At 43.1% G+C, this 274,880-nt stretch overlaps 2 protein-coding genes across 3 annotated transcripts; one reads left to right on the top strand and one right to left on the bottom strand.

The window, feature by feature from the left end:
- Positions 34,089 to 187,409, top strand: SYN2 (synapsin II). The gene is made up of 13 exons (XM_018038201.1): positions 34,089 to 34,635; positions 137,969 to 138,026; positions 139,289 to 139,380; positions 141,688 to 141,844; positions 146,767 to 146,856; positions 157,499 to 157,561; positions 158,002 to 158,144; positions 163,758 to 163,832; positions 164,309 to 164,411; positions 165,725 to 165,874; positions 179,886 to 179,946; positions 183,806 to 184,055; positions 186,505 to 187,409. The coding sequence occupies exons 1-13, from the start codon at positions 34,250 to 34,252 to the stop codon at positions 186,638 to 186,640; spliced, it is 1,764 nt and encodes a 587-aa protein (XP_017893690.1). The 5' UTR covers positions 34,089 to 34,249; the 3' UTR covers positions 186,641 to 187,409.
- On the bottom strand, positions 144,329 to 155,725 carry TIMP4 (TIMP metallopeptidase inhibitor 4). Of its 2 annotated transcripts, none has more exons than XM_018038203.1 (5): positions 155,180 to 155,725; positions 153,671 to 153,768; positions 153,136 to 153,250; positions 149,808 to 149,932; positions 144,329 to 144,972 (listed from the first exon to the last, which is right to left on the bottom strand). In XM_018038203.1, the coding sequence occupies exons 1-5, from the start codon at positions 155,316 to 155,318 to the stop codon at positions 144,949 to 144,951; spliced, it is 501 nt and encodes a 166-aa protein (XP_017893692.1). In that variant the 5' UTR covers positions 155,319 to 155,725; the 3' UTR covers positions 144,329 to 144,948. The 2 variants fall into 2 exon arrangements, with proteins under 2 accessions (XP_017893692.1, XP_017893691.1); XM_018038202.1 differs by lacking the exon at positions 144,329 to 144,972 and adding an exon at positions 145,502 to 149,187 and having other exon boundaries at positions 155,180 to 155,707.

The following is a 274,880-nucleotide window of genomic DNA, read 5'->3' as shown; positions in this document are numbered from 1 at the left end:
TCTGGGTCATCCCCATGCACCAGCCCCAAGCAAGCTGCACCCTACGTCAGACATGGACTGGCGATTCAATTCTTACATGACAGTATACATGTTAGAATTCCCATTCTCCCAAATCATCCCACCCTCTCCCTCTCCCTCTGAGTCCAAAAGTCTGGTATACACATCTGTGTCTTTTTTCCTGTCTTGCATACAGGGTCGTCATTGCCATCTTCCTAAATTCCATATATACGTGTTAGTATACTGTATTGGTGTTTTTCTTTCTGGCTTACTTCACTCTGTATAATTGGCTCCAGTTTCACCCATCTCATCAGAACTGATTCAAATGAATTCTTTTTAATGGCTGAGTAATACTCCATTGTGTATATGTACCACAGCTTTCTTATCCATTCATCTGCTGATGGACATCTAGGTTGTTTCCATGTCCTGGCTATTATAAACAGTGCTGCGATGAACATTGGGGTACATGTGTCTCTTTCAATTCTGGTTTCCTCGGTGTGTATGCGCAGAAGTGGGATTGCTGGGTCATAAGGTAGTTCTATTTGCAATTTTTTAAGGAATCTCCACACTGTTCTCCATAGTGGCTGTACTAGTTTGCATTCCCACCAACAGTGTAGGAGGGTTCCCTTTTCTCCACACCCTCTCCAGCATTTATTGCTTGCAGATTTTTGGATCGCAGCCATTCTGACTGGTGTGAAGTGGTACCTCATTGTGGTTTTGATTTGCATTTCTCTAATAGTGAGTGATGTTGAGCATCTTTTCATGTGTTTGTTAGCCACCCGTATGTCTTCTTTGGATAAATGTCTATTTAGTTCTTTGGCCCATTTTTTGATTGGGTCGTTTATTTTTCTGGAATTGAGCTGCATAAGTTGCTTGTATATTTTTGAGATTAGTTGTTTGTCAGTTGTTTCATTTGCTATTATTTTCTCCCATTCAGAAGGCTGTCTTTTCACCTTGCTTATATTTTCCTTTGTTGTACAGAAGCCTTTAATTTTAATTAGATCCCATTTGTTTATTTTTGCTTTTATTTCCAGAATTCTGGGAGGTGGATCATAGAGGATCCTGCTGTGATTTATGTCTGAGAGTGTTTTGCCTATGTTCTCCTCTAGGAGTTTTATAGTTTCTGATCTTACATTTAGATCTTTAATCCATTTTGAGTTTATTTTTGTGTACGGTGATAGAAAGTGATCTAGTTTCATTCTTTTACAAGTGGTTGACCAGTTTTCCCAGCACCACTTGTTAAAGAGATTGTCTTTACTCCATTGTATATTCTTGCCTCCTTTGTCAAAGATAAGCTCTCCATATGTGTGTGGATTTATCTCTGGGCTTTCTATTTTGTTCCATTGATCTATATGTCTGTCTTTGTGCCAGTACCATACTGTCTTGATGACTGTGGCTTTGTAGTAGAGCCTGAAGTCAGGCAAGTTGATTCCTCCAGTTCCATTCTTCTTTCTCAAGATTGCTTTGGCTATTCGAGGTTTTTTGTATTTCCATACAAATCTTGAAATTATTTGTTCTAGTTCTGTGAAAAATGTGGCTGGTAGCTTGATAGGGATTGCATTGAATTTGTAAATTGCTTTGGGTAGTATACTCATTTTCACTATATTGATTATTCCGATCCATGAACATGGTATATTTCTCCATCTATTAGTGTCCTCTTTGATTTCTTTCATCAGTGTTTTATAGTTTTCTATATATAGGTCTTTAGTTTCTTTAGGTAGATATATTCCTAAGTATTTTATTCTTTTCGTTGCAATGGTGAATGGAATTGTTTCCTTAATTTCTTTTTCTACTTTCTCATTATTCGTGTATAGGAATGCAAGGGATTTCTGTGTGTTGATTTTATATCCTGCAACTTTACTATATTCATTGATTAGCTCTAGTAATTTTCTGGTGGAGTCTTTAGGGTTTTCCATGTAGAGGATCATGTCATCTGCAAACAGTGAGAGTTTTACTTCTTCTTTTCCAATTTGGATTCCTTTTATTTCTTTTTCTGCTCTGATTGCTGTGGCCAAAACTTCCAGAACTATGTTGAATAGTAGCGGTGAAAGTGGACACCCTTGTCTTGTTCCTGACTTTAGGGGAAATGCTTTCAATTTTTCACCATTGAGGATAATGTTTGCTGTGGGTTTGTCATATATAGCTTTTATTATGTTGAGGTATGTTCCTTCTATTCCTGCTTTCTGGAGAGTTTTTATCATAAATGGATGTTGAATTTTGTCAAAGGCCTTCTCTGCATCTATTGAGATAATCATATGGTTTTTATTTTTCAATTTGTTAATGTGGTGAATTACACTGATTGATTTGCAGATATTGAAGAATCCTTGCATCCCTGGGATAAAGCCCACTTGGTCATGGTGTATGATCTTTTTAGATGTGTTGTTGGATTCTGATTGCTAGAATTTTGTTGAGGATTTTTGCATCTATGTTCATCAGTGATATTGGCCTGTAGTTTTCTTTTTTTGTGACATCTTTGTCAGGTTTTGGTATTAGGGTGATGGTGGCCTCATAGAATGAGTTTGGAAGTTTACCTTCCTCTGCAATTTTCTGGAAGAGTTTGAGGAGGATAGGTGTTAGCTCTTCTCGAAATTTTTGGTAGAATTCAGCTGTGAAGCCGTCTGGACCTGGGCTTTTGTTTGCTGGAAGATTTCTGATTACCGTTTCAATTTCCAGTGCTTGTGATGGGTCTGTTAAGATTTTCTATTTCTTCCTGGTTCAGTTTTGGAAAATTGTACTTTTCTAAGAATTTGTCCATTTCTTCCATCGTTGTCCATTTTATTGGCATACAACTGCTGATAGTAGTCTCTTATGATCCTTTGTATTTCTGTGTTGTCTGTTGTGATCTCTCCATTTTCATTTCTAATTTTATTGATTTGATTTTTCTCTCTTTGCTTCTTGATGAGTCTGGCTAATGGTTTGTCAATTTTATTTATCCTTTCAAAGAACCAGCTTTTGGCTTTGTTGATTTTTGCTATGGTCTCTTTTGTTTCTTTTGCATTTATTTCTGCCCTAATTTTTAAGATTTCTTTCCTTCTACTAACTCTGGGGTTCTCCAACTCTTCCTTTTCTAGTTGCTTTAGTTGCAGAGTTAGGTTATTTATTTGACTTTTTTCTTGTTTCTTGAGGTATGCCTGTATTGCTATGAACTTTCCTCTTAGCACTGCTTTTATAGTGTCCCACAGGTTTTGGGTTGTTGTGTTTTCATTTTCATTAGTTTCTATGCATATTTTGATTTCTTTTTTGATTTCTTCTGTGATTTGTTGGTTATTCAGAAGTGTGTTGTTCAACCTCCATATGTTGGAATTTTTAATAGTTTTTCTCCTGTAATTGAGATCTAATCTTAATGCATTATGGTCAGAAAAGATGCTTGGAATGATTTCAATTTTTTTGAATTTATCAAGTTTAGATTTATGGCCCAGGATGTGATCTATCCTGGAGAAGGTTCCATGAGCACTTGAAAAAAAAGTGAAATTCATTGTTTTGGGGTGAAATGTCCTATAGATATCAATTAGGTCTAACTGATCTAATGTATCATTTAAAGTTTGCGTTTCTTTGTTAATTTTCTGTTTAGTTGATCTGTCCATAGGTGTGAGTGGGGTATTAAAGTCTCCCACTATTATTGTGTTATTGTTGATTTCCCCTTTCATACTTGTTAGCATTTGTCTTACATATTGCGGGGCTCCTATATTGGGGGCATATATATTTATAATTGTTATATCTTCTTCTTGGATTGTTCCTTTGATCATTATGTAGTGGCCTTCTTTGTCTCTTTTCACAGCCTTTGTTTTAAAGTCTATTTTATCGGATATGAGTATTGCCACTCCTGCTTTCTTTTGGTCTCTATTTGTGTGGTATATCTTTTTCCAGCCCTTCACTTTCAGTCTGTATGTGTCCCTTGTTTTGAGGTGGGTCTCTTGTAAGCAGCATATAGAGGGGTCTTGTTTTTGTATCCATTCGGCCAGTCTTTGTCTTTTGGTTGGGGCGTTCAACCCATTTACGTTTAAGGTAATTATTGATAAGTGTGATCCCGTTACCATTTACTTTATTGTTTTGGGTTCGAGTTTATACACCCTTTTCGTGTTTCCTGTCTAGAGAATATCCTTTAGAATTTGTTGGAGAGCTGGTTTGGTGGTGCTGAATTCTCTCAGCTTTTGCTTGTCTGTAAAGCTTTTGATTTCTCCTTCATATTTGAATGAGATCCTTGCTGGGTACAGTATTCTGGGCTGTAGGTTATTGTCTTTCATCACTTTAAGTATGTCTTGCCATTCCCTCCTGGCCTGAAGAGTTTCTATTGAAAGATCAGCTGTTATCCTAATGGGAATCCCCTTGTGTGTTATTTGTTGTTTTTCCCTTGCTGCTTTTAATATTTGTTCTTTGTGTTTGATCTTTGTTAATTTGATTAATATGTGTCTTGGGGTGTTTCGCCTTGGGTTTATCCTATTTGGAACTCTCTTTGTTTCTTGGACTTGGGTGATTATTTCCTTCCCCATTTTAGGGAAGTTTTCAACTATTATCTCCTCAAGGATTTTCTCATGATCTTTCTTTCTGTCTTCTTCTTCTGGGACTCCTATAATTCGAATGTTGGAGCGTTTCATATTGTCCTGGAGGTCTCTAAGATTGTCCTCATTTCTTTTAATTCGTTGTTCTTGTTTCCTCTCTGATTCATTTATTTCTACCATTCTATCTTCTATTTCACTAATCCTATCTTCTGCCTCAGTTATTCTACTAATTGTTGCCTCCAGAGTGTTTCTGATCTCATTTATTGCATTATTCATTATATTTTGACTCTTTTTTATTTCTTCTAGGTCCTTGTTAAACCTTTCTTGCATCTTCTCAATCCTTGTCTCTAGCCTATTTATCTGTGATTCCATTTTGATTTCAAGATTTTGGATCATTTTCACTATCAATATTCGGAATTCCTTCTCCGGTAGATTCCCTTACTTCTTCCACTTTTGTTTGGTTTGGTGGGCAACTCTCCTGTTCCTTTACCTGCTGTGTATTCCTCTGTCTCTTCATCTTGGTTATATTGCTGCGTTTGGGGTGGCCTTTTTATATTCTGGGAATTTGTGGAGTTCTCTTTATTATGGAGCTTCCTCACTGTGGGTGGGGTTCTATCAGTGGCTTGTCAAGGGTTCCTGGTTAGGGAGGCTTGTGTTGGAGTTTTGGTGGGTGGAGCTGGGTTTCTTCTCTCTGGAGTGCAATGGAGTGACCCGTAATGGGTTACGAGACATCAAAGGTTTTGGGATAATTTTGAGCTGCCTGTATATTGAAGCTCAGGGGAGTGTTCCTGTGTTGCTGGAGAATTTGCGTGGTATGTCTTGTTTTGGAATTTGTTGGCCCTTGGGTGGAACTTGGTTTCGGTGTAGGTATGAAGGCATTAGATGGGCTCCTATTGCTTAATGGTCCCTGAATTCAAGAGTTCTCTAATGTTTTCAGGCTTTGGATTTAAGCCTCCCGCTTCTGGTTTTCAGTTTTATTTTTACAGTAGCCTCTAGACTTCTCCATCTATACAGCACCGATGATAAAACATCTAGGTTAAAGATGAAAAGTTTCTCCACATTGAGGGACACTCAGAGAGGTTCACTGAGTTATAAGGAGAAGAGAAGATGGAGGGGGTAGTTAGAGGTAACTGGAATGAGATGCGGTGAGATCAAAAGAGAAGAGAGCAAGCTAGCCAGTAGTCACTTCCTTATGTGCGCTCTATAGTCTGGACCGCTCAGAGGTATTTACAGAGTTATACGGGGAAGAGGAGAGGGAGGAAGTAGACAGAGGTGACCAGGAGGATCAGAGAGAGGAATGAGTAGGAGAGAGACAAATCCTGCCAGTAACCTGTTCCTTAGGTGTTCTCCACCGTCTGGAACACACAGAGATTCACAGAGTTGGATAGAGGAGAGATGGGGGAGAAAAGAGACAGAGGCCACCTGGTGGAGAAAAAGGAGAGTCCAGAGGAGGAGAGAGTGGTCAAGCCAGTAATCTCGCTCTCAGGTAAACTGGGATAGTGAAGTTTGGGTTTTTAAATGTACAAAATTGACCACAAAAACCTAAGAGCAAAGATTAAAAATCTAGAGTAGAGGTTGGATTTTCAAAGATACAATATTAGAGAGAAGCAGAAGGAAAAAGGAAGAAAGAAAGAAAAAAAAAAGAAAAAAGAAAGAAAAAGAATTATTAAAAAACAAACAAACAAACAAACAATCAAAAAAAAAAAAAAGCCATCAACAACCATCCAAAGACTGTATATGGTGTTTGCCTTAAAAAAAAAAGTCTTTTTTAAAAAACAGACAAAAAAAATATAGTAATAATAGGTTATAGAAATAAAAATTAGAGGAGAAATAGAAGACTTAACAATTAAAAAAAAGTTAGAAAAAAAAAGCAAAAAAAAAAAAAAAGGAATTATTTTAAAAATATTAAAAATATCTGGCCCTTTCTGGTGTAATGGGCCGTGTGGGATCACTTCCAAGGTGGTTCCCTCTGTTTAACTTCTTCTGTTTGCTGGCTTATTAGGCTCACCAGTTCAGTTGCACTGTGGGGAGGGGGGCTGCTGCTAACAAAGAGCACTGTCGTGTGCACGCAGTATCTCTGCCCGGCTTGACCTGTCCTTTTTTCGCGGCGCACAAACCGCTCCGGCTCTAGGATGCTCAGCCGGGAACCGTCTGGGGCCGGCCCTAGGCTGCGTGCACTTCCCCGGTCCAAGCCGCTCAGGTTCGGCGCTCAGGCAGCCCTCAGAGGCACAGATTCGGCTGGGACTGCGCTTTGTGCCCTTCCCAGGTCCCAGTAGCTCAGGAGTTTGGCGAGCGCGATCGCCGCGGCTTGTCACCTTTTCTGCCGCTGCTGCTCAGCTTTCTGGGCGGACCGCTGGCGCACCCCGTGCGGTAGATTGTGACTGTCCAGCACCCCCAGAAGTCTTAGCAAAGGAGCTTGCTTGCAGTTTGGTAAGTCAAGTCTCTCCGGGTCTGCAATTGCCCCTTTCCAGTCCTTACGGCTCTGGCTGCCTGTCCCCGGGAGGGGGGGGGATGGTCTGCAGCCGGCTTTTTCCGTTCCGTCCTTGTTCTGTGCTCGGTCCTGGCGGTGTCTTATGTTCGAGCTTTTCGCGTGGTAGCTATCCCACAGTCTGGTTTGCTAGCCCAAGTTAGATCATTCTGGTTGCGTGTGGGGCGTTCCTGCCCGATTCTTACAAAGCTCTGCAGCCCGCGCCTCCCGCGCGGCCCTGCCCTGCCCCCACTTCCCAGTGGCGGATGCAGGAGTCTGTGCTGCTTTTCCGCTGGGGGAGTTACTGTTGGGCTTGTAATCTGTTGGTTTTAATTATTTATCTATTTTTCATTCCTGTTATGTTGCCCTCTGTGTTTCCAAGGCTCGCCACAGACTCGGCAGGGAGAGTGTTTCCTGGTGTTTGGAAACCTCTCTTCTTAAAATTCCCTTCCCGGGACGGGCTTCCCTTCCCGGGACGGAGCTCCCTCCCCACCTCCTTTGTCTCCTTTTTCGTCTTTTATATTTTTTCCTACCTGTTTTTGAAGACAATGATCTGCTTTTCTGGTTGCCTGATGTCCTCTGCCAGCCTACAGAAGTTGTTTTGTGAAGTTTGCTCGGCGTTGAAATGTTCTTTTGAGGAATTTGTGAGGGAGAAAGTGGTCTTCCCGTCCTATTCCTCCGCCATCTTTCCCCCGGCAGTCCAACATTTACTTTAAAAGAGAACTTTTGTTGTTCAGTGGCTAACTCATGTCTGACTGTCTGTGACCCCATGGATTGCAGCACACCAGGCTTTTCTGCCCTTCACCATCTCCCAGAGTTTGCTCAACTTCAGGTCCACTGAGTCGGCGATGCCATGCAACCATCTCATCCCCCTTCTCCTTCTGCCCTCAGTCTTTCCCAGCATCAGGGTCTTTTCCAATGAGTTGGCTCTTTACATCAGGTGGCCAACAGTATTGGAGGTTCAAGAAAAGAGAACTGTAAATGTAAAATCAGAATCACTCATGTAAAAAGTAAGTAACTGTAAAAATAAACGTAACAGTTACAAAATATTACTGAATTGTAGCTAGAAGCTTTTGCCTTGGAGGGCTCTGAACTCCAGGCCCTGCACTTGGCATCTCTGGAGGGGGATTAGCAAATTGGCAGGAGCCAGAGAGGTGTTAAGACTTATTAGCTCCAACCTGACACTTTCTCTTTGGTATAGTCAGAAAGATCAAGAGAGCATTGAAAAACGATTTTAGTGGGAGTAGAGGGGACATTGATTTTATGTTGAAGGGCCTGTGAAGTTACCTTCTAAAATTGCCCTGTAACCATTTTCTTCAGTTTAGGAAACATGAGCCAGAATTGCTTCATCAAGGGCCAACTTCCCAGGTGTGAAAGAACTCTTCCTGCACACGTCCATCCCATTAACAAGGTGTTATAAGTAATTATCAGCTCCATTTTACAGATGATAAAATGGAGGTATAGAAAGGTTAAGTAACACAGCCAAGATTGCTCTAGCTAATGGCCAGTAAGGCTGGCATTTGGAACTCAGGTGTTCTGGCTCCAGAGTTTAAGCTCCTAAATAGCACTTGATACTGGCAACGGCTGATCCTGTGACTAGTTACCAGTTACATCCCCATTTGCATCTCATTCTCAGAGCTGAGAATGTTTAGACAATAGGACTCAGCTTGGACTCCTTTAACCCTGCTATAACTCACCGTGCTAGATTGACCTCGCTTTGACCTTGACTTGACCTTGAACTTTCCTTGTTACCTGGCCTGGTGACGAGACTCTGCTATCCTCCACTGGCACTGATGGCTCTAGGCCTTTTTGCACCAGGAACACTTGGGTCTAGAAGTGAATGTTACATTGGCATTTTGGGGGGCTACAGTGTAGAGGGGAGTTACTTTGCCAGGGGCTACAGAGTGAGTTCCTGCCAAGCCTGAGCTAGAACCCTGATCTGCCGAGTCCTACGTGCCCCACCACACCCTGAAAGTTTCTTAATTACATAAACGATTTGTCTTAGTGACAGTGGTCTTACTTGCTTTTCCCAGCAATCTTGGGAGACAGGTAAGCGTAAGTGTTGGGGGAGCTGAGGCCGTGTCCAGATCAGAGCTAGTTCTGTACACCAGAGGAAATTCTATCAGAAAGGGGCATGGGACGAGAACCCAGTCCTGCCTGGCTTTAAGTTCAGATCTCTTCCTATTAACACAAATGCCCCATCTCCACTTCTGTCTCTTCAGTTTCCCAGGTCCTCTCTCTCATTTCCTAAGACTTTTCATCTTGTCTCTTTTCTCATAAGGATGGTGGTGCCAAAATGTGGGTGATTCATATTGAAGTGTGAATGACTATACCTAGGGTCATATGTTTCTCCATCTGGGTGTGTTTGCACTTACAGAGATTGCTCTCTACTGCAACGGAGGGTTTCATTCCTATATTTGTAATCTACTGCTATGTAACAAATTACCCTAAGACTGGTGGCTTCATATTAATACATCAGCAGTCATTTATTATCTCTCACAAGCTCTGTGTGTCAGGAACCCAGACAGGGCAGAAAGGAGAAATCTTGACTCCATTCCACAATGTCTTGGTCCTCAGCTGTGAGACTCAAAGGCTGGGGGAAAATGGAGACTTTCACTTATGCATCTGTGGTTGGAGCTGTGTCATCTGGAAACACCCCTCATGGCCTCTCCATGTGTCCTAAACTTCCTCTCAATATGGTAACTGAGTTTCCAGGGCAAGTAACCCAAAAAGAGAGCTAGACAGAATTCATTGCCTTTTTTTTTCTTTTCATGTAATAAAATATATCTATATTATTTTGACTGCTGCTTAGTTGCGGAATGTGGAATCTTTCATTGTAGCATAGTAGTTCCTTGACCAGGGATTGAACCCAGGCCCCCTGTGTTGGGAGTGCAGAGTCTTAGCCACTGGACCACCAGGGTAGCCCCTGAGCTCATTGCCTTTTATGGTCTAGTCTTGCAGTTCCTGCAGTGTCGTTTCTGCCTAATACCACTGGTTGAGGCAGTACCCAAGGTCCATTCACTTCCCAATGCAGGAATATCAACGTCATATTATAAGAAGAGCATGTGGGATGGACACGTATTGGTGTAGCCATCTTTGGAAAATACAGTCTGGCACAGCTCTCTGTTGCTGGGATCTCAAGCACAAGTCTGTGGGGACAGCTCTTAGGCACTTGGTGGGGAGGGTCTCTCGCTGTGTTTCCCATCAGACTCGCTTGCTCTTGGGGTTCTCTTTGCTCTAGCTTCCTGCATTCCAAATTCTGCTTTTCTCTGCTCTGCATTTACACTGCAGTTAGTTCGTGATATATTATTTCTTAAAAGGTTCAGACAGCCCTCTCCACTGATAGGCAGGGGCGTGATCCTGTCTGCCAAGAGGAACTGACATTGAAAATAGAGAGGAATAAAAAGTGCTGATCCAATTCTGTGCCATTGGATGGAGCCCAGCCAACAACCACCAAAAAGCTTCCTCTCTGGAGTAAAAGCATTCCCTGGTCCCAAAGGAGGAATTTAGAGGCTGAAGGTGGGCTGAGCTTCAGGGATTGTGTATACTGAGTGTGCACGTGTGCATGCTCAGTTACGTCCAACTCGTAGTGACCCCATGGACTATACAGCCTGTTAGGTTTCTCTGTCCATGGACTTTTCCAGGCAAGAATACTGGGGTGGATTGACATTTCCTTCTCCAGGGGATCTTCCTGATCGAGGGGTCTAACCCACGTCTCCTGCAGCTCCTGCATTGACAGTTGGGTTCTTCTACCACTGAGGGTGGAGGTTATCAAGATCTGTCCAGCAAAGTGGTAGCAGTTCCAGAATTCCTAATTTGGGGTGGGAGGTGTTTTGGGGCAGCAATCTGTTTATTATAAGGGATTGGAACTTCCATTTGCATAACATTTTACAGATATTTGAGAGAGCATCAGTAGTCTATTCCAAGGATTTGGAAGGGGAGCGGTCTTAGTTTGAATTTGACCCCAAGCTGACTCTGATTCAAGAGTGGAGAAGTGAAACGAACAAGGGGAGGAGGGCAATCAAAGGCATGTCATCAAGCCAGCTACCACTGTGGGTGAATGGAGCTAAGCTTGCTAGGGAAACCACAGGAGTAAGTGCAAAACTCTCACCTCCAGAGGTACCCCACCCAAGAGGCGACAGAGCTGGGGTACTGATATTCCAGTTGCCATCAGGGCTGCTCTTGTAGAGCAGGGTTTAATTCCATCCTGATGCTGCGAGCCCACCAGACTTTCAAGGCTTTCGCAAAAGGCTATAGTCAAAAGAGATGCAGGCACTGGCAGGGGAAGCTGGTACACACCCAAGCGGAAAGGATTACAGGCATGACACTGACAGCGTATCTTGCAGGGAAGGTGAACACCCAGAATTAAGAGGGTTCTGGGAGGTGAGACTTTCAGTATTAAGCTAACAAGCTCCCAGACAAACCAGGATGAAGGGGTCACTCTAGCTCTGTGTGTGTGTGTGCACATGTGTGCATGCTCAGTTGTGTCCAAGTCTTTCTGATCCCATGGACTGTAGCCCACCAGGCTCCTCTGTCCATGGGATTTCCCAGGCAAGGACACTGGAGTAGATTGCCATTTCTTTCTCCAGGGGATCTTCCCGACCCAGGGATCCCACCCGCATATCCTGCATTGGCAGGTGGATTCTTTACCACTGAGCCACCTGGAAAGCCCCACCCTAGCTTTGAGGGCAAAGAAAAACAAGGAACCCATCACCCAAAACTACTGTCTGGAGTGAAAGGATCAACAAAAGATTTACAAATGATAAAACTCTTCTGGAATTAGGTAGTAGTGATGGTTGGACAATTATGTGAACATTCCAAAACCCACTGAATTGTACACTTAGGGTGAATTTTATGGTGTGGGCAACCTACAAAACCCCTTGAGCCTCTGTGTTCTCTTTATGAGAAAGGAATGATAATAATATCAATTCCTATCTCAGGGGGTTGTTGTGAGGCTTCAGTGAGATAGTGCTTCAGACACTACTGCTGAGATCCTTGGTATTCTTTACTCTGCTTGTTGGTATAGACAAGCCTGGGGAAAAGCAGGTGTTAGGGCTGAGCTGATTGATAATTTCCCAGAGGGCAGCAGCATCAGTTTGGGAAGAAGAGCTTATTTCTACGGGCCTCTCTAGGCTGGAGGGAGGAGAGTTTTGGCTGAATTTCAAGCATTCGCTCTTGCTCTCTCAGCACATTCAGAGGCTGCCTCCCGGGTGGAATCCTGTACCACCGTAATCGCCTGTCTGGCTTCCTGCCTCAATCCTTCTCATATCCACAGCTGAGATCTCTGTCAACCCCGTGGCCTCAGCATCACCCCAACTTCAGGCAGAATCTAAGGAGACTGAGCCAGAGCAGGAGCATCATCATTAACCAATGAAATAGCATTTCCATGGCTTACATTTATCATGTATTGGCTACACACTGGGTATTATCCTGGGCTTCTCTGGTGGCTCAGACAGTAAAGAATCCATCTGCAATGCAGGAGATCCGGGTTTGATCCCTGGACTGGGAAGATCCCCTGGAGGAGGGAATGGCTACCCAGTCCAGGATTCTTGCCTGGAGAATTCCATGAACAGAGGAGCCTGGTGGGCTATAGTCCATGGGGTCGCAAAGAGTCGGACATGACTGAACAGTGAAGACTTTCAGGTATTATGCTTAGAACTTCACCTGTGCGATCTCGTTTTGTCCCCCGTGATAAACTTACAGGGAGGTCCTGCTATGATCCTCATTTTACCAGTGAAGAAATTGGTCTTAGAAAGTCATAAATTGCCAAACCCCCTGCCCCTGCCCGCCCCTGAGCCTTAGCTAACTGGATCAGGATTGGACAACTGATCCAAGCTGGGTGACTGATTCTCTCTCCCAGAAAATTTGGGGATTGGATTTGGATCCTTGCTAGTGTCCGTTGGCCACTCAAAATGAAAACACATAAACTAGGGAGTTGAGGGGGAGGTGCTTAATAGTCATGTATGTCTGTTTGGTCACTGAGTCATGTCCGACTCTTTGGGGCCCCATGGACTGCAGCCCACCAGGCTCCTCTGTCCATGGGATTTCCTAGGCAAGAGTACTGGAGTGGGTTGTCATTTCCTTCTCCACCTCAATGGTCACATGTGCACGCAAAGGTGGAAAAGAATGAGGCAGACATGCAGAAAGACACAGAGATGAATGGGCCTTTGGAGAAAGAGAAAGTGAGAGAGAGAATGGCTTCAGATTCCCCAGCTACACTTCTTTCCTGTGTTAGTCAGGACTCTAGGAAGTCAATGATAGAGGTCTGACTCCTACTGACTTAAATGAAATCTATTGACTCTAGGAATAACACTGGCTCCAGCCATGGCTGGATTGGGGGATCCTCTTTTCTTTTTGCTGATCTTTATTTCTTATAAAGAAACTGCATTTACTTGCAAATTAAAGAGAAGATAGAAAAGAAATCCACGATACTGTAGGGAGCTTAGGTAAGAGGAGACATTTTAAAATATGATAAACATGTAAATTTTTTTTGGCCATGCCCCACGGCATGGGGGAATCTGCGCCCCCTGCATTGGAAGCACTGAGTCTTAACCACTGGACCACCAAGGAGGACCCAAAACATGCTACCTTTTGATGAATAAAATATACGCACACTTTTCCATTGAATAGTTTCTTGAGTGTGGTTTGTGCTGAATTATCTCAAACTTTTGAGTTGTTAGAATCCAACCTTATTCCCAAGAAGACTACATAAAATGTGATATTTTCCTGCCCCCTTGTTAATTAAAGAACTAATCATGTTACAGTGTTGACCAGGTGTGACATACTGATTTCACTTTAAAAATACTTTCCAGGGAGCTGATTATGAAAACATAAGGAGGATAATGTGCTTCTTTCAATACTGAACCCAATTAATTTCAGTGACTCATAAATGCTAGGGTGAACAATTAGAATATTAAAGCTCCATTTGCTTAAGAAAGGAACTATTTTCCATGTTCTCAGTAGACTTTCAGTTGTCTTGAACATAAATTTCTCTCTCAGGTTAGAGAATTCACTGAAACTAAAGGAAAGTTCATCTCCAAGTGTTATTGAAAGTATATCCAACTATCAGGTGACAGATGGCTGGCTGAAGAAGAATTGATCACCCTGTAAGGAAAGAGAGGCAATGTCTTTGCAACCCCATGGACTATGCAGTCCATGGAATTCTCCAGGCCAGAATACTGGAGTGGGTAGCCTTTCCCTTCTCCAGGGGATCTTCCCAACCCAGGGATCGAACCCAGGTCTCCTGCACTACAGGCGGATTCTTTACCAGCTGAGCCACCAGGGAAGCCCAAGAATACTGTAGTGGCTATCCTTTCTCCAGCGGGTCTTCCTGACCCAGGAATTGAACTGGGGTCTTCTGCATTGCAGGTGGATTCTTCACCAGTTGAGCTACCAGGGAAGCCCAATGATTATCATAATAACTAATATTTATTGAACCCTTTCATGGACCACACAATTTGTTGAATTTCTCACAATACTGTGGGGCAGGTAATATTTTGACTTTTTTTGGGGGGGGGTGCGGTGTGGATCATTTTTAAAGTCTTTATTGAATTTGGTAAAATATTACTTATGTGGTTTTTACAAGGCATGTGGGATCTTATCTCCTTGACCCGGGATCCAACCGTCACCCGCTGCATTGGAAGGTGAAATCTTAACCACTGGACTGCCAGGGAAGTCCTCTGACACAGATACGTTTAATTCCCATTATACAGAAGGGGCAAACAAGGCTTAGAGAGGTTTAGTGACTTGACAAGTTCTTCCAGACGGTAAGTGATAGACATGACGCCCTAATCCAAGTCTATTTGGAGGGCCATAATCTTTAAGAATCCACCACTAAATTCTAACATGTCAAGGGGAGATTGTAAGATACAATCTCCAATGCTTATACATGCGGAAAGCAAAGTTTCGGATGATTCCTGGTCCGGTGTGATTTCTAATGCACCAAATGCCTTTTACTGAAATGGGCCCACATCTATAAAGCTGGTGAAATTGATCTGTTTGTAACACATAGGTGATTCCCTACTGGTATGACTTTGAGAGCCCTGGGAAGACTTTGTTTTCTCCAAGATAAGATTTCTCCTCCATTAGATGATCTCTGAGGTCCTACCATTAATTCCTCTAATTTAAGCCATTCTCCTGTTTTTCTTAAAATGCAGTTGCTCAAGCAGTCCATTGCCGGTGTGTGCACACTTTCCTGAGAGCAGATTTTAACTGGAGAGAGGGAACCAGGAGAGAGAAGATGAGCCGGCTGACATGAGTCCTGGGACAAGAGAAAGAAGAATGGGGAAAAACATGAAATGAAGGGAGGTGGGGTCGAGGATCCGGATGGCAAATCTCTCTAACTACTGTGCTAAAGAACTGCTTTCAACTAAAGGGGGACACTTAGGGCTTACATTCTTGTTTTGAAGGCGGATAAAGACGACACTGAGCAGACCCAATTTCTCACAATAAGATCACTTACAGATACAACGCGGATGTGGAGCACAGCTTCAAAGAGCTTGAAGACTTGGAGACTTAGTTGTTCTTGTGACCTTGAGCAAGTCACTCCACCCTGCTCCCACCCAGCTTTACTTTGAAGACTTTGCTGTAAGGTGGGGCAAGGAAGCAAGGGTCACTTGAGAACTGATTTGGCTGCTGAGCAGACATATTTTTGAAGCATTCGGAATCTCTCTTGGGTTCCTCCAAAAGCTTCTCCACTCTGGATAGGGGTCAAACAAGGTTGACATTCAGTTCAGCTCAGTTCAGTCGCTCTTTGCGACCCCATGGACTGCAGCATGCCAGGCCTCCTTGTCTATCACCAACTCCGAGAGTTTACTCAAACTCATGTCCATTGAGTCAGTGATGCCATCCCACCCTCTCATCTCCATTAAGCATTAAGCATGTTCAGTCACTCAGTCGTGTCCAACTCTTTGTGACCCCAGGCCACTCTGTCCATGGGATTTTCTGTGACTACTCTGTGACCCCAAGCCACTCTGTCCATGGGATTTTCCAGGCAACAGCACTGGAGTGGGTTGCCATTTTGTCCTTCTAGAGAGTTCTCAACTCACAATAGCCCCTCTGGTTCATTTCCCTCTCCTGCTTTTTGGTCATTAGTGGAGCAGACTCAGTTGTCTTTCAAATTCTTGTTTGGCCAGAGAAGCCCCTGCTAAGTTCCTTTTCCTGGAAGGGTCCTTTCTCACCTCTGGGTGAAGCAGCAGGAGAAAGAAACAGTTTATGTAATGGTGTGACTGCATGAATGCCTCAAACTCATTTTTCCTCCAATTACCACATTTTCTGACAGCTAGTTTGGAAGTTGCTAACCAAGAAAACGTTTTTCCAGCCAGAGAGCTTCCAGTTAGAGATACAAGTTTATCAGAGCATAACTTTAAAGAACACATTGAAAGAGAACTTCAGGTTTTAAAAGAGACACAATGAGTGCTTTTTCATGGATGACACAGAGTGGGAAGAGAATGACTCTAAGAAACCTATACTGTTGTTCAGTTGCTCAGTCATGTCTTTCTCTCTGCGACCTCACAGACTGTAGCATGCCAGGCTTCCCTGTCCTTCACTGTCTCCTGGAGTTTGCTCAGATTCATGTCCATTGAGTCAACGATGCCATCCAACCATCTCATCCTCTGTTTGCCCCCTTCTTCTCCTGCCCTCAATCTTTCCCAGCATCAGGGTCTTTTCAACGAGTTGGCTCTTTGCATCAGGTGGCCAAAGTATTGGAACTTCAGCTTCAACATCAGTCCTTCCAATAAATATTCAGAGTTGATTTCCTTTAGGATTGACTGGTTTGCTCTCCTTGCAGTCCAAGGGACTTGCAAGAGTCTTCTCCAACACCACAATTCAAAAGCATCAATTCTTCGGTGATTAGCTTTCTTTATGGTTCAGCTCCTACATCCTTACATGACTACTGGAAAAACCATAGCTTTGACTAGATGGACCTTTGTCAGCAAAGTGATGTCTCTGCTTTTTAAAATCCCGTCTAGGTTTGTCATTGGTAACTTGCCTGCTAAATTCCTTGAACATTTAATTTGTTAAATATGTGCTGCTTCTCAAAGGACTGGACGGAGAGACTCCTTCAGGAGAGCCTGCGGTGGGAAGCAGGGGTGACTGAAAGGCCTTGATGTTTACCCCTGGACCCACAATTGCATTTTGCTGAGGCCTCGTTTCCCCTAGACTGTTTCTAGGCAGTAACTGAGCAGGTGGGGGGTCAATATTGGACCAATACTCTATTGGTCAACTTTGGCTTAGTGACTCCCCAAAGGTCTGGCCCAAACGTTCTTAGAACTATGCTGCAGTCAGAGACTCTCCTAACCAGTCGTCTCTCCTTCCCTGGCTCTCTTCATAGGTCAGGCCTGCACTGCAGTCCGGGCTCTCCCTGTCCTACTCTTGCTCACTCCCCACCATTCTCCATGGGTGTTTCCCTAAGGAATCTCTTCTATGTCTAACCCCACTTGGTACACTTTTCAAAAGATGAACTAACATAAATAATAAAAAGGTTGGGGGTAAGTCTTGTATTTCACCTTAGAATTTCTACCCACCATAGACTGTTGTTCTTTAATTCAGTTTTTTCTTTCTTTATTTTTAATCTCCAGGAGAAAGACTAATTGACTTGGCTTGAGCCAGGTAAATCAATGAACTGTGGTCAAGAGAGTGAGTCACGTGAACACATGGCGGCCGTGTGGATGGATTATGGATTATTGGATTTTTCTCCAAGAAAAGGTTGGAGAAGAGGATACCGGATGATAATACAATAAAAAATTTCCACAGGGTCTTGAAGGCATTGCAGATTTTCAGAACTCTTTGGAAAATCCAAAATCAGAACTCTTTGGCAAAAAGGGTTGGAAAGAAGCATTTGTAAACCTAATCAGCTGGTGTCTTAACGGTGCTGACGATTGTCAACGCAAAGAGAAGCTTTATGGAAAATGCCCAGAGGATAACAGCGTCATTAATCTGGGCCAAGGGCCCTGGGATGGCGTGGGAAGGAGTTACAGGCAAATTTGTATCTTCTTCCCAATTCTGCCAGCCTTATCTGGGTTCCCTAGGGCAGGGGCAGTGATGGAGGTATTTAACAACTATAACGGCTATTCAGATAACAAATAATTTAGGAACCCTAAGGTCTAAATGCCAGGGGAGACACAAGATACAAAAATCTAGAAGGAGCCAGAGGCAGGGATCGAGATCCGGGAATGGAGCCAGGGGTTCAGGCCTGGGAGGCAGACAGATCAGAGAGCTTGCTTTTAAGGTCTGGCAGGAATATGATGAGTGGGTGGGATGGTCTTGTTGAAAAGTCCTGGGGTAGAATTGCCGATGCACAGGGTAAAATGCACACATTGAATTCTTACCGTGAGCTGAGCTGAGCCACAATGATAGGTTAGTGTCCCTGGAGCCTTAATGGAATTTTCCAGGAGAACTCAGGGCCAGAGAGCACCGCGTAGGGCAACAGAAATCTGTGATTCATGGATATCAGCGCTTCGGGAAATAAAATAACTACAGAAAGGGATTTGGGGTATTTGGATCTTGCTGAGCTAAAAGGAGGTGACTTTGTGACTGTCCGTGGAGTGCAGACGTAGCCCAACAGCAGACAAGCTGAAGGAGTCAGAGATCTAGCACTCTGCACTCCTCCTGGTTCTGGGCGACCACTAACTACGCTGTCACACCCACTCTCCTCTGAGCACATGCAAAGTGCCCTTCACGCATCTGCCGTGTGCCAGACACTGTCCTGAGCATTTGCTGTGCCCTTCCTCTTTGAACCTCAGAAAATCTGTGATCGTTCCCATTTCACGAGGAGAAACCTGAAGGTCATAGGATGAAGTCAAAGTCACACAGCTAGCACAAAACAGATCTGGACCTTGAATACCAAGTTCAAGTCCAGATTGAGCACCCTACTATACTCCCCCTCCACCCTTGCTTTTAATTTAAACTCTCTCAGTTATCAACTTTATTACTCATTTTCCCACATAAGGCTTTGATGCTCACAGTGGTCTTTTTAACTAATACCCAGAGTCTTATTGAGTATTATTTTAAATTAGTTTTTGTTTGTCCCCCTTTTTTTTGAGCTCAGTTTTGTTTTTTGTTTTTTTTAAACTGGGTAATACAGCCAAATGGTACAAAATTTAGAGACACAAAAGAGCATACAAGTGTTGTTTCCCCATTACCCAGCCTCTTATTATGATTACGTTTAGAAGTCATTTGTATTTTCTTTCTTTCACGTCTATTACCACCTTCGCTATAGAATTGTTTTTTTCCTTATTGATATGTATTATAGAAGCTTCTAATATATGAAGGGAACTAGTCCTATGCCTGTGGTATGAATTGCCAGTATTTTCCCAGTTTATCTTTTGCCTTTTGAAAATGTGAAGGTTTTTTCCATGGAGAAACATTGTGGCAGTCAAACCTGTCAATTTTTAAATTTTATGACTGGGATATGCCATTCTCAGACAGCTATACCTCACCCCAAGATTATAAAACAAAATTCCCTTGGTTTTCTTCTATTACTGTTCTGGGTTTGATCCACCTGAAAACTTTTTGCTATAATGAGATATGGATTCACTTTAAGTTTTTCATAATAACAAGCCAGTTATTCCAACAATGTTTGCTGAATAACCTTTGTTCCTTACTGATTTGAAATGCCCCATTTATTCTGTGCTAGATCTCTCAATATATTTACTTCTGAGCTTCATGTTATGGATATGCTTGTCTCCTGATGCAAGTACCACACTGTTTAAATTACTGCAGCTTAATATCATGTTTTAGTAGCTGGGAGACCCAGTCCCTTTCTTTCTACTCTTCCTTTCAGAATTCTCCTGGCTATTTCTGATTGTTTACTTTTCCATGTGAATTTCAGAATTCATCTCTCTACTTCTCCCCATCTCTAGGACCCTAAAAACTATTGTTTTTTTTTTTTCCTATTGGAATTGCACTAAATTTACAGATTAATTTAGGGAGAAATGACTTCTTTATGATTTGAGTCATCCTATTTAAGAAAAAGTTGTAACTTTCTGGGACTTTCCTGGCAGTCCAGTGGTTGAGAGTCTGATTTCCAGTGCAGGGGACATGGGTTCAATTCCTGGTCAAGGAACTAAGACCCTCCCCCCAGGCCACAGAGCAACTAAGCCCGTGTGCCACAACTATGGAGGCCAGGCATCACAATGAAAGATCCCGCATGACACAACTAAGATGCCACGAGCCACAGCCAAGACCTGATGCAGTCAAATAAATGAATAAATATGTTTTTTAAAAGATATAACTTTCTTTTTTTAAGTGTTCTTTGATGTCTCTCAGGAATGTTAATTTTTCAAATAGAATTTCAATGCATCTTGTTAAGTTAATGGATGGATCAGTTCAGTTGTTCAGTCGCTCACTCATGTCTGACTCTTTGTGACCCCATGGAATGCAGCATTCCAGGCCTCCCTGTCTATCACCAACTCCAGGAGTTTACTCAAACCCATGTCCATTGAGTTGGTGATGCCATCCAACCATCTCATTCTCTGCCGTCCCCTTTCCCTCCTGCCTTCAATCTTTCCCAGCATCAGGGTCTTTTCAAATGAGTTGGTTCTTTGCATCATGTGGCCAAAGTATTGGAGTTTCAGCTTCAGCATCAGTCCTTCCAATGAATAGTCAGGACTGGTTTCCTATAAGATGGACTGGTTGGATCTCCTTGAAGTCCAAGGGACTCTCAAGAATCTTCTTCAACATCGCAATTCAAAAGCATCAATTCTTCGGCAGTCAGCTTTCTTTATAGCCCAACTCTTGTAGCCATACATGACTACTGGAAAAACCATAGGTTTTACTTGATGGACCTTTGTTGACAAACTAATGTCTCTGCTTTTTAATATGCTGTCTAGGTTGGTCATAACTTTCCTTCCAAGGAGCAAGCATCTTTTAATTTCATGGCTGCCATCACCATCTGCAGTGATTTTGGAGGCCCCCCCCAAAAAGTCTGTCACTGTTTCCCCATCTATTTGCCATGGAGTGATGGGACCAGATGCCATGATCTTAGTTTTCTGAATGCTGAGTTTTAAGCCAATTTTTTCACTCTCCTTTTTCACTTTCATCAAGAGGCTCTTTAGTTCTTCTTCACTTTCTGCTGTAAGTGTGGTGTCATCTGCATATCTGAGGTTATTGATATTTCTCCCAGCAATCTTGATTCCAGCCCAGCGTTTCTCACGATGTACTCTGCACAGAAGTTAAATAAGCAGAGTGACAATATACAGCCTTGACGTACTCCTTTTCCTATTTGGAACCAGTCTGTTGTTCCATGTCCAGTTCTAACTGTTGCTTCCTGACCTGCATACAGATTTCGCAAGAGGCAGGTCAGATGGTCTGGTATTCCCTTCTCCTTAAGAATTTTCCACAGTTTTTTGTGATCCACACAGTCAAAGGTTTGGCATAGTCAATAAAGCAGGAATAGATGTTTTTCTGGAATTCTCTTGTTTTATCAATGATCCAATGGATGTTGGCAATTTGATCTCTGGTTCCTCTGCCTTTTCTAAATCCAGCTTGAACATGTGGAAGTTCACAGTTCATTTACTGCTGAAGCCTGGCTTGGAGAATTTTGAGCATTACTTTACTAGCATGTGAGATGAGTGCAATTGTGCGGTAGTTTGAGCATTCTTTTGCATTGCCTTTTTTGGGGATTGGAAAGAAAACTGACCTTTCCCAGTCCTGTGGCCACTGCTGAGTTTTCCAAATTTGCTGGCATATTGAGTGGATGGATAATCTACATTTTTATTGCTATTATAAATATCTTTTCCCCTTCCATCATATTTCCTAACTAGATGCCATTTTAGCTACAGTTGTAAATCTCCACTCTGGCAGTACTGCTGCAAGTTATCTTGGGAAACTTCACATCTGACTTGGGTTCCAGTTGTTGGAACTTGGCAACAACTCCAGTTGCCAACTCAGGTCCAGTTCCTTCCACCAGCCTATGGTCAAGACCCAGACCCTTTGGAATCTGAGGGTTCTGGCAAAGGGAATGCCCTACCCATACAGCTAAGTGCCTTTAGGATGGGAGCCATGGGTACTCAAATAAGTTGATGATGTTATGTATGTCATAAACAATTACAAATGTGTATGAATCCAATGCCTTTTCATCCTCTGGGACAGAGGAGAAGATAGCAAAGTAAAGTTTATGTTGCTTCAGTCTGAAACTGTTTGGATAAACTTATCTTTGGTGTCCTAACAATTGATCACCTGGAGGAAACTGAGGCAGTATTCAATATTACATGTTCTAAAGATGCAACACTATTTTTTCCTCAAATCACAAAAGGCAATAGGGTGTCAGGTGTCCTCCCAAGAAAACTGAATCAGTTTGGTATTGGAATTCGTCAATGTTCTTTAGTATTCTTGACCATCACTGGTATTTAATGAACATCTATTATCTATGTGCCATCTGGTGCTGGGAGTTGAGGACACAGAATGAATAAAGCTACAAGTGCCACCATCCAGTAGGGAAGATAGGCAGAAAGTCACTCTAATGAATAAGGACAAATATTCAATAGACTTATGTTCAACATGCCACAGGAATGTAGAGGAGGGGGTTGTGGAGTTTACTTGGGTTTGGGCTTCCCATGTGGCTCAGTTCAGTTCAGTTCAGTCGCTCAGTCATGTCTGACTCTCTGTGACCCCATGGACTGCAGCACGCCAGGTTTCCCTGTCCATCACCAACTCCCAGATCCTACTCAAACTCAAGTCCATTGCGTCGGTGATGCCATCCAACCATCTCATCCTCTGTCATCCCCTTTTTCTCTCGCCTTCAATCTTTCCCAGCATCAGGGTCTTTTCAAATGAGTTGGTTCTTCACATCAGGTGGCTAAAGTATTGGAGTTTCAGCTTCAGCACCAGTCCTTCCAATGAATATCCGGGATTGATGTCCTTTAGGATGGACTGGTTAGATCTCCTTGCAGTCCAAGGGACTCTCAAGAGTCTTCTCCAACACCACAGTTCAAAAGCATCAGTTCTTCGGTGCTCAACTTTCTTTATAGTCCAACTCTCATATCCATACATACCCTCGAGGCTCAGTGGTAAAGAATCTACCTGCCAAGCAGGAGATGTGGGTTCGATCCCTGGGTTGGGATCCCCTAGAGAAGGAAATGGCAACCCACTCCAGTATTATTGCCTGGGAAATCCCCTGGACAGAGGAGACTGGTGGACTATAGTCCAGGGTGTCCCAAAAGAGTCAGACTCGGCTGAGCGACTAAACAGCAACAGCGGTAGTCTGGCTTTTGAGCTAGGCCTTAAAAAGTGAGTAGTTAACCAGTTCGGCAAGGGTGGCAGAGGGTGCTAGGACCTCTGGGCTTTACCTGAGAGCTAGCACTGGTGGGGGCTGGGCCTGGCTCTTGCCCAGGGCAGGATGTCAGGGGTGGGAAAGGGGTGTCAGTGGCAGCTAATGTTCCCAGGAACAGTGCTCAAGCAATCTGGAGTGGGATAAATGCCCTAATCCTCACCCACCTAGTGGGACAGCTCCCAAATGTGTTCTCCAATACTGCTCAGTGGATTGGGCCTCAGTTGCTCAAAGGGTAACTTGCTCGCTAACACACATCTTCTCTGCTTCCTTCCCTTTCTGTCCTACTTGTCCACGTCCCCACTGGATCCTTTCCTGGGATCGCCTCTTCAACAATCTGCATGCTTACATGCTAAGTCGCTTCAGTCGTGTCTGACTGTGATCCCATGGACTGTAGCCCTTCAGGGTCCTCTGTCCCTGGGACTCTCCAGGCAGGAATATGGGCGTGGGTTGTCATTTGTGCTCAAACCCTAGTGTCATGGTGTGCGTCTGGGTAACTAACCCCATACAGCAAAGGATGGGCAGAGTGCATTCCTGCAAGGAAGAATAGTGTCAGCAAAGGCACAGAGGTATGACAAAGCATGACTTGTCTGGGGACCAGAAAGAAGTTAAATACTGTATGACTGTAGAGTCGTTCAAGGACGCTCAAGGGAGATGAGCTTGTCAGGCAGTGTGGAGAAACATGGGTGCCCAGGTACCTAGTGGCTTGACCCTTTGTGGAGAAAGGACGCGGGATTAGAATGAAATGTTTTAGAAGCTCAGGGGATGATTTGGTGGTGGGCAGGGGCACTGCCTGGGGGCTTCCCTGGGGGCGCAGAGGTAAGGAATCGGTTTACAATGCAGGATAGTCTGCCTGCAATGCAGGAGACGCAGCTTCGATCCCTGGGTCAGGAAGATTCCCCTGGAGAAGGAAATGACAACCCACTCCAGCATTCTAGCCTGGAGAATCCCGTGGACAGAGGAGCCTGGTGGACTATAGTGCTGGGGGCCGCAAAGGGTCAGACACAACTGAGCGACTAAACCACCAGCACCCGGGGCACTGCTTGGGGAGCAGCAAGGAAGAAGACCCTGCCCTCCTCTTCCTCTCCTCTCTCTGACGCTTTTGCCCAGGGCTCGGGGCTCCCAGCGCCAGCTCGGGGCTCCCAGCGCCAGCTCTGGGGCTCAGCACACTCCACCCCACGTGAGCGAACCTCCTGCCTTCCAGGAGAGATGCTGGCCGCCTCCCCCACCTGCGGCGCCGGCTGCGGTCGCCGAGGCTGCAGCGCAGGTAGCGGAGGTGGGCGGGGCGCCGCCTGCAGCCCCCACGCGCCGTTTCCAGGCCTGGGACGGCTGTCTGTCCCCAGCGGCGGCACAGACGGAATTTTCCTTTCTGCAGCTGCGCCTTCCCCGCCGCCTTCCCCACTCTCCGAATGCCGCGCTCATCCGAGGCCTCCTACTCAGGCGGTCATTGATATTCTCATCCTGTTGCTGGCTCCTGTCGATGGAGGATGAAGGAACGGGGAAGGGCTCTCAGACAGGCTGGGGGGACCAGGAGCCTTTCCTGTCTGCGTGGACACAGGGACAGGCGTTTCAGGCGAGCACGTGGTCCTAAGCAGATCTGTGCCTTATTTTCTTTTCCTTCTGTCTTTCCTTTTTCTTTCTTTTCCCTCTCCCTTCCTCCTAGGCCCTGAACTAGGCATTCCGGATTCAGAAATGACTCAGTTGAAACGTTTGCCCTCAGAAAGCTCCCAGTCGAATGAGGGAAACAGAACATGATGACCCAATACTTACAGTTTTGTGTGCTGAGTACTGTGATTGAATTCTTTATGTATTTCAAATATTAGTTGAATGATGAAGGAAAAAAATTGAATGAATGTTAGGGCAGGGAGCAGGGAGGTGTAGTCAGGGAAGGTTTCATAGAGACAGTGGTGTCTGAGCTCATTGGGAAGGGCTGGTTATAATCACTAGATCTTGCTAACTGCCGAGTACCTCACTAGGCCCTTTTAGCTGAATCCTCATGAGAAAACTGTGAGGCAGACAATCCTACTTTACAGAGGAAGAAAACCTCAGACAGACTGGATAACTGCCTGAGACCATAAAGGATTCCAGCACAGCTCTGTCTTCTGCAAAGCCTATGGTTGTCCACCAGGCCTGGGGAAGTATATCCCCAACAGAGGGAACAGCTTGAGCACAGGCTTGGGGGGCACACTATACATGACAGAGGAGCTTATTCTCTGAAACCCTTGGCTGTCACGCTCTCTAATATACTCAAGCACTTTCCAAAGCACTCACTGTGGCTTGCAGGAAAAGCAATTGGCAGGTGAGTGTTCAACACTTCTTCCTAGAGCTGGGAATTAGAGTCTGAATCTCAGCTCTTCTGTGATGGGCTGTGTGACCTTGGGGAAGTCCTTTCCCCTCTCTGAGCCTCTTTTCTCTCATTTGTTTAAATGACTCTGTGATTCTTACCCTGTAGAGTTGTAAGAATTCAAGGCAATGTGTGAAGCCTTGAATTAGTCTATCCATTCAAGGTGACTTTGGGATACCCAGGACTGGCTCTTGATGAAGGGTTTGGCTGAATCACCAGGCAAGGGGACTTTTAGATAATTGGATAGGGAATGCCTTCCATCTTCCAAGAAACGAGGGTGCTGGCAGACAGCCTGCTGCTAGCCTGCTTCAAATGGACCAGATGCTATTTTGGAGATGAGAAAAGACATTCTCTTGACAGTGGCAGTGTAGAGAAAAGATAAAAACCAAGAAATAGAAATACTGACTGACTCCTGATCAGGAATGGGAGACAAGCAAGCCAGCCAGGTGTCTCCAGCCCTTGAGAGGGCCTCTAGTCCTGGCAGTATCCTGCAGATGTTCACGGTGAAAGGGAGGGGATGGAGAGAGAATGCCGACGGGCTTTCAGGCTGAATCATATTCATGAAAATGACAGTCAAGTGTTTGACCTTGGACTATGACTCTGTTTTTCTCCAATCCCTGGAGCTGGTTGTTTTCAAGAGAAGAAGAAATGGGGCCATCTGCTCAGAGCTGGCCTTGGCACTGAGGAACCTTTCCCTGGGGACAGCCATGCAGGAACTCATACAATGTGGTGTCAAGGTGGGGGTGGGAAATGTTCTTCTCAATGTACAGATATTTACACTAAGGAGTAAGGCATTAATGCCTCATGCCATCTCACCAGTAAAGAAGAGGATGTCTTTTTTTTTTCTTTTCTGGCCCAAATCCTCAGGTTCTCAGCAGAGATATTATAACCATACTTTCAAAATAAAATCTTCACAGAGTCTATGAATTGCATCCTGACCTCTTCAAGAAATGGGAGACTCAAAAAAAAAAATTGACTGCAGAATATCACATAGCTATTAAGTGGTAAGCCACGGATTCAAATATTGGTCTGTTTCCAAATCGGAACATAAGTTTCATTACACTCTTTTTTTTTTTTTAAGAAACAATTGGTATCACGAACATGTACTTACCATGTGCCAGACACTGTATTGGGCACGTTTTATACATGATCTCTTAATTTTCTTCAGTAACTCAGCAAAGAATGATTAACCCCACTTTACAGATAAATAAACTGAATGTCATTAAAGAAATTCCAGGAGGCTGCCTGGCTAATAGGTGGCTGAGGCAAAGGATAAACCACTTGGATCTGACACTAACAATCTAATTGATCCACGGTCTGAGAGTGGTGGAGCAGGATGGGGAGTCAAGAACTGCCCACTATTTCTGTAAACAGCTCATTTACTGTCCTCTTGTAAATATCTCGTCCTACCACCTGGAAGGCACCTCCTTGAAGAGGAACTGTACCAGAGGTAGAGAGAGGGGGTTGCCTCCTGCGTGGACTTGGTACAGAAGGCTCAGCTCTGTCCCTGGGATGGGGTTAAATGCTAAGTGGAAGGGATGCTCTTTTACTTATCTGTGAAGTGGTGTGCAGATGCTGCCACAAAACAACCTCTGATGAATTCTCTGAATTTCCCAGGCAGGGAAAACCCACTCTGTGCTGCTCCTGCTTGCATGACAGAAACAGAAATGTTCCTCTATCACCATGGCAACAGCCAATACACCCGCATCCCACAAGAGGCCAGAGCTGCTCTGTGGGGAGCTGTGGTCCAAGCTTGGTGGGAGTAGGAGTGGGGTGTATGGGGGGGAGGGGTGTCTCATCAGCTAGATTCTTCTTGCTTGAGGCCAGCTTGTTCCTGGAGCAGGAATGTTTATACAGGATTCCGAGCCTCCTATGGCTGCAGGAATTTGGGCAAAAGGAGATGGTAGGGAAGCTGAGGAGAGTCCAAGAGGCCTATTATTTTTTTCTATGGCTTCCGATAAATGTGTTTAATAGGCAAGCTGCTGATGAATGCAGAATCTCATGGGCCTTGCACACAACCAGATCTGACTTACAGCTTTGTAACTTTTTAGTTCTAAGACCTCACGTTAGTTAGCGTACCCTCTCTGAAGTCTAATAGCTTCATTGGCAAAAGGGGGATATTTAACACTATTATGAGAGGTTAAATGAGATGATACGTGGGCAGTTTCTGGTATCCGGTCAGCATCTAATCAGTTTCAGTTATTATTATGTCCCCAGTACTGCCAGAGAGATGGAGACTTAGCGAGGGGACCATCTCTGACTCCCTTAAGTCAGGGGCAGACTTGGAATTAGAATTCATGCCACCTGTGTTGCTTCTGGGCGCGCCAGCTTCTCTCTCTTCCTAAAGCCATCTGCCAGTGTTTAGCCCCTGTCCCTGCATTCCCCGGCTCAGCCTGGTGACGTCAGGTGCTTACGTCCCCCTGTGGGGCCCCGCCCAGAGAATCTCACAGCACCAGACCTCGGGGATCACCCAGTTTAGCTCCCTCTCCTTCATCTTTTCCAGCCCAGGAAATAGAAGCCTGGAGACAGAAGTGAAGGTCCTTCTTCAAGGTCATCCAGAAAGGCAGAAGTTATTAGTTAAAGTGCTTGTTACCTTTATTTTGGCAGCTATAACTCAGCCCGGGAGTAGCTGCAGAGGTGCGCCTTGTGTCCTCTATGAATTCCCTTGGGTGTGTAACGTCGTGATACGTATATATGAGAGGAGGTCTTATTTTGCATTTTAGTTGTGCTAGTGGCAAACTCTATGATTCCCCTGGCATCAGAAATATTAATAGCTAACATTTGCACAGTGCTTTACAGCTGATAAAATACACTCACATACTTGATCTTATTTAGGCCTCCAAATAGTCCTTCAAGGTCGTTGTGATAATTATTGCCATTCTTCTACAGATCAGGAAACTGAGGCTGAGAGTGACTTCTTCAGGACACAGCTACCATGAGGCAGGTTTAGGAGTTGAACTTACATTTGTGAGATTCCTAAATACAGCAAAGTGGCCCAGCTGATGCGCCACCTTCAGAGAATTCATAGATGGGGACATGGCTGTCTTCTGCTCCGGGGTGGAGGAGGAGGGCATCCACAGGGCTGATGGTCACGAAGGCCTACTGGAATGCAGATGACAAACCCTCAGTTCAATCAGGTTCTCCGAATGACAGGTCACAAGATAGTATGGGAGGCAATCATGATGCCTCTTCCAGTAAAGCTTTGCTACCTTCAAAGTTTTCCCGTGTTATCTCATGAGAGGCCCAAGGAAGACCTGTTCCTTCCAGTTTCCAAAAGAGGCCCAGGTTGCTAAGCAGCTTGTTGAAAATTGCAAAGCCAGTGAGTGACAGAGCCAGGACAAGGACCTATTATACTTTCTGAACCCAAAGTCTACCTCGCCTTAGGGCAGCTGGGTCTGAATGGGGTCCCAGATGCTAAGGCATGAGGGAGGGACAAGGATAATACCTACGTTCCAACAAACTTCCGTGTTTCGGAGGAACCGAGACAGTGCACCAAGGTTTGCCTTTAAGCTCAGTTTTTTGAGCTGTGCCTGCAGAACACTCCTGTAGCCAGCCTGGCTGCCTGCGAGCCTTATCCACTGCACTGTTGCTCAAGGGGAAGAGAGAAATTCAAGAGGCGGTAAAGCATTTAAATTGGTTCCTGATTTTAGCAGGATTCTTTTCATCTGCCGTCGCCAGATGTTTGCTTGTGTTTACAATTCAGTGGGAAGATAAAGATTACACAGGGAAGGACCTCAGAGTCCCAGGCTTCCAGGCTTGGAAGAGACATCCAAGATTCTGACAGTTGGTTTAGTCAATCCCTGAATGATTAAGAAAGATGGGGGAGACACCCCCTCACCTCCTGCCTTCCTCACCAATTACTCTGGGAGAAATGCCTTCCCCCTGCAGACGAGGAAAGGTGCTGGTTGGTTTCAGAGGAAGATAGGTAGAAAAGGGCCTAAGTGCACCAGAATTTTCTATTTTACAGCATTTCCTAATCCTGCTCCTCCTTCAGTTCCAGAGGAAAGGCACTGGTAGCTCAGATGGTCAAGTCTTTCTGCCAATACTGGAGACCTGGGTTCAATTCCTGGGTTGGGCAGATCCCCTGGAGAAGGAAATGGCAACCCACTCCAGTATGCTTACCTGGAGAATCCCGTGGACAGAGGAGCCTGGTGGGCTCCAATCCATGGGGTTGCGAAGAGTCAGACAGGTGAAGAGCACTGTGTTCTCCTTGCATCTGGATCCTAGATCCACAGGTAAGGATAAGGGAAAACTTTGAATTACAGCTCATGAAAAACCCCAGCCCATTTATAATGCAGCGTCTTTGCACGCTGCAAAGACACTTCTTGGCAAGGACTCAGAGGAACACAGAAGATGTTGGTTTAAGCAAATGCGATTTATAGTTGAGCCAACAAATGAAAATCTTCTGACCTTATTCAACTGATTAATAACCTCCCATGCCCAATCACAAGAAAGTAGTCTGTTCTTCTGCAAGAGTAATATCTTATTAAAACCAACCAGAAGATAATTGTGCATGAGTGGCATGTTTAATACATATTTTTACTGGTCTTGTGGGCCTCCATTGTATCAGTGAAGAACTCTCTAGGTAAGCAATTCTCTGGGAACATTTTGATCTAGCACTCAAGACTGGGAAACTTTCTGTGTGTTGGATATTATATGAGGCTTTGCAGATCATTCTAAGAGAACTAGGAGACAGAATTCCTCACTGGGATTTGCCATCTAAAGAAGTAGCTGGATAGGGACTTCCCTGGTGGTCCAGTGGCTGAGACTGTGTGCTCCCAATGCAGGGGGCCTGGGTTCGATCCCTGCTCAGGGAACTAGATCCCGCATGCCTTACCTATGAGTCTACATGCCACAGCTAAAGATTCTGCATGCCACAAAGAAGACAGAAGATCCCAAGTGCCACAGACATGGCATAGCCAAATAATAAATAAAGGTATTTTAAAATTAAAAAAATAGCTGGATAGACACTAACAAAATAAATATATGCATAACTACAGCCCCTCAGAGCACCTCTACAGACATTTGAGTGCATTCCACATGCCAGGTGCTATTCTCAGGCTTAAGGGGTGTAATGTTAATACAGGGAAGGTCTTTGCCACCAAGGAATAGATCTATACATTCTTATGACTTACCCAGGGCATCATCCCTGACTTTGCTCTTGCCATCTCCTCTGTCTTGGTTGTCTCCTCCAGTCTGTCCTGGTTATCTGAATCCTACCCACTTTATAAGCCCTCCCCTGTGAAATCTCTCCTACCCCAGAGATCTCTTCTTCCTCTGGCTCCTCTGAGCACTGCCTGCTCCACTTTCTGGTCACACACAGTTGTTGTTGTTGTTCAGTTGCTAGGTCATGTCCAACTGTTTGCAATCCTGTGGACTGTAGCACACCAGGCTTTCCTGTACTTCCCCATCTCTTGGAGTTTGTTCAAACACGTCCACTGAGGTGGTGGTGATGCCATCCAACCATTTTATCCTCTGTTATCACCTTCTCCTTTGCCCTCAGTCTTTCCCAGCATCAGGGTCTTTTCCAGTGAGTTGGCTCTCCGCATCAAGTGGTCAGTTTTGGAGCTTCAGCATCAGTCCTTTGAACAGATATTGAAAGGTCACACACAGACTTCTCTGCTATTGTTAGTTATGTGTTCACCTGTTTCAAAGTTGTCTCCTTATGGGCTCAACTTGTATTTTCTTCATCCTTGAATCTCCTCTACCCTCCAGTGCCTAGTATCATGCTTTGTGTGTATCAGGTTCTCAAAACATGTTTGTTAACTGGCTGATTTTTTAATAGTATATATGCACTACAAGCAATTCATGGGGTTGCAAAAAGTGACGGAACTGAACTGAACTGACTGACAAGCTTAATGATTAGGGGGAATTACTTAGTGAAATATGAAAAGAAATATAATCCACTCATCCACACACACCCAAAAAAAGTGATGCAGTGTCTGAAATCCCATGATTAGAGATTCATGCCTTTGAAAAGTTTCCCCTCACTTTCTAAAACAGTACTTCTAGGAAGGACAATATCTTAATCAAAGTTTATTTACCTAACATATTAGTGACTTACTAGTTTTATTCTCCATGGAGAAGGAAATGGCAACCCACGCCAGTATTCTTGCCTGGAGAATCCCAGGGATGGTGGAGCCTGGTGGTGGTCTGCCATCTATGGGGTCGCACAGAGTCGGCCACGACTGCAGCGACTTAGCAGCAGTTTAATTCTTCAACAGACTCAAGAACTAAGTTGGGTACAGTTGGATTGTAAAACAGCAGAGTCCTTGCTATGTATCAGGCAGTGTGCTTGATGCTGGAGTCCAAAGATGACGACGACCCAACCCTATCCTTGAGATGCTTATATTCTAGTCACCAGAATATTTTGTTATCATTTCTTCAGGGACTCTGATGAATCCAAGCACAGGCAATGAAACACAGCCCAATGTGGGGACCGAGGAAAGGCTTCCTGGAGGAGTCATCAAGGCGCATTCCTCCAGGACTTCCCTGTCTGCGAGCTTTCTCCACTTCTCTGCTGGTAAACTCTTACAGCTGCCTAGAGACCCATCACAAATGCCACCTCCTCTGAGAAGCCATCCCCAAGCCTCACAGGCAGAATGAATCCCTTATATTACAGTGTTTCTCACAGCTTATTGTGGCGATTGATCCTCCCGACTCTTTCCTCTAGCCCACATGGACGATGAACTCACAAACAGGGGCCACTTTCTAATCACGTCATTAGGGAGATGGGTGAAAGTCGCTCAGTCGTGTCTGACTCTTTGTGACCCTTTGCGACCCCATGGACTATACTGTCCATGGAATTCTCCAGGCCAGAATACTGGAGTGGGTAGCCTATCCCTTCTCCAGCAGATCTTCCCAACCCAGGAATCAAACCCAGGTCTTCCACATTGCAGGCGGATTCTTTACCAGCTGAGCTATCAGGAAAGCCAGGGAGGAGATGGGAGGACCGCTGTATTACTACAGTTGACTGAAGACCTCTCGGGTATCACTGGGTCTCTGGCTCAGGGCTAGACTGTGCATCTCCAGCTCCCAAGCTGAGTGCCAGCTGGGATGTAGGAAGCAAGGGCTGCCTGCCAACATTAGCACCAAGCTGCTCAGTGATTCCATTCAGTCCAGCATATACTTAACTTACTGAGCACTGAGTTCCAATAAGAATAAGAATCCAGCCACCACTCCTAGAATACTTACTGTGTGCCAGGTGCTTTACATACATGATCTCACTGGCTCTGTGTAACACTTTTGTAAAGTGTGATCCCCTTTTACTAGCTGAGGAAAATAGGCTGGGAGGTCTGGTTTTGCCAAAGGTCACACATCACTCAGAGTGGTCTGAAGGTAATGTGTATCTGCCGCAGCCTGCTCCAATTCAATGTGGAGATTAAGTATATCTCCTGAGAGGTGAAAACAAAGGTCTGGGGGTGGGGGGCATACAAGATTTAGGGAACGTCCACGGGAAGGCCCTTATCAGAAGAACTTCATGGAGGTCAAGGCAGATCTGGCCAATAAATGAACTGGAAAAAAGACATCTGTCTTAAATAGGAGACTTTCTTAGTACAACACAGGATGTACCAATACCTGTTAGCAAGGATCGAGAAGGGGTGGGGGAGTCTTAGATGTCTCACTTCGGGGAGCTCCTCCTGGGGGAGGGGCATCTCCAGCCTCTCACCTTTCCTCTCTCTTATGGAAGAGAAGGAAGAGAGGATATGTGCTCGGTGGTGAGGCATCTCTAAGGAGCAGGTGCTGAAAATGCATCTCACACACCCTTCTAAGACAGGTGCAGAGGGCCTGTCCCCCACCCCCTTACTCCCCAAAGTGGAGATGACCCTTGGCTTCCTCACGAGGTCTTGTCAACTTAGGGTGTGTGTTGGGGGGTGACTTTCTCTCCCAGCACTGAGCAAGGGATTCTCATCATAGGGTGTGTGTGTGTGTGTGTTACTGGGAGCGATTATTCCTTTCTCCTTCATCTGGGGGTTGGGGAGATGGCACTTTTCCCCTGCTTTGGGAAAGGAGGTAGTTCTTTTTTCCCTCATTCTCGCCTTTGTGTGTGTGTGTGTGTGTGTGTGTGTGTGTGTGTGTGTGTGCATATGCGTGTCCGCGCGCGAGAGAGGAATGGCTCCTCTCTCACCTTAGGGTGGGGAAGCTGACATTTCTCTTCGCTCCCAATGGGGACAGTTTCCCTCGCCTCCATCTCGGGTGGGACACGGTTCTTTTCTCCCCCAGTCAAAAAAGGGATAGGGGCTCTCGGCTCCCCTTACCCACTTCTTGGGGAGCAGGACTGGCTTCCACGCCCTCCCCACAGAGCCGCGCCCAGGTCGCAGGAGCCCTGGCACTCCGCGGACCTCGAGCGCCCAGACCCCGCAGACCGGAGGCTCCCGGCCCGCGGCACTGGCGGCGAGTCGGGGGCGGTGCTGGCTCTGCGGAGAGGGGCGTGGCGATCCGTGGCCCCGCCCCCGGCCCCGCCCGCTTCCTGGCGCTGAGCCTCGCGCCGCCCCGCCCGCCCGGCCCAGTCCTCCGCGGCTGTCTGCTGGGCTCGCGCGCCGCGGACTGAGCTTGGGCAACCTCAGCCGCCTCAGCCGCCTCAGCCGCCTCAGCCCCTCGCCGCCGCCTGCGTCTCGCCCTCTGCGCCGCCCGGCCCCGCCGCCCCGCGCGCCCCCAAGCCTCTCAGCCAGATGATGAACTTCCTGCGGCGCCGGCTGTCGGACAGCAGCTTCATCGCCAACCTGCCCAATGGCTACATGACCGACCTGCAGCGGCCGGAGCCCCAGCAGCCGCCGCCGCCGCCCCCCGGCCCGGGCGCGGCCTCGGCCTCGTCGGCGCCCCCGGCCGCCTCACCCGGCCCCGAGCGGAGGCCGCCGCCCGCCCAGGCGCCCGCGCCGCAGCCCGCGCCGCAGCCGACCCCGGCGCCGTCGGTGGGCAGCAGCTTCTTCAGCTCGCTGTCCCAGGCGGTGAAGCAGACCGCAGCCTCGGCGGGCCTGGTGGACGCGCCCGCGCCCGCGCCCGCGGCCGCCAGGAAGGCCAAGGTGCTGCTGGTCGTCGACGAGCCGCACACCGACTGGTAGGTGCCCGGCCGCCGCCGCTGCCGCCCGGGGCTCCGGGCTGGGGGCGCGGGGGTCGCGCGGAAGCTGCTCCGGGGCCCAGGGAGGTGTCACAGCGACGAAAGCCAGGGTCGGGGGTCCCGCAGTGAGGACAGGTCCTGCGAGCGCGCCGCGGAGGGGGCGGGGGAGGCACTGATCGGCCTCGAAAGGTGAAGTGTGAGGTGAGCCCCTCAGTTGACTCAAATCCCTCGTAATATGCTGGAGCTACTTTATCCAATAGAGAAGAGTCGTAAGATGTAGTGTTTTTGTTTTTTTTTTTCTCTTCTTTCTGAGGGGTCAAGGAGGGGACAGACTTTTCTGCCTGTATACATCAAAAGCTGAGGTGAAAAAGGTCCCAAAGCCCCGGAGGGACATTTAAGGCCAATAAAATGGGTTCTGCTTTATGAAGCCGGGCGGTGGGGGGCGAGTAAGGAATTAAAATAGGTATTCTGAGGGGCGGGGTGGTGAGGTGGAGAGGGCAAAAGTAATTTTTCACCTGGTCGATTGAAGGCTGATGTCAGTATTGACATCAAGGTTGACCACAGATGTGGGAGCCCAGGTGTACACCGACCTATACAGCATGGGGAAATCGTTTTAGAATAGTACGATTCTTGTATTTTGTGCAGCCCCAGGTGTGTGAGTGTGTATGTGTGTGTGTGTGTGTTGGAATATGTGGCTTAATAAAATCTTTTTTGGAAGGGGGTATGAGTTTTGGGGTGGAAGTGATGGTGGCTTTTTCCAGTCGAAAGGATGATGACCGAGGTAAAATATTCTGGATCATTAAAGGATCATTAAAGGATCACAAATAAAAAGAGATCTGCCTTAATGCAGTAGATGGGGAACTTAAAAATTTTTTTCTTCTTCTTTTATTCTTTTCTATTTTTTAAAAGGGATATGGTAACCTGGAATGGTGAAGGTTGGGGACTATGTGACCTCTAGTTGATAAAAGCATGAATGAGGTCTGTTTAAGACAAATTCCTTAAAAGAAGTTCCAATTTATGGAGGAGGAAATTGACCCAGGGGCGCATGGTTGGGGTGGGAGGTGATAGTGGAATTGACTGGTGAAGGGCTTGAAGAAATGAAAAGGTGAGGGAAAGGGGTTGCTTTTTCTTCTGGACCATGGAAACGGTTTCGTTTTGTTTTTGGTTTTTTTTTGGGGGTGGGGTGGGGAACGGGGCTTGTTTGTTGGTGGTTTTTCCTTTCCTCACTAGAGTTGGGGTTGGAGACTAGACCTAAGTCTTTCCTCCCAAGAGGCAGGCACAGAGGGACCACTGAGCTATTTATCTCCATTTCCTCTTCTGACTGCTTCTCTGGTTTTCTCTAACATTTTCTTACTGGGAGACCTACAGGGAGAGAGTGCTGGCGTGGGGGTGATGACAGTGAGATGTAGATGTAGAGATGCTCTCCTGCTGGCCCGTAAACACGACCATTCTGAATAGTCACTTGGGTGACTTGTGTAGTTGGTTTTTTCTTAGGACAGCAGAGTAGAAAATCTAAAGGGACCTTTGTAAGGAAATGACAAAGGCACAAGGAAGAGTGTACTGGGGAAGGTAAGAGAGTGCACAATGGTGCCGTTGGCAGTACCCTATGAGAATTATTCTAACTCAGTTCAAAATCAACAAGTGCTTATTAAGTGGGAAGGAAAGGTATCTAAGCTTTTTTAGCATTGTTATATGACAGACCTTGTACTAGGTGTTCGAATAGATCTCTTGTCAAATTTTTACCACCAAACTGAGGCTTAGAGAAAGTAAGTAATGTGTTCACATTCAAATGGTAGGACTAGAATTCGAGCTTAGGCCTCTTTGACTCCATTATTGCCACTCCGTTATATTACCTCTCATTATTATTTTATTAGTAGTAATATTATAATTAGCTCCCTCTAGGGGCTAGGCAGTGTATCCACCTTACAGGGAACTAGACTCTAATTTGAGAGACAAAACGAAAACATAAAACAGTTAACAAAAAGGAATCTAGAATAATTAGTTGAGACTAGTGTTTCAGGCATTCAGTAGATGTAATGATTAGTGAGAGTTATTGGAGAAAACTTCACAAAGGATGAGTCCTGAAGAAAGGCCAGGAAAAGGAGGGGAGAAACAAGAAAGAAATCAGTGCTTCATTTTTTATGCAAGAATCTGATCCTTCTATACACGTTCCTGCTCTCATACCCTGTTGAAGGCATTTGTTTTGGGTCTAATTACCAGTTAGGTACAGGTAGGAAGATACTCATTTGTATGGGTATGTGTTTATAACTGCTTCAGTGGCTTGAGATTTGAAACTCTCCTTGGGTAGTGTTATTCTCTAGGAAGACTACCTGCCTGGCATGAACCACAAAATTCACCTTACCCTGGAGACTAGACTTCTGATGAAAGTAATAGAGGCCATTTTCCTATGGCCTGACTCCCAACTGTTTTCTCTGAAGTAATACTGTTGATTTATTAAAACTCATAAACCCAGTTTGAGTCTAGTGCTTGACAACAGTTCTGTGCTTCTGTGTTTCTGTGCTTAACAGCAGTTCTCAGACTTGCAGAGTCTGTCTTCTTTTAAGGTGTCTATGTTTGTTAAAAACATCTCAGTTAAATATTGCTGAGTGATTTTATTGAAAAGTTTCTATGAGTTAAGAAGCAGATGCCTGTTTATGACAAGCTTAGTGACTTTAAAAGGTGTTTTTTGCTCTAAAGGTTGATTTTAGTAAATTTGTCTCACAGTTTAAGCTACCTACATAGTATTCTGTGAGCAGGTGTCATACATGCCTGGTATTATTTTCTTGGTGCTTGAATAGGAAGTCAAAGTATAGCCTCCCAGTAAAATTTAAGAATTTTGGTCCCATTTGAATTATGGAGTTTTAACAAGTGTTTCAATAATTGGAAATCTAAAGGGGGGCTTAAAATAGTCAGCCTTGTTACACAGCCGATTCTTCTGAATTTCTGTAGCATAATTGTGGGCAATGGAATTTGGGGATCTTATCACTAACCAGGTTGATGGGAAAATTGGAGGGTGTTTCTCTCTTTTTTTTTTTGCTTGAAATGTGTTTTCATTGGGTGCCTGAGGCCTTGAGATTAATTGCACATTAAAGAATCATTGAAAAATGTTTCTGTTCTACTAAAAAGTGATATCAAGCTCATTATATACCTTTTTAGTTAATTATTACTATAATTATATATAAGAATCATTTATTTTAAAATTACTATTATATAATAATAGCTGTATTAATATATAATAATATATATGTATATTGTGTGTGTATATACATGCACACACACACACATGCCTGAAAAATGTGTGTCTTCTTTCATAGTTTGTACCTGAATTTGAAGTCCAGTTAAGATTACATTTTAATGACCTTTGAGCTGAAACAAGGAACAAGCATCCAAATGTATATATTATTTTTCCTGTGTATTATATTCTCACTGGTTATGAGGTAAGTTTTCTCTCAGATTCTTCCCTGCCTCTGTTCCTGTGAGCCTAATTCCAGTGACCAAGTGCTTTTTCAACATCAAATGTCTCAGTGTTTGAATTTGAAAATCAGGATGGTTCTAGGGATTATCTAGAGTATCTAGAGACTGCAGATTGGTAAATCCACAGATGTTTATTGAACACCTCTGTATAGGGTATATATGCTAAGAAAAATGAGACACAGTACCTCTCTACTAAGATTTATCTGTCTGGGTGAATAGACAAGATAAATACATTTTTAAAAGTTTCCAGAAACTTCCCCTCCTATTAGAACTATGGTCCTTGGATCAACAGAGTTGGCATCAACAGGAGCTTTTCTTTTTTCTTTTTTTTTTTTAATTTATAAAGGGATCATTTTACTACCTCGATGGACATGGGTTTGGGTAGACTCCGGGAGTTGGTGATGGACAGGGAGGCCTGCTGTGCTGCGATTCATGGGGTCACAAAGAGTTGGACACGACTGAGCGACTGAACTGAACTGAACTTACTACCTCTACTACCTCTACTTTCGTCTTTGTTGTTGTTTTCAATTTTTTAAATTATGAAAGTATGATAACGCATTTACAGGAGACTTGGAAAATACAGAAGGTTACATATAGTTCCACTATGTATTACAATTATTTTTTTAAGTAGATAAATGTAAGATTTTAGTTGAAGTTTCAGTATCAAACACTCAAAAATTAATAGAATGAATATACAGAGAAACAGAAGGATATAGTAGACCTGAAAAGCACTATGAACCAATTCAACATAATTAGATGTATACAATTTTTACACAACAACAGAATTTGTAGGAACTTACAATTTCTATGTAAGTTCCCATAGACTGTAAACTGGGAGACACTGGAACATATCCACGGACACAAAACAAGGTGCAAAAGTTTCATGGTCTAAACGTATTAAAATCATATGGAGTCTGTTCTCTTATCACTATGGAATTATGTTAGAAATCGATATCAAAAGATATTTGAAAATAATCCACATATTTTCAAGCACAACTTAGCCATCAAATGTCTCAATAAAAGACTGAAAAAAATAGAGGGTAATTGCAGAGAAGAAAGCAGTTAAATGAGAAATTAATATCAAAATGAGAAATTAGTATTAAAGATACTTTAAACAAAATCCCATGTATTTGGAAATTAAATGTCTACTTTTAAATGATGGGTGTATCTAAGAAGCCATAACAAGGAAAATTAGAAACAATTTGTAATAGAATAAAAATGAAGAGAGAATTTATCAGAATTTGTTGCATGCAACTGAAGCTGCTCAAAGCAATTGACTACAATATGGAGTCTTGAATAGGGTATGAAAACAAATAATAGACACTAGTGACTTCACGTTCACTTTTCACTTTCACGCATTAGAGAAGGAAATGGCAACCCACTCAGTGTTCTTGCCTGGAAAATCCCAGGGACAGGGGAGCCTGGTTGGCTGCCGTCCATGGGGTCGCACAGAGTCGGATATGACTGAAGCCACTTAGCAGCAGCAGCAGCATTAAATTTTGTGAAATTTGAACAAAATGTGTACTTGAGTTAATAATACTGTATCCCTTTTCAATTTCCTGGATTTTTTTTCTTTTTTTTACAGCATAGTATTTCTTTATATTCTCAGAATTGGATTGGAAGTTTCAAGCCTCATTCGAATTTTTTTTCAATCAGTAAGATAATAAATTTTCTTTACTTTTATCAGTAATACTAAATGCCAAAATACATAGAACTATATCAAAGTTTTATGTGAATGTAAATTAGAAATCTAGCATTCTATTCACACTAAGTAAAACAAATGGAATCAAAATGTCATAAATTGTTTTAGCTAGGCAAAAATTCATAAATTTTCTAAAATATATATGTTATACATTATATAGGCTTCCCTGATGGCTCAGATGGTAAAGAACCCACCTGGCAATGCAGGAGACATAGAGACATGGATTTGATCCCTGGGTCAGGAAGATGCCCTGGATAAGGAAATGGCAACCCACTCCAGAAGCCTCACAGGCTACAGTCTCTGGAGTTGCAGAGTTGTACACGACTAAGCAACTAACACACACACTCATACACATGCCTTATATATACACACACACACACACACACACACACGCACTACCTCTACTTTTAATATACTTTGGGCATTAGAACTTGCTTATTCTTTAATACACAGCAATATTAATTAAAAGGCACAAATAGACAATGGTTAGGCAATGAACTTGTCTAAAGACTGATGGGCACAGACCCTTCTTAAGCAGGAGCTTTTTGAACTACAGATTATTAGGTCCCACTTGACGCCCACAGAATCATAATTTGCATTTGAATAAGCCCTCCAGGTGATTCACAAGCACATTAAATTTAGGATGCACTGAATTAAAGGTTATGTGATTAGTGCTAAAGGTGTGGTAAAGCACCAACTCCGATCCTTTTTTAAGCCACTGCTATATGTCGTGTGGTGCCACGTTCTTTACAAATATCATTTAATCTCTACCACAACGATGTATTGTATTGTGGATGTTTGAAAGAGGGAGAGATGGATGTGGACTAGAATGGAAATAGTGAGGTTTGAACTGAGCTTTAAAGAATTTAAATCAAAAGAGACAAATTGGCTCAGTCCAGACGGTGGGTGTCATAAGCAAAGTGCACCGGTAGAAAAGAGGGAGACCACCATGAGACCAACTTGGTGTGTGATCTGGGAAGTGTGTGTTTCCATTCTTCTCTGGTCGGTCTTTGGGCATTTCATTAACAATAGGGGAATTCAAAGTACAGTAGCCTGGACCAGTGCTTGTGTGTAGTTCGAGAGAAATATATGAATTGAAACTTGGAGTGGGAGGCTCAAGTGAGGTCTGAGGCTTCTCTCAGCCAAATGTTATATCGATATGTCCTGTTTCTAATACAAACATACTGATTCCATAGGATTTTGTTGTTCATAGCAACAGTAGCCTATAGCTTAAAATCCTAGGTTGTTAGAGCTGGTATATCATCCTGTGCACCGCCACTGGAGAGTAGCCCCCACTCAGTGCAACTAGAGAACAGCCCAAGCACCAGTGAAGACCCAGCACAGCCAGTAAAGACATAAATAAAAACTTGTTTTAAAACATGTGCCACTGTGTATTCTTAGCTAAACCACTTTGCGTCTTTGGAGTTTGATTCTCTCAGTTCAGTTCAGTTGCTCAGTCATGTCCAACTCTTTGCGACCCCATGAATCGCAGCATGCCAGGCCTCCCTGTCTTGAACTCACGTCCATTGAGTCAGTGATACCATCCAGCCATCTCATCCTCAGTCGTCCCCTTCTCCTCCTGCCCCCAGTCCCTCCCAGCATCAGAGTCTTTTCCAATGAGTCAACTCTTCACGTGAGGTGGCCAAAGTACTGGAGTTTCAGCTTCAGCATCATTCCCTCCAAAGAAATCCCAGGGCTGATCTCCTTCAGAATGGACTGGCTGGATCTCCTTGCAGTCCAAGAGACTCTCAAGAGTCTTCTCCAACACCACAGTTCAAAAGCCTCAATTCTTTGGCGCTCAGCTTTCTTCACAGTCCAACTCTCACATCCATGCATGACCACTGGAAAAACCATAGCCTTGAAGAGATGGACCTTTGTTGACAAAGTAATGTCTCTGCTTTTCAATATGCTATCTAGGTTGGTTATAACTTTTCTTCCAAGGAGTAAGCGTCTTTTAATTTCATGGCTGCAGTCACCATCTGCAGTGATTTTGGAGCCCCCCAAAATAAAGTCTGACACTGTTTCCACTGTTTCCCCATCTATTTCCCATGAAGTGATGGGACCAGATGCCACGATCTTCGTTTTCTGAATGTTGAGCTTTAAGCCAACTTTTTCGCTCTCCTCTTTCACTTTCATCAAGAGGCTTTTTAGTTCCTCTTCGCTTTCTGCCATAAGAGTGGTGTCATCTGCATATCTGAGGTGATTGATATTTCTCCCGGCAATCTTGATTCCAGCTTGTGCTTCTTCCAGCCCAGCGTTTCTCATGATGTACTCTGCATAGAAGTTAAATAAGCAGGGTGACAATATACAGCCTTGACGTACTCCTTTTCCTATTTGGAACCAGTCTGTTGTTCCATGTCCAGTTCTGACTGTTGCTTCCTGACCTGCATACAGATTTCTCAAGAGGCAGGTCAGGTGGTCTGGTATTCCCATCTCTTTCAGAATTTTCCACAGTTTATTGTGATCCACACAGTCAAAGGCTTTGGCATAGTCAATAAAGCAGAAATAGATGTTTTTCTGGAACTCTTGCTTTTTCCATGATCCAGCGGATGTTGGCAATTGGAACTCTGGTTCCTCTGCCTTTTCTAAAACCAGCTTGAACATCTGGAAGTTCACGGTTCACGTATTGCTGAAGCCTGGCTTGGAGAATTTTGAGCATTACTTTGATTCTCTAAACCCTGTCAAATGAGAGCACGGACACAGACATTCTCTAAGATCTTTTACAGCACTACGTTAGTTCCATGTTATCGTTTTTATGCGTTTTTCTTTCAAAGGCTGTGGCTCTATGATTTGTTCTATGTGGTAATGCTTGCAAACTTTTGAAAGAGGAGGCATGGGTCAGTGTATGGCTCACATGTCCTTGGATGAAAAGCTCATCTTCAAGTACTCACCCTTCAGTACCCCTTTCTTACAGCATTGCTACCATGTCGTATACACCCCCAAAAGGGGTTGGTCCTGTAATGCCCACTGTGTATGTTTCCTCCTCAGTAGTGGGGACTTGTGGTTGAATTTCTCTCTCCCTGACAGATGGAAGAACATTTGAACACATATGTTGAAGCGTTGGCCAACTGCGTTCATTTCTTGATCCCTGCTGGGTGCGCTGTGTTGCACAGTTGGCACACCATCTTCATCCCCATTGTCTCATTTTATCTTCATGATGATGAACAAACAGGCTCATAAAAGTAGTTGCTTGCCAAATATTAAATAGCTATTCAGCTCTCCAGGTCGCCGTTTTTTTGGTGTGCATGAACACCCCATGCTTGCTCTTCCTCCTTCCTTTCTGGAAAACAGCTATTGTGCTCTCTGCCTCTTCTGCTCTCTCAGCCTGGGCATGACGATGTCTTTCTTTTTTCTTTCTGTCCGTCTAGTCAAGGCTATGATTTTTCCAGTGGTCATGTATGGATGTGAGAGTTGGACTGTGAAGAAAGCTGAGTGCCAAAGAATTGATGCTTTTGAACTGTGGTGTTGGACAAGACTCTTGAGAGTCCCTTGGACTGCAAGGAGATCCAACCAGTCCATTCTGAAGGAGATCAGCCCTGGGATTTCTTTAGAGGGAATGATGCTGAAGCTGAAACTCCAGTACTTTGGCCACCTCATGTGAAGAGTTAACTCATTGAAAAGACTCTGATGCTGGGAGGGATTGGGGGCAGGAGGAGAAGGGGACGACAGAGGATGAGATGGCTGGATGGCATCACTGACTCGATGGATGTGAGTCTGAGTGAACTCCGGGAGTTGGTGATGGACAGGGAGGCCTGGCGTGCTGCAATTCATGGGGTTGCAAAGAGTCGGACACGACTGAGTGACTGAACTGAACTGAAGACCTTTCTTCCATTCTACTCCTCCCAAGTCCAGCTTTAATCCCTTTCCAGGACATTGTGTGTATCTAGTTCTCTTTTAGGGGACCTATCAACTTTATGAAGTAACTTGAGCCTTATTTAATCCTACAAAAGGAGGCTTGGGCTTTGTGGGAGTAAACTGGAAATCCCCTCTCTCTATTGTGGACTTGAATCCTTGGAGGGGCCCTAATATTAATAATAACACAGCTTAAGACTGTGTTTTCTTTTATACCTCCAAGTTTTAGTGATACAGAATGAATCTTCTGTCGTCAGACCCTGTGATGTGCTTCTTGGGACACCTATGGATATGATTCCCTCTTCAGTCCTGTCACATCCTGAGGCATAGCTGATGATGAGAATATAAGTTCTGTAGAGTCCTATGTTCACTAACATTTTAATTCCTGGGGAAAAGGACAGCAATGAAAGATTGATCTGCTGATCAATTAGCGAAGAGCTAATAACTCCAGTTTGTTAGTTTCCATGAAGACTACAAAATAAGTGAAAAACTTGGAATTAGATAAATTATATAATGCGTGCTTTCACTTTTGAGAACTTGTACAGGATCTTAGGGAAGACAAAATTAGCATTGTATAGTGGAAAGATCATTGCAAACATTTAAAATATCTGGATTCAATCTCTCCTCTGCCATGTAATGTTTTGTTTCACCACAGGCAGTTTAACTACTGAAGCCTCCTTTTCTATTACAGAAATTAAGGATTAGAGCTAAATCATTTATCTTCAGAGTCCTTTAGAAACTTGATTTCTTAAGGTGAGATTGTTTGATGGTATAAAGAGTTGTTCAGAGAAGGAAGAAATCACTGTGGGCTGGTAAAGTCACAAAATATGTCACAGAAGGGCTAGGTCTGAGCTGGGCTTTGAAGGCTGAGTGAGATTTATATTCATAAGGAAGGAGAGAGGCATTACAGTTAAAAGGAAGAGAAAGCAAAATTACAACAGCAGTAATGCGTAAAATGTGTGTAAGAGAACTCTTAGGCTAGTCAGCATACATGCTTCAGGACAGGGAAGAGAGGAAGGGAGGTTTGGAGAAGCGGGGTGACGTGATGACAGGAGAAACGATAACAATAATATCTAATGTATTGGGTATACAGTGTGATAGGGCTTCTTTTGTACAGAAAGTTATTTTTGAGATGGCTTATTTGTAGGGACACTTTATACTTGGAGGACTGTCACATCCGTGTCCCATTTAATCCTCCATACAGTAGTATTTGGGCTTTCCAGGTGGTGCTGTATATGTGTATGTATACATATGGGGCTTCCCAGGTGGCTCAGTGGTAAAGAACCCCCTGACAGTGCAAGAGATGCAGGCTCGATCCCTGGGTTGGGAAGATCTCCTGGGGAAGGAAATGACACCCCACTCCAGTATTCTTGCCTGGGAAATCCCATGTACAGAGGAGCCTGGCGGGCTATGATCTGTGGGGTTGCAAAGAGTCAGACGTGACTTAGTGACTAAACAGCAGTAGCTTGTGCACATCTGCTATTTATTTATTATTTCTGATTGCACTGTGGGTCATGCAGGAGCTTAGTTTCCCAGCCAGGCATTAAATCCATGCCCCCTGCATTGGGAGCACAGAATCTTAACCTCTGGACCACCAGGGAAATCTCAAGGTGTTCTAAGTAAATGTATTAACTCATTTACCAAGTTATGAAACAGATTACTGTTGTTAACCTAATTTTACAAATGAGGAAACTCATGGTGAATTTGAGATTTGAACCCAGGTAGTTCAACTCTTGAGACTATGTTCTGTAATCACTTGATAACAATGTTCCAAGTTTCTCCTTGGCACCGAACATGTTGGTGTTTCTTTTCCTCAGTGTCACAGACATGTGTTTTATGTTGAGCAATGTCTTGTTCTCTGTGAACTTCAGTTTCAACTATAAAGAGGAAATAAAGTATATTTCAAAGGGTTCTTGTGAGAATCAGTTGATGTAAGCTCTCAAAAATGCTTAATGTGACTAGGACCTGGGAAATGTTCAATAAATGTTTCATCATGACAAGCAGATTTTCATAGCAGCTTTGAGGCAGCAGCTTACATGTGAGTATTTATAGGAGCCTTCGAGTCAAGTAAAATCATTTGTAGACAGGTTTCTATGACACTAAAAATAATTTTGAAAAATAGGACAAACCTAAATGAATATTCCTTCATTTTGGTTGGAGTAGTTTGTTGCACATGGTTGAGAAAACACTGATTACTAATGTTTTGAAACAGTCTTGGGGTAAGTTGTTTTTGAGATGGCTCAGTTGTAGAAATTACACTTTGAGGACTCTCACATCCATTGTCTCATTTAATCCTCCATACAGTAGTCTTTGGGCTTCCCAGACAGCACTAGTGGTAAAGAACTCACCTGCCAATTCAGGAGACGTAAGAGACACAGGTTTGATCCCTGGGTCAGGAAGATCCCCTGGAGGAGGGCACAGCTACCCACTCTAGTATTCTTGCCTGGTGAATCCCATGGACAGAGGACCGTGGCGGGTTAGCATCCTTGGGGTTGCAAAGAGCTGGTTGGACACAACTGAGGCAACTTAGCATGCGTTCATGGTAGTGTGTGTGGGGAAGTAATTAATGTTATTTTAGTTTACCTATGAAGGAATTAAGGTGGGAAGGTTACCCAAAGTCGAATAGCCAGGAAGTGATACAGTCAGGACTACCACCCAGGTCTCTGTCTTTGGATCTTGTGTATTTTTCTGTGGGCTTCCTAGACTGAGTTGCAGGTGCCACAGAGCTAGCTGGTTAACTAATTTAGTTAGAAACTTGTTTTAAATGAACAATATTATTAGTTATTCCAGCCATTTGTTAAACTTTCTTTGCTATGAATATTTAGATTAATGATTTCCCTTTAGTGCTACCTTGGGGTTCTCTTGCAGAAACTGTTATATTTGACTCAAAAAACCAGTGAACAGTGCCATGAAAGATGGTCACAGGAAGGTTGGGGCTGGGATTTATCTTCTCTGGCGAGGTTGGAGCGAAAAGACCTCAAGAAGCACCATGATGTTCTGGACAGCTTTGGAGATTTGTAGTCAGAAGGTCTGGGTTTAATTTAGCCATAGCAAGCTGCTATTCTCTGAGTCTCAGTTTCCTCATCCTTAAAACTGGAGTCATAAAACCTGCTCTGCTTCCTTCATAGGATTGTCCTGTGGACAGATTTCAAACAGTAACATCCACAACAGATTTAAATATATGCATATTGAAACTGTAGCAACAGGTGGGACTAAGAGTAATATGGGGAAGAATTCCACACTTAATTTCCTTCTAAGTATTGTCATGGGATTCCCAGGTGGCCAAGTGGTAAAGAATCCACCTGCCAGTGCAGGAGGCACACGAGACATAGATTTGATCCCTAAGTCAGGAAGATCCCCTAGAGAAGGAAACAGCAACCCACTCCAGCATTCTTGCCTGGAGAATCCCATGGACAGAGGAGCCTGGTGAATTACCGTCCATGGGTGTGGAAACAGTTGAACATGACTGAGTGAGCACACACACACAAGTATTGGTGTGGGAAATTTTTCTATTTAATTAGGAGTAAGAATTTAGGGGGAAACTAGGTTTTTCGCAAGCGTCAGGGCTGCTGATTCTAGTGGGAACTGTGGAAACAGTTAATTCTGTTTCTCCATGTTTCTGCACCTTCCCCCTCCACTGATGCCTTTCATTCTTTGTCCATGGCCTCCTGTGGCCTAGGACCCGTTTCAGAGGTGAACATGTTTTCTAAAACAAATTTGGGAATGAGGTCTTGTTTTTCAGTAAGAAGATAGTCTGAGAGATGGTTAGATGCTGACATATGGAAATTGGGGGGAAATCTGGGGCTTCCCTCGTGGCTCAGATGGTAAAGAATCTGCCTACGATGCAGGAGACCCAGGTTCAGTCCCTGGGTTGGGATCCCCTGGAGGAGGGCGTGGCAACCCACTCTAGTGTTCTTGCCTGGAGAATCCCATGGACAGAGGAGTCTGGCAGGCTACAGTCCATGGGTCACAAAGAGTAGGGCACGACTGAGCAACCAACACATTTTGGAGGTTGAAGACAATGGTGGTTGCTGATAGGAACCTCTTTGAAATCCAGAGATTCCTGGCCAAGTTGTTGCTGGCTTCCTTATTTCTGAGCTTTTCATTTTCAGCAGACTGAGTTAATCTTTGTTCAGTATGAGTTGTTAGTGGCTATTGACCATCCCTTTTTACAGGTTTTTGCATTTTCCTAGAAGGAGCTAGAAAATAGAAAAATCTTCTGTATCCCTAAGTAATAAACAGTGCAATTTTAGCATTAAGATAGGAGGAACACGAGAATCATACTTTATTTCCACTTACTCACATGGAAAGTCTACTCCTTAAAAGAAAAAATTATCATGACTTGGCAAAGAGGGGTGAGATCAATTTTCCTGTAGCCCCTGGATGACTTACACAGTCAGATCAGGCTGAAAAATGCACTGACCTTAACTTTCACCCTGGAAGGAAATTGTAGCATTTGTGATTCTGTAATAAGGCCTATGTTTAAGTAAAAATGTATAACGTACTACATCCTTCATCTTGCATGTATCGTCTCATTTAATTGTCACCTTTACCTTGTGAGGTAAGTTGGTATGGTTGCCTATTTTGATTAGGAAGCCAGTGCCCAGAGAGAGTGTAGTTTATTTAAAGTTACAACATGAAACAAGTAGAGCTGTATCTAAAATCTAGATTCTTCTTTCTCCACACCCTTCTCTCCTTGCTCAGTGTCCCTTTCTCCACGCAGCTAAACTTTCTGAGCTCTGCATTAGTCAGTTACGATGCTCTTGCCTCAAAGCACCAAGGACGGATGAAAGATTGCCTAAGCTGAAAAGAGCCTGTATGGTTTGTGACAGGTGCTGCGTAGGTTGGTTGAAAAATAACTTAAAGATTGTCTCCTTTCCCTACATGTTTTTTGTTAATGCTTATAATACTCTGATGACTTCGAGTCCTTCTGGTGCCTCTGATATATTTCAGACTGCTTTTAAGTTGTCAGGAAAGATTGTTCACTCCAGAGCTCAATTCCTTTAAAGCTTCTTATTTTCCTTTTGTATCTGGAAATTTATTTTTTAACCAAAGCTACACCCACTCTTCCTCACCTCAGTTCCAGCTGGAGTCATATGTAAAGTTCTGCGAGTCAAGAGCAGCGAGTTTGGAGGCAAAGAATATGAAGCTCCTGTCCCTTCTGACTCTTCCTTTTCCCGAATATGCGAAGCATCCTGCTTCTGTGTCCACTTAGCAGAACCCTGTGCCTTTCTCTAGACCCATCAACAGCAAAGGTCTGGGCAGTGGCCTTGAGGGAAGAGAGAGTTTCCAGAGATTCTTCAGTGAGATTATTTGGTTTTCCCCATTGTTAGAGCTTAAAAACAGGCGTAGAGACCATCCTTTTGTTTGTTTGGTTTTGGCCTTGTGCTTTCGGGATCTTAGATTTCCCAGAAAATCTCCACAGTGAAAGCATGAAGCCCAAACCACTGGACCACCATGAATTCCCACCTTGTCTTTGTTTTTAATTACCCACTTCTTCACCCCTTCTTGGGGATTAGTTTGAGGTTTCCCGTTTATCTCATTAATTCTTTCATGAAATAAGGAACTAGTGCTATAATGCTGAACACAAGAGACATTGTCTTGTCTTCATAAAGCTTATAGTTTATTTGGGAAAGTAGTCAATTAAACAAGCATTGTAATAAAGTATGCATATCAACACGATTAAGCGAAGTTTTAAATAGAACATGTTTCTATCATAATTTCACCATAGCAATAGAGCAGCTGTTACATTTTTATATTCTCTTCCAATATTTGTCTAAATACAAGCGTATTTTTACAGAATTGTGATTATTTAGCAGTAATTTCATATTTTGTTTTTCTACTTATAAATAATTTTCTGTATTGTTACATAGTCAATAATTATATATATTTTAAGAACTGTTGTATCATAAATTACTCAATTATGTTTCTATTAGAGAACTGTGTTGACTTCCAATTTTTCAACATTATTACATAGTAATACCACATGCATTTTCATTTTTCAGGAAATGAACTATTTGATTGAATATTATAATACGACTTAGCATTGGATCTCTTGGCTCAAATCTCAATGTAAAACACAGCTAGTTGCCAGAATTAATGCGAATTGCAGGACACACTGATCACTGATACTTTGAGTGCCCCTGGGGGCCTGGGGCTATGCCTTGTGAGTGTTGCTGAAAAAAAAAAAAAAAAGATTATGATCATATAAGTAGCTTTTGGTAGATATTGCCATATTGTTTCCTATAAAAGGTTTTTCCAGTTTGCAGTCCATCAACTATATTCACCTCACTTTCCTGCACACAGTATTACCCTTTTAAGTGTTAATAGATATACAAGCAGTGTTTGAATATTTTATCAAATATTTCTGTGAGTACAGATGAGTTGAATGTTCTCCCTAATGTTTGTTGATAAATATGTGAAACAATTGCTCTGGGATTTTTGGCATTTTACTGGTTGATTTACTAATTCGATGGTTCGATTTTGAGCGGGACGTTCATTGTCAATGAGGCGGAATGGATGACAGTGGTAGAATGTCTGCTGGGGATTTGCTTTAATTTGACAAAAAACTTCTGTGACTGTAGCGTTAAGAGTCAGATTCTTTGAGCTAGAATCAGTGCTCTGTGTAGAACCGACACCTGTGGGGTCTACAGTGGACTGTGAGCTCCTTCAAGGCAAGAGTCATGTTTTATTCTTTGCCTCAGCATTTAACAGCCTGGCCAATATGAGGCCTCAAAAAAAAAATTGTTGAAGGAATATGAATTTCCTGGGATCGTCTCCTTCTCTGAATATCGTTCTCACATCTTTACCATTTAAAATTCATTCTTTGGATCTCAAAGACTTTCTAATCTTGGACGCCTCTAGGAATTTATGAATACCTGTAGGAGCGTGAGTGTGGTGGTCTCAGGAACATATTGGAGATTATAACCACAATACAAGAGCAACACTCTGTAGAGGTGGAATGAAAAATGTATATTCAGTGATGCACGTGTGGAGAGGGAGTGAGAGAGATGCTGAGAAGAGTAGTAGGTAGTTGTTAGGAATAAACCTCATTTATTGTAGAGAATCCCAGGAATGTGAGAACAGAAAGGTAACGTTAGTGATAACCTGAACTTTGGTGTCCATATAATAAATGCAGATGAGAGTATTTACTTTCCAGGGTTTTTGTGCAACTTTATTTAAATAAAGTAGGTTATAAAAGTGCTTTGTAAACTCTGAAGTGCTATGTGAATAAAAAATCATTGTTATCATCACCATCATGTAGGAAACCAAGGAGTAGAGGGATAAAGTTACTTTTATCTTTTTGCCAGGAGCTAGATTTCATCTTCATATTTTACAGTCAGTCTTTATCATTTGAAGATAAAATGGAAATTTCTAAAGTGTTATTCCCACCGACCTCCCCCCCCGCCCCACCCCGTTATAATAGTGAGGAAGAATGGAGGATGAGGTTGGGTAACTCTAGGGACTAAATAGACTTTGTTAAGCTTTTTGTCAAATGCTTTTGACCAAATGATTAGTTTCTCTTTGCCCAAGTCCTTTTCCTAGAGCATGAAGCATAGCAAAAGAGGAGGATAAAACAACCTGACATGGCTTTGTTCAGAGGTGGTAAGTGATTTGATTGAGGCAGTGGGTTAAGATGTAGAGGAATCATGAGCCGATCCTGGATTAGTAGATTCGGATCCAGCAAGGAGAACCTTGAATACAAAGTTTAGACATGGTCAGTAGAGGACAGTGAAAGTTTTGAAACAGGAGAGTGATTGAATCAGTGCTGTGGTTAGGAAGATTTATCTGGGATGCCCGCTTAGTTGCTCAGTCGTGTCTGACTCTTTGTGGCCCCATGGACTGTAGCCTGCCAGGCTCCTCTGTCCATAGGATTTTCCAGGCAAAAATACTGGAGTGAGTTGCCATTTCCTACTCCAGGGGATCTTCCCAACCCAGGGATCAAACCCGCATCTCTTGTGTCTCCTGCATTAGCAGGCAGATTCTTCACTGATGTGCCACCTGGGAAGCCCGTTTATCTGGGGATGGTGTAGAAAATGGGGAGGAGGAAGAACTCGGGCAGGGCTGGAGGCCGATTTAGTGCATGCTTTGGTTGTCTGTCTGTGAGACACTGAAGGCTTCTAAGAGGACCATGGTAGTGGAAAAGAAGGGGTCAGCATAGGATGTCAGAGAGGGCAGTCCCAAGCTGAAGGAACTCTGGGGCATTATCACCTTTCATCTAGTATCTCTCCCAGAGGTTTATTTCCCTGTAAACTTTTAAAAAAATTGAAGTATGAAACTGGAGCCGATTATACAGAGTGAAGTAAGCCAGAAAGAAAAACACCAATATAGTATACAAACACATATATATGGAATTTAGAAAGATGGTAATGATGACCCTGTATGCAAGACAGCAAAAGAGACACGGATGTATAGAACAGACTTTTGGACTCTGTGGAAAAGGGAGAAGGTGGGATGATTTGGGAGAATGGCATTGAAACATGTATACTGTCATGTAAGAAATGAATCGCCAGTCTAGGTTCGATACAGGATACAGGATGCTTGGGGCTGGTACACTGGGATGACCCAGAGAGATGATATGGGGAGAGAGGTGGGAGGGGGGTTCAGGATTGGGAACTCATGTACACCCGTGGTGGATTCATGTCAATGTATGGCAAAACCAATACAGTATTATAAAGTAAAATAAAAATAAGTAACAAAAAAATAAAAAATTGAAGTATAAAAGTGCATGAATAGTAATAGTTCAGTGAGTTTTTACAAAGTATGAAGTCTGAGCCAAGTTAAATATACAACATAACCAGCACCCTCTAAGCCTCTATAAGCCCCAGTCCTGGCTCAGACAGAAAAGAATCTGCCTGCAGTGTGGGAGACCTGGGTTCAATCCCTGGATTGGGACGATGCCCTGGAGAAGGGAATGGTAACCCACTCCAGTATTCTTGCCCGGAGAATTCCATGGACAGAGGAGCCTGGCGGGCTACAGTTCACAGGGTCACAAAGAGTCAGACACGACTGAGTGACTAACACTTTCACTTTCAAGCCTCTATAACCCCTTCAGTCATCACTTCTCCCTTCCCAACAGGTAACCACTGTTTTGGCTTCCTTCACTATATGTTAATATTGCCTGGTTTTGAGCTTTCTATGAATAGAATCAGGTGGTACTAACTCTGTTTTGTCTGGCTTCTTTTGTTTGACATTATGTTTTTGAGATTGTTCTGTTTTCTGGTATGGAACATTAGTTCATTCTTTTTCAGTGCTCATTTGTATTTCATTGTATGAATATATCACAATTTATTTATCCATTCTGCTATTGATGGACACATAAGTTGTTCCCAGTTTGAGGCTGAATAATGAATTTATTCAAGTTATGAATCATATTGCTATGAGAAATTCCTTTGCATGTCTTCTGATAAATGTAAGCTCCTGTTTCCTACCCAAGAGCGTAATCTGCTGGGTTATAGGGCATATGCAAGTTCACCTTGAGTAGCTACTGCCAAATAGTTCAGCATTTTACAGAGTTTACCGGTTCACACTGCTTTTAGCAGTATGTCAGAGTCCCTCACCAATTCCTGTGTCTTGGTCAGCTTGGGATGCTGCAGTACATACCATAGGCTGGTTTAATGAGCAGTTACTTCTTTCTCACAGTTGTGAGGCTGAAAGTCCCAGATCAGGTTGCCAGCATGATCAAGTTCTGTTGAAAGTCCTCTTCTTGGCTTGTTGATGCCACCTGCTTGCTTTATCTTCACATGGTAGAGAGACAGCTCTGATCTCATCAACTCCTGATGAGGGCACCAATTCTATCACAGGGTCTCCATTCTTATAAATTCATCTAAACTTCTCCAAACGCCCCACTTCCAAATACCATCACACTGGGGATTGGGGCTTAACATAGGGATCGTGGCAAGGGACACAAACATTCAGTCTGTAATAACTCAGCATTGTAATATTTTAAGGGGTTTCCCAGGTGGTGCTAGTGGTAAAGAACCTGCCTGACAGTGTAAGAGATATAAGAGAGGTGGGTTCGATTCCGGGGTCAGGAAGATATAGTGGGGGAGGGCTTGGCAACTCACTCCAGTGTTCTTGCCTGGAGAATCCCATGGACAAAGGAGCCTGGTGGTTTACAGCCCATGGGGTCGCAGGGAGTCGTACACGACTGAAGCGACTTAACACTCATGCACGTAGTATTTTAAATGTCAGAGGCTCTTAAATTATAAGAAACTTGAACAGAGAGGGCTGAGTCTAGCATAAAGGAAGAAAGGGACTGCAGTCTTCCCTTTGCATCCTCAGGGGATTGGTTCCAGAACCCCTTCCCCCACAAATCTATGAATACTCAAGTCCCTTGTTTAATAATGGTGAAGTATCCCAGGGACGGGGGAGCCTGGTAGGCTGCCATCTATGGGGTCGCACTGCATCGGACATGACTGAAGCGACTTAGCAGCAGCAGCAGCAGCAGCATTTTCCGTACAAACTATGCCCATTCTCTTGTATACCTTAAATCATCTCTAGATTACTTATAATACCTTGAATACTGGAGTGGGTTGCCATGCCATTCTCCAGAGGATCTTCCCAACCCAGGGACTGAACCGGGTCTCCTGCATTGCAGGTAGATTTTTTGCCACATCTGAGCTACCAGGGAAGTCCAATATAATGTAAATGCTATGTACATAGCTGTTGCATGGCAAATTCAAATTTTGCTTTTTTGGGGGGAACTTTCTGGAATTTTTTTCCCAAATATTTTTGAACCCCAGCTGGTTGAATCTGTGGATACAGTATCTCAGGTACAGAGAGCCGACTTTGCTGGTTATTGAAGGCCTGCCACATACCAGATACTGCCTCAGTGCTTTTACTTACATTGTCTCATTTAATCAAGATAATTCACATGTACACTGTGAGCTCAGTGTTATTGCATTGATGTTTCAGTCCAGAAAACAGATTCACAGGTCAGGCAGCTCGTAATTACTTCCAGAATCCAACCTAGATCTGCTTGAATCCAAACAGTCACATCACATAAAACTGCAGTTTGTCAGTGAGGCGTTTTCAGTTTTTTGGTGCATAAAGGGGGTTCTTGCTGATGACCCTGAAGTCCCCTCATATACATAGTCCCCTTCTGAGACTTCGACTTAGCTGACCTTGTAAACAGCAGCCTCCCAACCAGGCACCCCCCTGCCTTGTGCCCTCTCTGCTTCCCCACTGAAGCTCTTAGCAGCCAGTCATTAAGACCATCTCAGGGTAGTTATTATCCTGACACGTCCTCCAGCTAGCAGGATGATGGAAGAAGCTCCCATGGAATTTTTAATGCTAGCCAAGCCTCTTACTTCTCTCTCTCACCAGTTTTCTTCATGTAGCTTTCCCCTCCCATGACTAGGAAGACGGACATGACATATAATAGAAAGAGCTAGAAGGCAGGAGACCTAGTACAAAGTACTAATACTGCTGAAGACTAATACTGACCCTAATACTAAATTGTATGCTCTTGAATGTCACCTGCTCTTGATCCAGGTTTCCTAATTTATTAGAAATGAGATTGGATTGTGGTTGGTGGTTACATGGGTCATCCTCAGGGCTTACTGTGGGAAGACTCAAGCAGAAGATACTTTGAATTCTCTGTATGTGATTGTAAACAGAGCAGCTCTGGTTTTACTTTTGTTGTGTATATTGAGCTTCCTCATGAGATTTTAGTTAAGATGGAAGATTATATGAAAGTACATGCTTGAAATCCACTAGACTAGATGTATCTGTTAAGTCAGTGTATCACTTTGTGAAAACTTTATGAAAGATTATAAGTGGCAAAACTGAAATGAGCAAAATTTTTACCCTTTACACACACACACAAACACACACACATACTTACAAGCCTTCATGCTCTTCTCTGACCACTGTAAGGGAATGGGGCAGATATAATGAGTTTTGCCCAGGGTGGTGGGTTGTGGAAGGATTAACCAAAGAGGAGGCATCTGAGCTGGACTTAAAGGAAGAGCAGAGCTTCTCTAGGTGGATTAGGAGACTGGAGAAGCCATTTCAGGCAGAGAAATGAGGCAAGAAGGCATGGAAAAATACTGCTCTTTTAGAAGTATTGTGTTTTTGGTGTAGAGGTTGTATGTGATGGAAAGAGAAAGAAGGAGGAAAGCCAGGTGACGAGGCCTCCTTGTGAAGGGACTTGAACATTTGAGGACTAATGAAGTGTGGATGTCATTTGAATTAGCACTGTTCATTCATCTGGGGCTCCTTTAGTCTCAGGACCCCTGATCCACACAGCGGTGGTTTTGCATGGTAGCTATGGCAATGATGATGCTCACATACTCAGAAGTGACTTTGATTAGAGGCAACCTTGCTGATCTGCATTAATTTCTTAATTGGCTAGGAGTACTGGGTATATATGTGTCATACTTGTATAAAACGAAAGGGTAGGGGTCGGGGAGGCTGTGCTTGTGGGCAGCGACTTTCCACACTGTAATAAACTCAGTAGTGTCCTTACCATTTAATTCATCATCAAGAGTGGAAGTGGCAAGATTGTCATTTTACCTCCTATGTGAAAAACTAGAGTCAGGCTTGTGGCTCAGACTTCACAGGTCTTCTCCGTAATGGATCTCCTGATTCTGTCCCTGGAAACATATGTTTATTTGTAATGCCTTCCATTTGTGGTAATTGGAGCACCATGCCTTTTCATTCTCCTGTCAGAGGGCTGTCTTCCTGCTTGGAGGGCCTCAGAGCCTGATATAATGAGCCTATGAATTGCACTGGATCAGGAATCAGGTTTCTGGTTAAGCATGTAGGAGGGGCATCTCACCCACTTGCCCCTTTTTCTCATTTGTGACCTTGAGATGTCCCTAAATCTCATATGAATCCTATCCTGGTTGAGGACAGATTTCAGATTGGGACACATATCTGCCCATTTGGGGGCAGTGTCAGCTTCATCCATTTTATAGAACCATGAGAAGGAGCGAGCTGACAGGGACTGAAAAGTTACATGGAGCAGGCACTTTACGTACATTGTCTCACTGAGTGCTTACACCTAAAAAGAGGGCTTACCAACATTTTGCATATGAGCAGATAGTTAAGTAATTTCCCCAAAGTTGTATATAGCTAGAAAGTGATAAGTGAAGATTTGAATCTTTGTCTGAATTCAAAACTCATGTTTTTTCTTTTTTCTTTTTTTTTCCATTTCATGACTCTGAAAGCAGAATGGTTATGCTAATAGAGTCATAGGAATTTTGTAGCTCGGTGGAAAAATTTTAGGGAGGGAGGCTTTAGGCATTAGAGCCAGAGGAGCGGCTTTGGAAAATCAACACCAAAAGCTAATCAAAAGAGTAGCCTTTATAAAATATAGAGAGTAGAGAATTATAAGCTGTTCTAATACTTTCCTCACTTTGGGAATGAAACACATTATGCTGTGACCACTGATAAGTTTAGATGATATCCAAGTGTGAGGCAGAGTAGGGAGCAAGAAATTGATATGATATGTAGCTGGGACTTAAAAACAACCGAGATATAATTTCCATACCATATAATTCACCTTTCTAAAGTGTACAATTTGTTGATCTTAGTTTACTTACGAGATTGTATAACCGTCACCACTGTCTAATTCCACAGTCTTCATCACTCCAGAAAGAAAATTACCTGTATCCATTAGCAGTCATTCCATTCCCCTTGCTCCCTTCCCCCAGCCACAGACAACTGATTATCTACTTTTTGTCTCTATGAATTTGTCTGTTCTAGACATTTGATGTAAATGTCTAGAATTACACAATAATGTGACCTTTTCTTCTTCTGTGTCTAGCTTCTTTCACTTAACATTATGTTTTCAAGGTTTATCCACATTGCAGAATGGAATAAAAAGGAACTAAGTAAATAGCACTTAGTAGTACTTAGTTCCTTTTTATAGAATTTTATTCCTCTGTTCCTTTCTGTAGTATTCCGTTGTATGGATGTACCACATTTTATTTACCCATTCATCAGTCAATGGATATTTGGGTTGTTTCTACTTCTGTGCTGTTGTGATAATGCTGCTATACATATTTGTGTATGAATTGTTACGAACATGTTTTCACTTTTCTTATGTGTATTCCCAGAAGTGGAATAGGAGTGACTCTATGTTTAACTTTTTGAGGGACTGCCAAACTGTTTTCCAAAGCTGCTGTGCCGTTTTACATTCCCATCTGTAATGTGTGATGGTTCCATTTTTTTCCCACCTCCTCAACAACATTGTTATTGTTCTTTTAAAAATTCTTATTCTAGCCATCTTAGTGTGTATAAAGTGGTATCTCATTGTGTTTTTTATTTGCATTTCCCAAATTAAAAGACGCTTACTCCTTGGAAGGAAAGTTATGACCAACCTAGATAGCATATTCAAAAGCAGAGATATTACTTTGCCAACAAAGGTCCGTCTAGTCAAGCCTATGGTTTTTCCAGTGGTCATGTATGGATGTGAGAGTTGGACTGTGAAGAAAGCTGAGCGCCAAAGAATTGAGGCTTTTGAACTGTGGTGTTGGAGAAGACTCTTGAGAGTCCCCTGGACTGCAAGCAGATCCAACCAGTCCATTCTGAAGGAGATCAGCCCTGGGATTTCTTTGGAGGGAATGATGCTGAAGCTGAAACTCCAGTACTTTGGCCACCTCATGCAAAGAGTTGACTCATTGGAAAAGACTCTGATGCTGGGAGGGACTGGGGGCAGGAGGAAAAGGGGACGACAGAGGATGAGATGGCTGGATGGCATCACTGACTCGATGGATGTGAGTTTGAGTGAACTCTGGGAGTTGGTGATGGACAGGGAGGCCTGGCGTGTTGCGATTCATGGGGTCGCAGAGAGTTGGCCACAACTGAGCAACTGAACTGAACTGAACTGAATGATTAATGATGATGAGCATCTTTTCATGTGATTATTGATTATTTTTATATCTTATTTGGAGAAGTATCTATTTGAATATTTTCTCATTTTTAATTGGATTAATTGGGTTGGTTTGTCCTTTTGTTGATAAGTTGTAAGAGTTTTCTTTATATATAATAGTTATAAGTAACCTTACCAGAATGTGATTTGTAAATATTTTCTCACACTTAGTGTATTATCTTTTTACTTTTGATAGGGTTTTTTGAAGCATAAACCAAATTTTTAAATTTTGACAAAGTCAAGTTTATCTGTTTTTTCTTTTGTTGCTTGTACTTTTGGTATATGTCTAGGAAATCATTGCCCAGTTCAAAGTCACCTGTTTTCTTCTTAGAGCTTTATAGTTTTACCTCTTGCATTTAGGCCTTTGATTCATTTTGAATTAATTTTTATAGATAGTATAAGGTAGGAGTCCCACTTCATTCTGACACATGTAGACATCTATATGTCCCAGCACATTCATTGAAAGGATTCCTCTCTCCTCATTAAATTGTTCTGACACCCAGTTCACTATAGAATTATGGATTCATTTTTGGATTTTCAGTTCTCTTTCATTGATGAGATGGATTCCAGTGATCTGCTGTCTATCCATATATAATATCACACTGCCCACACTGTAGTGGCCTTGACGTAAGCTTTGAAATTGGAAAGCATGAGTCCTCCAGCTTTGTTCTTTTATAAGACTTTTGGCTATTCTTGGTTCATTGAATTTTCTTATGGATTTTAGGATCAGTTTCTCAATTTTTAAAACTTGTTTATTTATTTTTGGCTGTGCCACACAGCTTGTGGGGTCTTAGTTCTCTGACCAGGGATTGAACCTGAACCCCAGCAGTGAAAGTGCTGAGTCCTAACTACTGGACTTCCAGGGTTTCTTTTAAAAAGGCATTTGGAATTTTGAGAGGGTTTATGTTGAATCTGTAGATCTATTTGAAGAATCTTGGCATCTATTAAGCCTTCTAATCCATGAATACTGTTGATTTTCCACTGTTTAGATCTTTTTAAATTATTCTGTAGTTTTCAATGTATCAGTCTTGTACTTCTTTTTAAACATTTGTTACCAATAATTTTATTCTTTTTGATGCTATTATGGATGGAGTTGTCTTCTTGATTTAACTTTTAAGTATTCATTACTGGTATATGGGAATGCAACTAATTTTTTTATATTGGTTTTGAATCGTGCAACCTTGTTACCCTCCTTTATTAGCCCTAATGGAATGTACGCATGTATCCCTTAGAATTTGTTGTGCACAAGATCATGGCATCTGCAGACAGAGGTAGTTCTGCCTCTTCTTTTCAGTCTGGATGCCTTTGATTTCTTTTTCCTGTCTGATTGTCCTGGCTGGAATCATACAATGCTAAGTGGAGAGAGCAGACGTCTATGTCTTATTCCTGACCTTTGAGGGGAAACTTTCAGTCTTTCACCATTAGTATCAAGTTAACTGTGGATTTTTTCATAGATGCCTTTTATTAGCTTAAGGAATTTCTTTTTGATCCCTAGGTTGCTTAGGGTTTTTTTTGTTTTAAAAACATACTGGGTTTTGTTAAATACTTGACTGTGTCTGTGATCATGTGGTTTTTGTCCTTTGTTACTATTGTGTATTATATTGATATTTATATGTTGAATCAACCTTGCATTGCTGGGATAAATCTCGGTCATCATGTATAATCCTGTTTTTCCCTCTTGAATGTTTTTTTTCTTTACTGAGGTCTAGTTGATGTATAATATTATAAATGTTTCAAATATACAACATAGCGATTCACATTTTTTAAAGTTATATTCTGTTTATAGTTGTTATAAAATATTGGCTAATATATAATTCTTTTTATATACTGGTAGATTTGGTTTGTTAGCATACTGTTTGTAGCTGGAGCTTTTTGCAAAATGTTTTTAGTAGATCTGACATTATACAGAGAGAAATAGAAGGTGCCTCACATTTCACCAACTGCTGTGTGCTGCCACCATGCTGAAAGACTTACTTGTCTTTGTCTTATTTAGGCTTCTAGGCTGTATTGTCCCTGTCTTGCAGATGAGAAAACAGAGGCAAAAAAAAAAAATTTTTTTTTTGGCTCAGGACTTCTTCTGTTAAATAGGGATTGATACTGCAAGGAAAAAGAGTAAGACAGAGCCAATAGCCAAAAAAGCAGCAGAATTTTTGAAGATGTATCATAAGTTGTAAAGCTAGCTTTATATATGTAATAACAGAACCGAACCTGTCATGGGTATAATCGTAGGCTAGACATCTCATATAAGGTAAAGGGTTGAGGATAGAAAGAAACACAATTTTTTCTTGGCTGTATGACTACTCTTTTTTGGTATCAGATATGGTCAGGTCTTTAACCCTTAAGCCTCAGTTTTATTTTATTTTATTTTATTTTTTTAGCCTTGCAAAGATAGTAGCTTTTATTTATTTTTTAATTTTTATTTTTACTTTATTTTACTTTACAATACTGTATTGGTTTTGCCATACATTGACATGAATCTACCATGGGTGTACGTGAGTTCCCAAACATGAACCCCCCCCCCAACCTCCCACCCCATATCATCTCTCTGGATCATCCCCGTGCAGCCTCAGTTTTAAAGAAGACATAGTTTCCTGCCCTTAAGTCTTAATAGTTAGTTTTCTAGTGTGGATGACAGGTAAGCTGTTCAGTGAGGTTCTGGGTCCCTAGCGATGCCCACATTAACCAGGTGGGCAGTGGTGTTGGGGGAGCCTGGAATACTTATTGTATACTTAGTTAATAACAATGAAGTATGGAATGATTAAGTATAAAATATGCTGATTTGGGACACAGATTGGTGATTTGGGAGATTTGTGTCTGTGTTTGGCAGCAGAGATTCTCAGTTGGATTCCCATGAGTTAAGATTTCATGAGGATTCAGCTTCCAAAGATGATTGGAATTTGATGAGGGACTGCCTGGCAAGTGTGTAGCTGCAGACAGAAAAGACATTAAAAGTAGATGTCAGAGTGGGAGAGGTCTTTGGACTAGCAAATTAATCTAGTTCTGATGAACAGGAGAGAAGAAGGATAAACACAACATTCTGCATAGTGATTACTTCTGATGGAAGCCAGGGTGAAGCAGGAGGGTTGGATAGAGAGCTTTAATGATATTGGTAAGTTCTGTTTCTTAAAACAGTTGGTAGATCCACGAGTGCTCTTTTTATTAGTAGACTTTATAGTAACTTTATCATGTTTTAAAATATATCCAATATTTCTTTCAGAAAAGGAGGAGATGAAAGAAAAATGATGGAAGAATAAAGGAAGAGAATCAAGTCCCGGCAGGGAGCTAATGCCAGGCAGCCTTTGCTTAATATCTGTCATGTTATAGTCATCTTGCCCATTTGGAGTTATTAGGGGATATATGTTTCTCTCTTTTTTTCCATGACTTATAACTGAAAGGTAATTTCTTAGAGCTAAGCTTTGGGAAGAAGAGAAGAAAATGAAGCTTTGAAACAGATTTTGTTTCTCCTTCTCAGGGGAGAAAGTGGAGGGTGTGGGAGTGGGAGCTCGTGTGTCCAGGCACCAAACTTGGCAGACAGCTCCCTCAGAGCAGATGGAGCGAGGATTTCATCGCCTGACAGACTGACTCAGACCTGCCTTCCTGCAGCCACTACTGGGTATGCTGGGGATGGCTTGAATCTCTGTCAAAAGCAACCGGATGGTGTTATTTCTCCTTCAACTCTAGCAGTGGCATACTCTAACCCTCCCAGATGAGGAGCTGCCCAGGACCTGGCAGACCCCGTGTTCGGGCAAGGAACTGGTGTATCTGACCTCTGTTGTTTGCAGGGACAGTGGCTTTGATGGAACGGGCATTTCTTAGACTGAAGTGTTGAAGCAGAGGCTCTAACTCTCAGTGATGACTTCCCCAATCCATGTTGCTGTAGGGAGGATTTTTACATTGAATTAGATCTCCTGTGTGTCCTCTGAGCTTTTTTTCTTCCCAGAGATTATGAGAAATGTGAAGTGGAAACTCTTATATAGTCTGATTGGTTTAGTGAGATCAGCATAGGGGGAAAAAAAAAAAAACCCTGGGAAAGACTTAGAATTATCGCCTAAGAAGTAAGCAGCTTTCTGGAAGTGACAGATTTTGCTGCCAGTCACGATTTTAGTAACCAGTGAAGATGAACATGTGCTGGATTAGGGCCACAGCCTTTTAGTTAGTGTCCTTGCCTTTAGTCTCTCCCCTGCCAGTTTAATTGCAAATGGTGCCAGGCTTCTTTTCCTAAAAGCCGACTTTCATCATGGCACTTTCCACTCAGGTTTCTCCAATAACTGCCGCTCTGCATCAAGTCTAGGCTTACTATCTACCTTTGAAAATGAAAGTGTGAGTCTGTCAGTCGTGTCCAACTCTCCACGACCCCGTGGACTGTAGCCCACCAGGCTCCTCTGTCCATGGGATTCTCCAGGCGAGAATACTGGAGTGGGTTGCCATTTCCTTCTCCAGGGCATCTTCCCAACCCAGGGACTGAATCCACATCTTCCGCATTGGAGGTAGATTCTTTACTGTTTAAGCTACCTGGGGAAGTCTTTGAGATGTGTTATATCTGGCCTTCTTCTCTATCTAAAACCTACCTACCTGTCCTGTAAGTCTTAGCTCAGTTTCCTCCTCCTTCAGGCTGTCTTCTGTGCTCTAACAAACGTATATACTAGTTTCTAAATAATGTAGTGATAAATTGTTTCATAATGTTTACTTGTGTATGAGTGTTGGACTGAGAGCCCTTTGAAGCTATGGACCATGTTTCCTCCTCTTCCTGATGGTATTTAAGATGGTACCCGGCACTTATCAGTATATTTTGTTAAATTATTGAACATTGAAATTTTTGTAATAACTAGTATCTGTATATTAATAATTTTAGAGTTCATAAGTGCTTTTACACTTATTGTTTCATTTAATTCTCCCAGAAATTTTATGATATTCCCATTTAGAGATGAAGAGTCAATTGACTCTTAAGAGAGATATAATTTTTCCAAGATCTCATGGTTGCTAACTGGTAGACAGAACTGGAGTCCAAGTTTTTACTTCTGTTGAAAATGCCGACTTGCCTCAGGTTTTCTTAAAATCCCAGTTTTCTTTAAGGGATTTGTAGATATTGTTATTCAATACCATGGAAATATACTGGGAGTGCAATAAGAAGGTACTATCTTCCTGTGAACTAGACAGTTATAGAAGATGTTATGTTTCAGATTCAAACAGATCTGAAGAGGAAAGTTACAGTGAATTGAGCAGGGTCTCTCTAAAATTCATACCACCCTTCACTTCAGAATGTGACCTTTTTGGGAAATAAGTCTTTGCAGAAGTTAAAGACCTTGAGATGAAATCATCCTAGTTTAGGGTGGGCTCTAAAGTCAATGACTGGTGTCCTGGGCTCTAAAGTCAATGACTGGTGTCCTCATAAGGAGAAGAGAGCACACAGAGAGAAACAGGGAGGAAAAGGCCTGTGAAGATAGAAGCAGAGACTGGAGCTAGGCAGCTGCACGCCAGGGAACAGTGAGGGCTGCTGACAGCCCCTAGAAGCTGGAAGAAGCAAGCAGCTGATGGGCCCCTACAACTTTCAGGGGAAACATGGCCCTGACATCACCTTGATTCTAGGCTTAGCCTCCAGAACTGTGAGAGAATAAATTTTGCTTGTTTTCAGCCATTATGTTTGTGCTAATTTGTTATAGCAGCCTTAGGAAACTAATACAGAAAGGGAAAAAAAAAAAGTCTCTTATATACCAGGCTAGTTCTAGGTACTATAATATGTTATTTTACTTTATCTCTCAAATACTTTATATAGGTAGAGTGATTTATCCATATTTTATGGTCAGGAAAATAAGACTCTGAAAGGTAAAATAGAAAGCTCATGTTTTAAAAATGTCATCCTGTTTTCAGCTGTGTACTTTTCCTTTTCCTGTTCATTGCCTGAGAAGCTTATTTTGTGGTCCTCACAGTGCCAGGGCACTGAATTGTGATGGTCTATCCTTATTAGATTGGTCAAAGATGTGAACGGTGGATTAATCAAACGAGGGCTGAAAGTCTCATATGACCTTTCTTCTGGGCCTGACTTTCAACCTCACTCTCCCAACTTCCTTACCTACATATTCACACAGCCTTCATGAATCTTTCTTAGGTTCCTCTTTACCTAATATTCTGTTTCTCTCTCTTTCTTTTTCATCTGAAACTCCACGGCAGCTTATCTATTGAATTTTATTACACCTATCGTTGTCTATCTTTTATTATGTGCTTTGTGCCTGTCTAACTCTCCCAGGTGTATTGTCGGTTTCTTAAGGTGAGGATCTTGTCTCATTCATTTTTATGTCTTCCGTATTACCTATTGGGAATCGTTAGTTGTCACATCTGTTAATTAATGATTAGTTGAATTTTGCTTTCCTCTTCTTCCTCCTCCCCAGTTTTCAGGTTCCAGTGCCAACCTTTGGAAGGCAAAGTTCGCCTTTGGCTTCCTTCTGTCTTCCTTTCCAGGGGTGTCATTGTTCTGTGTGCCTCCTCCCTTCTCCGAGCCTTGCTGTCCACTGGCTGTCACTTAATTCCCCTGTGAAGCGCTGCTGTGCTCTGCTCAGATCACTTTATAGGAGGCCTACCGTAGTGCTGTCACAGTGTTACGGCCACGTTAGGTGTCTGCCTCCCAAGCTACAAACTCCTCAAATGGAAAAGAACTTTCCTTGCTCATTCTAGTACCCAAATGCCTAGCTCTTTGCTTCACATTCATTAAATGGTGATTGAGTGAGTAAATTAAAGGTGTTTTACTTCATAGGATGTCTGTATTTTTCTAGGAAAACTGGTAACATGATAGGCCTTCCAAATCTGGTTGAATTTGATGGTAGAATTTTTTAAAAAATATTAACAAGTATTGAGGTAGAGGTCTGAGTTGGGAGCCTTTTGATTCCCCAAGTATTCAACCTTATAGGTTAGTTTCTATTTTATATGGCTAGTCTTGCCAGGTATAGATGTGAAGCAGATCATAAGGCCAAGGTCATCTTGAAAAGTGATGCCAAAACCCTCCATATGGAGCAGAAGTGTTTCCTGGAGAGTTTTGTGAAGCCGTCTTTTCATGAAAATAGCTTTTAAGAAGCAAAGCAAAGCATTTTAAGCTTCAGATAATTCAAGGCTTAGAGGTGATTGAGATTCTCTTTTATAGTTTTCTTCCCCTAGGGGAGTTGCGTAGTATGAGAGAAAGAACACCGAACTGGGAGTCGCAGTGCGAGTTCTTCTCCCAGATATGACTGTAATTAGTTACATGATTATAGTGGACTCTTGTGGGGTTTGCCTTCCAGTGTCTTTTACCCTTCTTTTAAATACGAGTGCCCAGGTTTTCCATCTCCTCCCTAGAACTCAGGCCTTATGCTTTGGACATAGCCCACTTCACCCCTGGCTCCAAGGATATACATGTGATTCGTGCCTTTCTGATAAGAGGATCGCATTCTTTCTGATGATGTAGATTACTTAAGAATGGGCAGCGGTCTCAGTTTGGATATATGCCTGACTTTTAAAAAAACTATTTTTTACTTGAAGGATAATTGCTTTATAGAATTTTGTTGTTTTGTGTCAAACCTCAACATGAATCAGCCACAGGTATACGTATATCCCCTCGCATCTCCCTCCCCATCTCACCCTCTAGGTTGATACAGAGCCCCTCTTTGAGTTTCCTGAGCCACACAGCAAATTCCTGTTGGCTCTCTATTCTACATATGGTAATATAAGTTTCCATGTTACTCTCTCCGTACAGCTCACCCTCTCCTCCCCTCTCCCCATCTGTTTCTCCATTGCTGCCCTGTAAATAAATTCTTCAGTACCATTTTTCTAGATTCCATATATATGCGTTAGAATACAATATTTATCTTTCTCTTTCTGACTTACTTCACTCTGTATAAGAGGCCCTAGGTTCATCCACTTCATTAGAACTGACTCAAATGCATTCCTTTTTATGGCCGAGTAATATTGCATTGTGTATATGTACCACAACTTCTTTATCCATTCATTTGTCAGTGGACATCTAGGTTGCTTCCATGTTCTAGCTATTGTAAATAGTGCTGCAGTGAGCAATGGGATACATGTGTCTTTTTCAATTTTGATTTCCTCAGGGTATATGCCTAGGAGTGGGATTTCTGGGTCATATGGTGGTTTTATTCCTAGTTTTTTAAGGAATCTCCATACCATCTTCCAAAGTGGCAGTATTAATTTACATTCCCACCAACAGTGCAAGAGCATTCCTTTTTCTCCACACCCTCTCCAGCATTTATTGTTTGTAGGCTTTTTGACTATGGCCGTTCTGACTGGTGTGAGGTGATATCTCATTGTAGTTTTGATTTGCATTTCTCTAATAATGAGCCATGTTGAACATCTTTTCATGTGTTTGTTAGCCATCTGTATGTCTTCTTTGGAGAAATGTCTGTTAGGTCTTTTTTCAACTTTTTGATTGGGTTGTTTGTCTTTCTGGTACCGAATTGTACGAGCTGCTTGTATATTTTGGAAATTAATCTTTTGTCAGTTGTTTCATTTGCTATTATTTTCTCCCATTCTGAGGGTTGTCTTTTCACCTTGCTTATAGTTTTCTTTGCTGTAAAAAAGCTTTTAAGCTTAATCAGGTCCCACTTGTTTACTTTTGTTTTTATTTCCATTATTCTAGGAGGTGGGTCATAGTTCTTCCTTTGATTTATGTCATCAAGTGTTCTGCCTATGTTTTCCTTTAAGAGTTTTATAGTTTCGGGTCTTACATTTAGGTCTTTAATCCATTTTGAGTTTATCTTTGTGTATGGTGTTAGGAAGTGTTTGAATTTCATTCTTTTACGTATCAGTTCAGTTCAGTTCAGTCGCTCAGTCGTGTCCGACTCTTTGCGACCCCATGAATTGCAGCACACCCGCCTCCCTGTCCATCACCAACTCCCGGAGTTCACTCAGACTCACATCCATCAGGTCGGTGATGCCATCCAGCCATCTCATCCTCTGTCATCCTCTTCTTCTCCTGCCCCCAATCCCTCCCAGCATCAGAGTCTTTTCCAATGAGTCAACTCTTCACATGAGGTGGCCCAAGTACTGGAGTTTCAGCTTCAGCATCATTCCCTCCGAAGAAATCCCAGGGCTGATCTCCTTCAGAATGGACTGGTTGGATCTCCTTGCAGTCCAAGGGACTCTCAAGAGTCTTGTCCAACAACAGTTCAAAAGCATCAATTCTTCAGCGCTCAGCTTTCTTCACAGTCCAACTCTCACATCCATACATAACCACTGGAAAAACCATAGGCTTGACTAGACGGACCTTAGTTGGCAAAGTAATGTCTCTGCTTTTGAATATGCTATCTAGGTTGGTCATAACTTTTCTTCCAAGGAGTAAGTGTCTTTTAATTTCATGGCTGCAGTCACCATCTGCAGTGATTTTACATGTAGCTGTCCAGTTTTCCCAGCACCATTTATTGAGGAGGCTGTCTTTGCCCATTGTATATGCTTTCCTCCTTTGTCAAAAATAAGGTACCTGTAGGTACATGGGTTAATTTCTGGGCTTTCTATCTTGTTCCGTTGGTCTATATTTCTGTTTTTGTGCCAGTACCATACTGTCTTGATGACTGTAGCTTTGCAGTATAATCTGAAGTCAGGAAGGTTGATTCTTCCAGCTCCATTCTTCTTTCCCAGGACTGCTCTGGCTCTTCGGGCTCTTTTGTGTTTCCATATGAATTGTGAAATTTTTTGATCTAGTTCTGTGGAAAATGCCATTGGTAATTTGATAAGGATTGCATTGAATCTGTAGATTGCATTTGGTAGTATCATCATTTCCACAATATTGATTTTTCCCACCCAGGAGGACATCTGTTTATGTCGTCTTTGATTTCTTTCATTAGTGTCTTATAATTTTCTTTGTACAGTTCTTTTGTCTCCATAGGTAAGTTTATTCCTAGATATTTAATTCCTTTTGTTGCAATGATGAATGAGATTGATTCCTTAATTTCTCTTTCTGAGTTTTCATTGTTAGTATATAGAAATGCAAGTGATTTCTGTGTATTGATTTTGTATCCTGCAACTTTGCTAAATTCACTGATTAGCTCTAGTAATTTTCTGATACTATCTTTAGGGTTTTCTATGTAAAATATCATGTATGACTGACTTTTGATCAATTTTTTCTCTTTTACAGAAGGCATGTATTCTTTTTATTTTGGATATGAACCTGGGAAGATGTAAGATTGGGGTCCTCAGGAGAAGTTCTGCCTGGGAATGAAACCAAAACAGAGATGAAGAGCAACCAGGTCCTTTGAACCCCTAAAGTCTGTTGAACTCAAAACCTGGATGTTTCATATGTGAATTAGTAGAAAAAATTTTTTGCCTAGTGTACTTTTGCAAGTCATCTGAAATGGTGACTTTCAACAAACTTTTTTGAGCCTTTATTTTAGTATCTTTAAAATGAGTAGACTGGGCTCAGTAAGAGATAGATTTACTTCTATGTTGATACCTGTTTGAAATAAAATAGATTTTTTTTTTCACACTGGAATTATATGGATTGAGAGTCTAGGTGTTCTTGGTGCTACTAAATTGTGTTTCCCTGTAGTTAAATCTGACCACTGATGTTTCAGTGAATTTATAAAGTTATAGCCTTGTCATTGATCAGATCTGTGAACTTGACCACATCTTTTAGCCTCTGAGGTTTAATTTCCTCTTTTAGGATGCGATGCTGATGTTGTCTTATTAAACTCACAAAGTCAAATGATGGAATGAAATCAGAGGGTCAGAAGAGAAGTGTAATTTTGACGGTACAGGATAGGTAGGGTTCAGATGAGGAGAGGAAAGGTAAGGCATGAACATGAATGATGTGAGCAAAGGCAAAAAAGAGTGAGCCAAAGTCTGTAAGTCAAATTTGTTCAGATTCCGGATGGAATATTGTGTTTCATTCTGTCTTTCCCACTACATGAATAATCAGGGTACTGAAAGATTTGAAATAAGATCTTTGTGGGAAAGTAAAGGCTTCCAGAAATATGACCGAGAATTTAGTAACTGTCTGTAGCTATCTTGCTCTGTGGTTGAAACAATTTGAACAACTATTTTCCATTCTTTCAGAGGAGAGGACTAGGGGAATTAGTATGAGATATTTGGAATCTGATGGAGACATTTGGTTAAACATTATAACCCCTCAAAATAGGAGGAATCTATCTTGAGTCATGGTCCTCTAGTTTTACAGAAGTATGTGGAGGCACTGAGGTTTCCAGAGGAGCAGTTTGCATCCCCCATTGGAACCATGTGGTCGTGGTTCTTGTTGTAAACTACAGATATTTCTGTTATTGAGGAATAAGCACAATACCTTCGAATAAGTTTTTTATATTTTATTGTACCCCGTGGCATTAGGCTTACAGAACCGTGGAACTTTAGAGCTGAAAGAGATAGAATAATAGAGCAAGTATTTATTGAGTTCTAATTGTGTGCTATCCACTGCCCTGATTTCTTTACATATATTAAATCTTCCTCGGCTTATGATAGAGTTACATTTTTATAAACCTATTGAAAGTTGAGAATATTGTAAGCTGAAAATACACTTAATACACCTGACGTCCTGAATCACATCACAGCTTAGCCTGGTGGTGTTTTAATCATTAAGTCGTGTCCAACTCTTTGCGACGCTATGGACTGTAGCCCACCAGACTCCTCTGTCCACAGGATTTCCCAGGCAAGAATACTGGAGTGGGTTGCCATTTCCTTCTCCAGGGAATCTTCCCAACCCAGGGATTGAACCTGCTTTTCCTGCATTGTAGGCGGTCTCCAACTGAGCCCCCAGGTGGCACCAGTGAGATGAAGTTTTAATTCCTGGGTCAGGAAGATCCCCTGGAGGAGAAAATGGCACCCTGCTCCAGTATCCTTCCTGGGAGAATCCCATGGACAGAGGAGCCTGGCAGGCTACAGTCCATAGGGTCGCAAAGAGTCAGACATGACTGAGTGTCTGAGTGTAGCACAGACAAAAATAGCACAAATTGACAGTATTGTAAGATGAAAATGCCCTTAATACACCTAACCTCCTGACCATCACAGCTTAGCCGAGGCTACCTTAAAGTGCTCAGAACACTTACATTTGCCTATGATTGGGCAAAATCAGTGCTGAATCTCTCATGTAACTGCATACAATACTGAAAGTAAAAACAGAATGGTCGTCTCGGTACAGAATGGTTGTAAGTGCATCATTTGTTTACCCTTGTGTTCGTGTGGCTGACAGGTTTTGGGGAGCTGTGGCCCAGTGCTGCTTCCCAGCATCATGGGAGACTGTCCTACCACACGTCGCTAGCCTGGGAAAAGATCAAAATTCAAAATTTGAGGTATGGTTTGACGAATGTGTATTGCTCTTGCACCATTGTAAAATAAAAAAATTGTAAGTCAAACCATCGTAATTTGGGGACAATCTGTGTGTTTAATTCTCACAGGTATCCTATAACATAGGTACAGCTATCACTCCTATTTTAAAAAATACATAACTATTAGTGGTGGTGTAATGTAATCCTTAAAGGACAAGAAAAAAACAAAAACAAACCACCCAATCAAATAGAGAAATAGCAGTCTCTATTCAAATCTGCATTCAAATATCGTATTCAAATATCGTACTGCATTCAAATATCGTATGCAGTATGAAGTATGGTTGATTTACAATGTTTCAGGTGTATAAATCATTCCTACTTTATGAGTGAGGAGATTGAAAGGTTAACAGGTTAAGAAATGTGCCTCTAAATCCTGCAACTGAGAAGTGGCAGAGGCAGAATAATTAAAAATCTGTAATTGTATATCTTAAAGTTTCTGTGGTCTGGGGGTTTCCAGCTTGGGCTCCTGGTGTTCAGTAATCTAGTCACAGTCCCCTTCCCTTCCAGGGTCTTTGCACTGTACCACCACCAGGGGGCAGTACTTGTGGTGTAGAAAAATCTGCTAAAAACGCAGTTTAGAGGGAGTTTACTACACTTAGTATTTTAGTATATTTTTTAAATATTAACTTCAGTGACTGCTTAATGACTGAGATGTGATTATAATAAATTAGGACTGTTAGCCTTTTAAGATTTTTCTGATGCAATAAAAGAGTAGATAAAAAGCAAAATGCATAAATTAATTTTCTTTTTACTGCAAATAAGAATTTTGGATTTAAAATGATTTAAAATGAGATGCTAAGAATGAATGAGGAGAAATATATTTCAGGTTTTTTCCTGGGTTAAAAAAGTAAGTGGCGGTGCTATTTCTCTATTTGAATGGGTGGTTTGTTTTTGTTTTTTTTTCTTGTCCTTTGAGGATTACATTCAGTTCAGTTTAGTTCAGTTCAGTCGCTCAGTCGTGTCCGACTCTTTGCGACCCCATGAATCGCAGCACGCCAGGCCTCGCTGTCCATCACCATCTCCCAGAGTTCACCCAGACTCACGTCGATCGAGTCTGTGATGCCATCCAGCCATCTCATCCTTGGTCGTCCCCTTCTCCTCCTGCCCCCAATCCCTCCCAGCATCAGAGTTTTTTCCAGTGAGTCAACTCTTCTCATGAGGTGGCCAAAACACTGGAGTTTCAGCTTTAGCATCATTCCTTCCAAAGGACACCCATGGCTGATCTCCTTTAGAATGGACTGGTTGGATCTCCTTGCAGTCCAAGGGACTCTCAAGAGTCTTCTCCAACACCACAGTTCAAAAGTATCAATTCTTCGGCACTCAGCCTTCTTCACAGTCCAACTCTCACATCCATACATGACTACTGGAAAAACCATAGGCTTGACTAGACGGACCTTAGTCGGCAAAGTAATGTCTCTGCTTTTGAATATGCTATCTAGGTTGCTCATAACTTTTCTTCCAAGGAGTAAGTGTCTTTTAATTTCATGGCTGCAGTCACCATCTGCAGTGATTTTGGAGCCCCCAAAAATAAAGTCTGACACTGTTTCCACTGTTTCCCCATCTATTTCCCATGAAGTGATGGGACCGGATGCCATGATCTTTGTTTTCTGAATGTTGAGCTTTAAGCCAGCTTTTCGCTCTCCTCTTTTACTTTCATCCAGAGGCTTTTTAGTTCCTCTTCACTTTCTGCCATAAGGGTGGTGTCATCTGCATATCTGAGGTTATTGATATTTACACCACCACTAATAACACTTGAGTAAAGTTTTACACTTCACAGAGCACTTTCACTTATGTTATTGTACATATTAGTCTTTCCATCTTTTGTGCTCCCATAGACGTCTGCATAGAGCCCTTCACTGTGTTTTATGTGTTATTTACTCCCCAACCAACTATAGTCTCCAGAACAGTGTTCCCAGTGAACTGATTTGTGGGTCCTGTAGAGTTAGTATTGCCATGTTAAGTGGTAGGGAGCTCAGAGCTGCCTCCCAGAACTATATGAACTTTGAATCTGTTGGAGTTAAGAAAAAAGTTAAAATCAATTTGCTTGGAAATAAAAATGAAGGTTCTATTTCAAGCATAATATAGCAGGAAGAAAAGCTTGGACTTGGAGTCAGAAGACCTGGATCTGAATTCCTTCCCCTATTTTACTAGACATTGATTCATGCTTAAAGCACCTTGTACTTCTCCTCTATAGTATTTATTGCAGTTGTAATCAAATAAGTATTTGTTTAATGATTATATTTTCCACTAGTATATAAATTTAATCAGTAAAGAGACTACAGTATTCTTCACAATTGCATTCTCTGCACCTAGCACAGCAACTGATACATTTTAGGTGCTTAATAAATATTTGTTGGATGAATAAATGAATGAAAACCCAGTAAATTGGGACAAGAGGAATTAAAATTGGCTTGACTGGACCTGAGGAGTTGGAAACTTTTTCACTGAGGATGCTGTATTTAAAATTGAGACTTGAAGGGTGAAGGGGAGTTGGCAAGGCAAATAATGAGGAAACTGTTCTGAGGGAAAAAACATCTGGGAAGGGGAAAGAGCCTGGTTAATTTGAAGAAACACATCCCTGTGTGATTGGAATGTAGAAGGGGCAGGAGGAGCGCTGTGAAGTGAGCCTGGAGTACGCAGAGGCGATCATGCAGGGGCCTGGGGGCTTTGCTAAGGCTTTCACACTTGATTCTAATAGAAATGGGATGCTCTCAGAGTTTTGGTAGAGGAGAGCCATGAGTAGGTGTCCCTTTTGAAATGGCTCTCCTAGCAGTTGTCTAGTGGGGTCTGGATTGGAGGAGGGGGAATGTGGGCCCTGGGAAACCATTAGAAGTCTCTCACAGAAGCCCACGTGGGAGATGATGGTGGCTGGGGCAAAGATAGTGGCAGTGGGGATGGAAGGAGGTGGAATAGTATAATGTTTGCTAGATAAGATGGTCAGGTGTTGATGATTGATTGGATGTGAAATGAAGGAGAGAGAGGTAGCAAAGTATGTCTAATAGGTTTCTGATGAGGCACCTGAGTGGATGGGGTGCCGTTTCCTGAGAGGTGAGGAACACGGGAGGAGCCTGAAGTAACAGGTTTTAGAGTGAAAGGGGGAGTGTTATTTTAGACACGTTTCTGACATGCGTTTCAAGTGTCTGTGAGACATCCAAGTAGAGGATGACTATGGGCAGTTAGGTATACGGGTTTGAGCTTCAGGCATGCATATTGTATTCTATGACTGTGAGAACAGAAAGAACCACCTTATTCTCTTTTTCATGACTGCATGTTTAAGTACTAAGGTACCAATTATGTGGTGTAATTATCTTAAGGAAAATATACATAATATGGAGAGAAAGAAAAAAACTTTGTTTTTTTAAATTGAAGTATAGTTGATTTACAATTTTGTATTAGTTTTAGGTGTTATCACAGGTGTGATCACAGCAAAGTGATTGTTATACATATATTTTCTTTTCCAGATTATTTTTCGTTACAGGTTATTACAAAATGTTGAATACAGTTCCACCCTGAATGTGCCCCGGCACCCCCCCCACCCCCCACTGCCAAATTGTCTAATCTCATAAGGTCAGCACGGTGGGGCCTACTTGGTTGAGAGAGAAGAGTAGTTTAAAATATGAGTTTCCTTTAAGAGAAAGGGGAAATGAGGTCCCCCTAGCAGGTGGTTTTGGTCTTAGATTAGAGGAGGTCCACCCGATTTATTATTTTAACAGAAGGGATGGAGGAGAATGTACAGAGGGGTGGAGGGGAAGATACAGAAAGCTATGTAGACTGAATGGTGTGAAGTTGAGGACATATCCATCTGGTGGATTCTATTTTCTTTGTTAAGTAGGAGGCTAGGTCATCTACTGAGATGACAGAAGGGAGAAGGAAGGGATGCTATTTGAAGGGAATGAATAAGGCTGGAAGTCACCATTGTCTTTTGACCAGACAAACATGTGATTTATTGGCAGTTGAAGACTTTGTTGAGGTCCTTTCTGCCCTGTTATATGTGTTTTGGCATTCCTCAGCAACTTGGGGACATATTTGGAGAAGGTGGGTAATTGAGCTTATCAAGGGGTTTTGAAGTTTTACCAGGTAGAGAGGATGAAAGGCAAAGGAAATATAGGCTATTGAAATATTGGGTCATGGAATCCAAGTTGAGTGGAGAAGCAGAAGGCAGGAAAGGAGCAATGGAGTGAGACAGTGGCCCTCAAACTTTGGTGTGCATCAGAATCATTTGGAGGATTTGTTAAGACATAAGTTGCATTCATTTGTAAAACAGGAGGATAAGTTCTGATGCCTTTTTCATTTGATTATTGTAGAGTATAAAGAGGGAGCATGTGAATATTCTCTTTAATTTGAAAAGAGCTATTAACATGCTTTTTTTTTTTTTTTGCAGTAAGGCATTCAGATTTAAGGTGGCTCAATAAATCAGCAAGTAATTCTTGGTATAAGAATACTTTCATTTCCTAGGTACCTGGTTACACACAGGTTACATACTTTGTGTACTCCAGCCTTTTGCTCTGACTTACAGGCAAAGTGCTCATTATTTGTCTCTAGTGGATCAAGCGTTTTCTGTGATCCCTAATGAAAGATTTAACCTCTCTGTGCCTTTTTAAAATGAGGCAATCAATGTTTGCATTGTTTTGTTTCCCCATGAGGAAAGTATGAGATTTCATTATTTTTTTAAAATAAAAACTTATACTTTTGACATTTTTTCACATATAATAAGTCTTCATTTTAGTTATAGAATCTGGTGATTTATTATAATGGTGATGATGGCTAACACTTATTGAGCATTAATTGTGTGCCAGTCACTGTCCCAGTTACACAGTAAATAGGACAATCCAAGGAAGAGCCTACTTAGTGTTTTTGTATATTTCACTTAATCCTTTCAGTAGTCTTAGGAAGGTATACACTACATCCCCCCTATTTTACAAATAAGTTAAGTAAGGCTTAGGTAAGCAATAGGCCCAAGTCATGGAGCCTCTGTATGATAGCTAGGGTTCAAATCCAAGGTTCCAATTCCATACGCCTGCTCATAATCACTAGACTAGAATTGCAGCAGTCAACATAGTAGTGTCTTCTGTTAGTCACTGAGTCAGCTGGCTTATTAATTTTGCAATCACATGCAGACTTAAGCGCCGGGAGCTTGTGTGTCATTCTTTTGAGTTCTATATAAGATGGGATTGTCAGGGTTTATGAATATGCAGATGAGAGTGGAGGCACTTGAAGTTAAGAAATGTTCATGGCCCCATCTTAATCATTTATTCAACAAAAACTTACTGAAAACTTAGGGTTTGTAAGGACATTGTGCTAAGTATGTTCTAAGGAAGATAGTCTGAATGCTTACTGGTTTAGCATAACTTAGGGATTTTAACATTGGGGCTCAAAAGAGAAGCAGAGATAAATTGTGGGAAGAAGATTAGATTGAAGCTTGAGAGATCTAGGTTCTAGTCTGGTACCAGAGTGCTATAGATGCGTTGGGGGTTTTATCGGAAATGGTACAGTACTTCCTGTGAAGTGGCTAGAACTTGTTGAATGAAAGCCATGGTTTGGAACTAATTTTGTTTTACAGTTCTGTGATATTTTCTGTTATGAAATTCTTCTCTTTTGTTTATTCATACATCCATTGGGCCCATTGGGCAGTGTATATGTTTGTTCCACACCTCTGCCTAGGTGGCTGATCAGTTTGGAAACATGCTTGTGTGCAGAGGACTGGAGGGCAGATAAAAGCCAGAGGTAGAATCAGTACCCTGGAGAGCTCCAAGTGGGCATGTGATCCGAAAACAAACCTTAGGCTGTCAATGATTGTAATTCTCTGCAAGAACCTTAGAATGTTAACAGATCCTGAAGTTACGCCCTTCATTTAATATAGGTTCCTTGAAAATGATGGCTCCAGTTTGAACTTATTTCATAGGTTTGTAGACTTGGAAAGATCTTTGGGATCATCTCACTGACGTCTTAATTTTAAATATAAAGAAAACAGAGACCCAGAATGAGAATAGCAAAAGGATAAATGGTCTGGACAAGAACCCAATCTTTTGACTCACAGGCCAGTGCTTCATGTGTGGTGATGGATCCACCTGTCTTTAAGTGTCCTCTTAATAAAAGCAGTTCGGATTATAAGAATAAAGTGAAGTGAAGTGAAGTCGCTCAGTCGTGTCCGACCCTTTGCGACTCCATGGACTGTAGCCTACCAGGCTCCTCTGTCCATAGGATTTTCCAGGCAATAGTACTGGAGTGGATTGCCATTTCCTTCTCCAGGGGATCTTCCTGACCCAGGGATTGAACCCAGGTCTCCCGCATTGTAGACAGACGCTTTACTGTCTGAGCCACGAGGGAAGTCCTTGTAAATAAGTCCTTCTTATTTATAAGAATAAATCCTTATTTATTTATTTATTTATATAAATAAGTCCTTCTTATTTATAAGAATAAAAGAAGTAGGAAATCTTACACAGTGTTTGTAGCAAGAACTTATAGTTTTCTTCTTGAACCAGGGTTTAAGATGATCTCATAGGACCATGGCAGAGGGATATATAGTGTCAGTTTCTTTAGATACTCTTGGTGTCTTTCAGTGGAGAATATTCTTTTTTATTACTGGAACATAAACAGAGGGTATTGTGCTGAGAGATGAATTGCTGCATTGTTCTATATCTCTGGAAAAGGCACTGCTGCTGCTGTTGCTAAGTCACTTCAGTCGTATCTGACTCTGTATGGCCCCATAGACGGCAGCCCACCAGGTTCCCCCATCCCTGGGATTCTCCAGGCAAGAACACTGGAGTGTGTTGCCATTTCCTTTTCCGCTGGAAGAGGCACAAGCTCTGATAATTTCTTCTGCAGAGCTGCTACTGGTTTTCTAGTGTAGGGTGGTTGTGGTCTGTTCTTCACATTGCTGCTGCCCTAGCAAGTTTTCTTAGTACAAATAGATACCCAAATGTCAGAGCTGAAGGATCTTACCTAAGGTCTGCCTCCTTAATTTTATGGAGTACTTTTAGTTCTGAGCTATTCTCCAACTTTAAGTGTATCTCAGGGGCTCTGAAATTGAACACTCAGGCTTGTTCTTGCATTGACCTACTTGGAAATGGCTTACCAGAAATCTTTTCTGAACCAGAGGAATATACCTTAAATAGGTCAGTTGCAGAGAACCTCTTTTGAAGCACACTCTGAAACAGCATCTGGCCTGAGGTGATAGGGTAGCATGTCTTCAGGCAAAAACTTTCTCAGATACTCATTTGACTTCTCTGCGAAAGAAGCTTTTTAGTCCACTCGATATTCTCTTGTGAAGTTCACTCTTTGTTTCCCATGTGGGTTACTGCCTCTGGGCTGGCTTTCTGCTGGTTTCCTCTTCCATTCTCTTTCTTTATGTTGTACTTTTTAATGATGATGATTCTTTGCCTTTGAAAGGTGTTTCAGTTTGAAAATTGTTGACACATCCTTATTTAATCCTCCCACCAATTATATGAGATATATATTATACACATTTTAGTATAGAGATTTAGCAAACATTTATGAATGTTAGCTACAGGCTCTCATATATACCATTTTTAAAAGTGTCAAGTTTTGTCCACATTTTAGGAAAGAGAAACTAGAAGCTCAAAGAAATTAAGTAACTTCTATTCCATTCTTGTTTTCTTTCTTTCTTTCTTTTTTATGCCTATCACCTGATTAGAACTGTGCTTAGCACTTAGGAGAGGTAAAAGACAAGTTTGCTGTTCTCCGGAACTCATGCAGTGTCTGAGGGAGTCAAGATTTGTAAAGATAGTGTAGACTTTAATCAAGTTTAAGAGTTAATTGTTGGTTATACTTCCAAGAAAAAAAAAAAAAGTTGATCTGTTAGAAGAGAGCAAGAAAAATCAGAGTGGACCAAAGAAACAAATACAATTTACTGATGAGAAGATAGAACCTAAATTGAGGGATCTGGAGCCATTATAGGTTCCTGATCTGTGGATAAGATGAGAAAGAGTTAGGTTAGGAATGTTAAACTAACTAGAGGGATTAGTGGGAAAAGAGATTAGAGGCTGAAACACAAACTAGGAAATTGTTTTAATCTAGATTACCCACAGGGGCCAGGCCTGGCCATGTCTTTGAAGTTATAAAAGAAAAGAGAATTTTTTTTTTTTTAATACAAAGGATCATAACATTTTTGAAATTCTTAGCTTTACCCCTATAGTTTAGCCTTCAAAGAAGTGGTAATTTAGTGACTTTGAACTCTTTGTATCCCTCTTCTCTTCCTTTGACCCTAAAATGCTGTTTTGAACTTGCTAATACTCTCTTCTCCCATCTCCTGTGTGGAGATCTCCCTCCCAGAACCCTCTGTTCTGTCTCAATCTGTATTATTTGCTATCTAGGCCTATTGCATCCTGGGGTTTTGTTTTTTCTTTCAATACTCTCCTGGGGATTAGACGCTATTTTATGGATTCAGCTTTTTTTCTTTACTTTTATATTCTCATTCTTCAGGAGCACATACTCCCGGAGGTTTTAAGAAAGAGGCCTAAGAGATGAGTCTTCTGAGAATTGCATGTTCAAAAAGATTGTTTTTGTACTCATACATTTGGCTTACAGCTTTGTTGAATACAGAATTCTAGATTGAAAATAGTAATTTTCTCCCCAATTTAGAAAATTATTGTTTCTTTCTTAACAGCATCTCATTTTACTTTGAGAAGTTTAATACTGATAGGTTAAGAAGGCACAATTGAAAATTGAAAAGCTCAATGCTTGAACTTTAGGTGATACAGATTTCTGTATCAAACACTTTAAGGATATACGTGGAACATTTATAAAAATTAATATGAACGAGTCATAGAGAACACATAAGGTTTCAGAAATAGAAATTATAAAGAATGATCTTTGACTACAACTTAACAAAATCAGAAGTTAATACAAAAAACATAAATGTTTAAATTCTTTATGTATGTTGAAAATTTAAAAGCATATAGCTAACCTACTGTAGATAGCACAGGGTAAATCTGTTCAGTATTCTGTAATAACCTAAATGGGAAAAGAATTTGAAAAAGAATAGATACATGTGTACGTATAACTGAATCACTTAGCTGTACACCTGAAACTAACACAATATTGTGGGGGTTTTTTTTGACATTAAAAAAAATTATCTATTAAATTCACATTTTAAGTGCTTCACATTTCTATGAGTGCAGACTGTAACTTTTTTTTCAGTTCATATGCAGAACATATTTAGCCATTACCCATGTGACACCATTGAATATATTATTGATTTAGAAACAAAGATTTCAGTAGAATTTTAGTTCTGAACACTATGGGGAAAATACATTTTCTTTGGAATTATCCATTATTAACATGTTATTAATCAACTGTATTCTAATATAAAGTAAAAAATTGTGAAAGGCATACTGCCAAATAAGTAACACAAATTTAAGATGCCTAAAACTGAATGAAAATGAAAACATTACATAGCAATATTTGAGGGATAAAGCAAAGGTAGAGTTTTGAAGAAAACATATTTTAAATACATAAATTAGTTAAGAAATCTTTAAAATGAATGAACTGTTTTATGAAGTTAGGAAATGAGGAGAATAAGCTGAAAGGAAAAAAGAAGCACAGAAAAAATAATGGATTTCCATACACACAGAAAAGGCCTGTTGAGATTTTGTGATTATAATGACTCTGTGGACCAGTTTTGGAAGAAATGACATCTTTGTAATTATGAGTCTTCTAGTTCATAAACATGATGTATCCCACCATTTATATGTTGCTTCTGTAACTTCTCTAAATTTCATTTTGTGGTTTTTCAGTGTGGAGACTTTTGCATATTTCATTACGTTTATCTCTGGGTGTTTGGTGGTTTTTTAATGCTATTATAAATGGCATTATTCTTTGAAATTCATTTTTTATTTGCTGACTGCTGGCACATAGAAACAAGTAAATTTTTGCAAAAAAAACAAAAAGACAAAACTAGAATATTATCATTTTGCAATGCCTAGTGAATTGATGTATCTAGGTATTGAGCAACAACAGCTATTCAGTTCAGTTCAGTTGCTCAGTCATGTCAGACTCTGCAACCCCATGGACTGCAGCACTCCAGGCTTCCCTGTCCATCACCAGCTCCCAGAGTTTATTCAAACTCATGTCCATCGAGTCAGTGATGCCATTCAACCATCTCATCCTCTGTCATCCCTTTCACTTCCCCCTTCAATCTTTCCCAGCATCAGGGTCTTTCCCAGTGAGTCGGCTCTTCGCATCAGGTGGTCAAAGTATTGGAGCTTCTATACATTTTATACATGTTTTCTGTGATCTGAACTAATGAGCAAGAGGATTAGTTGAGAAAAGAAGGGAGCTGTATAAGAAAAAGGTTTTGTTTTTTTTTTTTTTACTACTCTATGCTGGTCTCTGTGCTAGGGCATTTCACAGATAGTATCTTAATATTCAAAACCCACTATCCCTATTTTACTGAGTCTCACAGAGGTTGAATAACTTGATCATTATAGTGAGTTAGCAGAATAGAAGTTAAAGCCCAAACTTGACCTGGTTCCAGATTACAGATTACTTCTGCTTTTCCCATTGATTTGATATTGGCAAGCAGAAATGTGGGGGGTACACTGATTTCTCTCTAAATTCATTCTCTATTGTATTGGTCCTTCAATGAGTATTTTGTGTATATAAAAAATTTTCTGGAAATATGTATGCTAAATTCTCTTTCTCCAACTGATCAATACAGACAGACTCATTATATTTTCATTCTAACAGAAAAAAAATGATAGTTCTAAGAAGATATCATAAGATATGAAAATACAGTATTACCTTTAAATATCGTTTTTTTAGGGGAGTTTTTTTTCTAGTGAAACATGGACAAAAGATAGGAATGAGTTACAAATATAGTCTGGTTTCTGAACAGTGCCAGAACAGGCTTGTACATATAGAAATATATGTATTGGGAGAGATATTGTTTTTAATATTTTGTGTTGATTTTAGCCCTCAACACTATATACACTTGGATTAGACTTGCCAATAGATTGACAAAAATTAAAACTGTTACTTTTCTGACTCCAGCTTAATTTTCTATAGTTTACTTTGTGTTTAATTTTGACCTAGATTTATTTCTCTTAGCATTCTATCTGTTGGTAGCTTTGTTTGTACTCTTAGTTCACAGGAAACTGATCTCTTCTACTCTCTGTTGCTCTACTTCTCCTTTCCCACGTTGCTGCTGTTGTTTAGTCGCTCAGTCATGTCCAACTCTTTGTGACCCCATGGAATGTAGCCCGCCAGGCTCCTCTGTCAATGGAATTTCCCAGGCAGGAATACTGGAGTGGGTTGCCATTTCCTCCTCCAGGGGGTTTTCCCGATAGAGGGTTCAAACCTGTATATGCTGCATTGGCAGGCAGATTCTTTACCACTGAGCCACCAGAGATGCCCGTTCTATTCCCTTATTGAGCCTTTACTGTTACTATAAGACAATCGGGAGATTTTGTGAAATGCTTAAAACAAGCATATAAATTGAGCTGGGTTTAATTTTAAAAGAATGTTAAAACTAAAAATAATTATATAACTATACCTGAAATATATTGACGGTTTTAATCATTTTAGAGCATGGTTTCTCAAAGTGTGATACTCTGCCTGCCTGAGTCAAAAGCCCCAGGATGCTCATGATTGTAAAAGCATACTCCATAGGTCCCTCTCCAACCCTTCTGAATCAGGATCCCTGCATTTCTAAATGAGTGCACACATTTAGAATTTGATTTTCATCCTTTTCTCAATTTCCGTATTTCTTACCTATAATGTCTTTAATGATTTATAGATATCAATAGACCATCTACAGGTTGACTTTGTAGATTTGTGATGTAAGTGGAAGATGTTAAGAGCATAAATACATTTTCTTTCTAACAAATTAATAATCTCTTTAATGATAATATATGATTTCTGAATGATTCCCAGCTGCATTATCAAAGACATTAAATTAAAATGTTATTAGGCTTTGTGTATAGACTAAAAGAGGAATCAAGACTCAGAATTTCTTTTTCCAGAACGAGTGTCAGTTATTACAGTCATTATTAACCTTTGTATGTCTGTATGGCTTGAGATAACAGTAATTTACTTCTTTTCCTGACAAGCAGTTGTTCCCTTTCTGTTTAAATATGTCAGAGGCAGGAAGCTCTTTCCTGAAGCAAACTGTTCCTTGCAGTGAAGGACAATTTGCCTCTATTATTTCCACTTATTCTAGGATCAGTTGTTCTGATAATGATTAAGCTCTAGCCTGTCAAAGTAGACCCAGTGAATGAGTCAAGATAAGTATTGGGGAAGGGAATATGAAGGCAGTGCTGAAACAGGAAGAGCGGCCTGGGCAGAGAAAAGCCCAGAAAGGAACATGGGCTCTGGAGATCTATTTGATCATTTCACTTTCCCTGACCTAGTTAAAAGATTCTGTTGGAGTGTCATAAGGTGCTGAGAATGGCTTCCAAAAGGAGCTGCTGCTGCTGCTGCTGCTAAGTCGCTTCAGTCGTGTCCGACTCTGTGCGACCCCATAGACGGCAGCCCTCCAGGCTCCCCCATCCCTGGGATTCTCCAGGCAAGAACACTGGAGTGGGTTGCCATTTCCTTCTCTAGTGTATGAAAGTGAAAAGTGAAAGTGAAGTCGCTCAGTCGTATCCAACTCTTAGCGACCCCATGGACTGAAGCACTTACCTTTATTATCTCCCACCCCACCCGACACCCTGAGAGTCCCTTCTCATTTCAGTTCCATGCTGGTTCCAACTACTTTCTCATCATATAAAACAATTCTCTAATGGTAGCACTTGAGCCCTAAGTCACCATCAGTTTGGATGAGAAGGCATATTTAAGTCTATCTCTTTTCTTGGACAGTAGGAAATCAGTAGTAAGTAAGTTTTCTTATCAGAGAGCTGAGATTGCTGCCCCAAAGTATGGAGAGACTTGTCCAGAAAAACAGTTGAGATCTGCTTACTTGGGGCAGAAGCTTCCACAGTCATAAACTGGTGGGAACACCTAGATGGTAATTTAGATGAATTGCTACAGGCTGAGTGCAGGCTAGCTGGAGAGTGAGAAACTCCTGGGGCCACAATCTTAGAGATGTCCCACATTTTCATAGGTTTTACACCCAAGAACCTTATCAGGTTCTCACTGTGAAGAGCCAAGAAAGACCCCATCTTGATTCTGGCAAGAAGAGGAGAGTAACTATTATGAAATGTACCTGGAGCCTTCTCTGTAACAAAGGTCTGCTTTCCAGGGGAAAAGACTTGGCCAGAGCCCTATCCCACCTGTGGAAAGGACATTTCTCTGACTCCAGCCCCTCATGTCTTATTGTCTCACCTAAGTGAGGAGAGGAGAAAGAAGTTGAGAAACACTGGTGACGGTCCTAGTCCAGGGACAGAATCCCACTAAAAGACTGAGATATACTCATAGGACTATAGAACTCTTCCTTCTCCCTTGTCTTACCACTCGATTAGTAGGACTCTGATATAATAACTGGATTACAGCCAATAGTCTAGTATTAGATAGTTGGTGATGTTTGTACAGCCTTCTGAATATACTGCTGCTGCTGCTGCTGCTGCTGCTAAGTCGCTTCAGTCATGTCCGACTCTGTACGACCCCATAGATGGCAGCCTACCAGGCTCCCCCATCCCTGGGATTCTCTAGGCAAGAACAATGCACTAGAACTCTCTAAATCGTACACCTTAAAATGGTGAATTTTATCTTACGTGAATCATATCTCAGTAAGCTAAGGAAAAAAAATAAAGAAATCTGAATAATGTTTGTACTTTAGTTAATAATAAAGAATATAATGATTTATTAATTTTGATAAGTGTACCATATGAATGTAAGATGTTAATAGACAAAGCTAGGCTTGGGGTTTTTGAGAACTCTCGATCTAAAATTGTCCTAAAAAATAGAGTTGGTTTTAAAACAGGAAAGCAGCTGTTTCAACATCAGAAGTGAAAACAAAATCTCCCTTATGAAAGCAGAAATAGTTGGATTCAGTTGTTTTTGAAAAAAGAAAAAGATTTAGAGGGAGAGAAAAACCTAATCACACTGCAAAGGATGGATTGAGGATGTTCACCAAAACTCTTGGGGCTATTCGTAGAAAATCCAGCTGATTCTTATGCAAACTGGATATCTTATTGGCATAACTACTGAGTTTTTCAGCCCAAACATTTCCCTCTCTTCCCCCCAACATTTCTATACTTATTTCAGAATGTTTATAGCATGTTGGATATGGAAATAAATATGCTGGAGCCCTGATATCACAGGGTGATGTGGTAGTGACGTTTGGAAGGTAAAGCACTATATTCTGTTTCCAGAATCTCTTCACCAGTTTTGTGAAGTTTGTCTCTAGGGGAGAAAGGACTGATGCAAATTGTAGCAAGGGAAAGGAAAAGAACAGATCCATGTCAAAATGCACCTCAAGTTGTGTTCAGTGATAAAAAGGGAATGTTGTTCCTTTATTGTTGCAACTGTCTGATCTTCCCTTGTGAAGTTCTTTCCGTCCTCCAAGACCATGTCTTCTATGAAACCTCTGTTTCTCTCTAGTCCGTATTATGTCTCTGTTGAATTGCTCTAACTACAATTGGTGTCACTACTTTGGCCCTTAAGTACTTATATATAGTCTGGTTTTTGGGACATTGATATCATGTATGACATGTCTCCTTTTTGTGCGACTCTGTGGGCGGAAGCTCATTTTAGTTCTGATTGTGAGATACAGTTGGGCTTCACAGGTGGTAAAAGAACCTGTTTGCCAATGCAGGAGACACAGGAGATGAGGGTTCGATCCCTGGGTTGGGAAGATACCCTGGAGGAGGGCATGGCAACCCACTCCAGTATTTTTGCCTGGAGAATCGCATGGACAGAGGAGCCTGGCAGACTATAGTCCGTAACATCGTGAAGAGTAGGACACGACTGAAGTGACTTAGCATGCACGTAAGATGTAACTAGGTTGTATGTGCATGTGCTTAGTCACTCAGTCGTGTCTGACTCTTTGTAACCCTGTGAACTGTAGCCTGTTAGACTCCTCTGTCCATGGAATTCTCCAGGTAAGAATACTGGAGTGGATAGCCATTCCCCTCTCCAGGGGAATCTTCAAATTCAGAGATTTTCTTTGCCTTAACACCATCAATAATTTATTTTGCATTCTTCTCTATTGTATGTATGTTAGGAAGCACTTGTAAATCCTTTGTAAAAGGGTTTAAACATTAAAATTACTTGTGGGTGTGTGGTTATTATAGCTGGTATGGTGAGAACAGTAATTAGCAAGTCAGTAGACTTGGGTTCTCAGTGATCTGGGACATTAACTAGTTATTTGCATTTCCTAGCTTCCATTTTGCCACTTGCAATATGAAAGAATACTGTCTTATACAATTTCTAAGGACATTTTGTGATACAGAATTCGTGGGACTTCCCTGGTAGTCCAGTGGTTAAGAATCTGCCTTCCAGTGCAAGGGACATGGGTTTCATCCCTGGTTGAGGAACTAAGATCCCACATGCCGCAGGGTATCTAAGCCTGCCCACCACAATTTAGAGAGTCCGTGTGCTACAGTGAAGATCCTGTGTGCTGCAACTAAGATCCGACCCACAGCCAAGTAAATAAACAAACAAATGAATAAACATTAAAAATAAATATGTGTGTCAGTCTCATCCCACTATGTGAAAGTCTCTGGCAGCAGCAACTGTCCTTCGTCCCTTGTATCTCGCAGAGCTTATTACATAAGGCAAAGAACCTGTTGGGATATTAATAAAAAATTTTTTTAATTAAACATTTTTCTAGGCACTGTTCCTGTGTATGGAGTCATGGTTATATTTTCAAATTGATACCCCACTAATTTTTACTAACAGATGAGGAGGTCCATTTATTTCACAGAATACTGCAGAGTGTAGACTTTTCTATGCTGCAGGCATTATGAACTGTTTGCACATACCCTGGGGCTTTCTGCAGGGCAAGTAAATGGCTGCACTTGTCCCAATATGTTCCATTTGGCCCATTTATCAAAACTGAGATACTGTATCCTCTGTAGTAGACATTAATGTCAGGCTTTCTGGGAAGAGATAGCAAGTCTCTTCTATCTCTGTAAGATACAAAGGTCTTATCATTGATGAAAGGCAGATAGGAGGACATGTAAGAGAGCTAAACTTAGAGTTCTAAGTCCTGGATCTGGCTCTGCCTTTGATTTTTATTTTTGAAACAATAAAGTTGGTTTTTAAAAATATAATCCCAACATTATTGGTCCCAAATAATTTTACACAGTTTTTTTTTTCTTTTTTTACTTTCTTCTAAACTTTGGAAAATCACTATACCTCTCAGGTCTTTAGACTCTTCATCTTCACAGTGAGGAGTTGGACAAGATGATTCTTGCAGTCCTTTCCCAGAGCGAACATTCCAGAACTTGTATGGCTTAAGTGCTTGAAGATGATAGGCTTTGCCTGAAACCCCTGATGGGTGATAAAAGTTCACAGTCACACTCACAGCTTGAGCCTAGAGCACTGAGGGAATCCAGATTTTCTCCTTGATAATTTGTACAATCACCTCTAGTGCTTGAGGCACTACTACCTCCCGGATAGATCCACTTCAGATTTTTTGCAACTGTACACGGGAAAGTTTATGTGGAATCACACAGGTGCAGCCTAAGTTCTGTTTTTCATGTCTGAAAATAATACCCTAGTACTTAATTGATAGTTACCTGGCTTTGGAGTTCTAGATTGGAAGTCTTTTTCCCTTAGAATGTTGAAGGCATTATCTTCTAGATTCCAGTATTGTTCCTGAGAAGTTCAAAGCCACTTTGATTGCTCATCTTTATTCCTGGTTTTTTCTATGTGATCTGTTCCTGTGGCTCTTCCTTAAAAGCTTTAAGTATTTTCTCTTTGGCTTGTTCTTCTGAAATTTATAATGTTGAACCTTCATGAAAATCTATTTTCCTTCTTTGTGCTGGGCTCTCGGGAGCACTTTCAGTTGGAAAAACAAGTCCTTTGATCTTGAATGCATTCTCTTGAATTATTTCTTTGTTCATTTCCAACCCGTATTTTTCTCATCTCTCTTTCTGGAGCTACTATTATTTGGACGTTGAACCTTTGGAACCAATTGGCTAATTTTCTTAATTTTCTTCTCTTCTGTTTTCCATCTTTGAGTTTTTTAAAAACGTATCTTTCAGAAGGTCTCCTTAACTTTTCTTCCAACCTTCCTACCTTTTTTTTCAGCAATATTTTATTTTTCTCTTAAAAAAACTTCCCATTTAGATCATACATTTCAGTGGTTCCTAGTGTTTCCGCAGAGCTGTGCAGCCAACACTATTCAATCTTAGAATATATTCTTTCTCATCACCCCAAAAGAAACTCTGTACCCATTAGCATCTGTCCTATCTCCCCTCACCTTCAGCTATAGACGGTCACTGATGTAGTAACTAAGGCTGGAGCCACAGAACTCTGTAGTCACAGAGTCAGGACTGAAACACAGGTCTGATGCTCCGAGTTCATGCTGTTCTCATTATGTGCCTTCCAAGGGGTGGGGTGGGAAGCAGGCTCGCAGGGAACTGACGAAGTAATGCCTGTTTCCCAGAGCGAACATTCCAGGGTGAGGGAAAAAGTGCCTGTGATGCCGCAGCTCTTGAATTTTCTCGATGCTGATTTCACATAGTCTCCTTGTCCCATGAGCCATGAAAATGTTTGGCAAAATCCAGTGTTTGGGCATGTAAAGTATATTTTTCAGGTTGATTTTTGAACCTAGAAGTAATCTTTTTATTTTAAATTCAGACCATGTGTACCAATATCTTTTGATTATGATAACATGATCACCATGAGAAGTGAGGCTAAAGGAAAAAATGATTTCCAGGGAATAATGCTAAGAGTCATTACTAGGTGCCAGACACTATACCAAGTATTTTACCGGTATTGATTAATCCTCACAAGAATCCTATTGGAGAGGTATTATTTCCTGCCAAGACTAAGAAAGGTTTAATAACTTGTCTAAATATCACATGGCTCCTTAGTAGTAGAGCTGCACTTTGAGCCTTCACCTCTGTCATTACAAGGTCCTTGAGCATCCCTTTACACTGCTCTGGAAACAAAATGGCTTCACCCTTATAGCCCGGGGAGAGAGTATATCCCAGGAATATTCGTGTAGGAATACCCTTCAAACATGGCTACAGATTTCAAACAAAATCAGCTTAAAGTGTTTTAGGGTGTTCTACCATCTTAATTGTGGTGGAATAAAAATGTTCAACTATAAGAATATGACGGTTGATAGTTTAGAGGAAAGATAATTGAATTTTTGAATAGTGTGAAGAAAGTAAATAGCATCATCTGTTAGTGTATTTTGCTGATGAGAGGATTTATCACATCTGGATTTTAGAGCATTTTTAGCCAGTAAACAACAAAGATTAGTCAAAGGTTAATTTCCACTGTTAGCTTGGTAGTACTTGGCATATAAATGCTTAATGAATGCTCATTGAATAAACAAGTGAAAAGCTGCCTTTTATTTAAGCAGACACAGTTGTCTTTTCTAATGCAGTGCGGTAAGTATGTCCATAACATCAAATCACAAAAAGAACTTCTTGAAAGGAAAATGGAATAAGTAATGTTACCTTCTGTTGGTTTCTGAAAGAATGGGCCATTGTTCCAGATATTTTGCATTTCCACAATAAGAATATAGCTGAAAGATGATTTGCTTTTTTAGCATTCCTCATTTTAGTGCATGATTTTAAGCATGACCTTGCTAGCATGGGGATGAGTGCAATTGCTTCTTGGCAGGAAAGCGATGACAAACCTAGACAGTATGTTGAAAAGCAGAGACATTACTCTGCCAGCAAAGATATGTATGGTCAAGGCTATGGTGTTCCCAGTGGTCATGTACGGTTGTGAGAACTGGACCGTAAAGAAGGCAGATGCTAAAGAATTGATGCCTTTGGACTGTGGTGCTGGAGAAGACTCCTGAAAGTCCTTTGGACAGCAAGGAGATCAAACCAGTCAATCTTAAGGGAGATCAGCCCTGAATATTCACTGGAAGGACTGATGCTGAAGCTGAAGCTCTAGTATTTTGGTTATCTGATGTGTACAGTCGACTCATTGGAAAAATCCACGATGCTGGGAAAGATCTAGGGCAGAAGAAGAGGACATCAGAAGATGAGATGCCTGGATGGCATCACCAATTCAATGAACATTAACTTGGGCAAACTCCGGGAGATGGTGAGGGACAGGGAGGCCTGGCATGCTACAGTCCATGGGATTGCAAAGAATTGGACACAACAGGGTGACTGAACAACAACATTTTAGTGCATATTATCAGATTGTTCATTTTAGATATTTGAACTTCTAGCTTCTTCCCTTAATTTACCTTTTTTGTTGTTGTTACCAATGCAAATCACAGAAAGAATACTTGAGGAGACAATTTGGTAATGATCAGTCCTTTTTAAGGCTTCCCAGGTGGTGCAAGTGGTAAACAATCTCCCTGCCAATGCAGGAGACATAAAAGACATGGGTTTGATCCCTGGGTCAGGAAGATCCCCTGGAGAAAAAAAGTGTCAACCCTTTCCAGTATTCTTGCCTGGAAAATTCCATGGACAGAGGAGTCTGGTGGGCTACAGTCCGTGGGGTTGCAGAGAGTAGGACATGACATGACCGAGCACACACACAGTCCTTTGTAATAGACCCAAAGAAGGTGTTTTGTACATTTATGAATTAGAAAAGGTTCTGCAGTTGAACTGATGATTTGTAATAGTGCTCAAAAATTAAGAGATTGAGAATCTCAGACTTTTTTCCTCAATAGCCACCTGAGCCATCCTTCTGCCTCCAAATATGCCCCTCTCCCACAGTCTTCGGCTTTATCCTGTGTCAAAGTGCTTGCCCTATTTCTAAACGGATTGACTTGTAATTTACTTTCCACCTATTCATATGCTACTCATTACTTAAGGCCCGACACGAGTGGTAGTTCCTCCAGTGAGCTTTCCTATGGCTCATGCTGTTCTCTGTTTGCTTCTCGTTTTGTCATTAACTTTAGCATTTGTTCCAAGGTGTAGCACTGAAGGGCCAAGGGGCAGAAACTAAGGAAGGGAGGAAAAGGCTCCATCTCTGTGTCAGGAGTCCCTAAGACCACCCTCAGGTTTGGTGATTTGCTAGGAGGGAAGATTCTCAGGCCTCCGCATATAGTCATCCTCACAGCTAAGATTTGTCATAGCAAAAGGATACAAAGCAATGTCAGTGAAGGGAAAAGATGCGCAAGATGAAGCGTGGAGAAAACTGTGTGTAAGCTTCCAGGAGTCCTCCTTGGTGGAGTCACACAGGATATACTTAATTCCTACAGCACCAGTTGTGACAAGTAGAAATGCTGTCTTCCAAGAAAGCTCGCTAGAGACTCAGTGCCCCAAGTTTTCCCTCGGGCTGGTCTTGTAGGCACCTTCTGCTGCTGCTGCTGCTGCTAAGTCGCTTCAGTCGTGTCCGACTCTGTGCAACCCCATAGACAGCAGCCCACCAGGCTCCCCTGTCCCTGGGATTCTCCAGGCAAGAGCACTGGAGTGGGTTGCCATTTCCTTCTCCAATGCATGAAAGTGAAAAGTGAAAGTGAAGTCGCTTAGTGGTGTCCAACTCTTAGCGACCCCATGGACTGCAGCCCACCAGGCTCCTCCATCCATGGGATTTTCCAGGCAAGAGTACTGGAGTGGAGTGCCATTGCCTTCTCCTGCTTAGCATATACATAATTCTAGGCCCTACAAGGAAAGAATGGGCTTCCCTGTTGGTTCAGTGATAAAGAATCCACCTGTCAGTGCAGGAGATGCAGGTTCAATCCCTGGGTTGGGAAGAGGAGATATACCCATTGCTGCTCTAGAAATCTGGGGACTTTTATAATCCCATAATATATGTTATTTTGTAGGTCTTTTGTTCATGTGTTAGTCCCTTATTACACCGGAGAATAGCACTGGACTGGAAATCAGAAGACCTAAATTTTGACTGATTAAATGCTGGATTATGGGTATTATTTCTGCTATATATTTACTCTGTCAAAATAATGAAATCTCAAGATTTAGTGGAAACTTAACAGTGGTCTAGCCTCTGTAATTTGTCCATGACTTGACATCTCTGCTTGCTGATCATTGGAATAGAGGACTTGACCATCAAATAAATGCAAGGCAGCAGCTTATGGGGGACTGGGGAGAGAGATTGTTGAGCCAGAATTTGAGGTGGCTTCAGAATAATCTTTTATGTTTCTTGATCAGTACTGAAGAACCATTGGTGCTCTGAGAGTAGCTCTATATTTTCCTTTCCCTTCATTTTCATTACTTTTCTCACCAGGGGCCCTATGTGACTCTCTTTCTCCAGGATCTGTTTGCCATCCTGATGACTCCTTCAGGGTCCCTTTGACTTTGAACTTATCACTTATCCCCTTTGCGCTCCTGTGTCTTCATTAGTAAAATAAAACCAAAGAAATCTTTAACTTTCTTTCCAACTCTAATATGTTATGATGCCATTGTCCAGAAGCTTTGCTGAATGTTGGAGCAAATTATATATCACCATTTCATTGTCATAGAAGCCAAATTGGTTTATTGAACAGGCCCCTGGATAATTAAAACTTAGTAATTCAGGCCCCAGATATACTGGGTATATTAGTATTAGTGTCTCTGTGGTTTTTAATCCAAGGAAACTTTAGACATAGGAATGCTCTTGGTTGCTTGCTGTCGTCATTAGCCCCTTTTGACAGCGTAATGTTATTCTCAGAGCACGCCACAGCATATGAGTTATTTTTGTCTTCTGTGGGTCAGAATCTGGGGCTTGTTCCTATTCCCTGGGAAGGTGGGCAGATGGTTTAATGATGGCTTTGCCTGCCAAGATATTTGATCTTAATAATGGGCTCAAATTTTCCTTTGTTCCATTGGGAACTTAAATTGTTTCAAGGAAACTTAGTAGTAAAATACTTTGATGTGGGGAAAAATAAGTACCTCTTGCTGAAATCAGTTTGCTCTCATCACTGATCCTGAGCATATTTTTCTCATTTCCATATCAGTAACTTTATTTTCTGAGTGTCCTGCCCCTCTTTGCTGATATCCTTAATATGTATCCTTTCTGTCCTAATAGACCTTTCCAGAAGCCTACTCCCATCCCCTTTCCCCCAACTGCCCTTTCCCCTTTCTCTGAAATTTTATTATAAAAGACTGCTATGCAATTTAATGCTTAGTTATCTACTGTCTTATATTATTATCTCATTGTTTTATGTTTTTTTCATTTTGTCTCCTTAAAATATTTGCTTCTTGAAACCAAGGAGCAATCTTTGTTCAGCTATGTAATCCTAATATTGCTGAATTTGTCCCAGAAAAAAAGATGTATAGAAGAAGGAGTAAAAGACTGTAAAGGAACTTAATATTTATTGAACTGATACCCAGTACTAGGTATGTGTAACTTATAGTTTATTTAAAATTTTTAAACAATAGCCTAAAGATGGGAAGTATTAGGTCCATTTTACTCCTGAAGAGACTTGGCCTCAGAGAGGTTGAGTGATAGGGTCAGAGGTAGTGTGGAGTTACAGTATTTAGTCTTGAATCTCTCTTTCTCTGCCATTTACTATCATGATAACTTTCTTACCCTTTCTAAGCTTCAGTTTCAAGATGGGGATAATACCTGCTCTACTGGGTATTCGTGACCCTTAATGAGAAAGATAATGTAGATGAAGAGTCTTTGAATGTTCAACCCATAGGTAGTCTGTAAATGAGACATATGTGAAAGTAGAATGAACAGGACTTCCTGTTGGATTGAGTGTGGTACACAGGGAGAGAAAAAAATGAAACATGACTCCCAGGGGTCTGTCTTGAACTACTGAGAAGATAATGATATAATCTGCAGAGAATTTGACACACTAGAAGAAAAACAGGTGTGGAAGGGGAATACAGAGGTTAATTTCGAGATCTTGAACAGGCAATTGAATATACAATTCTAGAGCTCAGAGGGGAGATCTGAGACAAAGATCCAGTGTAAAATCTGGGAGTCACTGGCCTGCATGTGGTAACTGAAGCTGTTAGGTGGAAGGGAGGGAACAGCATTAGATGACCTAAATTCTGAAGAACTTCAACATTTAAAGGTAAGTAGAGGGTAACTCAGCAAAGATGAGGCAAAAAAAAAGGCAAAAAGATAGGTTGAAGAATCAGGAAAGTATAGTGTCACTGAAGTCAAGGGGGAAAAAACGTTTCAAGAAATTTGTCTGTGCATGAAGTCATCTCTTTCTCACCTTCCATTTACTCGTCAGCTCAGTACAGTCTGGCTGCTGCACCATCCCCTTCAACTGCACTGAAAAGACACCTTTAAAAGGACCAGCACTCCTAGCTGGACAAACACAGTGGGCATTTCTCTGTCCTCATTGAAACTGCTCTGTCAGCAACATTCAGCGCAGCTAGCCACTCCCTGTTTCTTTCTCTTACCTCAGTGGCTGTTCTTTTTTAGTAGATTTCCTCGTTATTCTCCCTCTGCCTGATCCCTAAATGTTGGGATTCCTCAGGGCTCAAAACTGAGGCCGTATCTTTTTTCTCTCTGTTAATTATTTTCTTGGGTTATTTCAACCAGTGCTGTAGATTTTATATTGTCTTGATCTTATAACTTCCAAATTTTTGTTTCTGGTAATATCTGTCCTTTGAGTTTCAATTATCTGCACGACATCTCCACTTAATGTCTTATATTCATGACCAAAAACAGGGCCCTTAAATATTTTCCCTTTGAAACCCATTTCCTCCTCAACACTTTCCACCATCTTGATAAATAATATTAATACTGCAATCTAACCATTCAAGCTATAACTTTTGGATGAGCTTTGACTCTTTTCCCCTTATTCTTCACATCTAAGAAAAGTGAAAGGAAAAAAGTGAAAGTGTTACTCAGTCTTATCTGACTCTTTGCGACCCCATGGACTGTAGCACACCGGGCTCCTCTGTCCACACAATTCTCCAGGCAAGAATACTGGAGCAGGTTTCCATTTCCTTCTCCAGGGGATCTTCTAACCCAGGGATTAAACTTGCATCTCCTACATTGCAGGCAGATTCTTTACCATCTGACCTAGCGAAGCCCCTTCACTTTTCACTTTCAGCCTGACACCAAATCAAATATTTTCTATCTCCAGAATTTCTCATATCATCTCATTTCACTTTGGTTCAGGTTGCCATCAGTTTTTCCTTAAACTTTTGAGGTAGCTTCCTATCTACTTGTCCTGCTTCCTTTTGTCTTCTTGTAATGCTTTTTCCATACAGCATACAGGAAAGAGAACTCTTAACAAATATAAATTTGATAGAGCATATATGGGTTAAAGATGAAATTAATCACTTCCACATTAAAGGGCAGATTCTTTTTGGCTCCTTCAGAATCCTACAGCAGATCAGAAGAGGGATTGAAAGAGAACCCAGGTGTCCAGAGAGTCAGTCCAGAGCCCCAGAAGGACGTTCTCACTAATCTGATTTCTGATTTGATGTTTTCTCAAAGTTAAATAAAAAGGAATTACATGACTTTTCTGTTTATTCTGTTAACTATAAGACTTTTTAAAGTTAGATTTATATGATAAAATTCAGTTGTGACCATAAGCTTCTGCTTTCATCTGAGGACTTAATGCCTTTGATGAGATTGGTTTTTATCGCCAGTAGAGTGGTAACTTCTTTACTGAAAATCAATTCAAAAAACGTTTCTTCAGTACCTTCTCTGTATTAGATTCTAAGTGTACAAAGATGAAAAGGTATAGTATCTGTCCTGAAAGATTTGCAGTCTAGTAAAGGAGACAGGATGAGATGGTTAGATAGCATCACCAACTCAATGGACATGAATTTGAACAAACAAACACTGGGAAATAGTGGAGGATGGAGGAGCCTGGCATGCTGCAGTCCATGAGTTTACAAAGAGTCAGATATGACTTAATGACCGAACAACAACAACAATAAAGGAAACAGGATACATTAAATATTAGCTATAATAAATAGATGCATATAAAGAGGGCTATAGGAAGAGGGGCAGGGATGACTGATTTTGTTCATTGCTAGATGGAGTGAGGAGGACCTAACAGAAGAGTTGATATTTGAACTAGATCATAAAGAATGAATCAGAGTTTGCCATAATAGGAAGAGGGTATTTAGGAATAGAACATGACCACAGATTTAAGAATACGTCAGAGGATGACATAGAAATGTCTCGTAAAAGTGCACAGTGACTCTAGATTGAAGAGGAAAGAAATTATGCACCAGAAGATAGAGAGTGTGAGGAAACAGAAATAAAGATAATGAAGAGTGGGTCAAGTTAAGAAGAATTGCCTAAGTCAGGAAGGAAATTAAGAGCTGCCTCAATGAGAATGATGGAGTAAAGACCTCTGACAGTCCTCTCCATAAAAGCAATGAGAGTACCGGCAAAGATTGTCAGAATCAACTTAGTCAGAACTATGGATGTGAACTAAAGGCTTACGGCAATGCAGAGAGCATTTTTAAAATGGCTAAATCTCAATAAGAACAAAAAATCTTGTGGTGCTGTAACTTGCCCTATTCAAGTCCTCATGCCTCAGCTCCACTGTAGCCTTGAAAACCAGTAGCCTACAATCACCATTAAAACCAGCAGACTGTCAGCCACTGGATGGGTAGAATGAGGATGGGGTTCCTTTGAAGCCACATTGCCAGAGAATTGTCATTATTTGACTTGTCTTATGGTTCCCTGGTGACTCAGAGGCTAAAGCGTCTGCCTGGAATGCAGGAGACCGGGTTCGATCCCTGGGTCGGGAAGATCCCCTGGAGAAGGAAATGGCAACTCACTCCAGTACTCTTGCCTGGAGAATCCCATGGAGGGAGGAGCCTGGTAGGCTACAGTCCATGGTGATGCAAAGAGTTGGACACGACCGAGCGACTTCACTTCACTTTCATGGTTCCCTGTAAGACTTCACTTGCAAGGCTTGACTGACTGGAAAATTGCCCAGTAAGAAAACCCTTTTCTCTGGGAGTATTTATTGAAAGCAATCAGTAGCAATTGTTTAGCATTATGACCGCCTGAGGTGAAACAAAGGGAAACATTAGGGAATGAGAGTCTATAGAGGACTTTAAAAAGCTCCTTACTTTTCTGTATGATGCATTTCTGGGACTGTATGTGGGCTTCCCTGGTGGCTCAGATGGTGAAGAATCTGCCTGCAATGTGGGAGATCTGAGTTCGATCCCTGGGTTGGGAAGATGTCCAAGAGGAGGGCACTCCAGTATTCTTGCCTGGAGGATCTCCATGGACAGAGGAGCCTAGTGGGCTACAGTCCATGGGGTTGCCAAGAATTGGACACAACTGACCAACTAAGCGCAGCACAGAAGGCCATGTGCATATGCAGGACTGTGTGCATGTACCAGAAATGTCTGATAAGACCCCAGTCTCTCACCTCTGGCTAACATGAGGCTTAGTATAAGGAGGGTTTATAGGCTAAATCAGAGTTGTGAACTGCATAGCTGAGTTTCAAAGTCCTTGCCCAACACACACAGACCCTCAGCAAAGACTAGGAAACTTACTGGTCCCTGGCATTTAAAGAAATTTCCAGTCATTAGGAGACAACTGAGCTAACCAAGCAGTGACTTCACTGACCACACAAAACAAAGAGTACAAAAAAGAAATGATACAAATGAACTTATTTATAAAACAGAAACAGACTCACAGAGTTAGAGAATGAATTTATGGTTGCCTAAGGGGAAGGATGGGGAGAAGGGATAGTTAGGGAGTTTGGGATCCATATGTACATACTAATATATTTTAGATTGATAACAAAGTCCTACTGTATAGCACAGGGAACTCTGCTCAATGGTATGTGGCAACGTGGATGGGAGGGGAGTTGGCGGAGAATGGATATGTGTATATGTATGGCTGAGTCCCTTTGCTGTCCACCTGAAACTATCACAACATTGTTAATCAGCTATTCTCTACTATAAAAGAAAAAGTTAGAAAAAACTTTTAAAAAACTTCTTGAATGAAAAAGAGTGCTGGCACTTGTTCATCAAAATCACTAAACAAACAAATGGGGGGAAAAAACAGCAGCAGGAACAACAACTAACTTGAATATCTGAGAGATCCTGACCTCCGGAGTTGCCACATTATATTATTTAAAATGTCTGCTTTTCAAAAAAACTTGCAAGATATGCAAATAAGCAGAAAAGTATGGCCCATACATGGAGGAAAAAAAGATACTCAATAGAAACTGTCTCTGAAGACTCCAATTGTGGGACATTTAATAGACAAGCCCTTTGGTTAGCTATTTTAAATATGTTTAAATAATTAAAGCAAGTGGTGTATAAAGAATTAAAGGAAAATATGAGTATGATGTCTCCCCAGGTAGAGAATAATAAAAAGATAGAAAATCTGTGTGCATGTATGTGCGTATATATACACGTACAAAGAAATTCTACAGTACAATAACAGAAATGCAGAATTCACTGCTGCTGCTGCTGCTGCTAAGTTGCTTCAGTCGTGTCCAACTCTGTGCAACCCCACAGATGGCAGCCCACCAGGCTCCCGCGTCCCTGGGATTCTCCAGGCAAAAATGCTGGAGTGGGTTGCCATTTCCTTCTCCAATGCATGAAAGTGAAAAGTGAAAGTCGTGTCCGACTCTTTGCGACCCCATGGACTGCAGCCTACCAGGCTCCTCTGTCCATGGGATTTTCCAGGCAAGGCAAGAGTACTGGAGTGGGTTGCCATTGCCTTCTCTGGCAGAATTCACTAGAGAGGTTCAATATAGATCTAAGCAGACATAAAATCAGTGAACTTGAAGATTGGTCAACTGAAATTATATACAATCTGGGGAACTGAAATAAAAAAGAAAAACAGAACCTCACAGTTTTCTGGGACATCAACAAGCATACCAACATAAACATAATAGGAGTTCTTAAAGGTGACAGACAAAGGAAAGACTATTTGAAGAAATAAAACCAGGAAAAAGAATATCTAGTGAAATAAAGCCAGAAAACTTCTCAAATTTGATGAAATACATGATTTTATATATTCAAGAAGCTCAAAAAATTCCAAGTGTAGGATAAGCTCAAAAGAGATCCATACCTAGAGACATCATAATTCAGTTTTGTTGAAAGCCAAACCCAAAGACAGTCTGAAAATGGCAAAAGAGAAGTGTCTCATATCATTTATAAGGAATCTTTAAAAAGATTATCAGCTTATTTTTCACCAGAAATGATGAAGGCAGTGGCACAAGGCAGTGGGATGACACATTCAAAATATTTAAAAACCTGTCAATCAAGAACTCAATATCCAACAACATTATTCTTCAAAAACGGGGAAAATATGATATTCCCAGGTAAACAAAAGTGAGAGGATTAATTGCTGACAATAGTTATAAGTTTCCCAGGTGGCACAGTGATAAAGAATCTGTCTGCTAAGCAGGAGATATGGGTTTGGTTGCTAGTTAGGGAAGATCCCCTGGAGAGGGAAATAGCAACCTACTCCAGTATTCTTGCCGGAAAAATCCCATGGACAGAGGAGCCTGCTGAGCTACAGCCCATGGGGTGGAAAAGAGTTGGACACAACTGAGAGACTGAGCATGCGTGCACACACGCATGCACACACCATTCTTAGGAGAAAATATAGATTTCAGTCTTTGTGACCTTGGATTGGACAATGGGGATTTTTTCTTTCTGTTTTTAGATACTATGTCAAAAGAACAAGCAATAAAAGAAAAAAATTGATCAATTTCATCAAGATTAAGAATGTTTGTGTTTCACAGGACACTATCAATAAAGTGAAAACACAAACCACAAAATGGGACAAAATATTTACAAATTATGTATCTAATAAGCATCTAATCAAAAGAATATGAAAATAACTTGTAAAATTCAAAAATGAAAAGACAACTTAATGAAAGAAATGGTCAAGGGATTTGAATAGATGGTTCTCTAAAGAACATAAACACATGACCAATAAGTAGATGAAAAGTCTCATGAGGACATAGTCCTGAAGGAGTAAAGAGCACTGAGGGAACAGGTGAGATTTTAGATGGCCTGTTAAATTGCTTTAAAATGAAGCCATTAGGAAGATGAAGAAGCTCTTTTTGTACTGATATGGAACAATTTCTAAGATCTTTTTAAATTAAAAAAAGAGATGAAGTACAAAGTGTATATAGTCTGTTACTATTTGCATAAAAGAGGAAAAATTATAAATTCAGTTACCTACATAAGTATGAACTTTCCTAGTGACTCAGATGGTAAAGAATCTGCCTGTAGTGGAGGAGACCCTGGTTCGACCCCTGGGTCAGCAATATCAAACCAGTCAATCCAAAGAAAATCAACCGTGAATATTCATTAGAAGGACTGATGCTGAAGCTGAAGCTCCAATACTTTGGCCACCTGATGCAAAGAGCCGACTCATTGGAAAAGACCCCAGTGCTAGGAAAGATCAAGGGCAGGAGGAGAAGAGGGTGACAGAGGGATAAGATGGTTGGATGGCATCTCTGACTCAACAGACATGAGTTTGAGCAAACTCCAGGAGATAGTGAAGGACAGGGAAGCCTGGTACACTGCAGTCCATGGGGTCGTGCAAAGTCAGACACGACTTAGCAGCTAAACAACAACAACATGAGTATAGAATATCTCTGGAAAGAGGCAAAGAAGCTGAAAACATTGGTTGCCTTTAGGGACAGGAGGGGGATAGAAGGGACAGTGGTGGGGAATGTGGAAGAGTTTTTACTGTGATGTCAGCATGGTACAACAGATTTTAAAGATCCTTCCCATTATATAACTAGGTCCTTGATAAACTACAGTTAAAATATCATTTTTAATCATTGCTAGGCCCTCGAAAACATGAAGTCTCTAAACTTCCCTCATTCATATCCCTCCATGAATTTAAAAAAAAAAAAAAGGAAAACTAAAGCGAGTGCAAAATGAATTGGGAAAAAGAAAAAAGAGTGGTGGAATGAAATTAGAAATCAACCACAAGAAGAAAACTGGAAAAATCACAAATCTGTGGAGACTGAGAAACATGCTATTAAATAACTTTACTCAACAAAGAAATCAAGGGAGAAATTAAAAAATTATCTGAAGATAATGAAAATATGACATACCAAAATTTATGGGATACAGCAAAAGTGGTACTAAGAGGAAAGTTTATAGCAATAGAGGTCTATCTCAAGAAATAAGAAAAATTTCAAATAAATAATCTAATCTTACACCTAAGGGAACTGGTAAGGAAAGAACAAGCAAAGATGAAAGTTAGTAGAAGGAAGAAAATAATAAAGATCAGAGCAGAAATAAATGAAATGAGAATAAAAGACAATAGAAAAGCTCAATGAAACTAAAAGCTGGTTCTTTGAAAAAATCAATGAGATTGGCGAACCATTGGCAAAATTAACTAAGAAGAAGTAGAGGATCCTGATAAATAAGAAGTGAAAGAGAAGAAATAACAATATACACCACAGAAATAGAATTATAAGAGCATATTATTAACAGCTGCTGCTGTACACTCACAAATTGGGCAATCTACAAGAAATGGACAAATTCTTAGAATCATACAACTTTCCAAGACTTAATCAGGAAGAAATAGAAAGTCTGAAGACTGCTCACTAATACAGAGATTGAAACAGTAATCAAAAAGCCCCGAAACACTAAAGTCCAGGACCAGATTGCTTCCCAGGTGAATTCTACCACACATTCAAAGAACATGTAATACCTATCCTTCTCAAACTGTCCAAAAAATTAAAGAGAAGGGAACAATTCCTAACTCAGAAAGGAAGGAAGGAAGAAAACCACTGTCTTACACCATACACAATTAACTCAACATGGATCAAAGACTTGAAGAAAAGACCTGAAACCATAAACCTCCTAAAGGCAGTATGCTCTTTGACATTGCTCTTAGCAATATCATTCTAGGTATGTCTCCTCAGGCTAGAGAAACAAATGCAAAAATAAGCAAATGGGATTTCCTCAAACTGAAAAGCTTTTGCACAGCAGAGAAAACCATCGGTCAAGGACAACCTACCAGATTGGAGAAGATATTTGCAAATGATACATCTGACAAGAGATTAATACCTCAAAATATATAGAATTCATACTTGACAACTAAAAACAACCCAATTTAAAAATGGACAGAAGATATGAATAGACATTTTTTCAAAGAATAGATACATATCTCCAACAGGTACAAGAAAAGACACTAAACGTCACTAAGTGTTAGGAAAGAGAGGTGAGCAAATAAATGAATAACCTTTCCTCTATGAGTCTAAATGAACATTTTATAAGAATGATGTATAATTATGGAATTTTTAAAAGGCAATAAAAATCCCAGACAGCAATACCATGTGGATCTAAATGGGGACATTTGAAGTAACAGGCTTCCCTGGTGGCTCAGCAGTAAAGAACCCACCTGCCAATGCAGGAGACGCAGGCTGGATCACTGGGTCAGGAACATACCCTGGAGGAGGAAATGGCAACCCACTCTGGTACTCTTGTCTGGAAAACCCCATGGACAGAGGAGCCTGATGGGCTACAGTCCATGGGGTCACAAAAGACTTGGACATGACAGCGGCTGAGCGCGTGTGCACACACACACACCACACACCCACACACACACAAGTACTGCTCTGGTTGGTTGAATCCTCAGATGTGGAACCTTGGATTCAGTCTGGAAGGCTGACAGTATTATTTAAAGATTTTCCTCTGAGCTGGGGAGTCGAAGGATTGATGCTCTTACCCCGCCATGCTGTTCCACAGTCAACTATACATCCTTCTTAAAGCACATATGAAACATTTTTTCAAAACCAAAACTTGAAACAACTAAGGAAGAGATTGGTGATGCAGGTAAAGTGTAATACAGATAGTGCAGTTTAATCGCTCAGTCGTGTCCGAATCTTTCCGACCCCATGGACTGCAGCACTCCAGGCTTCCCTGTCCATCACCAACTCCGGGAGCTTGCTCAAACTCATGTCCATTGAGTCAGTGATGCCATCCAACCATCTCGTCCTCTGTTGTCCCCTTCTGTTTTCAATCTTTCCCAGCCTCAGGGCCTTTTCTAATGAGTCGTCATCAGGTGGCCAAAGTGTTGGAGGTTTAGGTCCTTCCAATGAGTATTCAGGGTTGATTTCCTTGAGGACTGACTGGTTTGATCTCCTTGTAATACAGATAAGATGGGCTTTTAAAGATTTTCCTTTTAAATCTCTATTTTGAGCATTTCTAGCACTAAGTGAGCACAATACATGTAATCACTGGTTCTGAAGCCTTGCTCATCCTTGTAAAACTCATCTATATTTTAAATTTGCAGACACTGCTGTGAATTGAGAGGGAACTGCTTGTGTCTTTGACAACATAATTGAATTGTATGAGCAATCTGATTTCCTCTGTTCATCAGGCTTAAATTAGGAGAATGCCAACTCATGCAGCAGCTGCAGTGTTAGACAAGGGCTTTGCATCCAGTAACAAGAATGAGAGGAATAGAGATTTTTGAATTTTGGGTATACTGCCCTTCCTCCATCATTCTTGGTTCCTGAATTGTGACTTCTTTGCTTATGCAAAAGCAAAGTAAAGTAATTTTTGACCTTTCCAATATACCCCGTCCCCAGGTAGCCAGAAGTAATCTCCATCTCTTCTGAGTCACTGCAGCCTTTTAAGTCTTTTATCTGTGCACATTGTTTGGCACAAAGTGGTCAGCTAACAAATGTTTGAAAGAGAAAATAGAAGGGGAAGAGGGAGAAAGAAGATCCGTGCTTTCCAGGGGGAGGTTTTGTTGCAGATAGCCCAGGAAAGGAAAGGAAACCTGACTTGGCAGAAAAGAGGCTTGCTCCAGGGCAAATCTTGTGCTTCATAAAGAAAGGAAAAGCATCAGAAGCTTCTAGTGGAACAGTCCATAATATTCTCCAAGACCATTAGCTATAGAATCAACATAGCCACACTTGAGAGTTTTCTCTCAAGACTTCTGGAGAACACATGGGCTCTGTTATAGTACAAGGAAACTTTTCTAGCCTGGTTTGAAGGGAGACTATATATTATTATTATTATTATTATTATTATTATTATTATTATAGCATGTGATGGCTCAGATGGTAGAGTCTGCCTGCAGTGCAGGAGACCTGGATTCATCCTGGATCAGGAAGATCTCCTGGAGAAGGAAATGGCAACCCACTCCAGCATTCTTGCCTGGAAAATTCCATGGACAGAGGAGCTTCTGGTGGGCTACAGTCCATGGGGTTGGAAAGAGTCAGACACAACTGAATGACTAACACACACACACACATAGTTATGTATTATTATTCCAGACCTATCTTGCCACCTTAGCAGATGCTCTGAACTCATACAGTTCCTATACTTGGTAATGGTTTGTTGTGTTAATTTCCTATTGCTGTGTAACATCCATTTTTTAGTTCACAGTTCTGCAGGTCAGTAGTCTGACAGGGTAGCTAGGTTCTCTGCTTAGAGTATTAAAAGGTCAAAATCGAAGTGTCTGCCTGGGCTGAGTTCTCGTCTGGAGAAATCTGCTTTTTTTCTCATTCTTGTGGCAGAATTCAGTTCCTTGTGGTTGTAGGCCTTGTAGAGCTCCTTGTTTCCTTGCCAACTGTCAGCCACAGGCCACTCTTAGCTCCTAGTGTCCGCTTGGATTTCTTAACATGTGGCCTTCTCAGTCTTAATCCAGCAATGGCACATCAAATCTTAACTGTGTTTCAAATGTCTGACTTCTGCCACCAGCTGGAGAAAACTGTGCTTTTAAAGGGCTTGTGTGGTTAGATTAGGTCCGCCAGAATAAATTCCCTATATTAAAATCAGTTGTGCCATAATAACCTATTCATGGAAATAAAATCCATCATATTCAAGAATCCTGGGAAAGCTGGAGCCATCTTAGAATTCTGCCTACCACATTCATATGTGTTTTATCTCATTAGGTCCTAAGAGTCTTGAGGACAAGTTAATGCCTTGCACATAACAATGCTTAGAAAATACTGATATTCACATCAGCAGTGACCAAAAATTAATATTAGCAGTCGTATATGAGATTTATAAGCTTATTCATGTTTAAATCCCTAGTATCTGACATAGTGTATGATTTAACTATATGGCTCAGATGATAAAGCATCTGCCTGCAATGCAGGAGATCTGGGTTTGAAAGCACATTCCTGGGTGGGGAAGATCCCCTGGAGAAGTGAATGGCAACCCACTCCAGTATTCTTGCCTGGAAAATCCCATGAACTGAAGAGCCTGGTGAGCTGGAGTCCATGGGGTTACAAGAGTCGGATATAACTGAGCAACCAACACTTTTAGCATTTTAGCAAATATTTAGATGAAGTAATGAAAGAATGAATAACTAATTGTATAATTCAGGGCTATGAACACTTCTGGTTATTATGTAGCCTGATATATTTTCCTAAAATCATGTGTAATCCAGTTTGTTATATTTTTGAAGTTTTAATAAATTGATAGGGTACAGATAGAGTCTTCTAGATATTGCTATTTTTAATGGCTATTTTAAAAGCAAACTTTGCAAATTGCTCTTTCACAAAAATATCTTCTATATTTTTTTCCTGATAAAGTGATGAGCACTGGAATAGGAAATGAAAGTTAGATTTAGATCTTGACCCTACCTCTAACTACAAATAGGTAGCTGGTATGTGTGTATGTTCTAAGTGTGGGGACACTTTGGCTGGGGTAATCTTTTACGTTCCACTGTCCAGTTCTACTACATATACTGTTCAAACATAATAATTTACATAACTCTGTGCCTTAAACATTTCGATTTCAGATGCCCCGCAAAAGTATTCCACGTAAAGAAAGAAATACTTGGAGTTAGGTATCAGAAAGGTTAACCATTTCCTTCCAGCATCCAGATGGCTGCCAACAATATGTTCCAAGACACATTTATCTTTGGAATTGAAAGTCTATTACCCTGGGACTCTCTAAATGTAAATGTTTTCCTTCCTGCTTGAGTAGTTTTCTAATCTATAGTTTTGAGTGATGGGTATTATTGTTGCAATTTAATGACATTAGCTCAGCCCTTATTGATTATATGTTTAAAAAATGGATTAGTGGATACTTATTCTATCAGAGAGCTTCTCTGTATAATGATGTCACTGTAATCAGACTGGGTAATGTAATTTTCTGCTTAGGTCAGTTGCTAATCGTCATCCAGAGAGGTCGTTCCCATTTGAGATGACTCATGCGGAGGCCCTGGAACACAACACTGTATTTCAGAGAATGCCATGTAAAATTATGGAAAATTATGGCTTTTTCATCATCTCTGCTTTTTCAGTGCAAGATGGGTCTTAAGCCAGCATTTCCTAAAATCATTTGACTACAGAAGAGCTTCCACCTAACACCTAATAAATTTCATAGAACACAACTTGGGAAAGGCTGATTTTTTATAATCTAAGACTCTAAGACTAACTCTAGGGAGCATTATAGGGCACTTTTTTAGAAGTAGCTTTAGGTGTCATTTGCTTGAACTACCATATTACAAGGCTTCCCTAGTGGCTCAGACAGTAAAGAATCCACCTGCAATGCAGGTGGATCAAAGCTGGGTTTGATCCTTGGTTTGGGAAGATCCTCTAGAGGCGGGCATGGCAATCCACAGCAGTATTCTTGCCTGTAGAATCCCATGGACAGAGGAGCCTGGCAGGCTACAGTCCATGGGGTCATAAAGAGTCAGACATGACTGAACAACTAAGCACAGCACACAGCACCATATTACAACGGGAGAATCTGAGTTTCTGGAGGATTGAAGAGACTTATCCAGGAAAATTGGTGGCAAAGCTTGGATGAAAACAATCCAAATGTCCTGTCTCTCATTTCTGGGCTTTTCTTACTGTGATGCATTTCTTAACAAACTGATAAGCCTAACAACTGTGAGCCATAACCCCTTTTTCGCTAAAGATGACCATACCTTTAACAGTGACTGGGCTTCAGTTTGGGGGTAGGATTGGGAAGAGGGCTTTGACTAAAAGAATATACTGAAGTTTTTGTTTTTTAAAGACTGTCACAAGGGACTTTCTTGGTAGTCCAATGATAACGAATTCACCTTGCAATACAGGGGATGTGGGTTCAATCCCTGGTCAGGGAATTAAGATCCCACATAGTGCAGCACAGCTAAACCCTCAGGCCACAACTACTGAACCTGAGCACTGCAAGAAAGATCCCTCATGCTGCAACTGGGACCTGAGGCAGCCAAATAAATAAATAAATATATTTTTAAAATGTTATTCCTCTAAAAAAAAAAAGAATTGCCATTCTTAAAAAAAAAATGTTATGAAATAGCTCTTTTCAACTCTAGTTCCATTCTTTTTATGTGCAGAACCCTTGTCTTAAGTAAAACCTTCTTATCTTCTCTTCTCCATTCAGGAGTAAACTGTTATTAAGTTATCAGACTCCAGCCATCATCTTTTCTAACTTCTGCACTATAGGACTGCATGTTACGAGTGGAAACTTGCATTCTTCATACTTTAGGGTTTGGTTGTTGTTGTTGTTGTTAGTTTGTTTGCTTAGGTGTTTTTTTTTTTAAGATATAATCCATTTAGAAACCGATTTTCCCAGAGCTCTTCCTGACCATCTACTTAAAAGAGAAAGGGGGGAAATAGATGCAAAGTGTCGGGAGAGAGATTATATGGAGAAAATGCAAATACCTATTTCTAATATTGAGCTGTTCGACTGAAAAAAGCCATAGAGACCCAATGAGGTTTGCAGGTTGTTCCTGCTTATAGCCTGTAATTCCATTCCTAAATAGCTTTACATGTTGAAGATTTTTCATTCTTGTTTTCTCTTATCAGAAAGTGCCATTATCAGAAATTAAGGGAGTATTTTATAGGATTGGAGTAGGATGGAGGCAGGATAGGAACAAAACTGGGGGTCTGGGAACTTGGAGAAGTGTTAGGCAGGGAACCTGCACAGAAGATACAGTTGCCAGAGGCACAGTACTGAAAAGTTACCAGGACTTTGAAGTCACCATGCTTTCTGGTTTTGAACCTTGTCCACCTTGGACAAGGTATTTAATCTCCCTAGGCTTTTATCTATCTCTAAAATGAAGATAATACCACCTATCTTCAGGATTATGAAGATTACAGAAATCAAAGTACAAGTGTTTATTATATCAATAGTATTACATTATATTTTATATTCATCAAACCAGTTAGAGTTTGCCTTTGGGAAATGAGATTGAGAGTTCTTTACTTTCTCCTTTTTGCTTGAGAGTTTTATGATAATTATATAGTATCAGAAAATCAATAAATACACTCTTGTTTTAACGTAAAAGGAAATATATGAAGTGCCTGATATTTGCTCAATGGTCAGTTAGTTCTCTTTTCATCTCTCCCATCCTTCCTTCCCCATGGCCAAACGTCTTGATCTTTTTTCCTGGTACTGTCTTTTTTCTCTGTAAGGAAGAGAATAAGACCCAATGATACGGGCAACTCACCTCCAGGGTTTGAGGTACATATGAGATGAGAGAGGTCAGTTCTGCCTATCTAAGTGTTCTGTAAGAGGCCACAAAGTGTATAGATTAAAGACTCAACCTTGGGAAAGATTCAGATATGAATTTGTATCCTGGCTCCTATCATTTACTAGCTGAGCAAGCTAAGGCAAGTTATCTTGATGAAACTTCTGTTTTTCCTTTTCCCAGGCAAGAATACTGGAGTGAGTTGCCATTTCCTTCTCCAGAGGATCTTCCCAACCCAGGGATCAAACATGCATCTCCTGGGTTGGCAGGCAGATTCTTTTACCACTGAGCCACTAGGGAAGCAATAATTATAACGCTTACCTAATAAGTTGTGGTGTGTATATATTTAGCATACTATTTGGCACATTATGATGCCCAAATAGATGTTAGTTGCCATTGTTGTTATTATCATCATCCCATCCAGGTCTCCTTCATGTCCTTAGACAACCCTAAGTGAACTTTTAAAGAGCTGGTAATTCCTAAGCAGCCCTATAGAATACCTCAGAAAAAGTCATCTTCGTCTTTTAGTAGGTCTTCTTTTTTCTGGTCTTTATCTTCATCTTAAATGGGACTTCTAACTCAAAAGCTTTGAATTTGCTTTTGGTGTCAATTTATTGCCAACTTTACCAGTCTACCAAGTAGTCCTAGTTAGTGGGCTTTTTTTTTTTTTTTTTTTTAAAGAAAGAGAAATCTGGACCTTTTTAGCCATGATTCACTGCATTGAGTCATTTGTCTCTGGGATATTGACTGCTGTTCACTGTTGAAGAATCAGAGAATCCTTGACATTGACAATGTTGTTCATCATTGCCACTATCTAACTCCAGGACATTTCACCACCCCGAAAGGAAACCCTGTACCATTAAGCATTTGCTTTACATCTCCCCATTTCCTAACCCTCACAACCATTAACCTGTTTTCCACGAATTTGCTTATTTCAGATATTTAATATAAATGAAATCCTCCAGTGTGGTCTTTTGTGTCTAATTCATTTCGCTTAGCATGTTTTTAAGGTTCATTCATATTGTAGTATATATTGGTACTTCATTCTTTTTTATCACTGAATAATATTCCATTGTTTGGATATAGCACATTTTATTTATTTATTCATTGGTTGATGAACTTCAGGGCTGTTGCCATCTTTTTCAAATTGAAATAGTGCTGCTATGACATTCATGTAAAATATTTGTTTAAATACCTATTTGCCATTCTTTTGGGTGTATACCAAGCAGTAGAATTACTGAGCCATATGGTAACTCTATGTTAAATTTGTGAGGAACTGTCAAACTGTTTTCCAAAGTGGCAGCACCATTTTACATTTCCACCAGCAATATATGAGAGTTTCCATATCTCCACAAGCTTGCTGTCTGTCTTTTTTTATTACAGCCATCCTAGTGGGTATGAAGAGGTATCTCATAGTGGTTTCGATTTTCATTGCCCTAATGGCTAATGATGTTAAAAATCTTTTCATACACTTGTTGGCCCTTTATATGTCTTCTTTGGAGAAATGTCTATTCAAGTCCTTTGCCCTTAAAAAATGGGTTGTCTTTTCGTTGTTGTGTTGCAAGAGTTCTTTTTATAATCTGGCCCTAGGCCCTTATCAGATATATGATTTGCAGATATTCTCTCTCATTCTGTGGGTTGTCTTTTTACTTTTGATGATGTCCTTTGATGCACAAAAGGTCTTCATGAAACCTGTTTTTTTTGTTTTTTTTTTGTTTTTTTTTTGTTTTTGGTTACTTATGCTTTTGGTGCATATCTAAAAAAATATTGCCTAACCCAAGGTAATGAAGATTTATCCCTCTGTATTTCTTAAAAGAAAATTTTAAAGAGTTTTACAGCTTTTATCTTACACTAAGGCTATGATCCATTTTTAGTTAGTTTTGAATACAATGTGAAGTAAGGGTTCAACTGTACTTTTTTACATGTTGATATCCAGTTGTCTCAGCACCATTTATTGGAAAGGCTATTCTAGCCTTGTCTAACTCAATGGAAGTATGAGGCATGCTGTGTAGGGCCACCCAAGATGGATGGGTCATGGCAGAGAGTTCTGACAAAACGTGGTTCACTGGAGAAGGGAATGGCAAACCACTTCAGTATTCTTGCCTTGAGAACCCCATGAAAAGTATGAAAAGGCAAAAAGATAGGACACTGAAAGATGAACTCCCCAGGTCGGTAGGTGCCCAATATGCTACTGGAGAAGTGTGGAGAAATAACTAAGAAAGAAAAAGAATTAACAGAAAAAGAATTAAGAGATGGAACCAAAGCAAAAACAACGTCCAGCTGTGGATGTGACTGGTGATGGAAGTAAAGTCTGATGCTGTAAAGAACAATATTGCATAGGAACCTGGAATGTTAGGTCCATGAATCAAGGTAAATGAGAAGCAGTCAAACAGGAGATGGCAAGAATGAACATTGACATTTTAGGAATCAGTTAACTAAAATGGACTGGAATGGGCAAATTTAACTCAGATAACCATTATACCTACTACTGTGGGCAAGAATCCCTTAGAAAAAATGGAGTAGCCCTCATAGTCAGCAAAAGAGTCAGAAATGCAGTTCTTGGGTGCACTCTCAAAAACGACAGAATGATCTCTGTTCGTTTTCAAGGCAAACCATTCAATATCACAGTAATCCAACTATGCCTGAACCAGTAATACTGAAAAAGCTGAAGTTGAACAGTTCTCTGAAGACCTACAAGACCTTCTAGAACTAACACCCAAAAAAGATGTCCTTTTCATTATCAGTTCAGTTCAGTCGCTAGGTCATGTCCGACTCTTTGTGACCCCATGAATCGCAGCACGCCAGGCCTCCCTGTCCATCACCATCTCCCAGAGTTCACCCAGACTCACGTCAATCAAGTCCGTGATGCCATCCAGCCATCTCATCCTCGGTCGTCAACTTCTCCTTCTGCCCCCAATCCATCCCAGCCTCAGAGTTTTTTCCAATGAGTCAACTCTTCTCATGAGGTGGCCAAAGTACTGGAGTTTCAGCTTTAGCATCATTCCCTCCAAAGAAATCCCAGGGTTGATCTCCTTCAGATTGGACTGGTTGGATCTCTTTGCAGTCCAAGGGACTCTCAAGAGTCTTCTCCAACACCACAGTTCAAAAGCATCAATTCTTCGGTGCTCAGCCTTCTTCACAGTCCAACTCTCATATCCATACATGACCACAGGAAAAACCATAGCCTTGACTAGATGGACATTTGTTGGCAAAGTAATGTCTCTGCTTTTGAATATGCTATCTAGGTTGATCGTAACTTTTCTTCCAAGGAGTAAGCGTCTTTTAATTTCATGGCTGCAGTCACCATCTGCAGTGATTCTGGAGCCCCCAAAAATAAAGTCTGACACTGTTTTCACTGTTTCCCCATCTATTTCCCATGAAGTGATGGGACCAGTTGCCATGATCTTCGTTTTCTGAATGTTGAGCTTTAGGCCAACTTTTTCGCTCTCCTCTTTTACTTTCATCAAGAGGCTTTTTAGCTCCTCTTCACTTTCTGCCATAAGGGTGGTGTCATCTGCATATCTGAGGTTATTGATATTTCTCCCAGCAATTTTGATTCCATCTTGTGTTTCTCCCAGTCCAGCATTTCTCATGATGTACTCTGCATAGAAGTTAAATAAGCAGGGTGACAATATACAGCCTTGACGTACTCCTTTTCCTATTTGGAACCAGTCTGTTGTTCCATGTCCAGTTCTAACTGTTGCTTCCTGACCTGCATACAGATTTCTCAAGAGGCAGGTTAGGTGGTCTGGTATTCCCATCTCTTTCAGAATTTTCCACAGTTTATTGTGATCCACACAGTCAAAGGCTTTGGCATAGTCAATAAAGCAGAAATAGATGTTTTTCTGGAACTCTTTTGCTTTTTCCATGATCCAGCAGATGTTGGCAATTTGATCTCTGGTTCCTCTGCCTTTTCTAAAACCAGCTTGAATGTCAGGGAGTTCACGGTTCACGTATTGCTGAAGCCTGGCTTGGAGAATTTTGAGCATTACTTTACTAGCATGTGAGATGAGTGCACTTGTGCGGTAGTTTGAGCATTCTTTTGCATTTCCTTTCTTTGGAATTGGAATGAAAACTGACCTTTTCCAGTCCTGTGGCCACTGCTGAGTTTTCCAAATTTGCTGGCATATTGAGTGCAGCACTTTCACAGCATCATCTTTCAGGATTTGAAACAGCTCAATTGGAATTTCATCACCTCCACTAGCTTTGTTCGTAGTGATGCTTTCTAAGGCCCTCTTGACTTCACATTCCAAGATGTCTGGTTCTAGATTAGTGATCACATCATCATGACTATCTGGGTCGTGGAGATCTTTTTTGTACAGTTCTTCTGTGTATTCTTGCCACCTCTTCTTAATATCTTCTGCTTCTGCTAGGTCCATGCCATTTCTGTCCTTTATCGAGCCCATCTTTGCATGAAATGTTCCCTTGATATCTCTAATTTTCTTGAAGAGATCTCTAGTCTTTCCCAATCTGTTGTTTTCCTCTATTTCTTTGCATTGATCACTGAAGAAGGCTTTCTTATCTCTTCTTGCTATTCTTTGGAACTCTGCATTTAGATGCCTATATCTTTCCTTTTCTCCTTTGCTTTTTGCCTCTCTTCTTTTCACAGCTATTTGTAAGGCCTCCCCAGACAGCCATTTTGCTTTTTTGCATTTGCATTTTTTGCATTATAGGGGACTGGAATGCAAAAGTAGGAAGTCAAGAGCTACCTGGAGTAGCTGGCAAATTTGGCCTTGGAGTACAAAAACGAAGCAGGGCAAAGGCTAATAGAGTTTTGCCAAGAGAATGCACTGGTCATAATAAACACCCTCTTCCAACAATACAAGAGAAAACTCTGCACATGGACATCACCAGATGGTCAATACTGAAATCAGATTGATTATATTCTTTGCAGCCAAAGATGGGGAAGCTCTCTACAGTCAGCCAAAACAAGACTGGGAGCTGACTGTGGCTCAGATCATGAACTCTTTATTGCCATTTTCAGACTTAAATTGATGAAAGTAGGGAAAACCACTAGACCATTCAGGTATGATCTAAATCAAATCCCTTGCGATTATACAGTGGAAGTGACAAATAGATTCAAGGGATTAGATCTGATAGACAGAGTGCCTGAAGAACTATGGACAGAGGTTTGACATTGTACAGGGGGCAGTGATCAAGATCATCCTCAAGGAAAAGAAATGCAAAAAGCCAAAATGGTTATCTGAGGAGGCTTTACAAATAGCTGAGAAAAGAAGAGAAGCTAAAGGCAAAAGAGAAAAGGAAAGATATACCAAACTGAATGCAGAGTTCCAAAGAATAGCGAGGAGAGATAAGAAGGCCTTCTAAAGTGATCAACAAAAGAAATACAGAACAATGGGAAAGACTGGAGATCTCTTCAATAAAATTAGAGATACCAAGGGAACATTTCATGCAAAGATGGGCACAATAAAGGACAGAAATGGTATGGACCTAACAGAAGCAGAAGGTATTAAGAAGAGGTGGCAAGAATACACAGAACTGTACAAAAAAGATCTTCATGACCAAGATAACCACAATGGTGTGATCACTCACCTAGAGCCAAACATCCTGGAATGCGAAGTCATGTGGGCTTTAGGAAGCATCACTACAAACAAAGCTAGTGGAGGTGATGGAATTCCAGTTGAGCTATTTCAAATCCTGAAAGATGATGCTATGAAAGTGCTGCACTCAATATGTCAGCAAATCTGGAAAAGTCAGCAGTGGCCACAGGACTGGAAAAGGTCAGTTTTCAGTTGCTCAGTTGTGTCTGACTCTTTGTGACCCCATGGACTATAGTCCGCCAGGCTCCTCTGTTCATGGAATTCTCCAGGCAACAATATCGGTGTGGGTTGCCGTTTCCTTCTCCAGGGAATCTTCCTGAGCCAGGGATAAAACCCAGGTCTCTCTCATTGCAGGTGGATTCTTTACCCTCTGAGTCACTTGACTTAGTCTCAATTTCAAGTTCCTACTGATGATGGGCATTAGATAGTATTGTGGCTTCAGATATGAACATGGCATGGGTAGTACATTCAAAGAACATAGTCTGGTTAAGGAGATGGAGCATACAGAGGAAGAGCTAAATAGTGAGGAAGAGCATTAAGACAAGTGAATTTTGTGCAGTGACAGGCAGCACCAAGTAATGGAGAGAGCAGTGACTTTACAGTTGGAAGAACCAAGTTCAAAGGCTCAGTTTATGTGTATGACCAAAGGAACCTTTTCTTGACTTAGTTTACTCATCTATAAAGTGGAGAGAATGATCTCTACTCTGTCTAAATCTCTAAGTGGTTGTAAATGTTGAGTGAGATATTATATGAGAAGGTTTGAGAAATGCCAATTAAAAAGCAAGGTGGAAAGTGATCTTCTCTCATTTAATAGTAGAGAAAACTGGCATAGAGATGAAAAACCTTGCTGAAAGTCTCACATGCTTCTATGAAACAGCACTCCATTATTTAAGCACAAAATAGAATGACTTTCTTCATTTGTCTCCCTCACTCGTAGACTTTGTCCACTGCAAGAACTCTAAGTAATCCATATGCTGTTGGCACCAAGTAAAGTGTGTTTTGGTACAGTGTGAGGAAGTTTAGGGGTCCATATTTTATCCTAAAGATATTGGTCAGAGAGATATACTGTCACCTTCTTTGCTGGGCATGGCAAAGGTTTAAATCAATACTATCCAGTAGAAATATAATGCAGATGGCAAATGTGAGCCTTATGTAAAATTTTAACTTTTATAATAGCTACAGTAAATGGGGAAACAGAGACCCACAGAAGTGAAACAACTTGCCTAATCCACACAACAAGCTAGTGACAGAATCTGGACTAGAACCCAGGTTTCCTTTCCAGGCCAGTGTTCATTCTATCAGTTTACTGTGGAGAGCCTCATTTCACAAGGGTAGAAGACAGTAACAATGAGTCTTTTATTATATTCTCCTGGATGAGACCTGACAGGGTCCACCTCTTCTTCTCCACTAATAAATCAGGTTCGCCCCCCTCTTGTTATTGTTTTTCTCTAGAACCCAGGCTGGGGCTTGCCTTAGCCTTTGTTCTGCTCCCAGTTTTTGCGGTGCCAAGAAGGATGGGGAGAGAGCGGATTCAGGCAGGTCACAGTGGCACAGATGTTTCCTGGTCTCTCTGAGGGAGCTGAATGCCATGGCCAGGTGTGTCTTTCAGGGCCTTCCAAGCCCTTGGAGGTGGTAGGTGTTTATAACCGCAATTTCCTGATTAGCTTCTGTTTGTCACAGGCCTCTAGCCACTAACTGAGGGAGTACATTTAAGCCTCTACTCTGGGAGTCATCAGTCACTCAGAGCTCTCTGTAGCCTGGCCATAATCTACCTCTGTATTCTTATTTCCCAGCGTCCCCTTCATGCATCCTGTGTTTTCTCCCAGAATACTATGTTTTCTTCCTTCCCTCCTCATCTTCACCTATTAAAATATTACTCATTTTTCCATCAAGTTGAAACACCACTTCAAGAAACCTTCAATATTATGCTCCCTCCTTCCATCGTATTGCTTCTTAGCCCTGTCTCCCACCATTTCCTGCCTCATATTTTATATGGAGGAACTTTGCAACCTGTTATTTTCTACTTCCATTCCTTTGCTAATGCTGTCCATTTGCCTAGAATCCCTACCTCACTTTTGCCTCGCTGAGTCCCCTGATGCTGGGAAAGATTCAAGGGAGGAGGAGAAGGAGACAACAGAGGATGAGATGGTTGGTTGGTATCACCAACTCAATGGACATGAGTTTGAGCAGACTCCAGGAAATGGTGAAGGACAGGGAAGCCCGGCATGCTGCAGTTCATGAGGTCACAGAGAGTCGGACATGACTGAGTGACTGGAAAACAACCAAAGTCCCATTTAAATTTAGGACGGGCTATCAGGCATCACCTCTTCCAGGGGGACTTCTCCGACCCTCCACGCTGAGTTCGGCTACTCACACGATAGAATCTACCTGTCTCTATCTTTGTACTTACATGCTATATTTTATCTATCTGTACCTGACTCCCGCACTAGACAATGTTCCAAGGGAGATATCTGTGCTTTACATTTTCTATCTCTGGCAACTAGCAGCATCCCACTAACAGATGGTTAATAAATGTTTATGGAATAGGTGAAAAAATAACCTGTAAACTATAATATGACCTTAAGGTTTAAAGGCTTAAACCTTTAAACTTTATAGTGGTTTGAGTTATCCCAGGTAGCCTAGTGGTAAAGAACACAGGAGACAAGGGTTCAATCCCTGGATCAGGAAGATCCTCTGGAAAAGGGCATGGCAACCCACTCCAGTATTCTTGCCTGGAGAATCCCATGGACAGAGGAGCCTGGCAGGCTATAGTTCATAGGGTCGCAGAGTCAGACACAGCTGAAGTGACTTAACATGCACTTTATTTTGGGGGGTAACTATTTGTCTACCACTAGATTATATGTTCTGTGAGGGCAAGGAAAGTGATGGAATCTTATTCATCTATTTGTCCATCACAGGGCCTTATTCACAATGAATATATCAGTTAGGTTTCTGTGGAGAAACAGATCCAATAGGAGATATATAGATGTGTATATTGATTTTAAGGAATTGGTTCATGTGGTTGTAGGGGCTGGCAAGGCAGAATCTGTGGGGCAAGCTACAGGCTAGGAACTTGGGCAAGAGTTGATTTTGCAGACTTAAGTTTGAAATTTGTAGAGCAGGCCAGCAGGCTGGAAACTCAGGCAAGATTTTTCTGTTACTCTTGAGGCAGAATTCCTTCTCTGGGAAACCTGGGTTTTTGCTTTTAAGGCTTATAACTGATTGGGTGAGTTCCACACACATTATCAAGTATAATCTCCTTTGCTTAAAGTCAACTGATTGTGGATTTTAATCACATCTACCTAATACTTTCATAGCAACAGCTAAACTAAGTGTTTAACCAAACAGCAGCGCACAAGAGCCTAGCCAAGTTGACATATAAAAATTTCATCATCAGGTAAGTGACCAATAAATGTTTGCTGAATTGAAGTCTACTTTTCAACTTCTTATCTGAAGCTCAGAAAAACACAATGATCCTAATTCTGTTTCCAGCAGTAATTTGGACTCAAATCCCCAAATCTTCTACCACTAAACTCCCAACAGCTCTGAATAAAAAGTAGCAACATTCTAATACATAGCTGAACTTGCAGGAAAGTAAGGGACTCTCCAGTGGCTGAAAATGAAGACAAACTGAGTAGTGAGTGTGTCAGATGATATTGTATCAGGCCTCTTGAGATATCTGTGTTGGTAACCTTGGAACTTGGTTTTAAATACACACAGAGGAAGAGAAAATGAAGACTTGAGTCTTCATAAGACGAGCATTAAAGCTGAAACCCACAAGTGAGATGGGACTTTCAGTAACACGGTAGTTAGAAAAAAAATCTCCCTAATATATAGTCACAAAAAAGTTGTCTTTCTCAGCCTAGTCTCTGAGAAGAAGAAAAGTCTCTCTCAGAATTCAAAATGATAGGTCTGTCTGAAGTTGGGTTCAGAGTTTATATTTCTACTACCTATGTGATATGGATCCTGAAAGTTGATTAATTAACAGAAAAAGTATACTTAGCCAGTTGATGTACCCTGAGGTACCTAGCAGAATAAAACGAAAAACCCTCTTAAGGTGATAAAAGATCTAAAACTATAAGATGACTTTTTAAATACGTAAAATTAATATATTTAAACAATTAAAACAAATTAAAAATTAAAAATATGAGTTTAGAAATGGATACCATGTATAATGGGGCTTCCCAGGTGACTCAGATGGTAAAGAATCTGCCTACAATGCAAGAGATCTGAGTTTGATCCCTGGGTTGAGAAGATACCCTGGATAAGGGAATGGCAACCCACTCCAGTATTCATGTTTGGAGAATACCATGGACAGAGGAGCCTGGTGGGCTATAGTCCATGAGGTCACAAAGAGTCGGACATAACTAAGCAACTAATACACACACACCATGAACAATATAAGGTAGATCTGACAAATAGAATTTAAACAGGAGATTAGACACTGCTAAAGAGAAAAACTGGTAAACGGGAAGATAAGGTAGAAATTACCCGCAATGCCTCTCAAGGAGAGAAAGAAAAGAAAACATGAGAGCAAAGTTAGGAGACATGGAGGATAGAATGAGAAGATGTAATACACGTTTAATGATAGTTCTAGGAAGAGAGAATAGAGAGAATGGAAAAGAGACAATATTCAGCGGTACTGGTTGAAATTTTTCCAAAACTGATGAAATACCTCAGTTAGGAAGCACATTGAGTTCCAAAGGATAAATAGAAATAAAGCCAATTCTAGACATATTGTGGTGAAACTGCATGGCAGCGGAGATTAAAAGTGGGTATTAAGAACATCCAAAGATAAAAGAGATATCCTACAGGAAACCACAATTGAGCCAAGAACAGTGGCAAAATAGACAAAAGAGTAATGCCCTCAAAAGCTGAGAGAAAAAAGAAATCCTACCCAATCTAGACTTTTCCATCTAGTTAGACCTTTCTTCCAGAGTGAGGGTAAAAGAGAGACAATTTTAAACAGATAAAGTCATCAAATTTACATCTCAGAGATAATTTCTAAAAGGACTAATAAAAATGGATATTCTTCATGAAGCAGGAAATTAAGGACTTTCTTGCTGATCCAGTGGCTAGGTCTCCACACTTTTAATGCAGGGGTCTGGGTTCAATCCCTGGTCAGGGAACTAGATCCCACATGCCTTGCATCTATCAATGAAGATCAAAGATCCTAAGTGCCTCAACCAAAGACCTGGCACAGCCAAATAAGTAAAGAACAAATAAATAAATATTTAAACAAAAGAAGAAGCAGGAAATTGAGGAAATTAAATACAGAAGGAAGTAGTGACATGAAAAAAACAATGGAGACTAGAGAAATAGGTAAAGTGAAAGAAAGTGAAAGTCACTCAGTCATGTCTGACTCTTTGCAGCCCCATGGAATTCTCCAGGCCAGAATACTGGAGTGGATAGCCTTTTCCTTCTCCAGGGGATCTTTCCAACCCAGGGATTGAACCCAGGTCTCCTGCATTGCAGGCGGATTCTTTACCAACTGAGCTATCAGGGAAGCCCAGAGAAATAGGTATACATGTGAGTAAATCTGAAACAAATGAAAATAGAAAAAATGACAGTACAGAATAACAACAAAAATAATGATTAATTTAGAGAGCATGAAAATAAGGTCAAATTAAGATATCAGGCAATACGTGACAGGGAGTAAAGGGAGTAAAGAGAAAAGAACTGTGATCAGTCTTGAAATATACTAAAACTTGGGAGGACAGTGAAGCTACGGATTAAACTTGATAAATAAAACGTGCATATTTAGAAAAAAAAAGTTGGTGGTAACCACATCAAGGATAGAAATAAAATGTGTAATTGCCAGACAATTAAAGGAAAAAGACTTGCACAAAGGGCCCCATTTAAAAGAAAGATGAACTCTGCGTAAGTTATAATAACATTCAGAATAACCTAAGTGTCTGTCATTGTGAAAAAAGATAAGTGAAGTGTGATATAGTCAAACAATGAAAATGAATGAGCCAAGGTTTTATGTATTACCATGAAAACATGTCATAATTATAAAGTTAACTGGAAAAAGGCAACTTATAGGCAGATAAAGAATAGTACAACTTATATAAGGTCCTCAAATAAATGTTGTCCCATCAGCTGCCTGAAAAGGAAAGCAAAACAGAAGAAACTTGAAAAATAGTAATTTTTCTGTTGACCCCTTGCTATGAACATTATAGTGTAGATTCTTGCATTGGGAGAGGAGGTGGGGTTTGATGACCTAGTTTTATGTTTCCTATACATAAATAATAGACAGACTTTTAAGTCTTTAAGTCATTCAAGTGAACATAGACACATATCAGAACTGTTGACACGAGGAGAGAAACTTCTTTTGGCCTCAGGATTTCCTCTTTATTTTGGAAAAAAATCCCCAAAGTATAATACAAAATCAAGAACCTGGGAAATAACATTTAAGTAGATATCTCTCTTCCAGAGTATGTGTCTTAAGGTTTCTGTTTCATCATTCCCCAGATTCCAAATTGTTAGCTTCATAGGTCTTCAGAGGGCCCTCTCCTGGTTATTGGCAAACCAGGAAGCAAGGAACTGGCTCCATCCTACCTTTCAACCTTACCTCACAGCCCTTCTGCCGTATGTATATCCTGATTATACCATCGCAGTGCCACCACTTAGCAGAGCTTTGCGAATTACAGTTTCATGCTGCAGTACTTTTGTTTAAGTTACTTTTCTTTTTGAAGTGTCCTTTCCACGTCACATATTGAAATTCTACCAACTCCCAGACTGTCAAAGCCTAAAAATGCCTTTAGAAACTGTGTGCTTAAAGGAGGGGCAAGAGGAGGGAAGGGGATCAAGAGGTACTGGCTAGTAGGTGTAAAATAAATAAGATATAAAACTATAATATTATAACTTTAAATAGAATATAATCTATAAAATATTGAATCACTGTGTTGTACATCCAAAACTAATATAGCATTGTAAATCAACTATACTTCAATTTAAAAAAAGAAAGAAACCATGTAGTTCAGTTCAGTTCAGTTCAGTCGCTCAGTCGCATCTGACTCTTTGCAACCCCAAGAATCGCAGCATGCCAGGCTTCCCTGTCCATCACCAACTCCCGGAGTTCACCCAAACGCATGTGCATCGAGTCAGTGATGCCAGCCGGCGGTCTCATCCTCTGTCGTCCCCTTCTCCTCCTGCCCCCAATCCCTCCCAGCATCAGGGTCTTTTCCAATGAGTCAACTCTTTACATGAGGTGGCCAAAGTACTGGAGTTTCAGCCTCAGCCCCAGTCCTTCCAACACCCAGGACTGTTCTCCTTTAGGACGGACTGGTTGGATCTCCTTGCAGTCCAAGGGACCCGCAAGAGTCTTCTCCAACACCACAGTTCAAAAGCATCAATTCTTTAGCGCTCAGCTTTCTTCACAGTCCAATTCTCACATCCATACATGACCACTGGAAAAACTATAGCCTTGACTAGACAGACCTTTGTGGGCAAAGTAATATCTCTGCTTTTGAATATGCTATCTAGGTTGGTCATAACTTTCCTTCCAAGGAGTCAGCATCTTTTAATTTCATGGCTGCAGTCACCATCTGCAGTGATTTTGGAGCCTGAACAAATAAAGTCTGACAGTTTCCACTGTTTCCCCATCAATTACATATGAAGAAAATACATTCCAGATGAATTCCTAAGCTACACAAAATTTCTGTTATTCACCCTGTAATAAAAATTTATCACTTCTTTCTCTGTACTATAACACAAACAGAAAATCACATATGTGGAATGTCTGGAACTTTATTTGTCCTAAGTTAGCAATTGAAATTTAAGTATTATAATTCTAAAAGAGCACAAGAAATTTTAATTTTTAGTTGTGATAAAGTACATGTAATGTAAAAATTACCATCTTAACCATTTTTAATGTACAGCTTAGTACTATTAAGCGTATTCATGTTATGCAACCGACTTCCAGAACTCTTTCATCTTGCAAAACAAAATCTTTATATCTATCAATCATCAAGTCCCCACTGAGCATAAGAAATTATAAAGAGATGTTTCATCCTGTGAGATGTGATAAAAGAAATAAAAGAGCTTTAACATATGTATGTCTTAACTAAAAAGCAAAACTGAAAGTTCAGTTTTAAGAGTTGTAGATTTTTCTCTTGAATGCCACTATGGGAAAAAAGAAGAGGATTAATACTTATAATGGTGATTACTAGTGAGAAGGTTACCAACCTGTACCTAAAGATGTTGGTTGTCTCTACTATCCTGTATTCACTTTCCATTTTTTAGGCTATATTTTTATTATAAAAATTATACTTCCCAAGAAGCCATTTAGAAATAGTAATAGGAATTGTTACTCTTGCTTTTATTACAAATTTTTATTTTGAAACTACAGTAGAAAAGCATGCATGAAAATCTAAATCCTCTTTATATAATTCTTTTTTTATGGTTTTTAAAATAATTCCATATTTTAGAAGTAGTGTGAAACAATGATTAAGATCTGCTCTGGAGTCAGTTTGCCTGATCTCAAATCCTGAATCCAACCATTAAGTAGTTATATGTCCTTGAACAAGTTAATTATTCTCTGTGCCTTGGTTATCTTATCTGTAAGATTAGGAGATAATGCTAACCATCTTATATAACTGATATGAGGATTAATTGAATAAGGTGAGTAAAGTCACTAGTCAGTAATTAGTGCTCCAGTTCAGTTCAGTCACTCAGTCATGTCAGACTCTTTGCGACCCCGTGAACTGTGCAGCACACCAGGCTTCCCTGTCCGTCACCAGCTCCCGGAGCTCGCTCGAACTCATATCCATCGAGTTGATAATGCCATCTAACCATCCCATCATCTGTTGTCCCCTTCTCCTCCTGCCTTCAATCTTTCCTAGCATCAAGGTCTTTTCCAATGAGTCAGTTCTTCGCATCAGGTGGACAAAGTATTTGAGCTTGTTGCTGCTGCTGCTGCTAAGTCGCTTCAGTCGTGTCCGACTCTGCGCGACTCCGTAGACGGCAGCACACCAGGCTCCGCCGTCCCTGGGATTCTCCAGGCAAGAACATTGGTATCAATTTTACTATAGTTGATATAATTCTGATACTTGGACTTTGGGATAAATAGTCTCCTGCACTTCTGTTAACACTGTTTTAACTCTTTGTGGCAGAGCTGGGTAAAGTCTGGGTCTGTAGTCTTTCGTTCTCCTACCTTTCACCCACTGCTTTGCATACTGCTGGAGAAATAGTAGGTACCCACGCTGATAAATCGTTGTTTAATGAATAAATGATGAAAATGTTTTTAAAGGTTTATAGAATATATTTCATTATAAAAAAATGGATGGTAGACTCTATTTCAAAGGAATGTATGGAGACACTAAGGATACAATTATTGGTTTTTAAAACTATCCTTTGGGCTTGTTGAATGTGAGGCCCGTGCATCCTCAGTTACTCATTAGAGGTGATTGAGAGGATGGACAAATTCATTGCAGAGGAGAGAGCCTGAACAGTACCTCTGTATTAATACTTCGATACTAAGGCATGAGCTTCTGTCCAAATCTACCCTGAGCTAAACTTGGTATAACAAAAAGAGCTCTGTTGAGAAGAAATCAGAGTTCCCACGGGTTCGCACTCATGACCTTGGCCCACCTTTTCCCTTAAGCCTCAGTTTCTTCACCTATAAAAATGAGAATGTAGCATCTAAGGTCTGTTTCTCCATTTAAAACACATTTGGTTCCATGTTACTAAACTCTGGTGCACCTGGGAGCCTGTGGCATGTGTCTTCCAGAACAGTGACAGTTTTCCCAGCCTGCCAAAATTCAGTCGTCAGTGCCCATTCTGGGTGAATAATATCTCCTCCTGAATTGGTGCCAGTTGGAAAATTGTAGAATGGAATGTGCCACCTGGGTTTGAATTTGGAAATCCAAAGTGTTGTTGCCTTGAGGTACAAGGATGTTTCTGCCCAGCCACAGTGGTGAGTAGGCTGATAATACCAGTCGTGGCAGTTTGCACTTGGACTGAGAAAAGAGGGTCAAGTCTCCTTTGCTAGTGAGAGCAGAATGAAGAGAAAGCTGTGTTCTTATTTCCTTCAATCTGCTGTATGAACTGTGCACCAGTGATGTAGTATCACAAACAGAATGAATGCATCAGCAAAGTGATAAAAATTAAAAGTTTATTATGCTTCTGTGATGCTTGAAGTAAAAGTGAAAGTGTTAGTCGCTCAGTTGCAACCCCATGGACTGTAGCTGACCAGGTTCCTCTGTCCGTGGGATTTCCCAGGCAAGAATACTGGAGTGGTTGCCATTTCCTTCTTCAAGGGATCTTCCCAACCCAGGATCGAACCTGCATTTCCTGTGTGTCCTACATGGGCAGGCAGATTCTTTACCGTCTGAGCCACCAGGGAAGCCCTCTATAATGCTTACTTGTTTATATTCTTTATTGTACTTGATCTCACAAGCACTTGGAATGGAAATCAAGTCCTTGAATTCTTTAATATCCTATAAATGACCATATTTCTGTCTATATTTATAAATGCCTGAGCAGCATTCAGTGAATTCATCTTGTTGAAATGCTCTTCATTTCAAAGGACTCACACAGGCACATTGTTTAACCCAGGGATTTAAAAAAAAGGCGGGGGGAAGAAAAGGATGTTAAATGTGTGAATGGGTGCTGTGCTAATTACCTAACATATTCATTAATTCTTTCAACAAATATTATTGGGCACCTAACATGTACCAGGCATTGTAATAGAGCTGGACATACGATTGACACTGCAGTTGTCACACCAGCAAGATCTCTGCTCTCAGAAAAGCTACATTTTGGTTGGAGAGATGAGTAATAAATAGTCAAGCTGATTTTAAAATAACATCTGTGATGAGGAACTAAAGAGCCTTTTGATAGAGGTGAAAGAGGAAAGTGAAAAAGCTGACTTAAAACTCAACATTCAAAAACTAAGATCATGGCATCCAGTCCCATCACTTCATGGCAAATAGGTAGGGGAGAAAATGTAAACAGTGACAGACTTTATTTTCTTGGGCTCCAAAATCACTGCAGATGGTAACTGCAGCCATGAAATTAAAAGATGCTTGCTCCTTGGAAGGAAAGCTATGACAAACCTAGACAGCATATTAAAAAGCAGAGACATCACTTTGTTGACAAAGGTCTGTCTAGTCAAAGCTATGGTTTTTCCAGTAGTCATGTATAGATGTGAGAGTTGGACCATAAAGAAGTCTGAGCCCTAGAGAATTTGTTTTTGAACTGTGGTGTTAGAGAAGACTCTTGAGAGTCACTTGGACTAGAAGGAGATCAAACCAGTCAATCCTAAAGGAAATCAATCCTGAATATTCATTGGAAGGACTGATGCTGAAGCTGAAACTCCAATGCTTTGGCCACCTGATGCAAAGAACTGACTCATTGGAAAAGACCCTGATGCTGGGAAAGATTGAAGACAGAAGGAGAAGAGGGTGGCAGAGGATGAGATGGTTGGATGGCATCACTGACTCAATGGACATGAGTTTGAGCAAACTCCAGGAGATAGTGAAGGACAGGGAAGCCTGGCGTGCTGCAGTCCATGGGGGTCTCAAAGAGTCGGATATGACCTAGCAACTGAAAAACAACTACAAAACAAGCTTTAGGATACATGGTATAATAATTCATAAAATTTTTACCAGAAAAGAAAATGGAAGCCTCTCCGTCCCGTTTTCTTAAGTCAAGGATAACCTTGATAATAATTTGCACCAGAGCAGTGCACTTAAAAATCTAGATACATTCACTCTTTGTAATATATTAACTAATTGCATCCAGTTAGGTATTAAAAAGCACAATATATGATAAAGTAATATTTATTCCTGGACCCAAAGTAGAAAGTCTATGATTGCTTCACAGATGAACACTCCCAAACATTTATGGTAGTGATAATACAAGTTCCACAAAAATTCTTATTTCCCAACTCCCTCTGTGAAGCCAGAATTATTACTCTGACACCAAAGACACCACAAAAAATAGAAAACCACAACCCCAAATCCTCAATAAACATAGTTGCAACAATTCTTAACAGCTTTTTAACAAATTGGATTTCATGATACATAAAAACTATCATGTGTCATGACCCGATGCAGTTCCTCCCAGAACTCAAGTTTCATGTAACATTTGAATATCAATCAGTGTGACTCACCACACAGCAAATGTAAAAAGAAAAGCATGGCCTTTGCAATTACCTCCTTCTTCTCTTTCTGCTTTTTCTCCTCCTCTTCCTTCCTCTTCCTCTTCCCATTCTTCTCTGTCTTCTTTGGCGGGAACTCCTAGGAGATTTTAAGTTTTACAATACAGTATTGCTTACTCTTATGCTGTTCATCACCTCTCCAAAACTCACTCACCTTGCATAATTGGAACTCTGAACTCTTTGATCGACATCTCTTCATTCCGCCCATATCCCCAGCCCCTGACAACCACCATTCTATCCTCTGCTTCTCAGTCTGACTATTTTAGATTCCACATGTGAGATCATGCAGTGTTCATCTTTCTGTGTCTGCCTTATTTCACTTAGCATAATGTCCTCCAGGTTCATCCACGTTGCTGCAAATGGCAGTATTTCCCTCTTTTAAAAAAATGGCTGGAACATCATATGTGTATATCACATTTTCTTTATCCGTTTGTTCGTTAGTGGGCATTTAGTTTGCTTCCATATGCTGGAGACTCTGAGAAAAGGGTGATCTTTAAATGGACCAACACACAGAAGCGGTAGTTTGGCAGGAGGTGGTTGGGAAACAGTGTGAGTGGCAGATTGACCTACTGGTAGCATTCAGTGTGTGAATGACGGTGGGACAGGGCACCTGCATATGTTTGTGCAGGGTGTTGACTGACAAGGGCATCTGACTAAGGAGATAGGAGGGGTGAAACGCAACCCCACATTCCATCTGCCAAGCTGCATACCCTGAAGCAGGAGTGTCCAACTGGAGGAAGGAATGCCTTTTTCTAATTCACTCAGACTCTTGGGGCCATCTTGCAGGAGGGAAACACCGAGAGATTAGTTTGGCATAGAAGAATGGGGCCAGATCACAGAGGACCTGTCTGTGTATCTAGAAATGGATGGCTCTGGTGGTAGTGGTGATTGTGGGTATAATTTTTGACCGGACACTGGAGTTAAACCTGGGTATTTGTCAACGCTAGAATCCCTGTTTTTCTGGTATAAAAACAATCACATCTTTCAAAATTATATTTGCTTGAAGTTTTCTCCAGAGCATACATTAATACCAACTTACTTTAATATCACATCAGCCTGATTTAATTTTATAAGCTAGTCAGGACTGTCCTATGACTCCAAAGCATTCTGTTCTGTAGCTCCACTGTAATTACAGACAAGTGCGTCTAATCTTCCCATCACGTGTTGTCCTGAGTTACAGGATTCTGTTCCTCCCTCCCCCCGACCCCCGCAACCAGTGTTTGATAATCTTGTTATCTTGTGATACTGCATCATTTAATTATCCCCCAAAATAGAGATCTTCAGAAAATCTGCTCAGAGAAAGTGATTTTCTGTTCCGAACTGGTCACAGCTGGTGTGTTTACTCAGGAATTAGTCATTTTCAGAACTTGGCATTTTTTCCTGGAAGGATCTCATCTGCCATCTAAGTTGGTTAAAGCCTTCCTGCACAGCTCTGGAGGGAATTTTATAAACTCCAGAGAAGAATTCAGTAGGTGTCCTCAGAGATCTACAAGCCCAAGACTCTTGTCAGACTGGGCATGGTTACTCTCTCTCTACTGTTAACCTCCAAATGTCTAGCTGTATTCATTTCAATAACTCCATAAACGTCTCCTGAGCATCTACGGTGTGTCCAAGAGTCAGACAGGCATTGAGGCCACAAAAATGAATGGAGCACAGTTCCCATGGATGTCCAGTGGATTTCCCTGGCAGTCCAGTGGTTAAGATTCCATGTTTCCACTCCAGGGGGCACGAGTTTGATCCCTGGTCAGAGCCCTAAGATCCTGCATGCTGTGCTGCACAGCCAATATAAATAAATCTTGGGCTTCCCAGGTGGCACTAGTGGTAAAGAACCCACCTGCCAGTGCAGGAGATCTAAGAGTTGTGGGTTCAATCCCTGGGTTGGGAAGATCCCCTGGAGGAGGGCATGGCAACCCATGCCAGTATTCTTGCCTGAAGAATCCCATGGACAGAGGGGCCTGGCGGCCCACAGTCCATAGGGTTGCGAAGAGTTGGGTATGACTGAAGCTACTTAGCATGCACCATTCCCATGTAAAGGAATATATAGTTTCTAAACTTGATCATCCCAAGTGCTGAAATTTAATTTTATTAGCTCTGCCTCCTACTAACTGCTGCTTTGAAGCAAGTCACTTCATTTACCTGATCTTCATTTTCCTACAAAACCAATAACATTGAAATGAGTTCCTGTAAGGCATAAAACATTGGGAGATTACTTTGGTTGTCTGGGATAAATGATGCGTATAGTCTGTCATCTCTCAAGATCTCCTTCCCTCCTTTTGACCCTTCTCTCCCCTTTGGACCTTTACGTTTATAGACTGAAGAAGACTCATTCTATCAGCCCTTCCTAAAACCAGAGACTTTTCATTTTGTTTTCTTTTTCTCTGGGCCATTTCTGCTACCCTCTTGTCATTTGTGTTTAGACAAGTGGACCTGATATGCCGTATCTCGAATATGAAAGTACTGTGACTTGTACAAGATGAAGTCAGTGTAAAAGAAACCCTTTATGCTGAGTTTCCAATAAACTTTCTAATGATGATCAACATTTTTTTACCTTTCAACCTCTCAGTCTTTCTGTGTTTTTCTCTTACATCTCATAGGACCAGTGTCTTAAGGAAACAGTTTTCTGTTATTTCTTTTTTTGAATTATAGTTGAACACTCATGATCCCCTGATAAAATCATTTTCCACTGAATATGTTTTCTTACACTTAGTCACATTAAAACTCCTCTGCCACTTTACTGCCCACGTCCACATCTTCTTTCACTTCATCCCTAATCGACTTGGCATTTTAATCCTTGGAAGAGCTAAATGCCATCTGCAAACTTGGCATTGCCTTCTTTCCCAGATCATTTATGTGATTGTTAACGAAGCCACCATGCAGCTTGCTTCCCATCTAGGAAGTTGCAGAGATTTTGATTTAACTACTTAATCACTGAGTTAATAATAATACCAAGGACCAGCCGCAGAACATTGCCTTTATCCAGAAAACTATTCACTTTTTCCTATTTGTTTCTTATTCCTAAACCGATTATCCATAACGGACATTTTTCCATGTACTAAAAGAGTTTTATGAGTTATGAATTAGATTACAAATCCAAATTGGATTTAAGGACCCCTTTCCCTGGCTCGGGAAGATCCCCTGGAGAAGGAAATGGCAACCCACTCCAGTATTCTTGCCTGGAGAATCCCATGGACAGAGGAGCCTTGTGGGCTACAGTCCACGGGGTCGCAAAGAGTCGGACAGACTGAGTGACTTCACTTTCACTTTTACTTTACCAACTAAGTGACTTCCCTGGAGGCTTAGATGGTAAAGCGTCTGCCTACAATGTGGGTAGACCCAGGTTCAATCCCTGGGTCCAGACGATCTCCTGGAGAAGGAAATGGCAACCCACTCCAGTATTCTTGCCTGCAAAATCCCATGGACGGAGGAACTTGGTAGAGTACAGTCCATGGGGTCGCAAAGAGTCGGACATGACTGAGCGACTTCACTTTCTTTTCTTTCTTTACCACCTATTTTACTTCTCATTTATGTCTTTGTTCCAGAACATCTGTATGAGGTGTCTGTCCTGTACCACCTTCTGTCACATAATTAAATCCTATTTCTTAACATCAGTGTCGTTTGCCAGCTGGCTTCTAAGTTCCTAGGCCTAATCAATCAAATGCTCCATTGAGTTGCCTGATGAGTGTTGTGTAGTAGCTGTTGGTTTGCCGTGTACGAGGAAAACAGCAAATCTTGACATCTCATTACTGCAGCTGCTTCCCAAATGATCTGGAGCCCTGGTTGGCTCCCTCCCATCTCTTCTGTGTCCCAAACAATGTGGCCTCTCAGATTGTAGGCATATCTGATCATGTCACCTCTGCTTAAAAGCTTTGGCAGTATCTTGGGAGACAGTCGTGAAAACTTGAATATAGACTCAGAAAAGACACTTAATATTCAAGTTTTCACGACTGTCTCCCAAGACCTGCCAAAGATTGTAAGCAGAGAGGTGACACAATCAGATGTGCGTAAGATCTGAGAATCCACGTTGTCTCAGAGACCCCGGTTCGATTCCTGGGTCGGGAAGATCCGCTGGAGAAAGGATAGGCTACCCACTCAAGTATTCTTGGGCTTCTCTGGTGGCTCAGGCCATAAAGAATCTGCCTGCAATGAAGGAGACCAGAGTTCCTGGATTGGAAAGATCCCCTGGAGAAGGAAATGGCAATACACTCCCGTATTCTTGCCTAGAGAATCCCCATGGACAGAGGTGGGCTACAGTCCATGGGGTCGCAAAGAGACAGATACAGCTGAGCGATGAAGCACAGAGATGCTTTACATTATTATTAATTATTAAATAGTGATTGTTATTTAAAAAGTTGTTACCCTAGGATAGGCAAATCTCCTTAAAAAAAGAAAAGTAAATTAGGTGTGACTGGAGACTGTGGGGTTGGGAAGGGGTGAGGGATGGACAGTTACTGCTTAATGGCAGCAGAGTTTCTATTTTGGATGATGAAAACATTTTGGAAATAGTGATTTTGGTTGCACAACACTGAATACCCTCAATGCCACTAATTGTACACTTGAAAATGGTTAAGATGGCAAATTTTGTTATATATATATTTTTCCACAGGGAAAAAAAGAAGTTTTTAAGCCATTACCAGTTAGAGATATTACTTAAAACTTTGCAAGAAAAATAACGTGATATTTGGGATTTGTCTTAAAACACTTAAACAGAGAAGTGGTCCAGTGGTCCAGTGGTCAAGACTCCAAACTTCCACTGCAGAGAGTGTGGGTTCAGTCCCTGGTCTGGGAACTAAGATCCCACCTGCTACACTGCACAGACGGAATATTAAGAACAAACAAAGGACTCTCAAACAGTAGTCCCAACAACAACAGTGAAGGTGATAAATGAAAAAAATTGGCCAAATGTTAGTTACTGAGGATAGAATTTTCCATAATAAAATTTTTTAAAAAAGATCTCTTGGAGGCTAGCTCTTACATCCTAACTTCTCAGCCTGAAGTCTAAAGTCCTTTGATGGCCTTCCCTTTTTCAAGGAGCCTCAACTCTCGCTGCTCAGCCTGCCTGCCCTGCCCCCAAGGCAGCTAGGCACTGCAAAGCTCTGTGCGCAGCCAACCACTGTGCTCTCTCCTTCTTGTGTGGCAAATTCCTGCTCATTCTTTAAGGCTCAGCTGCATCCTGGAGCCTTCCCAGGCTCCTCCAGGCAAAGAGAACTCCCTCCTTCGGGTTCCCACAGCGCCTTGTCTGCACCCTGTGACCACTTGCTTGTACCACGTATTATCATCTTTTATTCATGCTTCTGTTCTCCGCTAACCTGCAAGCTTCATGAAAATAGAGAAAACTTACTGTTCACTGTACATCTTCCTGGGCTATTTGAAGCTTTCATTGCTGCTGTTTTAGTTGTGTGCATTAAATATTTTTAAAGGAAAAGATTGAAAGGTGGGGATGTGAATATTCGTTATAAATCTTAAAAGTTGAAAGGGTCCTTAGCGATTACCCATAGGAATATTGGTCTCTTTCTAGACTGTGCTTTCTCTACTTGGCAACTACTGATGCATTTTTACATTTCCAGTACCTACCACTGGGTGTTCAGTACATTGTTGCTGAATTTACTCACAGATCACATCCTTTCTTTCTACAGATGGCAGAAAGCCAGCTCTCTAGCTTGAGGTATGTGGACACACACTTTTTAGAAGAATTGGTGAATTTTCAGACATGATTTGTCAGGGCAGGAAATAAGCACTGGCTGTCACTGGGCCAGTGGAGTTGGCTCAGTGGGTGGCTGCGCTGGGAGCCAAGCATGTCTGCAGTACACTTGTTGCCAGGGGGTGGCGGCAGGCACTCACAGACTCTCCAAGACGGGCAGGCCTGATTCACCCTTTGAGTGTAGGGTGGGAGATGGCCTCCTCTACTATTCCTAGTTTATTTTCTAGCTTCTTGATGCCTTGAGATGCTTGGCCCAAAGAATAGGGCCCAAGTTAGAGACAGTAAGAGCCAGAAACTAAGCGTCTTGTTGGAGGTAAATGTCTGGGTCAGTGCTAGGCACTACTAGGTACACCGTTTGTTTTAGTCACTCGGTCATGTCCTGCTCTTTTGCAACCCCATGGACTATAGCGCACCAGGCTCCTCTGTCCAGGGATTCTCCAGGCAAGAATACTGGAGTGGGTTGCCATTTCCTTCTCCAGGGGATCTTCTTGACCAAGAGATCGAACCCGTGTCCCCTGCAATGAGAGGCAGATTCTTTACCACTGAGCCCCTGGGAAGCCCCTAGGTACTTCGTTAGTGCGCTCATCTTCTAGCTTGAAGTTTTGATCCCTGTAAGAACTTTAGGCTCCCTGGGGGGATTTACACTCCAGACTGTTTTTAGGTCCTTTAGTTCCAGTGTAGATGGAAACTGAGAACAGATTTTCATGTGGGGAAGAAGAGGGAAGAAAGAACATGACACCCTGGGACGTGCACATGCGAGAAGAAAGGAGAAGACAGCTGGACCTGTAGAGACACAGTCCACTCAGTCCTGAGGTGGCCTGTTCTGGCTTTCTACATCTCTTCAGCCAACACCATCACTCCTAACATCTCAGGTGAAGAAACAAGCCCTGATTGTGGATAAGGAGGAGTTGGGAGGAGTTGGAAATCTATAGATAGGACAATTCTATTTGTACAGGTATTAACTCAGAGCACATAATACGACAAAAGAACATAATCAATATTTAAAATCCAAGATGATGAAAAATCCAGGTTTGTATTCATATTCCTTGCTTTGAAGTATTGCTCTATTCTAATGGTCTGAGGCTGGAGTTGGGGAGTGGTGACACAGGTTATTAGATAACTGAGTTTGAAAGGTAATATCAGATGATGAGGCCATGAGCCAAATATCATGAGTAGATGAGAAATGAGACAAAAGTTCAGAAGAGAAAGAGTCCTGTTGGCTGTGGTGAGACAGCAATAATACCTGGTGTGTGAATGTTTGTTGCATTTTGCCAATAGTCAGTCCTTAAAGAAATTCAACCCTGAATATTCACTGGAAGTACTGATGCTGAAGCTGAAGCTCCAATACTTCGGCCAACTGATGTGAAGAGCTGACTCACTGGAAAAGACCCTGATGTTAGGAAAGATTGAGGGCAGGAGGAAAAGGGGGCGACAAAGGATGAGATGGTTGGATGGCATCACCGACTCAATAGACATGAGTTTGAGCAAACTCCGGGAGATAGTGAGGGACAGGGAAGGCTGGCGTGCTGCAGTCCATGGGGTCTCAAAGAGTCGGACATGACAGAGTGACAGAACAACAGCAACTTTATATTGCCATAATATTTCAGAGTTTCCCAAATACTTCCATGTCATTTATTTTCATCTGGCTTCATTAAATCTTCACAACAGCCGAGTATTATTAAATGAGGTAAAATACATAGAATATTTGGGGCTTCTTAGAATAGTGGTTAGTACGTAGTGAATGTTTACTATTATTATGAAAATCATTATTAGCCCTATTTTATACTTGACAAATCTGAGGCTCAAAGAGGCTGTTACTTGCCCAAAGTCACACAGCTGAGAAGTGGTAGAACTAGGCCTGAACTCAGCTCCTGTTTCTAGACGTTTCTCCATTTTCCCATGTGCAAAGAGGGAGTATTTAAGCTGGGCTTGCCAAAGTTGGGCCAAGTTTTGAGGTGGCCTTAGCGGAATTATCTCTAATGAGGTCTCCACAGCCTCGTGAACCCTAGTTGGCCAGTGAATGGGAATTCCTGAGAGTGTTCTGTGCCTTGAGTAAGAAGAGTTAAATCTACTCATTTTAGCAGTGAGGGGAGATGGTTCATTGCCTCGTCCCTCAAGGAAGCTGCAAGCCATTAAACTCACATAGATCCTCAGCTGGTAGGCTTGTTAAGAAAATGTGACAATAGGGGGAAATTGACAACCCAGGCACCATAGATATTTTTAGTCTGTGCTTCAAGGATGTACATCTTGGTTTCTGTTTAGATTGAGCATGAGGGAGTGAACTAGATTGATTTGGCAAGACTGGCAGTCCAAAAGTCCTTACTGAGACCCTTCTCTGTGCCCAACTTAAGCAAGGGACTGAGGGGAGTAATTAAGGGAGGCGAAGTGACTTTCAGATGCTCAGACACTGTGGAGCATGGCGTTGTCCTTTTCTTCGGTGGGAGGCAGTGTGCTGACGGCAGGAACCATTCTGTCTCTTCCACACCAGCGCTTCTGCAGCACATTACCCTCCTAATGCACAATGGCTGCAGCTACCCATAACCCATCATGCACTTCAAATTTGCTAAGAGAGTAGATCTGAAGTGTTCTCAGTGCACGCTCACAGACACATACACACACACACACACACACACGGTGATAATGTGAGCTGATGGGTGTGGCAGTTAACCCAATTGTGGTTATCCCATTTCACAAAGCAGACATATATCAAGTCATCACGGTGGACACTGAAAATATTACAATTTTATTTGTCAGTTATTCCTTAGTAAAGCTGGAAAAAATAATCTTATGAGTATAGTTTTAATTGTCAGCCATTGTAGCTCTGTTTGTAATAGCAAAAACAGTCCAAACACTGGAAATGGAATTTCATGCAACTATTAGAAAGAAAGAAATCTTATCAATTTTATGTGCTGAAAGCATATCACTAAGATATGTTGTTGTTTTTTTAATTGAAGTAGAACTGACTTGCAGTATTAGTTTCATGCATACAACATATTAATTCAGTATTTTTTTCAATTATATTCTATATAAAGTTATTATAAGGTAGTAAATGATAAGATATCCCACATTCATGAATTGGAAAAATTAATGTTTTAAAATATATATGCTACCCTAAGGGCTGATATATTTTTAAGTGCAATAAAAAAATTATGGGGGAAGAAAGAAGAATGTATATAGCATGATGCCATGTGTATGTTCGAAGCATACATGAAAGCAAATATATGCATATATTTTCCCCACACTGGAAGGATATACTTGCAACGGGTAATGAGGGGTATGTATGATAAGAGGAACGGGAGGGGAAAAAATGTGTTTTTCGTCTTATACTTTTAAGTTCTTTTGAAAATAGAGTTTTTGGTTTAGCCATCTGACATACTTTTTTTTTTTTCTCTCATTTAAGCCACTTGCCAGAAGTCACAGAACCAAGGATTCCTACCCAAACTGTGATTCTAGGCCCTGTGATCCAGAAGCCCTCTGGATCCTAGCACACTGCTTCCTAACAGTGCTCTCTTAGGATCAGGAAGTAATTTTCTCACTTGTTTGTAAATTACAAAAAAAAAAAAAAAATTTTCCATGAAGATACCTGGGAGAATGTGCTCATCCTCAAGAAGGCTCTGTTGCCTGCCACCTTGCCTGCCACCAATGCCTGCTCCGTTGCCTGCCGCCTTGGCTCCTGTTCTGTAGGATGTGGCATAGCCAAGAGGGGTCAGTGACCTGGAGCCAGGAAACACAAACCCAGGTTTCCAACAGGGCAGATTACCTTCAGGAAAAGACATTAAGATAATTGGAGAGGTGGGGGTGGGGAGAAGGCATGAAAACAGGGTCATTAGCCAACTTGGTCAATGGGCAGATGCAGGAAGTGGCAGATAAACACAGCCAGAATCTATAATTATACTTCAGTATCAGTGTTCAAAACCCACAAAATAAATGAGTGAATTAAAAAACTTGGCAGTGTCTAAGTACCTAGATATAAACTACTAGTGTTAGCCTTAACTCCTGTGAACTTCTCTGTGATTTTGAGCATATTATTTAGCTGCTCTGGCTTTCTTTCCCCATTAGTCAAGTGGACAGCACAGTCTATCCTGGCCACTTCACAGAGTTGTAAGGAACAAATAGGGCAAGAGATGTGCTTTGAAAATGCAAGACGTCATACCAAATGAGAGGTTATTGTCTATGCCTCTGGGACATACCTCACAGAAGGAGAACTCTTTTCTCATTAAACTTTTTTTAAAAATTGGATCTCAGATCTTGTCACGGATTTTTTCAAGTTGTTTCCATTAAAAAGTACTGATTTTTAAAAACTAGTAACTTAAAACTGCCACACACAAAACAAATGGTCCACAAAACGTTTATTCTCCTTTCCTGCTGAAGGGTTTACGATGCATTGTTATCTTTTAACCAGTCTTTTACTATTAAACTGAAATGACCAACTGAGACGAGCAGTTCTGAGATCATTCTTCCACCACTGGTTAAGACTGGGGTGGCAGGTATTTAGAGATAGGAAGCTGGGAGGAAGCATCAGGAAAGCATTGCTGGTAGCAAGGTAGACACAGCTCACCAACACAAGCGAGGAACCTCATGGCATCATTTTTTATTCCAGTTCCTTCTGTTAAGAGTTGTGGACAAAGACCTATGGAGTCCACAAGATCCCCAGAGCAGTGATAGAGCAGTGCGTAGACTATTACTTAAGCCCACAACTAAGATGGAACCATGAAAGGGACTGGATGTGCTACATGACCTTTGCCTGAGGGGCTTGCTGAGCTATGAATGTTGGACAGGACTCTGGAAGCAAGCTGATGAAGCACAGTGAGGAACTGGGGCAGAGGTAGGGAGACGAGCTTCAGAGATCCAGTTCTAGGATGGCTGCGTGCCTCTGAGGAGCAATTTGAGGGTAGCCAGGGACTTGGACAGGACAAATGACAACTTCCTGGAACAGACTGTTCCAGGACCAGAGAGGAAAGGAAATAGCCTGGCCCCATCCTGGGCAGTTCACAGGAACTAGGGCGGGAAGTATTTGAAATGGAACTAGCGCTCACAACTTCAAGTGCTTTCTCAGTGGAAGAAGGAAAATGGGACAAGAAACTTGTGACACTGCATACACGTCAAGTCAGTTTTCGTGATGGTGGGATTGAAGATGGCAAGAATGAACGAGCAGAGGGAGTGCTGTGCAAGGCCGACAGCTCTGGGCTCAGACTAGCGCGTGATTATTGCTTCTGTCACTCACTTGCTGCTTGACCTTGAATATGCCGGTTTTTCCTCTGAGTCTTGGTTTCCTCATCTCAAAAATGAATGCCCTCCTTCCCATCTCATAAGTAGTTATGAGAGTTAAATGAGATGTTCTTGAAAGCAACTAACATATAATTCCTAGAATATGAGTCCTAGTAAATGTTAGTTTATCCCTTTGTTTTGGAGAAGGACTTTAGAAAACCTCCAGTGAGACATGCTGATTTGAAATTTCAAGCACTGGGAAAGCAAGGCCAACCTAGGTACAGTGTGGAAAGGCCCTTTAGACAGATGGAGAAGCAGCCTAAAAAGGCAGATAAGAAACTCTCATGAGAGGAAGGTAGGTGAAGGGCAAAGTAGCACTAGCTCTAAATACAAGCACAAACTCAGTGCTCTTACCAGCAGCTGTACTGCGAGGTTTCTCTGGCTTGTGACAAAATGAGAAGATAATAAGTACGGTTTATCTAGGCTTGACTCATTCCCTTGACTGTTCAGAAACACAGGAGAGGTTTTGTGTTCGATTATAGTAGTTTTCCTAAGCCTCTCCCCGCTCCCCCCCCGCCCCGCTATTTTTCTGGTATAATTAACTCTGCTTCATTCATTGACTCTCCTTTCATCCTTGTTTTATTGGTTATATTTGCTTTTTAAATTATCAATTGCCTCAAATCCTTTCTGGAAGTATGGGTATGAAGGGGTAAAATAGTTTTAGTTTCTTCAGAAACTAAAATTCCAAGGGTGGAAACCAACTAGAAAACCAGAGTGAAACTCAGGATGGGGAAAGATAAGGAGACCACAGTGAGGCATAAACTGACCTGGTTTTTACCAGGAATCTCATCAGGGAAATCCTACTCCTGGACTTCTTTTGTAGCCAAAACATGACCAACTGTTTTCACAAAAGCGCACAGCCTGAGAGTGAAAGGCCTTTTGGTTTATTTTAGAGAGGAAAGGCCATGGTTTGCCTGGAGGCTCTCTCATGGTGATCTGGTAGTAGACTAAGGTCTAACACTGACCCAAGTCTCTTGACTCTCATTCTGGGATTCTGTGTGCCGTGGTCCTCCTCATCTTTGTGAGAGTGAATTTCTGATGACAAACACCTGTACAAAACTAATAGGTATGGGTTTTGTGTTTTTTTTTTCCTGTTTTTCCAGGGCCAAGTGCTTTCGGGGCAAAAAAGTCCTTGGAGATTATGATATCAAAGTGGAACAGGTAACCACCCTGGAGCCCAGGATTGCATCTGCACCATCGTGGGGCCCTCTTGACACTCTGGAGTGAACCGTCTGGGGCTGCCAAGTGAAAAGATCAGGGTCTATCACTAGCTTCTAGGCTCTCTACCTCCTCCCCCTACCCTTTCCAGGATTTCTCTCTCTAAGAGACCCTGTCTTGAAGGCTACATCTTTCAACTCCCCTGACTTCTCTTCATGGCTCTGGGGTCTCTAGGGAGGCAAGCAGTGTAGCTCTTAGGGCCTCTGGGGGTGCAAGGTCCTCAGGCTGAGGAACACTGTAGAGGAATGTCTTCCGAGGACACGGCCACACCTCCACTGTGGTGGCAAGGTCTTGCTTGGTAGATACATGTCTGCCACTCAGGTGTGCAGCCTCCAGTGAGGCCTCCTCTGTGCCCAAGGCTGCACTTTAGAGAGAACTTAACGAAGAACACCTCCTGGTTTTAATGCAGTGAAGTCCTGAAATCCTCATTTTTTAATCTTCCTGTACCCTTTGCTTCATGATTAATAGAGATTAGGTCCATTTGAGTCGGGGGGAGAGGGGATGTCCAGTTTACACAGAGCATATATTTTCTATGTAACGATAGAAGCTACTCATCATTCCTTACACAGTGTGCTGGGATTTACAGATTTACTCTTTCTATCCATTGCTGCATTCAGTTCTTAAAATAACTTGTTAGGCAAGGTTGATAAAAATTATTTCCATCTTAATGATGGGAGAAGCTGTCCACCCAGAGAGAATAAGTAAAACATCTTATGCATCTCACTGGGCCAGAGCAGCACCAAAACCCAATTTCCTAAATGAAAACTTGGTGCTTTATGAGACTGAGAAAGGGCATATTTGCCTCAGTTTGCATTCCTATTCTGCAGAGAGGCAGCACAAAAGATGCTGGGTGGGGAGTTGGAAGCCCTGAGTTTTGCTCCTGTCTCGGCCAACAGTAAGCTTTGTTTGTCCAGAAAAGTCACTTAACTGCTCCTTTGGTAAATAAGGATAATTATTTCTGTCCCTCCTGCCTCATAGAGTGGCTATCAGAGTAGATGGGATCAGTTTGGGGAAATGCTTTGCAAACTGTAAATACATGTTTGGTGGAAAAGATACTGCTGCTGCTGCTTTATGGGGGGCGCTTCTCAGAGTCAGGACTGTAGGGCTCACTCCCCTACTGCTAATTTCATTTAGTTATGTTCTATCATAGTAAGAAACACAGAAGGTGAAATCCATGCTCTTAATCCCCTCCTGTTATTTTCCAGGCGGAATTTTCAGAGCTCAACCTGGTGGCCCACGCAGATGGTACCTACGCCGTGGATATGCAGGTGCTCCGGAATGGCACAAAGGTGGTCCGGTAAGGTCCTTTCTGTCTTCGGGGTCACTGCCACTGTCTCTGGCGTGCCATGTGTAGTGTACAGACCTCGATGACATGTGCTGTGTGGTGGTGGTGGAAGGAGGCAGAGAAAGCTGGCTCTGGCCCTTAGAGATGTCTTAGTTCCATGGTAAAGGAAGCTCCATGGACGCAGAGCTCACTTTGCAGTCACTGGATGATTCCCGTCAGAGGTGTTGGAGGACTCCAGCCCCACTTCAGCCAGTGCAGCTCTGGACTTTTATCTCTCAGTGTATTTCCCCTGGAAAACACGATTCTATTGCTTTAAAAGAAAAGGGCCCGGGGGGACTTTAAAAACCTCTGCTCTGGTCCAGCCTCCCATGTTACATGGATTTGCTTCCGCTCACTCAGTGAGTTGGCAGCAGAGCCCTGTGTACTACGTGAATTCTTTTAACGCCCTTCCCAGTGTTCTATACTCCAAATTTCTGGGAACTCCTAAGTCTTGATAGGAAAGCCTGGGTCAGAGGGACATTGACTGTGAGTAGAAGAAAATTTGTAATTACAAAGCACTTACGCTGCAGGTACGGTGCTAGGTGACATGTAGACGTCATCAATTGTAATGCAACAATTCTGTGTGGGAGGTGATGAAGATTCCAGATGAGGGAGCATGGTTTCCACATTGTTATTCTTTCCCAGGACTCAGTGTGGCCTCAGGGTTCCAGGCATTAGGGTCTTGCTCCAGGAAGAGTCCTCACTTCACCCTTTTCCCTTTTTCAACCTGCGCTGCCCTGACCCCAAGGCCACCAGTGTCCAACCGGACCTGGTCTGTGACAGGGAAGGCAGCACTCAGGTGTCTGGAGCCAAATGTCAGGGAGTGTGAGCTCATCCATCCTGGAGACTGAGGAAGACAGAAAAGAGCTGCCCACCCATGGTCGGGGAGCATTCAGGAAGCTCCTTCTAGAGATGATGGTGGGCTCCCCCAGTGGCAAGTGGAGTAGGTCATGGGGATCCATGACACGAATGGGTGGCAACAAGAGGGCCTGGATCAGTGAGCTGGGAGGGATCTGGCAAAATCAAGGCAGGCCTTCCCATCACCAGTGTGGGGACCCAGCGCTGACCGCAAGCCTGGAGCTCAGTTTCAGTAACCGGGATATAAGGTTTGGTCTCAGGCATTTGACGGAGCCAGTTTCCCAGAACTCGGGCGCAAGGAGGTCGGCCCACCTCTACTTTGAAAGACTGATCTCTGAGCCCAGGTAGGGCTGGAGCAGTAGGCGGGAATTGGGTGGGTCCCAGGGCAGAGAACCAGGTCCGTCACTGCACATGTGTGAAATGGCCAAGGCCTGGAACCTTGAGCGGAGATCCTGCCACAGAGCTGACTGTCTGGGAAGGTGAGGTTCCTCAGGCATCAGGGCATGAAGTCAGGCCCCTGATCTTGTGGAGCTCTGCTGTCTGGAGGTGAAACACAGGGAGCCTTCCCGTGCCTGGGAACACACTGTACTCTCAGCTTCCTGTAGCCAGTTGCTCAACCTCAGCTCTGTGGAAACATTCGTGCCCCTCCCTAAATCTGCTTTGGAGGAATAATACTGGGGTGTCTGGCATCTGTTCTCAGCCAGCCTGGACCCAAGCTCACCTGGGGAGCTGCTGAGGGCACGGCATCTTTAAGGAGCAGCTTGAGGAGTCAGAGCAGGACGCTGAGGTCAGGGATCTTTGGGGCAGGGCAGTGAAGTTAGCCAAGTGTGGTGTCTTCAGAGTCTGCTGGGACCCCCTTGGGGGTGCCAACTCCAGAGCCACAGGAGCTTCCACTCTCATCCACAGGGACATGGAAAATTCTTGTTGACTTAAGGTGTGGCGGTCTAAAAGTGTTTCTTCCCCCCTCCCCGAGGGCTTCTGCACCTTAGAAAAAGACAGTGCTTAACCCAGAGGAATTGTTCAGTCGCCAAGTCATGTCCGACTCTTAGCAACCCCATGGACTGCAGCTTGCCAGGCTCACCTGTGCTTCACCATTCCTTGGAGTTTGCTCAAACTCATGTCCTTTGAGTCAGTGATGGCATCCAACCATTTCATCCTCTGTCACCCTCTCCTCCTCCCACCCTCAATCTTTCACAACATCAGGGTCTTTTCTAGAGGAAAAGAATTTCAGAAATCTGTTCAAATCTCCTTTGAGAAGTGCCTAATACCGCATTTCCTAGTCGGTAAGAAAACAGTCATGACAAAATGAGGGTCTTGGCTCAGGTAACCCCTTCCCTGTCTTGGGCTTTGGAGATGGGAGACAAGAGGATATGTGACCTGAGGTGCTGGTTGGTGGCAGACCTGCTTCTACATTCTTTCCAGGGCCTTCCGGCCAGACTTTGTGCTCATCCGGCAGCATGCGTTCGGCATGGCAGAGAATGAGGACTTCCGCCACCTGATCATTGGCATGCAGTACGCAGGCCTCCCCAGCATCAACTCCCTGGAGTCCATTTACAACTTCTGTGACAAGCCGTGGGTGGTGAGTGAGTCCCTCTTCCCTCAGGTAAAAGGGCAGCATCCTGATCCTCTGTCTCCAGGTCCCTAGAAGGACCTCTGTTGATCCAGACACCGTGAGGGGCCAGCTGAGAAGAGGTGGGAGGAGCTTCAGCTGGGGCATGGGGTGGGGCAGGCTCTCACAGTAGGACTTTGTTGTCACGGGCTGGGCTGCCTCTGCTGCAGAAAGGACTTTTGGCCTCACAGCAGAGTCACACAAAGATTCTGTGAAGGAGCCCTTCCAGGTCTGCAGCCATCAGATACAGCAATTAAAAATACCTACTTCTTGCCTCCGAAAGATTTAACCATTGGAAAGGCCTGAGGCCAGTGGGGACCAAGGGGATGGTGCACCTCAGAGGGATGTCAGTGTCAGAGTCCTACCAAGTGTCTCAGCAGCCTTAAAATGAGATTCATCCACACACATACCAAATCAGGCACTTTTATGCTCTGGAAGTGCCCTCTGAGATAATCGGCTCTCCCTCCTTCATGGCTGAGATGTGACCATTTTCAGAAGGACGGTAAGGAGTATAAGACCACTTACGATGTGATGCCAGCTTCGGAGATTTTCCTACATGAACTTCATTTAATCCTCATAATAGCTTTACAAGGAAGGTGTTATTATCATTATTATCACTTTTTACAGAGAAATGAGACCCAGAGAGGATTCAGTAACTCACCAGAGTTTCAGAGCCAGGATTTCTCTGACACCATCCCTCGCATAAGCTCGGTTACCATGTGAGGAAGAAGCTGGTCTCGTGTTCTCTTCCTGGGATAATCTGGAAATCTTGGAGGCAGTGGAAGCCTCTGAGCAGAGAGAAGAGTGCAGCTGGGAGAGGAAACGGCCTGAGACGGTTCTAGGCTACCCCAGCCTCCCCTCTGACTGCCGAGGGGACCCAGCTCCTAGAACTGCCGCTCCAGGCTGCTCCTTTCAAAAGGAAACACCTGCCCCTAGTCACATCCTTCTCTTCTTGTTTTTCAAGGGTTATTTCAGCTCTCACACACTGGCTTGCCAAGGGTCATGGCACTGGTGGCTGATTGTGAAGTTCTCAGACCCCAAGCTTCTCCCACTCAGGGAGCTGGAGCGGGGGTGTTGGTTTTTTGCTTTTTTTTTTTTAACCAAAAGGACCCATCACCTCTGCTCTTACACCTGAACTCAGTCTTCCTATTTCCTTGGAAGCCAGGGAGACCTGACAGTGTGAGAGGAAGACCAGTGAGCGAGGAGTCGAAAGATCTGGGAGCTGCTGTAGCAGCCCCTTGTTCAGCCTTTCCCTCTGTCTGGCCTGAGGACTTGGAGTCCGAGAGTTCTGCAGAAACCAGCTGCAGGACTTGTGTGATTTGAATGGGTTGCTGCTCACAGGAGAGCGCATATGAGGCCTTCAGCAAGTTTCCCCTTAGTCACATGGCCTTCCGTGCTGCACTCATGCCCTAGCCCTTTCCTCCTTCACCCCTTCAGTACGTGCTGGAATTTGGCTCCCTCATGGCCACACAGGGTGGTTCTGCTAGTATCAGCTTTTCTTCTGGGCAATCTCACTAATCAGCCTCCTGACTAAACCACTCTGTGCCCTGGTTTCTTTGTCTGTAAACTGGGAGTAGAGGCTTCCCAGGTGGCTCAGTGATAATCTGCCTGCAAATGCAGGAGATGCAGGTTTGATCCTTGGGTTGGGAGGATCCCCTGGAGAAGGAAATGGCAACCCATTCCAGTATCCTTGCCTGGAAAATCCCATGGACAGAGGCGCCTGGTGGGTTATAGTCCATAGAGGGGCGGTCACAAAGAGTCAGACACGACTGAGAAACTGAGCGTGAGCATGAAACAAGGAGTAATCACAGCACCTGCCTCCAGTCTGCCAGCCTGGTGTTACAGCCCCCAGTCCTGGGGATCTAAAAGAAACTTATTCCATGCTGCATGTTCCAGAACTGTGCCGGTGGCCAGGGAGGGGCGGGTCAGAGAGCCTAGGCTGGGGCTTTGCCCCTCCTGGGATCTGGGATCTGGTGAGGGTTCACATTCTCACCCGTTCACAGTCCCAGCACATTGTCGTTGGCATCGTAGGGGAACCGCAGGGCTCCCTGGCCACACACCAAGTTCTCCCTTCATTTTCACTAAGCAGCTGGCACATTAATGGCATTTTATATATTCTTTGCCTGTTCATGGGGATGAACAAATCTGGTGTCTGTGAAGGGGGCTTCCCTCTGAGACGATGACTTTGGTGTGTGTTTTCTAATACTGTGGCTGCTCCTGGCATGAGGAGAGGCCTCAGCCATGTTGTGAAGGCTCCACCTTGTCTCTGAGCACATCGGCCATTTCATAGATTGCTCAGGGCAGGCACACGGGGAGTTTGGAAGCAGAAGTAAGACCTATCAGTGAAAGTAGCATTCCAGGGAGAGTAAGAGTGCCGCCTACCATATTGCTTCAGATTTATCTGAAAATCCTGTCACTCTATGTGGGTTTTTTTTAGAGGCAAATGCACAAGAGTTGAATTGAAGCATTTTATTTCCAGGAGGGATAAGGGTAACATATTAAATTCAGACTGATCTTGAAATCCCATTTCATCTGAGAAATCTTTCCTGATACATTGGATAAATGGTTATGCTGAGCATTATCTTCCTATTCGTTGCCAATACCACCCCCAGCTCCAAATGCATTCTTTTGTCTATGTGGAGAGGAAATAACCCTTATCAGGTATTACTTTTGTTTAGTTGATGACTGTGTGCTTGTGACTGAGGCTGAGCTTCCAAGGAGGCAGGGGTTAGATGCCAAGCCTAGTGCTCTGAGCAGAAGGGACTACAGAAGGTGGAGGAGGGTGGCGTGAGCCCCCGGGGAACCAGCTTAGTGCATGGGAACTGGCTGCCATTTTAGCCTTGACTGTGCCAGGACTCTGGGAGCCCGCCGGGGGCCTTCTTGGCATCAGCATGGTGTCTGTGTAACTCTCCCACATGCTGGGAAGATAGGGCCCCACATTGCCTTGGTGCTGTGCCAGGGTGTGGGCTGCAGCAGGACAGAGGTTGTGAGGCAGAGCTGGCATCAGCTGGCTGGGGAGGCTGGAGGGCCTCGGGGAGCTCAGGCAGGTATCCAGATGCCGAGCACGAGTCCAGTCATTCCAAGTGGCCAGCCAGGACCTAAAGGTGAGGTAGTGGAGGGAATTGGAGAATGCAGGAAAGGTCTGAGGGGTGGTCTTGACAGTCAGAGAAAGTGGAAGAAGCAGAGAACACCAGCAGGGATGGCAGGGTACAGTGAAGAGCGCACTGGGCAAGAAGGGGTCCGGGCCCTGTCCCATCACAGCCCCAACTCCAGGCGCGACGTGGGAGCCTGTGCTCCCCTTTGCTTCTCTGGCCTTGGTCTCCTCATTTGTAAGATAAGATGTCTGGTCTAGAGACTCTCTGAAGTCTCTTCCAATAATAAAATCATAGGGCCTTGGGTGTCCATCAATCATACTTGCAGCCCCGGAGGAGGCCTTGGAGATCTAGAGCCACCAACTGTGTGTCACTGAGGAAAGTGACCCAGAAACTCCAATGTTTCTCAGCATTTCAAAAATAGCAGATTCTGTCTCTACTCACAAAAGGACCACAGCCAATGATCACTAAACAGCAGTCTCATCATGGAGTTTGGGAGGAAATATAATGAAAATATTTGTGTGTGTGTGTGTGTGTGGTTAAAAAGTCTGAAGAACTGACCAAATTCAGTTGTCTATTTTATATATGAAGAAAATGAGGCCTGGAGAGGCAACATCATTTGCCCAAGGACATCTAGCAAGTTCAAGGCAGAACAAGAAGAATCAGAAGACTGGTTTTCTAACAACCCAGTTCTGGCTTTTATTGTCTCCCCGTACCAACACACGTGCTAACATCACTGAAAACAGGAACTGGGCTTTTGAAAAATGTTCTATCTTTCCCTTCTTTAGTAAACAGAAGGTCGGTTTGCTCTGGCAACTCTTCCGGCAGTTCCAGGTGTCAGTGGCTTAGAGTGTGAACCCAGTAGCACTAGAGAGAAGACGCTGGATCACTGCTGCTGCCAGTGCTCTGGGGTGGGTGTGTGTGGAGGTGAGGAATGAGTGTGAATGGATTGAACTGGAAAGTTTCCTGTGGGAAGAGCATGGTCTCTTTAGAGCCTGAAAGGCAGCGACATGAAGGAGAAGGAAGAGTTACGGGTTAGGACTAAAGGGGTCTGGCTATGAGTCTGGCTCAACTACTTTGTGACCTTGAGCGAACAACTTCTCTGGGCCTCAGTTTCTCCACTTATAAAGTAGAGGGGCGGGCAGGGGACACCACGGACGCTACATGTTCGCCAAAGGCAGACCCTGACATTTAAGTACGTGCACTTCACCCCTTTTCCCTGGAGTTGTTGGGGCTTCTCATAGGTGAAGGGTCCAGTGAGTTCAGTTCTTAGATGAGCAGTAAGTCCAGAAGACGGGGTCTGTCTTTGCTGCATTCCATGATTTCTTTTCCTTGGCATTTGAATTTCCAAGACTGGGCCCCTTGTTCCCCTATCCAGCTTCATCACTTGCCATCTCTAGAGATGATGGTGGTTAGCATTTTAGAGACCCAAATTTCAACCCCACCTATCCCTTTTTTTTGCAGCACTGTGGCTTTAGGCAGTCACCTACCCTTCCTGAGCCTCATATGTAAGATGAAGATGATAAAGACCCTAGCTCATTAGTTTGATATGAGGATTAAATGAAATATCTTCAACACTGAGTAGGCACTGAATGAATAGTAGTTCATTCTCTCCCTTCCCCAACAGAAGCATATGTTCCTGGAGAATAGAGGGTGGGACACCTCTTTTATATCCTCAGAGCACTTTGCACAAAGCCCTCAGTGGAGCAGATGCTCAATAAATATTTGTTCAATGGATCGCCATTTTGTCTGTCCCAGAAGCTGTCTGGGTAAACTGAAACCTTTGCTTCTCTTTTGCAGTTTGCCCAGCTGGTGGCCATCTACAAGACACTGGGAGGAGAAAAGTTCCCGCTCATTGAGCAGACTTACTACCCCAACCACAAAGAAATGGTAGGTGACTGAGAGGGGCCATCAGTCTCTGCTGTCTGCACTCTGAGCTTAGCTGTGTGCTGACTGTGGGCCTCTGAGGAAGGCCTCAGCCTCTCAACACCAGAGAATCTATTGAGGTTGAACTGCAGACCTCCTTTGTGAGGCCACAGTGGCGGGGTTGTAGTTGACAGCCCTCTATCTCCGAAACTTGGAGACAGACTAGGAAAGAGCAGAAACAGGGGCGTTTTATCAAAAGCTGAGAGTAACAACCTAGATGGATCAACAGTCAGAAGATCCTGCTGCTTGCGATTCTAGCCACAAGTCGCGGACGGTTGCATTCCCTCACCACGTGTCAGCATCCGAATCCGAAAGGCGAGTGGGCTTAACGATTCCTGGCCAGGATAGCTAATATGGCACTTGCATGATTTCAGTGAGATTCTTTAAGCAGATAGTCTGTGAGGAGTATGGAGTGCTCCTCAGATGTAAGCTATTGTTCCTGATATTATTCACCAGACTCTTCCATTCCCTGGGCTTCCTCAAAATTCAGATAAGACAAGGGTTTCACTCTGCCTTCTCTGAGGCCATCCCGGGATGGCAGAAGGAGCAGAACGATGGGATAGATGATTGGTACGGAGGCCGCCTCTAGTGTTTATCCCCCTTCTTCTTCTTTGGCCCCACGCTCTCTGCCCCAGGCCTGTGTGGTCAGTGGGTAATCCTACTTAACCCACCAGTGGAGACTCTCTGCCTTATCTTTCCAAGTCTTGTGCTCCAGGACAGAGATCTCCAGAAGGAATCTCCATTGGCACCATTTCTGTGGAACCTTCTTCTGGTGTTTTGTGCATGCCCCAGCTTATCAGCAAGCCGTATAGGACCTTGGGGCCTTGGAAAGAACTACCTTCTCCATCTTTGCCAGAGCTTCCCCAGGAGAGGCCCTGGAACTTTAAGCACTTATCTCTGATAAATCCTTAAGACGCTCACCAGGGCTTTCCCTTTCAGGACAAGTCAGGAAGGCTTGTAGAGGCAGAGGAACCCTCAGGGGCTATGCTTGTAAATTTCAGGGCATCCAAGAGAGGACTGAGCAGAAGGCTGGGCAGGGAGCCCTCGAAGCTGGCTTTGTCCTGCTGTAGCATCTAGCAGGCTGACCACTTGATCTGTAACACTTACAAAGTATATTCCTCACCTACCTCCTTTCCCCCAAGGGCCCTTGAGTTCTTTTTCTCCTGTCCTCTAGCCTAAAATTTGCCCTCAAGAGAGGACACCCACCCCCCACCCCCAAGATCTCTGTGAGGCTTCAAAAGCTAAGGGGGAATTTCAACTCTATAAGAGAAAGGCTTTTTTTTTTTTTTTTTTTTTTAAGCTTAAAAAAGATTTTGAAGTAGTAATGAAAACAGGACTTTCTAAAGGAGACAGAGGAGAAGCCTTTTGGACAGCAGTTGAGGACATTAAGTATAGTTAACCTGGAGAGACAATGCCCAAGTCTGTTCTTGTCTTGCTAACTGGGCCAGGCCCTGTGCCAAGAATGGCATAGAGGGGATTACACTGTAGGCTTCACATTGAATGGCTCCTGTCCCCCTTTGCCACTCCCCTAAACAGACTGAAAGTATATCAGAGGGTCAGAATGAGTTGGGACAGGAGGAGTAGATGAAACACAGCCAGACGATATTGTTCTTTCCATTTCTCCAAACCAGCTTGTTTATGATACTGTCACCCACCTTCTGGTCTTATATCTCACAAGGCCACCCCATCTCATATGTATAACAGTCATCATTTCTCCCCTGTCAGATCAGTTAAGATAAAAAGAAAACACATTTATCTAGGGAGAAAAAAGAATAGTCCTAGCTTTGAAAAAAGAAACTAAGCCAGAATCAGTAACAAATACCAGCTCAACTAGAAGGTTTGGAGGCAGGGATAAAGGGCTGAGGGTGGGAAAGAAAAGTCCTGCTACTTTCCCTAGCCCTTGGCCCAACGTGTTCTGGACTGGGGTCCTAGACACAAGCTGCCACATGCCCCATCCCTGCCCTCATGTTGGCCACACCGTCCACCTGGTACTTCCCCTTGTCTGGCATCCCTGAAGCAGGTAGGGACAGCCAGCGCCCTGCCAGGAAGGAAAAGGGCTTGGTTTTCGGGATTCTCAAAGGGTTGTGGCGATCCATCCTAGGGCTGGATGATGTCAACAAACTCCTTCCTGAGGGGCAAGCGTCCCTGGTACCAGCTACAGGTGCCGTCAATATGCTTCATGCAGACATAATGCTGGGCCTGGTACCCGTAGAGCTTCCGTTCCAGTAGCCAGTCTGTCCAGAGGCACTCGTTGGGAGCCGAGATGGTACAGGGCACCGTATAGCAGGTGGTGATCTAGAGCCATAGCCACGCAACATCCAGGTGAGTAGGGTGTCCTTTTTCTATTCTTTCCTTTCAGACTCCTACATGTTCTTACAGCCTAGCTCAAATGCCCCCTGGCTTATAAGGCCCTTCCAAGTCTCCAAATTTCTCCCTTAGTTCTCTTTCCCCTGTACTCTCCACATACAGTATTGCCTCCCAAAAGGCACAAAGGCCCTTACTCTACCACTGACCTAAGCCAGTCACTTCACTTCCTATAACATGAATTTCTTCCCCATAAAATGGAAATCTTAACTCTTCATAAATTTGTTTTAAAGACTAAATATCTTAAATAAATTAACCATTACAGGTCCTGACAAAAAGAGTAGACTCTCTTTAAGGGGCAGTATATTATCCCAGTCTGTCTTATATGATGGCTGCCTTCTCAGCCAGAATGCAAGTACATTGAGATCAGGGACTATGGGCCTTGTTGCTTTCCCACCCCCAGCTTTGAATGATGCCTGATCCATCACAAACCTCAAGTATAGTACTGCAAATGAATAGGTCACACACATGGGAAGGAAGAAATACACGAAGGGTGAGGCTGCACAGCCTTTCCCCCACCCCCGAAGACCTTGGAAACGGACAGTCCTTACTTGGCAGCCACAGTTCAGATGGTAGTGGTGATTCAGACTTTCTCTCTGCAGAAGGGACAGGTTTTCCCAGGGCTCAATGTAGTTGCACAGATGGACAAAGACTTTCCCATCACTGAGGATCTGACCTTAAAGGGGAGATAGAGGAGAGCCGACATGAGGAGTCTGCTTGTGGAGCTCCAGGAGTTCTTGAGGGAGCCCAGAATCACAGCCTCCTTGGTATCTTGTGGTGGAAGTGGTGACATGGGGCTCAGTGAAGGAGCCAGAAAAACCTCTGCTGTCTTTATATCAAAGCCATTACCAGATGATGTTTGTATGAGAGAGAGTTGTAGGGCAAAGGCCTTTCCATTAGCATGGTGCAGACAGAGGGATGTGGGCTTTAAGTCAGAATCTTGGCAGAAATCCCTTCTTTTCTATCATTTACTAGTATGTGACCATAAGAAATCCATGTAACTTCTCAGCTGAAAGATGAGAATAATAAGGTTGTTGTCAAGATTAAATGAGAGAATGTCTATGAAGTTCCCTGCACAGTTGTGGACCCACAGAAGATGTTCGATACATAGTAGGTCTCTCTTCCTTTTCAACCTTTTCCAACCTTTCTCCTGCTCCAGTGATATCTTGGTGAGTCTGTCCCCTTCCCCTTCTTTACATATCACACTCTTTCCTATTTTCCAAATACCCTTTTTAGTACCACCGCAAAGCCTTCCCTGGCCATACTAGCCCTCACCTCTCCTAGAGCTTCAGTCATTCAGTCATTTACTGGCTGAGCAACTACTATGGCCTGGTACCAGGAATATAGGAAATAAACATGACAGGATTTCTACCCCTAAGGAGCTAAAAACTAGTAGGGAAGACAAATTGTTGTTGTTCAGTTGGTCAGTTGTGTCCAATTCTTTGCGACTCCATGGACTGCAGCATGCCAGGCTTCCCTGTCCTTCACTACCTCCCAGAGTTTGCTCAAACTCAAGTCCATTGAGTTGGTGATGCCATCCAACCACCTCATCCTCTGTCATCCTGCCCGCAATCTTTCCCAGCATCAGGGTCTTTTCCAGTGAGTCAGCTCTTCGTGTCAGGTGGCCAGAGCAGTGGAGCATCAGCTTTAGCATCCGTCTTTCCCGTGAATATTCAAGGTTGATAAACAAGTAGAAAATGATACTGTTGTATGATTCTATACAGGATGTGGTATAAGAACAAAGGAAACACTGTTATCTCTGTCTGTGGAAGGGGTGGGGGCAAGAAGGGTGTCTAAGATGATACTTGGGTTAGGTGTTGAAAGGATGGGTAGGAGTTCAGGTGCCAGACAAGTTGGGGAAGGACTTCTGGACACTGGGATGGATGGGCACAGCCCTGCAGAATGCCTTTTGTAACTGCAAGTAGTTTAAGCTCCAGGGGAAATGAGGGGCTGGGAACGGCCACTGAGCAGTGACAGGAGGCAAGGCTGGGGAGGTCAGCTGGGTCTGCTCACAGAGGGTATTAGGCAGAAGGGCTGCATCTTCTGCTGCAGACCATGGGCACCAGGATGCGTTTTCAGTAAGCCTATGCTTTGTCATTTAACCCCACCTTTGGGTGGACTTGACCTCCCTGAGGCAGCCGGCACATGTCTGCATCCCTGATGCACTACAGCCCCTAGCAGAGGGCAGGTGCTCAGGAAGGAGGTGGTCCCATCAGCTAGTTCCGGGACCTGGAGGTCCCAGGGGCCTGATCCGCCCCTGCTCTCCCATCCAGAGGTGCCCAGATCAGCACAGTTCCACATCCTCAGACCTAGGGGACCCCACCTGCGTGGCCTCCAACACCTGTGACTTCTTAGAAATTTGAACTGTGAGAGAGCTCCTTGAGGACTGTGGCATGTTTAATGCATCTCCACTTGAGGAGGTGGTCACTCATTGCTGAAGGGATGGACAGAGAGTGGAATTCCTCCTTCTGTTCTCCCCATCGGCTGTGTTTTTCTTTTCCTGGCCTTCTTTCTAAATATGTTTTATCCTTTAGGGAAAATTTAGATCCCACTTACACAATGAAGGCTTCCCTGGTGGCTCAGATGGTAAAGAATCTGCCTGCAATGTGGGAGACCTGGGTTTAGTCCCTGGGTTGGGAAGATCCCCTGGAGAAGGAAATGGCTACCCAATCCAGTATTCTTGCCTGGAGAATCCCGTGGACAGAGGACCCTGGTGGGCTACAGTCCATGGGGTCACAGAGTTAGACACGACTGAGCAACTACACTGTTACTTTCGCCTTACACAGTGAGGCTTCCCTGTCTATAACCACACAGATACCTTCCCTGGACAACAAAATAATTCAGTACTGTATTCATTCAGTTATGGATTAGATTTTTGTGAGGTACTTTAACTATTTTATCCCAGTCAGTGCAGGATGAGGAGATCTGCCTGGGCCCAAGGTCTTGGAGACAGAATCATATTAGAATCAAGGCTGCTATTAGGGCCTGTGCTTTACTGCACTTCCAGAATAAGGCCTTGGGTGTGAGTCAGTCACGAACCAAGAGTGTGACCTATCATGGCCGCCTAAAGCTGATGCTATCGTAGGCTACAGTGACTATTATGTGTATGTTGTGTATATGTGGGGGTGAGGTTGCGAATGCACCATCCTTTACTCTGTGTGACTAAGACCTCCCCTGCAGTGTGGTCCCTGGTTCAGGGTCCAGTGCTGGGGAGGGACGGGGACAGGCTCTATCCTGCTGAAAGTGGCCAGGACAGGAAGGGGTCTGGGGACCATGGCCAGCAGAACCTGGAGCTAGAGTGCATGTATCTGTTGTCCTCAGGCCTCTGAAGGGTCATCCTGAAACAGAGGGCAGAGCTGAACCCACCAGGGGCAGTTTCAGAGTGGCATAATTTGGCTCAAGATACCAAAAACCTTAGGCTTCCCCGATGGCTCAGTGGTAAGGAACCCGCCTGCCAATGCAGAAGATGCAAGAGAAGCAGGTTCCATCCTTGATCAGGAAGAGCCTCTGGAGGAGGAAATGGCAACCCGCTCCAGTTTCCTTGCCTGGGAAACCCCATGGACAGAGGACCCTGGCGGGCTACAGTCTCTGGGGGTTGAAAAAGAGTCAGACACAACTGAGCATGCACGCACCAAAAATCTTATCATTTAGAGCTGTTTGGAAATGGAGCCAGCTGCCCTAGGCTGGGACAGCAGCCTGTGAACTAGGAAGGCAGTGGCACTGACAGGGAGGTTACCAAGGCTTCTCCCAACTCAGGCTGCCTTGAGTTATGCAGCTGTTTGTGCCCAAGAAAATGGTTCAGCTTGCTGCCCAAGGTCAGCCTGGCTCCTGCTTGCCTAGGGCAGAGACTCATAGGGCCGCTGCTGGTCTTTAACTTACCAGTCAGGAGATACTGCTTCTGGCTGTTAGCTTCTAGTTTCACCCCACAGAGGGAGGAATCAAAAGGCGTATAAATATACTGAATATCATTGACTTTCTCAAACCCTTTGAACATCTGAAAGGCAATTACGAAAGAGCAGTATTGAGTCAGTGAGTGTACTTTATATATTAACAGGAAAAACTTTTTCTTAATCTAAAAAAGTTAAGTGAAAGTCTGGTTCAGGACTTGTTGCACACAGATGGCACAACTGGGTCTTATCTCCCTAAAATATTTTAACCTTGGTTTATTCCAGTGAGAAGGGAGGCTCCTCTAGCAGCCCCACGCACAAGCACAGAGGGCCTGTCCTGCACTGTCCTCTGGCTCCTATGGCCTGTCCGATACATGTCATCCACTCTACTTCAGTATCTGTACCCCTAGCATCACTGAGCCAGGCCGCCCGAACCACCAGCCCTGCAGCCCCACCCCTCCCAGATCACAGCCCCCAACTCCTCCTAACAGCCCAAGAGGGTGACGCCCTGTCCTGCCCCCATGTACCTTTATCTGTTTGATTTCATACCGGATCATTTTTTGAGGGTCAGCAGGGTCTGCGCTGGCAGGAACTACCTTTTCACTGGAGATCTTGGCCCGGATAGCTGCACAGGAAGAGAAAAGAGGGGACCTTCAGCAGCTGATGGGAATGATCCTCCTGGGATCTGGGTGACCTGTGGCCCCCTGGAGAATTCTGCAGGGGGGTTCTGGGTTTAGGTCTCGGTGGGTTGTGAGGAAGATGCTGCATGTGAGGGATACTCCTCTGCAATCCCTGGAAGTTCCAAGCCCCTCGGGCCTACCAGGTCCTCGAGTCTCTCTGCTCTGCCTGCTGCTCTGGGGAGTCGAGTTCTCGGCAGCCCAGAGTACGGCGGGGTGGAGACGGGCAGGGCGGAGGAGCCACTTGAGGGCAGTCAGTGTGTAGTCAGCAACTGCTGTAGCCCAGGACCTCAGAGAGAGCCGGACTGAGCTGACGTTGGCAGATGTTTATTGAATTAATAAATATCCTGACTATGCACAGAGGTAGTTCATCTCTTTGTTGTTCGGATAGTAATCAAAACCTGTTTATGAAGTTCTTCCTCTGTGCCTGGTCTAACACTGGGTCCTAGGCCCACAAGCACAATTAGGAAAGGGCCCACACCCTGCAGAACTCTTGCTTTAGTGGAGAACACTCTTACAGAGACCAACAGCACAGCAGACTAGGAGCACAGAGATGTTGGAGATGCTGTGGTAGCACCAGGAGTCAGGAAGCCTTCAGAGAAGAGGAGACCCCCTGGTTTTGAAGGATGAATAGGAGTTTGCCAGGAAGTTAAGGGTTTTTGAGGAAGGGCATTCCAGGCAGAGAAAAAGGGTAAAGGGTGTGTGTTGGGGTGAGGCTGTGGTGACAACCTCAGTTATAGGCTTGGATACAGAGGGATGTTTATCATGAAAGCCCAACCCCCTGAACCCCCTCCTCCTCAATCCCCCTAACCAGTGGATCAGAATAATCACTGGATAGTTCCAGAGACTTGTTGTTCAGTGACATCCCATAACTGCAGTAGGCAGGGGAGAGGGGATCGCTGTGGAGCCCTTTACACTGTCTTTGTGCTCATTCTCTCAGTTGCAGCTGACTCTTTGCAACCCCATAGACTGTAGCCCGCTAGGCTCCTCTGTCCATGGGATTTCCCTGGTCCAGAATATTGGACTGGGTTGCCATGCCCTTCTCCAGGGGTCTTCCCGCCCCAGGGATTGAACCCATGTCTCTTGAGTCTCCTGCATTGGCAATTGGGTTCTTTACTACTGCGCCACCTGGGAAGCCCTACACTGTCTTTGATTCTCTGGCAAGTCAGCGGGTCTCTGCGCTTGCAGGGTTGCTATGGCGCCGGCCCGGCCCAACCCACCGGTCGCCGCAAGAGGCAACTGGGGCGGGATTTGAGCTCCACCCCTTCCCTCGAGACTCCAGGTTCGCAGCGCGGCCCCACCTCGACCCCACGGACCCCAGCCCACTGCTGGGGCCCTCTAGGGCTCCCCCGGACTCACCGAGCGCCGAGTGGCAGACGTGCTGCTGGGGGTGCGCGGGGGCGCAGCTGCACGCCTCGCCCAGCCCCGGCGGCCGCAGCAGCGCCAGCAACCGCAGCAGCAGCGCCCAGCTCGGCGCGGGCCGGGGGCTCCGGGGCATGTCTCCGCAGGGCTGCGACTGAGCCTGCGGGGACTGTCAGACCACACTGCCCCTCCACGGCTCCTCCAGAGCGCGGCGCGCCCCTCGCCCGTGGCTTTATGAGGTGGACCTAGAGCCAATCCCGCCCCAGTGGGCTCCGCCCTCCCTTGGCCACAGGCCACCCTCGGGCTGCCGACCCGCGGCCCTCCTGGCCGGCAGGCTCAGTAAGGCGCAGGAGAGAGCCTCGAGAGTCCTCGGTACTGTCTCCCTGCCTGAGCCTTCTCGAAGTACAGGGAAGGCACCGGGAAAGGGGATGGTGTCAGGACAGAAGGACAGGGCCACAGAGACAGATGTTAGGGGAGCACAGAGACCAAGAGGCTGTGACTCAGGCAAAAGGAACAAGAGTGTGGAGAGGCTCAAACAGAAAGAGTGAGACAGGCAGAGTCAGAGAGAGGCAGACAGAATTACAACAGGCAAGAGAGACAGCGACAGAGAAGGCCGGACCTCTTGCTGAGCTGCACACTGGGAATGAGACAAGCTCCTCAGGGCTTCTTTCAGCTGCAGGAAGTGTTTTCAATGCCCTATTTATGAGGCTCCAAAGCAACAGCAAACAGTAATGGAACAGGACAGGGAAAGTTGGGTGGTGTGTGTGTGTGTGTGTGTGTGTGTGTGTGTGTGTGTGTCTTGGCTCTGTCGGCTGGGGGGTGGGGAGAGACGGCGGAGAAAGCAGCCGGTGCCTTAGAAACCCTTTCCCGTTCCCGGAGCCCATGCAGATGGCGTGAGGACAGTGCTCTTTGAGGGACTCAGAGCATAGGGTGGCCCATCACTCGGGGCAAACCTGGGCCCTCAAAGCCCTTTCTCTGCTCTTGGCCACCCTGATGTCCTGTCTCAGGGCCCCACTCAGCTGAGAGACTACGTCTTGTAGAGGAAGGGGCAGCTTGGAAGACGAGTGAGGCTCGTCGTGGACTGGAGCTGTGTGTGCTGTTTGATGGGGATCATAGTGCTCCGGGGCTGAGGGTAGAGCCCCACGAGCTGGTTGTAGGGGGTTTCCACATAGTCTTGCAGCAGGCAGTACGAGGCTGGATGCCGATTCTGCCCCTCAGGGGCTTCACAGCCTTGCCTCAAACTGAACTTAAAGCTCCTTTCCCCAGCTTCAGCTGGCCGCAGCCAGGAGTGCTGAAATCCTCAGGTCAGGCACTCCCAGTATCTGGTCACACTCAGGATTCCCATAGGAATCTGACTTTTCATCAGAGTCAATAGCGTATCCTCTGAAAGACTTCTTTTCGTCTCGAGGAGGGCATGATGTTTGTAAAGAAGGCAGCTGAGAGAGCACTGACCTGATGGAGAAAGGACGAGGTTTGGCGTCCAGATTGGCTCTTCATGCAATCCCAGCCAGGGTACAGTCTGATGTGTCATTGGACAGGCTCTCAAAAGCGTCCCGTTCGGCCTCTGCACTTGGTGGATATGAAGGCTGAGGCCCAGGGAGGCAAAGGGACTTGCCGAGAGACTGGGATGCAGGTCTCCTGACGTCTGGTCCCCTCTACCACGTTACTTCTCCCATGGCCATCGTGTGACAGCTTGAAATCCTGCCTTTGGGGGGTGGCTTTTCTTCTTCCAAGTGTCTGTGGTTTCTCTGTTAAAATACGGCTATCTCAAGGTAGTGGTGAAGGACAGGGAATTCTGGCCTGCCACCCCCATGGGGTCGCAAAGAGTCAGACGCGACTGAGCCACTGAACAAGGTAGCGTTTACTCTCTTAAGCATCTCTTTTGAATGGTAAACATGCTGAATTCTTATGTTAGCTGTCTTCCAACCCAAACTGGGCAGAAATATGCCTTTGCATTCTGAGCTGTGTTCAGTGGTGAGTGTGAGGTGTTGGTGAGCAAGGAAGAGAGTGTGAGAGGGGAGGAAAGCCAGGTTCGGTGCAGGAAAGCTGGGGACACATGAAGGCTGAAGCAATGAGTCTTAAAGATGCAGAGAGTACCAAACAGGAGAACGGGCTCCTTGCAGTTCTGCCTCTAATATGCTGTGACCTTAGGCAAGTCACTGTCACTCTGTTTTTACATTTTTTAATTTCTGATGCAAATAGATTGCACTGGTTCTTTAGAGAGCCCTTCCAAGGGTGTTCCCAAGAAATATATTTGTAGGATTCCCCCGAGAGACAGGTACACTCTGACCAATTCATTCCTTTCTCTGCTTTCAGCTGACTCTGCCCACGTTCCCTGTGGTGGTGAAGATCGGCCACGCTCACTCGGGCATGGGCAAGGTAAGGCCAGAGCCGCTGTGCTCTGGGGTTGTGAGGCCGCAATGGGAGCTTTTCCGGGAGCCCAGTTGTGGACTGTTCTTCTGCCTCAGTTGCTGATGAATTCTTTCTGAGGCAAAGATGATATGGCCCCTCTGAAACCATGAGTGTTACCCAGACAGGCCTCTTACAGCAAGCAGAGTGCAGGCCACCAGACTGTCCCTGTGCTCTTTGCAGCAGATGTGGCTCCCAAGCCCTGGGAAGGGAAGCTCAAGAGTGGGGACCTCCTAGGGAGATGTGGCACCCAGGTTTGCCTCTGGGTGTGAGCGTCGTGATGAGCCTGGAGGCCCAGGGCTCTTGTGACTCTCAGTGTGTGTGTGTGTGTGTGTGTGTGTGTGTGTGTGTGTGTGTGTGCGCGCCACGCGAACCTCCCTTTCTGCCTCTCTGCCTTCCTCCACCATTAGGTCAAAGTGGAAAACCACTACGACTTCCAGGACATTGCCAGCGTGGTGGCCCTCACCCAGACCTACGCCACCGCAGAGCCTTTCATTGATGCCAAGTATGACATCCGGGTCCAGAAGATAGGCACCAACTACAAGGCTTACATGTGAGTGGGGTGGGGGCCGCCGGACACCCGTCTCCTCAGCTCAGGGACGATGCTCAGCCTCCAGGCAGCAGCCAGCTCTCAGTTTCGCCTCCCCTGGCCCCACAAGGTAGAGAACACAGGGAGGGCGCCATGCACATCGGGGAGTCTTGGCCTGGCTTCCTTTCAAGGCAGATGAGGGGTTATTTTCATTTGCCTCTAAGTGAAACCCGACGCTCTCCTCAGTTGTGAGCAGACTGGAGTAGTCGCAGTAGTAGACAGACGTGTGGTTTGTCACCAGCGGTCATCACAGAGGTTTTTGTATCACATACACTTGTGGCAGATATCTCTAAATACCAATTACTTTTGTCACTACTTACAAGTCATGGGAGTTAGACTTGCAGCTACATTCATACCTGTAAATACATTTGTTACTTTCAGAAAAAGACATATATTTTTACACTAATCAGAGATTTATTGTTTTTGATAACTTTTTTGATAATTACTTTAAATCATTGAGTTCTTTTGCTGTCCTGTGTATTTTATTTTACACTTATACACCTTCAGTATTTCATACATCGAAAGGAATCTGTAGGCTTCACGAGGCTGCCAGAGCACAGAGAAAGCTAAGAAACTATAAACATGTAGCCCTGTAGACACTACAGAGCGTGAAAACCTTGTGGTTATGAGAATAGGTGACTGTTCCATGTAACTGGGTCCATTTACCAAAATGAGAAGGGAAAGGCTTCCTGCAATAGAAAAATTGAGAAAAAGAAAAGATTTCAAGACTACCCGATCTTCTGAAATATACATCCAAACACAAATGGCTTACAAGTCCAATTTTGGAAATAGTAACTTCACGTTTTCCCTGATAACGCAGTTGGTAAAGAACCCACCTGCAATGCAGGAGACCCCAGTTCGATTCCTGGATTGGGAAGATACCATGGAGAAGGGAAAGGCTACCCAGTATTCTGGCCTGGAGAATTCCATGGACATGGGGTCACAAAGAGTCTGACACGACTGAGCAACTTTCACTTTCACTTCAACTTCACACTTTAAAAAAATTTCAGGTAGTATTTTCCTTCCAAAGAAAGAACATTACAATCTATGAATGTGACCTTTGCCACTCTGGACTTGAGCTCACATCAGGGTGGAGCAGTTTCCCTCCCCTTCACCCACCTATTTTCATTTTTCTTCCCTTGTCTTTCTTTTTAGGGTTTATACTCCCCGCCCCTCGGGAGAGTTAGGAGCCCCGTCCCTGTGCGCCCTTCTTGTAACCTCTCGCACACCTCTAGCTGAGCACTCTTCACCCATGGGCATTTGTACTACGCTCCTCTGCGCTCTCTGAGTGATAATGACAGAGTCACGCTGCAGCCCTGCTTCCTTGTGCCGCAGCAGACTGGTAGGGGGCACCCAATAAAAATGCAGAGAGAAGCCCTGTGGGGAACTGAGGCACAGAATCCTTTTTGCAACTTTATTGACCAGATTCCTACTTTCTGAGTTAATCATTTTTTATGTAAAGCTATTCTGCTTCAGAAAGGAATTTAAGGTTGCTTTAAAATTACACACAACGTGGGACTTCCCTGGTGGTCCAGTGGTTAGGACTCTGCACTCTCACTGCTGAAGGCCTGGGTTCCATCCCTTGTCAGAGAGCTAAGATCCCAAGTGCTGTGCGTGGCTGAGTAAATAAATAAATAAAATAAGGAAGTATGCACAATATAAGACAGGAAGATGCAGGTTCAATCCCTGGGTCAGGAAGATCCCCTGGAGGAAGAAATGGCAACCCACTCCAGTATTCTTGCCTGGGAAATCCCATGGACAGAGGAGCCTGATGGGGTACAGTCCATGGGGTCTCAAAGAGTTGGAGACAGCTTAACACAATTTAAAAGACCATTATAAAAACTAGCTAAAAGTAGTAGGAAAAGCCATGATTTTGGCACTGATGAAAGCGGATTTCCTATCCTTTAATTTTAAAATTCCATAAATAAAAAAGCATCGATGATAGCAGAACAAGAGTGTCTTGATCCTTAAAAGGAGGCACCACATTTTTAAAGATTGGGGTTTCTAAAAACAACTTAAATGGAGCATAAGAAAAGAGAATCCCCAACCATTGATGAGGGGTAAGCGATGAGAGCAGCTTTAGAAAATATTCACTTACCTTTTTCACTTGTGAGGGACTGTCAGTTATTTGGGCGAATGTTTAGGTTCTCTCAGCTCCTCTTCCCCAAACTTTTGGCCATCTTCTTGCTCTCAGAAGAAGGAACTGACCTGACAGTAGCCAAGGTAAGGATTGAGATTCTTCCCTTCTCCCCGAGCCCTCACCTAGAGACCAGGAGATGGCTAGGCTTGGTGGGAAGAGTGCACTGCCCCTGCTGTCTGACAGTCAGCAATAATGTGGGTTCCTCTATGGACTTCGGATGGCCTGTGAGTCCTGAGTGGCCATTAAGCTGTCCCTGAATGGCTTCTTAGGTTCCCTTCTGCTCCCGTGTGCCCCCCGTCGTGGATCTGTGCCTGGCATCCCATTGTTAGAGCTGTGAAGTGTAAGGGGCTTTACTATTACTCACTCAAAAGTTCCTGACACCCTATTATGGACCATGGCCTTGCGCTGCGGACAAGGAAGTGAGGGACTCTGCCCAGCCTGGTCACAGGAGCACACCTGTGAACCACCAGTGCTGGGAAGACAGCATCACTTTCACGCTGATCTGTCCTTGTGTTTCTGTTCACATAGAGCAAGCCACTCAGCTGTGAGTTGTTCATCTTTTCTGAACTAGGCGGTGGGGTGTAGGGGAAAGCGAAACCCAATGAGGGAACCAAGAGTCCTGGGCTTGTTGTTTAGTCACTAAGTCGCGTTCGACTCTGCGACTCCTGGAACCGCTGCACACCAGGCTTCCCTGTCCTTCACTATCTCCTGGAATTTGCTCAGACTTATGTCCTGTGAGTTGTTGATGCCATCCAAGCACCTCATCCTCTGCTGCCCGTTTCTCCTCTTGCCTTCAATCATTCCCAGTATCAAGGTCTTTTCCAGTGAGTTGCCTCTTTGCATCAGGTGGTCAAAGGATTGGAGCTTCAGTTTCAGCACCAGTCCTTCCAATGAATATTCAGGGTTGATTTCTTTTAGGATTGACTGATTTGATCTCCTTGTAGTCCAAGGGACTCTCAAAAGTCTTCTCCAGCACCACAGTTGGAAAGCATCAATTCTTTGGCACACAACCTTCTTTATGGACCAACTCTCACATCCATACATGACTACATCCATACATACACGCCTTGATGTATGGACCTTTGTCAGCAAAGTAATGTCTCTGCTTTTTTGATATGCTCTCTAGGTTTGTCATAGCTTTTCTTCCAAGGAGAAAGCATCTTCTACTAATTCATGGCTGCAGTCACCATCCACAGTGATTCTGGAGCCCAGGAGAAGAAAATCTGTCACTGTTTCCACTTTTTCCCATCTATTTGCCATGAAGTGATGGAGCTGGATGCCATGACCTTAGTTTTTTCAATGGTTTGAATTTTTAAGCCAGCTTTTTTCACTCTCTTATCTTTTCATCCCTCATTCAAAGAAGCTCTTTTAGTTTCCTTCTTCTTTGTTTTTCTGGCCGTTAGAGTGGTATCATCTGCATATCTGAGATTGTTGATATTTCTCCCGGCAATCTAGATTCCAGCTTGTGATTCATCCAGCCTGGCATTTCACATGAGGTACTCTGCATATAAATTAAATAAACAGGGTGACATACAGCCTTGATGTACTCCTTTCCCAGTTTGGAACCAGTCTGTTGTTCCATGGCCAGTTTTAACTGTTACTTCTTGACATGTGTACAGGTTTCTCAGAAGACAAGTAAGGTGGTCTGGTAGTCCCATCTCTTTAAGAATTTTCCACAGTTTGTTGTGATCCACACAGTCAAAGGCTTTAGTGTAGCCAATAATGTAGAAGTAGATGTTTTTCTGTAATTCCCTTACTTTTTCTGTGATCCAACAGATGTTGACAATTTGGTCTCTGGTTCCTCTGCCTTTTCTAAATTCAGCTTGTACATCTGAAAGTTCATGTTCTGGTGAAGCGTAGCTTGAAAGATTTTGAACATTACCTTGCTAGCGTGTGAACCTAGTTTGACTAGATATACAATCTTGGATGAGTCAGCTAACCTTTCTGAGTCTCAATCTCCACGTCTGTAAAGCGGGGGCAAAAATTGCAGCCTACTCACACCAGGGAATTTTCAGTGAGGCTCTGATGAGGAATTTGGGATGGAGCAGCCTCGGAAGGGAATCAGCACTGTACAGATGTGAGGTATTGTCACTGCCGTAAGGGTCGGCTCTCTGGGCTGGCACAGGGCTCTGAAGAACCTGCCACATGTCTTGGTTTCCCAGTGTCTGGTATCGGATCTCCAGGGAGGATACTCCTGAGAACTGCTGAGCAGAGAATCACATCATCAGTCTCCAGTCATAGTGAGTGACAAGGCCAGCATGTGGTAGGGAGTGACCGGGCTTTGTCAGTGGATAAGCGTGGCTTTTCTGTCCCTGGGCCATCCCCTTCCTCTTGACTGTGTCTCTGTGAAGACTAATTTATAGTTTACTTAAAACCTGTATAATTTGGTCCTCATGGCAACTCTGTGTTCACACAAGGATAAAGAAGGCTCAGAGAGGTGAGGTGATTCACCCAAGGTCCCCCAGCCAGTCAAGAGCAAATCCAGAACCAGAAACCAGGTCAATTGCCTCCTCCTTAGTCCAAGACCAACTGAGTCTGTCTGACATGTGGCCACAGATAGAGGACGCAGGGCAGAAGAGAAGGCTTGGGGACTTGACTCCATGGGCTCCACGTGAGGGATGAGACAGCTTAAGCCTGAAGAGGCCAACCAGCTTGTCCAGAGCCACAGTACTGATAGGGTAGGCCCTCAGTGTTAACTGTTGAAAGAATAAGTGAGCTAGTAAGGAAGCCACAGGAAGATACTCACTGGAGCCTTGAGGGTGTGTCCAGGGTCAATAGAATTCAGCTTGTGCATACCAAGTCAGCCCAGATACCAAGTGGGTAGGCTGATGGGAATACTAGACACAATTTGTTGTTGTTGTTGTTGTTGTTTAGTTGCTCAGTTGTGTCTGACTCTTCGCAACCCCATGGACTGCAGCATGCCAGGCTTCCCTGTCCTTTACTATCTCCCAGAGTTTGCCAAACTCATGTCCATTGAGTCAGTGACACCATCCAACACCTCTGCCACCCTCTTGTCTTCCTGCCCTCAGTCCTTCCCAGCACCAGGGTCTTTTCCAATGAGTCAACTCTTCGCATCAGATGGCCAAAGTACAAGACACAGTATATATCCTCAAGTGGTTAATAGATTTGTGGACAGAAGACTTAGCTCAGATAACTAAAGTAAAAAGTAGACACAGGATTTGAAGAGTGGTAGAGGCAAAGTCCTCTAGGAATTGTAAGGAGAGCAAGTGCTCACAAGGTTGAAAAGATCAGGGAAGACTCCAGGGCACCAGGGCAACCTGGGCTGGACCCTTGTAGAAAGGAGGAGAGTATTACGGTTGGGGGGTTGGCAGCAGAAGCCAGGCTCTCAGGTCAGCAGACAGGCCCCCAGGCTCTGGGTGGGAGAGGCAGGTGGGGACAGTGACCATGAGCTGTCACTTGGTGGGGCCTTGTTGCAGGAGGACGTCAATCTCAGGGAACTGGAAGACAAATACTGGCTCTGCAATGCTGGAGCAGATCGCCATGTCAGACCGGTGAGTGAGGGGAGGGGTGCAGCTCCCCTGTCTGGGGAGGGCAGCTTCCATAGAAGAGGAGATGTAAAAAATGAGTCCGGCCCAAAGGGAGCCTCTAGTCTAGCCAGACAGATGGAACACAAAGGCCCAAACACCCAGTTAAGAAGATCAAGCAGGACTGGAGATATGATGAAGAATGATGGAGATAAAGACTGGACTTGCCATCGACGCTCCAGGGCAGGAGGAGTTACTGTGGGCTGAGCAGCTGAGGGAGGCTGCCTAGAGTAGGTGAGACCTGCTCTAAGCTTGGGAAGGTGGAGAGGGCCTAGAGAGCAAAGCAAGAGGGTGCGGTAGATAAGGCAGTGTGCCTGATTGACGGGGGAGGGCTGGGGGGTGCGGCCAGGAGAGGTAGAGGCCGCCAGGATCGCATGACCACAAGCGGGCTAGGTGGGAGCTAGTGCCCCAACCTCTGGACACTTTCCCCTACCCTACTCCAGGTACAAGCTGTGGGTGGACACCTGCTCTGAGATGTTCGGTGGCCTGGACATCTGTGCCGTCAAAGCTGTGCATGGCAAAGATGGCAAAGACTATATTTTTGAGGTAAGTCTGGCCCAAAGAGTATCTCAGTAAGAGAAGAGCCCCAGGGCTGGAGGCCAAGCTCTTGGCTTGAGAGCTGCACGGGTGCACAGACTGCAGTTAGGTTAGAGTCTCCTGAGCCACGGGAAGGTTCCCAGGTGACGCAGCTGGAGAGTGTGCAGAGCCAAACAGCTGCCAGTAGAGCTGTGGACTCTAACCAGCCAGGCTGACCCACACCACTGGTGGGAGATGCCAGACCCGCGTTTCTGGGTCCTAGCCTGCCACTCCTCCAGGAAGCCTTCAGTGGATTTGCCATTCTTAGTCTCAGGAAGCTGGCCTTGGGAATCACTGGGTCCAGTCTGCTCTGCCAGTGAGAGAATGGAGGCCTGATGCCACAAGCAAAGCCACACAGTGAGTCGGTGTCTCAGCTTGGCTAGAACTCAGGTCTCCTGGATGCAGGAGATTCTTCTTAGCTCTTCTCTGAGCCCTGGAGACACTTGACTCAGTCTGGGCCTCTGGCACAGCCTTGCTGACCCTTTTCCAGTGTTAGAGGGAGAGTCAGTGGCCATATGTGCCCTTCACACACATTCCTGTCCAGTCTTCCTGAGAGCAGGAGAGGCTCCTTGCCAGGAGTTGGTAGTATTTACAGAGGGTTCATGTCTGGAGCCCAAAGTGGGCTTCAGAATCTACTCCATGGCCTGCTCAGCATGTAACTTCTACATGGTCATACCACCCTCCTCTTGGTGGGCCTTGGTTTTCTTATCCCTGAATGAGAGAGTTGAACTACGGAGTCTGTGATCCTGGGCGGGCAGACACTTCCTAAAGGAGGAAAACATCGATCTGGATCTTGAGGTACAGGAGGAATTGGCTCGGTGGTGAAAGTGAAGGCATCCCAGGTCATGAGCAAAGGCAGGAAGCCAGTCGTTTAATGGGCACAGTATCAGTGGGGACAGAGGTTGTGTGGGAGAAGAGTCACAGAGGAGAGAACTGCCTTCTAACCAGCGTTAAGGGCGTGGCCTTCCGTGTTCCTGCTCCCCTGTCTGCCAGCCTCAGAGCCCGGAGCTGGACTGTCTGCCTGCCCTCTGCCTCTCCCCACCACCCTCAGTCGCCAGACTAAAGTCCCACTGAGCCCTGACCTGCGTGAAGTCTGGGGAGGCCCAAGGCCAAGGCTGCAGGAGAAGGGAACGGAGGCATGCAAAGGAGCATGCCTCCAACTGAAGACACGAGCACCCACCTCACCCCAACCTACCTCTGCTGGCTTAAGTCCTGCTTGTTCTGAAAGACTGTCCCAGGCCGTGGATGTCTCCTTTCCTAACCGGGTTCCATTCCTCCCCCAGGTCATGGACTGTAGTATGCCGCTGATCGGGGAGCACCAGGTGGAGGACAGACAGCTCATCACTGAGCTGGTCATCAGCAAGATGAACCAGCTGCTGTCGAGGACCCCTGTCCTCTCTCCTCAGAGACCCTTAACCACCCAGCAGCCACAGGTAAGCAGGGAGGAGACACAAGGGCAGCCAGGAACCCTTGCCTAGCCCACTGCTCCAGATGGCAGTGGCTCTAGGATGGAGCAGAGGTCAGATGCCCACAGCTCTGGGTGGGCTCTCTGGAGTCTTTTCCTTCTCCCTCTTTTTCCCTTCCCTCCCCTCTGGACACCTGATTATCTTCCATCACCCCATATAGAAACCTTCTCATCAGCAGTCTGCAGGATCAGCTGTATAACTGTCCAGAGATGGAGTATCAGATCCCTCCCCTCTGAACTTGAGGACTCCAGGGAGCCAAACCCTGTTCCCTCTGGAACTTGTAACCTGGAGTTCTCTGAGGAAGGGCTGGGTCAGGTCTCATTAGATGCTCAGTGCCTGAGAGATCTGTCACACTTGTAGAGAAAGAAGGGTGTTTCTGAGACGCCTGCTGGTCTGGAGAGGGGGAGAGTCAGGTCCCTCATTCTGGGAGAGAGTGACAGGTAGAATTCAAATAAGAACTCTGCTTTCCTCCCTAGGGGAGACGAGGCAACTTCCTAGTTGCCTGTGGTGTGTGACTCAAGTCAGTCACATCCGCAATGACAGTACTCCAGCCACAGGTCTAGTGGGAGATCCACAGTGAAGCTTTTGTGGAACCTCAAGCCCTGTGGCTCTAGAGTGGGCCAAAGAAAGGCGGGGACCCTTGGTCTGAGGGCCTTTAGTCCATCTAGGATATAGCTCCTTTTTCAAAAATATTGCCAAACTCTTCCCTCCACTGTGTAATAGAGTTGTAACAGCTTGGAAGAGTGAATCCAAGAACTGAGTCCTAGTCTAGCTCCAAACAGCTGTATGACTTTGGGGGGAAGTTACTACCCTTTTTAGGGTTTGGGTTTTACCATTTGTAAATGAAAATCTCTCAGCAATCTTGCTTTCAATATCCTACTTCAAACATTCAAGGAGGTGGAGTTGAACTCAGAATGTGGGCTTTGATGCAAGAACTCTCCAAGTTTGATAGTTTACTGGCTTTGTGACCTTGAACAAGGACTGCATCTCTGACTCAGGAGAGATCTGAACAATAGCACCTGTATTCTAGGGTTGTTATAAGGATCAAATAAAGCAAAAAATATAAACTATGGCATAGCATATCATAAATGCTCAATAAAGGCTACCTGTGTTATTACGCAAGTAGGCAGCCTCTGGGTGTAGGTTCCCTCCAGTCTTCTGCTTTGAGGTCATCTCTCCCTTTTCTAAAGATCAGTGCTTTGCTGGGATTATGCTGCAATCAGGAGCCAAGTAATTGGATTCTTGAAATCGTATGGTAAGAAAGAAGAAAAGGAGAGGGGAAAAAGTATAAACTTGTCTGGTTTATTTAGTATAGAAGCAAATTACCTCCACATTTATCTTCTCATCATTTGAGCATCGCCGGATCATAGCACAGAAACACAGTTTACAGTCATAACAATGGACCTGAACCCTCAGGAAAGGATTGCATTTTAGTCAGTGTTTCATACTCTGGTTAAGAAGGCCAGAAACATAATGCATAAGAAGTGTTTCTGTAGAAAATGACTAAGATAAAACAACATGGCAAGCGGTAAGTCAGTACCCTCTCTCGATCTGTCTCCTCCGCCCTTTCTCCACCCCCTATTAATACAAGATGATATCTAAATACCTTTTGAGCTTTAAAGATCCCTCTGAGTAGAATTCTCCTTCCATCCTGACTGATGCTGGATAGATGAGAGCTTATGGGCCAATGTATGTCTGTGCTGTCTTTGTGCCCAAGTTGAGAGTAGCCCCATGAGGCGGGATGTCGCCACAGATTGGCGCTTGCATGTGTTACACACCGTCCATAGGGCTTTGCTGGCAGCCCAGATGGTAAAGAATCTGCCTGCAGTGGAGGAGATCAGGGTTCAGCCCCTGGGTCAGGAACACCTCATGGAGAAGGGAATGGCTACCTGCTCCAGTATTCTTGCCTGGAGAATTCCACAGACAGAGGAGCCTGGCAGGCATCCATCTCCATGGATGGCAGAGTCAGACACACTGAGCCACTAACACTTTCACATCTTAGATGGCTCATGCTGTGGGGGCCTGTAAACAAGTACAAAAATCTGTTCCTGTGCTTTAGGAATATAGTCACCAGATAATTACATAGGGTAATTAGGGTAACACACCTTAGTTGCTTGTTAGAGATACAAGCCCATTATTTAACTATTGTGCTTAACTAGAGGTGATAGAAAGATTTTCCTGGTTGAAATAATATCAGGCCTGCAGTAGATTTTATGATTTAGTGAATCTGATGGCATTGCTGTGTCTTCTGGTCCTAGCTGTCTCAGGGATGGGATTGGCAGGTGGTTGCTCATTCCTGCTCTATAGGAAGAGTGACAAGAGTCCCCTTTCCCCCTGACCCTCTGAGAAATCTGAGTATCTGGTAGCTGCTTAAAGAATTTATGACAGAGTAAGACAGCCAATGTTGCCCAGGAAAGATAAGCAAAAATGGGCTGCTCTGAGACCCTGTGAAGGTCCCTTTAGGACTTTTATATATGTGTGCACACTCTCTTGGCTCCTACAGCAAAATCATTCTGACTAGACTGAAGGCTATGCCGAGGGTCAGGAGACCTGAGTTCAGTCTGTTCTTGCCACTGACCCATGAGGTTGCCTTGGGTAGATTTCCTTTTCTTTCTCCGTCTCAGCATCTATGTGTGTAAAAGGAAGGGTTGAACCAAGAAATTCACTAAGATCTTTTCTAGCAATAAAATTTAATTATTTGAAAATTATAGTAACAAAGAAAGACTTTCTCCCTAAAAAAGTGTTTTCACCCAATGAAAGCATTGATTCTTCTTTCATGTGATTCCCTTACTTTGTGAACATTAAATACTTCAACTTAAATATTTTAAAGAGAAACCCTTCAGAGTCAAGGCAGGAAACCTGGTAAGGAATGAGCTTCCCTAAACACAGGGACACCTGTAAAAATTCCGTACAGCAAAGCCCTTGTGGCTTCAGGGCGAGTTATTATCCACTGAGCTTCACAGTTGAAGTTACAACAGGATATTACAGAAAGCACAGTGTGCTGGGAGTCAAGACACTGAGGGGCCAGTCTCCCTCTGCCAGGATGTTACGTGACTGTGTGTGAGTCACTTCCCACCTCTGGACCTGCTTCCTCACCTGTGAAATGGAACTGGGATAAACAATCTTTAGATCCCTTTCAGTTCTGAGGTCACGTGAAACCTGAAGTCAGCCCACCTGTGAAACCCACAGACCACCCTTACTCCTGCCACGAGCAGAAAGTTTAGACACTCCCCCAAACCACCCTCAGGTTCGAGAATTCTCTGGAGGGACTCACAGAACTTCCTGAAAGCCACTGTACTCACAGGTGCATTATGGGAAAGGACACAGATGCAAATATAAAGGCCCGAGAGTTCCAAACCCAGAGCCTCTTTTGTCCTTAGGATGTGTTAGTCTCTGGCTTCTGTCTCTGATGCGGCGCCGGGAGTGTTGCCAACCAGGGAAGCTCACCTGAACTCCAGTGTTCAGGGGTTTTGAGGGTTTCATTTCATAAGCTTGCTTGATTGATTGATCATTTCCTTGAACTCTGGCGTCTCCAACTTTCCCCTCCCTGGAGGTCAGTCTAATACCACAGGGCCTGAGGGGCCCACCCTGAGTCACCTCATTATCATGCACCATCAAGGGTGGTCTGAGGGGGCCCCCACCTTGAATAACAAAGACTCCTGTCACTCAGGAAATTCCAAAGAGTGTAGAGGCTACTTCCCAAGGCAGGGAGGGGGGTTGTGAATAAAGGCCAGATCTTTCTTTGGGCAAGGCCAAATTCTTTACTGCATACATAATTAAATTAATTTAGCAAATGTCTCTCAAATACTCTCAAGCCTTATTTGTCTGTGTTTTCTCTGACCAGCATAGGCCTAGGCCAAAGTACGTGCTTAAAATTAGTTAGTAGACTTGGGGCGACAGGGATAAATGCAGCATCTTCGTACCGTCCCAGCTCATGCCCACCATGCCCTCACCACACCTTCATACTAGCTGCGTCCTCTCTCTGACGAACTCTTTCTGTATTTTTGCATGGCTGGCTCCTTTGAGATCATATAACTGATTCTTCCTCAACTGCTGTGTCTCAGGTCTGGCAGAGGCATCCTGGCTACACGAAGGAGCAGTGTAGGCGTGGTCTGCCCAGTACAGTCAGCCGTGGGTAGAAAAGTCCAACAACAGTAACTAAACCAAGTCTGTCTGCTTTTTTATTATCACTGTGTGGTAGCCATTCTATATAAATGACAGTGATAAGCCACTCCCACTTACCTCTCCCTTGGTCTGCCAGTGCAATACCTATTTGTTGGACGAATTCCCAGTTGGAGTAAGTTTCTTTAACAGCCTTAGCAGTGCACTGGACCTGGGTTGGAGGTCTTCTGAATGAATTTGGTAGAGTCCAAATGGAAGAGATGCAAACCAAAGCGAGTTTACTTGGGCCTCAGCCAGGGCTTTGAATGGCAATCTGAGCCCATGGGTGCTGCCACCCTTGTCCGCTCCTCACCATCAGGCTCCCCAGTCCTGGCCTCTTTCTTCTGTGGCTCTGGCAGCTCAGGCTGAGAGAGCCTCTGGCCTGTGTCACAAGCCCCAGATGCTGCTTCTTGCCCATATTCTAGGTCAAGACCAGGACAGACTTCAGTTCAGTTCAGTCGCTCAGTCATGTGTGACTGTTTTGACCCCATGGACTGCAGCACGCGAGGCTTCCCTGTCCATCACCAACTCCCAGAGCTTGCTCAAATTCATCTCCATCAAGTCAGTGATGCCATCCAACCATTTCATCCTCTGTCTTCCCCTTACTTATGACTAGCCGTCGTTGACTTTTCTCCCTTTCTCCCTCCCTCTCCTTGCCTACAGCTCCCCCATTAGAGCTTTTGTTTGTTTCCGTGACTCTAAAAGAAAGCCTGAAGGAGGTTAGGGGTGGGGGAGGTGAGCAAAGGGCCTCCCTTACCTTGTCAGCCAGCCACCTAAGTGGAGTAATTGTAAGAAGCAGAGAGCCAAGTCATGGGGCTGCGCCCAGGCCAGCTGCCGGGCCCAGTTGAGAGGAATAGGGGCAGGGGTGTGAGAGGCACGCAGTTGCTGAGAGCAGGAGTGAGTGGCAAACCCTTATCATCTTGGCCTTGCCCTGGCTGGCTTGCCAGCTTCAGGGCTGCCCCGAGAGACCCTCTACTTGGAGTGCTGTTCTCAAGGTGGCAGTGACACCTGGTGGCCAGTGCCGGCCAAAACCTCCAGGCTAAATGCCTGCAGAGCCTCCCCTGTCAGGCCTGCTGTCCTCTCCCCTCCTCACTCCCTGTCTGGGGACCTGTCATCTGGGATCTGAGCTGGGCCTCATCACATCCTGGGTCCCTGAAGGGGGTCTGCTCCTGAGACCCCAGGAGCCACGGGCAGAGCTGCAGGTGGAGAGAGCATTCGGGTCCCACCCGCAGAGAAGGTGTCCTGGGGCTCTTACTCATGTGTCTAGTTGTTGTCATTGCCTGTCACACCACTCTCCTTTTTATTCCCCAATAAAATCTTCCAGAGCCAAAGGACTGAATTGGTCATGAACGGATTTCAGACACCCCTGGTCTTTCTGTCTGGCTGTGGGTTAGACCCCTGAGGGTCTAAGATGCTAAGATTCAGCCTTTGGAAACATGACTGCGCATAATGTGTCCAGGAAGAACATGAGGCTCTGCCTCGATCTTGAGCTGATCACAGCACACCGCCAGTGTCGCTTCCCATCCGGCAGTCACAGCAAGGCAGGTGCTCAGAGGAGAGAAACCCAGAGGCTGGGGCATTTGGTAGATCTGTCCTATGAGCAGAAGTTAAAAGGGCTGAGCAGCAGAATTCTCAAGGAGCCCGTGACTGCACATCCTCAGCTCTCTGACAGCTGTCATGGGGCAGATCAGATGCCAAAGGCAAGCCTATTGGAAGACGTGAGTAAAGTCTCTGATGCTGAGAAAGGAAATGGCTGCTCGGGGAAGAGGTACGTGGCTGCCATGTCACTGCTGATGTCCAAGCCACTCCTCAGGCACATGGTGAAAGGCTGGGCTGGAGGCTAGGGCTATTGGAGCAGGCGGCTCTCAACAGTCTCCTTCCAGGTCTGAGACACTGTGATCCAGGCCGCGCACTAGCCAGAGGCCTGGGGAAGTGACGAGCATCCCAAATTGAAGGGCTGGGGCCCAGTAACCTCTGGCCCTGGGCTTCTGGTGGTGCATTATGCAAGTCCTTTTTCACTGATTCTCTGGCCTAGAGAGATACTCAGAAATGTTTCCAGCTAGGCCTTTCCAGCTGCAAAGGACTCTGAAGTCTCTCGAGTACAAGGAGACCCGAGATTGAGAAGGGGTCCAAGACTGGAATCTAAAGGGCCAGGCAGTTAGGGAGGAGACACAACTCAGACCCCAAACACAGGCCTCAGAGGGCTTCACTCAGCTCAGAAAAAGTGAATTTCAGACAAAGAAAGGCCTTCCTGCTTCCCACAGTCGGACCACGTTAGGGAATTTTTTTCCCCAGTGAGTATAAGCCGAAAATGTGAGATTTGAGGCAGGTTCATATAAAGTCACTAGTGACCAGATCCCTTAACATACTATTCAGGGAAACCGACTATTTTGAGGCTGTCTTAACTTGTAAGGGACATCTTTAATCACTTGTTGCTGACATTCTGACCTCGGGTGACCCAGCCCTCAGGGCCCCCTTAGGTCTCATGGACCACCCCATGGGACCTTTCTTGTGTCCATAGGAAATCTCTGATCATGGGAGGACTGCAGTCCAGGACATGCCTCTGCCCTCAGAGCAGCAGCTCCCCTCACACGAGGAGGAGGAGCAGGTCCCCGGGTGCCTTTTGTAACCTCTCAGCAGAAGGAAGGTGGGCTCTAGGGACCACAGGAGTGATCCTAGGAAGGTCCCTAGGTGCCTGGAAACATGCTGTCCCCTTTGCTCCAGCTGAACCTACAACCTCCTGACCACATTCCTTCTTGCTGCCTCATTCCCCCTGGGGTCCTGGACCGGGGGAGCAGGGCCTGGGGAGCTGATCAGAATAGCTCGGTGGCGTGTCCAGCGAGAAGCTTGGCCTGGCCTTTTTCCTAGGGCCAGACCCTGAGACCCTTTCCCAATTTCCTGTCTCAGATATGCTGAGCAAGCACAGGCTTTCCTCCGTGGTGGGGGCCGCTGGACTCTGGCCAGCAACCCTCAAGAGTTGAGTCACTCAGTGTCTTTCCTTCCGCAGCTCTCCAGCCTGCTGGGACCTCCGATAGGAGCTCCTCTCTCACAGCTTGTCTGCTGAAAGCCGCAGGCTGGGGAACGAAGGGTGCCTTTGGCACAACCCCACAAATCCTCCTCCATGGACTTGGTTTCTCTCCCAGACTAGTGATTTCCTTTCCAGTCAGCTCAGGAGCTAACATTTACTGTTTTTGAAATGACTTTACTGCATCTTCAGGGACCTTGCTGGAACACGTCAGTGATACACAGAGGGCAGCCCAGCCCCGAGTCCACACCCTACCCTGCCCACCCTGAACTACTGTGCACTGCTTGTGCAGCTGACAGAAAACCGCCAGCAGTGTCTTCTCCACTGATGCGTGAAATCCTACCATTAAAGCTTCACTCCTCTGGACCGATAATTTATTATTATTCAAATAATAGTAACGATGCTCAGATCATTACTTCACCTGGCACTTTGCAGTTTACAAAGCACAGCCATTATTCTGAGCCTCACAGCCTTTCTGTGAGATGCTTTAAGCTGGTGTTTCTGTCTCTGTTTTACATATTAGCAGAGAGAGTGCAAACGATCTGTCCAAGGTCACATAGTTTTTAGGCAGGAGAGCTGGGTCTTCTGGCCCCTAGTTCCACAGACACTCTGCAGCGCCCTGCACCGTGCCCTTTGGATGCTCCTCCAGAGCTCAGGGACGGTGAGAAGTGGGGGAGCTGTCCCTGGGTACCCTGTACAGGGGCAGCCCTTGCCCTCCTCCTCCTCAGACTCACACTGAGCCTCCCAACCTGGAGACACCTCCACACTTCAGCTCTCTCTTGCTGTCCCCTCACTGGCTTCCCTGGTCACCAGCTCCAGTGGCCTCAGCACAGCGGGATCCGAGCCCTGTCAGCTTGGATGGGGAGCAGCAGCCCACTGTCCTCAAACCCTGCGCCTGCAGGACGCCTCTGCTCACACCCTGTAGCCTTGGCTTCTTGCTGGGCTCGAGACTCCACAGCTAAGAAAGGCTTGGCTCATACCTCAAAAAAGTACACAGAGGACCTAACTGGGAGCTTCGAGCCTGTAGAAGTCGCCAGAGCCTGTGACTGCAGAACCCCACCTCCATGCCCCGCCCAACCCCTCTCCTCGGACAAGAGTTTGTCCAGGCTGTTTTGAACACTGCTGCCAGGAGGCTCACTCCTGCCCACGCCACCCCTTGACCTTGATCAAATTCATGTCTGAGTGACTTTGAGCTTCTACCTGGTCCTCGGGGTTTCCCTAGTTACCGCATTTACTCCTTTAGACTTGGCTCATATGGGAAACTGAGACTCAAGAGATTAAGTAACTTGCCCAAAATCACATGAGGGGAGCTGTCATTTTACACTGCTCACCATCCTGTCTACTCCACGTACCCATTTTATTGCGCTGGTGTCCACCTTTAAAAGAGGCACCCAGACCTGGTGATCACTGCTCTGTCGTGAGGCTTATCCATCCAAAGAGCAGTGGACCGGTGACCTCCTCTTGTTGGGACACTGATGCACCTCCAGCTGCAGCGTTGCCCGCTGACACCTTCTGAGCCTCTTGTCTTTCTATCAGCCCAGGCTCGTTTGGGGGTTTTCCTTATGCTGCTGCAAGGCCATTTACCCTCCTTTGTGTGCAGCTGAACACAAGCGCTGGACCTCGCATTCTTACCTGTTTGAGTCAACCCAGTTTCCTGAGGGAAATGCTGCTGCTCAGTCTGGCCCCGAGTTCCTGCTGTGGGCTGGCCACAGGCCAGGCTTTGGCAGTGACGCCAGAGTGGCCAGACTTCTGTGGAATTCGGCATCCCAGGCGGCTCTTGGTGACTGGAGACAGATTCCGTGGTAGCCAAACCCCACAGGGAGCAGGCCCTCAGCCCCAGCAGACAGAAGGCTTGAGGGTGGGGCCAAAGAGTCTCAGCCTGGCAAGGGCCAGTCCTGGGGGACTCTCCTCCCTCCTCTCATCACCCCTGGGAAGTCTTCAGTCCACAAGCTCCATGGGGCGGGGGCCAGAGAAGCTCCCCAGGCGCCAGACCAGGGTGGCCCAGGCACATTCCCAGGCTCCAGCGTGAAGGACAGCTCCTGGGAGTTCTTCCTCTGCAGCCTTTGGGAAGGGAACTTGTGGGCTCAGGTCACCCTTGGGGGTCTCAGTCGTATAATTCTTAGGCTACAGAGAGGAGAGGCAGGGCCAGGCTTCGTGGTGTCATTACCCTGGCAGCTCATGCTGTGAGTTTTACATCAGAACTTAATCTAATCCGTGGGAGTTTTCGTTTTTCCTGGAATCATATGTTCTCAGAGTTGAAAGGTGAAGCGTAGTGTCCATCTAACCTATCTCGTATTTCATAGAGGTGTACTCCCTGCTGTATCTCTGTCAGGTAATTCTCTAGCCTCTGCATGAACATACCCACCCTCCCAAGATGCCTCTCCCATTGTTTTTACAACAGGAAGTTCTTCTTGTCGTTGAAAGTCTACCTTTCAGAGCTTTTGCCCACTGGCCCTGGCTCTGCCCTTGTGCCCTGTGGTCTTCCATAACTTTCTCTGAAAATAGCAATTCTCTGGGAGGAGAGCGTCTTAAGCTGCTCTGAGCAGAGTCTGAGGTGTTTCATGGGCAGCTGTCAGGGGGTACAAGGTGAGGCCCTGGGGGAGGGGACCAGCCAGAGCCAGTCTAGTGGCTCCACAAACTGAATGAGTTTCTCTGTCTTTCATCTGAGTATCCATCTCAGGCTGGGAAAGATCGAAGGCAGGAGAAGAAGGGGACGACAGAGGACGAGATGACTGGATGGCATCACCAACCCAATGGACATGAGTTTGAGCAAACTCCAGGATATGGTAAAGGACAGGGAAGCCTGGCATGCTGCAGTCCAGGGGTCGCAAAGAGTCGGACACGACTGAGCGACCGAACAACAAATACTCCACTCAGGCAGTGAGACTGTGACACCAATGGCATGGCAGGGAGCTCAGAGGAGACTGCACCATCACCGCTGAGTCACATTCCCCAAAGCCCAGGAACAGGAGCACACCGAAGGGGGTGTTCCATAATGAGAGTGAGACCTAAGAGATGACAGAGCTTCAGAAGGAAGGACCCCATCGGCATCACCATTACCGTCATCTGTGGTGCCTTAGGTAGTACCTGCCAGGGACAGGAGCTCGTGGATACCTCAATAGATGGGTGCATAGGTAGTAGATCGATCGGTGGGTAATATCCCTGTATATCACAGAAACCATTTGAAGAAAGATAGATGCAGAGGGGGAAAATAATTTGCCCAAGGCCACCAAGCTAGTAAGTGGGAGATTTGTGTTTAAACCCAACGTCTTCCTAACCCCAAGGCCCAAATTCCACTGTGCTGCCCAGTCTTAAAGACTTACTGTCAGGGACCCAGTGGAGTGTGTGAGTGTGTGTGTGTGTGTGCGTGTGCGTGTGCGTGTGTGTTGGGTGTGTGTGTGTGCGTGTGTGTTGGGTGTGTGTGTGTGTGTTGGGTGTGTGTGTGTGTCTGTGTCTGTGTCTGTGTGTGTGTGTTGGGTGTGTGTGTCTGTGTGTGTGTGTTGGGTGTGTGTGTGTGTGTGTTGGGTATGTGTGTGTGTGTGTGCGTGTGTGTGTGTGTGTGTTGGGTGGGTGTGTGTGTCTGTGTGTGTGTGTGTTGGGTGTGTGTGTGTGTGTCTGTGTGTGTGTGTCTGTGTGTGTGTGTCTGTGTGTGCATGTGCGTGTGCGTGTGTGTGTCTGTGTGTGTGTGTGTGTTGGGTGGGTGTGTGTGTGTCTGTGTGTGTGTGTGTGTCTGTGTGCGTGTGCGTGTGCGCGTGCGTGTGCGTGTGCGCGTGCGTGTGCGTGTGCATGTGCGTGTGTGTGGTGCTCGGGTTGATAGGCCGCTTGGCTGAAAAGGCAGCCCTGGTGTGCTGTGTGTCCATTACCATGCACCCCCCGATAATCTCCTCTTCCAGTTGGCAGCCAGGCCAGGGGAAGGAGGCGCTCACGATGGCAAAGAACTCTGGGGCCTGAAGTCTCACTGACGTGACTGGATTACGCAGTCTTGGTGGAGACCATTTCTGCTTCTTTGAGGATTATTTTGAACTTCCCTTCTGCATCGAGTGGGCAGGCACAGGTAGCAGGCCTCGTGTTCTAATTCTCTAACCTGAGCATTTTCAGAGCTGTTCATCAGAGTTGATCCCAGATACGGGGTGGTTTGACATCTATGGTTTAATGACGTCTTTCTCTTGAAAGACTTATACCCTACTTCATTTTGGACTTTACTGTTGTTGTGTGGTTATTTATCTAATAAGCAGTCATTAAGGACCTCTTATGTGCTCAGTCCTGTGCTTGGTGACATTGGTAGAATGACGATAGTCTTAAACTTTCAAAATAGTCCCAATCTTAACTATTTTACCTTTTAAATAAATAGTTACCTAATCAGGCCATATATCCCAATTTTTCTTTGGAAAAAATGGGCACTGTAATTGTAGGAATTCATGAGAAGGTGAAGACTCATTGTCCTTGCTATCAAGGATCTGGTGATAGAAACATCATCCCAGTCTTCAAGATGATAACAAGACCGTCTATTAAGTGCTGTTATAGCATTTCAGAGAGGAAACCACAATCAAAAGGGGCAGTCAGAAGAGAGATTTCACAAATGGGGTATAATTTGACTCAGACCTCCAGGATGTGTGGGATTGGATTGGTTGAAAAGGAAAGAAGGTATTTCTGAAGGGTACTTATCATAAACACTGGAGTGGCCTAGACTAGAGAACAAACAGTGAAGGGTCAGGCTGGAAGGAGCAGGCACGTTTAGAACATGAGGGACAGAGGCTCAAGGGGCCAGTCCAGCCATGCTGAAGCAAGTTTCTGGTGTCAGCCTGAAGAATGCAGACATCATCCTGTGGGCGACGAGAAGAGGTCAGACTGCCTGGGCTCGTGTGCCAGCTGCCTCTGTATTACCTGACTTAGCTGGGCCTCAGCTTCCTTATCTAAAAATCAGGGATGTTGATACCTTGGAGAGCTGCTGTGAGGCTTACGGGAAATACTGCATAAAATTGTCCATCGTGTTGCCTGGCAAGTGTATAGTGTTAGCTGTAAATTATTTAGAGCAGTGAAAATGTTACTTGCTCAGTTGTATCTGACTCTTTGCGACCCCGTGGTGTAGCCTGCCGGGTTCCTCTGTCTAGGAAATTCTCCAGGCGAGAATACAGGAGTGGGTAGCCATTTCTTTTTCAAGGGGTTCTTCCTGACCCAGGGATAGAACCCAGGTCTTCTGCATTGCAGGCGGATTCTTTATCATTTGAGCCACAAGGGAAACCCATTTAGAGCAGTGAAGTGATACAATTAGAGAAGGAGTTTAGGAGGATAATAGGCATCCAGAAGATGGATTGGAAAGGAGACTAAAGAATTGAGAGACTATTCTAGTAGTCTAAACAAGAAATGATACAGGCCTGACCGGAGTAGGTCAAGAGGAGATAGTGAATTTCGGATGCAAAGAGGGAAAACCTGGTGGGTCTTGATGGCTCTGGAAGGTGTGGGCTCTAGCTGGCTGGGCATGGGGATTTCAGGGTCAGGGGTGAGACCCACCTTGAAGGCCCCCTGCAAGTCTTGGAAGAAGGGAAAGGGAAGTGTGGGCGTTCTTGCTGTGATCTGTAAGAGGTCGGGATTGTGGATAGAATGGGCACCCTCTGGTGCAGTGGCACCAAAGACATTGCAGAGGGCTCCCCTGCCTTCTACTGCCTAAAATCCTCTTGGTAGAACAGCTGTAGGCAATGCTGTCGTTGAAAGACTGTGACCCTGGCGAGAGCGGCCCTTTTGCTCTCCCATTACTGGAGCTGAAAACAGGCCTGCAACAGCAGGAAGGGAGATAGAAGGCCAGATCAGGGGCCCATGGGAATGGGGAACAGTTTAATGTGGGAGTAGGGCTGGGGGGGGGCTGTCACAAGGGAGAGGAGCACTGAAAGAGGAAGTGGGGGTGCTGAGGACTTGCAGGGCCTCTCCTGGCCTCGCCTCCGAAGCTCCTGCTTTAACCACTGTCAGCACACTTGGCAGTCCCCCGCCTCGTGGAGCATCTCCCCTGAGCTGAATTCAGGCTCCACACGCTCCCTGCCTTCAGTGCAAACAGTAGATAAACTGAAGTCACAGGCGTCTCTGCTCCTGTCAGGGCATAATCAGAATCGCAGCTGGGAGGAGAGGAAGCCTGGGAGTAGAGCCATGGTGCTGGATAAAATGCAATTATGCTGTTAGAGAGGGAAAAACAGCTTGGCCTTGAGCACTTTTACAAACATTAAGGTCTTACTCCTTCCCTCTGGGTAAGGAGGGTCCTGGGAAACAAAAGACGGCCCCCCTCCTTCAGGTCCCTCCCTTCGCGAGTTCCAGCCCAGCCCAGAGAGTGGCTCTGACCCCTGAGTCAGCCAACTCTGCAGGAGTTAGTGCCAAGGTTTAAGCCGTCACCTGGCCCAGCCCCCGCTGGCGCTGGGGTTGATCCTTCCCCCAGAAGCCAGCCATGAGTCCCAGGGTAGCTGGCCCTCAGGCAGCCCCCAGAGAAGAAGCCAGATGCTCTTGGAAGTTTCTATAAAGGGTTTAGAAGGAAGGGAAAGGAAAAGGGGGTAAGGGTCTCAGATACTGCCCGCCAGAGTGGTTCTCAGCCCCAGATTGCCTTCACTTAGGTCCCAGCAATACACCAGAGGCTGAGAACCCCCTTGAGGTGTTTGCAGAACAGGTGAAGCCCTTGGGCCAGGTCCCAGTGGATCCCACTGCAGCCCCGCCACAGAGCCACAGGGTTCTCTTGGGAATCTGCCTGGAGTTTTCTCTTGGGAATCTGCCTGGAGTTTCGTTTTTTATCTCTTTTGCATTTTTGTCTTCCAGAGTGGAACACTTAAAGATCCGGACTCGAGCAAGACCCCGCCTCAGCGGCCAGCCCCTCAAGGTTGTTTACAGTATATTCTCGACTGTAATGGCATTGCAGTAGGGCCCAAACAGGTCCAAGCTTCTTAAAGCGATGGGTAGTTAATTTTTTTCAAAGCAGAAATTTTAAGCCAAAAACAAGGAAAGAAAGGAAAGCGGGGAGGGAAGCAGCAGAGCCTCCCTCTGGTGCCGTTTCTGCGTTCTTTCAATGCTGACTGGACTCTGTTCTTCCTATGCAGTGTCCGCGCCTCTGTCTGGTTGTTCACTTGTTCCTGTTCGTGCTTGTAACGCTCACTTAACGTTTCTCTGTATAACTTGTGAATCCAGGGCTGTTTGTCAACAGTGAACAAAAGAATTGTGCCTCTCCCAAGTTCCGTGCGACTATCCTCTGGGTGGTTTGATAGTCTCTTCTTTTTTAAGTTTTACACAATGTGGGGTGCAGTAGGACTGGGGGTGGGGTGGGGAGAAACAAAGACCACAAGATCAAACCTGACTCCCCTCCTTCTTCCCCCAGACTCAGATAAACCGCCCCTCTCCCCTGACCCCCTGCTTACCTCCTTGAGTGTGCTTGGGATCTTCAGTGCTTTTCGCTTCCTTTCTGCATGACTCGGGTAAATAACTAGAAGTTTACGAGATTTCCAAGGTCTCATTTCCATCACTTCATCCGTTGAATCTGAAGACGTCTCTCTTTTTCTCCATTTGCTAAACTTTGGTGCATTTGAGTTTCTGTGAATAGGCTGGCTGTGCCCGTGGAGCTCTTGTGTTTTCTAGTGATCACATAAACTATAAAGAACAAGCTTATCTCCAGGAATGTGTTCTGTATTCGACATCCCAGTGTACCTTTCGTTTTATTATTAACTAATTAGCTATGAGATTAGACAAAAAACAAATGGGGCCGCTGATGTGCAATATCAAAGTGACTTTGTGAGTATTTTTTCTGTGTTCATCTCAGTCCCCCTAAATTGTTTCTGAATTGGCCATCTGTGTGCTTCTGTGGAACCGAGGCTGCTTCGTTTTCCCCAATGCTTGACCTGTGTACAGAGGTGATCCTTAGCGATTTGGGAGCTGCTGAAAGTCTGGGAAGGACTCAGTCGTGCTGCCCTTGGCCTCTCTCGAGGCATGGCAACTTGAGAGCAAATTGGAACTGTCCCGTTTCCCACGAGCGGGGTACACTGCCTCCTGAACTCCGAGCTGGGCGCCTGCTTTAGTTTTCAGCTGTTCCAGGAGCCTTCCTGAGTCCAGAGGCTGAAGAGCTTCATCTTCCCTAAGAAGGACTGTCTCAGATTTTAGCCCGTGTGTGTCCAGGGCCGGGGCTCTGGGAGAGCCCTCACCCATCTTGTCCTCTCTCCTCCGACACGCATCTCCTGGGCAGGGAGGAGGCAGTTCCTACACAAGACCTCGGGTCAGGGCCTCCTCTGCTGTCTCCTGGCCAGGCCGGCACAGGGCACCACGTGGCCTCCTCTAGGGCCGAGGGCCGAGGGCTTTCACGCCAGCAATCTGCCTCTTAGAAGCGCTTTGAGCCCTACTTTCACATCCCCCGCCACTGCTGCCATGACACATCGCCTTTCTGGAAGGCCAGGTCTGAGGAATCGCTGGTGACGGTGCTGCGTAACGCGGTTCCTGTGTCCACGGGTCCGTGCCCTGCTTCCCGTCTTGGCTGCTGGCAGGTTCTGAGCTGCAAGGAAATGCACTGAGTGTGAATGTTCTCGGCTGCGATTCCTCCCTTAGCTGATGTGGATGCCGACGGTAGTCAGTGTGCTGTAAATAGATATGCATTATAAGCAGTCCCGCACTCCCAGGTGGGTTACCTAAGAATCAGGTCCTTAAAATACCTCCCGATCTGACGAAATGATAGAAAGGAGTAAAGAAACATTTCCCAGGATGGAGGAATACATTTCATTTTTTTAATTTTATTTTTGTTCAAGCAGTGAGCTGATGATGGTGTTGCTTCTTTGCATGTGATCAGTGTGAACATCCAGGTGCTTTTCATGTGACATTCGTGAGCCACAAACACAAAGTTGCCATTTGAATTCAGTCGGACTGCAGGGCGGTGTCAGCCACAGTCTTGTCAGGTGGGAAAGCGGAGAACTAGGGCCCCCTCCCGCTGTCAGACATAGCTGACTGCGTACCCTGACTGTCCTGTGCCCTCGGGCAGCATGCTAAGGACAGCTCTGTGGCCTGAGGCATCCGTATCACAGTGAAAGAGTGCAGTTCAGGTGTTTTGTACCCATTTCTTTTCTTGATGTTGTCCCCCTTTTTTTGTACCGATCCAGCTGGGAGAACCTCATTTAATGCTGGAAGTGTGATTGAAGTACCTCTTTTTTGTGACTCTTGTACAGCTTAATGTGCAATAAAGGAAAAGTTTTATCTGTCTTCAGTGTTAAGTTGTAGTTTCTGGCTGTTCAAGCATCTCTGTACAGGTGGGAAAGCTCTCAGGTGTCTGGTCCAAGAGACTGAGCTCTCAGCCTGTGGTACTTGACAAGATAATGCTGATACAAATGATGCCAAGCTTTGGGAAAGGCAAAAATGTGTTCACATGAAATGATCTGCTAATCTGTCATCTTTACTAGTTATCTGATTTGAACCTAGAGCTTCTTCAACGTGCAAAATTCCATTTATTTATTTACTTGTTTATCTATGTGTAACTAACCCTGGTATGAATTGGTCATTTATGATAAAGTGGAATCTGTACCATGTAGAGGGGAAACCGGCCTACAATCATGGACGTACAGTGGTATAGATGTATGCTTCTGCCTCTCCTGAGGCCACAGGTATCCCTGTGTTTCTGGAAAACTAAGTTACAAGTCTTAGCTGTCCATTGAGTTTCTGTGAGCACACTCCTTCCAACGGGCACATGAATGGGTACTCTGGGACTGAGACTAAGAAATGAGATCTCCAGGTTGCCAGACTGTTTTCTGTCTCATTCTGGGAGAAAGGGGATCTTAGTCCTTTTCTGTGGGCAGTGGGGGAAGGGTGGGGGAGCAGGCTACTTTGCCAAATGGTGCCCACAACATCTCCAGGAGAGAATGGGACTTGATTTTTGGAGAATTTCACCACACGCACCTGGGAGGGACAGGAACCCCTTAAGGATGGTACTAAGAGGGAGAAGAATTGCCTAGACATGGAAGTTTCTAGTCAGGGATGTGAGTTAACGCTAAAAGAAAGCCCTGTTGGGGGTGTGGCAGCCAGACACCCAGGCATGGAGTGGGTTGGGACTAAGGCCAACTGTAAAGCAAAGCGTTAAGTCAGTGACGGTTGTAAGGCACAGAATAATTCCTGAGAATGTCCTTGTCCATCGTCATCTTTGACACACGACCCTCTTGAAAGAGAACTAAGACTGGGTCTCAATTGTTCACAGTTTTCTGCTTGGAAACACTGAGGTCCAGAGAAGCCAGCTAACTTACTCAGGGACTTGCTGATAGACGGTGTCTGGGATTTTCTGATCCCCAGGCCAGGACTCTTTCCACCACCCTACACTGTGTGTGCCATGTGGAACTTGAGACCCCCTAGTACCCCATGGGCCAGGTTGGCCCACACCTGAGGAAGCTCTGGGGGAGAGGGGTGGTCCCTGTGTGTGGTCTGGGGGCTTTCTGTAGCAGAGCTCACCCCTGAAAGGGCTACTCAGCCCCTAGTTTCTGCCCTGGGCTCCCACTTCCGCTGTGACCGCGTTGTCGTGCGTCTGAGAAGGCACACGTAGAGCCATGTCCTTGGGGTAACCAGGGACTTCAGCCTCCAGGGGTGGCTCTGAAGGGCTCCAGCAGCTTCTTGTGACAGAGTTTATCCTCTGGTAATTAAATAACCACACCCTTCATGATGTAGATTCTAATAAGGAAACCCTTTGATATGGTTAAATTATGAAGTTTTTCTTGTACTGAACCTAGGGGGCCCTGGGCAACCCCAAGGAATGCAACCCCCAGGCAAGGTGCTGCCTCCACGCCGGCTCCCCCCGGGACCATCAGTGCCACCTTCCTCCTCCTCCTCCTCCTCCTCCTCTTCCTCCTCCTCGGCTCCTCTGAGGCCGGGCGGCCCCACCACCCACGGAGATGCGCCTTCCAGCAGCAGCTCCCTGGCAGAGGCCCAGCCACCCCCGGCCGCTCCACCGCAGAAGCCCCAGCCTCACCCACAGCTCAAGTAAGAGACAGCTCAGCCGCTCCCCGCCTCCCCTCTTCCTGGGGCTCCAGAGCTGCTAGGAAGCACCTTCAGTCAGACCTCCTCCCACAGACACTTTTGTGGGGGGTTTTTGGGGGTTTGGGTTTCGATGGGGTTTTTTTTTTGTTTTGTTGTTTTGTTTTGTTTTTTGGTGGGGGGCATGCTCGGGTTGGCTGGGGAGGGTAAGAAAGAGGGAAGTGAAAGTCTAAGGTCTAGCTAGAAACTCAAACCCCCCCCCTTTCTTCCTGGGGAGTGACAGACAATTAAGTCAGTTACTACCCCCCTCCTATTCTTGTACTAACTTAGGGTTTGGATTTTGGTTTTTTTTTAAATCCTCTTTCCCACTTTTTTTTCCATTCCTTTTCTCTCTGTGTGTATGTGTCTCTCTCTTTCTTTAAAAAAAAAAAAGAAAAAAGTTTCTCTTTTCTGCCTCTGACTCACAGTTCATGGTATGCCAATCAGCAAGGCTGCCCAGAAGGAAAAGGGAGAAGTAGTTAGATCCATCTCAACTTTTTACCTTCAGCTTGGTCAGAAGGAGGTTGGCTTCTGGTGCAGTCATCAAAGGAGAGGCCCACATACAGACCCCGAGGGCCTCCATTCTCTTGGGTTCCCTCATTCCCAACAGTGACCCCAGAGACTCCCACCACACTGTCCGGCCTCCGAAGACAGAACTGGGGGCCCCTGGGAAACAGCACAGCTGCATGTGGGAGGGGCAGCGCCAGAGGACTCAGCCCTGCCCCCCTTAGACCCAGGATGTGTCTCTCCAGCAGCCCAACGCAGACCTCTGTCATCACTGTCAGGTCAGACCCCACTGCCCGGGGCAGTGGGAGCGGTCCATGAGGGCATCTCAGTAAAGAGATGAGACTCTCGGGGACAGAGGTCTGGGGCTCCGATGAGCCACTCAGAGACTGTCTAGTCAGTACAGAGACGGGAAAACCCTGCTCAGAGCTCTGTGTTTCTTTGTTGAAGCCCTTCTGCTCATCAGTGACAGAGCCGGGTGAGGGCTCCGGTGGTTGATGACCGCTCTCTGTGAGTCTTTCAGTCCTGTACGATGGGCAGGCCATCCCCCAGTCCAGCTCCCCAGCCTGGGACACAGGCACTTTCCACTTCTCGCCTGCCCCACAGCCTCCCCTCAACCTAGTCGTGTTCTGCTGTGAGCCTTTTAATCTCTCCCTCCTACTCTTTGAGCTGACTCTGGCCCCAGTCTGAGGGCAAATCTCTGGGTTTGTCACTGCCTCTGGGCTGAGCCAGACAACTGGGAGACTGGTCCCGGTACCCTCGGCCCATGTGTGCAGAGGAGTCCTCGCTGCCAGCAGCTGACGTGTTGGAGCTCATCGCCCCCAGTGAAAGGCAGGGCGTCCGTCCAGTCACTACGGGAGAGGAGATGGGCTCACACTCGTGTAGAGGGGGATTTCTGGGGCAGCGCCCGAGTTCAGGAGAGGGCTGGGAGTGCTGAGACTCCAGGAGAGGAGTTCTGGAGGCAGAGGTGAGCAGGAAAGAGACAAGCTGAAGTCAGGAAGGAGAGCACATGGCCACGGGGACACCAGACCACGTGTTCCCTCCTAAGCGCTGAGCCTGGCCTTCCCCTCTACCTGTGGCCTTCACAGCTTTTCTCTCTGAATCACCGGTGTCTCGGGAGAAAATCGGTCCCTAAAATATGTGCAATTCGGGCTTTTTTCTCCTGAGAAAACTACCCAGTAACCTCATGTGGGCCTGATATCTAGTTCTGTGGCCCGGGACACCCTGAACCTCACAGCTCTCCCCCGAGGAAGCCTGTGAGGGCCATTATGTCCACTGGGAGGGCAGTCCGTGGAGGCATTAGAGTTTGTGCCAAGTCCAGAGGTTCTTTAGGAATCAGAGAAAGAAAAGCAAACTAGAAAGAGCTAAAAAGGCCTAGAGATCATTTTACCAGACATCAATAGAACACAATTAAGAAAGCAAACAAGAAGCCGAGAGAGGCATGCACGTGGCTTCCCAAGGTCAAGAGTGAGTGAGGGCTGGAACCAAGACTTTGACCCATGTCTTCCGACACCAGCTTTACTCGCTCCCGGACAGTTGGTGGGAGCACGCGAGTCCACTGGCCCCTGTTCCTGCATTTCATCCTAGAGTGGGCGAGGGTGTGAGGTTCCTGGCTTGGTACCTACCCAGTTGGTGCTTTAGCATTAAGGAAAAGAAAGAGCCTCAAGCCCCTCTTTCCTCCCTGCCTCCCCCACGGCCCCGTCCTTTCCTGCTCCAGCAGTGCTGCAGGGGGAGAGAAGGTGGGGCCTCCCAGGGCTGGGAGCCCTCCCCACGCTGGCTCTCTCCTCTGGCTCCCGGTCTCCCTGGGGTGGGAGCGCGCGCTCCGACTGTTGTATCCCTGTGTCACCGTCCCTCCCTCCCTCGCCTGGAACACCACCATCTCACATTCTCTCTGGTTTTTATCTTCTTCAAGCAAGTCGCAGTCCCTGACCAATGCCTTCAGCTTCTCTGAATCTTCCTTCTTCCGCTCTTCAGCCAGTGAGGATGAAGCCAAAGCAGAGACCATCCGGAGCTTGAGGAAGTCCTTTGCCAGCCTCTTTTCAGATTAGCTCTGCAGACACACAGGGGGCCGCCGGCCCAACCGGGAAAGGTGTCCAAGACACTTGCCAGCAACCGTCTGCCACACTGGGTGGTGATGTCCCGTGCCCTTGACGTGCGTGGCCCCCTCCTCCACTCCGTTGTGCTCAGTGGCGTGGTATAGCCCAGCAAAGGAACCAGGTGACAGTCTCAGGGCAAGGTGCCTAACCAGCGAGGGGCACCTGGCATCAGAGAGGGTCGAGTCCCCTTTCCCATAGTCGTGAGAGTTTCCTCTGAGGTCCCCGTTTGCTGTGACGTTAGTGGCCTTACTGTGATAGCGCCGTCATGTCTTACTCTCCCTTGTGAAACCAGGGTGCCCTTCACCGAGGACATCTGCTTGCTTCACTGAGCTCAGATGCAGTGCTAAGCATGCCTCTCTCCCACTGTAGTCAGTGCTGCCCATTTGGGGAGGAGAATATTCTTACCCTCCCCCAAATATTCTAGGCCATACCTGTTAGGGACTCACCCACACCCGGATCCCTTGTCACACCTATTTAGCTGTTGGAAACACCCCTTCCCAACACACGTGGTTCCTCGACTTCTGTGGTGGCGAAGTGCCTGTGGTCTGCTGACTCCAGTGATCAAGGCCCTGTGGTCTCGCCGCCCCCTCCGGCGCGGTCGTCCTGAGCGGACCGTGGTGGTCTTGAGCTCCTCTGAAGCCATGCTGTAGAGAATGCATGCCAGTACGCCAAGTTTTGTGTTCCTCCCCAAATAAATGTTAAGACTTTTGGTGTAATAAAAGCAGCAGCATTCACCAGCATTTGATTCAGCCGTGAGGCCTTCCCCAGGCCGCCCTGTTGACTGAGACGACGTTGGTGAGGCCCGCGCGAGTGTGCACGAGTGGAGGGCAGAGAAAGGGTGAAGCTGTCGGTGTATATGTGACTGTCTCTGCACATGGTTGAGAACATGACTGTCCCTCAGACGCTCCCTAGGCCGCACTTCCTGACATCGCCCAGGCAAACCTTTTCCTCCAGGATGGCTGGACCTCCTTCAGTAACTCAGCCGTTCCACCAGTTGTATGGGATTTAGAGACTTTCTGTTAATAATAAGCATGGCACCCTTCCTTCCATAGTGGCCAGTCCAAGCCACTTGTCGGGTCCATCCGTTTCCTTAGCTCCAACCCACACGGAGGTGCTGATGAGGCAGGACAGACCTGCTCTGGTGAATGGGGTCCCCAAGCTCCCAACATCCTGAAAAAGTCTGCGCTGGAGGGATTTCAGTCTGGCTTCCTCATGACTCAGTGTGTTCCCCCGACCACAAGTGCTGTGAGGATGCACACTGCGTCTGCCCTGATGCTAACATCTTACCTCAGTAATGTCCCGTACACGATGCCCACCCCACCAACCACTCAACCAGATAATACCCGTCCTGATGCTGCGGTCTTGATAAACTCCTCACAAACAGTAGGTGCTGAGAGGTCCAAGAATGAAGTCCTCTGGTGCCTGGGTCTCCCTCCGAACTAAGCCCAGGCTCCCAGGGTTTGAGGGTCTAAAACTGCCTCTTTCTTTTTTTAAATCTGTTTGTTTACTGGGGCTTCCTTCCCTGGCGACTCAGACAGTAAAGAATCTGCCTGCAACGCAGGAGACCCGGGTTCGATCCCTGCGTGGGGAAGATCCCCTGGAGATGGGAATGGCTACTTACTCCAGTATTCTTGCCTGGGAAATCCCATGGGGACAGAGGAGCCTGGTGGGCTATAGTCCATGGGGTCACAGCTGATCGACTAACACGCACATTTGTGTATTTAATTAAAAAAAATTTTTTTTGGCTGTGCCACACTCATGTGGGATCTTAGTTCCTTGACCAGGGATTGAACCTGCACTCCCTGCAGAGGAAGTTCAGAGTCTTAACCCTGACGTCCTTCTGCCAACTTTTTACACTTAAAAAACAGCAAGTAGAACCTCCACTGAATGACACTTGGGGGACAGCCCTTCTCCCACCACAATGCACATAACCCGGGCGCAAACAGCCAACAAAAGAAACAAAAGGAGGGTGGGAGGGTAATACCTGAGCTCAATCGAATTGATCTTCATGGTTGCTTCCACTTCCAACCAAGAGCTCCCACTTGCTGTCACTTCTATCCCCATCCCCTCCTGTTCCAAATGTGTTTTAATAGAATGAATTTGCTTCATTAAAAAGTATTTATTGAGCATTTCTTTTGAGCTTAAACACTGTGATGGATTCAACGAAACATTTCCTAATATATCCACAGTGGCTGCTAAGTTCTGGGCACAATCCTAAGCACTCAACATATATCAATTCATTTGTTCCTTGCAATGTGATAGACACTATTGTTTTACAGATGAGGAAATGGAAGCAAATCAAGAGTCAATAACTTGTCCAAAGTCACCCAGCTAGTCTGTGGTGGAGCTGGGCTTTGAACCCAAGGAGCAGAGCCCCATGGCCTTGCTTGCTTTATGACATTTTTTAATCTAGCAGAAGCAGCAAGATACAGTTTTATTGAACTATACATAATATGATAACAAAATTATAAATGTACACAAAAATTCTTCATATCCATACCTACCTCCTTCCTTCATATCCTTCCTACCTCCTTCATATCCATACTTACCCAGGAAGGGGTGGGAGAAGGTTAGGGTACTTGTTACCAGTGTTGACCCCTTGTCCTAGAACCATGAGTAACATACACAATGCATCTTATTCTGATCAAATATAACTCTGGTTCTTAAAAAATTACTCATTCTTCCACATGTGATGTCAGAGCAAAAGCCACAAGTGGCTTATTTAGAAGATGAGTCAGCCTGGAACTGCTGGGGTGTCAGAAGCGGGAGGCGTTTACCAGAGGTCACACAGCTTCCTAGTCCAAAGGACACATGGATCCTATCCAGCCTTTGGTAATGGGGTGGGGCCAGAGGTGGGGGAGTTCCGTTCAGAAACAGCAATCTTGATGTATAAAAAGACGAACCCAGAGACTGGGAAATTTGCTACTTTCAGCAATCAGTAAGTATTTGATGAATACCATGATAAAAAATTATCTAGAGCTTGCATCTCCAAAGGTTGAAGACAGTCCTCCATAGATGTTGAAACCTTTGGTTTGTCAGCCAGCTCTGACCACTGTGCCACCTTCGCCACAGCTGATGGGGATTCCCTACCCACATCCTCACCCCAGATGAACAGCGATAGATGCTTCATCCCTCGCCTCATGGAATCTCCATCTCCTTGGGTCAAGACAAATTCAGTTCTGCTCATCGTTAATTTGTTCACAGCCCTTTATTGTGTCCTTACTAAGCTCAATGCATTCTTTGAGTTAAGCAAGGCTTCTGCCCTCACAAAAGTGATAGCCCAGGAGGGGAGGTAGCGTATAAACAAATATAAAGTGGAGAACACTAAGTGCCATGAGGCTAATGCAGCCAGAATGTTCGTTTGGAAGGCTGTTAAGCCTGAGAGGATTGGTGAGGATGTGAGAAACAAGCATATTGCAAGTGTGAACGTATGTTGGCACCAGCACTTTGGGGAACCATTTGGCAAGACCTAACACATAAACCCCCTGGCTCAGCAATTCCATTTCTGGACACTCATTCTAGAAAATCCCTTGCACATGCAGTCAAGGAGGCAACCTAAAGAATACTAGTGTCAGTGCTGTTAGTGAAAAATGGAAACAGCCAACTGTATGCTGTGGAGGAATTAAAAAATAAATTGGTTTATTCTTACATTGGGGAACTATATAGGAGATAACAAAAAGGTTTGAGGAATTCCGATTAAATATAGAAGGGAGTGGAAACGATGAGCCAAGGGAGCGTAACATGGACAACAGCCAGGCATGTGGTTGGAGTGGAGCTTCCTTCTAGCCAGGCGGTCAGAGAAGGTGGCACCCAGGGGGAGCCATGCGCAACGCACAGGGTTGGGAGGCCTGCCGGCCGCTGGGAATAGGGGGAGTGCGCAGAATTCAGGCACTGCGTTTTTCAGCAGGAAGTTTCATCTAGTTCTATCCTCTTCATTTCACAGATGAGAAAACACAGACAACCTACGGAGCTTGCTGAGGTCAGGAAGGAAGTTAGTAATAGAAGCAAATGAGGCTGAGTCCCAGATGTCCGATGGGCCAGCTGCTCGGGACACTGTCCTTGGTGAGATAAGTGAGTCTCTTTTACTTCCAGGGGCTTCTAGCGAGGGTGGAGCTCCCGGGAGCGTTTCCCAGGGGCTGGGAAGAAATGGAAGAGTCAGTGTTGGGCAGTAGAAGGAGTTCTCAATTTACATCTGAGTTTAAGTCCTTGCCTGGCTCAGTTCAGTTCAGTCGCTCAGTCGTGGCCGACTCTTTGTGACCCCATGAATTGCAGCACGCCAGGCCTCCCTGTCCATCACCAGCTCCCGGAGTTCACTCAGACTCATGTCTATCGAGTCGGTGATGCCATCCAGCCATCTCATCCTCTGTCGTCCCCTTCTTCTCCTGCCCCAATCCCTCCCAGCATCAGAGTCTTTTCCAATGAGTCAACTCTTCACATGAGGTGGCCAAAGTATTGGAGTTTCAGCTTCAGCATCAGTCCTTCCAAAGAACACCCAGGGCTGATCTCCTTCAGAAAGGACTGGTTGGATCTCCTTGCAGTCCAAGGGACTCTCAAGAGTCTTCTCCAACACCACAGTTCAAAAGCATCAATTCTTCGGCACTCAGCCTTCTTCACAGTCCAACTGGAAAAACCATAGCCTTGACTAGATGGACCTTAGTCGGCAAAGTAATGTCTCTGCTTTTGAATATGCTATCTAGGTTGGTCATAACTTTCCTTCCAAGGAGTAAGCGTCTTTTAATTTCATGGCTGCAGTCACCATCTGCAGTGATTTTGGAGCCCCCAAAAATAAAGTCTGACACTGTTTCCACTGTTTCCCCATCTATTTCCCATGAAGTGATGGGACCAGATGCCATGATCTTCATTTTTCTGAATGTTGAGCTTTAAGCCAACTTTTTCACTCTCCTCTTTCACTTTCATCAAGAGGCTTTTTAGTTCCTCTTCACTTTCTGCCATAAGGGTAGTGTCATCTGCATATCTGAGGTGATTGATATTTCTCCAGGCAATCTTGATTCCAGCTTGTGTTTCTTCCAGCCCAGCGTTTCTCATGATGTACTCTGCATAGAAGTTAAATAAGCAGGGTGACAATATACAGGCTTGATGTACTCCTTTTCCTATTTGGAACCAGTCTGTTGTTCCAACTGTTGCTTCCTGGCCTGCATACAGATTTCTCAAGCTTGGCTAGTTGTTAGCTAATTGACTTTGTGTCAGCTTTTCTGTGCCTTGGTTTCCTGATCTATGAGAATAATACTGTCTTTCTGAGCAGGTGAAGAGTTAAATGAGGGAGTTCACCTAAAGCCTGTTTCTAACACTGGTCAGCAAGTGAGAGAATCATAACACATCCCCTCCATCTCACACAGAGAAGAGCAGCATCAGCTCCAACCCCTCCCTGCCCTTGGCCAGGACTCCTTTGAGAACACCTACACAGATGCCAATCATGCCTTTCCTCCTCTCCTGTAACCAGCTGGACACCAAGAGCACCGATGCCTTTTCCCCGGGCTATGGCTCTTCCAGACTGAGTTGGTGAAATTGAGTTGAGGGTAGACACCTGGGGAGGCAAAAGCTGCCGCCTAAACATCCCACTAGCAACGAACACAAACACACACACAGGCCAGAAACCACTGCATCTACAGAAATGACTGCACAGCCCCCCTGTGACTCTAGTGAGCTAAGTTTTAAACGCTCATACCTTATGATCCTCCCTACAGTGGTGTGCTTTCCCTCAACCAGCTCCTTTGGGGAGGCTGAACACTTGTTCCAACAAACCTGCTGCTTATGCTCAGAAAATAATTACCCTCAGATCTGTAACCCTCAGAGAGCGTCACCAACTCAATGGACACAAGTCTGAGCAAACTCCAGGAGACAGTGAAGGACAGGGGAGCCTGGCGTGCTGCAGTCCACGGGGTCTCAAAGAGTTGGACACGGTTTAGCTAGCAACTGAACGACAGAACAACAGCTGGGGCCCCCAAACTGGAACTTCTGCAACTCTTGGAAGATCCAGAGTTCTCTGCCTCAGAACTTAGAAATTCCTGTGCCAGCTGTTCTGTGCATTGTGCACTTTGGCAGGTCCTCAACACACCCCCGAGATGATTAAGAAGCATTGTTTAGAGACTGAATTTTGATTAAAAAAAAACACTTAAAATTCTTTTATACTCAGCTCTCATGATTAAGCTAGATAACATGTAAGGTTCAAAACACAAGGTGACTATAAATTAGTGAGACCATTTTTTTTGTGTGGCTTATAAACTGGTTTCAAAGGAGAATGAATCCCAGAGGAGTCTTGTCGGTTTTGAATAGTTTCTCTTTGAAATAAATGTCAACCTCCATCAGGAGTATAAGATCAATAAGATTCTGAAAGAGAGAAGGTACATTTCAACAGGCAAATTCTGTTGTTTGTTTAAAATGGTCTTACCGTCTAATTCTCAGGTCACAGACTACATTCAGAATAATGTTTTCCTCCTCAAATAATTGTGATCATTCTCCCTTACATCTGTGTAGTAGTTTGCAGTTTATGTAGCACCTTGGACTTTAAAGGCAATTTACAGTTTATGAAGCACCGATTCATCTCTCAGCTTGTTCAGTTTTTCACAACAGCCCCCGAGCCTATTCCTCGTTATAAGTGACTTCCGAGCGTCTGAGCTTTGGGCTCAGGCTCCAATAGTACACATCTCCCTGGACTTCAAAGCCTGTTGTTTGTGAACATGTGGGGAAATCATGCAATTCTTCATTCTCTCTGGTAGACCCTTCTCTTCTTCAACACCCTCTCACTGTCTGACCCTCTCACTGCCTCACCTCTCTCACTGTCTGAGAACTTGCTTTCCATCTTGGTAGTGATGTAATCTCTCACACGCACACACACGGATGCACATTTATGCTTGTCCACTGGTCTATGTTTTCAGGAGTCTTTTCTCCTGTTTCATGGTCTGTACTCCCCAGCATGTCACTTTATTGGGGAAATAACTGGAGAGAGAGGGGAGGAGGGAACACCAGACAACTGTTTCAGGGACACTGCCCCACATGTCAATGAATGTCCCCCAGGGAACACCACCGCTCTGGGAATTTTCGTCCACCTCCATATCCGCACACATCTCTTTTGATAAGAATTCCCACCCTCCAGCTGACTCCTCGGGGCAGCTCCCAGCAGAAAGCCACAGCCATCCAGTGGATCAGGGATGATGATCAGTGACAGCCTAACAAACCCTAACCGCTCTAGATCCAGCTCTGGGGGAAGGGAGATTAGCTCTATCAGATTACTGATGGGAAAGTCGGGTCTGGACCTCTTGAATCCACTCTGGAGCTCATCACTAGTGACAGAGAATTGCAAGACTGGACCCAAAGGAGCCCTGTGGGCAGTTCACACAAGCCTGACCTGTCAACATGCTGACGACCCTCAAACTCTCCCTGAGGCCTGAGCAGCTTGGCAAGTGGACTGGAATGACAATAAATAAATAAATGTGTATTTATTTGTCCTTGGAGCCTCACTAGGCTAATACAATGCAATGCTTGGGATCTAATGATACTTTTAATTTGAATATTTAATACCAAAACAGTGATTTTTCTCAATATATTTCAATATTAGTTGGGAAAAGTCAGTAGACTATTTCTGCTTAAAGACTATTTCTTTATTCTGTCCCCACAGCTATTTTATTCACACCTTATTGTGACATCTCCCTAATTGGGTTTCCTAGCTTCCATCTCTTGCCTATTTATGCCAATTTTCTTTTTAAAAGTCTCTGATCACCAAAAAAATCTTTCAGTGGATCTCCAGGCTTAGGGAGGAGAGCCTAAATTCCTTACTTTGGGCTGTAAGGGCCCCTAGAGTCTAGCCTCACTTTTTCCAGGGAGGCAGTATGTCTAGTGGTCAGGGGTTTGGATTTTGGGGTCAGACTTTTGGGTCAAACCTGGTTCTGCTGCTTGTTCACTGTGTGACCTTGGGCAAATGACTATATACTTCTCTAAACCTTAGTTTCCTTACTAGCAACTATTTTAGTTGTAACACCTCATGTTTGTTGAGAGGATTAAGTGAGATAAATACATGGAAAGTGCTCTGTGCAGGTACCTCAAATACTGATATATAAGGAAGATCCTAACCATATTATTTATCATCGTCATTGCTTTTCAACCTTACCTTTCCCTGTTTAGTTGTAGCTGATGTGAAATTCACTGTTCTTGCTTGTTTTCTTGCTCCACATATGCTTGCTTTATCATTTTCAGCTGTCCTCAGCCCCTTAAAAATTCTATTCCTGGGACTTCCCTGGCAGTCCAAAGGCTAAGATTTCACACTTCCACTGTAGGGAGTGAGGGTTTGATCCCTGGTCTGGGAACTAAGGTCCCATATGCTGCAAGATGTGACCAAAAATATAAACAAAATTCTTTTCCTTAAATTCATTACCCATCCAAATTATGTATATCCTTCAAAGCCCAGCTGAAATATCACCTACTCCTTGAAGCCCTTTTGGCCCAACTTGGTGTCCCTCAAGGTTGCTCTGTCCTCTAAACTCTTACCACACATATATTGCCTCTACTACTTACATAAAATTTTTGCAAGTTCACACAATTCTATTAAAATGTATACATCTGTTTTGTCTGTTTGTTCGATTTCTAATTTTGATGACTTTTATATTGAATTACTTGCCTTTTTTTTCTACCAAAAAACTTGCTTTAGGCTGTTCTGAACACCACATCCCCCCCCCCCCCCCGCAACATTTTAGTTTGAAAATCTTGAACTACACAGAAAGTTGAAGTAACTGTGTAGTAACTGTATACTACCTTAATAATACCTGAATACTACCTGAATAATACCTGTGCAGTAACTGAATATAGTCACTACCTTATCTACAATTAACTTTGTATTACACTTACTTTGTCCCATTTCTATCCACCCTTCTATACATCCAACAATGCATCTCACATTTTTAATGCATTTCACAGTAGGTAGGAAACATCAGTGCCCTTCACAAATCGTGATACAAATTAGTTCCATCTGGTATAGATTTTGAGATGATTTCATCTATCCCATCATCTTATAGATAAAAAACCTAGAGCCCTAAGATATGAAGCAGTTACTCTAACATCAGTCAGTCACTCAACAAACATATACTGATCATCTACTGTGTGCCTGGTATTCTGCAAGGTCCTGGGAACATAGAAATGAATAAACAGATAAAGGCTTTGCCATCATGGGGCTTACAGCTTAAGGGGGAAGATAGATGTTGAATAGATAAGTTATAAATGGTTAACTAATAAAGTACATGGGGATTCAGCTAAGTGGTGGGTTAGGAAAAGGATTCTGAGAGGAGTCATTACTTACTGTTCAGACCCTCACTGTTGGTAATTTCCGAAGGCTTTCATGTATAATAAGAGACACCTCACAGATTCCTCCAGAAGAGATCAGGTGCTGTAGGTAGTTGAAGGTGAAGCTTTCATGGACAAGAAGACTCTCAGGGCCGTGGAGGCGTCAGCCTGGGCCCACTCAGTAAAGCTACGATGTGGAAACACTGGTCTCCCAGCACTCAGGTCAGACTGCAGGAAGCACGTGAATTCAGGCAGAGGGACCCTAGACTCTCAGGAAGCCCCATGTATGGTGGGCTCAAAGAATTACCAATATAAGGATTTCAGAGTGGCCCCCTGAGCTGGACTTGGTCTCTATTTTTAGAGTTGTAACTTCTGAATAGACTGAGTACATGTGAGTGAAACATGACTTTTCCTTAGGAAATTTCTAAAGATTCCCTCACATTGAATGGTTTAAAGATTTAAGTTTCTCTTCCACATTTGTTCTGCTGGGATCTGTTTTACTGTTCTAAGGTAAGGAAATGGGTCCATTGCTTGTCTCAAGGCAAGGATGTAGGGCAGAGATTTATCAAGGATTGGTGTCTTATCTTTGGACTTCTGAAGCCAGTTGGCCCTAAGCTAAGTTCATAGATTAATTGAGGACACACCCAATAGGATCCTTTTCCCTAAAACTGCCATTTCAAAGAACATCATTATATCTGAAAGGGACTTGGTTTCTTGTCTTTTCTTTCTTGTTTCTTTTTAAAAAATTTACTTTACATTTCTAAGTAGACCACATGTTGTTTAGCCACTAAGTTGTGTCCGCCTCTTTGTGACCCCATGGACTGCAGCATGCCAGGCTTCTGTTCTTTCACTCTCTCCCCGAGTTTGCTCAAACTCATGTCCATTGAGTCAGCAATGCCAGTGATGCCATCCAACCATCTCATCCTCTGTTGCCCTCTTCTCCTCTGTAGATAATCTTAAAATCTTGCTGAATGGTGAATGGTTATCATGAACAGAGAGCACTGTGTTTTGTATTACTGTTTCCCAGTTATTATTTATTAGTTATTATTCCCAGTTATTATTACCCCAGAGTGGTCTCTGAATTCCTCCCATGGGACACCCAGTCTAATAAAAGACAGTTTATCACTGGTCTCGGTCAACCCTGTGACTCAGTTGACAACCTCTCTGATGATTGTTCACCCAGCCTGTCTTCAAATATAAGAGTTTAGACTCTCTGTTTAGTGGAATCTGAGCTAAGGATATATTATAGCCATCATCAAACTACAGAAGTAGAAGCTGCTGATATCAAGATCTCCCTGGGATACCCAGGACAGGATCCTTCAAGCAACAGTCAGTATGCATGTGGGTCAAAGAACTCAGAGTAACAAGGCAGAGATGCAGTGTCAACCTCTGGGTCAAATCCAGCTTTCTCCAGCCCAGGGGAGGCAGGCAGGAGGAGTCCTACCGAGCGTTCCTTGGAAAACGGGGTAGGGCTCTTTGGCAGCATCTTTATTCCTCACAATTGCTTTAAGCCTCGGGGCTGCTGGCTGTTTGAAATAGCATTTTAATTAAAACATTTACCCTAAGTGACAAGATCAGTCTCATGAAAGGTTGCAAAGACCAAGCGCAGAGAGTATTAAAAACGTCTTTTCATATTGCCGTTTCGCCACTATGGCCCTCTCAGGCCTCTCTCTTCTGTTTTGAAGTCCGAGGCTTCAGTAGATGAAGTCTCCTAGGATCACAAAATATGTGTCTCTTTGCCTCCATAAAAGGGAGCTTCTTAAACAACCAATAAACACTTAGAGGTGGCGCTGTGGGAAGAGGGCTTCCTCATATTAGCTTCCACGTCCGAATGAACTGAGGAGAAGAAGTACTACAAGTGACGAGTAATCGTGCATAAGCACAAACGGGAAGCTGGACTTCCTACTGGTGGTTGTCCAGAGCCTCATGATGTACCCACCAGAGGGCTAAGCCAGAGTTCCCATTCCAACTGAGTCAGGTGTTACCGTCTTCCAAACACCTAATACCTAACCAACAAACCGTCAAAGCCCAGGCTTGTGAGAGAGAAGGGTGGAGAGAAAGGCAGAACTCTATATGAAAGGAAGTAATTCATTTTAAAATATACTGTATTTAAATACAATATTCAAGTGAGCGTAGGATTCCACACTCTACTGTGAGGAAGGGTGTGGCTGCTAGAAACCAAACTGGGAAGAAACAAAGAATCAAAGCTGGATTTTGGTGGAGGTATCCCAGCCCATGAGTAAAATGCCAGCAAGGTGCTGGCTGGGAGACTTTATATACTGAGCACAAAACAAAGCAGTGTTTCTGCCAAAACACTTGGTGAACCCTCAGAACACAGAGCTCAGGCAGTCAGACAGACTCTGAAACACAACGCAAAACCCAGCAATCAATCTCTTTGCTTCTGAATTACGCTGACAGTGGCGGCGTTCTTCCAAATACAAATGACTGGTTATGGTAAGGTAGCAACAAGGTGCTGGCAAAGGGTGGTTTCGGGTTGTCTGTGTGTGAATAGGAGTCAGTTGGGTCCCTGTTGCATAATTCCCATAGCTGGAGATAAACCATATGTGCAGTTTCTGTCCCCAGCAGATCAAAAGGTGAAGTGTCTTGAGTGGGATGAAGTGACCCTGGGTGGTGGCCCAGGCTCTGGGTGGTAACGATCAGAACTGTATTCCATCCCCTGCACTTTCGCTGCTTCCTCTTTATTCTAAACTCACCTCCTTCAAGAATTTTTCTGGAGACTTTCCTGGTGTTCCTGTGGTTCAGACTTCACTTCCAATGCAGGAGATGAAGGTTCAATCCCTGATCAGGGAGCTAAGATTTCACATGCCTCACGGCCAAACAACCGAAACAAAGTAGAAACAATGTTGTAACAAATTCAATAAAGACTTTACAGTTGGTCCGCATCCAAAAAAAAAAAAAAAAAAAATCTTTCTACTTGCTGGCATTCAGTCTAAATATAGGGCACAGAATGAGGACATTTGCTTTCTGCTTGAGAGCCATAAAAATCTCTCAGAGAGAAACATCCACTTAAAACCCAGAATTTTAAAATCTAATTTCGATGTATATGTAGAATAATTAAACCTTGAAATTGGAAAGGATTTCAGAGGGTATCTCACCCAAACTCACCTATCACCAACCCGGCGTGGAGCAGTGTATAGACTCGCAAAGTACAAACAGATATAGACAGAGAGGGAGATAGACTAGAGATAGCCCCGTCTTCAGGCTACCATCTTATTTAACGTATGCTTAGTCACGTCCGAGTCTCTGCAACCCCAGGGACTGTATAACCTGCCAGGTTCCTCTGTCCATGGGATTCTCCAGGTAAAAATATGGGAGTGGGTAGCCATTCCATTCTCTAGGGGATCTTCCCAGCCCAAGGATCAAACCCAGGTTTCCTGCGTTGCAGAAGGATTCATTACCATCTGAGCCACCAGGGAGCCTACCGTGGTGTGTGTGTGCTTAGTTACTCAGTCATGTCTGACTCTTATTTAATGACAAACATCAAGGGCACACCCCTAAAATTGGGTTTAACACAAGGGTGAATACAGTCACCATTATTGTTTAACCTGGTATTGGTGTGTTAGCCAATGCTGTTAGAAAAGAGAAACCAACCAAAGGCATAACAGTTGGAAAAGAAGCATAAAATTATCTCTTTGGGGAAAAATCCAAGAGACTTGATGGAAAACTACAAATATTTAGAGAGCTTAGTTAAGAAGCAGGAGATTGTGTCTCCCCCCGGCCCCACCACCCCAATACGCACACACATTTAACATGGCACGTTTCTGTTTACTCTTTGTTTTATTCCATTAGTCTGTTTTTAAATTTGTAGTCCAGTGCCACGCCATTTTAATTACATTAACTTTACAGTATGTTTTGATGGTGTTAGGAAAATCCCAGTCTTTTTTCCTTTCAAAGTCATCTTGACTATTTTTTCTTGCATTTTTTTCCTGTTCAATATGAAATGTCAGATTCCATTAAAAAGTCTTTGATGTTGTGGTTGAGAAGGCCTTGAATTTGCCAAATATTTGTGGGAGAAGTGACATCTCTATGATAGAAGACTTCCCACTGTGTAGCATACATTGTCCCTCTAAGCCAGGCCTTCCCTGACCACTCTGTTTTAAATTGTATCCCTTCTTTTTTTTTATTGTATTAAAAATAATAAATTTTTAAATTATTTTACAGTTGACTTACAATGTTGTATTAATTTCCTCAGTACAGTAGTGACTCAGTTATGTATATACTATATGTATTATTTTTCATATTCTTTTCCATTATAATTTTTCACAAGATATTGAATATAGATCCCTGTGCTAGACAGTAGGACCTTGGTGTTTATCCATCATATATATAATATTTGCCTCTGCAGTCAGGAAGCAACAGTTAGAACTGGACATGGAACAACAGACTGGTTCCAAATAGGAAAAGGAGTACGTCAAGGCTGTATATTGTCACCCTGCTTATTTAACTTCTATGCAGAGTACATCATGAGAAACACTGGGCTGGAAGAAACACAAGCTGAAATCAAGATTGCTGGGAGAAATATCAATCACCTCAGATATGCAGATGACACCACCCTTATGGCAGAAAGTGAAGAGGAACTAAAAAGCCTCTTGATGAGAGTGAAAGAGAAGAGTGAAAAAGTTGGCTTAAAGCTCAACATTCAGAAAACAAAGATCATGGCATCTGGTCCCATCACTTCATGGGAAATAGATGGGGAAACAGTGGAAACAGTGTCAGACTTTATTTTTGGGGGCTCCAAAGTCACTGCAGATAGTGATTGCAGCCATGAAATTAAAAGACGCTTACTCCTTGGAAGGAAAGTTATGACCAACCTAGATAGTATATTGAAAAGCAGACATTACTTTGCCGACTAAGGTCCGTCTAGTCAAGGCTATGGTTTTTCCAGTAGTCATGTATGGATGTGAGAGTTGGACTATGAAGAAAGCTGAGCACCAAAGAATTGATGCTTTTGAACTGTGGTGTTGGAGAAGACTCTTGAGAGTCCCTTGGACTGCAAGGAGATCCAACCAGTCCATTCTAAAGGAAATCAGTCCTGGGTGTTCTTTGGAAGGAATGATGCTGAAGCTGAAACTCCAATACTTTGGCCACCTTGCGAAGAGTTGACTCACTGGAAAAGACTTTGATGCTGGGAGGGATTGGGGGCAGAAGGAGAAGGGAATGACAGAGGATGAGATGGCTAGATGGCAACACCGACTCAATGGACATGAGTTTGAGTGAACTCCGGGAGTTGGTGATGGACAGGGAGGCCTGGCGTGCTGCGATTCATGGGGTCGCAAAGAGTCGGACACTACTGAGCAACTGGACTGAACTGAACTGAATCCCAATCTCCTAACCCTTCCCTCCTCTACCCACCTGCTCCTCTTTGACAAGTACAAGTCTGTTCTCTATGTCTATGAGTCTGTTTTTGTTTCAAAGATATGCCGATTTGTATAATATTTTAGATTCCACATGTAAGTGATATCATATAGTATTTAATGTCTTTCTCTTTCTGAGTTACTTTGCTCATGTATAATAATCTCTAGTTCAATCCATGTTGCTGCAAACAGCATTATTTCATTTTTTTATGGCTGAGTAATATTCCATTGTACATACAGTCTATGTGATAGGTATGTATGTATCTTTATCCTTTCATCTGTCAGTAAACATTGAGGTTGTCTTCATGTCTTAACTATTCTAAATGGTGCTGTTATGAACATAGGTGCATTCCTATTTTTACCTCCTTAGGTAGGTTTATTCCTATGTGTTTTATCATAAATCTCTGGAGGTCTGTTTCTAAATCTCTATTATATTTTATCAGTATGAAAGTGAAAATTAAGTCACTCAGTCGTGTCCGACTCTTTGTGACCCCGTGGACTGTAGCCCACCAGGCTCCTCTGTCCATGGGATTCTCCAGGCAAGAATACTGGAATGGGTTGCCATTTCAGTATGAAAAGTGAAAGTGAAGTCCCTCAGTCGTGTCCGACTCTTTGCAACACCATGGACTGTAGCCTACCAGGCTCCTCTGTCCATGGGATTCTCCAAGCAAGAATACTGGAATGGGTTGCCATTTCCTTCTCCAGGGGATCTTCCCAACCCAGGGATCGAACCTGGGTCTCCCGCACTGCAGGCAGATGCTCTACTGTCTGAGCCACCAGGGAAGCCCATTTCAGTATATCCTTTTGTAAAAACCACATTGTCTGAATTATTGTAGCTTTATAGTGAACCTTGTTATCAAGTAGCTTTACCCTCCAGCATTTGTCTTCATCAGAACTATTCTTACTATTCTTCACCTTGTCAATTTCCACAAAAAGCCTTCTTTTTAATTAGACTTGTATCAACTACGGAAGAATTGACATGTTAATAACACTGAGGCCACCGACCCATGAACATGGTATATCCCTCTATTATTTAGGTCTTTTCTAATTCCTCTAAGTAAAGTTTTGGACTTTTCTGTGTAGGCTCTTCCACATATTTTGCTAGTTTTTCTTCCTGGATATTTGATTTTTTTTTCATGTTATAAATATATATTTATAAGTGAAGTCGCTCAGTCATGTCTGACTCTTTGCGACCCCATGGACTGTAGCCTTCCAGGCTCTTCTGTCCATGGGATTTTCCAGGCAGTATACTGGAGTAGATTGCCATTTCCTTCTCTAGGGGATCTTCCCAACCCAGGGATTGAACCCGGGTCTCTCGCACTGTAGACAGACACTTTACCATCTGAGCCACCAGGGAAGTCCATATTTATATTTATAAATACGTATTAAAATAATCATTTAAAATTTTGTTGCCTTTTATTTCTGGAGTATGGAAATACAATGGATATTTTTGTATTGTATACTGATCTAGTATCTAGCAGTTTCGTGTTTTGTCTATAGAGTCTTTTGCATTCTGCATGTGCAGTCATGTCATTTGTGGATGATGACAGTTTCATTTCTTTTATTCCAATCCTTACATCTTTCTTTTCTTTCTGGCCTAATTATGTAGCTAGGACTTCCAGTATGTTGGCTGACATGTGATAGCAGATATTCTTGTGTTGTTCCTGATTTTAAGAGAAAGGCTTTCAATATTTCTTCATTAAATATATTTGCTATGTCTCTTCTTATTTGGTTGGTTGTGTGTGTGTATGTTAAGTTGCTTCACTCATGTCTGACTCTTTGTGACCCTATGGACTATAGCCCACCAATCTCTTCTGTCCATGGGATTCTCCAGGCAAGAATACTGGAGTGGGTTGCCATTTCCTTCTCCAGGGGATCTTCCCAACCCCAGGGATTGAACCCAGGTGTCCCGCATTGCAGGTAGATTCTTTATCATCTGAGTCACCTGGGATCTAGATTCTAGATAAACAGATTTTAAATTCAGTAGGTCTTTGTAGATAAGGATGTGATCAAGGAATCTGGTTTTTACAATCACTCCTCTAAAGATTCTGCTGGTAGCCAGGTTTGAAAACTACTCTCTTAGGAAAGTCTTGGGAGTTTGAATTTTACATGCTGAGTTTTAAAAAGTCACAGCTAAGTTTCTACTCATATCTATGTTCCTTTACAATAACAGAATTTATATTCTCTCTATATTTTTTGCAAAGGACTTTTATGTAATTTCATCATTTGACCCTCACAAAGTCCTATATTATCCATGTTATAAATTAAGTCTAAAGTAAATAGGAAAGAAAAACTAATTTTTTTGTATTCCTTCCAAATATTGTGCCAAGTGGTTTACCTTGACTCATCTCATTACTTTTTACAACAGACCTTCATAAAGTATTCTTGCCCTCAAAGACCTTACTTATGCTCCTTGCCAGAGGACTTATAACTAATAAGTACCGAATTGGAATTTAAGGCAGTGAAATGGTTGGGAGTTTGGGCTCCAGGATCAGTATACTTGGGTTCATGTCCTGATTTTGTCAATTGTAAGCTGTGTATACTTGGGCAAAGTTACTTAAGCTTCACAATCCTCAGTGTCCTCATCTATGCATGAATAATAATAATAATACCTGCTTCACAGATTAATTTATTATGAAGATTCAATAAAACATACAAAGTGCTTAATACATTGCCAGGCACCTGGTGAAACCCTCATAAATGCTAGCATATTATTATATATAATGCATATTATTATGTTTTACTCCAAAGCACATACTTACTCCATCATGCCAATGTCTCCATAAAGGAATGTGATGCAGAAAAAAAATACGTAATACCCAGTGGCTCGTTATTTATTAATTTTACCTCTAAAGTCCTAAATTATTTAACTTCCTATTCAGTAAGAATTTCATTGATATACTTCACAAATTTCCAATTGATAGCATCAGAGCTAACAAGTTTGATGCTTTGTCTTACATGGTTGTATGTAGTTTCATGGTGAATATTTTGCCCCCTTTCATGCCCCCACCAGCTGAATCCGCATTATTTCTGTAAGCTTTTGGAAGCTAGAACTAAGTTTTCCCCTATATAGTACTATGAAATCATTAAAGGATGTGATCACAATTTGCTTTGTACAATAATTATCTATATACCTATCTATCTTAAAAGACATCCCAGGGCTAGGCCATGTCTAATTCAACTTTGTATTTCCTTCAGTTCAGTTCAGTTGCTCAGTCATGTCCCACTCTTTCCAACCCCATGAATCTCAGCACACCAGGCCTCCCTGTCCATCACCATCTCCCGGAGTTCACTCAAACTCACGTCCATTGAGTCAGTGATGTCATCCAGCCATCTCATCCTCTGTCGTCCCCTTCTCCTCCTGCCCCCAATCCCTCCCAGCATCAGAGTCTTTTTCAATGAGTCAACTCTTCGCAAGGTGGCCAAAGTATTGGAGTTTCAGCTTTAGCATCATTCCTTCCAAAGAACACCCAGGGCTGATCTCCTTTAGAATGGACTGGTTGGATCTCCTTGCAGTCCAAGGGACTCTCAAGAGTCTTCTCCAACACCACAGTTCAAAAGCATCAATTCTTCGGGGCTCAGCTTTCTTCACAGTCCAACTCTCACATCCATACATGCCCACTGGAAAAACCATAGGCTTGACTAGACGGACCTTTGTTGGCAAAGTAATGTCTCTGCTTTTGAATATGCTGTCTAGGTTGGTCATAACTTTCCTTCCAAGGAGTAAGCGTCTTTTAATTTCATGGCTGCAGTCACCATCTGCAGTGATTTTGGAGCCCCTAAAAATAAAGTCTGACACTGTTTCCACTGTTTCCCCATCTATTTCCCATGAAGTCATGGGACCAGATGCCATGATCTTTGTTTTCTGAATGTTGAGCTTTAAGCCAACTTTTTCAGTCTCCTCTTTCACTTTCATCAAGAGGCTTTTTAGTTCCTCTTCACTTTCTGCCATAAGGGTGGTGTCATCTGCATATCTGAGGTGATTGATATTTCTTCCAGCAATCTTGATTCCAGCTTGTGCTTCTTCCAGCCCAGCATTTCTCATGGTGTTTAGTAAAACTTTGTATTGTTTTAAATAAATATGACTATTAACTGAATGTTACTATAATCTATTATAATCTTCAGAAAACTTTTAGAAATAAACTTCATTGAGGTATAGTTACATACAATAAAATCTACTCATTTTTAAAGGATACGCAGTTTGATGAGATTTGGCAGATGTATACTCTTGTGTAACTCTCCCCTAGTCAAGGCAGAGAACATTTCTATCACCCCCAAAGCTCCCTCATGTCCTTTGCAGTCAATTCCTGCTACGTTACCAGCATCCACCCACCCCCAGGCTATAGGCAACCCCTGATCTGATTTCTATCACTAAAGATTTGTTTTATCTGCTCTAGAATTCCATTAAATGGAATCACATAGTGAATACTCTTTTGTATCTGATTTCCTTTGCTTTTTATAATGTTTTTGAAATCATTCATGTTGCGTATACCAGTAGTTTACTCCTTTCTGAGTCATAGTTCTGAGTGGCTTATCCACTCATCTGTTGATGGACATTTGAGCTCTTTAGTTTGGGAGTATTATAAATGAAAATGCCATAAGCATCCATTGCAAGTCTTTGTGTGGTTCCTGTTCTTACTTTTCTTGAGGAGTATCTAGGAATGAAATTTCTGGGTCAGATGGTAAGAATACATTGACTTTATAGAAGACTGACAGATAGCTTTCCAAAGTGGTTGAACTATATTACACTCCCTCCAGCAATGTATAGCAGTCCTAGGTGTTCTATTCTTGCTAAAACTTGATAGTATGTCTTTTTCGTTTTAGCCGTTTCAGAGTATATAGTGGGATTTCCTGGTGGCTCAGAGGGTAAAGAGTTTGACTGCAATGTGGGAGACCTGAGTTCAGTCCCTGGGTCAGGAAGATCCCCTGGAGAAAAACATGACAACCCACTCCAGTATTCTTGCCTGGAAAATCCCATGGACAGAGGAGCCTGATGGGCTACAGTATCCTTGCCTAGAAAATCCCATGGATGGAGGAGGAGCCTGACGGGCTACAGTCCATAGAGTCACAAAGAGTCAGACATGACTGAACAACTTCACTTTCACTTTCAGAGTGTATGGGCTTCCCTTGTGGGTCAGCTGGTAGAGAATCCACCTGCAATGCATGAGACCTGGGTTCAATCCCTGGGTTGGGAAGATCCCTTGGAGAAGGGAAAGGCTAGCCACTCCAGTATCCTGGCCTGGAGAATTCCATGGAGTGTAGTCCATAGGGTCCAAAGAAAGTGAAAGTGAAAGTCGCTCAGTCATGTCCAACTCTTTGTGACCCCATGGACTGTAGCTTACCAGGCTCCTCCGTCCATGGGATTTTCCAGGCAAGAATACTGGAGTGACTTATTGTGGTGTTGAGTTGCATTTCCCTAGTGCCTATATTAAGTATCTCTTGTATATCCTTTTTTGTGAAGTATCTGTTCAAATCTTTTGCCCACTTAAAAATAAGTTCCTTTGTCTTCATAATATGTATAGCTTCTTTATATTTTCTGCATATAAGTCTCTTGTTAGTTAAATGTTTTTTCTTCTATTCTATGACTTTTTTTTTTTCATTTTCTTAGTGGTATTCTTCTAAGAGTAGATTGCAATTTTGATGAAACCAAATTTATGTTTATTTTTCTCTTACCGTTAGTTCTTTTTGCATCTTACAGAAGAGATCTTTGTTTATCCTAAAGTTTTGAAGATTTTTCTCCTAAATGTTTTTCTAGAGTTTTATAATTTGTTATTTTACACATGGTTTATGATGCATTTCAAGCTAGCTTTGTGAGATGAAGGTGGAGGCTTGTTTCTTTCCAGTTCTTCCAGGACCATTGGTTGAGAAGACTTTTCTATCTGAAATATTTTGTTGAAATTAATTAAATTATTTATGAATGGGCTTCCTAGGTGGCTCAGTGGTAAAGAATCCACCTGCCAATGCAGGAGACGCTGGTTTGATCCCTGGGTCAGGAAGATCCCCTGGAGAAGAAAATGGCAACCCACTCCAGTATTCTTGCCTGGGAAATTCCATGGACAGAGGGTCCTGGGGCTGCAGTCCATGGAGTCCCAGAGTTGTACATAACTTAGCAACTAAGTAACAACAACATATATAAACACGCACGTATTTTTTATTGCACTTTGTGTTGTTGTGCTTTGTAGATACTATGTGTTTTGCTTTGTTTTATAAATGGAAGGTTTGTGGTAGCCTTGCGTGGAGCAAGACTATTGGAGCCATATGTCCATATTGTGGCAATACTCACAATATTTCAAACTCTCTACCAGCAAAAATGACTATGACTCACTAAACCTCAGATAATGGTCAGCATTTTCTAGCAATAAATTTTTAATATTTTAAAATTAAGGTAGATATATTTTTTTTGTAGACATAATGCTATTATACACCTAACAGACTATAGCATAGTATCAACATAACTTTCGTATGCACAGGGAAACCGAAAAATTTTTGTGACCCACTTTACTGCAATATTCGATTTTTGATGGTCTAGAACCAAACCAACAATATCTCTGAGGTCTGCCTGTACGAACAATGGATTATTATTCAGCCACAGAAAGAAATGGAGTTCTGATACTCTATGTCATCCATTTCAACATGAATGAAACTTGAAAACATTGTGAAAAAGAGCCAGATACAAAAGGACAAATATTGTACGATCCCACTTACTTGAAATAACTGGAGTAGGCTAACTCGTAGAGACCAAAGTAGAATAGAAGAAACCGTGGACTGAGGGGTGAATGACAGGAAATTATTTCTCTTATTGAAGTATAGTTGATTTACAATATTATGTGAGTTTCAGCAAAGTGATTTAGTTATATCTATGGGCTGCCATCTATGGGGTCACACAGAGTCAGACACGACTGAAGCGACTTAGCAGCAGCATGTCTATTTCAGATTATTTCCATTATAGGTTATCATAAGATATTGAATATAGTTCCCTGTACCATACAGTAAATCCTTGTTGCTTATCTATTTTATGTATAGTAGTTTGTATTTGTTAATCCCATACTCCTAATTTGCCCCTCCCCTTCCCTTTCTCTTTAACCACAAGTTTGTTTTCTATGTCTGTGAATCTGTTTCTCTTTGGTGTATAGATACATTTGTATTATTTTTTAGAGTCCACATATAAGTGATATTGCATAATATTTGTATTTCTCTTTCTGACTTTACTTAGTATGATATTTCCTAGGTCCATTCATGCTGCTACAAACGTTTCATTCTTTCTTTATGTCTAAGTAATATTCCATTGCATTAATATGCACCACACCTCCCAATCATCTATTGATGGATGCTTGGGTTGTTTCCGTGTCTTACATGCTGCTTTGAACCTTGGGGTGCATGTATCTTTTCAAATTAGAGTTTTCGTATTTGCTGGATATATGGTCAGAAATGGGATTGCTAGATCATATGGTAGCCCTATGTTTAGTTTATTAAAGAATTTCCATATTGTTTTCCAAAAAACAATATGGAAAATTTGGCTGCACCAGCTTACCTTTGCACCAACAGCGTAGGAGGATTCCCTTTTCTCCACATCCTCTTCAGTATTTATTATCTGTAGACTTTTTAATGACGGCCATTCTGACTGGTGTGAGGTGGTACCTTATTGTACTTTTGATGTGCATTTCTCTAATAAGTAGCAGTGTAGAGCGTCTTTTCATGTGCCTGTTGGCCGTCTGTATGGCTTCTGTGGAGAGATGTCTATTTAGGTCTTCTGCTCGTTTTTGATTTTTTTTTCATTGAGTTTTATGCACTGTTTGTCCATTCTGGAATTAAGCCCTTGTCAGTTGCATCATTTGCAAATACTTTCTCCCATCTCATAGGCTGTCTTTTTCTTTTGTTGCTGTTTTCCTTTGCTATGCTAAAACTTCAAAGTTTTATTTGGTCCCATTTGTTTATTTTTGCTCTTATTTCTTTTGCCTTGGGAGACTGATTTAAGAAAATATTGATCTGATTTATGTCCAAGAATTCTGTTTTGCCTATGTTCTCTTCTAGGAGTTTTATGGTATCAAGTCTTTTATTTAGATTTTTAAACCATTTTGAGTCTATTTTTTTATATGATGTGAGAGAAGGTAGTCTAATTTCATTGATTAACATGGAACTGTCCAACTTTCCCAACATCACTTACCAAAGAGACCATCTTTTCTTCATTATATATTCTTATCTCCTTTGTTGTAGATTAATTAACCATAGGTATGTGGGTTTATTTCTGGGCTCTCTATTGTGTTCCATTAATCTGTATGCCTGTTTTTATGCCAATACCATGCTATTTTGATTACTGTTGCTTTGTAGTATTATGTGAAGTCTGGGAGTATTATGCCTGGTAATTCTTATTTCATGGGCATGGAGTTTCTGTTTTAGATGATAAATTATTTTGGAAATAGATAGTGGTGATGTTTGCACAACATTGTGGGTATAATTGATGCCACTGAACTTAAAATGGTTAAAAAGACAAGTTTATGTTCATATATATATACATATACATTATAGGTAGATATATATAGGCACAATAAAAAATTCAAAAATATTCCATTCCTCCCTCCTGCCTTTGTATACTTTTAAAATTCTGTACATTATAAACACTCAATACCTTGTTGTTATTTTCCCTTCAAACAGTAAATTATTTTCTGAAAGAAATAAAAAAGAAAAAAATCTTTTAAATTTGCCCACACATTTGTTATGTCTGAAACTCACCATTCCTTTGTCTAGATCCAAATTTCCCTCTGATATTGTTAGCCTTCATCCTGAAACGCTTCCTTTAGAACTTTTTGCAGTGCTAGGCTGCTGCTGCTGAATTCACCCAGAGTCTGTTTGCTTGACAATGTCATTATTTCACCTTTAGTTTTTAAGAATATTTTCACTTGGAATATTGGAAAATTTTCTTTCAGCATTTAAAAATCATCTAGTTTGCGTGGTTTCTGAAAAGAAGTTAAAAGTCATTAATATCTTTGTTTCCTCTGAATTAGAATGTGTCTTTTCCCCTCTGTCTGCTTTCAAGATTTTCTCTTTATAACTTGTTTTCAGCAATTTGATTATGAAGTGTCTTGATGTAGTTTTCTTTGTATTTATTTTGCTTGGAATTCATTGAATGTGTTTGACTCATGAGTTCATAGGTTGGTTTTGTTTTGTTTTTAATTTGAGGGAAAAGAGAAAGTATTAGTTGCTCAGTCGTGTCTGACTCTTTGTGACAACACAGACGGTGGCCCTTAAAGCTCCTCTGTCCATGGGATTCTCCAGGCACGAATACTGGAGTGGGTTGTCATTCCCTTCTCAAAGGGATCTTCCTGATCCAGGGATCGAACCCGGGTCTCCTGCATTGCTGGCAGATTCTTTACCCTCTGAGCCACCAGGGAAGCCCAGTTTGAGGGAAATTTGGCCTTCATTTCTCCATTTCTTTTTTCCTGCCTCTCCACCTTCTTGGACTTTAATTACATTCATGTTTGACCACTTAATTTTGTCACACAAGTCACAAAGGCTCTATCTTTTTCCAAATCTTTTTTTTCTTCTATACCTAGTCTTCACAGTTTCTGTATCTATGGCTTCAAGGTCCCTGATCTTCCATCACATGGTCTTAATTACTATTAATCTCATCCAGGGAACTCTTCATTTCAGATATTGTATTTTTCAGCTCTAGAATGCCTATTCAGTCCTTTTACACATCTTTAATTTCACCCTTCATTGGGTTCATGTTTTTATTCAAACCCTTCAATATTTGTGTTCGCTTTCAAAGTTCTTGTCTGATATTTCTACCATCTCTGTCATTTTTAGAACTGTCTTTGCTGACTAATTTTTAATCGTGTCTATGGATCACATTTCCTGTTTCTTTGCAAGTCTAACAACTTTTTCTTGGATGGTGGATATTGTGATGTTTTGCGTTGATTGTTTGAATTTTGCTATCTTCCTTCAAAGAGTATTATGGGCTTTCGGCAGGCAGTTAAAATACCTAGAGATGAATTTGGCCTTTTCAAGGCTTGCTTTTTAAGTTTTGCTATGTATGTATGGGACAACCTTAACTTATAGTTAGTTTAGCCTTATTTCTAAGGTATGGTCTTTCGGGGGTGCGTGCTGAGTGATCTCGGTGCTTAAGGGGGTCCACACTTGACTGTCTCCTAGCATTGTGTGACTTCTGTGAACTGTGCTCCCTGCTGCTCATGTTTTCCCTGGTAATTGTTATACATCATTGTTATTAGCCCTGCTTTGTGGTCTCATTCTATGCATGCTCTTATTCAGGCTCACACAACTTCTGGAGCTTTTTCTCAATGTAGCTCCCGCCTCACTATTACTCTACCGCAGAAACTTCAGGATCCTCAGCCTCCCAGAACCCCAGTCTCTGTCTCCTCGCTTAGCAAGACCTGCATGTTCTGCTTATGTGCCCCTTCCCTACACTGAAGTCCAGAAAGTGCAGTGGCTCACTGTGGTGAGCATAGGACTTACCTCTTTTGCCTCTCTTCTCCTGAGGATAGCAGTTCTGTGCTCTCCATTGTCTTCTGCCTGGACAACAACTGTTCCATAAATTCCGTTCAGTTTTTCAGTTGTCTAGTTGGAGGGCAAGTCTGGTACTAGGTATTCCATCGCAGCTAGAAGCAGAACTCCAATCTGCGTTTCAGTCTCGTTGAAAAATAATAGCTTATAGCTGTGTTCCTGCTCAAGGTTAGATGGGGATGAGTGAAATATAGTAAAATAAATCACCGACTGTGTAATCAGATCTCCTATAGCTTGGAGAAACTTTAACTTTTCACTTTAAAGAAGGATACTTTAAGTTATATTGCCAGTTTAATTTAAGGTTCATTATTTCTCCCAGGCCATGTGTATTTCTTGACATTATCCCTTCACAACTGGCCTTCAGCTGATCTTCAAAACAAAAGAAATCTACCTCCAGTGACACTAGCCATCTTCTGTGATTCCTAACATAAAATTAGGAAACCTTGAGTATATTCTGTATGTGCCTTCAATTACTGAGGTGCAAATAATAAGCTCCAATTTGCTTCAAGTTTACTGGAATTAAGTCATCCAACCATATTCTTGAGGTCACGTATACTAACATTTGTATACAATTTCATAAAGAAAATAAAATCTTTCTTTATAAGATATGAATGTGTAAGATCTGCTTTTGAGATTATGTCCAATTTTGTAGATTTAGTTGGCAAAGCGGTTGCCAGGGTATAATGTGTTACACTTTCACACTGTGAGTCAGTGTGTGTGCTAGAAATGCCATATAAGCCTGAAGGCTTATCTGAGGACAAAGGACGATGAGGGGAGGAGAGAGACGGAATGGATCCATTTTGAGGTGCTGGAGATTAGAAGACTTCTCAGATCCCTAGGAGATAGCAGCACTTCCATCCATGTTTACTGCACCAGCCTTCAGAGTAACCAAGACGCGGAAACAAGCTGCAGGCCCTTCCACGGACGAGTGGGTAAGGAAGGAGTGCCAGGTGCATATAATGAGCACTGTGCAGCCCCCAAAGGGAGGGAAACACGGATGGACCTCGAGGACATCATGCTAAGTGAAATAAGCCAGTTGCAGAAAGACAAACACCTCACGGTTCCACTCACGAAAAATCTAAAATAGTCAAATTCGTAGAATCAAAGAGTGGAATGGCAGTGGGCAAAGGCTCGAGGTGGGGGAAACGGGGAGTTACTAATCAATGGGCTAAACAAGACAATATGTTCTAGAGATCTATACAGCCTTGTACCTAGAATCAACAGAGCTGTATTGTATGCTGAAAAATTTAAATGAGTAGATCTCATGTTAAGTTCTTACGACCATGTGTGTGCTCAGTTGCTCAGTCGTGTTTGACTCTTTGCGACGCCATGGACTGTAGCCCACCAGGCTCCTCTGTCCATAGGATTTTCCAGGCAAGAATATTGGATTGGGTTGCCATTTCCTACTGCCATAAGAATTAAATTTAAAAAAAAAAAGGATTGCTGATTGTGTTCATGATATACAGATCTTACAAGAATGTTAAAAAATCAAGGTTAAAAAAAACCTGCAGTCCAGTTCTTTAATGACTTTCAGGTTTTTAGCACATGCCTGGTGCTTTGACTTTATGAATGAAAAAAGGTGGCATGTATCCACTGGCTTAATCTAAGGTGTCAACAATCCCTCTCTGAAGCTATTGAAATAAGAGGAGTGCCCACAATTACTAAAGATCTTCCGGTGATAACAGAGAAATTGCATAAACTCCTGGCTCCATGCATCAGAATGATTCAGCGTTTCATTTAAAAAAAAAAAAAAAAAACAACTTTCATTGACTTTCCAGTTAGGTTAATTTTCAGGAATACGTTCTCCTCATACTTAACCGTTAAAATGCAACAACTGCTCACTGCCCCCCAGGTTGCAGGCATACAGCCTGTGAAAGCTGGTCCGAAATCTGCTTTTACTGTGTCTTCTTTATAAGACAGGAGATTGGCTGAATGGCTGAGCCAGAGCAGAATTCTACCTGCTGGCAGGAAATTTTCTTAAGCCACGTTAGCAAGGAAAAGGTGACTGATGAGGCAAAGAGCATGCTCCAAACCTGCAATTGACCTGAAAGAATCAGTACCTGGCCTCGTGCTTATCAAGTGCACTCCCCAGGGGACCTGATTAAGGAAGGAAAGAAATAGGATACAGAGCCACTGCCACAGACACACGGTGGGAACATCTACCTAACAAAGCTCTTGTTGAAGCCATGCCTAGTAAGCTTCAGATCCTTCAGAGAAGGGGGTGGAGTCTGAACAGCCATGAGTAAACAGTCAAGCTTTTAAACCAGTCAGCTATATTGTGGAAGGAAATTGTCCTGAAATTTGTTTTGGCTTTATAAACAAAATGTAAGGGATACTGCTTTCTTGATGATCTGATCATCAGAGTGATGGGCTGTGTGATGGGATGATGTCATCAGGCACTGTGAGACGCTAGGATTCGTTTTCTCTGCAGCACTAACTGATTCTGGACGCCTTGCCCTCTACGTTGTTGTCTTCCTTTTCCTCCCTCGTGTCATGTTTCTGTGGCTACTATCTCAGAGATACGTTGTCAGTGGTCACAACGTCCTGTTATCAGGACGTTTTTAATTCTCTCCTGCATGTGTTATTTCTCATCGAATGTGGGCGTGGATGACGTACTGCCAGGTTTCTTGTGCAGAGACTCCTGTGAATCAGGTTCATTATCTGTGGTGCATAGACTTGGTGACCTTTAGTGCAGGACCCAAGTACTCCTTCCCCCAGGTCAGGACTGTGTCCCCCAGTAGCTGACAGCACTGACTGCTGAAAACTTACAGTTGAGTTTCTCTCTGGGCATTGCCCTCAGCCCCAGGCAGCTGCTTCACCCAAGGTTACGCTCTTTCCCAGGTGCCGCTTACATCCAGTGACCAGTTCATGGGCTTGTACAAAGACCCAATCTTCTCGTTTTGACTAGAGCCAGTTTTGAAAGGCCACCCCAGCTCCGGAACTTTTGGCGAGATCGGCTGAAGCCTTTGTTGCAGCTCCTTCACAGCTCGACTTCTCATACCCAGTCCTGCTTCCCTCATTGCCTTCCAGGGCGTGCGGCTGAGAAGATCCTCACTGACCCTCCTGCAGGTAGATCTCCGCCTCCAGGCCTGTGTCCCAGGGAACCTCCACTAAGACAGGTGGCAGTGACCTCAGCCCTGCTGGTGTCCTTCACAGCAGTGGCACCTGTGTGCCTTAGGATAGGTCTTCCCTCTTGCCCCGTTTTGCTCCCGGTACTTGATTTCCATGTTTTCCATAGAATTTCTTCTTTGTGTGGAGATTTTGAAGTTGACTAGTGGAGGTTATAAAAATGAGGTTTCCAAATATATTAGATTATAGGCTAACATTTATTCAGAGAACCACCTTTATTGAAGAGGTCTCCACTGGTAGACTATGAAGTACCAAGGATTTTTTTTTTAATGTTATTTTATTTCTTCAATGTTTGAAATGTTTATTTTGATCATCCTGTATGTTTTCTTAACTCTTTTAAACCAAAGTTGATCGTCTAAAACAAAAGATTATTTACGGACACATATTTTCCTACTGTTGTTATTTGTTGCTCAGATACTAAGTCATGTCCGACTCTTTTGTGACCCCATGGACTGTAGCACGGCGAGCTTCCTTTTCCTTCACAATCTCCAGGAGCTTGCTCAAACTCATGTCCATTGAACCGGTGATGCCATCCAACCATCTCATCCTCTGTTGCCCCCTTCTCTTCCTGCCCTCAATCTTTCCAGAATCAGGGTCTTTTCCAATGAGTTGGCTCTTTGCATTTCCTGCTGTGGCTTTCTTCAAATTCCCTAGCTCTCATATTCTTGCTGGTAACATTTAGACAAGTATTATATACCTTCATTCTTTTCTTTGATTTAAGATCTCTGTTCTATTGTTTTGACAGCTTGCTCTAATTATCTCCCTACCCATTAATTTTTTTAATTGAGGTATAATTGACAGTCCTACCCCATTGATTCTACCTGGAAGTTTCTAATTTTATTTAAATAGCCTGTTTAACCAAGTGGAATTCAGAGACTGGAAAAGCCATTGAGAAAATGCTAAGTATGCTAATACAGTACAAATTTTTATTTACTTAAATCACATATGAACAAAAATGTGTAACTGATCAAACCCGGCATCCTCTAAACAGATGTCCCCTGTTTTACAGACTAATAGACACAGAAGGGGCTCAGAGATCATCTATGCAAGCACCTCATTCTATGGAGGCCCCAGGGTGAGGCGACCAGCCCTGGAATGCGCAGTTAGATCCCTCGTCTATCAATTTGGAAATCGTACTTCTTCACCACAGTTACCACTGAATTCCTTTTCCTCTCTCTCTAACTCCCTCCGTGAACCCAGGACATTTTCTTGACTCAGTACTTTAGAGACCACAGTTATTTTAACTTCATTATCCTTTGAACCTCAAGCGGGTTTCTGGCATTCCTGCTTCCTAATTCAGTTATGCAATCCATCAGCAGAATTTAACCAACACAAATTAGTTGGGGTGAGAAAATATTTAGGCACTTTCATCCAATACTAGGGCTTTTTGTTTTTAAAAAAATAATCTTTATGAGACTTTTTTTTTCCTTTTAATCTGTGCCTGTTGACTTAGAGAACCAAGGACCCCAAGTGGCCCATCTGTATGGGTTGCTAAAATACCAAAGACTGGGTGGTTTATTAAAAACAGAAATTTATTTCACAGTGTTAAGAGGTTGGAAGTCCAAATCATGGCACTGGAAGACTCGGTGTCTGGTGAAGGCCTGAATCCTGGCTTATAGACGAAACCTCTTCACCGTGTTCTCACGTGGTGGGCCGGGGCAAGTAAGTGTTCTTCAGCCACTTTTTAAAGGGCACTAATGCACTTTCTAGTAGATTTCCAGCCTGTTAATCACCTCCCAGAGATCCAACCTCCTAATACCATTACCTTGGGGATTAGGTTTCAATATATGAATTTTGGAGGGACACAAACATTCAGACCGTAGCAGATATGACTAATACAAAAGTCAGTGTTATGAGCTGTATGATGTCCCCTCAAAATTCATATGATGAAAACCTAAGTCTCAGCACCTCAGAATATGACTGTATCTTGAGATAAGTTCATTAAAGAGGCAACTACATTAAAATAGAGATGAAGTTACAGACTAATGAAGACTAATTAATACTTTTTTGGAAGCCGTGAAAGAAAATGAAAAGTGAAAAGTGTTAGTCACTCAGTTGTGTCCAACTCTTTGCAGCCCCATGGACTGTAGCCTGCCAGGCTCCTCTGTCCATGGGATTTCCCAAGCAAGAATATTGCAGCGATGAGTTGCCATTTCCTTCTCCAGGGGATCTTCCCCACCCAGGGATTGAACCCAGGTCTCCTTCACTGCAGGCATATTCTTTACCATCTGAGGCATCAGGGAAGCCCTTTGTAAGCTCTACTTGAACCCTATGTTGGAGAAGGAAATGGCAACCCACTCCAGTATTCTTGCCTAGAGAATCTGGTGGGCTGCTGTCCCTAGGGTCGCACAGAGTCGGACGCAACTGAAGCGACTTAGCATAGCATGAACCCTATGTACTAAAATAATCAGAAAATGTGCAAGTTCCTTTTACAAAGCGCCTTACATACTATGCTTCTTTGTGTGAGTTTAGCGTCACTTGTGGCAGAATGAAACTATTATTCTGATCAAAAAGTACGTGCAAATTAGTTCACACCCCGTACACTTAGTCTGCCCCTGAAATAAATTGGTTAGCTAAATGAGTAACAAATAAATTATTCAATGATACAAATATTCATCATGGCAAGGCAGGGTGAGCTTTCAACTTGAATAAGAGTCTTAGAATTACTCTAGAGAGATAAGAGTGGTGCCAGGTGGAAGGAGCAAGGACTCTAATTTTATTTCATAAATATTTTCCTTTCATATCTCTGATCTTCGTCAGTCTCTCCAGAGTCACCAAGGGAGACAGGCGATTGGTAGTTTCTTGCAGTAAATCATTTTGCTGAGAAATCCTGCATAGCAGGTATTGCCTGACTTAGTTGAGAATGATAAACTAGCAATGTTGTTATTCAAGTTAGAAGGACCTGAAGGAGCATAAAAACTACCTGCTGTGTTGTTGTCATGGTGTCTCTTTAGAAGAGTGATAAAGAACTTCAGTTTTGGGTGGGAGGTGGCTTGCAACTTCTTTTTTTTTTTTTTTTTTTGGCCTTCAGCATGACATGGAGAATTAGAACTCTCCAAAGCCTTCAATTTGAGTTAAACTATCCAGTAAAGAAGCCGAACCCGGTCTTGACCTTATCTATAATTTCATCCTCTAGCAGTATCTCCAAAGATAAGAGAGAACTACAAAGGTTTCAGTTACAGAACATCTCCCAGTTCCCTGGGCCTCTCATGGAGTTTTCTCACAAGCCTGATGTGGGCGGATCTGATCTTGCTTCTTATATTTGCCCCAAAAATGAATGGACCATGCCAGAATGAACCATGTCCCTGCCCCAGGTTTGGCAGGTGCTGATCCCTAAGGGCAGCACATCCATGAGGTGTTCTCATTTAGAAATCCTTGACTCTCCCACACCATCACCACGACCACCACCGCCATCACCACCACCATCCCCATCAAACCACCAATCTCCTGGCGTTCTTTACTGAGGCCCTGAGATTCAGGCTGAGACCTGCTTCCTTACAAAAGACTTGTTTCCTTCCTATCTGACATAGCCCAGGTAGCAATCACATTTCATAATGTTTTTCTCCTTTTGTTCTCAGGTGTTCTAAGCCGGCTCCCCGCAGCACACATCAACAGCAGAACACCTGGGGCAGACCTGGCTCCCAGACCATCAGGAGAGGCTTGCCAACAAGCTTGCTCAGGATGTCTCTGTAGTGGAAATTCTGGGACTGGGGCCTGTTTGGAAATACCAGAGATAGTTCAGTTCAGTTCAGTTCATTTGCTCATTCATGTCTGACTCTTTGCGACCCCATGAACCGCAGCACACCAGGCCTCTCTGTCCATCCTCAACTCCCGGAGTCCACCCAAACCCACATCCATTGAGTCAGTGATGCCATCCAACCATTTCATCTGGAGACCCCCTGCAAAAAAATAGCATCAGTGCCTCCTATTAGAACAAGATAGAAAAGCACACATATCATTTTAAAGAAGCTGAGCTTTGGACTGGTCGTGAGAGAGGATGGTGGGGAAGAGCCCCCTTCTTGCATATGTTGGCTCCTTTTGTCAGTCTTAACTGGAAAAAGCTCTGCTGCCCTCCTTCTGCCAAGACGTTCCCTGCATAACTTGGGTTCCAGTAAAAGCGCCAAATGCACGCAGTATGAGAAGCCTTCCTTCACTCTATCTTTTCAATCACAAAGTATGTTGATTCATTTAAGTCCAGACTTTTTGCTGGCACCACCTTGACCTCTGCTGCCCTACCGTGGCCTCTCACGATAGCCTCCATAAAAGCCACAGGTGAGTCAGCTGAAATGGGAAGGAGTAAAGAGGTGTGTTTCTGGCTCCTCCACTCAAGACTCTGAGCAATGAAGGACTGCAAACAAAGTCTTTCAACCTGAAACTCTCAAGGGTAGGGTGTGGGAAAGTGTGCGGCCCAGTGCATGTTCGGCAGGTTGGACATGTGTACTTTCCTTCCATTTGATGATTAGAAAGGAATTAACTCTCCCTGCCGCACTGCAGTCCAGCTCTCACGCTCTCCTCATGGAAAATGCCACTGGGACAACATCAAGCTTCGAAACCCTTGTGTTTTCTGGCCAGGGATAAAGGGTTCCCTCTCTCCTACACTGATTTCCGGCCCCCTAGTTTCTCATTGTTCTGAAAAAGTTTGTAATTTAATTGCTAAACATGAGAAATGTGATTAGTAATGTTTGGCTCCTCTGGTTGATTCTGTAGAAAGACTTTTTCACACATTGACATCAAGCACCTGCACACATGTTGGGCGGTGGTCTGCTAACAGCCCAGAGCCTTGGTCTGCCTCCATGCCAGGCTGCAGTGTCAGAGCCCGCTCCTTCCTGCTACACTCCAACATTCCTCATAGCTGGAAGAAGTTATCTGCAGGCCAGCCGAGAAGACAACATCGCTCCTCTCCTGCCTCCGTGGAATGTGCCCTGGTAAGAAATAAGAATTCGTCATTTGAAGCCTGGGGAGTCTGATGGTCTGCCTCTCGTGAAGGGTCAGCAAATATTTTTTCAGGAATCCTGAATTATTTTCCTTGATGTGAGAGCTTAAAAATCTAGAAAAACATTATGAAATGTGATTTCTATCTACTTGGCAACAAGTGAGGGGATGGTGTTATGTTTAAACACACACACACGCACACACACACACAAAATACACTCTGTGGAGACAGGTCTTAACCTGCATGTTGGAACCCCTGCTTAAATCTCAGGAGACAAAAGCAGAGAGACAGTATGGCAGAGGGTTTCAGCACGCGGACCCGAGTCAGGCTGCCTAGGTTCACGTCCTCGCTCCCTTCCTTACTGAGCAGAAGACTCTGAGCAAGCTGCTACATTTCTGTGTGCTGAGGCTCCCCCATCTGCAAACTGGGGACCAGAGTAGTCCCTACCTCATGGAGCCGTTATGAGGATTAAATTAATGTTCATAAAGTTGCTCACAGCGTGCCTGGCACATATAGTAAGCTCTAGAGGTGTTTGTTAAATAAACGAAATAAAGATGCATGTCACGGCCGTGTTAGTCAGATCAGGGCGCCGTGACTACACCACAGGACGGGTGGCTTAAACAACAGACGTTTACCGTCTCACAGTTAGAGGCTGGAAGTCTGAGATCAAGATGGCCTCAGGGCTGGTTCCCCGTGAGGGCTGGCCATGATGGAAACATCTGTTCCGGACCTCTCTTGTTGGCTTGTAAGTGACTGACTTCTTCCTGAGTCTTCCCTCTTGTACATATCTATGTCCACATTTACCCTCCTTCTAAAAAATATTTATGTATCTACTTGTCTGCAAATAAAAAATTTAGTTGCAGCACGTGGGATCTTCGTTGCATCACACGGGGTTGCTTCATGCATGTGGGATCTTAGTTCCACGACCAGAGATCAAACCTGTGTCCCCTTCATTACATGGCACATTCTTAAGCACTGGGCCAGCAGGGAAGTCCCCAGATTAATACTTCTTTATAAGAACATCTGTGATACTGGATAAGGGCCCATCCTAACAACCTCATTTTAACTTAATCAGCTCCGTAGCAATGCTGTCATCAAATATGGGCACAATCTGAAGTGCTGCGGGTTAGAACTTCAACAGATGAACTGGGGGATGACACCCAATTCAGCCTGTAGCAACAGCAGTTTCAACGGGGGTGCCTCGTCTCCAGAGGCAGCGCTTGGAGTGGAAGCAGCCACGTGTAACAGCAGCTGCCAAATCACGTGGAAGGGTGGGTCTTTTATCTGCATGTTTTCCTTTAAGCCTGCTGTCTTCATCAATCAAACTCTTATTCAACACTAAGCTTAAGCCTCTGCCTCTCCTCGAGACTTAATGAGTTCAATAAGCCCATACCAATTCTTCAGAGTAGCGCAGTTCTTAAATGTTGTTTGGCTTATTCAATTGGTCCAAAGTCCATTTTCATGTCCTGTTGGATTCTCCCTAGTTCCAATGTCCTTCACTAAAATCTGTCAATATTTATTCGACTTTGATGGTGTGCTCATAATCCTTCTTCTTCCTATAAAGTCAACATTTCTTATGAATAATTTAAAAATTTTGTTTCCAGTTCTTCTTCATGACATGGCTTCATGGGTGAAGTACAGAATGCTCACGCCATGCATGCGATGACTATAGCTTGTGAAAGACTGGGTTTGTATTAATATCCACCAGGTCAGAAAATGTCTCATGTTCTGAATGAGGAAGGAAAACCAGAGAAACATCACAGAGTCAATTGATTTTAGAAACAGTGGTGAAGATAAAAATCCAAGAATAACTTAGAATAAGTTGAAAGGAAATTGTGACAAATTGGTACTTCTCCAAACCTGGGATAAGGAGAAGGAGGCGGCAGAGGATGAGATAAGTTAGATAGCATCACCCAGCTCAATGGACATGAATTTGGGCAAACTCTGGAAGCTAGTGGAGGACAGAGGAGCCTGGTGTGCTACAGTCTGCTGCTGCTGCTGCTAAGTTGTTTCAGCCGTGTCCGACTCTGTGTGACCCCATAGACGGCAGCCCACCAGGCTCCCCAGTCCCTGGGATTCTCCAGGCCAGAACACTGGAGTGGGTTGCCATTTCCTTCTCCAAGGCATGAAAGTGAAAAGTGAAAGTGAAGTCGCTCAGTCGTGTCTGACTCTGTGCGACCCCATGGACTGCAGCCCACCAGGCTCTTCCATCCATGGGATTTTCCAGGCAAGAGTACTGGAGTGGGGTGTCATTGCCCTCTCCAGTGCTACAGTCTATGGGGTTGTAAAAAATTAGACACGACTCAGCAACTGAATAACAACAACAAACCTGGGATGCCGTTCACTAGGTTTTGAGCTTCTTAAGAGCAGTACTGTTGTCTTATACTGCTCCCCCCTTCTCTTTTTAAGCCTCCATGGTGGCTAACAGAATTCTGGACATATATAAGAGCTCAATGGATATTTGTGTATTAAAAGCCTTGATTGCTGCTAAGGTTTAAAAGAGACAACAGTAGCATTTATCTGTAGGAAATTCATTACATGTCAAAGGCAGTACAAGTGGAAAATATATACAGACTCATAAAAGGAGTTCAGAAGTGGAGGCTTTTTTCTTAAGATATTGTTTACTCTAAGGGAAAAAAAAAATCCAAAACAAGTGAGGAACTATCTACTTGATTTAAGATAATAGTTTAACCCTCCCACTTTAAACGTAAGGAGAGAGAACAAGAAGTTGCGCACCTTGGGAGGACATTCATCTAGACCAAATCCCTCCATTTACAGATGCATAGAGGACTCAGCAATATTCACTTCTCCACAATCATACAGTGAGCTGGACACTAACCTGATTTCCATATGTTATGCTTCCTGGCTTTCTCCTGTTGATTTATTTAGTAAACAAATAATGTAAAATATACTTCAGTTTCCTGATGTGTACAATTAAGGAAGAGGCAAAGGAACTGCTGGAAATGGAAAGCACGTGCAATAGCCAAGAGGTGGAAGCACCGATCAACTGGTGAATAAATGGAGAGACCAAATATGGTCCATACGCACGACGGAACATTATCCGTCCCGAAGAAGGGGGGTGATTCTGACACATGCTGCAACATGGACACTAAGTGAAGTGAAGTAAACTAGTCACAAAGCAACGAAATTTGTAAGACTCCACTTATATGAGGTCCCTAGAGTCATCAGATTCACAGAAACAGAAGGTAGCATGGTGGTTGCCAGGGACTGAGGGGAGGAAATGTAGGGTCTTGTTCTTTAACCGTCTCAGTTTCAGTTCTGCGAGATGAAGATGTTCTGGAAGTTGGTTGCACATCATTGTCAATATACGTAATGCTAGTGAACTGGACGCTTAGAAGTGGTTAAGAGGGTAAATTTGAGTCATATAGTTTCCTTTTTTTTTTTTTAACCACATTTAAAAGAAAAAAAGCAAATAAAAAGGAAAGATGAGACAAACACAAAATGACAAGAGAGAAAAAGACAAAGAGGGTGCAATGCAAAAAAAAAAAAAAAAAACACAAAGATCAATACAGCATTTCTCAGCCACAGAGCTCCTCACCACCCACCCCTCAGCCCCTCAAGCCAGCCTGTCTTCTGATTCTTGGTTCTGCTTAACTGTGCTAACCAAGATCACTCTGCTATTCATACCAGCAATGCCTGCTCTGCTGGCAAACTCCTGATCCCAATTTCTACACACACACACACACACACACACACACACACACACACACACACGCACACACACACACACACACACACACACACACACACACACCATGACAGGCCCAAACACGCCTCCATTCTGCAGCCCTCTCCTCCCCAGAGCTGACTAAGTCATCAAACTTAAAATCTTTGTCATCCTGTCTGTCAAGGTGGCCAAGAGTCAGAACTAAACCAAACTGTGAAGATAAAATTCATTTCAGGATCCCCTTCCCCTCCTCCCTCTCCTTTCTTTGGTTGCTCAGAGGCCCATGCAGTTCCCAGGCAGACAAGATGCTCTCACTGTGGTCAACCAGAGGTTCCTGGGTCAGTTCCCCCCTGTTTTGCATATCTTTTTCTCTACGGCCCATGCACCATCTCCTTCCCTCCATCTCTACCCCGCCCCGCATCTCACTCCCTACTAGGGTCACCATCATCTGTACATGCTCTCCAAATTTGCTCTTAGGCAGTGGTCATGCTAGAAATAGAATCAGACCATAAAAGTCACACTGTGGCAGTATGGAGAGATACTTTTACCACCAGACACATCGACAGCTGAGTGTCATTTCTGCTTTGGCTCAGCCACTTCATTCTTTCTGGAGCTATTCGTAATCGCCCTCTGCTCTTCCCCAGTACCATACTGGACACCTTCCAACCTGGGAGCGGGGCCTCACCTTCTGCTGTCATATCTTTTTGCTCTTTCATACTATTCATGAGATTCTCACAGCAAGAATACTGGAGTGGTTTGCCATTCCCTCCTCCAGTCTCCAGTGGATTTTCCCGACCCAGGATTTGAACCAGGGTCTCCTGCATTGCAGGTGGATTCTTGACCAAGTGAGCTGTCCGGGAAGCCTATCCAGTGGACCACGTTTTATTAAAACTCTTTACTATGATCATCCATCCTGAGTGGCCCTGCACAGCATGGCTCATATCTTCATTGAGCTGATGCCAGCCCCTTGACAAGACTGTGATACTTGAAGCGGGGAGAGATAATAGTGCATTAATGTGATGATCTCTCAGGGAATATTTGCTCTGTTTTAGGTTACAATTCAAATGTTCATGTCTTTAATGGTGGAACTCTAGCTATGACAGACAGGCCTGTGGGGGCATGATTTTAGGGTGTTTACTGATTTGACTGTCTCAAAATTCCTATGTGTTCACATGGTCAATTCTGAAGAATCCTCACTGGGAGGCTTTGAAGCAGTTAAAATATAATTCTTAAATTCCTGGTAAATAACATTTCAGCCTCTTCCTCACACTCTTCTTACAAACCCACTCGCTGCTTTTGCATAGGATCCAAATTCTTATTTGAGTGCCACCTTTTAAAATTTCCTGTTGGTTATGTTGGAGAAGCTAGCAAGCAGGGATATATGATAAAAAAAAAAAATTCCTAAGGTGCAAGAGAAATGGTTACAGGTATTATGGAATTATTGTCTCCTTATTTCACTGAAGGCCAGCTTGGCAGAAAGGATTTTTTTGAACTCTGTGTTTCTATTATGATGGGGTACACGTGGATTCTGGAGGTGAACCCCTGAAAAGAAATTCTTCTCTGAAAAGCATTTCAATGAAAGTCACATATATCCTTCTAAATACCAGAAGAAGGTCAGGCCCTCTGGCCAATACATGGCTGGCCTTATGACTGACGAGGAGAGTCCCTGGTCACTGTGAATGCAGTAATTGAAGATCTGTGGCTCCTTGTATGTCACTTTTTCTATTTTTGCCACACTGCACAGCATGCAGGATCTTAGTTCCCTGACCAGAGCTCAAACCCTACGCCCCCTGCAGTGGAAGCATGGAATCTTAACCACTGGACCACCGGGGAAGTCCCTCCCCATATGTTTTTTGAATGATAACTCATCTTTTATTCTCTAGTGAGACATCTACATGTCTGCCTGTCAGGCTTCATCTTAAATGAATGGCCTGTCTGTTCTCACTCACTGTGAGTTGTAAGAAGGAAAGATCAGATAATGTTCACTATTTTTAATTGCACTTGGCTTAAGAGTTCCCTCTTCCCATTTTTCCTTTTATTGCTCTTGAAGTGTCATGCCAAATAAAGCAAGACTGTCTCCCCTAGCATATTTAAAGCCACCCCCATGTTCCTCGCACCAGGATCAAGCAGGAGAAAGTTCAAAATGAGCATTCATTTTTGCAGGAAGGTAAGTAGAAATAAATCATGTCTCTAACACAGAGTGCCATCAAGAAAGAAAAATTTGTAATCGCGAATAAACCAGTGAAGCCACACCACCATCTAGCTAGCATGGTGCCTAGTAGTTAGAATGGCTTCAAAAGGCCATCCTGTTCTATAAGGAGAAGTAAAGTGAAAGTGTTAGTCACTAAGTCGTGTCCAACTCTTTGTGACCCCATGAACTGTAGCCCACCAGGCTCCTCTGTCCTGGGATTCTCTAGGCAAGAATATTGGAGCAGGTTCCCATTTCCTTCTCCAGGGGATCTTCCTAACCCGGGGACTGAACTCAGGTCTTTTGCATTGCAGGCAGGTCCTTTACCATCTGAACCACCAGGGAAGCCCCCTCTGCGGAGAGGGGTTGTGCTATTTGTGGGTAATCCAATAAAGCTTCCAGTAATTCTGCTTTTTTCTGCTCTCATTTAGTTTTTTCCTTTGCTTATCATTTGGGATGATGACTCATATTTACTATTGGGCAGTTACCTTCAACTATTCAATTTTTATTTTAGACTTGTCTGCACCCTTTCCAATGGCATAGAATTCCTTTTCCAGGGAACATGTTATGGCAAATCCTAAAGAAAATCCAGAAACCTGAGTAAGTCTTATTTATAAACCAGTTACCTCCTTTCATCTCCCAAAAAGGTGTCTATTTTTCTTTTAAACACACTTTTAATAAAGAAAGAAATACCATAGTCTTCCCAAGGGCTAAAATCTTAGTTTGCCTCTGTTTCAAATATTTCTTTATCCCACTTGAATTCCAACATTTTTTGAGCAAATTAAACAAAATTTGGTTATTAGGGGCCAGGAAAGAAAGGTGCCTCTCCTTGCTGTTATTGTTCAGTCAGTAAGTCGTGTCCAACTCTTTGCAACCCTGTAGACTGAACTCCGGGAGCTGGTGATGGACAGGGAGGCCTGGCGTGCTGCGATTCATGGGGTGGCAGAGTCGGACACGACTGAGCGACTGAACTGAACTGAACTCAGCTGAGACTGCAGCATGCCAAGCTTCTCTGTCCTTCCCTCTCCTAGGATCCCTTAAATGTTATTAAGTTTGGCTTGGGATGAGACCCTGGGCTTCCCTGGTGGCTCAGTGGTAAAGAATCTGCCTGCAATGCAGGAGCCTTGGCGATGCAAATTTGACCCCTGGATCAGGAAGATCCCTGGAGGGGGGCATGGCAACCCATTCCAGTATTCTTGCCTGGAGAATTCCCTGGACAGAGGAGCCTGGCAGGCTACAGTCTATAGAGTCGGACAGACCGAAGTGACTTAGCATGCGGGGGTGGAACCCTAGAGCAATTTAATTAATTTTCTTTTGCTGAAACCAGTGTTTTGAAAGGAGGGGTAAAACAAAAAGATTTTCAAATGTCAGGCATTAGAATGTCAACGTTTGCACTATGTTTTATATTTGTCGTCATCATCACATTGAAAAATACTTATTAAGCTATTGAGTGTGTATGGTGCTGTGGTAAGCAGAGTATAAAGAGAACTATGTCGAGATAATTCCCATTTTTCTGGATGGAAAGGGAAGCTGAGACCACAACACAACATGAAGACTATAGTTTGGTTCCAGTGGATAAGGCATTATGAAGATTAAAAAGAACAGGGTTTTTTTTTGTTGTTGTTACTGTTGTTTGTTTTCACAGTTAAATTTGTTAAAAAGCAAAGCAACCATACAAAATTATAGATGTAGGAAAAATGTTTAATTTAATAGATCAGAAAACCCTGCAAGAGAAAGGCAGAGCAACTTGCCCAAAGCTGCAGAAAATTAAAAACACACTCGGGATGACAACCTCGTCATCCAATTTTTAAAAATATTCATTTGGTTATGAATTTGGCCGTGTTGGGTCTTAGCTGCTGCATGCAGCATCTTCTTTGCGTGGCACCGTTTCCTTGTAGCACATGGACTCTCTAGTTGTGGTGTGTGGTGCTCAGGTGTAGTTGCTCTGAGGCATGTGGGATCTTAGTTCCCTGACCAGAGATCAAACCCATGTCCTCTGCACTGCAAGACACATTCTTAACTCTACTGGACCACCAGGAGAGTCCCCTATATCCAAATTTAATGTTCTTTTCATTGCACTGTTTTGCCACGATGTTTTCCGTAAGTTGTTTATAGATGTTATCTCAGCAAAGGTTCAACACTTAAAGGTTAGAAGCTACAGGATTAGTTTATGAAAACCAGGAAAAGATCAGAGGCAAGCCAAGAGCATGTCTGGGAGATAGAAAAGTTATGAGAGTCAAGCAGGAATGAGAGTGATGCACGCCCCTCTCACGCAGGACCGGAGCACCACAGCAGAGAGAGCCGTGCTGGGGGATGTGGCGCCTGGGCTCTGCCTCCTGTTAGCTCCAGGACCCAGGATCAGGGACCATCAGTTTCCTTCCTTCCTGGAGAGGGCTTCCCTGATGGCTGACAGTAAAGAATCCACCCTCAGTGCAGGAGACCTGGGCTCAGTCCCTGGGTCAGGAAGATCCGTTAGAGAAGGAAATGGCAACCCACTCCAGTATTCTCGCCTGGAGAATCCCATGGACAGAGCAGCCTGGCGGGCTACAGTCCATGGGGTCAAAAGAGTTCGACATGACTAAGTGACTGATACTCCTTGGTGGAGAAGGCAAGCAAGTTGAACTGAATTCCCTCTGAGGTGTTCTTTCCTGCTCTCACGTGTTGCAATTTCATTATGTGATGGGCACCAAATCATAGGTAGTTCTGGAAAGAGAATCCGGTATTGTTATGGAAGAATGGTAAGCTTCCCACAGGGTCACACGTGAAACGTTGTCATCCAGAGCCAAGAAGAATGTTCTCTCTCACTAAAGACCTCAGACAGAAAACCAGGCAGCGCTTTTGTTTGTTTCCATCTCCATTACTTCTTTATCGCGTAGGAGGATTTGGTTAGGGACTTTTTTTCACTTAGATGTTAGAACTCTAGATCCTTATCTATGTATGTACTCATATATATTAAAAACTTTAGGAGTTACTGATAAAAGGAAGCATTTCTTTGTTTCTTTCTTTCTTTTTCACTCATTTGTTTAAATTCTTTCTTCTCTCTTAAGTTTCAAATTTGGGGTAGTAGGTGAATTTAGGAAAATGTTCCTCCAGGGACTGGGTGCTCCTCATTCTTGAATCTCCTGGGGAAATACTGTGGTCTGAGAGAATACTCATTCTTGCGCTGACTTCAGTTCAACCCCCCAAAAGACAACTAGGTCACACCTGGTTTCTGTTATGTTTAAAAACTTGGCCACCAGGTTGCCCGCTTGAGACCAAATTGATAATAAACATAACCAACCCGTCCTGACCCAGGTTTAGAAACCCCAGGGTACAAATCTCTCTCTCTCTCTTTTTTTTTTTTTGATGTGCTAAACCACACAGTCAAACTTGTGCATATGATTATTAAGGAGTTGCAATCATAACTCATTTCAGCATAAAGCCAAGCTAACTTAAGACAGATTTAAATAAAGTCATGAGCTCTGCACAGCCCATTTCCTCAGGCCTGAGATCAGGAGCAATGCACATCCCGTCATACCACCCAAGTATCAGGACACAACCTGCAAGTTTCTGTGAAATGTCTGTGTTCGGTGTTATATCACGTGTTATGTTTTGTCTGGATGGTACTGAGTGTCTAGATGTTTGGAAACATCCAGATCATGGACCCAAAACTTTCATCTTGATGGGCTATTTGGCATTATAACCAAGAAGCACTTCCAATCAATAACGTTGACATCATTAGCCTTTGATAAAGCATATGCTTTGTTTTATTTCAGATTGACACGAGAGAGTAAAAAACCCCATAACCATAACATTTTTACTCAGCTTTGCACGTTGGCATCCACTTGCTATTAATACAAACTATAAAGCAGTTAAAATGGCTCTCAAGTTTTTAGAACATTCTCACTCCTTGCCTGCTTGCTTGCCTGTCTTTTCTTTTTTTGCATTAAAAATTTGATCTTTGCCTTATTGGAACTATGAAGAAATCTAAATCTGAATAGCCCTTTTTATAATACACAGTCATTGTTTGTACTTGCAAAATTCGATTAAGAAATCACTGGTGTTCTTACACATGTCTTTTTGCCAAAGAAAATTCAGCGTATTTCTGCCTAGCCGTGAAATTTCCACCAACCAGAGCGAGTGATTTTGTACCACCCACACACTTCTCCTTGGCGTCCCCACTTCCCTAGGGAAATATCAGCTTGAAACCCATAGAACATGTAGAAACTCCTCTTGTGCCCTGCTCTGTTACACCTGTCCTGCAGGTGAAATAATTTCCCAGCTTGTACCACATTATGGGTCTAGTGCCTAGTCTGTAAAAATCAAATAAACATCTTTCCTATGTTTCCACCTTTCCATCCTGTTCTTTATCCAAAATTAAAGACAAGTTTCTCTTGATCAGAACCCCTCTCTCTGTACTTCTCTTTCTTACTCTTAGGTATAAAACTCCACTTGGGTGCTAATTACTCTCTTGAGCACAAGCATAGTCGGTTCATTGGTAAATGCAAAAGATGCTGGTTCAGTCCCTGGGTCGGGAAGATCCCCTGGAGAAGGGCTTGGCAACCCACTCCAGTATTCTTGCCTAAGGAATCCCACGGACAGAGGAACCTGGTGGGTTACAGTCCGTGGTATTACAAAAGAGTCAGACACAACTTAGCCACTAACCAACAACAAAAACAACACAAATGATTAGAAGTTCCTTCTTGAGTTTTGCTGCAAATTCTTGATTTATTCGAAACCCGAAACTTTTCTTTTCCTAAAACCAACACACACATACACACCCCCAGCCTGCATTAATTGTTGTCGTGTTGCTCAGTTGTGTCTTCCTCTTTGCAACTCCATGGACTGCAGCACACCAGGCAGGCCTCCCTGTCCTTCACCATCTCCCAGGGTTTGCTCAAACTCAAGTCCGTTGAGTCGGTGATGCCATCCAACCATCTTGTCCTCTGTCATCCCCTTCTCCTCCTGCCTTCAGTCTTTCCCAGCTTCAGCATCTTTTCCAAGGAGTCAGCTCTTCGCATTAGGTCGACAAAGTATTGGAGCTTCAGCTTCAGCATCAGTCCTTCCAATGAATATTCAGGACTGATTTCCTTTAGGATTGACTGGTTTGATCTCCTTGCAGTCCAGGGGACTCTCAAGAGTCTTCTCCAGCACCACAGTTCAAAAGCATCAGTTCCTCAATGCTCACCCTACTCCATGGTCCAACTCTCACACCCATACATGACTACTGGAAAACCATGGCTTTGACTAGACGGACCTTTGTCGGCAAAGTAATGCCTCTGTTTTGTAAATACACTGTCTGAGTTTGCCATAGCTTTTCTTCCAAGGAGCAAACGTTTTTTAATTTCATGGCTGCAGTCACGATCTGCAGGGATCTGGAGCCCCCCAAAATAAAAAGTCTGTCACTGCTTCCATTGTTTCCCCATCTATTTGCCATGAAGTGATGGGACCAGATGCCATGATCTTCATTTTCTGAATGTTGAGTTTTAAGCCAGCTTTTTCACTCTCCTCTCTCAGCTTCATCAAGAGGCTCTTTAGTTCCTCTTTGCTTTCTTCCATAAAGGTGGCGTCATCTGCCTATCTGAGGTCATCTATATTTCTCCCGCAATCTTGATTCCAGCTTGTGCTTCATCCAGTCTGGCATTTCACATGATGTACTCTGCATATAAGTTAAATAAGCAGGGTGACAATATACAGCCTTGACGTACTTCTTTCCCAATTTGGAACCAGTCCATTGTTCCATGTCTGGTTCTAACTGTTGCTTCTTGACCTGTTGTGATCCACACAGCCAAAGGTTTTAGCATAGTCAATAAAGCAGAAGTACATGTTTTTCTGGAGTTCTCTTGCTTTTTCTATGATCTAGCAGATTTTGGTAATTTGATCTCTTGTTCCTCTGCCTTTTCTAAATCCAGCTTGAACATCTGGAAGTTCTCGGTTCATGTACTGTTAAAGCCTCCCTTGGAGAATTTTGAGCATTACTTTGCTAGCATGTGAAATGAATGCAATTGTGCAGTAGTTTGAATATTCTTTGGCATTGCCTTTCTTTGTGATTGGAATGAAAACTGACCTTTTTGAATGTGATCTTGACACCACACTAATAGTTTTAAACAATTAATATGAGAATATGTGTTTTATCATCGGTATAACAATCAAAACTTTTTAACTGGCAGCTCCTCTTGGCTTTACCTATATCCTAGTACTATCAAAAAGGGAAATGCAAAATAAATTTGTAATCATCATACTGAGCAGAAATCTGGAGTTAAAAAAAATTTTTTTTGTCTCAACGATGCAAGTATATAAGTCAAATAGCATTACAAAGCTTACCACAAACAAACAACCCCCTCCCCAAACTACAGTTCACTTCCTCACACCACCGTCTCTGAATTCTGCTCCTCAGAACTTCTCAATCTTTCACCTCTTTCTTGCGCTATTTCTGTTTCTTCCAATATTTCCCCCTGTATTTCGAAATGATTTACTTGTACTGCTTTTTCTTTATCAGTCAACTTGGGCGTTATCTCACTTGCAACTATGGAGGCTATGAATTTAGCATCTTACATCCTCACCCACCCATGTCCATCCCTTTCCTTCACTCCTTTTTTTTTGTTTTGTTTTTCTCAGTACAGTTTTCTCACAGTATTTGGACAGATGAACATTTTGTGTTTACATGTATTATTTCAATGTAAATATTGCTCACAAAATATTCCTTTTCTTGTACAAAGTTATTTTCCCCTAGAGTTAATAATTGTTGTTTCTTGCCTTTTTTTTTTTTTTTTTTACAGCCACTCTTTCTTCCCAAACTCTGTAAAGAACTGTAGAATTCCTTTCAACACAGTCAGATCATCTGTTGGTATTATTCTGGGGCAGGGGGTGATATCTTTCTAGCATCTCTCCATCTTCCCCCTCCAGATAGAATTAGTGGTTCCTTCTGGTCTCCTGTGAACTTGCCAGCCTTGCCTTCGCCGTTATCCTGAGAGCCACCCTTCCTTTCCCAGTGGTGGTTCCCAGTTCCCGGCTTTGTTGTCCTCCCTGTCATTGTTTCGCTCCATTTCTTTGTTGCAGTTCCATCACCAAGTAACTTGCCAAGGAAAGGTGAGTGGGTGGCAGTTTTTAACAACTTTCTCTTTGTTAATAGCTTCAAGATTACATGACTAAATTTTAATTTCCCCCCGATTCTCCTATATGTAACATCTTGCCCCATTTGCACACACATACACATGTGTATGTGTATACATATAATAAAAATATTTTTTTCTCAACCATTCAAAACTAAGTTCTGTACATAATGATCCTTTATCCCTAAAGACTTCGATTTATATTTCATAAGAATAAAGATACTATCTTGTATGTTTATAGGGCTGTTGTGAATTTTGGTGAATTCAACACTGACACAATTCTTTTATCTGCCATTCAGTTGTGTCAATTGATCCAAAGATGCGTTTTGTATTATTTTTTCCCCTCCAGTACGGGATCCAGCCTAGGATTAGGCATTGTGTTCGGGAGTCAGCTGTCTTTAGTCTCTTTTAATCTGGAACTTTTCCACAGCCAGTCTTTGTCATTTATGATGGTTTGTTTTGGTTTTTTAAAGAATAAAGCCCACCCCCCTTTCTTTTATTTTAAATAGAATGCTCTACATTTTGGTTTCCCAGTGTTTCTTCAGAGTGAGATTCTAGTTATGTGTCCCTGGTCAGAAGTACAACATAAGCGATACTGTGTCTTCCAAGTCCTCACATCTGGAGATGCCCAGTGTCCATCTGCTTCTCACTAATGATGCTAATTTCAGTCACCTGGTCTAGATGCCATTCAGTTTTTTCCCCATTGGATAGTTATTTTCTCCCCTTGTGGTGAGAAACCTGTGGGAAGACACTTTAAGGCCATGCTAATATCTGCTTCATCACTGAAATTTCCCCCTAGATTTCATAGTCATTGATGACTCTTGCTTGAAACAATCTGTAACAATTGGGAATGATGATTTAACTCCTGCATTTACCCATCAGCACTCAGCTTATTTAACTTATATGCAGAGTACATCATGAGAAATGCTGAGCTGGAAGAAGCACAAGCTGGAATCTAGATTGCCGGGAGAAATATCAGTCACCTCAGATATGCAGATGACACTACCCTTATGGCAGAAAGTGAAGAGGAACTAAAAAGCCTCTTGATGAAAGTGAAAGAGGAGAGTGAAAAAGTTGGCTTAAAGCTCAACATTCAGAAAACGAAGATCATGGCATCTGGTCCCATCACTTCATGGCAAATAGATGGGGAAACAGTGGAAACAGTGTCAGACTTTATTTTTGGGGGCTCCAAAATCACTGCAGATGGTGACTGTAGCCATGAAATTAAAAGACGCTTACTCCTTGGAAGGAAAGTTATGACCAACCTAGACAGCATATTCAAAATCAGAGACATTACTTTATCAAAGGTCTGTCTAGTCAAGGCTATGGTTTTTCCAGTGGGCATGTATGGATGTGAGAGTTGGACTGTGAAGAAAGCTGAGCGCTGAAGAATTGATGCTTTTGAACTGTGGTGTTGGAGAAGACTCTTGAGAGTCCCTTGGACTGCAAGGAGATCCAACCAGTCCATTCTGAAGGAGATCAGCCCTGGGATTTCTTTGGAGGGAATGATGCTGAAGCTGAAACTCCAGTACTTTGGCCACCTGATGCGAAGAGTTGACTCATTGGAAAAGACTCTGATGCTAGGAGGGATTGGGGGCAGGAGGAGAAGGGGACGACCGAGGATGAGGTGGCTGGATGGCATCACTGACTCGATGGACGCAAGTCTGAGTGAACTCCAGGAGTTGGTGATGGACAGGGAGGCCTGGCGTGCTGCTATTCATGGGGTCGAAAAGAGTTGGACACGACTGAGTGACTGAACTGAACTGAACTCAGCATTCTTCCAAAAGCAAGAGCGCTCCCTTCTCTCCCCATCTGTCCATCCATCCTTCTGTCTACCTACCCTCCCACCCTCTATCAATCTATCAGGCTACAGTCCACGGGGTGGCAAAGAGTTGGACACAACTTAGCGACTGAACGACAATCACACTTAATCCTAATTCAAGTGGAAATGGCTTCTGGACATGAGTTAGGTGCATGTAAGTTTGTTCTGTGATCAAGAAGAAAGACATGATCCTAAAAGATTAGTGTAAGGGAGAAATGTGATACAGCTCTTCAGGGAAGGGCACAAACAAACAAACAAGAAAAACTATATTATATTTCTTTATATAATATGTAAAATTGTGTTTCATAGGCATTGACCCATATAACTTTCATAGGACAGATTTAGAAAAATGAGACAACTTTAAGAAGACCTAGTTGCCTGATGTTAAGATGATAGATTTTATTTCACTCTTCTTCATGAGGCTTCCCTGGTGGCTCAGATGGTAAAGAATCTGCCTGCAATGCAGGAGACTTGGGTCTGATCACTGGTGGGGGAAGAGCCCCTGGAGAAGGAAATGGCAACCCACTCCAGGATTTTTGCCTGGGAAATCTGGTAGCTATAGTCCATGGGATCGCAGAGTCTGACATGACTGAGTGAATAACACTTTCACTTTCTCCTTCATGAAGTTAAGCTGCAGGGAGGATTGTTACTGTCCTGTTGGAAACCTCTGGGGGTCATCTTGGTAGCTGCTGAAGAAAAAAACTATTTCATTTCAAAACATAAAAAAAAAAGAAGACCCAGTAATGGAGATTATCATATGTATATGATGCAAATGACCTACACTTCACCATTTAAAATAACAATTCAAATATAATATGGAATACAGGGATAAATGTAATATAAAATTAAATCAGAAAACTACTTTATTTTTGCATATTCAGTGACTAATGTCCAACACCTGTTATGTGCCAGGCACAATATTAGGTGCGTACTTCCTAGATTCTCTTGCTACGTTTTCATGAATATCCTCATCAGAAGAAAATGTGTTTTTGAAAGAAATGCAGACAAATCCAAGTTACAATGATGAAATAGGGAAACAGTGGTTGTCTCTATACAGTTTAAAAAAAACAAAATTGGAGAGTGACAAAATATAATCTGTCTAAGGTGCAGTTTGATTTATCTCAGAGGGATTAACTCAATAAAATATTGCCTAAGCATCTAGGAAGACTACATTTTATAATCCTGTGACTAACTTGAAATTAAGCAATCTCACGGAATCAATAGTTTATTTATAAATATTCATGTGTGTGTGTGTGTGTGTGTGTGTGTGTGTGTGTAACCACAGCAAATTTTCATGTAAAGTTTATCTTTACAGGAACATAGTGTAGGAAAAGGAAGACCCATTGCAGGGTCCACTAGATTCTCAGTAAGAAAGTCCATATTGTTTAGGATCTTCAAATTTACACTCCATTAAAACTTACAGAGTTTTAGTTGAATCATGTGATAGAGGAAGAAAGGGATATTTTTCCAACACAATTTCTTTATAGAATTTGTTGCTGGTGAGGGGTAGAGAGAAGGGGGACTGGAACCCTCTGCTAGGTACTTTTGAATTTAAAAAGGAGCTCATCTGTGGTTGATTCATGTTGATGTTAGGCAGAAACCAATACAATTCTGTAAAGCAATTATCCTTCAATTAAAAAATGAGTAAACTTGAAATGTAAAAAAAAGGAGGTCATGATATGTACCATCATATCCACTCTGTTTAAAGTGAGGGCAATATTCATGTATTTATAGAGAGGGTCTACAAGTATTTACATGGTTAAAAGAGTTTATATCAAATTTGCAGCCTATGTCAGGCCAGCTGGTGACCATCGTAGTTCCCGACATTTCAAGCCTAGTCAAGGCTTGTGGTCAAGATATTATGTGGGTCAAGATAAACGCTGCTGCTGCTGCTGCTGCTGCTGCTAAGCCACTTCAGTCGTGTCTGACTCTATGCGACCCCATAAATGGCAGCCCACCAGGCTCCCCGCATCCCTGGGATTCTCCAGGCAAGAATACTGGAGTGGGTTGCCATTTCCTTCTCCAATGCATGAAAGTGAAAAGTGAAGGTGAAGTCGCTCAGTCGTGTCTGACTCTTAGCGACCCCATGGACTGCAGCCCACCAGGCTCCTCTGCCCATGGGATTTCCCAGGCAAGAGTACTGGAGTGGGGTGCCATTGCCTTCTCCAGATAAACGCTAATATGCTTCTATTGGGAGTGAAGTTTGATACAGCCATTTGCAAAGCATTCTAGAGCTTCACAGCAGAAAAATACAAAATAAAACAATGCACAACAGGTTGGAAGCAATTTTAAAATCTGACCATACTAAGTGCTGGCAAGTAGGTGGGAAATTTGATACTGTGTATGCTTGATAGATATGGTGTAACTCTGGAGGATCATTTTCAAGAGCACTGTGTGAACTCAGTTGCTCAGTCCTGTCTGACTCTTTGTGACCCCATGGACTGTAGCCCACCAGGCTCCTTGGTCCATGGGATTCTACAGATGAGAATACTGGAGTGGGTTACTATTCCTTTTCCCAGGGGATTTTCCCAACCCAGGGATCGAACCTGTGTCTCCTGAGTCTCCTGCTTTGGTAGACAGATTCTTTACCACTAGTACCACCTGGGAAGCTCATGAAGAGCATTGGCAATGGCTAGGAAAGTTGGAAATAAACCTTCTCCAGGACTCAGATACTGTAGCTTTTCATTTCAATGGGCTGCTCTTGTCATTCAGCTGGTAAAGAATCCTCCTGCAATGCAGGAGACCTGGGTTTGATCCCTGGGTTGGAAAGATCTCCTAGAGAAGGAAAAGTTTACCCACTCCAGTACTGTGGCCTGGAGAACCCCATGGACTCTCCATGGGATTGCAAAGAGTCCATGGGGTTGCAAAGAGTCGGACATGACTGAGCGACTTTCACTTCCACTTCATTTTAATTCCTGGTTGAGTACTTATATCATCAAGTATATTTTCTAGAAATGTTTTATCTCCAGAATCTTTGCCTGTCTGAGGCTATCTATTGCCTGTATATTTCTCGTGTTTATCTGTTGCCTGATGACACTTGGGTATAGAATTTTTCAGTGAAAAATCCCTTATCACTCAAGACATTTAGATGTTGCTTCACTGTTTTCAGATGAACGTTCCTGTAAAGAAGGCTGAAGGCAGCCTGACTCCTTTTCCTTATGTAAGTGGTTTGACCCCTTGTGCAGGAGGCCTGAAAGATCTTTTCTCTGTCTTCAGCACCCCACCAGTATTCTTGTTGGTATTATTTTCTATTTTTTCCCTGAATCCCTTTGAAATGCAAATTGAGCTAATCATTTAAGAAATGTTTCTCTCCATCACTGAATAGATCTTTGACATGGTTTTCCACATGTTCATTCCTTGCCTTTTAATTTTTAAAACATCTCTTTGTTTTGGAACTGTGTTGCGTAGTCCTCCATTCCTTTTCTTGACAAGTTCCTTTTGGACCTTATTGTGTTATTTTGTTATTTCATTTTCTTCTTCACTTTCTCAAGAGTGTGAAGAATACAATATCTAAACATTTCTTCTCTTTCCAGGGTAAGTTTTCTTCCAATTTGGATTCTTTGCTATGTTTATAAGTTCTCCTTAACTCCAAACCTTGCTTCTCTGAGTAATATTTGAGTCCAACCCTCAGAACATGAGTTTAAGGACTCATGTTAATGGGTTGTGGTTAAGATCTGTCCTGTGGGAGTAGAAAGGGGCTTGAGAGGGTTGGGACTTGGAACAGATGAAGTCTTGGAACTTTACCCCCACCCTTCCTAATGAGGCTTGTAATAAAGAGGTCATTTTCTTGAGTTTTGGGGAGATGGGTTGTCCTTATACTCAAATAGCTAAGGCAGTGAAGCTCTCTTGAGTTTCAGTGATGTTTCCCTGTTATAGGGTCATCAAGCTCGTGTATTTAGAATGAAAGCACTGGCTGTTTTCCACTTTGAGTCTGGGGTACCCTAATGTTCCTTCCTCCCACCCACTATCCAGAGACTTTATTGGCTACTTAGAACAAAACAAAAAAATGTTTTTCACTGGCAAATCCTATGAGGACCTTTAAATTTTTTTTTTTTCAGTTTGCCTTTATCTTTATTTTTTTTTTAATTTTTTAATTTTTTTTAAATTTTAAAATCTTTAATTCTTACAGGACCTTTAAATTAGATTCACAAACTATTAGTATCTAAGGTCAGACAGAGGAGCTGTAAGTCAGAAGTTTTCTACATTTTGTCATCTGTATCTCCAATCTCCATAGTAAGGTTTTCCAGGATTTTCTCTGACTACTGATCACCCCACTGCACTTCTCTCAGTTGAGAGTCTATTCCCTGCATTCTCCTTTTAACTCGACAAAAGGTGTGTTGTATCTGATGCTATTTCTTGAATTTTGTAGCATAAGACGGAGCCCCTTGCATGGGGTCTCCACCAGTTGCATATTCTTTACTCTTTTCACTTCATTTCGTACATTTGGCTTAACTTAGGAGGAGCAGCTTCTCTTGTGATCTTTCATTTTAATTACCATCTAAAAGTCTTTGCGAGTTCATATTGTGTACATATCTTCCCTGTTGTGAATGTGATTCAGTTAAGCATAGAAGATTATCTGCATTGAAATTCTCTATGGCAGATCAGGTCTTCAGAGGTTTATTTGAGTGTTTCCTTCTTTAAAATATCTTTTGTGATCATCATTGCTATTTTTACATATTTATTCCTACAAGCAGCCTACAGACCAGAAGAAGATGGAAGAAAGGATCTTCTGAGCAAAATACATTTGACTATTTTTAAGTCTTGAGGAAAAGAGTACATAGTAACAGCATACTTAGAGCAGGTAATTTTGTTTAGTTTAGTGAGTAGCATTATCTTAAAGGTTCTCTATCCACTGTGAGTTTACCTTTAATATAAATAAGTAGATTATGAAGAAAAATGAAGTTTAATAACTTCTAAGATCTTAATAAATTAGGTTTTTCACAGAATGATTTTTGTCAGATTTTTTCTTAACATCTTCTACTTAGATTTACCCAATATATGCCATACATTAAAAGGTCATTTGGTCTAATACCAAAATATCTATAAGAAAATTTTAAACTGGCATTAACAAGCCATTGAAGAGAAAAAATTACAAATAGCCATTAAAAATGGTTACCTTCAGTTCAGTTCACTTCAGGCTCTCAGTCGTGTCTGACTTTTTGCGACCCCATGAATCACAGCACGCCAGGCCTCCCTGTCCATCACCAACTCCCGAGGTTCACTCAAACTCATGTCCATCGAGTCCGTGATGCCATCCAGCCATCTCATCCTCTGTCGTCCCCTTCTCCTCCTGCCCCCAATCCCTCCCAGCATCAGAGTCTTTTCCAATGAGTCAACTCTTCGCAAGGTGGTCAAAGTATTGTAGTTTCAGCTTCAGCAACATTCCTTCCAAAGAAATCCCAGGGCTGATCTCCTTCAGAATGGACTGGTTGGATCTCCTTGCAGTCCAAGGGACTCTCAAGAGTCTTCTCCAACACCACAGTTCAAAAGCATCAATTCTTCAGCGCTCAGCTTTCTTCACAGTCCAACTCTCACATCCATACATGCCCACTGGAAAAACCATAGCCTTGACTAGACAGACCTTTGTTGGCAAAGTAATGCCTCTGCTTTTGAATATGCTGTCTAGATTGGTCATAACTTTCCTTCCAAGGAGTAGTCTTTTAATTTCATGGCTGCAGTTCACCATCTGCAGTGATTTTGGAGCCCCCCAAAATAAAGTCTGACACTGTTTCCCCATCTATTTCCCATGAAGTGATGGGACCAGATGCATGATCTTCGTTTTCTGAATGTTGAGCTTTAGGCTAACTTTTTCACTCTCCTCTTTCACTTTCATCAAGAGGCTTTTTAGTTCCTCTTCACTTTCTGCCATAAGGGTAGTGTCATCTGCATATCTGAGGTTATTGATATTTCTCCCGGCAATCTAGATTCCAGCTTGTGCTTCTTCCAGCCCAGCGTTTCCCATGATGTACTCTGCATATAAGTTAAATAAGCAGGGAGACAATATACAGGCTTGATGTACTCCTTTTCCTGTTTGGAACCAGTCTGTTTTTCCATGTCCAGTTCTAACTGTTGCTTCCTGACCTGCATATAGGTTTCTCAAGAGGCAGGTCAGGTGGTCTGGTATTCCCTTATCAAATACATTCAAATTAACATAAGATACCTTATTTGCTCATCGAATTTACAAAGATAAAGATTTTATTCTAAGCATGAAAAGAGTGTAATGAGATACTCTGATATGAATAAAAATGAATACAATCTTGATGGAAATGTAATTTGAAAATTCTTCGAAAAAAATATTTGAGAATTTAGCATTTTCATCTAGACATTCAGTTGAGAGGACACCATCCCAAGGAAATGACAGGAGAGAATATAAGTATTTAGGTACAAGAACATTTACTGCATTATTACTAATAAGAAGGAAAAAAATTGAACACAACCTAATGTCAAGTACTAGGAAAATGCATAAATAAATTTTATTACTTTCAGATATAATATTAAGTAATCATTAAAAATCTATTCTGGAAGAATTTGGGAAGAGTACAAGGCATGACATTGAGTGAAAGAAGCAGACCATTCTACTTATGTTAAATCATGATGTATTATACACATGAAATGAATTGGGAAAGAAACATACCATAACGTCCTCAGTCAAACTATCTGGGTAAGGGAGGACAAGCTACATATTTTTTTTTTCTTTAAATTTGATTATATTTTCCAAATGTTCTTCAGTGAGCACACACTATTTTATAATAAAGTAGATTTTAAAATATGTATTATATGCACCATATATAATATCTATGTATCCACAATGCGTCTCTGGCAGGACAGGGACAGATACATCCTTAAAAAGAACATCTCAGGGCTTTCACAGTATGTTCTCTACTTCCTCTACTAATTTTATTGTTTGCCCTTCACAGATCTTTCCCTTCATTTCAGTCATGCCGAGAGCTCTTGCCTAATCTCACTGAACGTGCTGTGTTTTTGTGTGGGTTTTTCTTTTCTTTCTTTCTTTCTTTTTTTTTTTTTTTTGTTGTTGTTGTTTTTCCTGTATGCCCTGGGCTTGATTTCAGGAGCAAAGACTTTCATTCCTTTGGAGAAATGGCTTGTAAGGACAAGACAGGGCCTAAGGTGGAGAGGATCTAGGGACATTGGGCACAACATAAAGACAGGAACTCAGGTAGAGGGGAATATGGAGGAACTCCAGCTATCAGAATCAGGATACCAAGAAACGCATTAAAGTAGTAAGTGGAACTACTTGATGTTGAGGAGTCTGCAGAGATTCCCTGGTGGGTCAGTGGTACAGAAGCCACCTGCCAATGCAGGAGACATAGGTTCTGTCCCTGAGTGGGGAAGATCCCCTGGGAGGGAAATGGCAATGTACTCCAGTGTTCTTGCCTGGGAAATCCCATGGACAGAGGAGCCTGATGGGCTACAGTCTATGGGGCCGTAAAAGAGTCTGACATGACTGAGTGACTCAACAACAACAACCTGTGGTGCTGGTTTAAAAACCCTTCATTTCCCGCACTCAAGGATATGGGAGATGGCCATATTTTGTCTAAAACAAAATCAAATTCTAAAGCTAAGTTTAAAAATGACTTGCAGTTAGGAAATTCCTGGTGGTCCAGTGGTTAGGACTTGGCACTTTCACTGCTGGGGTCTGGGAACTAAGTTAGGGAACTAAGATCCTGCTGCAAGGCCAGAAAAAAAAGAAAGACTCAAAATTATTGTTATCATCATTTATTTTCATGAGAAGGCATGATGGAGAATTTAGTATACCCCTAATCCTTACCTCATGTGAAGAGTTGACTCATTGGAAAAGACTCTGATGCTGGGAGGGATTGGGGGCAGGAGGAGAAGGGGACGACAGAGGATGAGATGGCTGGATGGCATCACTGACTCGATGGACAAGAGTTTGAGTGAACTCCGGGAGTTGGTGATGGACAGGGAGGCCCGGTGTGCTGGGATTCATGGGGTCTCAAAGAGTCAGACACGACTGAGTGACTGAACTGAACTGAACTAATCCCTACTGAATAATCATCTAGTTCAACCTCTGGCAAGCTTTGTCTGAATATGAGCCTCCCAACCTCTCTCATATTGTGGGGCACGTGGAAAATGGTGAGGAGGGCAAGGCAACCCACTCCAGTGTTCTTGCCTGGAGAATTCCACAGACAGAGGAGCCTGGCGGGCTGCAGTGCATGGTGTTGCAAGGAGTCGGGCACTACTGAGCGACTTTCACTCCACTTCACTTCAGGGCTGAATCCAAGAGGACACTTGAGAATGAAAACGGTTGGCCACCTTGGGTCTCTGTGGGCCCCAGGGCCTGCCAGCTCCCCCCAGGGCTGAAATGATCGCTATCTCTGCACACCCAAAACACATTCCCTGCACACCAGCTCTGATCTACATCGCTTAGCCAGAGGTCCATCTCTTCTGTTTAGAAATGCCCCCAGGAGAAGAGATCCTACCCCTCTTCCACAGGTAAATTTTTCCTTTTGGCTATCTCCTCAGATTTCCCTATTTGAACAGCAGTCAGAGATCCCTTCTCTCAAACCCCGAGCTCCTCTAAGCCACCATATCATTGATGGGCCTTATTTTAGGTGTACACTCATGAGTGCATTCTTTAAAGAAGCCGTTTCCTATCAGGCTTTCCTTTGCAAACCACCCTCCGTAAGGCATACCTCACTCAGTGACCAAGCTCTGACCCGTCCTTTCACAGATTGCTTAATAAATATCTTTACTATCAGGGGTGAGCAAAACTCTACAAGCAGATACAGAAGTTAATCAGTTAGCAATCAGCCGACAGGTAGTGTTTCTCAGGTTTGGTGTGGGGTTTGGGGAGAGAACAAGGAACAAAAAGACGAGAAGACATGATGGGTTTGTGTAGACCACTATCTTCTGGTGTTTTCCTATTCTTTAGAAACAGACTCATTTCCATGTTTCTTATTCTCTGCTAAAGGACTAGGCTGAAATTGTCCTGCCTAACTCTGCTGATCTTATTTCAAAGGAACAATGGGTATGGTCAAAGGCATTACATAGAAGCACTCATGGCTTATTTTTTAAGGGAATAATTTAAATCATATCTATTACAAACTGCTTGGGTTTAATCTCTTTCCACTGAGGCCAGGAGAATGACCAAATAGGCTTTGACTTTTTAAACATGCCAGTCAATAACTAAACTAGTTCCTACCATGACTGGTTAGTGGGAAGCGGCATGCTAGACTCTAGATTCATTGTTTGCTTGTTTCTTTCTGTCACTCTCCTCCCCCGGTGTAGTAATGTCTGTGTATAATATCTGGATAAGCACGTCTTCTTGCCTTCTGCCAAATGCCTCCCTCAGATGATATGTACATCCCTTACACTCGAAAGTTGTAGCTACTGCCCCTTCCTTAGTTTCTATTTTCTTTATAAATAATACTTAATCCTAATAGCAATAGTGCCCACCTTAGAAGAGTTTCAAAAAGAGGATTTGGGCAAACAACTTAGTCTGTGGACCCTGAGGAACATCTAGGCCTAGGATACTCAGAGCTTTCTCATCATAACTTTTTAACAGAAACAAGTGTTAAGTGGGATCTGTTTTTGTTTTTTTTTTTCCTTCCCCAGTGCATATAAAGCATGTTATTTGCCATAGGTTTATAGAACGGGATGTGTAGGCAGGCTTTTATGAAGCTGTTTTCGTTCATCTCAGTCAACATGCTTGCAATTTGGGTACCTGCCAACAGGTTAGAGGTGGAGCCTTGTGCTATGGCTTTATACAGCACTTGGCTAGGCCTTCCTAGCCCTGTGGACGGCTGAGAGCAAGGGGCAGCACACTGCCTAGTCGGCCTTGTTCTTCTCATTGTAAAAATAGCTCAGCGATACCCAGCAACTCCACTGCCAAGGTGTTTAGGCCAAGAGAAATGAAAACATATCTCTACATAAAAACTTGGGTACGATGTTCATATCAACATTATTCATAGTAGCCAAAAAAGGAAAGCAATCCAAATGTCCTTCAGCTGACAGATGGGTCAACAAAGTGTGGTGAGTCCATACGATAGACTACTACTCAGCAATGAAGGGCAGCACAGCACTGATACACACTGCTACACGGACATGCTCCAAAACATGCTCAGTGAAAGAGGGCAGCCACAAAGCGCCATGATTCCATTTGTATGAAATGCCCAGAATAGGCAAATCCGTAGAGACAGAGTAGATTAGGCTGCCATGGCCCTGGGGAGGGGCTGGAGAGAAAAAGGGGAATGACTGTTGATGGGTTTGAGTTTCTCTATGGGGTGGTGGAAATGTTTTCAAATTGGTCGTGGTGGTGAGGTTTTCGCAACTCGGTAAACATACTGAGAGCTACTGAATTGTGCACTTCAAATAGATGAATCATATGGCATATGAATTATGTCTCCATAAAACTGTTATTAGAATAATAGCTCAGTTATAACTCTCCACCCCTAAAGTATGGGCTGGGAATAGTGACTTCCTTCCAAAAAGGACAGTGTAGAAAGAGGGGGAAAAGAGTCACTTCATAGTGGAGAAACCCAACAAACACTATCGCCTGGGATGGGGGTTGACATGATATGGTGAGAATGGTAAACCTCTGTGGTCTGCTCCCCCAGCTCCATAGTCTGAGGCTAAACAGGAGAAAAACATCAAACAAACACCAACCGAGGGACCTTGTACAGAACACCCGATCAGCACTCCTCGAAACTGTCAAAGTCACTGCAGACAAGGAAAGCGTGAGACACTGAGACAGCCAAGCGAAGGCCAGGGAGGCGTGACGGCCAAATGTAACACGGCGTCCTGGATGGGACACTGAGGCAGAGAGGCCATCCGGTAAAAACTAAGGGAATGTGAACAAAGCATGAACTTGGATAATCATGTATGTAATACTGGCCCTTTACCTGTGGCAAAGGCACCGTGCTCGTGGATAATGTTCATATCAAAGGACACTGGGTGTTACCTAACTTCCCCTTGGCTCAGTTTCTTCTCGAAAGTGAGAATAATCACAGTACCCACATTACTGGTTGGGGGGAGTTTCAGCCGTTTTACACACAATGCTTGAATGCATGTATGTGTGCTGAGTTGCTTCAGTCGTGGCCAGCTCTTTGGGACCCCGTGGACTGTAGCCCACCAGGCTCCCCTGTCCATGGGATTCTTCAGGTAAGAATACTGGAAAGGACTGCATGCTCTCCTCCAGGGGATCTTCCCAACTTAGGGCTCGAACCTGTGTCTGTTATGTCTCCTGCCTTGGCAGGTGAATTCTTTACCACTAGCACCACCTGGGAAGCCCTGTGATGCTTGAATAATGCCCGACAAATCGTAAGTGATCAATAAATACCAGCTATTATGATTGCTAAAGTCATTCACACTTTCTTTCAGATACTTATTTTAAAATGAGAGAAAGGTTAAGAAAAAAAATCGACCTAGTCCAATCAATAAGGCTGACTTTTATAAGGGGCTCAGAAATGCTGCCTTTTACGATGTTTTTTAAGCAAATACATGCCTATTTCGGAGCGAAGTGATCTGGAATGGAATATGTAGGTACATTTTTCTCTTTAAACCACTTATCTTTCAGATGGAACTGAAAGGAAGTGAAATAATAGATATATATATCCAGGGGGAAAATATAAAGTCAAGAGATTGTTTTAAATTCAGAATTTGCGATGGAGAAACAAGTGAGAAACTTACTGGTTGTTCTCACAACCCTCATGCTAGAAATAGGAAAATTGTTTTTAATTATAGTTTATTTTTCACTGTCACTCATCTTTATCCAGTGGCCTTCCACAGGCATAGTAAAATTTCAGTGGGAATCTGCACCAGGGATCTCTAAATATAGAAGCAGCAAGGAACTCTAAATACAATTAGTCCCCAAATTAAAAGCACCCAAATGCATGTATATGTAAAAGATCAATCATAAAATACTGAATGCCCACTTAAATTTCAGATAAACAATACATACTTTTTTAGTATATGTATGTCTCAAATATTACACAGGAATATTATACTCAAATATTATACATATACTAAATAATTATTTGCTTTTACATGAATTTATATTTAACTGAATGTCTTTTATTTTTATTTATTTATAGGCAACCCTACCTGAGGATAATTATGCTTTTCAATGTTCATGATAGTTTCTTTCTAAAGTTTTCCTAAGAAACTTGGAAAAAAATTAACAGAAGCCCCTTTGAATATCTCATACATTTCCTAACTGGTAATGCTGTAAACTGTACTAAGAATGCTTTCTTTCTATCAAAGATCACTGACCCACAGACACAAAAATTAGAAGTTACCACAGCTATATCTTTGGAGAAATAGATATTGTATCAAATCACCAGCTTTCTCATCTAAATTCGGGAAAGAAAATGCTTTAAATAATCGTTTAGAGATTTTTTTTTTTACAAGAAAAAGAGAGAAAACGTGAATGAATGAATGAGAGACAGCGAGAACAGCAGACAGAGAGACAGAGGGAGGCATGCAGGCAGATACAGAAAGAGAAAAAAAAACCATGGAAGGCAGAGGAGAGGACAAAATGGGGAGGGAGAAGGAAATAGAGGAAGTGAGGCTCGGAGGCACTGACACACGCGTTTGTGGAGGCGCCGTGAGTGCTGTGCAGAGCCTCGGTCTTCGGTCTTCGTGGGACAGCCGGCTGCACCGCAGGGCTCTTTAGGGTACAATGGTCCGAATAGCTCCGCCACCCTCTCTCTAAGGACTGGGTGCAGTTAAACTGAACACCATGGGAGTATGTATCCTACCTGCCCTGGTGCCAAAGAATCCTGAGATGACACTTTCGCAAAGGAAGGAAGAGAGGGAGGGAGGAAGGAAAGAAAGAAGGAAGAAGACATTCCCAACTTTCTCTTAAATTCTTTTTTTGTTTTTTCCTCCTTATATAAAAAAAAATGAAGTATAGTTGATTGACCATGTGTTGATTTCTGCTGTACTGAAAGGTGATTCAGTTATACATATATATGCATTATTGTTCGTTTTCTTTTCCACTATGGTTTATCACAGGATACTGAGTATAGTCCCCTGTGCCGTGCATCAGGACATTGTTGTTTATGCACCCTATATGTGATCATTTGCATCTGCTAATAGGCTCTCAACCTACCCCTTCTCCAGCCCGTCTCTGTGGCAACCACAAGTCTGCTCTCCATGACGGTGAGTCTGTTTCTGTTTCACAGATAGTTCACTTGTGTCGTGCTTTACAGTCCATGTATAAGTGATATCACATGATATCTCTTTAGCTCTTTTTTTTTTTTTTTTTGTCTACCTCGGCAAAAGAGTCACCCCTGGAGGAGGACATGGCAACACTCCAGTATTCTTCCGTGGAGAATCCCATGAACAGAGGAGCCCAGCGGGCTGCAGTCCACGGGGTCGCAAAGAGTCGGACACAACTGAAGCAGCTTAGCACACACGCAAGCACACAGCAAAAGATTCTTTAAAAAAAACAAAGGGCACTCTGGAGTTTGACTTGGGAATTAAATTTGCCTCTGTCCTTCTCTGTTTCTCTGTCTCATACACACACACACACACACACACAGACACCCCTACCCCCAGTGATTTCACTTTACATGTATGACCCTGACTCAGTTCAGCTTCTTTCAGCATCCTTGAACCTGGTTCAAGTGCCAGAGTGAGAAAGAGCTGAGTCAGCAGAGATAAAGTATAATTCAAGTAATCCATCTATAAATCATAAAGATTTAGTTGTACATTAAGTTGTTACCAGGCCTAAAGAATCAGACTTTGAGAAAAGACTCCAAGCTGCTATAGTCTGGGTCATTCAAAGAATGAAAATTGGTGTAATAGCATTTTACTACCAAGGATAGGATAGGGTGCCTATATCTTTTTAAGGAAATACAGACACGGAAATTTTAGAGGAAAATTTCCTTATGTGTCATGGAAATAACAAAAGTGTGACCTTAGTTAAAGCACAGACATATCAAAACTCTTTCTTGTATGTGCCCTAGTTCTCTAAAGAGAAAGTGACTAATATCAAGAAGCAAGGATGGTGAGAGTCGTCTTAGGGGTTGTTTAATTTAGAAAGAAGGCTGGACAATAGCCAATAAATTTCTTGGCTTTAAATAAGACCCTGATGACATGTTTCATTTTGATTTCTGAGATTAATTAATTATGGGAAAAATCTTAGAATTTATTTAAAGGATCACATGGGAAAAGTCATACACCAGTAGAGGGGTTTGGTCTGAGATTGAAGAGTTCCAGGACAGGATGACTGGCAAGTGGAAAATTACTAAGAAACTAATTACAGCTAATGTTTTGGTTTTCCAAATTAGAAAAGAGAGATTATTTTTGATACCACTGTAGAGATCATTAGAACATTTACAAGCTTTTGCAGGGAAAGAACTTGGTATACAAGTTATACCAATGAGAATGGGAAACTTTTCTGAATTCTTCAGCATTGGGTCTCAAGTCCCTAACACAATGCTTGGCACACACACACACACACACACACACACACACATGTGTTTTGTGTGTAATAAAACAATGCATTGCATGATCAAACCTTCAAATGGAAGAGCGCAAATTCAAGAGAAACGTCAGATTCTGACAAATGGAAGATTAATGAAAAGGTTTAACGAAGAAAGAAATCAGATCCTTTTACTACATTGGATATAGCTTTAGCAACTGAGATTCCTCAAGCATTGGCCAAGATTATGGCCAAAAGGCCTGCAAAAATAAGAGCAGCAGAAGCATCAGACTTTAACCACTACAACACATCTGTTGAACTTTAAAACACAAAGGCGATGATTTATTTTTAAACTCTCCTCTATGTCTGAGAAGAGTTTCACATACTTCATTTGCTTTTCAATTTTTGTTGTAAACTATAGACCATTTGAGGGATTTTTCTACATGAAATATATCCTGAAAAACACTTTTTTTTTTTTAAGAAAAAAAAGAAAAATACAAAATCCAACCAAAGATCTCATCTAGAGACCTCAATTTTAGCTGGTCTTTCCTGCAACCGTCTTTCCTCGTTTGTCTGAGGTTTTCTGCAAAGATAATAAAAATATGACCAAGTCACATGTCCAGTCATATACTCCTTCTTTCTCAACTTCCTTCTTTATCTCATGCCTCTCTGGTGCTGGAATTCTTTTACAACTTCTGTTATTTTTAAAAAGCAGTACTAATAGTTCATCCCTAAAAGTGTTATTAATAGTTTGTTCTATATATTACTTTTGTCAAAAAAATCCTTAACTATCATTTAAATTTTTTTCCACAAAATGTTATCCTTGCTTAATCTGCCTGTAACTCCAGACTTCACAGCTTTCCACATACATTGCTTCACATTTTCCTATGAAAAGATCACTTTTTTTTTTTAGAATTGCCATTCTAGAAACATTTTTCTTTTTACAAGAACTTCTGCTGAAACTAAATTCATCCCTGCCAAAAGCATCTGTTTAGGTAAACAAATTCTCAAATGATATTTTCTGCTTGGTACCATTCACAGCATTGAGGAAAATAATTAATAATAATAATTAATAATAATTTTTAAAAACTATGTAAATAGCTCATTTGATTCAAAATCATGAAGTTTTCAACTATAGCACTGAGTTATATTCTGCAGTATCCATTCTTCCGTGTGAAAACTGCTCAGCATAATCAAACTCTGAAAAAAAATGTTATCACTAATAATTGCTATCCCACAAATTCGATCACATTCATGCCAAGAGTAAAACTTTCACTTTTGTGCAGAGTAGTAAGTGGAAGAGTGGGCTTTAATTCTTTCCCCTAATTTAGGACGACTATTTATTCAGTAGCTACATGTTTTTGGCGCTGCGTGGGGATACAGGTGCGGTTCCTTTCCAGATTCACATTGTCTGGAATGTTCCATGTTTTGATCCAAAATATACTTTATGTTCCACGAATGAGAGGAAGAGCTTGGAGGCCTGGATTATTCTTACAAAAGTAAGTTTGTAACTTGTAAAAAGTGACTTACTTAAGAAAACTCAGTGCTTTACACATTTTATTCACATTTTCTTGATCAACAGAACACTCTTCTCCCTGTTTCTCCATACCTTACTAAATAATAAAGTCACACATGAATTTCTGAAAAGTTCAGGAAATAGCAGGAAAAGAAAAATCACCAGTATACCAAACCCTAGAGATAAGACCTTTTAACAATTTGAGGTATTTGTCTTCAGGTTGTCAGTTGATTTTAAATTTAATGCAAGTTTTGCATCTGAATTTTACATAATACATTGCATGCCCTTCCTTTACAACTTCCTAAGATGGGAAAAGTTTTATTAGCTACTACCTCTCCTCAAAAAAAAAGTCTTGGATTTGCTTATGTGAAATCGGGAGAGAGATTCAGAAATAAAAATATCTGCTGTGACATAATGGAGGGAAGATCACCAAAGGGAGTTAGCCTAAAGACCACGTGTGCAAATTGATGAGCCCTAAATACATCACACAAAGCTTACAGCGCTTTGACTACCTGCAGGTTGAAGATGCTTAAATAAATTTTACCCTGCGAGCCCCTTTAAATCTTTTCCAGTTGGCATTTTTGTTGTTTGCTTGGGATTTTTGTTTGTTGTTTTTTCTGAGTGATTATGGGCTTGGAAGTGTTCAGTAATATTAGGTTATAAGAAATGTTCTTTTGGTATCAGTATCCTAGGTTTAAACAATGAGTACTAACTGTTACATATTTTCAAATAACTTTTTGGTCTGAATAAATTATGGCAAATAAATTCTTTCCCTCAAAACACAGTCACCAAGTAAAAGGAATCAAAGTCCAAGATATTTCGCCTGATGATGCATTTAGTGTTCCTTAAGCTATTTATTATATTTCAATATCTAACTAATCATTTCTGAAGACAAATATTTACTTCCTTTCAAAATTAAATGAACAAACATGAAGCCTTACTCAGGGTTTAAACTGGGTGGCCTGAAGCTTGTTATTTCTTTCTAAGACAGAACATTTAGGGTAGACGCTGAACTAACATGTTTATGACTTCTATTGGCATGCAGAATAGAATGTTTTGGTGTTTCTTTGGTTCGGTTTTTGACAATCAATTTCCTGCATTGATAGTCTGGTCTTAGGATTTTTCATCAGTTTTCAATTCAAGTTATTCAAATGGCAGCACGTGTCACTCTTGTTCTGTTGTTTGTTAACTAAACATTAGCTAATTCTTTAAACTGGAAGTTTCTGGGGAGATGATCCAGAAACAGAGAGAAGATGACTGTTGCCAAATATAATGAGATACATTGCAATGACGTTTTCATAAGTAACTTGTAAATCTGTATACTGCCATTTCCCAATACATAACTACTTGATCTCTCAGGCCACTGGCTTCAGAAATAACCCTCTCCCACAATACAAAAAATAATGTCACAAAGGTGAAGTCTAAGATACATATTGACAATGAAGGGCCGCAAGCACACAGTGGGCAAAAGTCCTAACAAACTTGAAAAATATTTAACCGAACAATAATGGAGCCGTGCCAAATGCTAAAAGTCAGCAGAGATAATTTTAATTGTTGTAGATATAATGGTGTTCAGTGACAGCTGTTTGGGAACAAAAAGGTTATTTCCTGCAAATTTCAGTTAGTTTTCTCCTAAAATAAACTCTCATTGATTGTTAAAATTACCAATTGTCCTTAATGGCAAATGGACACCCGAATTGGCTAATAACTCTGAATATGGAGTCACTGCTACATGTTGATTTGTAAACACTATCTGGAGGAAAAATTAAAAAGACATCATTCAACCCAGGGTTATTTCTCCCTATGGAGATATTACAGGAGTCTTATGTAAGAGAAATAGTTGAAAAAAATATCTAAAGCGAAAAGCACTTACGAACTGATGTTGCAACTTTCCCAGTAAACACAGCTTCCTCTCTCCTTTCCCCTGTCTTTTTTTGGAAATGACAAGAATAAGCTTTCGAAAAACTGAATTTTGCCAAATTATAAATTAAATATAGCAATCATTTAACAAGAGAAATCTCAGCTATTAGTCAATTAAAATGCCTTTTGTGAACTGCTAGAATAAGCTACTTTAGATGATGTATTTTATCTATGCTTTACAAGTCTATTTTTTAGTTTATCTGACATGAGGTTATAACTTAATACATTATGCTTAATGGTCCAATGCTATTTTTTGTTCTTCTAAATTTTGAAAGCTTGACAGCTAACTTGAGTAAAAGTAATGCGGGGAAATATAAAGAGGCCACGGTTCTTTTTCTTAAACCCAGAGAAATAGTCATTCAGTTCATTAATAGCTAACTCATTTTATTTTTTCTGATTAAGGAAACAAATACGTACTTATTATTTTTTCAATTGGAAAGTTCAGAAAAAAATAGACTGACAATCACCTTGAACACATCACACCACCTAGCAATAACCACTGTTAAAACATACTTATTTTTCTCTAGGCATTTTTCTATTCATGCGTATGTAAATATTTTTTAAACAAGATGTACACAGCATCTTGGTTTTCCTTTAAGATTTTAGTTATCAGTTTAGCAATGATGAGAAAAGGACCCCTTAGCTACTATTAGAATTCCCATTATTGTTAGATATATAAGAATATTTTTCTTTTATTTCATTCTGTTTCTGCATCATGGGATCCACAGTTTTCAACTGTAGCTTGTTAGGTAATATTCTAGTATTTTATGCTTAAGTATTCCTATTAAGAATACTTTGGGGCTTCCCCGGTGGCCCAGTGGTAAAGAATTCACCTGCCAATGCAGGAGACACGGGTTCGATCTCTGATCCAGGCAGACCCTACATGCCCCAGGATCTGTGCGCCACCACTCCTGAGCCTGCCTTCTTGAGGCCAGAAGCCACGGCTACTGAGCCCTGCGTTCCAGCAAGACAAGCCCCTGCAGTGAGAAGCCCGGGCACCCCAGCCAGAATAGCCCCCGCTCGCCACAGCTAAGAAAGAAAAGCGCTTGCAGCGACGAAGACTCAGCGCAGCCAGAAATAAATGCATAAAATTATATATATGTATATACTTATAATACTTTGTTTTGAACAAAATACTTACATATAGTCTTTTATGCATCAAAATAGTGCATTAAATCTATGTTCTTAAAAGATGGAAAAGTTAAGAGGAAATCCCTATGAGGTTTAGTTTTCTCAAACAAGAAATTAAACATGGAAGTGATTGAATATAACCACTACTGTTTGCCCATCAAAGGTTTTAGAACTTAGGCATGGTATTTCACCCTCCTGTAAGACACATTTAAAAATGTATTCCACGGTGACTTTAAATAGAATAGATACATATGTTCTGACATGAAAGGACTTCTTGAGTGAGAAAATTCACAGCACAATGCATTTCAAATAATTTAGGCTAAACAACTATAAAAGCGTGTATGTTAAAGCCCGTATGGACCTCTATGAAAATGCACAGGATGCCTCATTCTGGGAAGGGAAGTGGAAGTGGGGAGGAAGTAACGGGGAACTTTTACAGTTTACTCTAGATATTTCTGTATCCCCTTCAACAAAAATAAATTCCTGCACTACCGGTGTAATTATCTTTAAATGGAAGAAATTAGGGTGACTCAACATCATTTCACCGGCCTTTCACGACTCTGAATTCTTGTCACTTCTGCAACCAGCAAATCTCTCCTAAGAAAGCTGAAAGCTCCTGGAGGAGACGCAGGCACAGTTACTTTGCATTTTCCCCCACAGCCCTGCCACTAGAGCCTCAGCACGGGAAGTGGCAGTATGTCTAAAGGTATAAAAATGAGACCTTTATGACCTAGACTATGATTTCTTTAATTTTTATTTTATTTTGGAGTATCGCTGATTAACAATGTCGTGTTAGTTTCAAGTGTACAGCAGAGCGATTCAGTGATATGAACACATGTGTCTGTTCTTTTCCCATTTAGGTTATTAGAGCATAGAGCAGAGTTCCCTATGTTGTACCATAGGTTCCTTGTTGGTTATCTATTTATTTTTTCGTAAACAATAGTCTTTATTTTTGCACAAAGCACAGTTCCCCAGGAGTAAGTTGGAGCTAGAAAATCCATCCTGAGTGTGAAAGTGTTCATGTTGGTTGCTCAGTAGAGTCCGACTCCTTGTGACCTCATGGACTGTAGCCCGCCAGGCTCCTCTGTCCATGGGATTTACTGAGCAAGAACACTGGAGTGGGTTGCCATCCCCTTCTCCAAGGTTATCTTTATACATACAGCGATGTATGCATGTCAATCCCAAACTCCCTCTACTCTCTCCCTCTACTCTTCCCCCCTGGTAACCATAAGTTAATTCTCTATGATTCAGAAGGACAGAGGAGCCTGGTGGGCTACAGTCCATGGGGCTGCAAAGAGTCGGACATGACTGAAGCAACTTAGCACATTTGCAGAGCAGCAAAACTATGATCTTTTGGAGAGAAAGCTACAAAGAACTTTGGAGGGTCTCAGTAGGGAATTCACTATGAGTCCTTTATAAACTAAACATGTTGAATTTTACTGCCCTTTCTAGTATAATTGGACTTCCTTGTTAGCTCAGACAGTTAAGAATCTACCTGCAATACAGGGGATGCTGGTTCGATCCCTGGGTCGGGCAGATTCTATGGAGAAGAGAATGGCAACCCACTCCAGTATTCTTGCCTGGAGAATTCCACAGAGAGAGGAGCCTGGTGGGCTACAGTCCATGAGATCGCAAAGAGTCAAACATGAGTGAGCAATTAACACTTCTAGTGTAATTACTAGAAGTTCAGTTTAGATAAGGTTTACCCACACACGGCATAACTTTTTTTGAAAACAAGATTTGGGAGAAACGAAACTAGTCAGTTGTTGGGACTTCCCTGGTGGTCCAGTGGCTAAGACTCTGAGCTCCCAATGCAGGTGAGCCAGGTTCGATCCCTGGTCAGGGAACTAGAACTCACACGCCCCAGCTAAGACCCAATGCAGCCAAATAAATAAATAAAAATAAGTATTAAAAAAAAAAAAAAAGAAACTAGTCAGTTGTAGTACCGGCAGGATCACCTAGGAGCTCTGCAATGGGCAACTTTTTTTTTTTTTTTCTGTTATGAAGAAAAGAACTCTGAGCATTCCACCAGAGCATAGCAGCTGATGAAAGGGAAAGAAAATGCTAGATTTTATCGTGTGAACGTAGGAAGGGATCGTGTAAATGGGGCCTATCTCTGACTGTTAGTATTGACCTTGAACGTAGATAGGTAGGGCCAACTTTGATATGGTGAGTAAAGTTGTGAACTGAAGTGAAATACGAAATTCAGTCTACTTTATCGTGAATGATATTAATTACATTTTAATGGATTCCAGAGTGAGAAAAAACCGGATGGACACGCACTGAAGGTGATTTCTTTCATAAAGCGTACTAACATACATAAAGTGTACCAAACAGCTTCAGCTATTTAAACTGACAGCCTCTCCCCAGATCTGTTCTGATTAGAAATACATCAACACTTCATTCTAGAGACAACTGTTTTCCTTCTCACTAGCGCTGGTCCTCAGCTTATCATCATGGGCAAACCTCTCTAATCCTAAAAACAAAAATAAAAACCACTTTATTGAGACCCAGCTTCTCCTTTGTAACATCTGTCCTCTTTCCTTCACTGACAAACGTTTCTAAAGAGTTGCCCCACATTCATTATCTCCAGTTTTCGCCACCACTGGACACCAGCAGTGGCTGAGAGGCTGGACCCAGAGTTAGGTAGAGCTGGCTTAGTGTCCATCTGTCGCAGGCAAGTCGTCTTGTCTCTGGCCAAGGCCTTTCGGTGCCTCACTGACTCAGCTGTAATGTGAGGATGGTGCCTTAATAGCTCAGAGGGCTGCAGTAAAAATTAAACAGCAGGATACCTTACAACGCCTGGCACACAGTAGATGCTCAGTAAGTGCTCCTGACCAATGTGGTCTCTGCTTCCGTCTCCTCCTCCACCAAAGTCACCAGGCTCATCTTAACTGACGGCTCTGTGCCATCTGATGGTATCGTCTGCCTCTTCCTTTGACTTTCATTGTACCATGCTGTTCTCATTTTTCCTTTTTCTATCCCTCCCATGGCTCCTTCTCAGATTCCTTCTATCCCTTACAAGTTCATCACCTGCAGAGATTTCTCTTCAGCCTCCTTTTCTTGCCCCCCCTGGCAACCCACGCACATCAAAGGCTTCAGCTGCTAGCGTATGATGACAGCTCCATCGAATTTCCATCTGAGAATCCCTTCCAAAGTTACAGGCATGGGGTGCCAATCGTCCGTGGACATCTTCACCTGGATCCCGTCCTACAACCAACACTGAAAACTCAGTGTGTCTCAAACTCAGCTTATTAACTGCTCAAGTTGGAGCAAATCCTTTTCTTCTGTTTTTCTTTGTAAAGGTCTTGGACTTTACCTCCTAAATATGTTTATTATTAATATGGCTGCATTGTACTTATCCTTCAAGATTAAGCTCGGGTACCACTTCCCTTCCCAGCCCTTCTGTGTACCCTCCAGAATCATGTAGCCCCTCTTTCATTTGTACTTACCATTGTATTCTACTTTTCTTGAACTCTCTGCCTCCTCTACAGGACAATAAGCTCCCTAAAAGCAGGATGTTTCTCTTCCAACTAACACTGTGAGTGGCAAAGAGGATGTGGCAAAGAGGATGTAATAGGGACTTGACAGCGAACCTCGACCAGCCTCCCCACCCCCACCCCTTCAGCCTGGTTAATTCCTCTGCTATCTCAGGCACACGGTCCATAGTCTAGAATTTAGTCAAATTACGAGAGGAGGCTCAATGACCTTACAACTTCCAAAATAGTAAAATTCGTTCCTCGATAAGTAAGAGTTAACTATATACTAGAGTTCAAGGGATCCTTGCCAAGTCAATAAATTACTTGGTGTTTACCGAATACCAACTGTTTTCCCCATACACGGAATATGTTTACTATTTCCATTGCTCACATTTCTCACTGAGGGTAACTGAAATTAAACATTTTTTTTTTCGTGAGAAGGAAGAGATTCTTTTGGTAAGATATCATCTTAAATGATGGCCCTCAAATACTTGAAAAGGGAGTTCTGTCTTAACTGGGACTTGGACTCTCTAATTCACACAACAGTGTGTGTGTATGTGTGTGTGTGTGTGTGTGTGCGTGCATGTGCGCGCACGCATGACTTTTTGCAACTCCACAATAGAGAAAACACTAAAAATGTGGCCTCGTATTTGAGTTCTAACACAACTTTTCAGTTTACTGCTTCTGACCTCTTGATTATGGCACTGGTTCTCAAATTTTTATTGTGCGAAAAGAGCACACCTGTGTCAAAGAAGGAAAGAAGTGAGATTGGGACCAACGATGAGAATTTGGCATTATTCAAAACCTTTCCATTTTTTAATGAAAAAAAATTCTGTTCCTATATACCTTGTGTAGTTAAAAATAAAACTTAAAATCATCACCTAAGATGCTTCTTAAATTTGATTCACGAGCTCAAGCAGGTGGTACTGGTTAGTCTGGGAATCCTGGATCCCACCTTTCCAGGACTGGAAACAAACAAGCAAAAAACATTAACTGTTTGATGTGCAGCCAGATTTGAGAACCACTGATCCTTGATTTTTATGTAGAAACACTTCAAATATTCATGAAAGTTAACAATAAATACCCTGTCATATACAAACAGGCAAAGTAGACAAAAAAACTGCTGAAGAAAATTGGCAGCTACAAATATTTAACACTAAAACAATGGTTAGTTTGCCAGAGTTGTGGGACTGATCTTAGAAGTAGTCATTCATTTTATCACTTTTTTTACATCAGCTTCCCTTCTTTCTCTAATCGTAGAATTAAGGACCTATTAAATTCTAGGGTTATTTGTCAGTGTTTCAGTTCAGTTCAGTTCAGTCGCTCAGTCGTGTCCAACTCTTTGCAACCCCATGAATCGCAGCACGCCAGGCCTCCCTGTCCATCACCATCTCCCGGAGTTCACTCAGACTCGCGTCCATCGAGTCCGTGATGCCATCCAGCCATCTCATCCTCAGTCGTCCCCTTCTCCTCCTGCCCCCAATCCCTCCCAGCATCAAAGTCTTTTCCAGTGAGTCAGCTCTTCGCATGAGGTGGCCAAAGTACTGGAGTTTCAGCTTTAGCATCATTCCTTCCAAAGAAATCCCAGGGCTGATCTCCTTCATTATAGACTGGTTGGATCTCCTTGCAGTCCAAGGGACTCTCAAGAGTCTTCTCCAACACCACAGTTCAAAAGCATCGATTCGTCAGTGTTTAGGTATCACAAATAAACAAAACTGCTCTTATTCATCAATTCATCTACTAATATTTATTGAGTACCCACTATATGCTAAGTACACAAGTACTTTGTAGGTAAAGTACCATTATTTGGGGGTTCTTCCTGTTTGGAATAGACTGTTATTTTGAACATAATAATAACTCAATAAATGTGCATTGACTCACTGATTAAATTTAGTGTAGAAAATACTATTATTTGAGCTCTTTTGAAATCTCTACAAGAATGCCTTCAGAAAAGTTGCATTGTTAGAACAAATCAGCATCAGGATATCCTCTTAGTAGTGATGGTATCAAATATAAAAACTGTATTGGAGGATCATAATGTAAAGTTGAACAATACACCAAATCCTTTTTAAACAAAAAAGGCAAGTTTAAAGGACCTGTATAACATATTTAAAATAGAAATGTACTTTTTTTAAGCTTAATCAGATAATTTTCAACCCAGCTTGTAAAGAGAGGCCCAAAGAGTGTTTGCTTCTAGAAAATAATCCCACTACAGCATGAGAGTAAAATGAAGTGCTTGACTCTTTATTTTGTCGAATTTTTAAAATTGAAATATAGTTGATTTATAATGTTGGGTTAATTTCTGCCGTGACACAGAAAAGTGATTCAATTATACGTCTATCTTGTTTTTTAAATATTCTTTCCCCATTGTGATTTATCACAGTGTACTGAATAGATCAATAGTTCCCCATGCTATACAGAAGGAACTTTACGCATTTTACATGTAATAGGTTCCATCATCTAACCCCAACTCCCAATCCGCGCCTCCCGCACCCTCGCTCCCCCATGGCAACCAGCAGTCTGTTCTCTGTGTCCGAGTCTATTTCCGTTTCCTAGACTCATTTGTGTCACGGTTTAAATTCCACGTATAAGTGATATCATAGGGTATCTGTCTTTCTCTTTCTGACTTATGAAGTGCTTAATTTTTAATCCAAGATAGTAGCGCAGACAGTAAAGCATCTGCCTGCAGTGCGGGAGACCCAGGTTCCATCCCTGGGTTGGGAAGATCCCCTGGAGAAGGAAATGGCAACCCACTCCAGTGCTCTTGCCTGGAAAATTCCATGGACTGAGAGGCTCCTCAGAGCCTGGTAGGCTACAGTCCATGGTGTCGCAAAGAGTCGGACAGGACTGAGCGACTTCACTCTCACTTTCACGTCACTCTATAGTAGACTGAGTACGTGTATTTACCAACCGTCCCGATTCCGAAAGCCCAGGCAAAGTCACCTTCACATGAATTAGAAGGAACCCTCTCTTTCATGTGGAATGAGTGCATCGCTGGGACATCAGACCCTCTTTCCACTTGGCCAGCTCCTATGGGCAGAGTTATAACCTGAATGGTAGTCTGTTGCAGCCCTGGAATAAGAGAATAAGAGGACACACAAAAAAAAAACAAGGCTAGGTGGCTGGAGAAAAGAAAAAACATTCTGGGTGTTATTTGGTAAGGGAAGGATATAATTAACCATCTTTTTCTCCCCATCATTCTTTTAGTTGAGATATAATCCACAGACCATATAAGTCGTCCTTTTCAATGTACAATTCAATAGGTTTTCGTATATGGAACAGAGCTGTACAACCATCACCACTACCTGGAACATTTTATCACCCCTCCCTCCCCAAAGAAACCATGCTCGTGAATAATCAGTCCTGATTTTCTCTGTGCCCCCTTAAATCCCCTGGCAACAGCTAATCTTCTTTCTGGCACCATGGACTTGCTTATTCTGGACATTTCATACAAATGGAATATGATATGAAGTCTTTTGTGACTGACTGTTCACTTCAGTTCAGTTCAGTCGCTCAGTCGTGTCCGACTCTTTGCGACCCCATGAATCCCAGCATGCCAGGCCTCCCTGTCCATCACCAACTCCCGGAGTTCACTCAAACTCACGTCCATCAAGTCGGTGATGCCATCCAGCCATCTCATCCTCTGTCGTCCCCTTCTCCTCCTGCCCCCAATCTCTCCTAGCATCAGAGTCTTTTCCAATGGGTCAACTCTTCGCATGAGGTGGCCAAAGTATTGGAGTTTCAGCTTTAGCATCAGTCCTTCCGATGAACACCCAGGACTGATCTCCTTTAGGATGGACTGGTTGGATCTCCTTGCAGTCCAAGGGACTCTCAAGAGTCTTCTCCAACACCACAGTTCAAAAGCATCAATTCTTCGGCGCTCAGCTTTCTTCACAGTCCAACTCTCACACCCATACATGACCACTGGAATAAACCATAGCCTTGACTAGATGGACCTTTGTTGGCAAAGTAATGTCTGCTTTTGAATATGCTCTCTAGGTTGGTCATGGGAACTTCCCTTGTAGCTCAGTTAGTAAAGAATCTGCCTGTAATGCAGGAGATCCGGGTTTGATTCCTGGGTCGGGAAGATCCCCTGGAGAAGGAAATGGCAACCCACTCCAGTATTCTTGCCTGGAGCATCCCATGGACAGAGGAACCTGGCAAGCTACAGTCCATGGGGTCGCAAGAGTTGGACACGACTTAGCGACTAAACCACCACCACCAGGTTGGTCATAACTTTTCTTCCAAGGAGTAAGCGTCTTTTAATTTCATGGCTGCAGTCATCATCTGCAGTGATTTTGGAGCCCAAAAAAATAAAGTCTGACACTGTTTCCACTGTTTCCCCATCTATTTCCCATGAAGTGATGGGACCGGATGCCATGATCTTAGTTTTCTGAATGTTGAGCTTCAAGCCACTGTTCACTTAACATAACGCTTTTGAGGCTTATACTTCTATTATCAGCACTTTGTTCCTTTTTAGGGCTGAATACTGTTCCACTGTAGGACTTGATTCTGTTTATCCATTTGTCAACTGATAGACATCTGGATGGTTTCCACTTTTTTACGACTATGAACATTGGTATACAGGTGGCTTGACTTTTTACAGGAAGCTTATATTCTGACATTAAAAAAAAATAATTAAAAAGAAAAAAGTCACAATTTACATAAAAGTCCAGAGCTGTGATTTCTTTCTATTTTCTATTTTGTTTTTCCTCTTAGATTTAAGTATCCTTCCATTATTTGGTTGTATTGACTTCTGTTGCCCCTATGTTACAGTTGTTATTGATTTTTGTGGATTTGTAAATATTTTATTGGTTTTATACAACATTGCTTCTTTTAAGCATGCTACCTGATAGATTTAAAACTTGGAGGTGGGGGGAATGTCTAGTTAGTCTAGTATTAAATATAGTAATTGAAAAATCATAATGAGAATTATGTTCTGTAGAACCAGACTAAATATTGCCCTAAATGCTAATAATTCCATTTCTGTCATTAACAAATGATGCAATTCATCTAGGCCACTGCAATTCCACTTGGCAGGAGAACAGTTAAAGAGGTCAATTAAATTTACCTTCTTAAATCCCTGTACAGGGAAGAATCAACTTCTTACTACCACAGGAATAAAAAAAATTTTTTTTTAATTCTGCATTCTAAGTGGTGGTATGCAGAAATTGACCTACTGAAATTTTGAGAGAATAAATGGATAATTATAGGAGATGGAAATCAGAAAAATACTTTTGGGAGGAAAAAATATTCCATGTACCCATATCACAGTGGTAGGAAGAGTAGCTGCCGGATACAATGTCAGTAAACAATGTATTCAGTTTAGTTCAGTTCAGTTCAGCTCAGTAGCTCAGTCATGTCTGACTCTTTGCAACCCCATGGACTGCAGCAGGCCAGGCCTCCCTGTCCATCATCAACTCCCAGAGTTTACTCAAACTCATGTCCATTGAGTCCGTGACGCCATCCAACCGTCTCATCCTCTGTTGTCCCCTTCTCCTCCTGCCCCCAATCCCTCCCAGCATCAGGGTCTTTTCCAATGAGTCAACTCTTCGCATAAGGTGGCCAAAGTACTGGAGTTTCAGCTTTAGCATCAGTCCTTCCAAAGAACACCCAGGACTGATCTCCTTTAGGATGGACTGGTTGGACCTCCTTGCAGTCCAAGGGACTCTGAAGAGTCTTCTCCAACACCACAGTTCAAAAGCATCAATTCTTCGGCACTTCTTTATAGTCCAACTTTCATATCCATACATGCCCACTGGAAAAACCATAGCCTTGATTAGACGGACCTTTGTCGGCAAAGTAATCTCTCTGCTTTTTAACATGCTGTCTAGGTTAGTCACAACTTTTCTTCCAAGGAGCAAGTGTCTTTTAATTTCTTGGCTGCAGTCACCATCTGCAGTGATATTGGAGCCCCCCCAAATAAAGTACGTCACTGTTTCCACTGTTTCCCATCTATTTGCCATGTAGTGATGGGACCAGATGCCATGATCTCAGTTTTCTGAATGCTGAGTTTTAACAAAGTATTACCTACTGTAAAGCATACACATCTCCCAACGCCCTCCCTACCCGTTCCCGCTAGTGTACAAAAGTTCCTAAACATATAAAGGCGATTCATGATCAATCTACCAGTTACTCATTTAAAAGGCAGTAAAAATGCAAAACACAAGTGTACTGCAGGCCTAAATGTCATCTCCAGAAAGTGGGTCCACGTTTCCTGTCTCAGATGCGTGAAAAGTGCTCCTTGTAGGTATCAGTGCCAGGACTGGAGAGAAAGTTGTGGGGATGGCCAGGGCAGCAAGAAGTCTATTGCTAGCTTAGTTCACACCTTTATACCTTCAGACATTTCAGAAATAGGCCCCTGTGTGCCTGAAAACCTCTTCTGTAAAAAGGGATAAGGGAAATTATGTGACAGGACTGTCACCGTGGAAACAGAGTCGCTGAACACGCGCTCCTCAGGCTTTGGTTCAAACTTTCCCATCCTCAGTTTGATACTGTGTATCAGTAGCAGCAGCTGTTTGGATCAAGAGCAAAGTTGGCACATGGGTCCAAATATTCAAATTCAAATTATGTTCATAAAGACAGAAAGGCTGTGGCTACCTAGGTAAGGCTCAGTTCAGTAGTTGAGCCTGAGATATCTTGAGGGATATCATTTACGTAAATGATATCCCTCAACTTTGTAGACATGAATGATGAAAATACAGCCTCTAAAGGTGACTGAATTTATGGCATTACTATTTTTCCAATAATAAAAACATTTACCATATGTTACGCATACCATAAGCCAAGGTCACAACAGCAAATTAAACAAACAAACAAACAAACAGCCTTAGGGGTTTGTACCTTTGTCAAACCTCTGTACCTTTGTACCTTTGACAAACCTGTGTACCTTTGTCTTAATTTTGCTGTGAACTTGAGGCTGCTCTAAAATAATAGTCTCTAAAAAAAGAAATTGCTGCTTTCATGGGGTTCAGGTTCCAGAGCGGGAAAACAAACAATAAATAAATGTTAAAAATATAATTTCGGGTAGCGATACGTATAGAAAGAAAAAGAAAACTGTTAGAATAAAGAACCATAGTGATGGAGGATCTCTTGACAAAGTGACATTTGAATTATTTGCTTAATAGTAGGCTTAGGTTTGCAAGTTAAACACTCAGCGATCAATCATTCAACAAACACTGATGGCCCACTTATTTGGTTTCAAGCCATGTGGGGCAACAGGTCCTGGGTAGAAAAAAATCAATGAACCACAGCTTCTGCTGTCAAAGTGCTTGCATCTTAGTAAGGGAAGACAGATACATCACAGACACACAGGTGCTGGGATTTTGTTTATGTTTTTCTGTTCTGGTGGTCCTGTTGTCAGCAACTGAAATACCGTAACTGTCTTTTCCCAAGTCCAAGCGCCTCACCCATTTCTCAGCCTGGACACAGCATTTACGGCCTCAGGTCCTGAAACTCCAGAGTAAGCAGATGGCAGCCCTCTGAGCGGTGAGCACGCTTTGCAGCACGCCCATGATGACATGAAGAGTTGTGAAAATATTAGCAGAGAAATTTTTCTGATAAATTGAAAATCTACCAGAGCTAACTGTTTGAACCATCTTTTAAATGATGGAATTCCTTTGAGGGGTTTTAGAATGGTACAGAAGAGGAAGGCGGGTAAGATGGAACAGGATTAGCCATAGAATGAAACCAGGTTATGGGTACAAGGGGGATTCATTACACTATTCTGCCTACTTCTATACTTGTCTAATGTTTTCCATCATAAAAAGGGGGTTTTTGTTTTGTTTTGCTTTTTGTTTTATGTGACAAAGCCTAGGACCTGTAAGTTCCATGCATGTCCTGAGAAAACCATTCTTATACAGATATCTGGGATTCATAGCTATTTCAAAATCTACTTATTTTGGCTAGTGATTTTTTTACATGCAAGAAAGATAGTAGAGTATCCATGTAGGCTGATGACTAAAGATGAATATGTATATGAACAAATCCTCAGTTTAGCATCCAAACTGTGTATTAATGCAAGTGACTATCAGAAAAAACAACAACAACAACAACAGTCTAATTGCTTTCACCTAGTTGATAAGCCACATTCCTGAGTTCCTACCAGGAGCCTGACTTGATATTTTCTCAATTATGTCACTGATGAGATTATGAGAATATATTTCCATTTTCTAGATGAGGAAACTAAGCCTGAGAGGGTGGATCTCTTGCTTTAGGTCACAGTGAGCAGAGATAAAGGTTAGGGCTCTTTCCATTCTACCATTACTTCATGAAAATGAAACTCTTGAACAGACAAATAGAAGGTAGGACAATTCTCCTGAACTGAAAACCCTGCTTGGCATTCTCCTTTTCCTCATAGCTGACTACTTCCTACCTCTTGATATTTACAGGGCAATCTGAAAGGCAAAACACATCAATTCCTGGGGATAGGGGAAGAATGAAGAAAAACTGAGAAAGCAGGGCAAACCTCTGTTTTATTATTATTATTATTATTTATTTATTACTATTTATTATTTATTTACTTATTATCTAAATAGCAAAAGTATTTTTTGAACGTTTAGAAGATATTTTAAACAATTAAAACTTTAACATCTAAATCATCTAACTCAAAACCACCAAATTGAATTTCCTTGGAATTAAATATTATTATTACAAATTATGAGAGATAAAGCATTTTCAAAACTAGGAGTCATCAAAGAAATGGCCTTAAAATTATGTCTGTTTCAATCTTTTCAAATTATCTAAAAGAAAGCTGTAAATTGGGGTATTAAGAGAAAATATAATACAAAGTTGTGTGTATTTTCCATTTTTAAAATTTTGAACCAATACCTATATTATATTATAACCTAATAATTTATATATAATCAAGCATTTATTAAAATATCCTGGCAAAATTCTCTTTTATTTATAGGCGATCACACCAAACAGAAATAGAATGTGAATTAACCAGAGATGTATAGGGAAAGGATCAGACAATTGAAAATCAGAAGAAATGGATTGCAAGCCTGGCTTTGGTACTTAAGACCTTATAAAAAGGAGCAAGTCATTTGGCGAGAGGCAAGATAAGAGAGACAGACTAGCAAGAGAAGGAGAAAAGGACCGTAATAAAATTCAACTGAAATTAAGAGCTCGCAGGCAAAACTTCATAACTAGATGTAAAAACCATGTGTAGAAACACAACAGTCATTCACAAAATATGTGTGTGTGTGTGTGTGTGTGTGTGTGTGTAACTCGTCCAACATGTTGAACTGGTTATAATTTTTTTTTTATTTTAAATTAAGATCTCATAAATCTCCTGGGAATTTACGGTGTCTAGAGACTGAGAAATGGTATTGCAGATAGAGGAACAAGTGCAGGGCCATGGCAGCACACAGCTGCTGTAAAGAAGCGGCCCTCCTCCCTCACTGGATGACCAGAAATGCAGCATATTAATTTTCCTAGCCTCAGTCTGCAACATGGTTAAATGTCATTCAATACTGATGCCAACACTGTTTTGCTAAATGCCTAGAAAATAACATTTTGTCATGATTTCAAAAATAATATACCAGCATTCAAAAATATCTGAGGACTGAGAAGAAAACAAAACAAAACAAAACCAAAAAGTTGAGGTCAGTAGGGGTAGTTTAAGTATAGTTGGAATAAACTGGAAATCGATTCAGTTAAGGGCAACTCCCATGACTAGACCTGTACTTCCTTCCCAATACAATAAACATAGTATGTAATTATGAACCTGGGAACAAAGTTCCCCTAGTTAGAAGAAAAGCAAATATGCCTGCAAATCTCAAGTGAGATAAACAACTGAGCATTAACTGCAAAAAAATAAAAAAATAAAACAAGTGCCCTAGGACCAAACCTCAGTATTTGGAATAAGCCCTTGTAGCTGGGGAAAGTGAACCAAGGCACAATCTTTCATTTCTAGAAACTACATGTGGATAGAACTGCATGTGTGCGCTGCTGCAGGGCAGAGACCACGTGTTATTTATCATGTTATCCCCAGAATTTAGCAGACGACCTGACACAAAATTCAGTAAATGTCTGTGGGATGAAAGAATTCTGCAACTATAGTCTATACATCGTCTGTCCAAGTTTTGAAAATGTAGCCCCAAACACAGTAAGAAAACAAATTTTACATCAACTGCTGGTACACACAAACACACACACATAATACAATGAAGCAACAGTTAATTTAGGAGAGAATGCTCATAGTTTCTATTCTGTTCTGTATTATTTGACTTATAAGAAGTATTTGGCTATGACACACTAACTGATTTCATAATCCACTAATAAATCAAGACCAGTAGTTTAAAAAACAGGCTTATGCTATTTCTTTTTCTATTGCTTAACTTCTTACATTTTTAGGCTTCGCTAAGTATAGGTCACTTTTTTTCAATCACATTTTTCATTGAAGTACAGTTAATTTACAATGTTGTGTTGAAAATTTCAAGTATATAGCAAAGTGATTTGGTTATACATTTATATGTTCTTTTTCAGATTCTTTTCCATTATAGGCTTAAGATATGGAGTATAGTTCCCTCTGCTATACAGTAGGTCCTTGTTGTTAACCTATTTTATATATAGTAGAAAAATCACTTTAAAAAAAATCTGGAAGGAAATTTAGAAAGTATTCAGATCAACTATAAAAAATGTTGCACCAGTTATGAGCTTAGGTAGGCAGGTAGGTTTAATCACTAAGTTGTGTCCAATTCTTGCGACACCATGGACTGCAGCCCACTAGGATACTCTGTCCATGAGATTCTCCCGGCAAGAGTACTGGAATGGGTTGCCATTTCCTTCTCCAGGGGATCTTCCCCAACCAGGGATGGAACCCGGTTCTCCTGCATTGCAGGCAGACTGTTTACCAAAGAGCCACCAGGGAAGTTAAATGCCCTAGGACCAAACCTCAGTATTTGGAATAAGCCCTTGTAGCTGGGGAACGCTTACTATGATGGAATTCCATTGTCAATATTGTTTAATTATGAGCATTTCTCCACCAAAAGCAGATTGGTCCTACCTCACACCATACAAAAAATTTCACTCAAAATTACATCGCAGACCTAAAAGTAAGAATTAAACCTATAAATCTGTGGCTACCAGATGTGGGAGGGGGGGAATTAAAGGATAGTCAAAAGGTACAAATTTTCAGTTATAAAATAATTTAAGTCTACTAGAGATGATGGATATTCACTAAACTTATACTGTGATGATCATTTCACGATGCATGTAAGTCAAATCATTATGCTATATACCTTGAAGTTAGACAGTGCTGTATGTCAATTATATCTCAGTAAGACTGGAAGAAATAATAATTTAGTCCTAGAGATGTAACACACAACATGATGACTATAGTTAGCATTGCTGTATGATACTAAGAAAGTTATTAAGAGTTTAAAGCCTGAGTTCTCATCACAAGGAGAAACATTTGCTTCTGCTTTTATTGTCGCTATATGAATGTTGCTTAAACCTATTGTAATCATTTCACAACATACCATATATCAAGCCATCATGCTGTACACTTTAAACATATAGTGATATATGTCCATTATTTCGCAATACAAGCAGGGGAAAACTGTCAATAAACTAAAAATCATTGGGTTGTACATTTAAATTAGATTATTTAAATGTCAGATTCTACAAATTATATTTCAGCTTTTTTTTTTTTTTTTTTAAGCAGATTGGCAGTCTGGAGCGATCAAGAAGAGGGACGCAGGCAGCACTTCGATGCCTGAGCAGAGAATGCTGAGCCAGAGTCAAACTGTCTACCTACCTGGCAGGCAAGGAAGTAGGGTTTTTCGGTGATGGTCTTGTTTTAAGTCCCTCTAGAGCTATGATTCGGAGAAGGCAATGGCACCCCACTCCAGTACTCTTGCCTGAGAAATCCCATGGACGGAAGAGCCTGGTGGGCTGCAGTTCATGGGGTCGTTAAGAGTCGGACACGACTGAGTGACTTCACTTTCACACATTGGAGAAGGAAATGGCAACCCACTCCAGTGTTCTTGCCTGGAGAGTCCCAGGGACGGGGGAGCCTGGTGGGCTGCCGGCTATGGGGTCGCACAGAGTCGGACACGACTGAAGCACCTTAGCAGTAGTAGTAGAAGAGCTATGATTCTTCAACTTCCTGTTTTATGGGCCAGGCGGAGGAGATGGATCTGTTGAATTAAATTCTGAACGTTCTCCAAGATGATAAACATCCTCACGATATTTTACTTGTAACTGCAAACAAGAACCAGCTTCCCTAGAGGAAAAAGAACCGGCCAAATTAAGATGCTAAGGAGGTGGAGAGCATCGTGGGCAAGTAATTGATAACGCTTCCTGAAATCACGGTCTCTATTCGCTCCCCAAGGACTGCCAGACTCAGAACAGGGTGTGCTTTTCAGCAAATAGGATCGGAAACAGACACGGTAAGTAAGGCCTCATGTCCAGAAGACCAGAGGCTTTCTAGTTGGCCATCTCTCAGCCCCGCTTTGGACAGGTTCACGGGAGAGGCAGGAAACGAAGGTGCCCAGAGTCCACCCAGTCCATGCACGAGGCCGCTGGAACCCAAACTGCGCCTCACTCTCCCAACCTGAGTCCCAGGCCCCGCCCCACTCGCACCCCCCACCCACACACACCAAGTGTCCGGCTCCCTCGGCGTCAGAAACACTGCTAAAAGAATTTCAAAAATTCTGTCAACGAGTTTAAGGAATACTTTAAATTTTTACAATCAAACTTTGTCACTTTAAGTGAACCACGAATACCAGCGGGAAATACGAAATGCGAAAGTGTTGAGTGGGGTGGGGGTGGGGGTGGCGGGGGGGGAGCTGAAAGTGTGCAGCGTCATTAGGTAGGGGATTAAAAAAAAAAAAACAACAGGTGATCCTTAGTACGTTCTCATTTCTTTCTTTCTTCCTTTCTAAAATTTTGACTTAAAAGGATGTTACTGAAAAGGACTTGAGGGGAGACAACAAAAACACCCGCAGACCACCGTGCGAAGGCGAGAGCGGGGGCGGCTCGGAAGCCCCACACCTCGTCGGCTCTCCCCGACGTGACCGCGGGCATCCTCCCGGGCTCCGGCCGGTCCCTCGTCAAGAAAAACGGGACCATTTCGGGGCCGCCGCCCAGCGGCGGCAGCGAGGAACAGGCGGGGCCGGGCGCAGAGTAGGTTCGCCCGCTAGACGGTGGGCGCGGCGCGCGGGGGGCCCTACTGTGCGCCGGGCGGCGGCGCCGCGGCCGCGCCCCTCCCCTCGCCCCGCGCCCCCGCCCCCGCCCCGGCCGCCGCGGGCGGGGCCGACCGCACTCGGGAGCCCGCGCCCGAGCCGCCGCCGCCTGGGGCGCTCGGGGCGGCCGCCTGGACACCGGAGCGGGCCGCCAGGCCACCGGCGCAGGTCAGAGCCGGGCGGCCCCGCTGCGCTCGGGGGCGGGCGCGGGACCCGGGCTGAGGAGGGCGCGGGGTGGGGCCCACGGGGTCTCGGGCTGAGCGGGCCCCGGGGGCGGCAGGGGCCGTGGACCGGCGGCGCCGGGGCTGACAGGTCCCGTCCCGGCCGAGGGTCGCGCCGTGAGGAGACGTCCGGGCGGCGGAGGGCACGGGCCGCGGGCGACGCGCGCGGGGCAGAGCTGCGGTCCGACCCGAGGCGCGAGCCCGTGCGCGCCGCGCGCCTGTCCAGGGTTCGAGGGCGCGCGGGTCTGCGAGGCCCCGGGGCGCGGCGCGGGGCGCGGGGGCCAGGGAGGGAGTGGTCTGGGAGCCGCTGCCCGGGGCACCCCAGCGCCCCCCGGCGCGGGATCCCGTGCGGGCGCGTCTCGCGGCCGCGGGGGTCCGGCTCCGTCTCGGCGCCCAGGCTGACCGCTGTGGGGTCGCGGTGACAGTTAAGCCTGGGGCGCCCTTTGGGGGCGGGCGGAGCCGGGGGGGCGCGCTCACGCACCGGGCTGGCCGTGAGCCGAGAGGAGGGGCGCGGGACGCGGGGCTCGCTGGCCCCCCGGGGGCAGCGGATGGAGAGCGCGGGCCCTTCCCACCCGCTCTGCGGTCCGGAAGGTGGCCGGACGGTGCGGTGGCTCCTCCACGTGCCGGGCTCGACTCCCGCTCTGCCGAGCCCTGACCGGGGAAGGTGGACGCAGGGCTGGCTTCACCGAAATCTCTAGTCCCTGCGTGCAGGGGGCGGAAAGTGGGTGTGTATCTGTGGTACTTTCTGCCTCGGTGTTAGGGGAGGAGCCTAAGGTAAGGAGGCTGAAACTGGGAGTAACCTATCTGCGGCTTTTATATAAGGTCAGTGGTTAGGTAAAGAAGGGGCCTTTTACCTCCGCCGGTGATCAGAAGCCTGCGTCTCTAAATTCTTCCTAAGTCCCCTTGCTTAGGTGAGTCGGCTTACTCTGTAATTGCACTCTGTTGAAATCACTCTGTTGGTGATGCGTGTCCAAAATTTGCAGGACGCTGCTCGTGAGGCTCGTGGTGATGATTATTCTGTTGTTATTATTTGGTCGTGCTCTTGTTTTACCGCGAGAATTTCATTCACTTGGGTCTGAGAGTAAGGGTTGGGGAAATAGTGTCAATTATTTGAGGAGAGAAAGCTTAAAAGAACATAGCAGTCTGTCATGAAGAAAAACTAAAGTTTTCTTCTTTTCAAGATTGAGGTTAACATGTAAAATTGATTTGTATAGATCATTGTCTGAAAACAAAACCAGACACGATGATTAACTGAGTTGTCTGAAACCTGTTGCTGGAGAAACTTGGTTTTGAAGTACACTATTTTCATGTCAACTATTTTTATCATTCATGAAACAAATTGTAGTTAGAGATATTGAGAGAGCAATGACTAACACTCTTTAGAAGGCGCTGGGCCAACCTTGGACATACCCCAGGTGTTGGGTGGCAGTCTTCCTGTTCATAGTTAAGGGATCAATCGCTGACTGAAAACAGGACCTCATGATCGTCTAGATGACTTTTACAAAACCCTTCTGGAATAGAGACCCATGTAGATGTTCACTGAAGCTTCTCTCTTAAAGAAATTCTTTCCACTCCTGTGAAAGGTCTGTAGAAAACAGAGATGCTGCCCGTCAGCTTTCCGGGTGATACTTCAAAAGATCTTTTTCAAATTTGAGAACAGTTTTTATGTTGCCTATTTTCAATCGGATTCAGTCTGTGAAGTTAATAGGCACCATAGTTTTCTCTGATATACAAAACGCTTAAATGAATGCCCTTAGCTAAAAAGTGAGGATGGTTACAAAATCATCCATTATAGTCTTACTGTGTACTTCTTGTCATTATCCTTTATTTAAATTTTAATGACATGTGATACTTCACTTGCTGATAATTAGATCTTAAATTTAAAGATCTTAGGATCAATTAATGACCCACCTACTCAATCTCCTGCAAATCACTGGAAAGGGGGTAGAAACTGGTGATTTAATTTTTAAATCAAAATTCTTTTTCACGTTTAAACGTTTGTCTCTTGCTTTTATGATAACTACTGTAAAAAAAGGGACATCAGCGAGGTTATAAAGGTTTGGAGATTTCCAGGCTAAGTTTTTTAGGCACTGTTTTTTTCATGCTTTTAAATTTAAAATAATATAGTTTATTTTTAAATTAAAACTAAAATATCCACCTGCATCATTTTCTTTATTAAACTTAGAATACCTTGAACATATTTTTGCAGTTGGCATTTTAAATAAATATTGCTGTTTTCTTTGAGGGGACTGTTTCCTTACTCTTCGTTTCTTTGTATATTTTTCAGAACGGCATTTTACAGACTTAACATAGGACTTTTTAAAAATCACAATATTAATTATAACATCTCTATGACATTAAAACTGTATTATCCCTGTGTATGAAAATTTATACAGGGAAAAAGCATGACTTTAGGAACATGTATTACATTACTGATCATAGCTAATTGCTCTTAATCAGTAAAAAAAAAAAATAAGCATTTGTTTAAATAAGGATGTTTGCTACTATTCCTAATTATCAAGATAATTTTGTATTGGACAGTTGTATAAATGGCACAGCCGTGGAAACGCACACAAGTCTTAATAATACATTTCATTTAGTTTTCAAATTGTGAAGTGGTGTTTTACTGTCGGGAGAGTTTCATGAAAACAGTGTTAAAATAATACTTTACAAATGTTTTATATACCCTGGTCTGTCACTTTTGCTTCCTTCATAGGGTTTGTATGTGCCCAATGAGCAGAACAGAAAATGTTGGTCATTCTAATTTGTGGATGTTCTGCTGAATTCACTATCACTTGAACTTGGAAATATAATCATGTCATAAAATGTGGCAAGTATACCGAAAGAAGTTTGGGGTTCCACTAAAAATAAATATCGGCTGTAAAGAATTTTTTAAAAATCCTAATCAAGAAAATGATAAAAGTCACTGGCCTATGGATATAAACATGTGTCCCCCACCACCTTCAAAAGTATTAAACTGAATTTCTAACTTGCTTTTATTTTTCCTAGCAGATCTCTGTACTGCTTTTGACCTCTTGAGCTGTTGCTTTCTCTCTTAAGGCCTATAAGCAACAAAAAGGGTGGTGATTTAAAAAGCTTAATCCTTTGAAACTGATCTAATTTGACTCCACAAAAATATAATAAGATCTGTAAATAACCACCTTGCAAGCATAGATAGCCCCAGTGTATCAAACTTCAGTTAGTGTCATAGCATTCTAGATGAAAATTTTAAATTAAAGACTATTTTTAATACTCCCCGGCTTTGTCATTTATTATTTGTATTTTATCACAACACAGAGGTAGATTTGGGGGAGTTTTATGGTGTATCTTTCGAACTTATTCTAATTTTTATTTACCTAAACTACTGTAGGTTCTTGAAATCAGCTCAAATAAAGTAGACTGTATTTGGGGGGAAGCTTTTGGAGATGTGAAGACAACTATCACCGACAATAGTGTATACTTAAATTATTTTTTATTTTAAAAAACAGGTTTATATATTATTAGTATTTTTCTTCAACAGTCAGTGTACACCTGTGTTTTAATAACAAATGTTTAACTCAGACTGTGAATGTTTACATTTTTAACTATTTTAATTATTATAGTGAGACAAGTCATTTATCCTGTCTAACTCTCCATTTCCTTATCAGTGTAAATGAGAAAAGTATTGGAATTATTGTTCCGTGCTCTCTTTTTTTGTATGATTTTAAGACTTTATCAGTAAATCTGTGTATCTTAAATGATTTGACCTTGTCCCTGAATTTAATTGAGCTAATTCTTTAACACATATTAATAGTTCACCCTAGTACTAATTTTGAGATTCTTGTTAACAATGAACAGAAGATAATGCTTGCCATGTGGTGATCAATTTATCAGATGTTTCTGAAATAAGATATTTCATCATTATTCAGTTTAAACCTGTATTTCCTATTCTCTGGTGACTCCGGACAAAAATCAGCCCAAGAATTATTTTTGTCCTGTTGATAATATTTCTGTGAGTCCTGTGTAGACACAGTGTGTAGTCTTTCGTGTCCATTTTTGCTTCTTCACACATTTAGAAGGCGCAAGCTGTGCTTTTATTTGATGAAGTTCTAGTCTTTACATATTTTTATGGCATATACTGTGAATGCTTAATGTGTGTTTGTTTTATACTGAGGCCTATGATCCTTCAGATCAAAAGACATTTTAGTGTCGCAGCTTAAAGAATAAATAGGGACCGTGCTTGTCATAAAACATGGGGCTCCTTCTAAGAAGCCATATCCAAAAACATAGGCTTTTAGCGACTTGAAA

The sequence above is a fragment of the Capra hircus genome, chromosome 22 (assembly GCF_001704415.2).
Source record: "Capra hircus breed San Clemente chromosome 22, ASM170441v1, whole genome shotgun sequence".
NCBI classification, from domain to species: Eukaryota; Metazoa; Chordata; class Mammalia; order Artiodactyla; family Bovidae; genus Capra; species Capra hircus.
The sequence above is the reverse complement of the archived record's forward strand: the minus strand, read 5'-3'. Positions and strand labels throughout refer to the sequence as shown.

Bases quoted from the DNA above. Each gene is read 5' to 3' on its own strand.
- SYN2 (XM_018038201.1), top strand. From the start codon at position 34,250: ATGATGAACTTCCTGCGGCGCCGGCTGTCGGACAGCAGCTTCATCGCC. The intron at 138,027-139,288 runs GTAACCACCCTG...GTTATTTTCCAG, and splicing joins ATGATATCAAAGTGGAACAG to GCGGAATTTTCAGAGCTCAA. The intron at 158,145-163,757 runs GTGAGTGGGGTG...GCCTTGTTGCAG, and splicing joins ACCAACTACAAGGCTTACAT to GAGGACGTCAATCTCAGGGA.
- TIMP4 (XM_018038202.1), bottom strand. From the start codon at position 155,318: ATGCCCCGGAGCCCCCGGCCCGCGCCGAGCTGGGCGCTGCTGCTGCGG. The intron at 153,251-153,670 runs GTACATGGGGGC...ATTGCCTTTCAG, and splicing joins ATGAAATCAAACAGATAAAG to ATGTTCAAAGGGTTTGAGAA. The intron at 149,188-149,807 runs GTAAGGACTGTC...CTATGGCTCTAG, and splicing joins ATCTGAACTGTGGCTGCCAA to ATCACCACCTGCTATACGGT.